Below are 288,358 nucleotides of genomic sequence, written 5' to 3' on the forward strand. Positions count from 1 at the left end.
GACAGACAGAAATGAAAAAAAAAAAAAAAAAAAAAAAAGAGCCAGACATGTTAAGGGAAGGTGCTTTCCACTAGTAGACAAGAACCTTTCCTCACCTTTTATTATGCCTGCAGAAAAATGACATAACTAAACATAAGTGGGGTTACATTTTTCTTCTGCTTTATGTCCCATTCCTTTGATTCACATGTTAATTTCATCAAAAGAGGTCACTAGTGAGAGGTGGCATCAGCCATCAAAATTTTGGCAGGATGACAGTCAATTTTGTCACCTCCTCCAGCCCACCCATCACATTATGGCATGATGATAGTATCACACTCAAAGCTAGCCAGAATCTGATGAAGGCTCCAGAAAATGAGTCTTTAGGATATGGCTCCTACCTTAAGTAATTTTATACAGAGGAATGTGAAAAGGAATAGGAAATATCAGCACCCTGTCTTTTCCAGCCTATTGCCACAGAAGTGCTCCCATCTGTTTTTTCTTGCAAGCTGAACAAATCCTGTTAATTGGATTTGACATATAAAACTGAATTTGAAAGGAAAAAATATAGTCTGCACTCCTTGGAGACCAAAACAATCAAGACTATTGTGTATTTCCAGATTTCTCCAGACCATAAGACCTATTGCTGCCTCAAAAGTAGGATGCAGAGGCTGATTCTGGTACATTTGTGCCAGTATATGAACGGTAACATAAGAAAATTCACTTATGAATCAGTGCAAAATTAGCTATATTGAAACAGCAAAGAAACATCTTTTAAGTAATCTTTGTTATTTTTAAAGATACCTCACTGACTGCTACACTTACTATGCAGACATCTGGCCATAACTGTAATATTACAATTAAAAAGGTATATTTCCATTAAAAACATGAATTAATTTTCTTTATTAAGGCATAGTCAGTTAAGTGATAGCATCCCCTGAGTTTAAAAATTAAATCAATGAGTAGATATGAAAAATCTGAGCTCCATACTATTTTTTCCTGAGGAAAAAAAAGTCTTTTAACAAAGTTGTCAAAATTAAGGAAGACAGATAATTTATGGCTATGATTTTTGTTAATCCACAAAAATAGGCAAAATTATCAAATCTTACACTGTACAGAGGAAACATTGCAAGTGCTAGATTCAGTCTCTGACTACTACTACAGAGCTCTAAAGATGTACTACTCTTAGCTGTCAAGATCCTTTAATCATGGAGAGAAACTGGAAAGAGATACCCATGAAAAACACCTGCACATTACATTTTGCATCATGGGAAGATCTGAATAGAAGTTAAACTCAGGCTTTGATCTTTTTTAACATGCTACACGTGATTTAATACAAAAATAAAACCTTCAGATGATATCTATTGACCTGTACTTTCAAACAAATGGAGCAACTGACACTGCTTGTTGAGGAATGAAAAGCAGTTCTTGGAAATCACTATATGCCTATTAAATACACTGGTAGTTAAATCTGGGCTCACAGGGCTTTCAAACATCTCATAACAAGTACCAGAAAAAAAACCCAAACCATCCAAAAAACCAAACCCCTCCAAGAACAGTCCTGAAGAAAGGAATCTCTTTTCAGTAGCAACTGTCCTAATTACACAGAAGTCTTCATGATTTCTTTCGTATATTCTTATGATTTAAGAAGTACTGCACCCTTTAATGCAGCTTCAAATAGGTTGGTGGAAAAAAAGTCCTGACAATTGTTTTAATAGTGATTACAAATCAAGTGAACATGCAGCATTTAAATTACCTCAGTTTCTGAGATACCTGCTATGTTTTATGGAGAATAATCTCTTGAACAAGTTTAGAACATAAAATCCAGTCTGTGAGTGCCTTGTTTCAAATTTATTTTTGGATTAAAAAAGAAAAAAACACTCAAAAATATATTATCAAAAGTTTGGAAAGCTGATGTATATGGAAAATTTTTAAATGAAGGAGCAACATTTCCTTGAAGGAAAAAAATAGGAAAGGGAGTACATCATTAACAAATAAGTAATAGGATGTACTCCACCTGTATGTACAGAATGTATGAGACAGGCTTGGAATTCCTGTACCCTCTAAGGTTTACCATAGATACAGCATATAGCACGCACTAGTCAAAGCCAGCATAGCTAAGAAGCTAATTGGATACAGACTATCTGCTTGGCTGCTGCACTCTTAATCTTCTTACTTAACAGCGCATCATGATATTCAGTTAACTGAAGTGCTTTTAGCATGTTTATAGCCTGATAAAAGTAACTAAATAGCCATAGAGCATAGAAGAGAAATGAAATACTGAAGCAGATTAGTCAATTTACCGGGGCAGGAGGTGAAAATGTACTTCCAATTGGTATCAAAATAGTAGATTTGTTGTGGTCTGCTTATTATCTACAAAATCACATCATATGAAGGAATTTCAAACATTTAATTAATCACAGACTAAACCAATATAACATTCATTAGCTGTAGATGTCAATAGTTACTAACAGATTCCCAACGGCCCTTAATGTTTATTACATTCCTTTTGCATGCCTTTTAACTATAAATTAAAATCAGCATAAACACTACAATAAAAAATAACCACCATGATTTTGTTTGGCATTTTTTAAAAGACGAATGTGCATAATTTTGCAGAAATTCTTAAGAGATGAATTTTGCTTTAATAAATGCTATTTTCATTGTATTATGCTTTATGTACAACATTATAATTTTTAATAAACGAGAAACAAAATTGCCATTTCTAAAAATATTTTTTAAATTAATAATTTCTTTTTTATAATGAGAAAACAGTTCTCAAAAAGTCTGTTTGCAGGTATAGTTTGTATGTGGCAATTGATTAAAGTTTCCTGCATTAGTCAATTTAATCCACTAAAATTTCACATAGTAAAAGAAAAACTAACTTTTTTCCAGGATTTCTTCAGAGATTCTTCTGTTATGAGCTGATATAAAACTAACATGGAGGCAGAATTTCATATCCAAAAGAAAAGAAGCCACCTATTGTCCAGAACTGCATAAATATGAAAATAGTTTAAATATTAATTTTTAATTTAGTCATTCAGACATTAAGCTTAAACACAGACTGAAACATTAGCAAGAATTTTATTGCTTTTAAAGTAACCAGAAAACAGACTTTAATAAAAAGGGAGATTCCAGGCTCTTGCTGAAACCTAACAACCATGAAGTCATGTGTGTAGAGGGGTTCCCAGTTAAAAGACTAAGGTCCAGGCAATTATTATAAGGTCTGCCTCATAAGTGTTGATGTAAGAAAAAGGCTTGCAAACTAATGGGATAATTGGTTCATTCTTACAGTTAGTACTACGGTAGACAAAGGATTAGAAACCACTCTTTCCAGACAACAGAAGCCCCAAGGAGGCAGCCATGGGGACATTTTCAATACTTCAATATAATTCCTAAATATGTCATTATGGAAATAAAGGAGTATGTTTCTGCATTTCTTTATGCCTTGATAGCCAGCATAAATCAATTATAATATGTTAGCTCAAATTCAGAGTTTAAAGTGCAGTCATAGCATTGTAATAAATAAAGTGGAATTAAAGACAAGAAGAGTCAATTAAATTGTAAAGATCATTGTTAACAGGAGCTGAATTATTATGACACTAGAGTATTTTGAAATTAAGCTTTAACTATAAACTAAACCATGCTTGATTTTATAGAGATTTATATAGGATGACCCAAAGCCTATAGAATCTCAAAATTATGTCCTAGCTATAAACTCCATAAAAATTTATATTTTACCAATTTCTTGGACATTCACCTAAAACCTAATCTTATCAATATTGTAGCTAAGACCCTGCATAAAATGTATTGTCTGTAAATACATTGGAAAATGAAAGATTAAATTATTCCCATGTTTTAAAATCAGAAGGGTGGAATAAAACTGGGTATAAACTTGCTTAAACAAACCCCGACAGAAGACCTTTTAATGTCATACTCTCAAAAAATAATAATAAAATAAAAAATTTAAAAAGTTCAGGATTGCAAAGAAATGAAATCTCTTAAAATCTCATGTAGTCTACTGGGTAGCTGGTGGTTATTGGTCAATCAATCTTTTTCATTTTCTGGTTAAACTACAGGTGTCTTAGGACTTAAAACTTAATTTCTAAATATAAACTAAATTCTTACTATCCAATACATAGAAGATTAGACACCGATTTAGTCTAACCAGAAAGTGTTCACTGTCCTCTGAATTTGTGCATGAAAAATTGATGTATAATAGTGTAAGCATCAAGACTAGAAATAACATCGTCTACAACACAAAAGTACTAACGGTGAGAAAAAGCCATAACTGAAACAGACTGTGCAAGGAATTTCTTTAAGGCATTAATCAGACCTAAACCTGATTAAGTATCTAATTGGCTTGATTACTGATGGCAAGAAAACATATGCTATGTGCCTGTTCATGTTAAAAGAGTTGTAGAGGCTTCAGGGGAGTTGAATGGGCAAGATGTTTCAAAAAGTAAAAGCAGTATTTTCTAGAGCAAAATTATCACCTGAGGAATCAGATTGCAAGAATGAAGGTGTCTCTCCACCACCCAAGGCATCTAAAGGCCAGGTATAGTTTTTATTGTTTAGTATAGACTCAGTAATAATTACATTTTGTTTAGAAAGTATTTAAGTAAGTAAATACCAGAACTTAAACATACTGTGCACAGTATCAATCTTTATTTAATAAAATCAAACAAATACCTTTATTCCCCTCTTTCCTCCTGCCTTTTCTTTATGAAGAAATCATAGATTTCCTTCTTTTGTAAATTGCTTTCCAAATAGGGCTAACCTGAAATAGTACAAGCTTATTAGAGGTCTTGATCAACATTGCAAACAGAGAATAAGAAGTACTGGGATGGCTGCTTTTGATGTGCTGATGTATTCCTCTTCATCTTCTTCCCTGCTGGCAGAAAATGTCAGTATGTCCTTTCTGAATACTGGAATGATGTACAAGAATGTATCAGCCTCCTTTCTGATAATTAGTGGAATGACAAAGTAATTTAGTAGCTTTTTTAAGAAGGGGTGGGGGGGGGTGGGGGGGGAAGAATTGGTTTTACTAATATAACTCCTGTTTGAAAAATACAGTAAATCGAATTAGTCTACAGTCTGTATTTTTTTAGTAGTTCTTTACTGTAAAAGTTAACTCATTCTTTTCATTTTAATTAAAGGAATACCTTAAAATGAGACAGAAGAATAGATACTCCTCCACTTGTTACCTTTGAGTTCTTATCTTTTCCCAGTAATGTCCTAGAGAGTGTTTTACTTTTTTTCAGTGTCTTCTAACACATTCACAACAGTGGAGCATTTACAAAGGCTCTGACTTAACTTCTGGGAGCCTTGATTTACATGTACAAGAGTTCCATAAATGTTACAGTTTTAAGTAAAACTAATAGAACTATAAATGTTTGTAAGACTGAATAATTTCCTAGAACTGATGTTTTTCTGAAGTTCATAGGTTTGTACAACCACAAGAAAAGGTGCAGTTTAATTCAACCCAACTACAACTCAAATATAATTTTTCATTATTATAAACATGCAAAAAAAATTTTGATGAAGAGGCATATCCATACTGTCATCCACAAAAACTGTCAAAAAAGTCTAGGTTCAACAAAGAAGAAAAAACCTGAATCTCAACAGCTGACTTCCATGCAGCCTGATACCTCATTTGGCAAACTGCCCTAGGAAAAACATACATTTAGATTTCCCTGAAGACATAGATTACTCTTTTAACCAAAATAATGCCATACAGCAGCGCAACATACAGATCCTACTATTCCCACCATAAGTCTCTACTATTATAGATACTGTTAAGGTGGATGCAGATGAATGGGTCGAGGAGTAAGACACTTTCTGCATGCAAAGAGATATCATCTAAAGAGAAAAGAAATGTACATAGTATCTGGGAACTGTAAAGCACTATTTTCACATTAATATTCTCATGCTATTAGGAGGAAACCTGAAACAAAAACAACTTTTACAAAAACCAATCTGCAATTAACTATAGTATGCACAGTGATTGTTTGGGCTTTTAATTTTCATTTATATATTTTTAAAATATCTTTATATATATATATATGTATACTAGAACTTTAGTGTTCTGAATAAAAGCAGATGGGAAAAAATAAATACTTTCATAGAAAAAGACAAACTCCAAATTAATTCCAGAAACTCAAAAAAAAAAAAAAAAAAAGAGAACATCATTCAGTTTGGAGAGTGAGAGGAGAAAAAAAAAAGTGCATCAGGATCTGAAATTTCCTAAAGTCAAATAATTTACCATATGCTTAAGCTCTCTAATATCTTTCTCTATTAATCAGCATGATAAACACCAGGCAAATTCATTCTATCTAGGATAAAAAATGCTCATGGGTTTAATTAGCTCTATGCTGCTAGAGTGTTCAGTGAACACCGAAAACTCCCCATACACTTCTCACATCCTCCTCCAAGGTCTTCTATGTCGAAGCCAAGATAAACCAAGGTACAGGTATATGAGGACTTTGTTCATGGATCTAAGCCAGTAAGTGTGGGAGGAAGTTAATTTTTTTGCAGTGAAAGTTGATACTGTCTCTAAATTTTGTAAAGATAGATCTGTCACTGTGGTGAGGTAGCTCAAAACATGCAAGGTCTATTAGCCCAGCAGAAGGTTTCGGCAGAAGAATGACTAGTTCAGAGATGCAGACAGGCTTTTGGGTGGTAACACTGAACAAGTCAGCCTTGACGACATAAAGAAGGCTGTGGGAACATGCACCAACAGAACTCCAGGCTAAGTAACTGGGTTTGCACAGCAGAGGTGAAGACATCAGTTTTTTATTTCAGCATCCAAGGCCTTTTGTGAACCTATCTGAAAAGCCTTGTCCAAGAACACACAGAGAACACTCAGGAACAAAGCTCAGTTTTGTCAACCTGGTTAATCAAATTCCTAGGAGAATGTTGCAGACATCAAACCATCCTTACAATTATCAACAGTGAGCATCTACAGTTTGTAATCCTGTTTATTTTTTTAAGGGTGAAAATAAAAAACCAGATGAACGACAGAAAGCAGAGGCCAATAAGAAAGCAGAACCCACAACAAACCAACAAGGTCAGTAACAAGCTATTTGAGTGTTCAAAGATTATCTGGACAAAATATACGTACACTATATAGGGCTGTAAATTGTTCTTCCAAATGCTCTGCCAGGTGATGATCTTTTTTATTATTATTATTATTATTTGTGGAAGAAATTAAGAACTCTGAATTCCCACTGACCCCAAACCAATGATTTATTACAGAAATACAAGCACTATCCTACAATAATAAAAAGCAACAGACTTTCAAGCACACCATCCCTTCATGAACTTGTCCACTTTAATCGGCTAGTCTAACAAAATCTATTTCCCTTTACTGTAAGTTGACTTCTTAGAAACCTTACGTCAAAATAAAGGAATTTAGTAGCTTAAGAAAGAAAACTGAGCTTTTAATGTGTCTTTTGGGTATACTTCTCATATGTGTTAAAAAAACTACAAAGATGAGACAGATTTTAAACTGACATTCAAATTTTCCATCGAACAGTCATTCAAAACTTTTTCAAAAAAAAGCATGCAAACAATTTTAAAAAAGCAATGCCATTAAAAATTATTTGTCATCACCATTCAGAAGACATCCAGGACTTGAACAGAGGAACACGGAGCTCAGGACAGTAATACAAAGTAATTATTTGCCTAAGCAGCTGGTTGCTGAAAACAGCGGCAGCTGGCCATGGCTATACTGCACCCGTCCTCCCCCACCTCCCAACAGCCAAGCCTAGTTTGCTTACAGCAGAGCCAGAAGGAATGCTGCAGCAACTACCAAAATAAAGGCTCAGGATGGGGAAGCAACTGCTACTGGGCTATATCCCCTCTTCCCTCTCTCACACCATCAATGGCACAGCCATTTCCCTTTCCATCCTCCAGTACTGGAGAAAAACATGCTATTCCTTTAGAAAAAAAAAAAAAAAAAAAAGGTTCATTTGTTCATTTCACAGGAGAAACGAAGCAAAGGCTGAGGAACCTCCAGCTTTCTGTGATAAAGATGATTTGAGAAGGGAGGAGCAACTGGAAAAAGACTACAAGGGAACTTGTATAATCCTTACTTGTGCTTTGTGTTATTGTAGCAAGTATCACAATTCCTTTCCTCATATAATGAAAATTTAAACAAAGACCATTAATGCAATTATCTTGTTATAAAATGGCTACTGTATATAAATCAAGGTAAAACAAAATCTGATATGAATTAACTGTAGCAATAAGCCAACAATGGAAAAAATCAAATCTAATTTTTCATGGCGCTTTAGAAACATTAAATCACAGATGCCATCCCACAACAGAATGAAGTATCATTATAGCAAAATTTTTTGTTTCTATCCAATATCTGATATCATTTTACAGATTAATGTAATTAATGAATCTATATTTTGGGATACTACACTATTTTTTCCCCCCTTCTAAGATATAAAATAAGTGGTGCCATAGAAGCATCTACCTCATCAATTACTTTGGGGAAATCTAACATAGGCTCCACATTTGTTTGGGTTTTTTAAATCCATAGTTTTCTGGAAGTTTCCAGTCTCACTTTCAAACAGTCACAAGACGATTTCTTCTTTTGCATATGGGTATTAATGAGTTAGACAGACAATAGCTATACAAACCAGAGGACTTACACAGGCACCACACCTAAGGAGAAGCTTACGAATTCCAGTACCTTGTATATAAATCTTCACCATCTGAGCTGAATAAGGAATTCTATTATCTCTAGGCAGAAAAACGAGGCTGGTCTCAAGCAGCTCACAGGAAGGTCTAGATAAAGACATCTGCAAAACTTGGTGAACTTTGTATCAGACCTAAAATCATGTGGACATCTGATAGAAGAAGAAAATAAAAATATCTGTGGGTAAGCAAAGGACAAGGGACCAGAGAAAGCATTTTGTGGCGTATGCACAAATTTGGAGAGAATTATTAAAATCATAGGCAGGGCTCAACCAACACTAGTTAAGGGAGATCAGTTAAATGGAGAAGTTAAAACTAGTTAGAGAAAAGCCTTTCCAAGATCTCTCATTAGTTTCTCTGGTATAACCAGAACAAAATAGCCCAGTAAAGCCTCCAATCATAGTCCCATTTTGCAGCTCCTCTGTCCTGAAACACAAAACCATAGACTGAGTAGAGCTTATCTTCACCCCCTTTCTTCTCACATGGCCAAAGCCAGCCATTACCTTCTCAAGGCAACATGATGTTCCCAGCACAGATGATAACTCAGCAGCAGGCATGACTGGAGCTCGTTTGGTTAAAATGTGGCCACTTACATTACTCAGCAACACCTGGTACTTTTGGCTTCTTTGTTGGCTACTCACTGTCTCATCTCCACCTCCTCAGTTGCCCTTTCTCTCATTAGCTTGCTTTGTGATTAATTCTCTGTATCATTAGTTCAATCTCTAATTAATTCTCTGTGCTTAGTCAGTTTGTTCCATAATGGATTAATTTCTTAAGTTATTCTCTGCATTTATTTATGTACTTAAAAAAGTATGATTCACCCAATTACAAGTTCTCCATGATATTGAATCCAATTGCTATAGTTTCTTTGCATATTTATCACCTCCCATAAGTGACTGACTATACAAATGCCTCACTTGTTTTGCACATTGTTGTTCAGTAACTCTGTTGGTGGTTATGCTCTTTAGAAGGCCACATCCAGCCTCCACCTGCTAGCTGGTGACTGCATTGTCATGCTCTGTATCACAATTTCTTTTGTCCTCCTAGCAGATAGTTCCAGTACAATTCTTTGCAACTCATCCATTTTCTTTTCTTTCCTCTAAACACTCTCAACACCACATTTAAGTATTGCTCTTCTGAAGTTTGTCTTCATCTCCTTGTCACTTTTCCCTCACTAGAAACTGGCCTGTTTCCAATATTCTGGCTTTTGTTCTTCCTAATTCTACTAAAGCAACAAGTGTCTCAAAGATTTTTTTCCAGATTCATAGACATATTTATGAAACTTTTACTAAAGTCCATATTGACATTGCTTTGTTCTTAGTAGGACCTGAGTGACAAAGCTAACTAAAACTATCAGTTCTATACATGCTACAATTGCTCGTTTGGATCATAAAGTAGACAGAACCTTCCATCTGGGAGATTGCCATGTTACTTTTTAGTGATATTTATTATCTTCAGAGCCTAGATGCTTTGGAAAGAAGTACCCAGAGGACATATAAAAGGTTATATACCTGTCTGCAAATTAAATGCAAGTGCCTTTCTATAGCATATGAAATTTTGGTGCTTTTGACAGAGTCAGAAAATCTATATCCTAAGTGAGAATCCCAGACAGAGTAAACAAAGGAAAAAAAAAAAAAAAAAGAAAAAAAACCCCACACACTACCAAGAATTTTAATCAGCCTCTTTGAATATGTAGCACCTCAAAGGCAGGGCTGCTCAAAAGGAACTTCAGCCCACTCCAAACTCTCTCTCAGTGAGTACACTTCTGTTTAGGTACTTGAGGAACATACACTTTTTCACTAGATAACTAGATAAAGAAAAGCAGGACAAGCTGCAGATAGCAGCCACCTTTCATCTATTAGCCTAGCTGTTTTACTTCCACTCTTTCATGATAAGGGAGTTCAATCCCATATGTCTCACATTCCAGTAGAGTTCCCTAACTACCCACATAAAGTCTAGACTAGAGAGATATGGGGAAAAATTCTCTGGCTTTCCTAGTTGCTGGGCCATCATGGAGAAAAGAATGCAAAAGCCTGTGAAGTCTGAGAAGATAGACTACAATACAAAGCCTGGAACTAACCTAGAAGTTAATTGAAACACAAACCTTGTAGGAGGAATGAAGAAGTTTGATTTCAGTATGAATTTATATTACAACATTGTCACATCTTTAAAAAAGGAAAAAATAATTCTCACAACATGTATTTGACCCTATCACAAATAAACAAGGTCCAGAGCCAAGATTTCCACTTCTCAGAGGAAAGCTTTCGTCACTAGCTGCTATAGAAAAGGTTGCCACTCCCTCTTCCTGTAGATAGAAATAAAGCAAATATATTTATTGAGGGTACCAGAATCCTGTTGCTGTGATACCCTGAGTAATTTCTATTTAGGCACCAACTAACTCTGTGAGCACTTCAACGGAGTTATAAGCTCCTGAGAAGGGAGATTTGAATTAAATGTGAAATTTCGCATCTAAAACCTGGTTTTGGCCTGTTATGAACTGGACTCAAGCTGCTTTACAAAACCTGTCCCTTAGCACCTCAAAATCCAGGGTTAAATAACTATTTGTATTTCAAAAATACAAATCAAGTACAGCATTTGATATAATATGCTGCCGATCAATGAACCAAACTTGTCAATGCAAAGAGACTTTTAAATAATGATCTTATTCCTTGTCTTCTTATCCTTTATATTCTTCACTGGCCCTCAGTCAACAGGCAGCTATTATTCCCATAAAATGTATTTTTTAAAGATAACTAAGAACTTCAATATGTTTAATCAGTTTGCTTCCACTCCTGCTAATGTGAAGTCTTTTAATTCCTTGCAGATCTTCATTTTTCACATGAGTGACAAGGCTAAATGCTAGGAAAACAAACCCAGCTTCCTCATACAATCTTTCCTTCTTTACATGGAAAATAAACCTTTATAATACTTGTTAGCCACCGAAGTGAGGGTTAAGTTAAAATGGACCTACTTACCAATTGTTTTACTTCAACCCCACTGATTTCTGAACTGTTTTCCCCTGCACAGACCATTTGTTCAAAAAAAAATTTGCTTGGAAAGTCAGAGAGGTGTGTATTTTGTAATGCCAGAGCTGAAATTTCTTATCTCCTTTGTCCATAGGTTTCCTGTATGTTTATTTTTCTTGACATCTTCATGACCCTATAGCCATCTTTCAAATATTTATGGACATAGCTCAACGCTTCTGGGAGGCAAGGACAACCAAGCAAATGATTAATTATGTCAGAAGTATCCCAGGAAGTTTGTAGACCAGTTCTCTCATTCCCATTCTACTGCTTCAAATGCAAAGTCAGTCTTTATTCCTGCTATATTAGAGAACCTGTTCTCTATGTTATTTGGCAGGCAATAACATTTAAAAGCCTATTTGAGACTTCTAACCTATTTTGAAACTTTTAATAGTTTGCAAAAAGAGGAAATGACAAAAAGATCACTGGTTTTAAGTGCTTAAAATTACGTTTCTAAATTATATATGTCACTGAGATAGATAGCTAAAAACCAGATTACTCAAACATTAACCACTCTGCCTCTTACTAGCAGGCTCTACCCATGTCTTTACACAGTGTTTCCCATTTCACACAAGCTAGCTAACCTCAAGTATTTCCATGCACAGTTAAATTGCCAACATTGTCATTGGTATATTAACTAAAATAGTTTTATCATATGAGCAGAAGCAGTAAGCTACACAAGGTTTTCAGGCAACCATTAAATATACATATTCGACAGAACAAAGATAAAGTATTCCTTTATCTTTGTCATTTTCTCTCCCATGACATTCTTTTCTGTGTTTCTGCTAAATATTGAGAAACTAATCAAGACAGTTCAGGCTAATCAGATATTCAGTACTTTTTTCTTTACTGAAGGAATACAAAAGAGCAACATTAAATGTTGTTTGATTAAAAATTGCCAACACTGATCCTGGGAATAAGCCTCAGAAATGACTGTTAAGGTTTACAACTGTATTACATGAATAGCAAGTCAATTGACTATATTTAGTACAACACTATCACTGTGAGATAATATAGTATTTCTAAGTATCAATTTATTTTAAAATGCCTGCAGTTTTGTAAAAGTCACTAAGAATTTAGTAGTAGAAGTATTTGACAACTTATTTAATTAACATAAAATACACACTGTACTAAGATGTTGTGATGGAAATACTGCTTCCACCAAAGAAAAATATAGAAGCAAGTCAACATTTTGTAAATGGTCTTGTAAAACAATATATTATGGATTCACAGTGAAGTGAGACTATGTCAGATAATGATCAAGATGTGCTAAAATATGCTTTTGTATAGCCAAAAGAAGCAGCCAGGGAACTCTTTGCTTTTTGTATGAAAACCATAAGTAACTGCTAGCCATTAAGAGTTCTACTTTCACATACGCCCAGCCAGTCCAGAAAGGGAGGGGAAGCAGAGATGAGATACAAGATAAGACTTGCTAGTACAAGGCAATGGAGCTGTCTAGGAATTCTGGTGAAGAGTCTTCCCTTTCTAAAGTATGGCAAAGCAAAAGCACTTTTTCTGTTCTGTGCTCAGGAATACACTTAAGTGCTGCTATCTAACTGCTGACATTTATTAATAGCTTTACCTCTAAAAACTTATCTTTTACTTGACATTTTCCTTCTCTTCATTTTTTTGCAATAAGGATAATACATTTGTGATGCTAAAGGCTAGTAATTATGGTTATGGAATGTGTACCTGGACATAACTGATCCAAGAAACCAGTCTACTGACTGAGAGATTTATGTATTACTTTCTGGAAGAAAGTTCCTTCAGATTGTCTGACTGCTCCAGAGGCACTCCTGATGTTGAATACCCAGTAAGGCTGGTGATCTCCACAACACAAAGTGATTTCTTTCCTGTTCCTAAGCCTCCTGTTGCTGTTTACATGGACAGAAGCAAGGATCAGATAGGAAAAAATAACCTGATTGATCAGACAACCTCTTCCCTTGCTCTGAACAGCAGACTGGGAGCTCACCACTTCCATGTTGACCTGCGGAGGGAATAAAAGGAAGGAGCTGTCCTAGCCAGTCTGGTGAGGTGGTAATTGCCTTTAGCAAATCTAGGGCTTTTGAAGAACACCAGAAACAGCAGAAATAGGACTGGGAAGTAGAATAAATGATGAATGAGTGTAAAATTGCAGACTTAATATGCCCTTCTGTTTGCTAATTGCATACTATGTTAGCAAATTATATTTTATGCTCTACTGGTGGAAGAATCATTACAAGATTCCTGGCTACTAGACAACACATCTCCGTGGATCCATGAGGTTTTAGACTCCTTTGCTGACATTGACTATTGCCAGAAGAGAAGTCGGCAACACCTCTGTGGGACTAAACCTATGACAGAGATTTTTGGATCCACCGATATTTATGTATGCTTAGGACTGAAGACTTTAGAAGAATCAAAATTATTCTGACAAGAACGACAATTCTGCAGTGCTGTGTCCTGACATTGACAAATCTGCCTATACCAACAGCTTCCTCTATGGAAAATGGTCCTTAGGACTAATGCCCACAGTTTTAGGACAGTGTCTACAGTGCTAAATTTTAGAAAAATGACAGTGGTGTTGGTCCTACATGAGCAGATTTAAACTAAAACTAACTTTGCTAGCTCTTCCAATGTTATGCTTAGCCTCACAATATTCTGCTTTTTGTGAAGCCTGAATTTGTTTTATGTGATTATTATAGTGTTTGAATAGAAACCCCAACATTCAGCCTTTTGAGTTCAGAAGAAAAAACCTTAAATTATCAATCAAAAAAGTTTAAAACCCATAGATAAGTACAAAGTATTCCCTTTTTTATTCTAGGCCAAAACCGGGATATAGTCTCCTAAAGGCTGTTCTGCAAGTGTGTATGTGGCAGGAGGAAATCAAATTATCTTTGAAAGACTGTCAAGGGCCTCTGTCCAAAATTGTGAAGTGAAAGCTGAAGATAAAACTGCTTTATGGAAACATGAACAAAGGCACTGAGTAGCCTCAGAAAAATTGGATATACTTCTCCAATATGCAGAAATCTTGTGGCTACTCTAACCTAATCCTGCAATACCGTTCCAATTTTGTTTCACCGGAAGTATGAAAATGGGGGAAAACAATTAGCAATGAACGTTTAATAATACTTACTTTCAGCTGGGAGCAGCATCAGCCTGACAAAGATAACACGGGTAAAAGATTGACAACCCACCGATAGCCTTTTTAATTGCTCTTTTGCCTTACCTAAATCTCTCCTGAAAGAACAAAAACCTGTGGAAAATGAGAAAAATATGAAAGATTAAGAGTGGGAAACAAATCAGTCTTATAATCTGCATCTTGTTCCTTGTTATCCTAGGCAGATCACTGGTATAAAAAGGTTTCAGTGAGCTTCTCAGTTTAACCACCTTATCTTTTTGAGTGATTCTATTAAGCAGTGTGCCCACAAAGCTATACTTCCACAACTGGTGCTTTTCCCTTCCATCTTAAAAGAGAACCAACCACACTTATCCCAAACCAATTATAAATTATATTATTCTTATGGGGAGGCCGAATGATCTAGAATAAATAAACACCAGTGGGCTGCATTCCTCAACTTCCACTACTAATTGCATTGGCAGCTTTAGCTACCTATGTTCCAATATAATGGGAATAGAAATAATTTAGAAAAACTCAAATCCTTTATTTTGTCAAGTATATGTGGATCTACCTGTTTTGAAAATTGCTTCAGCTGTTGGTGCCTGGGCACAATTCTGCCTCCTTTTTCTCAGTCGTGATTTCTTTATTATGACCAAAGTCATGTAAAGCATAAATGATTTCTTTGTTGTCCTGTAAGCCTTGCCATTCACCTGATGGATCATTATTTATTCTAGAAATCAGTTGTACTCTAGATGTTCCCTTAAATGACTACCACATTGTTCTTACAGGTATTCTTTGGGGCTGGTCTCATAAACCAGAGGGGTATGACCTAGATTTAAGCAGTGAAGAGCGACTAGGATTTTTTAAATGTGACTACAGACAGCCCTCACAATTTCACATAGAAAGAAACAACTAAAACTTGACACACAGATGGCAGCGGTGCTAGGCCATGATATCCTAATCCTAAAACAAATAAATCCTGTACTGGTCCTGGAGATTTATGAACTCTAAAAACTTGTGGAAGTTTGGAATTTTCATGAGATTACAATGTTTTCCATCATTCTGAGTCCAGTCAGCATTTAATGGTTGGTGTGGGTTCAGACCTCAGCCTGAATAGCTTGAGAGGTATTCTCTAGCAGGCTGAGAAGCCACTGCCCTTCTGCAATGGGACACTTATGTGCAAGCACTATATTTTTTTACTTTGTGGTCTTCCTTTCCCACACACATGTTGTCATTCCAGAGATGGATTGTCTTATTCAGGAACCTGTTACTCCAAATAGTGTGTCTACACTGACATTTTATTTCAGATGAAGAATGCCCTTCTGAAACAAATCTCCTGACTGTCACACAGTTTTTTTCACCAAAAAACGTCCAGGAATGCATGACTGAATTCCTTCAGAATAAAACTAAACCAGAAGAAGCACTCTGTGAGTCAACCTACTTTACCTGAGCTACTGACGGCCATTCACGTCAGAGGATCATAATAGACCCGATTTGAAATTCAGCTGCCTCAAACAGATATAGCTTGGATGCCAGACCTTCAGCACCATTTCACTGTTTTGATTGTTCCTATCATGTTGTATTCTCTGCTAGTATAGACATAACTAGGGACAATTACTATAACAAAGAAAATTCCCAAAGTGAGATAATTACAGAAATGTTGAGATTAGCTTCGCTGTCACTCTTGAGGACTCAGGGCAGGGAGAACTGGGAAACTATAAACCATGAATTCAGAAGAAAGCAGAAAAAACAGCGAGTGCTGAAATTTTTGGATCTTGTATCTTCTTTTCTACATCATGTCATGTTGACCACAAAACCACAGGAGGACTGTGTGCCAAGGAAAGCACAGTCAGTAGCATCATTTGTGGAGATCCCCTGGGGAAAGGGTTACATAAAATTTTAACAGGTTAAGGTTCAGTAGCAAGACCCACAAATTACTCAGTTATAAATAGGTTCAAAACCTCTTTATTTTCTGTAACTGCAGCTCCTCTGCAATTTTCTTACAGAGGATGTTTATGAAATTCCTAGGAGAAAAAAACTTTATTTCTCTATGAGAATGTATTCACTGTGCTAGAAGCCTGAACCCTTTTTAAAATTCCTCCTTCCTAAAAGAAAGTATTTTTGACTGGAACTCCTAGAAAAGCATTTTGAACTCCTAGAATCAAATGGTAAGAAACTCTTCAATTTTTTCTTGAAGCTTCCTGGGGACAGGAGCAGTCCTTTTTGGAGGCCTCATTTCCCTGAATGTGTGCTATTCTGTACCTTAAAAATTCCCTGGCAGATTCTTCAAATAAGATGAAACATTTCCTAATGTTATACATTCAACAGACTTTTCCTCATGATAGTACTGCAATACTAACTGCTGCAGAAAGGAAACAATAATCTGCATTTCCATTAAGTGGGCAAGATACTCTTACCAATTTAAGCCATAAATCCAATTGAATGTCTGAGTTTTAAATGGAATTCTTCAAAAAAAATCTTCCCAGTTTACAGGTGACAAATAATATAATCCTGCAGACTGTCTCTTCATTCTCAATAGTGCTACAATTCTCCAAGGGACTTTTTGAACATTAACCCTAAACTTGCTAAGTCAAAATCCAGTTGACCAAGACGTTGGGGAACATGGATTTCTTTGCCTTTTCTTCAGTTCCTTATCTGACTCTGGCTTGAGTATTTCTGGCATCCACAGATACCTCTTTCTAGGTTTTGTCTTAGATCCTATTTAAGAAATTAATTCCTGTAAAAGTAGCAAGGCTCATGCAGGGCATTTTTGCTTCTTAACCTAAACACTAAGAAAAAATACTAGAAATGCCCTGCTGGTCCTGTAATTAGTTGTCCAACGGATAAAAGTCTGAAACTCAGCTCAAGAAATATTGTGTCTGTTCTTAATAGCTACCTGAAAGAAAATATTATCCCAAATCTAAATAAATGGTAGTAGGAGGGTAGTTTGGTTTATCAAGTGCTGTAAACAAACTGACCCGCTGTCCTTCACTAAGTTTTGTTTCAATGCCATTTCAAGCAACCACCTTCCAGCTGAGCAGATTGTTTACAGTTGTAACTGCTTTTAGCCCTCTGAAATTAATAAAAACTCTCTAAACATGGAGATTAAGTATCAGAAAACTAATATTACACTATCTATCCAAAATACTTAAGGTTTTATTTTCTTTGAGCTGTCTTGAAATTAAAATAGAGCATACACAACAGGCTGCTGATTTATTTGCTGTGATGTCTTGCTGTCAAGCTTTTTCCTCTATAATCATATTACTTAAAGTATTTATGAAGGCTCAGTTTTTTCCTGCTTTATGCAAAGTGCCAGACTGATGAAAGCTTCCAAATTATTTTTCAGCATGAAAAATTAAAGATATAAGACTAATTGTAAAAATTAATTACATAAGGCCACTTAAATGGCAAGAGACCACCATTTGCATAGAGTTTGTTTTAAACTCTACAAACTTTCCACTTAAACTCCTTTTAAAAAGTTACTTGTAACAAAAAAAATGAAGAAATAGACTAGCCAAAGTTTTACATGCTCACATTCTTAATGATATATTTCAATCATCATTTACTCAGCAGCAAACTGAACTGTCATGGCAGATGAATCAACAGGAGGTTTAATGTAATTCAGACACTGGAATATAAATGTCATTAGCATTTCTATGCAAAAGCAAATAAGCTACTCTTCATAAAAATGTATTTCCTGTATTTCACAAGGCATTTCTGGACAGATCTATCTATCTGCCCTCTACACACAAAAATTATATCATACTGAATGAGGTTTTGTCACTTATAAATATAGGAGAGCTCTGTATTGACGATTGTTGACCTGGTTACAGATGCATGTAGTTTAAAACCCACAAATAAGTTATATATGTTAAAAGGTACACTCATCATGAACATGGTCTGTACAGCTGGCACTGAAACAGATTTATCAACAAATTATTCAAAGGTCAGATCCCAGAATCAGTGTCATGTAGTGCTTGTCCACTGAAGAAGTAATGGCATCCAAGGTATGATTCCTCAAAAGTTATTATCATAATTCTTAAAAAAAAGTTATATTCAAAAAAGAAAACCTTTTTTCTAGGTACAGTCCCAAGAAAATCACCTGAGCCTTCAAAAACTGAAAAATCAACGGAACCAGCTAAGAAAATTCAACAAGAACAACATTGGATCACTGATGGGAAAGAAGATGCTAAGTGAGTAAATCCAATTTAAAAAATTGAGGCTTTTCCCCTGACATCCTAATTTAACATTTCTGTATGCCATATTTCAGTTCTTTAAAAGTCCATTCTGTCCTGTAAGGCTCTAATCTTTTTAATATCTTTATTGGTGATCTAGACGAGGGGATCGAGTGCACCCTCAGTCAGTTTGCAGATGACACCAAGTTGGGTGGGAGTGTTGATCTGCTCGAGGGTAGGGAGGCTCTGCAGAGAGACCTGGACAGGCTGGAGCCATGGGCTGAGGCCAACTGGAGGAGTTTCCATAAGGCCAAATGCCGGGGGCTGCCCTTGGGCCACAACAACCCCCAGCAGCGCTACAGGCTTGGGGAGGAGTGGCTGGAGAGCTGCCAGTCAGAGAGGGACCTGGGGGGGTTGATTGACAGCCGGCTGAACAGGAGCCAGCAGTGTGCCCAGGTGGCCAAGAAGGCCAATGGCATCCTGGCTTGTGTCAGCAATAGCCTGGCCAGCAGGGACAGGGAAGGGATCTGACCCCTGTACTCGGCACTGGTGGGGCCGCCCCTCGATTCCTGTGTTCAGTTTTGGGCCCCTCACTACAAAAAGGACATTGAATGACTCGAGCGTGTCCAGAGAAGGGCAACGGAGCTGGTGCAGGGTCTGGAGCACAGGTCGTACGGGGAGCGGCTGAGGGAACTGGGGGTGTTTAGTCTGGAGAAGAGGAGGCTGAGGGGAGACCTCATCGCCCTCTACAGCTCCCTGAAAGGAGGTTGCAGAGAGCTGGGGATGAGTCTATTTAACGAAGTCATAAGTGATAGGACAAGAGGTAATGGCCTCAAGTTGTGCCAGGGAAGGTTTAGACTGGATATTAGGAAGCATTTCTTTACAGAACGGGTTGTTAGGGGTTGGAATGGGCTGCCCGGGGAGGTGGTGGAGTCCTCATCTCTGGAGGTGTTTAAGAGTCGGGTCGACATAGCACTGTGGGATCTGGTGTAGTTGGAAATTGTCAGTGCTAGGTTAATGTTTGGACTAGATGATCTTCAAGGTCCTTTCCAACCTAGTTGATTCTGTGATTCTTTGATTCTGTGAAGAGCTTTATTTCAATTATAAGGCATCAATATATACGTGCTTTTGATAGTTTGTTGTGTACATCATCTTAAATTGTAAGAATGAGGAAAAGGATTTGCTCAACTACACTTATATACTAACTCTAACAGTGCTGTTGCTCAGTTACTATTACTCTACCTTAGCAAAGGAGTAAGGCCCAAGATGCTGTCCTGAATAGCTGGAATGTTTATCACATCATTTTAACGTAAATACTTTTTGCCCTGCGCATTTTTTTTCTGAGTTATACAACTAAATCACCATTAGTCTGCACAATCAGAGGATTAGGACTGTCTTTTCCTGAGAACAAATTGAACAATAATATTCCTTCAGGGGAAAATCTAGAGTCGTTCAGCCTTTTGAAAAAGCTTAGGTGACTGTTTTTCTAAAACAGTATCAAACAGGAAGTCTAGAAAACAATAATCTTGGAAGAGTCTACATTAATTACAGAAGCATAGTTTCATAGAATTATAGAATCATAGAATGGTTTAGGTTGGAAGGACCTTTAAAGCTTATCTCATACAATCCCTCTGTCCTGGGCAAGGACATCACAACTAGATCAGGTTGCTCAAAGCCCATTCAATCTGACCTTGAATGTTTCCAGGAATGGGACATCTACAACTTCTCTATGAAACCTGTTCCAGTGTATCACCACCCTCACAGTAAATATCTTGTATATATCTAGTCCAACTCTACCCTCTTTTAGTTTAAAATCAGTACCCCTTATCCTATTGCTACAGGCCCCGTTAAAAAGTCTGTCCCCTTCTTTCTCATAAGCCCCCTTTAAGTATTGAAGGGCTCCAAAAGGCTTTCCCCAGAGTCTTCTCTTCTCCAGGCTGAACAACCCCAACTCTCTCAGCCTTTCTTCATAGGAGAGATGTTCCATCCCTCCAGTCATTTTTGTGTCCCTCCTCTGGACCCACTCTGACAGGTTCATGTATTTCCTGTGCTGAGGACTCCAGAGCTGGACACATATTACTCCAGGTGGGGTCTCACCAGAGAGGAGTAGAGGGGCAGAATTACCTCCCTTGACCTGCTGGCCATGTTTCTTTTGATGCAGCCCAATATGTGGTTGGTTTTCTGAGCTATGAGCACACATTGCCAGCTCATATCCATCTTTTCATCGACCAGTAGCCCCAAATCCTTCTCAGCAGGGCTGCTCTCAATCCTTTCATCCCCCAACCTGTATTGATATCAAGGGTTACCCCAATCATACCCCAAGTGCAGGACCTTGCGCTTGGCCTTGTTGAACCACATGAAGTTCACACGGGCCACTTCTCTAGCTTGTCCGTGTCTATATGGCATCCAATCCTTCAGGCACGTCAACTGCATCACACAGCTCGGTGTCATCTACAAACTTGATGGGAGTGCACTCGATCCCACGGTCTATGTCACTGATGAAGATATTAAACAGCATCATAGAAGAAATTCATACAGTAAATTTACAGGTTAGACCCAACTCCCAGGTTAGATCAGGTTGCCCAGAACTTTGTTCAATATAAATGTGAAGGTATATCTCGAAGAACAAAGCTTCCACAGTTTCTCTGGGCAATCTGGTCCACCACTTCACCATCCTTATTATGCAAATTATTACCTTACATATAATTAAATTTTCCTTTGCTCTAATTTGTTTCTGTTGTTTCTCATACTTTTGCTGTGCATCTCCAAGAACAGTATGGATCCATGTTCTCTTTAACCACTCACTGGGTAGTGAAACACTGCAATTACCTACATTTTCTCAACATTTCATCTCCAGTTTGAACAAACCCAGCTTTCTCAGCATCTCTTCATATATCCTGTGCTCAGGTCCACAGACTATATTAATAGCCTTCTGCGAGTGTTGCATCATGGTCAGTGCCTTTCATGTACAGGGTGGACTACAGCTGAATGCAGATGCAATCTCATAAATCTCACACAGAAGAAAATAACTACTCCGCCTCAATCAGCCATCTATGCTTTTTCTAAAGCATAGCATGTAGTTAGCCTCCATTGCTGCAAGAACACACTGCGAATTCATATTCAATTTGTCATCCACCAGGACCCCCAGATCCTTTTATGCAAAGCTGATTTTTAGTCAGTCAGATTCAAGCCTTTACTCTTGCATGGGGTTATTCCATTCCAGGCATGGAAACTTGCATTTGCCTTTGCTAAGCTTCATGGAGTTCCTGCCCCCCAGTATGTTGAGATCCCTTTGAGTGGAAAATAATGGACACACTCAGTCCAGAACAGGGTAGATACTCCTCCTGCTCGCTTTTGCCTTCTATTATATTGATTGCCCTGATGATGCAAAGCAAAAGTCTTTCCCTGACATACAGTTACATAATTTCTAAAGATTCTCTATTTCCTCTCCTTCACCAAGACAGACTTCATACTGCGCTGATAAATAATCAAGTGAAATACTAATGCGTGCACTTCTATAAAATAATACATGCGATTAAAAATAACTCTGACTAGAATGACTGGAAATGTTACAAATAACTTGGTAATTTGAGTGTGAATCAGTAGGTCAACAATGAAAACCTAGATAAAGCATCTCCTTTTGTGTCATTGTAGGATATGTTATTAGATGCTTACAGTTCCACTGGTAAATCCCATAATCATGGTTAACATAATTACAATATCTTTATGAAACAAATGGGTATGTTGCTTATTAGTAGAAGACAAAATCTGTTAAAAGGAAATTAAAAATGTTTATGTGAAACATTTTCTTCTCAAAGTTGTTCTGACTCACTGTCATGTGTACATCCAGACATATCTAGTCAGTCTAATTTGAGCAACAGCTTCTAAAAATACAACAAATCTTTGGTGAATTCTACTGTCAAAGCAGCTAGTTACCCACTTAATTCTGCAGTAGAGCTTGGAAGGCATGGCACTGGTGTCATTGCATTGCTATGAAACTAAACTAAACAGATCTATTATACAAATTTCAGAGCTGGAGGGAGAATAATTTTTAAAATGTGCCTTTGAGAGAATTTAATTCATGGTCCCTAAAGATTCACAGGAGTATATTTAGACACCGTTCTTGATCAAGGTCACTACCTTATTGAGTCTATGTGTTCAGATTTACTCACTAGAATATTTTTAAGAAAACAACTGCCTTTGTCACATGAGAAAATATACATAAATGTATATGCATAAGGAGAATTTGAGTCAAACAAATACATGTAGCCTACAAAAATAGCAGTAAATGAAACATGCTCAAATGACTCTCTAGCACTGAGGTCAATTAGAAGAATACAAAATGTTTCCTGAAAAAGTGTCAGTTGTGAATTATCTTTGCTTAATGTTAATTTCTGGGTGTTCTCATACCTGGGAATTATTTGGAAAAGTGATAGTTTGACTAGTCAAAACCATACCAAGAACTGTTTGTACAACTCAACAGGATAGTTAACTCAGTGTCCTATTGTCCAGGAATTTTTCCTGTCACTGTTTAACCTACATTTGGATAATGTCCAAGTGGTGATTAGTAGCAAGTGGTGTCCCTCGGAGGTTTCTATTGGGAGCAATACTATTTAATATCTTTATTAATGACACAGACAATGGGATTGAGTGCACCCTCAGCAAGCTTGCAGACAACACCAAACTGAGTGGTGCAGATGATTCACTGGAAGGCAGGGATGATATCCAGAGAGACCTTGACAGGTATATTAGAAATAGTGTGACCAGCAGAAGTAGGGAGGTGATAGTCCCCCTGTACTCTGCACTGGTGAGGCCACACCTGGAGTATTGTGTCCAGTTTTGGGCACCTCAATACGAGAGAGATTTCGAGGTGCTGGAGCAAGTGCAGAGGAGGGCAACGAAGCTGGTGAAGGGCCTGGAGAATAAATCCTATGAGGAGCAATTGAAGGAGCTGGGACTGTTTAGTTTGAAGAAGAAAAGGCTGAGGGGAGACCTCATCACTTTCTACAACTACCTGTAAGGACATTGTAGAGAGGTTAGTGCTGATGTCTTTTCACAGTAATTAGCAATAGAACAAGAGGGAATGGTTTTAAACTGCAGCAGGGGAGGTTCAGACTGGACATTAGGAAAAAAATTTTCACAGAAAGAGTGGTCAGACAGTGGAATAGGCTGCCCAGGGAGGTGGTGGAGTCACCATCCCTGGATGTGTTTAAGGGTCGTTTAGATGAGATGTTGGGGGATATGATGTAGGGGAGAACTTGTAGAGTAGAGCTGATGGTTGGACCTGATGATCCGAAGGGTCTTTTCCAATCTGAATGATTCTGTGATTCTGTGACAGGCTTAAGGAGTGGGCCTATATGAACCTCATGAAGTTCAACAAGGCCAAGTGCAAGGTCCTGAGCTGGATTCAGGTCAATCACCAGTATCAATACAGGCTGGGTTATGAATGGATTGAGAATAACCTGAAGAGAAGGACTTGGAGATACTGGTGGATGAAAAATTAGCTATGAGGTGTCAATGTGCACTTGCAACCCAGAAAGCCAGTTGTATCCTGGGCTGCGTCAAGAGAAGTGTGGCCAGCAGGTCAAGGGATGTGATTCTCCCCCTCTATTCTGCTCTCATGAGACTCCACCTGGTATACTGCCTCCAACTCTGGGGTCTCCAGTACAATAAAAGCATGGACCTGTTAGAGAAGGTCCAGAGGAGGGCTTCAAAAATGATCAACAGGCTGGAACACCTCTCCTATGAAGAAAGGCTAAGAGAGTTGGAGTTGTTCAGCCTGAAGAAGAGAAGACTCTGGAGAGACTTTATTGTGGCCTTTAAATATATAAAAGGGGCTTATAAAATGGAGAAAGACTTTTTTCCAGGGCTTGTAGTAACAGGACAAGGAGTCATGCTTTTAAACTGAAAGTGAGTAGATTTAGATTAGATGTAAGGAAAATAATTTTTTCTGAGGGTGATGAGACACTGGTTGTCCAGAGACGTTGTGGATGCCCCATCATTTGAAGTGTTCAAGGTCAGGTTGGGCAGGGCTTTATTAACTTTTAACATTTAACTCAACCTGATCTAGTTGAAGTTGTCCCTGCCCAGGGAGAGGGGTTGGACTAGATGATCTTTAAAAGTCCCTTCCAAACCAAACCATTCTATGATTCTATGATACTGTTATGGAAAGAGCCATAATTTGGTTGGTTGAATTAAATCAATTTTGAGTGAAATGATTAGTAGAATTTTCTTAACTGGAATATTGGATTTTGTCCAGCTGCATTTCAGGGAGCAGTAAGGGCCAGCTGCTCCCTGAGGGAAGGAAAGATGGGAGACAGCGGTAACACCAATGTAAGCAGTGTCCTTACAAACAAGGTGTTATCCCATAGGGTCTGAACACAGCAAGCAGGGCAGAAGCTTAGTATCAGAGTCCATCAACAAGCAGGTGATGATGAAGCAAGTTTAGCATCCATTCAGAGAGTCCAGTCAGAAGCAAATCAGACAGGGTCAGAGACAAGACTTGGAGACAAGGCTACAACATGGCCTCAGAGTCCTTCCAGGAGAAATGACCAGAGAAGGAACTGTAGCTAGACACACCTAGGCATAGCTCAGGCAGTGACTGAGGCCTGAGCTTAAATGGACACCACAGGCCCATGGGCAGATGGTGTGGGTGCAAGTCCCACTGGAGGCAGCTCGGGGCCATTAAAGCCTGTTGGGGTCCTGATACTATGCTTTTACTTAGATCATAGACTATTTTCCTATACTAATAATTCTTCAAGAGTCAAAGTTTAATAAAAAGTCACTTGATCTACACAGTAAGAAATCACCAGTATGCCCATAGACTGTAAGATACATAATAATTAAGGTTTGTGGATATATATTTATTCACAACCCATGTACATCCAGAGAACCTTAACTTCCATGAAAATTATGTTAATAAAAAAGGTTTCACCTTATCTTCTGTTACTGTGACTTTTAATTTTTTTAAATGCATCTGTGAAGGCTCAGATACATAAAGTAAGGAAGAAGGAAGAAAGCAGTTGTTCACACTTTTTTCATTTAGATCAGACCTGTGTCTCTCCATGCAGAAGTTCAGGGAGAGGTAATGAGCTTCCATGTAAGGACTTTCAATTTTAAAATCTCAAGTAAAATTGCTTTATGAACAATTACACTAATGTAATTAACTTACCTGAAATCTGGAAGACTACCTATATGTATGACAGTTTGCAAGATTGCGCACCAGCTGTGTTCTTCTTCCAGTTCAGCTGCATTTGATTAGCATGGTGCAGCACAGCCTGTATTATCTATTAATAGGAAAATAGGGTTTTGAACTTCCTCTGAAAGAACTAATCACTTTTTTTTCTTTTTTATTGCTAAAAGAACAACAGCTTTGACAAAGACTGCGTTTACTCCTGAAAATTCCCATAGAAACTGTTTGTCTACAAGGAAAAAATATATTTCTGTCTTTCCCTCTCAGCCATTCCTCATTTTTAAAATACAGCAGTACACAGTGATGGATGTTAATAAACAGTAGAGAGACACAGCACTGGCCTCAGCCACCTGAACACTATGTCTGAAAGAGGAGACACACAAGAATTGTTGATGTGTCAAGGGGCTGAATTATAGTTGAGTGTTTGAAACTTTTAATGTCTATTTCCTTATGGCTTACACAGGATTGCACACAAGTCAGCCCTGTCTGCTGATACAGTTTCTCCCCTCCATCTCTAATGATAATGTAACAGAACGATAGGTAATTTCCACGAATAGCTATTTGCTGAGCAATAATAATCTCTGGGAGGGAGGGCTAAAACTATGCTGTCTCTTCACAGCAAGAAATGAGGGAACAGAACACTCAGGACCTAATTTGCACTCTAATAGAAGACAGTGGAGCCTTATTAAAAAAGAACTAGCACAAAACATCATTGCAGCCGTTAAAATATATTGAGATTGCTTTCTGTTGGGGAGGATTTGTAAAAACATGTATGTCCATATACAGTCCTGTACTTTTTTGAAATGCAGTACAAGCATTTCACGTGAGATACTACATAGCACTTAGGCAAATATGGCACACCACCCGGGAGCCACCAGGACCAGGCGCTGCCCCAGGACAGAAAGCGGCAACATGGTGACAGGGCACAGACCTTCCCAGGCAACTCCCCGTCCCTGACCCAAGCAAGGCGAGCAGGGCAGGCCCGGGGGTGTCAGCTCAGGCCATCCCAGAGCCCAGATCACCACGCAAGTCTGTGTGAGCAGGCAGGCCCGAGGCCAGGCCGGGAAGGCGGGCAGGCAGGCAGCGCCAGGTGAGGGCAGCTGGGCTCAGGCACAGCCGGGCTGGGCTGGGCTGAGGCCAGGCAGGACGTGGGCCTGTGGGTGTGGGTCAGGACCAGTGGGGCCACAGCCAGGCCAGGGACACTTGCACCGGCCACTCAGCGGGAGCCATGGATGTGGGCCAAGGACTATAGCTGCCACTGAAAGCAAAGCCTTGCTCTGAGGAATATAGGCTTGCAAACAGAGGAATATAGCAATTTGTACACAAGAGAAAATGACAGCATGCTTTGTGAGGGTACTGTTTGAAACCCAACATCTAACAAAAAAAAAAAATTAAAAACACATGATTCAGATAATCACAAAAGTGACATAGGAGAGGCAAATGCAATCCCTTTGTATGATCCCACACCGAAGGCTGGGAACCAACAGAGTCTGTGGCATGTGGTAGCTGATGAAGAGGAAGACTGTATAAAGTGTTTTGGCAAGTAAGAGTAGAGGGGAGACACATGTCTAAGGAACAAGCAGTCATGGATGCCTGGCATCAGGGGATGAGACAAAGAAGTTGCAGCAAGTCCTAGAAAAAGTAGAGTACGGAAGGATGGTAAAAAAGCATCTGAGAGCATAGATCAGAGAAAATGGAGGCATACAAAGAGCTTCCATGACCTCTTCTTTCCTCTGTGTCTTTTAAAAGCCTTTAAGCCTGGCTAAAGTTGTTAGAGTGTTTCATCTTTTCAGATTACCAAAGTGATTACAATGTACTATTTATACTAAGGCAGTACTCTAAAACCTTGGTCAAGGATCATCAACCCTACCCAGCAAAATGCTGTGTAAAATGACAGTCCATATTTGCAGGCCGCATATCCAAGAGAACATAACGAAAAAATCGTATGCTTTTAGATTTCTCCTCAAGATCTGACATCTTCCAGGTTATGTCTATAGAGGAATAAAAAATTATGTTAGATCTATATCTACGTTATTCATATACTATATTTATTATATATTTATACTATATATAATATTTATATATTATATTAGTATATTATATTTGTATTACACAGTCCAACTTCAGAATCTGGGTATTATGAGCAAAACACATTCATACAAAAGGCACTAGATAAATTTTAATAAAATATAAAAATTATACAAAATAAGTCTAACTTTCCCACCCAGTAAACATACTCTTCTGATTCTGCTTTTGCAAACACAGAAACTCAACTTTCAACATTTTCAAAAAAAGGGAGGTTCAGTGTTGCAAACTGTAATATGACTACAGATGGTTCAGGAAGACTGAATTTTGTGCTTTTAGTTTGCCTTTTTCATAGCCACATCCTATTACCTAGTAGGCTATACCAGTCCTTCTCAAGCCCACAGAGGATATTTTTTCCTCTCTAATTTGGCTAATAGCAGCAAAAGATAACAAAACAAACAAAGATTAAGAGGCAATTTGCTATGTGGTGCATAGCCAGGTTAATAAAGAGAACTCCTGCTGGTAGCATGTTCTTAGTGAGTAATGCACTTCATTTAGCTCAATTACCTCGACCAAGAAAATTACCATGCTTATTAGTGCTTGCCATCCACTAGTTGCAACACATCAATTCACCAAATAGATGCATCTTAGAGAAACTATGTCCCATCAAAAGAAAAAAATCTCAGCACTCTGGTGAAGCAGATCCAGTATCAACCCTCTGCAGATTCTCCAGAAATCCCCGATTACTGTAGGAACACCAGGGACCCGAAAGGATGACACTCATGGAGCTAAACTCCAATGAGCCTGAGATAAAGTAAAAAAAAGCCAATGCTGGGCACTTCTGAAAAATCCCAGTTTAAACATAGATACAAGCATATTTTAAAAGAAATACCTTTCCTTAGTTTTTTCCAGCTAATCACTTCAGTACTTGAAATTGTAAACAGATGGAATGCAACCAGTATGTTTTGTACATCTGACTGAAAAGACATTAATGTATTTAAAAAATCAAATACTTTTCTTAGCACTTACATTCCTTGTGCTTAGGTCTTTCTTTCAGAGCTTGTCACTTTTAGTGCTTGGATTTGAATTTCTGCAACGGCTAAATTGAGAACCTGCAAATTAAATAGAAAAGTGATTGTGTGCTGCCTGTACCAAAATGGATTAACTTGCTGTAATCATTGCTGAGATGCATTTCCTTAGAGCCTTTACATTCTATCCGTTCTGCAGGATGCAGTTACCGATGCTATTTAATGCCATTCACTCTGCACGACATCAAGTAGGTAGCCTGAAGTTAAAAAGGTAGCGAATTCAGTTTTCCCTTGAAGACTAAATGAAGCAACTAAAGGGATGGCAATGACATTTTACAGACTGAAATGCTGCTCTTTCTTTTTCCTTGTGTTATTTTAAATTATATTTTCGTAATATTCATACATACTTATTTCTGTTGAAATGGGAGAAATTTTTTTTTTAGAATATGTAGGAAAACAAAGGTATAGTTCATCATACTTTGCCACTGATTTATTTCTTTAATTAAAAGCATGTTGTGTAACTCCTCCATTGACCTAACGTTTTTCAGAGTAAAAAGATACCTTTTTTTATGAAGGAAGAAATGATAATATATTTAAAATATTGTCTCTGCTATTATCTGTTGAGTCAATCACAGGGACAAAAGCAAATCAATGAGCATTGTGACAGGTACACTTCTGTGTGTAGTACAAAGCATTTATATTTAAATTGCATTTATATTTAAATTACATTTATATGAAACGTTTTCAAGTAAAGGAAAACTGATTATTACTTCATGACAACTGTAAGTATTCATGCCTATAATTAATCTTGTCCAATACTTTTTATTAAAACACTGTGTCTCCAGTTATTTACTCATTTTTCAGATATTATCTATTTAAGATGAAAACGTCCCATGTTGAGCAGCACAAGAGAGGAATAGAGGAAATAGCGACAGGCAGAGATATGAGGATCAGATGAGAAGTCAGAGGGGTCTGGCACTCCAGTCTTATTCAGTGCCCTGAATAAATGATACTCGGGAGGAGATGTGAGATGATCTCTTGTACACATGAACATGCCTACTTTGTCACTGAATTTGGAAAAGAATGCGGCAGGAGCCTGCAGAACGGGAAATAATGGTTTTAAATGGAGGTAATTGGAAGTCATCTTAGAGGAATGGGTTCTTTCTCTCTCTCACCAAGTTTCTTTGTGATACCCGGAAAGCTACATGAAATTAGTTCCTACACAGGTGGCTGTATAGCAGGTTACCACTAACAAAAGTAGAATTGCAACAACATTGGTTGCACCAAGTTAGTTTTGTATAATTAACACAGGCAACAATAGTACATGGCATGAAGTTCAGCATATTGTGAAAGTCTGTCAGGGTTCCCAATAGCGGAGCAGAGCAACTTCAGTTGTCACACAAGCTGAACCTATGTCACTACTTCTTTCTCTGCTTTTACGATGTCATTTGAATTAAAGCTTCCCGAAGTGTATATTAGCTAAAAGATTCTTATTCAGGTACTCACACCTCTGAACATTGAAAATTATAAAATTAACTAATATTCTTAGACATCATACAATTATTACCCTTTTCTCAATTTTTTTTTCCTTTGCAAAAAAACAGTAATAGAAAATGAAACTGTTAAAATGGCCAAAAAGTAAGATAAAAGAGAAGGGACTATACATTTTATCCCCTGGCCACAATGAATAGGAAAAATTGTACCAAAACCAATTTATGTTGAGAAAATCCATACAGTGAGGTTAGTGAAGCACTAAAATAAATTCTTTAGGAAGATTATGGAATTGTCATCACTAGACATGAACAGGTTAGATAAGAAAATGAGGAATGGCACAGACAAACTTCATCCTGCTTTGAGCTGTGGAGACTAGGATTACAGGATGTCTCAAATTTCTCTACAGTCCTATGTTTGTGTGATTTTTTTTAGGATCTGCATGAAAACAGGTGAGAAACAAAAGCACCTATGGGACATTTTATTGCAACTTTTTTTAAAATTCACTCTGGGAAATACTACGGTGTTTTAATTTTAGCCTTTTATTTCCTGTGTATTAATAAAAACTGACAAATAAGAAGTTTGAAGGATTTGTGTTGTGCTCATGAACTCTGTACAGCACTGGATCATATTCTGATTAACAAGTATCTTCCTTAGCCATAAATTATTATATGCTTATGTAAATAAGTTCTGAGTTTGCATTTAAATGTGTTTGAATGTAGCAGATGTTATATGTGTATGATACAAAAAATATTTTAAAATTCCTGATAAGAGGCAGATGTCCCAGACAGATTTAATCACTTACAGATAAGAAAGCCCCAATGACACAACAGCACCAGATAAGGAAACATTTGAGGCAAGACTGTCTCATTTATTATCATATGGTTCTTAGAATATTATAATTTTGTTCTAAAATTATTAGTGTCAGAAATGATGCTTCCCTTAATTTTTAAATCATAGTAAATATCCAATTAAACAACTTTATATCACTAGTAACATTAAAGAAAGGTGATTTTTCAAAGTTAATAGATACTTTCAACATTCATTCTACTTCCTTTTGCATAGTTCATATTGCAAAATTACAAATTAAAATAAAATCTTATTTACATTTTAATCAGGTACCTCAGTGAGAGTTCTAATATGTGCTCAGCATTGAGACAGACTTCTCCTTAAAGAGTACTACAAAGAAGATTAGAGGATTCACAGCCTGTTGTGATTGAATAACCAGGAGGATTGTCAAAGAAGCTGCTGTGACAAACCTTTGAACTAAACAGGGAGAATCTCATGCAGCCTAGATGATTAGATTTCAGTGGGCACTGCATCAAGAAGTTTGTTCTGAGTCCAATGCCAGTAGATAACTCTGAAAGGCAGTGCCTTCCTTGAACATTGTTGCTTCTATATCTGTTTTGCTGTATGAGTACAACGTGAGACTTGGGAAATAGATGATTTCTGCATTTTATTTCAAGAACACTTGCTTAGGACTCAAACAAGCATAATCTCTATACAAAGACTAAACTACAGGAAAGCCATGAATTCCAATGGAAAGGGTTTTTTTTGCATGGTATTCACATGAAGATTATTAATGTTTATGGCCTATTCTTTTTTTTATATATAACCAAAACCAACACATTTTTATGTCACTGTGTTTGAATTAATGAAATCTGTAAGAAAATAGATGGAACAGAAGTAATATCAGTTTAAATTCAAATTTTATTGCAAAGAATAACTCAATCCTAAAATAGAATAAAAATAAAAATGTATTTTATTCTTTTTTATTGCAAAGAAAAGTTAATATACTGCCTGTATTTCAAAACATACAGTAAATAGCAAAAGACATGATCTTTTGCTATTTACTGTATGTTTTGAAATACCCATCTACTGAAAGATGGGTGTCTCTCAAACACTTTCCCTCTTAAAAGAAGAGATGATGGGGCAGAAGAAGATACTTGTTTCAAGACTGCTAATGAAAATTAAAATTTAATTCAGAGCTTTTTAAAATTCCATTGAATCTAACTTCTCAACAGTTTGTTTCAAGACTGTAAGATAATAGATTTATCTTAGAAACTCACTTTCTTAGCACTTGAGCTGTTGAGATTTTTTTGTAGTAGTGAACTCATTGGTATGTGTACAAGTAAGTCACTCATTCACTTTCCAAACCTTTACATATTTCAAGTTTGTTTGCTGAAAAGTATTTCCTATCGTGCTGCATACATTCTCTTACATTCTTGGGAATCACTGCATCCAATAGTTTTCATGATCTTAGCTAATATAATCTTGAAGTCTGCCATCCTTGTTTCAACTGCTCCTCATATTAGAAGGCTGTCTGCAATCCCAGTCTTTAAAGGTTTAGAAACTTTCTTCAGACCTTTAGTCATGATATTTCTATTCACATTTATTCTTATTAAAATGCTGTTCCTCAGCTCAGAAACCCCTTTTCCATATATAGATCTTCACGAAAATTTGAATTTATATACAATATATATTTTATTATTTTTTATTGCCTCTCAATCTGTTTTGCCGTCTTTTTCAAATCCATGTTCCTAGTAGCCTTGATCTGTCTAAGAAACTTTATACAGTTTCCTACTTTAATTCACATTTTGAGTATAGTTGGTCAGAATAACTATCACTATTGGCTTATATGCCAATATTAATGCTTTCTTCACTGGCAATATATCAGATGCATTCTAAGGTTACATTTGCACCAGTATTTTTCATAGCCAGATTACAGTATCGTTTATAAGCAACCAACTGTTGACTAAAATACTTGGATATTTATCCTTTTGTTATCTGCAATTGATGATCCCACCATTTACAAAAGAAATTCTTACAATTTTTCCTAAATGCATGTCTGCATTATGTAGCATTAGACTTGTTCTCATTTCTATTATTCAGTCTAAATAATTCAATTTTTCCTATAGAGGAATCAGTCCTACTTTTTAATCTTCTAAATCCAATGTCCTATCAAACACCATTAGTACACTACTATATTTTTTACCAACGTCATTAAAGATAATATTAAAGCTCACTCCTAAAACTCTGTCAGCTTCCTGTGCAGGCAAAGGAGAAGGATAGGCTCCTTTAGCAGGCACTTCAGAGCAGAAACCTATCTTAGTCATTCTGAGTATCTCTTCAGAGAAGCCTTCTATTGACTATAAAGGGAGAATAATCAGAATAGCTAAAGTTAGCTTTTTGGAATACCCCTGTTTCTGTACCAGGCAGATGACTAGCATTTTTTTTTCCGTTACAGAGAAACATTAGATTTCCTAGTAATTTAGTATGTGTGAATTTAGACTTGGAACTGAGGACAGATAGAGGGTTCTGGTTTCTATAGCATTACCCACACTGGGATTGTCAGCACAAATTGAGGATGTTTTTGAATCAATACCCTGAATCTAGGCCATGATGCCTAGAACTAGATTTTTCTATCTCAGTTAAATCTTCCTCATGTTTTGTAGACATTTGTATAGCCATGTGTTGCTATATCCTTCTGAAAATTGGTTATTTCAATTAGAATCTCCAGAATTTATTTAAAACAACAGATTATTTTTTCAAGACACAGGTTGTAAATACAATCATAAATCATAATGTTGATGCTCAATGAAAACATTAAAAGTTATATTGCAGGATCATTAATTTTATTTCCAGGCATATAAAATAAAGTTTCTTAAATGCTGCAGAAAGAAGGGTTATAACCAAAATCAACAAAAAGTTGTATGGACTTTTTTCAGGCAGCAGCATACATTTCTGAAATACTTTTTCTCAGGGATCACTTGGTAGATAAAAGATGAAATTGAACTCAGGTATTTGGTGTTTATGGCCAAAAAAAGAAAGAATTAAACTCTAAATTGCAACTTCGAAAATTATAAACTTGACTTATTCTGAAATAACAGATTGCATTTCTTGATCCCTGTTTTGATTGAACTCTTAACACAGAAAAATTCCAAGTCACAGTACTTAACAGATGTTATATACATTAGCACACTCAACCACACAGTATTCCCATGGCCTGTTCTTTCAAGTGCATTTTCTTTCACAGCGCTATAGGTGTCTAAATTTTTTCTCTTGCCATGGGGAGAATTAAGGCACTGTAATTTTATTCACTAAACAATCAAGTTTATACCTACATGTTAAAAAGATAAAACATACAAATTAAAAACATAAGAAAACTGCATTATTATTACACTTGTTATATATATGTTGCTATTGTTAAACAAAATATATTTGAGGTAATAACAAAACTGTGAGAATACGACATGAGTTTTGGTCTTGACTTTTTCATTTCCTGGCCATGTGAAATTATTACTTCTACAGGGAATAAACATTTTGACTCTGTAAATGACTATATAATGTATTAAGTAATGTATACCTAGGCCTATTGCAACATATTGCACAAAGGTCAGAGATAAATTTGCTTAAAAAATAACATATCAGCTTAGAGACAAATCCTAACACTATCTAATGTGAGAGATGGAGTTAAGTTTATTCAACATGACTTAGACAAGTTTGAATAAGCTTCATTAGCCAAGACTATTTAAAGTGCATCTCCACATAAAGCACATGTAAAACACACATCTTCAAATTAAGTGTTCAACATGTGACCTCTCCCATCTGTATTAACCAGAGAAAACTTAAAGTAAGCATTTTGTTACTAGAAAATAATAGACGAGAAGATAATTCAAGTCAAATGAGAAGTAGGGCAAGGAAAATCAATTTCTTATCAACTGTGGGGCAAGTAACTTTAAACAAATTCACATAGTATCTAATCAGTACCAAATAACAACATGGTTCCTTTGGGCTATATGGCAATGATAAAGCACCAAAATCATGATAGAGGTGACTTTAACTTTTATTGGAAAGGCTGTTAAATAACAAGAAAATCCCACACAATTTATAGTTTATCCCTGGAAAGCAGATAGAAGGGGCCTTTGGCACTTGAGATAAGTGTATTTTACTACAAGATAGCTAATGCCCTGAGCAAATACAGCAACAGCAAGGAGTAAGAATTATTTGAAATTCATTACATAGAAAGTGAAAAACTAATTGTGACATGTTAGCTCAAAACAAGAAAGGATTTCATTACACTGCAGATGGCCTGAGCAAAGGGAATATGTGACACAAAAGGAACTGTGATAAGATTACAAAGTATATCAGAACTGTTTGATTAATCTTCTGTCTGGGGAGGTTTAAGAAATAGACACTACAGAAGACTTAAAGGAATGATAAGCACATACTTCCAGACTTCTGCTTCTTCTGCTTTTAACAGCTTATCTCCATTTTATCAAATGGTTTTGTTGCTGAAGGACTTTTGCATCCTTAAATTATATTTCCTTGGTCACCGTGATATGCGTTGTGTCTTCAGAAAACCATGTTTCTCAAAAAGCTACACACATCCCACTCTGACACTCTTCTATTTTAGTTATGGCTTCTTCTGTTAGGAACTTCAAAGTAGGTTTAGGTCTTGAGGAAACACTGTGTTTATTCAAAGATCACTTTGTAGTGTTTTTCATTTCTTCCTTACCCAAGTTGCTGTCATATCACTTTCCCTCTACTCACCTTTAGGAAGGTCTTCTCAAGAATCTAGAAATTTCAGGCATGCTTCACTCCTGGTCTGCCTCTTCTCTTGCTGTAACATCCACATCCCCATGGTATTTGGGACAGAGTTGAAAAACTGTTAAGAAAAAAAGAACAATTCTCTGCTGTGCCCCCTCTATCAGTATCCTGGTTTTGGCTGGGATAGAGTTAATTTTCTTCCCACTGGGGGGGGAGTGGGGGGGAGGAGTGAATGAACAGCTGTGTGGTGTTTAGATGCTTGCCTAGTTAAACCACCACAGTACTCCATCTGTTGTTATCTCAACCCTTTGTGCCCCATGCTGGGTGACAAAAAGGACAGGTGTTCATTCACTCCTCCACCCCCAGTGGAATGGAAGAGACAATCAGAAAATAAAAGTGAAATTTGTGGGTTGAGATAGAGGCAGCTTAATAGGACAGAAAAGGAAGGAGGGGAGGGAATAAATAATAATAATAAAGAATTAGAATATACAAAACAAGTGATGCACAGGGCAATTGCTCATCACTTGCTGACCAATGCCCAGCCAGTTCCCAAGCAGCAGCCCCTGGCCAGCTTTCCCCCCAGTTTATATACTGAGCATGACGTCATATGATACGGAATATCCCTTTGGCTAGTTTGGGTCAGCTGTCCTGGCTGTGCCTCCTCCCAGCTTCTTGTGCCCCCCAGCCCTCTTGCTGGCAGGGAAGTATGAGAAGCTGAAGAGTCCTTGACCGCTGCTTAGCAACAACTAAAACATCAGTGTGTTATCAACATTATTCTCATTCTAAATCCAAAACACAGCACTACACCAGGTACTGGGAAGAAAATTAACTCTATCCCTGCCAAAACCAGGACAAGTGGGCATAGCTGGCATGGCTTCAGTACAGGGGTGGCAGTTGTGGCCTGTGTGGAAGGAGGCCTTGAGTTGCCCTGTGTCAGTCACAGCCATTACCAGCCAGCTCTGACACCAGTGTGTGACAACAGCTAAGAAGTGTTGATGCTAGGATAGAGAAGTCCAAATGTATGGTCCAGCTGCCAGCCAGTGGCACTCCAAAACAGCCCAGTTTGCATAATCAGACATTAGCATGTAATTGAGGATGAAATTTCTAGTATGAATAAGCCCAAAAGAGTTGATCAGGAATCACTCTCAAATAGATTTTCTAATTGACTGCACAGCATGCATAGATTCTATTAAAAGCATTAGTTTCAGTGCAGAATGTGAGATTGCAGGTGTTCGAAAATCAGCAATCCTCAGGTTTGAAGAAATGCTGTGAGTGCTAGAATATCAGCTCAGTGTTACTATGACCCTGAGTAAAGTCTTAGTGGAAACAGAAAAAACGTCAACAAGAACACTAGTGGTTTGTTTCCATGTAGTAAAACAGATTGATTTTTTACTTCATGTTAACTAATACCCATTACAAAAAAACCCTAGATTAAATCAGTTTTCCCAATATTAGGTAGCATAAAGTAGTCACAATCTCTCCTCCCCCACCTGCACATCAGTCTTTACCTCAGTTATGTCTTGACATCATCAGCATATTACCATATAACGAGCACATTTGTATGCACAGATGGGAAGATCATGCCTTGTATCTTAGAAAATGCATAGAATAAGCACTAGACCTTATATAGCCACAGTGGGAAGTCATTAGTGGAGTGGGCTATACAGAGCACGGGGTACCATGACCTCTTCATTAAATATTGTGTAGACTGCTGCTGGCATAAGCAGGAAGCAAAAGCAGTGAACTTAAGTGTCCACTTACCGTGAATTAAGTGATGTGAATAAGCGCTGTGGCCAGTAAAGATCCTGCTTAATGTCTGACCTGCTCAGAAGAATTAGCACTGTTGTCTTCCATTCTTTCCAGTACATTAAGATTTTTTTCCTTTTGTTTTAATTAGCACACGGAAGCCAACACCTTCAGGTTTCCAACCAAATGAGTATGCTGATGCCCAACTTCAAGAGATTGTGAGAAAAATGCGGGAAAGGGCAACAATCTATAAGGAAAAGCTGAAAGACCCAGTGCTGTCCTCCCCTGAAGGCAGTCCTACAGCTTGTAAGTGACTCCACATATAGCTGTGCATTTGCTGTGTTTAAAGATTAAAATTATTTGTGGGAACAGAAAATACTATGATAAAATTTTCAAGTGAGTATAGCATGTTTACCCACTGAAATGGACCAGTTTGTGCCAACTGAAGTCAATTTATCCATACAGTAAACCAGGTCCTTAGATATGAGCTCCCTTTGAACTCCATCATTGAAGATTTTTGGAGAAAAACCTTAGGCAATGTCTAGAATCATCCCTGTCAAAAAGTTTTTTGTATTTTAAAATAGATCCCAGATAGTTTTATTAATGGGGATGAATCTGAAACACATGAATAAACATACATAACATATGAGTAGATATTAGTCACTTTGAGATTAGATCTGCTGTGTAAAAGTAAATAAAATATTAGCCATGGCACCAATCTTCCAGACACACTGAGGACTATAAGTACATGCTTTGAATAAAGCAAACTCATCTGAAATTAATTAAACATTGACTTCTGACAAAATATGAAGCATAAACCAAATACAATGGTTTTCCCCTTCAGATGAAAGATTGACTTTTTTTTTTTCCTTTCACAAAGAATTGAGTGTGGTGATTTTATATTCTGACATATTTTAGACGTTGTTTATTGTCTACCTGGTTTTTTAATAAGCTGTAAAAAATAGTGCCTAAAGTATTATAAGCTATAACAGCTGATAAAGGATTTTTTTAAAAACTATTTCTTTGTTCATTTACCTCTTTTGTTCTCTTTGTAGAACTTACAATCATTTATTTCTTAAGTAATTATAGATCCATTTTGCCAGTTTACTTCTAAGGTGTTTATCCTACTCAGAGGCAAAGCTACTAGGATTAATGGGACAGAAGCGTGGACAAAATTATCCAGCCCAAAGCTGAAAGAACCGGGCTCAAAGGAGTGTCACGAGACTTTTGTAAGCCTAGAAACATAAAAAACCACAGGCTTCCTATTATTTTCACCTGCTCCATCTTGTGTATCAGGTCTCAAGAGAGGGAAAAAATCAGCCTATGGCACAGACATCTTTTCTTATCTCCATCCTAACTGCATGCATTATTTGCAACAGTCATGAAAAGGGAAATGCCCAGTCACATTAATGAATGCTGAATTATTAATTACCTTATTCTCTGTCAGTCTTTTATGGCATTAGTTGTGGGCACTGTCCAAGGAAATAGAGTTTTACTCTGTAACATGAAGTGCCCTATTGTTGATATCAGATATACCTGATTATATCAGTGGTGATTTTATTCTCCAATCTGTTTTCTAATGCATTCGGTATTGTAATGAATTGTAGCTTTAGTCACCGCCAAGTGTTTTCAGAAACGTGTTTAACATGGTGAGGCTCTTGTACACATTAAAACAGGATGTAGCAACAGAGCCACAATTAAAATGTCACCATTTGCGGCATTCTGTGTGGCTAGCACCATCAAAGAAGAAGCCTCCACCTCAACCAAAAGAAGAAAAAAAAGAAGAAAAGATTGATGACGCAGAAGTAAAGCCAGAGGAGGATCATTACTGCGATATGCTGTGCTGTAAATTCAAAAAAACTCCACTGAAAAAATACATGGAGTATCTGCAGCTACCAGACAGCATAGACTCATACACAGGTAAATTAAAAGCTATGCAATAGAACGGAGTAAAGACATCCTGAAGTGACCTAGTATTACATAGTACCTGAGAGCCACCATAAAATCCACATTCCAGTTTGCAACTCAGAGGGATGTGTAGAACCTGCTCTAAAGAGCATTTATTCCAAATATGGAGAAGACATGAAAAGTGACAACAGTTGTAAAGATGGTATGCACAAAGCTGATATGCAAACCAAGCACGATTAAAACCAAAGTCTTCTGATTCTTGATCTAGAATTTGTCCCATTCATTAGGGCCAAATGATTCTTTTGTCAGTTATACACCAGCAGCATGCAAAATGTATCAAGTTTCTTCAGATGCATTAAATTCTATATGCTCTGATAAACTCATCCTTTTTCCCTTTTGCAAATTCTTTGTGTGACTCCTAGTTCCAACCTATATCACTTTAGTAGTCTGTGCTATTGAAAAAGGGAGAATGGTAGGCTGTTCAGGGCAGAAACATTCCCAGAGACATCAGCAGAATAAATATGTCTAAAGGAATGAGAAAAGATTCTAAGTTCATGCCCGTAGATTCCATTTTTTTTTTTTCTTTCAGATCGCCGCTACGTAGCATGGCTCATGCTTGTGACAGTCGCCTATAATTGGAATTGCTGGTTTATTCCACTTCGTTTTGTGTTCCCATATCAAACTCCAAGTAATAAAATATATTGGTTTACCATAGACATCATTTGTGATATCTGCTACCTGTGTGACGTACTGATTTTCCAGCCCCGAGTGCAATTTTTAAGAGGTGGAGATATAATAGTAAGTATTATCCATGGGATTTCCACTGATAGTAGTTGTGTGTTAAAGTACATTGTAGAAACTCCCTCTAATGTGACACAATTTTTCCTGTTAAGTCAAATCTATGTAAATTTTTTATTTTCAAAGGATACCTATGTACTTCTTCACTGACTTTCAATTATCCTATTTTGGAAGAAGGAAACATATTCTCTGTCTATATTCTTAAAAAACCAAAACAGATTTGAAAGTAACAGAAGAGAGCAGTCGGAACAGGCATAAAGCTCTTTCTCACCAGGAGCATCTATGCATGTGTGTGTTTGTTTGTGTGAAACTTTCCACTTTCTATTCACCTTGTGCAAGAATCATAGCTGAAAACAGTGTATATTGTGCTAGGGCTGGACAGGTTATGCATGTTCTGTTAGAGATTTTGAGATTGTGGATGTCTTTGCCAAAATCAGGGCAAATCCCTGTAATTTCAGGATGCTTTGAAAATAATTTATTTGAGGTATTTTATTTTGGGAAAATATGTACATTCAATTTTGCTTCTTGCTAGTATTTTGTTACCTTTTTATAGAAAAATGCAAAATAAATCTCTAAGCAAGTATCAGAAAAAAGGTAAAAGCTTGTCCTTAACATACCAAAAGGACATGTAGAACATTAACTCTCCTTTGAAATATTTCCTACTTTTGATTCTTTAACTTAAAAAAAGAAAACCTAATGCAGAAAAAAGTTAGATTAGATAACTTAAGTGTGACACTACTGTGCCCATCATGCAGAAAATTCAAAATTATGTATCGCCAAATGTAATTTGGAACTAGATTTAGTTCAGTGATTTTACATAAAATTTTACACATTGTGCATACAAGACATTACTGATACCTTTACAGAGGAATCTCAGATAAAACTGTGCAAATATAGTTTGAATAGATATTAAATGCAGTGCAGTGTAATCTATTTTTCCATGTCAAGATATTCAGTTACTGGCAATCTTGCCTAAATCCTGCAAAACTCGTTTTATGAACAAGGTCAAAAGTCTAACGTAGGAAACTTACCTTGTATTTCCCTTTAAGCTCCTTGTATAATTCATAGATTTTAGTGTGTGAAGAGATCATCTGCTGCCTGATCTCCTGCACTTAGTTTAATGCTTAAACTGATAATAATGAAAATTTGACATGGAAATATCCCAAGATTTTAAAGCTATTTTTAAAGTGTCCCTGGTATAAATACAGAAAGTATAATAATAAATATATTTCTTTAGCTATTTGTGATTATCCTTTCTTATTAAGGTATTAGCATCAGTTCCCATAGAGAGCAATTTAAAAGTAAATAGCTAATCATTACTAATGAATGCAGTGTTGATTATTAAAATGCTAATAATGCTAGCATGTTAATACTAGCTTTCAAAGAGCTAATTTTGTACAGCACCATCAGAAACATTCTTTGCATTTTTCTTGGAACCACTGAAGTCAAATGGAGTCTTTGCCCTGAAATTGAAGGGGTTTGGGTCAAGCACCAACTGGCACAGATGTCTTGAGGGGAAGATTTAGGGGAAAAATGTAATGTGCTCTGCTAGACCAACAGCCAGATGTGGAAAAAATCAGACAAACCCCAAACCTGATCTTTTCAAATAGTTCTAATAAAATCTGGCTTAATGTCAACTGGTCTAATAAAAATACCTCTTCTTCCTACAGGTATTTCTCCATTCATACTTTTAGACCACATTAATATAACTCTGATCATTTCTACTATCAGAAAACAATAATTATTGTCAAATATCAGAGGCTCATTCCTGCCATTCTGTTGTTGACTATGCCTTTTTCTCCTTTCATTATTACTATAGTCAGACAGAGTGGAAATGAAGAAATTCTACCACAGCTCTATGAAGTTTTGGGTAAGCAGACCTTGTGTTATTGATGCCAATATGTAAGTTCAGACTGTAGGATTTCATAGAATTGTTTTCATTCACTAAAAATTACTGTTGGTTTAAGAACATCACCAGAAAACATTGGCTTCATGGCATGTCAGTGCTCACCAACTGAAGACTGTCATCTTCATAAACAGTGTTTAATTGTAAAACAGAATAATTATAAATTCAATTATTAATTCTGAATAATAATACATTGATAAAATAGAATTAATACAATTCCCTGTTTTGATTAATTTGTGCAAGGCTATCCACACACACACGTAAAGGCAATAGCACAGTTTGCCAGACATTCATTATATAATAAAATTTAAAGTCTTGAAATTAGATAATTGCATTCAGTGAACTCATGAAGTATTTTGCGGTACAAAATTAGTCATCACTCACACAAGTAAACAAAAATTCAAACTAAGATTTGTGATTTTTGCAATTTGTAGAAACAAAGATGCATTTGATTTCCAAAAATTGTTTATTTTGTTCCTAAATATTGGTTTTTGCCAATATTTAATATCCAGAGGATAGGTAGTCTGTTGAATTCCTGATACACATATAGGTCTATGACAGAGCCCAGATCTCTGAAATCTGTTATTGCCCCGTCCTCTTCTGTAAATACTTTGGCACCTGCATGCTCCTTATATACTTGAAGTTAAGCTATCCAAGTGTAGGATATACACTATACAGGCAAGTGAGTAGGACAGGGTCAAGGTTACAGCAAGAGAACTAAGTAGATATGTATGGTTTTATTTTAAGTTTGCACTCGCAGTATGTTTAGTGCTCTTGATTTCTGCAGAAACTAATGAGAGTTGAGTGTTCTCATGACATGCAAGATATAGATACAATCTGGGAACCTGTCATATGATTAAGTACTAATTAACAGTTGCTGACATTTAAAGCACTTCTGAATAAATTTTGCCTCCTCTTAGACACATGTCTAAGAGAGGGAGAGAGGCCATAAAAGGCTGTTTAGCCTCAATCAATTTTTTGTTCTGGTTTGTTTTTTTCACCAGAATTCAGGTATTAACTGTATCTGACTTGCACGGCATAAAAGGTCAGTGCTGCAGGCTAGTTGCTGCTGACATGAGTTGCATCTCTCAGAGCAAAGGTATTTCTGATTACAGTGAGATGAAGCCTACAGTTCCACATCCCTCTTTTGTCCCCAAATGATACCAGCATCAGCACAAAATGTCACTGGATCTTTAAAAAGGCCAAGTCAAGTTTGCCACAGCTTTCCTTGACTCCACAGAATTACTGGAAAGAATAAAGTAGCAGATAAGAAGAGTAATCACACAGTTGATGGACTGTAGAGAGATGTTGGATATCTTAGTGATAGGGGAAGAAGCAACACGCAAACATAAAAAAAGACAATATCTATTTTTTTAAAAAAATCATCCTATGATGAATCTGTTGTTTGGAACACATGGTTTCTGCAGGTTGCAAGTAAAGAGTCTAATTTGTGCTCCCCCAGATTGCTTTAGACAAGATGGTTTTAAAAGCTGTAGGACTTCTAACTGCTTCTGGAGTGTTCTTCCCACCTCCATTCACCAGCCACATGCCTACCATTTTAGTCTTGTCAGAACTATAATTCGAATAACATAATGTATTAGTAATCAACTATCTGAGATACTGTTAATAATCCCCGTGAAACAGATTAAAATCTCAGGCATGGCGTACTTAAAAACAGGGCAGAGGAGCAAAGATGGTGTTTTCAAAGAGATAATCTTGCCTGCCAGTACTTGGGAAATTACAAGCTTAGCATGCTGACTGTTCACAAATATACTCAATCATGATTCAATCTAAGTAAGTTTATGACAGCAAGGAAGTACATTATGATTGTTGCGACATTTAAATTGACCTCTGCTCTTCAACAGCTCGATGTGATATCAGTATTACCATTTGAAGTTTTATCCTTCTTCTTTGGATTTAACCCAGCATTTAGAGCAAATAGGATGCTAAAGGTAAGATCTATGTTACTGATGGATGACTAACCACACATATATGTTTTTACAACTCAATGGGAATGTGTTTATAATATTTAGGAGTATGAAATTTAGAAATTGGAAAATATCTTCAGAATAAGATACAACATAAGTAAAAAAGCCAAAAAAAATACAAGATGTAGTCTGTCCAAATGAAGCCATTATTCTCTTATTTTTCTTCGATTTTATTATTTCCTGCTTTCAAAAGGTGGTTTGTGATTAAGGCTGGTTTGTTTCCATTATTTAAATTAGATTAATCTTAAATTACATGTTTAGTTTTCAAAGATTAAAAAAAAAAATTAAGATCATTAATTAATGCCAGTGTCTTTTCCCCTTCTGTTAGTAATGTCAGGTGTTTAAAAGCAAAGGAGGGAATTTTAAGGATAATATAAACTATACACAGCATATTTAGAAAGCATAAATCTACTTTTACTATTGAGTCCAAAGACATCTGGAGTTGTGCAATGAAGGGGCTGAGAGGAGATTAGACAACAGCACTCTCCCTGCATTTCATGGTACCTAGCAGGCCACTCTGCTGCTAAATATATTCCCATTCACACAGTCAATATACTGACAAAGAATTGGCTTTCATTTAAAGCTGGGGGGATAGAAAAGAACTCTGAGAATAAAATAAGGGTGTTCTTCAATTCAGTTTTCAACAAAACTTCAAAATTCCATAAATCAGAAATGAAAAAATATGAAAGAATGAAAAGTTAAAGAGTACCTCATATTAGGCAAACAGATGTGTACTGAACAAAAACAAAGTAAAAAGCTACATGTGAATACAAAGGGCTATCACTAAGGGTAAACTACAGATAATTAACAGGAAGAATTTGGTACAGCAGCAATTGATACTAAATGGTATATTGTCTAGCATATGGCGGTTGATACGTATGATCACTTACTGAAGAAGTATTGGAACTTCAGGAAGAGAAAGAAGGGATTTTTATACATGTAATTCACTCTGATAAATTTACCCAAGCAATTATATATGTTTGAGGAAGAGAAATCATTCATCTGCAGCAGTCTGACCCAAACAGCAAGGCTATTTCTATAATCAGATTAATGGGACACTCAACACCCAAAACAATGTTTAACTCAGTTTTCATTTTTGTTTTTCATTTCACCTTTTACTGAAATGTTTAAAGAAAGTCAGACTACCAAAAAAATCCATTATTTTCAAAATGTGTGTGCAAACTAATGTCAGTACTATTATGAAAAGACATGTGGTGAAGAATAGTTATTGGATTACTTTCATTTCTTTTCCATTCAGCATAACACATTCTTTGAGTTTAATGATCGTTTGGAAGCTATTCTGGACAAAGCATACATCTACAGGTATGTGTTTATTAAACTCTTGTAGCATGCCAAGCTTGGCACAGAAGGCATTTCATTCGATTTCATGTGAGGCACTGGGTGGAATACGATACATCTTTAACTGTTCAATTTAAGATTTTTTAAAACAGCTGCCTTTATTGTAATCATTAAAATAATAAATGTAAACGGCTCATGTATGAAGTCTAGCTCAGTTCAGCTGGCCCCATTCAGGCAAAATGTTCACTGAACTGAGGCTTCTGCCAAAATGTAATGGACCAGAGTATCAGAAAGAAGTTTCTTTAGTGAAAGAGCTAGAGGACAGTTTCTTTAGGTTGCTAATAGCAATGCCAAATCCTCAGTAGCTGTTTATTTGTACTTAATAAGAGTTATGAGCTTAAGCCTATTTCAACTTTTTTCTTCAAATATGCACTCACCATGGACCTGGCATATACAGAAACTTTATCCTCCACTGCATTGACTAAACTTCGAATGAGAATCAATTCACCACAGATCTCAAATAGTGATTATAACTGTTGTCTGCTGCACTATGTTCTCACCTTCTGCACTGACAGGAAGAATTTTGAATCCAAATCAAGCTGTCCATAGACATGGTTATGGCAAGTTTCATAGCCCCCTCAGCTGTCAGTGATGCTGCTAAGACCCAAGGAACTCATCTACTCTGTCACCATTATTGTCATCTACCGTCAATGTCATCAGCCCTAGCTTATCTTGTTCAGTTCCTAAACTGACAGATTTTTTTTCTCTGTCCCAGTTTTGGGCCTTTTATTTTTCCTGTGTGCTGCTGCTGCACTTGTTTACCATCTTATTCTACATCAGAGATTATTGTAATTAAAAGGTAGACTTGGTACTTATACATTGCAACTGAGATATTTTATGAGATTTAGAAACTAAATTAGAAAAGGACGTTGAAACTCCTTCTCTTTCACATTTTCATGTACCTGTGAAATAAAACAAAACTTAGAAGTTTCAAAGTTCTGCTAAGGTATTTTTGAGATGCTGACCTCCAGAAAGCTTATTATGTTACCCTCTCACTTACTGGAGAGCCTTTTGTGGTTTATTTGGGTTTTTTCCTTTCTTTTTTAAAATTCTTGTTGGTACAAGAGAAGGCTTCTCTGAATTTCCACAAGATGAAGACATTCCTTGTCAGTTTCTAAATTATCATCTCTCTTATCTTCTCCAATCTCATCAAAAAGAATGGGTTTTCATCTGTCTTGTTTATACTTTTTAACTTTTTCTAATGTTGAGGACTTTTAAAATTAATTTATTGGTTTCCATATTACATTCTTTGCATTGGAGTCATAATTCAGTGACTTTTTTGTATCTCCTATAATATTTACATTAGTACTGGGAGATATATATTTTTAATATAGATGGTTTTGAATTAAGTAATTAGTTCACGTGTAACAATAACGTTGTGTGTATATGGATTTAAAGGAAATGGGAACAAATTAACAAACCCATTTTTACCCAAATAAGTAGTTTTACAAGGGACAGATATACACAGTATAAAAAATTATGGAATGGGAAATGGTTGTTTAAAGTATAAGTTGAGAAATGGGATGTGCATACCTTCAAACTAGTCTAACTTTGAAGGATGTGGTGTTGATTCGTGTATCAAAAAACAAGGAAGGTGTTCATTTAGAAAGGCTAAGACACACACAGCAAGACCTCCCTGGTCCTGTAAAATGTACAAAATAGCTGGAAAGACAGAGCCAGCTACTCTACAAAGCTGTTCTGCCTTTTTTAGAGTTTTGTAACATGATATTGGTTGAGTGCCACAACTGTATGGTTGCCGCTTGTGTCTTTGCTTCCTGGTGACAGGCCCACTTATATTTTCTAATATTAAATCAGTTGCAGAATATAAATTACAGAATGTAATTATCACCAAGTGAAATAATTTTCTCCTTCATACTGTTAAGAGGTCAGGAACTTGAAATGTATAAAATAGAGCACTCTTTGTAACTAAAATGTAATTTTAAATTCCACTGAAGATGTGCAGAAAAGTAATGGTAAAACACATGTATTTCTCAGCATATATAGGGTTAACAGTATTGATGTTTTATTATCTATAGACTTTCCCATCAGTGCGTTGCTAAGGTTTGTGGTAGAAAACAAGTATCTGCATACTGTGTTAAAAACACCTATTAAATACATCATGCCATGACCTGATACAATGCTTTAAAACATACTTCAGAAGACACTGACTCTCAGTTTTTGAGGTGCTCATTGATAAAAACATTTATATGGCAAAGATCTTTTAACTGGCTTACTAGAAGGCATAAGGTTAAGGAAAGAAAAGGGCAAATAAAGAGAGGTAGTTATACAGAGGAAAAGTACAAATGGGAGCTAATATATATATATATATATATATGTATATGGTTATTTATGCATACTACTGCATTTTATTTGAATGTAGCAATGTTGTTTTGATCTGAGATCTTGGTATGGTCACCATTTGAGTGATAAGGCACCAGTTAACTGTATAATGTCAAACTACACTTCTGCACAGAAAGTGTATGCGCCTGGGTGGAGTTTCTCCTCAAACTCGTTGGTTTTAATTTGTAGGAATAGAGCTAGCAAAAGTTACTACATCTTATCTACCCATTGTGGTAGATTCAACATGTGCTTAGAGAACTATAATAATACATATTGTAGCAAAGGCTTCCAGAACCTTTACTCAGACCTCAGGAGTCCACTTGCATGGATTCAGACTTGTGCACAAGACCCAGTATGGTCAATATTGCATTATTACTAGATCACATCAGCTATCTGTTCCCAATAGCTTGCAACCCTAAACAACTGTCCTGGAAGCACATCAATGTTTAAATAGAAGTGGCATTCATTTGCCAACATCCTAAAGAAGAAGAGTACATGTAGGTAGATTGCTCAATGGCATGGAGAGGCGAAGGAGGGCATGCAATGGCACCTGAAGAACCAGCAAAGGAGTGCATAATTCAGAAGCAACCACAGAGATATTATCTGCCATTACCTTACTTTATCTTAGTTTATCCAACTTAGTGGATAAACTAAAGTGGATAAGTGGATCTTACTAAATTTTCATAAAACCATGCATTCAGTCACTGTGCACTGCAAACTGCATTGCATTCTAGCTGTACCAGATGAACTCCTTATGTACCAGCCTCACTGTTTAGGAAAGCTCAGTTCTCTTCCTATTTATTTATCCCTTGTCTGTATGAATATTTGAATGGAGAGCTAAATCCAGATTTTTCTTTTGACCTCCATGCACTGAACAGAGGATATACAATGAGATCATTATTGTATTAAACAGAAAGCTGCTTGGTGCTTAAGTAGTTCATCACTGGCATTCTTCAGAGAACTGGTCATAAGCATAAGAACTGGGATTAGGAACGATATAACCCCTGCTATAGCCATTAAATCATACTATTTAGCAGGCTTCCTAGCACAGCTCTTGTAAAGCAGTTCATTTCTGACCTCAGACATTTCTTGGCTTTAGTTCACAAGTTTAGAGCCTATCTTGAACACTTTGGCAAACACGTTAATTTGTACCCTTTAGCCTCATTAATATAGCTTAAAATTTCTGTAAATATTCTTAGCCAGTTAAAGAAGAGGATTATAAAGTTCACAGGAAACCATAATTTAAAAATTACTCTGTGTCAAATATTCTAGGAAAGATATTTATTTGACCTTGGACAAACATGAGAGACAGGTAAGTGCCAGCTATTCTTTCACTGAATCAATAGAGGTGGGGACCTACTTAGTGAATGCTTAACATAAACATTGCTGATCAAAAAAAAGCAATGGGTTCCATATTAAAATGAAGGAAAAATGTAAGCTGTTTTACAGGAATCTGTTGACTTTTATAGGGTCATTCGAACAACTGGATACTTGCTGTTTATCTTGCACATTAATGCATGCCTGTATTATTGGGCTTCAGACTATGAAGGACTTGGCAGCACTAGATGGGTGTACAATGGCAAAGGAAACATGTAAGTCCTTTTCTCTTACAAGAGATTTTTGTTGATTTTGCTCCTTCCTGAATCCCTCTCCTTTTCCGTGCCTTTGATTACAGAATATGCCCTTACTTTACTGCTTGGATAGCAATCTTTTAGCACCGTGACTGCTGATTAGCAGCTTTCATTACTAACATATTTGGTGGGCAGGTGCAGTGAATAATCAGTTTACCACTTTCAGCTTTTCTAGGTTTATGAGTCAGTGCTAAGCACTAACTTAATTAAACATTTAGAAAGCAACAAGGGTCATAAATTAAATTTACTATTACATACACACATGGGAACTGTTAGAAGGATTGCAGAACAATGCCTCAGAGGCACAGGTTTTTTTTCTGCTACACAGCATTTTGTCTTTAAAATGTAACATTTTAGTCCTAAATGCCATGGTGATTGGTCTGAAAAAATCCACTCACTTTCTCTGATCTTTTCAGAAGGTCATGACAAAACACGTGGTAGAGTGTCTGCAGTGGGAAAGACTGAATATTGGCACACTTTTCCACAAACTTCTTGCGACAGTACTAGTCTGGGTACCAAGTAAGGGACATTCATTAAGAGAAAATAGCAAAGTCATAATATATTTTGTGTATAGTTATATGAAAACATATCTAGTAGGTTCAGATGTATGAACATTCATTTCTTTCAAAGGCCATAATATAGTTAAAGCCACAGAAGCTCAATTTGTCATTAATTACTTTCTTTACAAAACCACATACACTATACTACTGCTGTTATAAACTACCCTTTAAACAACTTTTCACATTTCTCTTGGAGACGTGATCCTGTTGCTTGTAATTTTGTCACTTCATGAGTTTAGTGTGAAGTCCCTGCCTTGAAGGGTAAGCAAGTAGCCTTTGAGATTAAAACACACTTTTTGTAAAGCAGCATTGATTTTTTTATAATTAGGCATTTCTGTTTAAAAAATGGCATTGACTGAAGTTTCCACTAAAATGCACAGATTTAGTACTGCAGTCAGACATGTGCAAGCAGGGTCATGGAGCTCAGTGGGACCACTTATGTAAGTTTATACACAGATATTTGTTCACAGGATCAAGGCTTCCAGAAATCTGACAAGAAAAATGCAGAATTAATTTCCATTATAGCTATTTTTGTTAATGTTATTCTTGGGAATACTTGCCCCATAATTGAAAAAATAAAGTAACTAAGACTGAGCAACCTGAAAACTCTAAAAGTAGAGCACTTACTCAGCCTTCAGGTTTTTAATGCTTCTTCAGAACAGCCTAGAGAACAGGCAAGAAAGTCTTCCTATTTTTCATGGACAAGAATATTTTACATTTCGCACAGGGAAACAATTGGTAGAAATTATTTTTTAGCTTGATCACAGACAATGATATTGTGCCTAGAGGCAACGGTCAGGTTTTTTAATATTTTGTGATAACTTTTCCATGAGGAGACAAAAATGTTTATCAAATGACATCACACTGAAAACAAATGGGATTTAGGGCAGAATTTTTAATAAATAATAATAATAATAAACTGATAATTCAAAGTCTGCATTAAACCAAGATACTGAAAAAAATGCATATTAGAATATATCCATGTAAACTTCATTAAGCCATTAATCTACTTCATTTTGACATTGGTTGGTAAATGTATGGCTTTTTATTCTTTTGCCTGTATCTAACTCATACTGGATTATATGGTCCCATGTACTTGGGACCCCAAAGAGTATCCCATGTTGAGCTGCATTTCATAAAGTATCCCACTAACAGCAAATGCCTTCTGTATAGGATTGTCATTGCTTTAGAGAATCAGGCATGACATAATATCTGATTGTCGAATCTTTGGGGATTTTTGAGAGAGAGTCATTGTGTTATTATTGGAGATGCAGTGTGAATTTAAACATATCAGACAAGATACTTCTATGTATATTCACTTTTTTGGAAAGCAGGAATTAAGAACAATCAGGGAAAAATCTGTCAGAAAAAAGTGACAAGATCTGCAGCATATATTATGGCACAACAGTGCAGATGTAATTTCCTTTCACACAGCAAAGTTGCAAACAATTGAAGCAAAGTATGCCATTGGTCTCACATAGAATGGGAACGCATTCAGAAAGAAGACAAACATAGCTTCTTCACTAATTAAAAAAAAAAAAAAAAAAAAAAAAAAAAACCAAACCAGTAAGTAGTTTGACAAATAAATCAAAATTCTAGTGATCTCAGATTACACTGACCCAAAGAAAATGATCTGGTACTGATTTAGTGGCATAAATGTTTTATGTAGAATCCCTGCTGTGTCCATAAAACCTTGTTAGTTTTGGCCAAAACCAGTTCTTAAAAATGTCAACACTTCTAGGATCATTTATTTTCCTTTCCAGGCTAAGAATAATATAAAGACAACTGTTTCTCTTATCAGTTTGATTATATATAGGTTCCTGAGCAGGCATACTAACTAGTGAACTTCAATTTTTAACTAACAGCTGTTCACAGCACTCAAACCACAAGGAAAATTACCAGAGTATCTTTGTTTGCACATTTCTGCTAGCTGTATTCTTTTCCAGATCGTGTCCAGACTCTAAAGTGTTACTTGCCAGTCCAAGAAGACTTGAAGCCTTTTGCGTGGTAGTCTTTAGTCAAAGCCTTTGACCTGAGGTGCAAAAGGCAGTCAACTTTATCCCCCTGCAACACACCCCAATTAGCCACAAAAGATGTTCCCAGCATTAAAACTGCACTCATGAGCAGACATACCTCGGTCTCTCCTAATGCAGGATAGCATCCCTGTTGCAACACCATAGTGTAGAGCCTATGTAACCATGGCAGCAAGATATTGAAAAGATGTCTTAATTACAGCTAAGTGAACAATTTTAACTATATGTGTTTATTTACAATCTAATTTAACCACCTAAGTAAGAGATTGGTCTCTAATTCCTCAAGAAAATGGACAAATCCTCTAGAAAAGGATTCAAGGCAGGAATGTAATGTAATTGTTCTGAATTGTCCCATGGAAGTCCCTGCCTCTTTCATCACGGTCCATCGGGGAAACTAAAACTAAGGAGCTGAAATTCTTATGCAAACCTCCCAGGTTAGTGCTATACTTAAGCAAAACAAATCATTCCATTTCTCTTATGGTATATTTCTTCTGCTGTTTGTAAGGCACCCACAAGTAGTCTGCAAAATTCTCCAGCATATTTATTAATCAAGACATCTATTTGCAACCTGATTATGTTTCTCTGTAGCTTGCTGCCTTCCTGCTCTGGGCACAGATTTAGCAGATATCTGTAAGTCCCAGAAGATGGTCACTGTACATGTCTAGAACAACTCTACTTCTCTGATATGCATTGCCTAATACACTGTAAGACTGACATAGCTTATAAGGTGTTTTGTGGGTATCAGCTACACACTGCACTTGCAATAGGTCTGAAGTGTCACACTTGCTGTACAGAAGCAGTTTCTGTACAGTGCCTCCGGACAATGTGTGAATGCACAGCCCAGCTCATGTCAGACCTAATGCTTTCAGACCTGCTTCTTGAGGCTTTACTTTTTAGGTAAAGGCTTTGCATTTTATACCATTCTGTCTGAGATCATCATAACCACAGGCACATGACTAATAAGTCACTCAAGAAAAAGAGGTTTCAAGAAGGAGGTGATTAGAGTATCAGTTTATACAAGCCACTTTACTCTGCTTAAACACAACCTGGTTGTAGTCTGAGAAGGGTCAAATGTGATAGCCCTGAAATAATGCTCCCCTGGGCTGAAATGTATGTGTGAATACCACCTTAAAATCTGATAGCCACATGCACAAAAATTTGATTTACCTGTATTAATCAAAACCATGTAAGAAGTTGAGTGTATTCTGAAATGGACTTTTATGAAAAAGATATTTCTATTGGCATAGTATTACAAGGTATCCTATTTGTAGTGTTTCTGAATGTTTTCATACCTTGGACTTATTGTAGGGAAAAATCTAGTAGCTCGATTGCCTGAAGGATAAACATGCTCTTTATGTTGTGCGGAGAGAAAATCCCTTTCTTGTCTCATGTTGTTTGCTTCAACAGTAATTTTATAGCAGGCTAGTAAGCTGTATGGTGAGCAGTGATGGTTTCCAGACACTAACTATAGGAAGTAGAGCTGCTAATACTGTTGAAATAGGAGTCTGTTTTTTCTGGCTTTCCTTAAACAAAATTTACAATCTCATTTCTCTCCTTCTTAGGGAAAAAAAAAAAAAAAAAAAAAAAAAAAGCAAAGCTGCTTTATATTTCAACTGTTTAACTTTCATTTCATTTTCATTTCATTAAAATAAAAACAATAAAATGCATAAATGGAGAAAATATAAAACCGGTGCCTAAGAGATAGTGAATACCCTGTGACTTTGTCAGTAGAAAGTTTCTTTTGAAGTAAAATTATAGACGCATACACTGTATTAACTACATCTTCAGAAAGGGGTGGGCCAATCTGAAAAAAAAAAAATCTCACATATTGGATATACAACACTGCAAAGAAAAATGTGACCCCTAAATTCCTTTGAGGAGCTGCTTTAATTCTTTGTAGACATTTCCAAAATGAAGATTATATTGTCCATCATGGTGGACTTCACAATTTTAGCATCCAAGGCCATTGGGTGTGAGGGAGTTGGTTAATTATTTTGTTTCTTGTAGTCACTAGCACAGAAGTAATGTTAATTTCTTTACTTTTATATTAACAAATTATACATGTTTCAAGCACTACAGCTCACTTATGGCAAATGAATATGATATTAATATGCTTTATATGATAATTCCCTCAGACAAGCTAAAGACATCATTTTATGCTGAAATCTGCAATTCTTTCAAAACAGATCTGAGGTTTTTTCTTATTATTTATTCATGCTACAGAAGTCTAAAAGAAAGCTGCCACTTATGCATATTTTGCTGGAAACAAGCATAGGTGCTGATTTATTTTTTTTTAACACAAGTGAAAATATTATAGTGCCATAATTTTGCACCCCTAACAAGGAAAGATTATATGATGGCAGATATGCAATGAATTTTTTGATTTAAGGACTCAGAATGAAAACATACAGTTCTGGCTGTTGAAATCTAAAACTAGAAAACTATGGTAAAAGTCATCATTGTAACTGCATTTCATTAATCTACAACCAAGAAAAAAGTGACTTTGTAATGAAAAGGAAGTGTTTGGTAAAGCCTGGCATTTAAGGTGAAAGACTTGGAAACACTTTTGAGTGATTTAAATAAAACTCCTCATTGGAATTTGTGGCTATTGAGTTTGTTTTTCTCATATTTGCACAGAACGGACTCTCCAGTTGTATTGTTACACAGAACATTTATTAATAGGATTGGAGTTCATATGTTAGTAAGAAAGGAATTTAAAAGTGAAGGCCACCGAATTAAAACATACATCTGAAGTCTGCAAGCAGGTCAGAGGGCCTCAGATTCAGGGTAACCATGAGAAGGTGCATGAAAGACTATTTCAAAACAAACATCTCCAAAAGTGTTTTTTCTGTGTTTGGGATTTTTTTATTATTATTATTTCAAACTCAATAAAATTCAACAAATAGAAGGAATATGCATTGCTTCAGAAGCAATATTATGGCCTCAAGTTGCACCAGGGAAGGTTTAGACTGGATATCAGGAAGCATTTCTTTACAGAACGGGTTGTCAGGCATTGGAATGGGCTGCCCGGGGAGGTGGTGGAGTCCCCATCCCTGGAGGTGTTTAAGAGTCGGGTCAACATAGCGCTGAGGGATCTGGTGTAGTTGGGAACTGTCAGTGTTAGGTTAATGGTTGGACTGGATGATCTTCAAGGTCTTTTCCAACCTAGATGATTCTATGATTCTGTAATAGGCATAGAAAAAATAGTAGAAAATCTCATTGTACATTTAAGGAAAATGAACTTCAACTCCTAATCATTAGTGAAGCTGAAGTATGATTGTACAGAGATTTAGAAAGTCAAATTCCAATTAATATGAGGCTTTAAAAGATATTCCTAAACCAATTACTTGTTAGCTCAGAAAAGCAGGAAATTATAGCATATTCATGACAATTATTTGAACTAATTAATCCCCGCTGCACAGTATGGGGCATGTTGCACTACTGCTAGCGATGCTATGTTCTTGAATGAAATTTAAAAAAGAATCTAAGAGATGCAAAAGCACTTTATATATATATATTTATTTATTTATTTATTTATTTAAAGATATATTTGTATTTTTTTAAAAAGAGTATGACTATCCTGACAAATTAATAATCAAAAAATTAGTTCTCTCCAGGTCCTTTGTTGTTTTCATAAATTTCTGTTATCATACAATAGAAATACACTGCTTGAATGCAACAGGCTCTGTCGTGCACAAAGCAGTACAAAGAGGGCTGTACAAACAGAGCAAAAAATGTTTATCCAAAAATCTCACACTTCAGATATGAGAAGTGACAGACAGCTGACAGATACTGTGAAGGCATCAACGTAAGCCATACGTTGAAGCAGAGTCTTAGTGACTGACCATTGCTCACTGCTATATTTGGTTTCTAGATCAAAAGAATTTCTGAGAAATGTCTTGAAGGGCATTAACAAGGTGGTTTTATGACAAGGTAGTCATTGGCGGAAAGCTCTTCCCATGCATGAGGGAAAGTAGTGAAGAAGGCAAGAAAGTATTTGTTAAGGTGACAAAAACAGTAGTGGAGGCCAGCCACCAGGAGAAGTTAGTGGAGGGGTCAGCCTTTCAGTGTTGAACAAGTGTTCGGAGAAGCTGGTTTAAGACACAGCTTGTGGAAGCATGTATCTTCTGTTTGACATAACCCAGGAGGCAGAGCCAATGAAGGGTGCTCAGAAGCAGAGCAGGAGGAAGACCAATGTGGTTAAAGGGGTAGGAATATGAATGGACACGAGAAGACCAACACTGCATTTGTTGTGTCCACCATAAGGCTTCACACTGGTGTCATCCAGTGAAGAGACCTTCAGATGTATGAGCATCTAGCATGCTACAGATAAACTCTGGGAAGTCTCTAACACTTATACACTGTTTGTAACAGCATGGGATCTTCACTTACAGTATTCTAACACTGTAATGACCACCTTGGCGATTTGTTACAGAAGTTTTCTGTAATGCTGCATAGAGTTACTGGAGAAGAGTAAGCAACCGCTGCATTTCCCATATATTCTTATTTTGCTGTCAGTAAGAACATGCAGAATAATGTGATTTACATAACTCTATCATTTGTAAAATCATAACTCTTTATAAAAAATATTGAAGATCTTTTGGACTGAAAAGCAGCAAAGGAAGGCCCAGCTCAGGTAAGTATACTCTTAACTTCCACCACGTTACTGCCTACAGTCAATAACAAAAATGCTGTCTGTATTCACAGGTATCTGAGGTGTTACTACTGGGCGGTTCGTACTTTAATCACAATTGGTGGCCTTCCAGAACCACAAACTCTGTTTGAGATAGTTTTTCAACTGCTGAATTTTTTCCTGGGTGTCTTTGTCTTCTCCAGCTTAATTGGTCAGGTACATCAAAAAAATCAATAACTACATATGTTCAAATCACTGTAATGATTATATATTAAATTTAATGGAGTTTAGTTCTGAGAAAAAGCTTAGCTTCCATCTGAATGTCCCTCTATTTAACTGTCATCTTTACTTACTCTTCTGACAAATACATGTTTTTAATCAGTTCCCAGTTTTGTAGCCCTTTTGCACACAAGGTGATAGAAAGCCAAGACTCTGCAGGACATGGATGATTCTTCAAACTATGAATAATTCCTTTTTTCTTTCTCACAGCCAATGAGACAGTTCCTTAACATTCACACTATGTTGTTAAGTCTGATATAAAAATTATAATTGTAGATATAATATTAATATGTACAAATTATTTAATAAGTCACGGTACTACTGCCAATAGAATGCTGTTAATGGAAATTCCATTTTTGTCAGGAATTCTGCTTTTTTCTATAAATCACAACACATTTGTTAACCTGAAAATTAATTATTTTCTATATGTCTTCACTCTCATCTGACAGGAGGAAAAAAAAAAAAAAAAGCCCATAGCACAGCAAATCAAATCACTTTGCAAATGAATAACACTGAAATGATTCTGGCTTGTAACTATTAAACTTGGGCTTTAGATCCCTAGGTTTTAAAGTACCTTGCCTACAGAAAAACAAATGCCATGGTTCATATATAATACTGTGTCTTATTGGATTTCTGTAGAAATCATTCCCGACTTTTTGATTTGTACATGTCTGCTATTGGAAGAATTATTATGAAAAAATAAAGATGAAAAGTGAAATTTAATTTTTATTTTGAATACAGGATTCAAAAAGTTCAACAAAACAGTTTAAAATTGCAAATGTCTCTTGCTGTTTAGAAGTACAAGAAGAGACAACCATCATGAAACAGACTACTGCCTATAGGATTTAAAATTCATCCACAAACAAGAATTACCAAAAATAAAACAAGTAGCTAATATAAAATATTTCTTCTAGAGAGCTATTGATTTCAAGTATATTGCATTAAACTTCAGAGTTTGCAAAATTATGATTTTTTCCTAAATTGATGTAACTGTCAATGACAGTACCACGCAGATTCTGCAGATTAGTTTTTGTAACCAGTAGAGTCACTTGTACACTCAAACCTTAAATTTTAACACACAGACAACTTCACAGCAGTTTGTTATAATTCCTATTTATAAAGAGCTCTTAAAACTACTGAGTTATTCCTGATTTAGCACACTTGCCTAAAAATTGTTATTCCTACAGCAATCAATTACCTCTCTATAATAAACAGGAGAATTCAGCCCACCAGCACATGAATCCTTGGGCACTGCAATATGAAACCATTCTACTAAAAACTTGACTATATAGTTAGGCTTCTGAAGAAGGAATACCTACGAACATTAACTCATCCACTTTCTAAAAACTAAATTACATTTGTGTTGGAGTGTTAAATGATATTTCTGCAGTAAAAACTTCAAGGTCACCTTTCAGCTCAAAGGGCGTTTTTAGAGCATGATCTAGATTCTCTTAACTATTTAAATAGTGGTAGGATCTTAATTCTAGTGGCGCCCGTGGATGCTATTAGAGAAATTTAGCCCAGTTTGCTTTAATTCTGACATATTGCACACCAAATGCAAAGTAGTTTTATTATGGAATTTTAAGTAAAGCATTATCTATATTTTTCATCCATGCGTAAAAATATGAAACAGAAGAATAAAAATCCACAAATGATCCCTTTAAAATCATATACACTTTCCAACACAATTAGATTAAACCTGTACTACTCCTGAAAAAACAGATGAAGCACCTATTCAAAACATGCAAATGAATGCATAATTAATCAGTGATTTTGCAAAAAAGTGTTTTATTCTTTTTATATGTTGTTGACAAGATATTCAAATCAAGACTATTTTTACTGAAATGTGTAGTAACAACAACTGATGTTTGCAGATGAGAGATGTTATTGGAGCAGCAACAGCAGGACAGAACTATTACCGTTCCTCTATGGACAACACTGTCTCCTATATGAACACTTACTCTATTCCAAAAGTGGTCCAAAATCGTGTTCGAACGTGGTATGAATACACATGGGACTCTCAGGGAATGCTGGGTAAGGCTTTCCAGTTCCAGTTATGTAGCAGCTCCAAGTGAGAGTGGTTGTACAGATACACATATAGGGTGAAATTCACATTTCTTTTCTGAATTGCATTCAATGTACTTTAGAAAAGAAGAAACTCCAAAGCAATATGACGCTTACTACTTCACAGATTCTATTATTTATACAGTATTGTAGCTATAACTTCAGACAAGATATGTAACTTAAAAGACAATATCTTAGTAAAAGCATGTTAGCAGTTTTCTCATTTGAACTCATAAATGCTAGAATAGCTCCATTAAGTTATGTATTTTTCTGTAAGTGTCCATTTTTATAGACATTCTTTCATGTTTTATATTTTCTAACTAATAGAGTTTGATTTTCTTTTTTTCTTTTACAGACGAATCAGAATTACTGGAGCAGATGCCAACAAAAATGCAATTAGCCATTGCAATTGATGTGAACTTTGCCATTGTCAATAAAGTTGACCTATTCAAAGCAAGTAGTTTTGCAGGAGAATGCAGAAATGTGTGCCATTCTTGAAACAGAAACCTTGTTTTGTGCATCTTGCAACACTTAAGAATCTGTTTGTTAATATGCAAGGCAAAATAGCTCAAAGAAATCTGCTAATGGAGACATGTCAGGACAAAGCCAAGTGCCTGGCTTTGAATTTTTTGTGTCAAAGTATATATAAAAAAACCAAATGAGATTAAGACATAGTCCTGTTATATCAGCATACTAAAGCTGATGTCATGGTCAGATTGTAAGTGATTTCAGAGTATAACTAATCTCAAGAATCAGATGTGGAACGTAATTTTTAATACAGCCCACCTTGCTGTATATTGCCTAAGTCTGCCTGAGAGATCACATATGCTATGTCTTCTGGCAACATAACTTTGATGTAGTGAATGCTACTTTTTAGTAACTTTTGTGCAAAGTAGCCTTCTCTTTATTATCATGATAGCTTTCCATAGATACAATTTAAATGTAGTACTTAAGACTGGATTTCTGACACCAAAATGAAGAGACACTGCATTTTTAGAAACAATGTTGAAATACAGTAACCTTAACACTAATTTGTTTGTTAGGGTAATTGCAAGAAATTACATATCTCTTCATAAACGTTACATAGCTTGCACAGTTTCTGCCACATTTGCTGAAGATGTGGAATTCGTACATTCATAACAACATTTGACACGATCTGGGCTTTTTTCCCTGGATAAGTAAAAAATATTCACATAAAAGACCATAAAGCTCTGAACATAGCACTACCTGAGCTTCCATAGCATTTCTGATGTACAGAATTTTACTTTGTAGAAGAGATTTTCAAGCCAAAGAGCATTCTATAAGTATTTAAAATTACAATCTTTTCTCTTCTCTAAAAGCTGATTCAATGTTTTGAGTTTCCATTCCACTTACGAAACCCTAGATCATTCATGTACTGTTGAGTTTTGCTGCCCAGTGTAAGCACTAATAGTCACTTGTGCTACTGAATTAATAGAGAAAACCATTCTAATTATTTTAACAGGGGTGTGATACCCAGATGATATATGACATGCTGTTAAGGCTGAAATCCATTGTATATTTACCTGGTGACTTTGTTTGCAAAAAGGTGAGCATTGTTGTCTCTTTCAAATAATAATTATAGTATGTATTTTAGAAAAAGAGTTCAGATATCGGTCAACAGTGTCCTTTAAATAAAGTTAATCCTGTGTGAATTAAATACCATAAAAGTAATTATGGTAATCTGTGTAATAATAACAAATGTGCTCTCAAATTTCAACCTGGAACAAGACAATATGGATTTTATTACTTAACATCATCAAACATAAAATTATAGTAACATGGGAAAGTATTTAATGTAAATATGGCTTATCTAATGATACAGAGATTATTTTTTTTATACATCTATACATACAAACCTAGACTACAGATCTCAATCTCTGATGCTTTGTATGTGCTTCATTTGTGTACTCAGAAACTCTTAAGTGGAATTACCCAAGAATGTAGAAAATACACTGCATTCCATACTGCTCCTTACAGCAGGATTTGATCTTGCTCTACCTTCACTCGCAGCCCTGAGCCATCTCCTGACTTCCAGCTGAATGCTGTCACACTGTCCCCTAGCAAAGCATCTATCTTCTCTTAGCATTTTGGCTCAAACATGGCCCTACAGTAACACAGGTGGATGGCTCAGCTTCTGACCAAGTAAGCTCAAATCTCTTTTCAGAAGGCATGTAAGCATACTCATGGGCAGGGTAGGATGTAATTAAAGCATAGCAGAGGATGAAGTATCAGTACCGTTACTGTTCTGGCAAGTGACCCACAGTTCATGCCACACCCAGAGTGACCATCAGAACCCCTTTACTTGTCTTTAGCAGTTCTGGTCCAGCATGTTCACTAATGTCCTGCTCCCTCCAAGAGTTAAGCATATGATCCTCTTCCTGAATGCTGAGTTAGTCCCACTGACTCCACCATGTAGGAAGTTAAACATTTGTGAATGCACCAAAGGATCAGGTGTGTCCCTTTAAAGATCAATCCCAGAATTACTGTTGGCTAGGAAAGGCAGAAGAGTAGTTTGGTTTGTTTGTTTGTACAAGGCACACCATGAAAGGATCTTAGACTGCAGCTGGGACTCTGCCACAACAGACATAATAAATGACAGTAACAGATTCAGGGACTTGATCCTGTAGTCAGATGCAAAACTTTCTCAATAAGAGTGGATTATGAGATATTGAAGTACCAATTTATTACAGCTTGATTCAGAGCTAAAAGGCTTGTATAGATCTACTATGTGGCCAACAACCATAGTAACCCTATTAATGCTTTAACACGTAGTAGGGAATAAAGCTCTGTTGGAACCACCTCCTCCTTAGACATATGTTGGCCTCATCGTATTTTACCGAGGAGAGACTGCATGCAGGTTTGGAGGACCAAGTGAAGAGGTAGGAAGTGCAAGCCCTATGGTTTCAGTCCTGGCTTTGTTTCTGTTGCCTCTTCACTTTTAAAATGAAGTTGCTGTTTTGCCTCAGTTACTCCAGCTGCACAAGTGGAAAAATTGTTATTTGCCTGCCTCACTGAGATGTTGTGAGGACTGTTACGATCATGGTTGTGATGTGCATTATATATGCTTTTTATGCTTTTTTTTATGCTTATTTGTGCTTTTTATTGTATATACTGATTTATTGTATATACTGATGTCACACCTTTAAATCATATTAGATCATGTAGAGGATAATAAATAAACCGATAATCTCTTAAACCATTCAATAATTACATAAAAGTTGACAAAGTTTTGAATTACTGTTTATTTTTATTTTAAGTTAGGTAAGTGATGATTACAAGTAATAGTGTAAAAACTGAAGGTTTTTAGACCATGAAGCATAGGCTTTTTTGCATTTTTTGCATTTATAATGCTGAAGGACTTTAGCTCCCCCCAGAACAGTTGATGGAAATGACTGCCACAATCCTGATTATCTAGTCTTCTTTTTCCAAGCTGACCTAGATGGTCTTACTCCTGTTCAAATATTGCCCCACATCACAATCAGAACCACCAAAATCAATTCTTGCATTAGTTCTCAGTGCTAGGAAAAGTACTGCAAACATTTATTTCCCTATAATGCTGGTAAACCTGTTTATGAGAGAGTGGAAAGAGATTTAAGGAAGAGTCTGTCAGATTATTCTAACAAAAAAACACTGCCCTGCTAACACATGGGAACTTTATGTGTTTGTGTGCTCAGGGAGAGATTGGCAGAGAGATGTACATCATCAAACAGGGTGAAGTTCAAGTCCTTGGAGGCCCTGATGGTACAAAAGTCCTGGTTACACTAAGAGCAGGAGCCGTATTTGGGGAGATCAGGTAGGTTCATTCCTATTTTTAACACTTCCTTTAGAACTGGTCAAATAATCAATGGTTTGACTTCTCTGTGGTAAGCATAACAGCTGCCATGAGGGCTGGAAAGTAGGTAGGATCAACCAAGAGGACACTGCGCAAGGAGATGCAGGTAAGTGAAGAAAAATCTATATGTGAAGCATCTGAGACCAGTGTTTTGGACAATGTACACAGGAATATACAGACAAATTTCTACTTCAGCATTTAAGATTTCACACCCCTTCCTGTTCCAAGGTCTGCAAGAGAGCAAGACATTTTATTGCCTCTATAGTAAGACTAGCTGCCCTTACACAGCAGATAGTAAACATTATTATTAATTTCCAACAAAAGAGATAAAAATCTAAAATAGCAAATAAAATGAGTTCATTTCAGGAGATGAAGTAGGGATTAAGTTGCCAGAAATCAGGCATCCAAGTTCGAAAATATATTTGTTTAAGAGCATACACAAGAAAAAGGCTGACAGACTAGATTTTTGGCTGAGTTTATCTTGAGGATAAAATTTTTCTCTGGTGGCTACAAACATTTTTTTATATTCTCATGCTGTTGCTATGCAAAATTCATTAACTCTTCTGTTCCATGTTCCCCAATTAGCCATCCAAGTGCTGGATTTTAGGCACTGCAGCTCCTGCTGAGGTTGGCCTCAAGAAAAGTAAAATACATGTGCTGCTGCATGTGATAAACTGGATCCTTGATTTCTTCCAGCTGCCTTCCTGTTATTGTTAATCCTCTTGCTAGTAGCTTTAATCTGCCTTTTGAAAAGCAGTAATCAGCTCTGTGCCAGGTTTACAGTTATCTTCTACTTGTGTCTCCCTTTGCAGTAGGGAAAACATTCCTGTTTATTCAGTGATGTGCATACAGAGCTTGATTAGACCTCAAGTGGAAAACACCTGATGTATCCCATAGATAAAGACCTTTTTCATTGAGTGGGAAGGTGAAATTATATCAGCTCTTTGAGAGAAGGTTATTTGAAAGGTGTTTCTCTTTGTGACAATATAATACCTGAGCAAAGCCTGAAACAAAATATTGTATTGTAAGTTATGTGGAAAGGCTGAAAATGCACTGTTTTTCAGTAAGGGCTGAATAATTAAAAGATAAAAGAAAAAGCTACAGCAGCCCAGATATGTAACACACACAGAGTTTTCAATTATTTATTAGTCTTGTATTTGGAGCAAGGACTTTATTTTTTAGACTGAGAAACAATAATGATTGGTTTTAAAACAAGGAAGGGATTTTCAAACTGTTGATCTAATACAGGTGAGAACTTGTTTCCATGTGAGAAATACTCAGTGGCCTTTAAAGATCCATTTCCATGTGTTACTCTTTACATAATTTCCAATATGGCCAGTGAAACCATCAGCAATGTTATAACCCTATGCCTGTAGTATTGTTTTATTCATCATTCACCTACTGAGGCAGCATACCCATTCAGACACATGTAATTTGCATATAAATGTCAGGCAGTGGATAAACTCGAGGAGAAAAGACACAGTAACTGGCAGGCATCTCCAAAATTGAAAAAAGGAAAGGACATGAAGCACTAAGAGTAGCAGTAGAGATTTATCCTCTTCCTTGTGACAAGGTGTTAAAAAATAATGAGTTTGTATAGTGCCTTTCTATATAAGTTTTGTCAAGGTCTTCTGAATACCATATAGTGAAAGCAAATGAAAAAAATATTCTATAACGGATAAAAAACTCCTTCATTTAGCACATCCAAGTTTTCCCCTCAGTATTCATAGCATGGTTATCACCTGATACCAGATTGATTTTCTTCTGATTTCTGATTCAATATTTGTTTAGAGAAATAGGTCAGCTTCATTCGAAGTGGTTTAACTGCAGGATTTATAAGACACTTGTTATTTAATCTTACTCTGTTCAGGTAAATGCATGTAAATGATTAAAAAGTCTGAGGGCAAAGAAGTTGAAGAAACCAAAAAATGTTTATTTTTTAAAATTTCCCTGAATTATATTAGAAGGCAAATGCACGATTAATGCTCAGACAAGTCCTTTGCCAATTTCACCCTTGAAAATTATTACAGAAACAGATTAAGTAATCGAGTTGTCTTCCAATTAACATCTTACTCTCGTTATTACTTTCCTGTATAGATAATATCATTTTGGGGAAGCAAAATAATCTCAGAATCAGAGGCAAACAGATCGGCGCTTTAATGAGAGCCTGTCTGCACAGATAATTGAGAAAGAGAGAAATTCAGCTATAACACAACACTTCATTAGCCCAGACAAATTTACACTTTAAGACAGATGTCCTCATTCATCTATTTACTGATATTTCACTAGAAGTATTTGCTATCAGAAAATGATAATTCTGGAAAAATTAAAACATTTATCCATTATATATAAATTACAAATTAAAAAAAAAATCACCATTATATATAAATTATATACAAATTTTTGAAAGAAAAATCTCTAAATGTCTGGTCTTAGGTTTAACCTTTCAGCTGCTTTGTAACTAACTTTTATGAAAAAAAAATCAAAACTACATGGAATATTTAGCTTTGTGAAAGATTTCATTTTCCACTTTGGCCCAGGATTCCCCATGAAGTGGCAGCTCTGCTTTTCAGGGAGCTCTGCCCTTTGGTGTTTGACATCCTGCTCCGAAGCAGGATCCAGACCTATCTCCCATTCCTGACTCACCGGTTCTCTCCATATGCACATAGATGCCAAGCTGAGCTGACACAACCCTGCACGTTCACCTGACATGCACGCCATTCCCTGGATCAATGAACAGCAGCTTCCTACAGAGATCAGCTATGAAAAAAAAAAAAAAAACAAAACAAAACCAAAACCAAAACCAAACAAAAAAAACAAGTTAACATTTTGATAACTTTATACCTTGAAATTAAATTTGCTAGCATAAGAATTCAAAAGTTATCATTTCATGCTAATTTTACATCATTTCAGGCAAACAACTGGAGAAATAAATGTAAGGTGAAAAAAGCAAATTTCTCTATTAATGTAGATATTACATTACCAAGAACCATTGCAAGGCAAATGTAGTTATTTTAAAAAATTTGGTCTATCAACTCCCTCTCAGCACACTAGCCAAAATAGATTCAAGTCCATAAAGCTGTCCTTAGTCAACGATTATTCTTCTTGAGCAAGGACTGCCTTACTTGTAAAATTCACCTCACATCATCACCGTAATGAAAAGGCTGATCTCTTTAGTCCGAGTCTGCCTCGATAAAATGAGCTTTCTGTTAGGAAAGCCTGAAAATTATTGTTCAATGACTTATTGAGAACTGATTCATCGGAACTCAAAAGCTGTTTGCAATTTTCTTTAGTTGCTTTTCTTATTGTGCAAATAATTTTATTCTTTCTGAGGAATTGTACAGAACTGTTTAAAAAGAAGATGATATACTGCATTTTCAGCTTGAGTTCATATGTTGATTGCTCTCTTGGGTTGCAGAAAAACTGTGTGTGTAGTTGTGGGGGTGTGTGTGTGTGTGTGTGTGTAAAAATAGCCTTGTACACACAGTTGCAGGTCTCATACTGTACTTCATAAATCAAATATATTATCTGTACAATCTAATATTTATAAATATGTTCTAATAATATATTTAATAATAAAAAATTATTTATATATCCTTGATTAATATTTTAGATAAGTATTAATTCAGGTTCTATGGGGTCCATACTACCCTTTATTAATAACTTTTAAATTTAGAGGTTACTAAATATTCTCTAAAAATATTAACTCACCGGGAAATATTCAAGGGGCAAATTTTAGGGTAGATCTCCTTGAATATAGTCATAAAGCTATTTTAGTAGTAAGAGCAAAATGCAACTTCTGCTTACCACCACAGCTGAGCAGTGAAGTCACTTTGTTTCATTTGCTTAATGCAAGATGAACATTTAATTTTTTTTCTAAAACATCTAATTTTTATCTGGATATCCTTTCTATGGCCAACTGCAGCTTGCTAAACTGGTCTAATGCCTTACAAAACAGCCTTCTTTCTTCTGGCAGACACATTTGTAACTGTCAGCCTGAAAAACCTTCCTAATCCTTATCATTCAACTTGCCAACATTCAAATGTGAGATGTGGTATGTGAGAAAACTGAAAACCGGAGTGCCACAAAAATTATACACTCAGGAAAATTTAAAATTCTTGGAGAATCATTCAATCATTGTAATAACTGTAAATAACTTTCAATAATAATGGATTTGTGCTGCTCTATTTCTGATATAAATAATTTTCAACAATAAAATTGAGGAAATGCCAAGTTCACATGAGGACTAAAACAAATGCAGTCCTTGCAGTGCATGTCTCTTGGGAGAAATGTCTCTATCTACCAAGACTTTTCACAGTCCTTATCATCTACATATGCCTGGCCAGTAGTGACAATTTGCCTTCCTGAGGCAAGAAGGTATTTCAAAAGGGCCTTTGCAGAATATCAGATAGAACAGTTGGGTATGTAAGTGAGCTTTATGATGACTTTAATGGAGAATCGCCAGCAAAGAAATTCCTCACTAGGGCAAGTGACTATATGACTGATGATGTTTATTTTCATTCCAGCCTATTAGCTGCAGGTGGAGGAAATCGAAGGACTGCCAATGTGGTGGCTCATGGTTTTGCCAACCTTTTCATTCTGGACAAGAAAACACTCAATGAAATCTTGGTGCACTACCCTGACTCAGAAAAACTTCTCATGAAGAAAGCAAAGTATGTCCTAATAGTTTTTAAATCACATTTTTTAGCTGCATAGTGGACAGTTGTGACATCTAGACAAATTTGCTTTCCTTTCTTAGAAGAGTGACAGATGTAAACACATTTGTATTTAGAGGTCAGATTTGCCTGGTTGTACTAGTGAAAGTCATGGTCTTGGAAGGGATTCCAAGGCTTGTAGAAATGTGGTAAGTAGAATGTAGTCTTGAATGTAGTTGCTTTCTCCTTTGTATTTAAGGTAACAAAACAAATAGGAGATAAAGATACATATCAGGACTCCTTACATAATCAAGAAAGAAACTGCAGGACAGATGTCAGTTAAGAAGTAGGTTTTCAAAGAACCAACAATTAATTCTACAGAGATAGGCTTCTAATGCACCCACAGACTTGTATGCATTTCCAAAATATTAAGCAGTAGTTAGGAATAGGTTTAAAGGCCCAAGATGGAAATACACAGACTAGAGAGGTGTGCATTTTATTCAAAAGGATTCTGAAATGGGATTTCAAACCCAACCTGCTTTTCATCTTGCTTTGGCTGTAGCTTGCTAGGATCACCATTTCCCCAGCTTTGAAAGGGCAAAATATTGTCAGATTTTGTCATAAAATTATGACTAAATTATATCTTGCTAACTTTTAAAAGGTCAAAATATCTGAAACATTTTGTCATTATTAGTATACTTCAGGACTCATTGTTCTCAGCTGTTGTTTTGCATTGCTATGAAAGGTTGGAAGGTTGCTTCCAGACTTGAAATTCCACCAAAGACTAAACTTAGCACTATAGTGACATTTTGTTTAATGGGAGTGCTAGCAGATGGTTTCATTCAACATGTTTCATCAGCCCTGGCTGTCAAATGACAGTATCCTGAGAATCATCACATCTCTGAGGAACAAGGAACCTAGACACAGAATGAGCTCATTGCCCAATATTCACAACCAGCATCAACAGGTAGAAAGGTGGAACAAGTCCACTCACTGATAGTCTCCAGCGTTTATCCTTCTTGATTTTTCTCCAGCTTCTTTCTAAACAGTTGTACAACCATCATTACTTGTTATTCCTGTCTCTCTGTATCACACTACCTTCTGCTTTCTTGCCCATCCTAATCATATCCTGCCAAGCCATTAAACTCTTCTTCCTCCAGATAGCCTTTCTCACTGGCAGAAGTTTAATCATCCTCATATCTGCACTCCCATTTGAGGTCAAAGCCCCTTCTAGATATCAGACTAGTTACAGGATACCCTGTTTAATCTTAAAGATATGCACTACCTGACCTGTGCTGAACATCATGTACTCTGCTCACCTGTCTGGGCATTCACTAGTTCTTCCAAAACTCTCGTGCTCTCTGTAGGAAATATGGGTCTCTATGAGAGCCATGTCTCTAGAAAAATGAGGCACCAACAGAATTGTGCACTGTTTTGATAAAGACTGCAGTTATGTTTAGTTTTGGAATCAAGTTATCGGTTGCTGTGCCCTGGAAGGTCTACATTGGAGTTCTCAATGGAATTGCATTGGCCATCCCACCCCTTTAAAGGGCTCCTTGAGATAAACTCAAAGGATTTATTCAAGCAAGAAATTTCTTCTATTATCACCTGCCTGATAATCACTGTCTTCACATAATAAACACATGCAAGCTGAAATGTAGTTTTTAAATTTGTGACAATAAAACTTTAAAAAAAAAGCAAAATCTTCACTTCTGAAATTCTCAAAGACAGTGGAGAAAATGATAGTATTACGGGATTTACTGTACTTCAGACTGCAAGTGTAGTCCTTGTTCATAAAAAGCCCTGTCAGTGCTTTTGCAAGAATAAAAAAGTTGCCTTGAAAACTGACAGTAACCTAATAGAAATGGAAAGCATGGGAACCCTCTGCTTTTCACTGGTTCCATCTACCTCGGAAGTGTCATTTAATCTTTATTCTCATTGTTCATTCTCACTTCTTGTCATTATGGCTGCAAATCAGTACAGCTACAGAAGGGTGTGAAAATCTAGTCTGCCACATGATTGGCGGTATTTTTTTTATCTTCAGGGTGTCTTCTTCTACTGAGGAAGACCAAAAATAAGTACCACTGTCTAGCTTGACCTATGAGAGATGAGCTACGCTGGAAGTTGGGCTGGTAATCTATTGCTTCCACAAACATCATCTAGACTCCCAATTGAGCACTAAATGCTCTCTGAATTTGCATCCAGAAGGACAGGTAAGAAACTGCCACCCCAGGTACAAGGCATCCGTTCCCCTCCACGCTACTTTTCTCCTTATAAAAGTCTCATTTGCTTTGTGACACTTTGAATTTGATCCTGCACTTGTTTATTCTCCAGCATATAGGTAAGCAACATCAGATTTGAACAGCAGCCTCCACTCTGCCAGACCCTAGGTTAAAACCCTTACCCTTTCCAGCTTTGCTCTTGCCACTAGACCTGGGACCAAAAAAAACCTGTCTGGAGAAGTGGCCAGGTTTTCATCCATGAATGTGACATTTTAGCTTTGCAGAAACTTCGCTCAGTTTCACAGCACTGCTGTCTGTTCTCATTCCTTCCTGCCTCCAGGGTGCTGCTGAAGGAGAAAGGGAAACCTGCTCCAGGACCACCAGTGCAACAACCACGGGGCTTGGCCGGTCTCTTTGGGCAGAAACAGGAAACTCCAAAATTGTTTAAAGCATTGCTTGGAGGAAAAGGAAAAGAAGGCCTTGCTAAGCTGCTGCAAATGAAGAGACATCAAGACATTCAGGTAATGCCACAGAAAATAGAGTAGATTCTTCCAGGTGCTGAAAGATACTGGGAGGGCTTGGGCAAACAGAGCACATGAAAAAGTAGCTTTACTGTAATTGACAGCAAAAACTCCCAGTAGCTGAGATATAATCACTGTACCTAATATCTGTAAACATTAATTCTAAAATTCGGCTGAAATCTTTCTGGAGCTGGACTCTATGCAGGGCAGGGAAAACAAAAGCAAAGAAAAAGCAAGGAAAAAAACCAAGCAAACAAAAATCCTCAAAGTAAGGATAAAATAGACTTTACAAAGACCCTAAGGACATCTGATCTTCTAATTTTGTGTAAATAACAGTAAATACAGAAATATCTGAACACAGTAATCTGATCCATCTAACTCCAGCACACAGTGAATTTTCCAATTCAAAGTCAGATCTCTGGTTGTCACAGATTCTGAACACAAAACTTAAAAGTGTAGCCCACACAGCTAAAACTGATTAAATCTCTAATATATTGCCTTGTAAGAAAATTGTTATTTTAGTTGAAGAAAAATAATTTCCATATTATACTCTGTTCTGAGAAATGGTAGTGTTAATAAGAACGTACTCAGTTCTACATACTTACCCAAAGGTGGCAGAATCCTCTTCTGTCTTTATAGCTGAACTAGCTGTGTTTTTCTTTATTTATTTAAATAAAGAACTTTGCTTACACAAATGACTACAATGCTACGATTGGAGCAGAAACATTGCTCAATTTAATGTGTATTGGTGAACTTAATAGCAAATAGGCTTGGCCATACAATTGAGGCACTGGGCAATATGTCAACATTTACATAATACTTTTTCTTTCTGTACTAGTACATAAAGGAAGACAAGACCTAAGGAAGGGCTGTGTGCCCCAAAATGTGCCAGTTTTACCTGCTGTATTAATAAGCAGATACAAGCTTCTTCGAGGTTTTATGTTGACATTCTGATTCTGAAATTGCATTTTTCATTTAGAGAAAACTGATTTTCAGCATCTAAATATAAATTTATATATGTTGCATACCATTAATCATAGTATCCATGCTGTGCTTTTCCACTGCATATACAGAACTACTTCCTGAATTTCTTCTGGAGCATTGGAAAACATTTAACTTCTTGTTTTTAGGAAACTCAGGCTGAAGCAAAGAAGCCTGAAGAAGAGGAGAAGAAACCCATGGAGTCCACAGCCTCATCTGCACCCCCTGTACAACAGGAAGAGCCGAATGCAGATGCTAAACCTAAAGCTCCAGTTATGCACAGAGGAACCACTAACGAGTCTCTGATCATTAGCATGTCTCCATCCCCCAGAGCAGGAGAAGGAGAGATCCTTAAAGTTGAAGTTAAAGAGAAAAAAAAATAAATAGATGGTGCTTTGTGCTGTGGCCCCATCTATTGCCTTGCTGAATTCAGAGAGCCAGAGTAACTTTGCTTTTGGATACAGAAGATAAAAGTAGAACCTACTCGAGAAAAATCTACCCTAGCTCCTCTTTTTTTTCCCTCCTCTCATGACACAACTGGACAAATTATTTGTATACTTACCTCTTAACCTTGAGCCTGAAGAGAGAACTTCAGGCATAACAGAAATTAGAGCTCAAATTGTATTTCAGGACCACTTGTTTCTTGTTTGATCCATGCTCTCCCTTATCTCTTATTCTGCCTTGCTCCTGCTTTTCCTCTTCCCTCTCCTGGTCATCCTTGCTTTCTTATTGCTGTTCCTGTTGCTTAGTTTGCTCTTAACTTTTGTATGTGTTCTTTTTTATTTTCTTTTCTGGTTTCCCACAGTTATCCTTTTTCTTGTTACTGCCCTACTGTTGCTGAGGTTACTTATGTTTCTCTTGATTCTTCTCTCTCCTCCCCTTATACATCTAATCAGTGACCTGCTTTTGTGACCAGCATGACTCAGTGCAGAAAGCTGTGACACTGTATGTTGGGATGTTTTCACATGGGACAGAGAGCTACAAAACAAAACTACTGTCAAAAAATAAAATCACAAAATGTACAAGGGGGAAGCAGATTGCAGAATTATTGCCAGTCCTCTGAAAGCATGAGCATCTGCTCCAGATGTCTTTGACTCTGGTGAGTAAATATGGCAAAGACTTAAGGTATTTCCCCTCCACACCCCAGGGGAGGGTAACTTTAACTTTGGGCTGTCAATTCATACGTTTGATCTTCCCAAGGGGCTGAGCATTAATAATGCCCACTGAAGAGCAAGCAGTTGAGAGTGGCTAACTTTTTGAAGAATCTTGGTATCTAACTGGCCACTTTAAAAATAAAGGCTATTTTATAAAAAGCAGGATTTACATTTTCTGGCTCTGTGGTGCATAGTTTCAACCGATGCTGCAGTTGCTCACCTCCGTCACACACGGTGATTGATGGTGCAAAGTGAGCCCCGTGCCTTACTGGGGCTGAGCTACATCGTACCTGTGAACTAAAGAAAATCCTGAAAGCAATACAGCTTTCTAAGGAGCTCCCACACTGTCAACCTTCTGCATCATATCATCACAGAAAGAGATGCAACATTAAACAAAAGGCTGAAGCTGTGTTTTAAGCTAAATTCTTGATTAGTTTTTTCTCTTCCATGGGTTTGCATCTCCTCTCTCTCTCCCCATCCACTTTCAGTCCACACTGAAACTGGAAGAACAGTTTTGGGAATTAAAAACATTATGCAGAGGCCAAGCCAAGAAAGTGTAAGGGCAGGCTTCACTGCTCCTCAGCTGACCTGCCAACCAAGGAAGGCATCGTGCCAAAATTAGCCTGCAAAGTGTACATTTATATATCATCCTGAGGGCTACGCATTCTGTAAGCCTGTTCTTTAAAGCCTCTGAACTTGTCTAATCACAGGCAAACTGGCAGCTCAACCAAAATCAATGGAAGCTTTGCCTGAGTAAAAGCTGGATAATTAAATTCCTCATGTTGTATATTCCACACACCCTCTGACATGACCAAACCCCACAACTCTTTCAAAAAGAAAGTTCTCCCACACTAGCAGTGAGGTCAAGGTTCAGCTGCTACAGGGGAAGAACCATCGCTATTTGTATGTGTCCTGGTTTTGACCAGGATAGAGTTAATTTTAACTGGAGTATTTCATACCACGTGATGTCATGCCCAGGCAGGCGGGAGGTTGCTCAACCCACGAATTCCTTCTTTTGTCCCTCCCCTATCTTACCAGAGGGGGGAGAGGGAGGTAAACTGCCGGTGGCATCTGGCTGCCAGCTGAGTTCAAACCTCCACGGTATGTTACTTGTTATTTGACATGGAAAAGGATGTCACAACAGAGGTAGAAAATGGTAAGATGCATCATAATGAATTATTCATCTATTGCACATCCAGGAACATCTCAATACAATCTCAAAACTAGAAATATTTCAGAACTGCTTCACAAATGAGGCCTTCTGTGAATAATAATGATCTATGAATTCATTACAATATATAGTATCCACTTTTTTTTTTTTTTAGAGAGTTGTCAAAACATTACAGAAAGGGAAAAAAAACAAACATAAATCCCAGTATTTTAACACTTTTTTATCAATGAGTAAAGCTCGCTCTCATTGTAAAAGATCCAACCCCCTTCTGCCTACATAAATGCTACCAGGTAACCAAATATTTTCACTGCTGGCATATTTAAGGTCATCAGTCACACACATATTATTACAAAGTAAGGGCTGAGACTGCAGCAGCAAGCGTTACACCACAGCAACTGAGCATCCCACGAGTTGCTGCTTTGCTACAACTTGTAACAGCTCAAGAATTGCAGGAAAGTCTGTCAGTTCTGTCTGCACAGTTACAAAGTTAGACACAGCTCTTGAGTTCCTTAGACCAAAGAGAAGTGTCAGTGTTTGCAGAAGATCACGGCCACACAGAAGTAACATCCATGTGGTTTTCTGACATCCTACTTCCGTTGTTGGAGTATTTTCCCCTTTCCAGAATTCCACCATTTTTAGGGGTGGACAGAGGCAGGAAGGGTCCAGGAATCCGAGCTGCAACCATTTACAGGGTTTTCAGCAGAGGGAATGACACAAGAAAGGTCAAGACGTATTAAATCCTTTCAGGAACTAATTCTACTGTGTAGATTCTTGACTGGTGGAGAAGTAGAGCGAGTTATTCTAGAGCACTTAAAAGACAACTGCCAGTATCAAAGCTCACTCAGGTTCTGTACGGCATCGTGCTCCACTACAACACTCTACTATCTCCATGTTTCTCAGGCTTGACTACACTTGAATGTAAAGAAACTGAAGGACAATGTATTTGAAAACTAAAAATAACCAAATCTCTCACTGAAATTAGACACTGTTCTGAAAATGTTTTGGAAAGCCTGATAATAGTTGTATGAAATTGCCACATTAGAGTTCTCCCATGCGTGCTAAGAGCATGAAACAGTCACTGCTAAAACTGTCCAATTTCAGAATATTTTCTTGCTGAAAGCCAGTATGAGATGCTTTATGAAATATACACTGCACATTCATAACCACTGAGTGGAAAAGGCATTTTTCCTCTCATCTGATAATACTTGTTATAAATTTGAGCTGCTCAGCATGTGGAGTAATCACAGGAACTGCAAAAGCAGCATTTATCATTAGATAGAAAATGCTGAATACAAAAGCACAATGGAAGAACAGTATACTGAAATTATATTTTTAATGCATAGGCATTGTAAATCAGTTAACTTCATCAGAACTGAAATACATAGGAAAGTAAAAAAATTCTGGTTACAGGTTATTTCTCTGCTGTACATATGTATACATTAAGATCATCATATGGCAAAAGCATCTGATTACAGAGACTGCTATACATCACTTTTATCACAAGGTGGTGCAAGTGCCCTACAAACACATTCACTTTACAAAACTTGGACAGTATTTTGATTTGTCACCCTTAAGCTAATAAGGCATTTTTCACATGTAAAAATAAACAAACAAAAAAAGGCAAAACACCACAGTAACCCTCCCCCTTGACTCACAATCTTCTGCATTCCTTGACTCAGAACATTGCTTCAGCCTAACTTAGAATTCACCAGGCATTAGCTGTACACCTCTAAGAGAATTTACACCTGGAAAACGGTTCTCGCCCCTGTTACATGTGAAATATTTTTCTTTTACACAGAATAGGACACACTGAGAAACATTAATATGCTATGTAATTCCCTAAGCCTGGGGAATGTGGGGCTACTTTTTCAGTAAGAGATAATGAATTCTCTGCTGTAGAAACTCAGAATTTACGTATAGAATATAGACAAAGCAAAAGGTTTTATTTTAATTGCATCAGGTATTTAGCATTATAATACCTATTAACATGTTTAAATGCATTTAAATGCACTTTCACGGCAACTTAGAATTGGTAACAGGACACAGATGCAGCATTATATTTTTGGCAGACAGCTCAGAGGAACTTCAGTAGTATACTGTACTATCAGTAGTACTCGTCCACTGCAATGAATCCAGACACAGCATTAATACTTCATCCAGTTATTTCTGTACATGGAGCATGTAGCTGTGCAACAGTTTACTGTTCCAAAATCATACAATATCAATTTGCAGCAGTGTGATTTAAATTCACCATCACTACTTCCTTAATATTTTGTGTTGCATATTTGGCATGACACTTCATTACAGTTTATGTATAAAGTAGTAACACATTTGCACTACTGATAAAAAGATGTCTACAGATTTTTATATAAACACATGGATCAGATATTAAAAAAAAAAGACAGAACTTGGCTTAATACAAAACAAAATCTCTTCCTTAGTATTCCACTACTGAAACTATTTAGGACACCCTTTCACCAAGGAAAAAAGAGTGGAGAATTACATATTCATTCATGATAGATAACTCATCAACTGACTACAAAAAATTTGGTAGGTTTTACAGGATGCATAAGACAATTTTAATACATGTATCATTCATCCATCAATGTTAATGTGAATTCAGATTTTTGACAGCAGTATACACCTATGGAAAAAAAAGAACCAAACAAAACACACCACACAGCAGCTCCAGCAACTGAAAAAAAAAAAAAGACACATACAAAGTCATATACAGCATGACCTGGAGCACTCTTCAGTGCCCAATTATACTAACTTTAATGTTAGTCCATTTTGGTTGTACATGTTACAGCTAGACCATCCAAAATCAGATCACTCAGATGTCTAACTCTAAACCACTTCAAATGTGAAACTGCAAGATTAATGTTCAAGATGGGCATTTTGGAAAGGATAAGTGAGACCTTTACATCCACTTATGTTACACGCACTGACAGATCAGAAAGGATCCTCAGCAAGCAGCATGCAGCTGGGAGACAAGAAAGCGTCATCTGTCCCCTAAGCAATTTGATGTAAATGGTGAAAACTCAAGCCAAGAAAATAAACCAGAAATTGCTTGCCCTAGAGAAACACAGTATGAATACAGGATTAGAGCTTGGACACTTTTTTATGTCTTCCTACTGGAAGAGAAGAGGGAAGATTGGGTTCTCTGTGGGCATTTTTCATTAGTGGGCCTATGAAAAAGAAACATGAATCAAATTAAGACAAAACCAATACAGCACTTTCAAGAGCTTCCTTGCCTTGAAAATATGCAATTATAAATCAGACAAAACTTTTTAACCAAAAGGCTTCACAAGAAGCCCTTTAAAAATCAGTCATGATTGTTTTATGGAAAAAAACAACCAACCAAAACAAAACTCCAACAAACACCAGATCTGGAGTTCCTGGTTTTCAGCACAGCACACACTGAAGCACATGTTACAGCCTTTACAGCAGTAGCCTCGAAGGCCCAGAGTATTCTTCTGACACATTAGAGGTTTACCTTGACTCATCCTAGCTACTCCTCTACTACCTTAAGAGAATGCATATTATAAAAGAATATACACTTTAATGACTTGTTTGGCTCATGTTCACATAGCCCTGAATCCCAGGCATTGGCCAAAGGCACTAAAGTGATGCACGTGAAGTAGGCATGCAAGGAGAGCCTTTACGTTCTCTTCTGGCACTCATCTGATTATGAAACTCCTGTGACAAAATTTTGTTATGTTGGCTTAATAGACACAGAAGCCTGAAGTATTCTAGATTCATTGAAGCACATACAAACTTTTATCTGCTTGGTGGGGATGTACTCTCTTTTTCATAATTTCATTTCAGACTGGTTTTACAGCCACTGAGAAACTGCAGTCCTTGGTGACAATCCCCACAAAAGTAACTCCCACTGGTCGTATTTATCACAGGCAGCTGTTCTACTTCCAGCCATTCTCCTCCTTCTCTATGCATATTCAATTTTGGTTTTTGCACTCTCAAAGTACAATGCACCCATGTAAGCCCTCTCTCTCAAATTAACATAAAATATTAACACAGTTTTGGCCCTTAAAAGGCACGCTTGGCAAAGTGATTGGCAGGCAAAAGCTAACAGACATTACCATACAAAGGTGTGTGCATACATGTATACAGAAATATTTCAAGAACCAGAGTCTGTAGATACAGCAAGTAAGGCAAGCACAGAGTCTCAGCTCCCCTGCTCAGCCCATTCACTTTGCAGCAGGATTCTTTGGAGGCTGCAGTTTGTAGGTGCTGAAGTAGTTCACCACTTGCTGAGGGACTTCTGCCAGGACACACTGCGCCAGAGCTTCCTTTGGAGACTTAGGAAAAAAGAACGAACACCAAGTTTCAGTTTCCACCAACTGTTAACAGAGATCCTAAGATGGGTAATAAGCACCTCCTCTACTAGGCAAATTTAAAGTCTGACATTTTAAAGAGGACTTTACACAACACCCTTGTGGGACAGATGGAAGCTTCCCTGACATCTTTACCTTCTGATTCCCATGAACAGGAACCATCTGGTTGCCTTGTTTCACTGAAGTAATAGGAGCTGGGTCAGCAAAGGACTGCCATGTCTGAGATACATTTTGTCATATGAAATACACACAAACAGTGCAGATGCTGAACTTCAGCTATGTAAACACACTTCCACTCTTCACTTAAGATGACCCTTCAGGGTCTTGTCTAATCATCTGTAACCTTTTGCACTGTGTCCTCCACAGCAACTGTACTGCTACAGAGCAGGTAACTGCAAGATTAAGCATCCATGGGAAAAAAAGCACCCCTTCTTCTAGAAACTGAAAGCATCTGAATATATACTTTTATACTGAATATTGACCCTAGTTAATCTACATCCAAGTGCATTATTCAATAAGCATATTCTATATTGAGTTTGGTCTCTTTCTCCTTTCAGTTTGCCCAAGTTGCACTGAGATTAAATAAAGAACTTTTATCAAAGGTAAAAATAAAAATACAAAAAAGAAGGCGTAAGGAGTATTATTAACTGGGTTAATATTAAGAAACAAAACAAAATGAGAACATATCAGGATGTAAATTAGGATCTTATCTTCATCATCTTGAGGAACTTTTGGTTGTTTTTTTTAAAAATCAACTTTTTCCAGTGATACATTTGAAAGTTGGACTATATTAGCCTGTGCATATTTTATTGGGTTCTACACCAGAGGAAAAAAAAAAAAAAAAAAAAAAAAAATCAAGAGTCCATTCTTTCACCACCTATTTTTCTATTTTTTTTGGTATATTTGCTTTAGCAAAAATGAAAACTATCACCACTATTGTGCTCACACACAATTTCTACTGATTATGACCTCCGTGATTGAGCGTTGAATTTTAACACTGCACTAAAATGTGAGACTAATCCACATCTACAAATGGGCATCTGCAATAAAAATCATTTTGCCAGAAGAACAAAACCATAGTAAGTTCTTCCTCCCAAATGAAAAACACATCCATCTGGTTAATCAAATCTGGGGTAGATTTACAAAGGTCATTCGCCTCCAGCAACTGGTCAGAAATGCAATGAAGCCAGAAATAGAGTCTTTTAAAACATGAATAAGCTCACCTAATGGAAATTCTACGGATGCTGAAGTCTTCTGTGCTTTTTTGAGCACTTAATAAAGTCTCTGAACAGACTTTCATTTTAGAAACACTGAAAAAGCTTAGGACTATATGTAGGATATCTGAGCAAACCCAGCATACCTCTACAAATATTTATTAAGCATATATTAAGATTCCTTACATTTTGGAACTTCCTGAATGGCACAAACTGGACAATGTCTCTGACAGCTGGTTCTCCTGATGAGGACCTAAGAATTCCATTGTCACCATCAAGAAACTCCATGGCATCGAAGTCTGCTCCTCCAACACCAACAATGATAATGGACATGGGCAGTTTCGAAGCATTAACTATGGCAGTCCGAGTTTGATCAAGGTCTGTTATCACACCATCCGTTATGATCAGAAGTATAAAGTATTGCTGTCAAATCAATAAACACTGTGTCATGACAAAGAAATAGAAAACATGTAGGCATGTACACTTAGAAAAATGGACATACAGGACTATATACTGTTGTCACTTTGAGCATGTTCAATGAACTCACCGAGTTTTACAATCAAACATCTACATTGTGGTTAGGCTTCATCTGTACAGTCCAAAGAAATTTATAAGGACAACATAATCCATCTTTTAAAAGAAGTCATCTTTAAACAGCCACCTCCCAAAACCCCAATGATCTCACCCTTCTCCTTGTCTCTAAAATCCCCACACAAACCAACAGTTAACCTATCTGTCCTGGGATAGAAGGCAGTTTATTGAAGTTCTGGACAGATAACACCTGTGAAACTTGTATTTGTTTCCTTTCTGGTCTATCAATACCTTTATGAAGTGCTACCCTTTGCTTCACTCATTACATCCTTAAAATCCTAACTATAGATTAAAACATATCCTTTTGTGCTGAAAAACAGCATGTCCACTTTCAAATTCCATTAATCATGTTTTCTAGCTAATTTATGAAGTTAATTACCAAGGCATCTGAGACTACCTTGCCGTACTTTGGTAATTTATTCAAGTACCACTTGAATTGCTTCCACTATACTGCCAGGGCTTCTAAAAGTTGGCATCTTAGCTTCTGTTCTGGTTTAAAGTACCAAGAACAAGCTAGAAGTACAAAGTTCAGAAACTATCCAACACTTTTTTGAACTTCTGGTCTTCTCTCACTTGGTTCATTTCAGACAATTACTGGGCAGCACAAATTGAAGTTCCGAAGGTACTCCTAGTATTCTTACAAGTCTTCCTCTTCAGTACTTTGCTTCCCATCTTCCCTTATTTGCCTCCAAAATAATTGGATTTCCCTTATGTTCTGTGTTCAAGTACCACCTTTTCTCATTGTTCCCCACCACTCCACTCCCCCACTGCAGCAAGAATGTCTACAAAGCAACCATGATCAGAGAAGGCTATGACCAGCAGCATGACAGCATATGACACGGGATTAATTTCTCTCTTCTTATACATCCCCCCATACTGGAAGAAAATCACTAAAAACAAAAAGCCAACCAAAATATCTACAGTATGCATTAAATGGCAAGGCAGCAAAATTTCTTTAAAGCATTCTTTCAGGCAGAAAAAATAAATCTCTTGCTAGGCATACTGCACTCAGGAAAAAAAAAAACTGTACGAGAAGTTTTGCTGCTTTCCTAATATATATATTGATGACAGTTAAGACTACCGAGGCAAAACCTTATAAACCTCTTGGCATATGAAAATCCTTAGCTCTTTTCCAAATATGTTATTTTTCAAACTGGAAAAATAGTATTTATAAACAAGAAGGGAAAAAATAATATTTATAAACTAGAAGGGAAAAAAAATAATATTTATAAACTAGAAGGGAAAGAAAAAATATTTATAAACTAGAAGGGAAAGAAAAAAGTAAGAAAAATACACACACTAGCATGAAGAACTTACAGATGCTGTTTGCTGTTGTGTAGCTGCTGCAGCAAATCTTGACACATGGTTTATAATTGGAGAAAAATTTGTTGGTCCATATAATTTCACTTGAGGAAGACAAGCCCGATATGCATCAACAATGCCTTGGATTCCTAGAGAACACAAATACATCCTATTATTTCTTTCATATTATAATTAGGATATTTTGAAGCACTCAGTGTTCCTAAACCACTGTATATGTCAGTTATTTAAAGTGATGATACAAAGATTTAAAACTAAATATGATTAAAAAAAAAATGAATCACAAGCAATGGAGGCCTTCAGTTTGGCCAATGCTTAACACACATGCTTAACATACTTGGCTTTATGTGAATAGAAAGGCCAAATACTGTATGCTCAAGTGCGTGTAACTGAATTACAACAGTTCTCTCCACCTGGCAGCTTGTGGTAGCTAGCCGTGTGATCAGAGATGTCATATTCAACAGGTAATAGCAGCATTATACTCAAACCAGACAACCACACCAGCAGTGCAGTAGAATGAAGTGGCTTGACAACATCAGAGAACTATTCCCAGCTCACCTATGCTGTGCCCTAGCTGCTCAAAACACTTCTTTCACAAAACAATACAGAAGAGAGACCAAATGCTATTTCTAGTAACTAAGAGAATTGTTATAAAATTGTTTCCTGCTACACAACTATCAGAACAACATGTTACACAATTCACCTGCAAGTGTTTTTATCCCTTCATCTTAGACATTTTATCCTCTAGGTCTGATGTTACTTTCTCAGACTTACCATTACAGAATGGGTTTGATGGGTTAAAATTTAATGGAAACTCATGTGACACCTATCAATACACAAAAGACATAGTTAGGACTGTACATATAATCTCCTCCTGAAGTGTTTTTAGTTGTCTTATATAGTGCATTTACATGTTCAATTACCTGAAATGAAGGAGGAATTTGTGCACCAAATCCAAAGGCTGGAAACATCTTATCTCTAAAAAAGCAATTTTAAAGAAAATGAAGTGAGTGCCTTCCTTTAAAAGCTGTCATAGTTCAGTAACTTTAGCTAATCAGTGCTGCTTTTGATCATTAAAAGTGCTGTTTATTAAGCATTAAGACGCAAAATTTAATGGAAGTTCCCCCTTGTACTTAGAAATAAGACCAAACCAGTCTTTAACACCAAATTGGGAAGAATGTAAGCCTTTATTTAAATTAATGCTGCTTTTTATATCACAGATTAAAAGCCTTGCTTGTCTACAGTAAACACAAGCTTTTGCTCGTGATTATGTCATGTGCAGCGATTATAAAGTTGTTTTTGGCTCTACATTTCAGCTCACAAGTTTCATTCTGATATATCTACTGGCATCTTCAACACTGGTTGAAGAAACTACCACAAATATCTATATATCTAAAAAATGATTTAAATAAAAATCTAAAAAACTTACGTATCATAATCCTGAATGACCATTCCTACAGACCAAATGGCTGTTAGGTATTCATTAACCCCGTTAGGGCTGAGATAATGCAGAGAGTCTGGAGAGCGAGGGTCTCCATTGGAGCCTGTAAAATCTATCCCCACCTGTCAAAATGCAGTATTTGGATCAAATTGCTGTTAGAGATAAAATTGTGTTTCTTATCTCTGGCAAAGCCAAAGTGAAAATCATGGAAGAGTTACAAAGAGTAGTTACCAGAACATCTACAAATCTAACAGACACTATACTTCGATGTAGGTTTCTTGGAATATTAACACTCTTAAAATAATGCCACTACAAAACCAGCACCAGCTCTGCATCTCTCAGAAGGGCTGAAATGACATTCATCTGTCAGGTTTTCACCATGTTTGTTTTCAGTTACCACTCACAGCAGCTCTTAAATAGCTGTTAAATTAATTTTATCCTCTATCTTGCCATCTTTTCTCTCAGAAGTACCACTAGTCAGACACCACAGAAGCCTAGAGATAATTCTCTGTCTGACCTCAATGGGTCTTCTCTGCCTTGGTGATGAGGCATATTACCAGGGTGAAGACATCTTACTGTTATTTGTGCTGCATTTTGTTTCCGAATTACATTACTTAAGGGTCGTAACCCATATGATGGCTTCTGTATGTTGCTTTCATTAAAGTAAAAGGCTTTGAAAACCACCATCAAGGTCAAAAGTGAAATCTTAAAGGAAATGAAGTAAATCACAGAAATGTCAATTTCTCATTGTCTCCATCCACACAGCTCAGCCAGTTCCTAACCAACGTAACTACAGGTTGAGAACTTCGTGCCATGAATAAAGGAAATAATTTTTTCTAAACAGACTAGATGGACTCTGGCAAAATGGCTTCCCCCCTCCATGCTACAGAACAAATACAAAAATTTTAAAAAAAGAAACAAACAGTAATCTAATGAAGAACACAGACAATTATATACTTCAGTTTGTTCCAAAACTCTGAAGCTACTTTATATAAATGATTTAACTTACTGTGAAATTCAGCTGACACCCCCCCATGATGTAATCAAGGAATGTGCATTCTACTATTATCTAAAAAAAAAAGTTAAAGACAGGAATTAACCTTTTTTTTTTTTTTTTAATGGGAGAAAACCAGTAAGTATTGTTGCAGAAACTTCTGAGGTTCCAGATTTGTTTTCTTTATCCATGCAAAGCCGTACTTTTACTCTATAGATATCCCACCCACCCACTGCACTGAGGCTGTTTACACTGTGCCATCACACACTCAGTACATCAGAATCAGGCCTTTTATAAAATTACAGGCAGACAAAGTAGCTCCAAAAGCATTATCATTTATACAACAACATTATCATGACAGACTTACCAGATTTTAATTTACATTAAAACGGTGAGTTGGGAAACACAGTGGTTCAAGAATGGCCTTACAAATTAGTAAGCCACCTTTGCCATACAGATGGCATCTTCAAGAGAAAGGGAGGGGACAGACACATGATTCTGCTGTCAATCTGACTCCTTATATGAATCAGAGCCCTTAAATATTTACTGCGTCTGGAACTTTCAGGCATTTTAAAGTTTCTTACAGTTTGAGGGTGTAGGCATACTAGATTAGAGTTGTTATGCTTTGAACACTTAAAACCAAAGACTCATACCAGGATATATTACTGACCTCACAGTGCTTAACGCTCACAATGCCAGAGTTCTTATAATTTTTTTTCTTCTGTCTTTTCTTTTCATTGATGCACTCAAATTCAACCTGCGTGAACGCAAACAAATCCAACAAAAGCACTATAAATGTAATTTATGCAAGAAATTTTAAAATTCTTTATTCTAGGATTGATAGTTTGGACTTGTATTAAAATGCAGTTTATTTCACTATCAAGCAAAGTTAAACCCAGCCTGCCCAAAATCAGCAAGAAAAATCCCATTATCAAGATAAAAATTTTCTCTAACCCAAAAGCTTACAAATGCTTGTTTAGACAACTGCATTTCAACTATACGAAGAAATTCTGTACCATTTTCCCTCTGAGGAAACTTCCTTTTTGGTAAAGACGTGGTGATTCAGGCAAAGCATCACTGTTAGCAGCAGCTGTGGTAGTAACGTACAAAATAAAAGGTATATGTTCCAAAAAATCCATTGTTGAGGCTTCATTAATTAAACCGACACCTTAACCTCCAAGTGCAACCAACAGATAGCCAGGTTAAGCAGCTCCTGCCATTGTACAGGTATGATGGTACAATGCAGCATGTCTGGTGCATAAATAGTCTGAGGAGCTATTCCAGACAGGTCTTCTGGCTCAGTGCCAGAAACTGGTTCTACTGCTTTGGTTTAAGTTCATTAAGTTCTAAAAAGTGATCTTGCAATTAATCTCAAGTGAAAAAATGGACTAATAAAATCAGCACCTGAGTAGTCTACATGCCTCTGGTTTACCTTCTTTTTTTGGACATTTCCCCACCAGTATCATTTCTATTTGATGGAAATTGTCTTTCAGGGACTTGGTTTTGTGCCATTATGTCAACTAGTGATGTACCCACTAGTAACAGCCACAAGATACATAGAATTTACAATCTTTCAACTACATTTTATAATCCTCCAATCAGAGCTCATTCACAGCACGCTTGGGGGGAAGATACACCCCTTTGGAGAATGGGGAAAAAGGAAAAATCAGCAATTCTCCAGAGAATGTAAAAGCCACATGTTCCCTTCAGTCATACAAGATCATCTTCCTCAGCAGCTGAGGGTACAGAGTCACACCCATGCCTGCCTCAAGTAAACTTGAAAGGAGTTGTGTCAGGTGCAGCTGATGTCTGAATTGTGGTAGTAACTGAAGATCACACTTGGAGTATATAAAGTCAAATTCTAATGCACAAATTAGATATATTTTACCAACATTATCATATTAATCAGATCATGCAGGGTTAGAGATTAGTTCCTTTTAAAAGTAGAAAAAACCTGAAGCAGATTATTTGTGTTGTCTCTTATCTTTACTTCATTTTACTGGCAGAGCAGTAAATTACTTAGATTAGGTACAGACACAGTTCTCATGAAAACAACTTTCTTAAAGCATTTCCAAAACCAGTACAGGTAGATAATTTAAAATACCTTTTCTTTAAATTCAAAAGAGACCACACCTATTATGCTACTAGGGGTGCAATGAAAATAGGTATTCATATTCTCAAGGAGCCTTTATACAACATGCTTCACACTGCATGGGAACCCACTGTCATAGTTCTTACAAAAATACAGGTTTGAAAATGCAAACATACAAGCCTGCTAGTTTTAATTTATGATATTGCTCTATAACAAAAGCACAACTTTTTTTTTTTTTTAAAAAAAAGGAAAATGTCCTGTTAAAATATTTGTAAAATCTTCATTTTAAAAAGGAGATAAAATGGTTTTATGAAATCAACCCGCTCCCCAATTTATTTTTTGTAAACTTTAATTACAGAATAATAGGAAAGATCGCTGTCAGCACTGAAAGCTAAACTGATACCACCTGGCCACTGAAAGATCTAGGAAAAAAAAAAAAAAAAAAGAGAACACCACCTAAGAGCTCCAACTAGGCAGCATATAAATTACATGCATAGGATATGAGTCCAAAATTCCTGACAAACAATATAAAACCTTAAGAGGCATTAAACTGAACCAAGCCTAATTCAAAATGAGTTCAGAAATGGGTTTCTGAAAGGAAAGCACAGCAGGGCACAAAGCAGCAATCAAAAAACCACTACAGTCAAGGTGGACTCTTCACATCCAACAGATCTGAAGAGTTTAGTATGAATGTAACACTAGAAAAGTTAGAAAAGTACAAGCAGGCATTCTTATATATACATCTTATTATTAATGCAGAAGCAGTTCTGCAGGTTTTACAGAATTGAAGGAAAAGATGGTAAAAATATTTTGATTACATACATAAAACACAGACTTTATGTTAAGGTTGCTATGCCACCTTTTTTCTTATAAATGTAAAAATCATGTATTAAAAGGTTTGCAGGTTCATACAGTTCATAAGAACAGGAAGGGTAATCTGACTTTAAAGAAGATCCATCTAACATAACACATTCAGTGGCATTTTTGTGCAGTGACTAAGTGTTGAATTTTTTCATATACACTGAAGTATCCATGATAGTTGGTAAGGGCCATACTCAAAATAAAGGACTGAGTAAAACCTCAAAAAGTACTACAAGCTTTGGCCTTTTAACTGCAGTGAAATTTGTGCTGCATTCTGTCTTCTGATACTCTAAATGTTTTGATTTCTGTATTTTTATGATTAATGAAATTCATTTGTGCTGATGGTTGGGTATTTAAGATACATAATATTAAAAACTGTAACCAAAATATTAATCATAGGAAAGTGGATGCATAACGTAAATGCTGAGTCAACCACAGCTACAGTAGCATTGTTAAGGTGTAGCCTAACACAATTTTGATACCTGCGAGTCAAGTGACATAAATGAGTAAAACAGCTTATCAAAAGAATACGGACAGCTTAGACCATGTAAGACTTACAGGTGAGGACCGAGATGCTTCCTTCAGTTTTGACATCGTAGTTTGAAAACTTCCTATGAGATCATGAGACCCATCACTATCATAGTCATAGCACTCAACCTAAAATTAAGCATTATTCACTGTTAGTAACAGAAATGGCACTACATAAGCAACAAACACTGCAATGGCATTTCTAGTTCAGGCAAACCTGAACATCCAAAACATTCCTAAATCTCTTACATCATGGAGTTTTTCTCGTTTTAGCGTCTTGTCTGCAGTCTTAGAATGGCATAGAGTTGCATCTAAAAATTATAGATTAAGATTGGGTAAAAGCCAATACACCCAGTTTCAGAACAGATCTTCCACTGAAGTGAAGGAGAGATAAGAATACTAAGCAGTATCAGGTCTTGCACAAGCAAGTAACATCAATTATATCAAACTACATTTTGGGAGTGAGGGGGTGTCAGGACGAGTAGGAAAATAATGCAGGCTTTTTTACTGTCATCGTGGATTAAGAGACTTAAATTTCCTTAATACCTCTGAAAAACTATCTCTAACCATTCAGCCAAAAGTTTAGTACATCAGTTTTTCAGTGTTCGTGAGATTTTTATTAATACTTTTATATTACTTTATTAATCTTCAAGATAACTCAGAATTTATAAGTATGTGAAAGTTCAGCCCTAAATCTACAAGCAAGACTTGATTTTTATTATCAAATTTAAGCAGTCACTACGATCCACACTTCATGGATCTGAGTATCATCTAAAAATCCCTCTTTTTCTGTATTCAGTGTTTAATGTTAAGTTTTATTATTTAATCAACTCATCTTTTAACACCCCAAACGAACAAAGAAGGCAGAACAAGTAAAAGTACTTCTTTCTTCTTTGAAAACCTATCCATTTGAGATAGCATAACCTTACCACTGTTACTTTAGTGCCCTCAATTTTTGTTTTATAAAAGCTCAACTTACGAATGTGACCCAACTGCTTTTCTAGATAAAAAGCTGTATATTTGTCTATAATAGCATGTTAATTCCATTCACTTCTGATATTTCAGTTTAGCACACAGACATGCTAGCTAACTTAAATTAATCAAATCACAGAAAAAATGAGAAAAATACTTAATAATGATAAATAATAACAGTAATAAATCCAGAGTCAAAGCAGGAATCCCCCATTGTTTGGAATCAAGACATAAACTTCAAGAAAAACTTTTCTGAATATATATGGCTTAAACTGAACATCTATTTTCATGTCTGTCTTTCCAGACTGAAAAAATAATACAATTATATTCAAGAAACAATTTAGTTGATTACTTGGCCAGTTCACTTAAGAATAACAAAGTAAACCAAACAACTTCAACATAGGCTTGAGCTTCTGAGAGAGGAATTAACTTTCTGAAAACAAACAGTAATGGTGAAGTACAAAATATGGTGCATAGATTGCAAGTTCCACACTGTGCAGAACATGCCTCTGTTGCAGTTTGCACTACCTTTTCAACGCACTAATAAATAAATGCATGCACATGCACTGATAGCAACTTAAACCTCATACAAGCAGCCACAGAAACAACAGACTAATGTTCATGGCAGATGCTATGTAAATTCTTTTGAATGCCGTAAGTTAAGCCAATCAAATACTCAGCCAAGTGCTTCAGTACCTGAAATTTAAAACTGAAGACATTTCCTGAGCCAATAGTTATGAAACCTGTTCACAGTTAGCACAGTTATTTCTTTCTCCTTTTAGAGGGATCAAAATTTCTCTTGATTGATATATTTGACCCATTTAAGACAATTTTCAATACTTCAGGCAAAACAGAAACAGTTCTTTTGTTCCATGTATGCCCCTCCTGGACATGCAATAGCGCTAAGGAACCATGTGATAAAATTACATGTATTTTTTCCCCAACAGAACTAGGCATGCTTGCTCCAGATGAAAGGTTCACATTTTCAACAGAGAAAAAACACTGACTGCAAACAAACTCACAGGGAATACAGCAGTAAATCCAGAAGATAAAGAATCAACTTGGTTTGTGCATTGCTGGGAATACACAAACTAAGTCATTAAATAGGTGAAAAGCCACTCATTATGGAAAAGTTGGTGGTTTTACTTACTATGACAAATAGCCCATTACGTATGCAACTGCACGCATATGAAAGTGTTAAAAGTATTGTTTAATCCTACAACAACATTATAATACAATTCTGTCTGCATTTTAATGTTTGAAGAGATAGCTCCCAGATTTATAAATTAACATATAATCCTACTGTCTGAAAGTCCATAACAACACCACGTAAAATCTATTTCTTCTAGAAATAAACCTACACTTCTGAGGTAAGATTCCAAGGAACAGACTTCATTAAAATGACAGCGCTGAGAATAACTCCATCTTAACAGACATATTTTTATCAACAGTCTACAGTTTTAGTATGCTTGTTTACTGAAAAAGAATATATTTACATTATGGAGATGTAAGAGCTGTCACAGCTATTTTGGGGAAAAAGGAAGCAGAAAGAAATGAGAAGGAGAAAACACAGAAGCAGTAAGGGAAGCAGGTTCTGGGCTTGTAAAGGTGTCCATTAGTCTGCTCTGTAATTATGTATTTAAATCTATACAGGTGCTTTTAACACCCACATCCCTGTGGCTGTTAAGCATTTTCCAGGACTGCCTTAAGTCATATGACTAATACCTGTCATATGCAGATCATGCTCCCATTTTTCCTTCCCAGAGGAAGAATAGCGAGTATAGTGGCTTGTTTCATTAAGGGTTTTTTTTAAAAACTAAAATATCAGGTTCCTAACATGTTCTTGATAGCTTATAAATGGCATTTTGATTGGTTGTTTAGCTTCAATTCCACCCCTAAAGGGAATTCCTAAAGAAAAACATTCAGAAGTTAAACATAATTTATTCAATACAAAATCTGAATCATTACATTACAGGTTTGGTTGACTTTCTGACAGAAAGTTCAGTTTTATTTAAAGAGAAAAAGTGACTACATCTGGTAGCCATAAGATACGTCTGGTCCACATCCATTATCTCAGCTAGTATTAAGTGTAATTAATTGTATCAGGTAGTATATTAAGAATTTCATTACTGTTACCTGTTACACCAGTAACAAAGTATTACAAGATCCATAACACCGAACAAAGCATATTCTATAGAGCCTTTACCATGTATCTGACTGTGCAGTATCTGATCACCATCAGTATTGGCTGATGTAACACTTACAATCCAAATAAGAAACTGAATTGGGTATTTCAAAGCTACTTATGTTCAACTGGTTTCCCACACTTTTAAAGACCAACTTTTACCAGATAATGCATCACAGGTGTGAGATATGCTTTTTTCCTAAAACATGCATGTATCTCTGTGACTTTCAGATAAGAGTAAGAAACGTAATACTTTCTCTTCAATTTGAAAAAGGCAGTAACTAGAATAACACAGCTTCTATTCATTACATATTCTGATTTTTTAATGCATTAATTCATACACACATTTCATATGCATTACCTTGATTGACTTATCCATGTCACTGTAACACAGAGAATTGAGAGAGATTTTAAAGGGCCTCCAAACAGGATTCAGGTTGTTTTTAATAACCTGTTAAAAAAAAGTCAGAATAGTATTGTTCACAAGAGTGAAAAGTAGTCACCATAACTGATCATACCTTCATGCCATGATTTTTGTAAGCAAACCCAGTTGACTACCACTGCTGTCAATCACTTCCTGCAACCCAAATCCTTAACATCTAGGATATAAACAAAACTACATATTCTTAGCATGCAATACCATTGTCCAAAAGAGATGGTATCTTTCAACTCCATGTTTTTCTTGACTGTACTGTGATCTGTTACATGATTCAGCTAGTTCACTGCAAAAAATTAAATTGATCTTTACGTAAACATTGACATTGTGGGTTTTTTTTTAATTAACACACACACACACACATAAACATATATAAAAAAGTGCGACTTATCAAAAAAAACATCGAAGATTATACTGGAATTTCTGAATATATCAGTGCTCTAGAGATTAAAATTCACTCCATCTTATATTTATTCTGAAATTCCACTTATGGAAATATTCTCTCAAGAAATTAATGGTATAGTTAGGCAGAAACAGTGCATGAGAATAAAAGGTGTCTCAAGCTGAATGCTAAATAAGTGAAATTTAAGAATAATAATGAAGTATCTTAAGAACTTGTCAACTGGAAAGTATCTGTCATATACCCAATGTATCAAATAATGACCTTATAAAGCACAAGAAGTAATACTTAATTAATAATACCTAATAATAATACTCATACTTCCAGCACTGTAGTACAGAGAAAGTTCTCTTTTGAAAATGAAAACAGTAAACAGCAGTTAGTAGCATTAAAGGTTTTTAAAATCTGTAACAAAGAACTAATCCTCCAACCAGTTCCAGGCTGGAACAGCAGATTCTGGATTCATTACTGAAATAGATGATTGAAATCCTCATGGAAATGATAGATTTATAAAAACAGGTTTTCTCATGAGGTTGTCCTTCCACATAAAATGTGACACAGAAAGGATTTATACTTCTTCAACATCCATGCTTCAAAATTAATACAGTCATCACTGCAAATGTGCACATTACCTCAGTTGTGACTAGGGCCTGAGCTTCCACTACAGTGAGACAGTTTGAACCTACTCCTACCCTGTCAGTTGCTGCCACGGGACCTCTGCACCTCCTCCTGGGTGGAAGGCTGCTGCTGCTCAAGCACGTTATCCTTGGCTTGCCCTTGCTATGCAAGCATTTGGTATAATTACTGTCATTAGTACAGCTAGATGACATTGACATAAGAATAGCACAGTCACAGGAATGCTTAAATTCTACCCTCAGAGTAGCACCAAGAGTGAGTGTGCAGTACCTTTTCAAAACACTTGTTTTCTTCTAGATCGCAGAAGGTTTAAAAAACATTATTTTCCTTTAAAACAAGGTGCATAAATGACAATCTGAGTAAGGCAGATTTCCTGTTCTATCAGCAAGTCAGTGGAAGAGCTGAGGTGATTCCCAACTGGTCTGCATGTCAACTACGAAACCGTTCTCTTCTTTTTGTAAGATACTGTACCTTTAGGGCTGTGATTCACTGGAAATCGAATAACCTTAATCTCTAGATTGTTGACTGAAAATATCCTACCTCTGTTCTGTGAACCATCACCCAGTTTCCATCTCCAGTCTGCTTGTGGAATTCCAGATAAGGATCTGACTTTCCAAAAAAATCCTGTATTTAAAGAACATGTAATTATCCCAGAACAGCCTGTGGCATGAATGTCATTAAATACTAGTTAAAACACACTTAGATTAACAAAAAGTAAACTAAATATTGAGGGAACAAAAGCTTTAGATGAAGAAATGCAAATCTGATCATACTACCACCTGTGAAAGAGAAAGAAAACGGGCCATGTCCATCAAATTAGCATAAAAGTTCTGTAGTATCCACATACTAAATACCTGACAGTTCAAACAAAATAATACTTATATCAATAAGTACTATGATGGATAGTTAGGAAACTGAGGATTTCACCTAGTTTAAAAAACTAGCATTAAAACGACTGGGAAAAATATTAACATTTTTTCATTATTTATTTTTTTAAATTTTGTTTCTAAAAGTCTTTCTAAATACAGTCATTTTCGCAAAACCCAAAATATTTAACCTAACAGATGTATACACTCTAATAACACTCTTTATCATTTATTTCAGAGAACTAACAGGTAATCATTTATACAGCTATTCAAAGCAACAGATATACTAAAACTCCCTTATCTTTATGATTAAATGTAAAGATTTACATTTAAATGGAAGCATGCTGTTCACAGACTACCCCTGCAATGCACTTGTTTTATTTAGAAATACGTTATAATTCATTTCAAAACAGTCAATGAAGTTACTCTGAAGCAATCTTTCTTCAGTTTCTTTTTTAGAGTAAGAAAAACCTTAATGGATTTAATTACTTCAGAGAAAAAATAAGAATGAACATTTCAATGTTTCCTGTTTTGACAAGATTCTGATTTTACTACTTTATCAAAGAAACAGCAATCACTTAAATACCTTATTGTCCAGTTTCCTTGCTTCTACTTCCAATACAACCACCCTGTTATCCTTCACTTCTTCTGCTGTAATCTAGATATGCAAACAAAATAAAATACTTATTTTGTATTCAGGAACTACATATAGTCTTCTCATATTCACAACACTTCTATGACAGGTCCATTAAAACAAATCATGTCTGTGCACAAATGAAGCATTAAAAAAAATGGTGTGGGGGGAAAGGAGGAACAATTTGTTTTGACACTGGGATTCACTACGTGATGACACTGACAATTAAAGATACTGCCCAAATAGTAGCATATCAGATGCCCTAATTATTTTGATGGATGCAGTGAGTCTTACAGATGCAGAAGATTTGCTGCTGTCCTTTTGGATGACAAATATTAGTGGAGGAAAAGAAAAATGCTTTAAGATACTTTTTACAGCACTGTACATTAGATACACTGTGTTCAAGCCACTAACTAATAAAACCCCACAAAAACACTTAAGGATAAACACTGAAGAGATTTATTGTCTTAACTGTCTTACCGTAATACTTCCTCTTCCAGCAGGTCTGCCATTTTTAAGTACTAATGGCTTTGTTATAGTCCTGCTAGAAACTATCTGCCAAGACAAAATTTGAGCATCAAGCATTATTAACACAATTTAATAGATTCTCAAAGACAGTGAGGTATTTACATTTTAGGAACTTTTCCTTTATCATGAAGATGACAACGTTACATTTGCTTCCCATGATCTCCTATAAATGAATAGGTAATACTTGATACACTTCAAAATTTTAAAACACATATGCAGATGAACACATTGAGAGTTTCAGGAACAATATGAAATAAAATGTCTTATGTAATATGATACACATACATGGACAAAGATAATACCTTAAGTTCCAATCTCAAATTGTTTTTAAGTTTTTCATACATACCATTCAAACACATGCAAGCCATGTTTCATAAATGGCTTCAGCAAACAGATTTATATACATAATGTTTCTCATGCAAACAAACATCAGCCTCCCCCCGCAGTGTTTCTAGTTGATTTTATTTTATCCTCTTCACGTAATGCTTTCTTAAAAAAGTGTGTCTACTCATTCTACAGGCCCTTCTTTAAGAATGAATGATTAATTCCAAATTGTTACTGAGTTTCATTTCACAATGCCTCCATCTTGATAATGCACCTAAAATACAAATACATTAGACACAAGGGAGGAAAAATCCCAACACGACTCTCCTCAGAAGAAGAGCCTTTGAAGGATCTATTAGAAACAAGTTAAAAAGAAGCTGCATGATAGCACCAATAGCAGAATTTAACACAGAAATGGGAGTGAAACAAACAGTAGGCAGAACCAGAATCACTGTTTGCCTTGAGTGGAAAGCAAATTACAAGGTTAACATGGCCTTTGTGAATACTCACGTCACTATACACAAATTCTCTTTTTATGGAGCATGAAAATAAGAATTTGAATATTAGAGTAAATAAATAGCAATTACTGCTTTGTGCTCACTGACAGTCCACCTTCATACAACAACATACAGACAGTCACCATCCTACAGTACCTTTCAGGGCACCATCTCAAGACCTTTTGCAAATAAAACATATATACACTGAACCGAGGCTTAAAAAAAACAACGACAAAGGGAATACTTTTCAACTTAGAGGATCCCAACTACATAAGAACAGTGATAAATTTAAGGTAAAAGTGGTTAATGATTTGCAGTAACTTTTATTTTCTTAATTCTAAGGAAAATCATTTGCATACTCACTTGTCCCAGTGTACATTCAAATTCTCCTAAGAAGTCATCATCACTCAGATCAAAGGTTTTGTTATCGATGTCATACATTCCAAATTTAAGTTTCTGAACAAGCTCAAAATAGTAATCAATTAGGAATTTCTTGGCAAACTTTGGGTTCAAGGAATTCTTAACTCTTTCTGTACGATCAACCTGTAGTTAGAAAGATATCACTTTATCCAGTATTTCACCAACCAAACAAGCACTCAAAACAAAGAGCATATTATTAAAGACTTTCAGAAGTTCTTCTTGCTATATAGTATAAAGACATACCTTCCCACAAACCTGTCATTAAATATAAATACAAAACCCACTGCTGTAAGAGATATTTGAGGACCTGTTTCTCTTTGCTCCCTGTAAGAAGTACATATTCCTGCATAAGGAAGATCAACATAAAAATGTTATATTGTCAAATTCAGGATGAGACCCTACTTTTGGAATACTGGATTTATAAAAGCACATGTAAGCATTTAGAAGGCTACTTCTCCTGGTCCACATATGGCTGGGGGAACAGTGCTAAAAATCAGACAGGTGTAAGTATTTTCTAGAAAACAATTATTAGTGTGCTGCCTGTATAACTATTATAGATATAATCTAATGAAAAGTGTTCAGAGGTGCTGGTATATTACTAAAATATTTTAATGAAATCATACACTCCACTTTTAAAAGGTCCAACAAGTCAGACTGTGTTTTTAGCAGATTCATGAGAAGAATCACACTGTACCTCATACCACTGCTGACCACTCGTGTTCTGGAGAAGCACACACAGCGGGTCTGACTTGGAACCAACATCTTTATCCAAGAGATTGGTGCAGGCAATGGTCAGCTCCACCTTCGTCACACACTGTGCCGCCATTTGTTAAGCTAGAAAACAGCAACAGAAATCATTATTTTAAAAATGGACTAAAAAACAAACAATGGGATTACAAACAATGGGATTGTCACAATGCATTAATTCTCTGACTGATCATTAGAACTGTTAGCTTGTCGGGAATAAAATTTGAGGCTCCAAATGCAAATTTTAAGATTTATCATGTACCAACATCACAGTATACTGTCATACTCTTGGCTTTGTCACATAGGTATAAAACTTCCTTTCAAAATCAGTGGATAAGAAACAAGATCAGGTTTCTTAGAATGCTTGAGTAACCAAATCAAAAACATGACACATCATGAAGAAAGCACAGTGGTTTGAACTGCCAACAATAAAACTTAAAAGCTTTAAATTACATCCTGTAAAGCCCACATGAAAGCCAGTATCTTATAATGTAGATATTAATAATAATTTGATAAGGAAAAAAATTATATGGTATACTCCTCCACCAAACTTTTGTAACAAAATGCTGAAGCCATGAACATGGTAGAATTGGAAAAGGGTGTTTTAAGTGGGTAACAGGAACAGGTGATCTTGCATTAGTACATCTTCAAAAACAACTACAACTTTTAATAATAGGGATAAGCAACTTTGAAGCCAAGTAACAACACAGAATTAGGAGGAAATATTCTTTCTGAAGGTTTGTTTGAAAAAAAGAACTGAAAACTTTCTCACATTTCCTCTTAAGTATCTCAGTCATTCTGGACTGGAACTGAGAAGACCAGCAGGTATTATAAACCTAAAGAAATCAACTCCATTAGCAGTTTTGAATCCCATGCTGGGATAACATGCATTTGCAAGCCTCATTAGGCCTGAGCAGTAGATATTTTCTATATTAAAAAAAACCAAAAACCCTAAAATTATACTCTCCAGAAATAAAGCTAATAATTTCCAACACCTCTCTGGGAGGTGAACCTCTACAGTACAATTGACCTTGACTGAGTGACTAAAACTTCCAAATCCACAAGCAGCCTATCTTGAAAGTTCCCAAGCCTCTTTAGCTTCAGCTTCTCCTTCTCTACAGTAAGTCCACAGTCTAGACACTATCCCTCTAGGTTAACTTGTCTTGAAAGTGCATGGCACACTAAACAGAATAATAAGGAAGGAAAGGCATCTTGCTTCTATCTAGCCTCCTCACTTGCATCATACACATATAGAGTATTTGAACATCAAACTATACTCTACTCATCTCTCTTCTTTTCACTGCATTCATATGACTTTTGGTGAAAAGGAACTTTTTTTTAGAGGCAAAAAGGGAAAGGAACATGAGAAAGAGGAACGATGAACTGAACACAGGAGAAAGAAAACACTGCGGTCTGAGGGAATTTTCCAGAGGCTTCTTGTATTCCACTAGGGCACACTTCATGCATTGCCTCTTCATCTCTGTTTTAGTATCTTAGAGATGGACCTTTTAGAGAATGAAGTAAACATAAATGATCTGTAAAGGAATCACTCCAACATCCATACACTATCTTTAAGAAGCATGTCAGATTCATGGAAATTCTCCTGTACCTCCCAAACACCTAAACATAATTCCATCTTTGAGTATCATTTGCTCTCATGACTTTACCAAGTTTCAGTCATTTTTAAGGGGAAAAAAAAGTGAAGCTCTAAGTTAAGTGTTTAAATAGTTTTTAAACCAATGCTTTTTAGGCTTAGAAAGCATACCTCTAAAAAGCAGTCTGCCCCTTTTTTTCCTGGTTCTTTTTTTATAATGGTATTTTCCATTCCCTATTGCTTTCCTGGCTGCCAGACAGAGCTCATTAACAGTCAGTGGTTTTGCCCATAGAATCCAGTGCAGACCAGCGCATGCCTCCTTAATGGCTGTTTCCAGAAAAACAACTTTCTGCTGACAAAATGATGCTGTAATATCCACTGATGCTGCAACAGCAAGTAGAAAGGGTTTTCATGAAATTCAACAGAAATCAAACTTTAATTGAGACGTATTTCTCAAAACAGTCAAAATTTTCATGCTCTAACGTCTCTGAAATTCCGTATTATTACGAGTCCCCAAAAGGACCTGTAGCCACATTCCTTTTGTTAAAGTTACATTTCCAAAATCACTGTTAAACAGATAGCATCCAGTCAACCTAAAAACCTGGTCAGCTTTTTCTACTTAGCCTGTGTGTACACATCCCACTTCTCTTACATGTGAAGTACTTTCACACATTAATACGTCAATTCTGTTACTTCCTCTCCTCCTCCACATGTCCCTGAATCTTCCACTATGCATCTAACATGGGAAAAGAGAAGATTTAGCAAAAGAGGTGCTGTGCAAAAAGCAACCTTTAACACACAGAGAAAAGAAGAATAAAAAAGCTGCTTCCCTTCACTGAAATGCAAATGCTCTTGTTTGAGACCTAATAATTGTGTCCACATTAGATAAAAACCAACTTATAACAAGAACATGCATTATTCCAAGTGGAGGATATTCAACCTGAAACCCAGATACAAAAGCAAAACTTCCAAAATCCTGAGATAGTCCTTTAATCTCTTCCATTTCCAGTTTTGCAAAATCCAAGATGAAAATATAATGCAAGGCATTTTCCTAAGAGGTTTTGAGAATATCAGCAATCATTATTTGTAAAATGTGTTGAAGAGGTCTGTAATACATCTAATGCATTTCAAGAAATAATTTTTGTATTTTATTTGAAAAACAGTCAACGTGATTGTCCGTAATACTGTAAGGCTGATACATTACAATAAATACAACCTGATTTTCAATAGCATAAACATAAAAACTTGGTAAAATACTTGCTAGTGAGAAAAAGTCCTTTCACATTAACCCAAAACAGTATTTATGGTAGTGAAACTCGGTACATAAACAACAGATACTTCTCTTACAACACTGTAGCCATTACAGAATTTGCAAAGGGCACACAGATGCTTCGCATGTATGCACTCAGAAGTCCTTTTGGAGCTCTGCATATCCTGCACGAGTCCCTGTAATCCCATCCTACTTCAAAAGAAGAATTACTCCATCTCCACCCAATTCTCCTCACTTCTGAAAGCCTGTGTTAGCTGAAAACTTTCAAAAAAGGTTTGGGAGGTGGGTGGCAGGATTCCTAAAGATAATAAACATCCTGAAGGATCAGAGTCACTGTCACATAAGTGAGCATGCTCTTTTTGAAGACTTGATGGAATAAAGAGTCTGGAAAATTGCAGTCTCTTCAAGATGGTGGGAATAAGAAATCTCAGCTGCACTAGTGCATTACCTCTTGAAATACCATTCTACAAAACACTATCAAATCTAGTACGCGAATCAGATGCAAAATATTCTAGATATGTGGCTGGATTACTTGCACATTTGGGATACTGGAGTAACATTACATGGCCAGATGACATGGTTTGGGATCTAGTAGGATAAACCCTGACTGTCAGTAAGTTACGTCACACAACAAGAGACTTACTTATTCAATTAGTTATTGTTATGAAAATAACTCTGCTCCCCACTGGAGAAATTTAATTAAAACCTCTGTTTTTCTCAAGCTATCAACCATTTGTCCTCCATGCAGGGTACACCATAAAGTGAGGTAAAGCACACCAGAAAGGGGCCAGATGACAGCTCAATAGTCCTTTTTATTGGAATAGCTTTTATGACCACAGGAACGTATCAGGCTTTTTAAAAAAACACCGACAATTCTGGACAGGAGAACACTGAAAATAACTACATAAACTGTATGGCAGAATTTGCAACATACAGACTCTGAACTGCAGCAATGTACAGTCACAAGGGAGATACTTGTTCCTCACCCCATTCCATATCTAGGCCGCTCAAGAGCATGACTAGGTCAACTAAGTATATTACAAGTCCTTCCGCTTGAGTTGTCATTACCAAAGCAAAACTCTAGGTCTAGTCATGTCTTGCAGTTCCACCAATCGTAACATTCTTTGAATTCCACTGATGATTCCATTGAAGACAAGTGACATCCACCAAACAACCCAGCCAAGTTCTGCTTTTCAACAGAAACTGTAAACTTGGTGTCACGGTTTAAACCCAGCCATCAGTCAAACACCACACAGTCTCTCGCTTACCCTCCCCTGCCCCAGGGGACCGGGGAGACAACTGGAGTGGTAAAAGGAGACTTCTAGGTTGAGATAAAAACAATTTAATAATTAAAAATAAATAAAATTTGAAAATATTAATAATAACAATAAAATATACAAACACGATACAATATACAAGCATAATACAATTGCTCACCACTTGCCAATCAGTGCCCAGCCCCTTCCCAGCTAGTGATCCCAGAGGAGGGGAAATCCCAAAACCACAACCCCAGAAGAGCCGCAACTTCCCAACTAACCCTCATCTATATACTGAGAATGATGTACACGGTATGTAATCATTCACTGGCCAGTTTGGGTCCATTGCTCTGGCTGTGCTCCCTCCCAGCTTCGTGTGCACCTGCAAACTGGTAGGACACTGGAAGTGGAAAAGTCCTTGATTTCTTAGCAACAACTAAAAACCTCAGTGTATTATCAACACTGTTCTCATACCAAATCCCACAGTGAATCCAAAACACAGAACTATTCTAGCTACTATGAAGGAAAATTAGCTCTATCCCAGCCAAAACCAGGACACGTGGCATTCTACATGGAAAGGAACAGACCTGTTATCAGAATAATCTTCTAACAGAGTACTTGGGAACTGTCAGACTGCAGCAATCCTCTCAGTGCTGCAGTACCAGAGGAGACTACAGGCTTGCCCAGATAACCTTCAAGAGTAGTGCAATGGTACATTCAGAAATACAGGCGTTTCCCAATCTGACAAGCAGAAATACTTAACTAGAAGACAAAAAGACTAATGAAGCAAGGACTGCTCTAGCTGGGTTGAGCGTCACTGCCTTTAGTCACGTCTCAAATCTGTTCTGATGTCAGCTACTGCTGTCAGAACATTTACTAGTTCCTGTGATTGCTCATAACAACAGTCAAAAAAAATCCTCATTTTGTAGTTACCTCAGGGCCCAGATGGACACAGAAAAAGCAGGGGAAACATTTCAGAACTTGCTAATAAAGTCTATTCCTGATCATCTTACCTTTTAGCTATAATGCTACACTTACGTGTTTTATGTAAGCTGTGTGCCAGACTAAAAAAGGCAGGACCATATACAAGCAGTGCTCTGATCCTTCTTGGATTATTAAGTATTTCCCACAAACCTAGGCAGATGACAACACAGAAATAAATTAGTTATTCAGACAGACTATAAAAAAGGAAAATCTTGAACAGAGCCTAAACCTGAAATAATACATACGACCCTTTACTGTCCTGAACGTTCCGTGTATGCAATTGTTCAGTCTCTGCTCTTTCAGACAGACCTAAGACACCATTTCTTGCAAACAGAAATTTTTGTCATAAAGATCCCTAGATCTGTACTCCTTAGAACCTCTTCTACTGCATCTCAGACGAAGCAGTAACAGCACTTCTCACAACAGCCTTTCACAAGGAGGGTTCTGGTAAAGAGCTGGCACAAAGATGAACAAAACAAGACTTAAATGAAACTTGGGAGACAACATCCATCTGACAACAGAACCTGCTCAGTCCATAGTCTCAACATAGTCCTCTAGCATCTCTTTATAACAGCTGCACATGCAAAGAGCAGGTAATTACGACATAGTCCCAGAAAATATCACGTCCGCCGCAAGAAGGTGACAAAGAGATGCTTTTTTCCACTGACGGGCGCAGCAGCAACACAATTTCTAGTGATCTTGGATTACATGTATATAAATGTATAGTTTTAAAAATTTCAAGGTAACCCTTCAAGGAAACTGATCACCTCACAGGAGCTGACATTTCATAGAAAATTACAAAGGCTAAAACTGTTCCATAACCTAATTTCATCATCGCATTTGAAAATTAGAGGCTTCTCTAAAAATCATACCTCTAGATGTGAATTCAGGTTCCTCTTTTTTTCTCTCTTTACAGGCAACAGAGATGATAAAATTGTCCTATGGCACTAACTGATGTGCTGACAAGTTGAATAACAGAAGCAGCTCAAAGTAATACATCTCAACTTGAATCACTCTGTATTTCAAGATTCACATAAAACCCTGAGTGTAAGCTATCTTCTCACATTCGCTATTTAATATGCATGAAGGAATTATATCATTCTTAACTGAACAAGTGATTACACTGATAAAACCCTAATGACCATAGAACTCATTTTACTGCAGATTATGGCAAGCAAAAAGAAAAGCTAGTATTTAAGAAATCTGAGGCATATGAGTGTGTGAGAAGGGAGACATTTATTTTCTTTATGGAAAATAAATAATCTATTCACACAAGATTCACCATACTCAGGCAGTTCAAATATTTATCTACTGGATTGGTATCACACTGGTGTAACAAGTCAGGCAACTATTCTCAGATAGTTCCTATATATAAAAATCTATCATTAAGTTACACTGCCAAAGAACATATTTAGAATTCTGTTTTAAATTCTGCATAGACACTTCACAGACCAGAAACTATTAATTTGATTTCTAGGATACCTGTTCACAAGATGACATAAAAAAAAAAACCATTTCTAAATATCCTTCTGTTGAGTTTTTTATTTCTGAAAACGTAACTTCACCCTTTAGGCACATCTTTAATGCTAAGTGTTCTTTCCAGCATCCTCACAGAATCATCTAGGTTGGAAAAGACCTTGAAGATCATCCAGTCCAACCATTAACCTAACACTGACAGTTCCCAACTACACCAGATCCCTCAGCGTTATGTCAACTCGACTCTTAAACACCTCCAGGGATGAGGACTCCACCACCTCCCTGGGCAGCCCATTCCAACACCTAACAACCCGTTCTGGAAAGAAATGCTTCCTAATATCTAGTCTAAACTTTCCCTGGTGCAACTTAAGGCCATTACCTCTTGTCCTATTACTTATGACTTGGTAAAGAGACTCACCCCCAGCTCTCTGCAACCTCCTTTCAGGGAGCTGTAGAGGGCGATGAGGTCTCCCCTCAGCCTCATCTTCTCCAGACTAAACACCCCCAGTTCCCTCAGCCGCTCCCCGTACGACCTGTGCTCCAGACCCTGCACCAGCTTCGTTGCCCTTCTCTGGACACGCTCGAGTCATTCAATGTCCTTTTTGTAGTGAGGGGCCCAAAACTGAACACAGGAATCGAGGGGCGGCCTCACCAGTGCCGAGTACAGGGGTAAGATCCCTTCCCTGTCCCTGCTGGCCACGCTATTGCTGACACAAGCCAGGATGCCATTGGCCTTCTTGGCCACCTGGACACTCTGCTGGCTCCTGTTCAGCTGGCTGCCAATCAACACCCCCAGGTCCCTCTCTGACTGGCAGCTCTCCAGCCACTCCTCCCCAAGCCTGTAGCGTTGCTGGGGGTTGTTGTGGCCCAAGTGCAGCCCCTGGCATTTGGCCTTATTGAAACTCATACAGTTGGCCTCAGCCCAGAGATCCAGCTTGTCCAGATCCTCACACAAAAATTATTTTAAGAATTTTGGATGATGCTTTGATCCAAGTGAACTAAAGTATAAAAGGTAATATTGTGGCCTGAACAAGAAAATTAAGAAATATAGATCTTCTGCCTTCAAAATGTAGTTGCTTTATGCAGACAGCATTCAACCAGGGGAAAGAATGTTTCTGCATATATGTTTTATCATAATATTTTTATATCAATTACTTCATGGAAAACAATCTATCAACTATGCAATTTGAATAGTATCCTAAATCATGTATTCTTCATAGCAATTTCTCTGTGTAGAACCACCGTCTGACTTTACATAACTAACATTATCCAGAAGAAAGAAAAATTTGTATCTCACTAAAAATTGCACTGTTTTATGGTAGAAACAAGATGCAAGTGACCACAGGTTTTAGATTAATTCTTCATACAGTCCATTTCAAGTCTGGCATGCTGTGACACTTCACTGTTACAAATACCAGTTCTTACAAATAAGATTATGGTAACTTACCTCAGAGGTCTGCCTCTGAGCTTTTCAGCAGAAGGCTAAAGCTTCAGTAGCAGCATTAAAATGAAATGAAATGAAAGAAAATTAAAACCAAGAACTGTTATTCCCATGTATCAAAGTAACAGGTTCAAATGCATATACTTGAGGAACTACAGCTCTTCTTAAAATAAATAGTCTGTCCAACAGTTTTATGTGTCCATGACAACAGCACTGTAAAGATTATTTATGGGAAACTCAGAGCCTTTGTTAGAGAACAAAGTACAAAATACATTAGATATTTTAAAAGTCCAGCAAAAAAAAGCCCTTTAAGATTTTAAGAACAAAGACTAACTACCTGTTTGTCCTGTTCACTTAATTTTTTTTCTTTTCCAATAAGATGATAGTGTTTTACAGTAAGTAGACCAAAATCAGCGGCTTGCAAGCTCCCAGTGTGGCTTATGCTCTAATAAACCTGTGTTTTCCTACACTGCTAATAGCTGCCCAAGAAAAATCAAAAAACCCACTATCCCACAATGGTCCATCATAGCATTTTGTATCTCAGTATAAATAATAACTTCAAACTGACAATCACAAAATTACACTTTACTATAGCCCAGATGTATTTCAAACCTTCCTATAGGCAAACCAAGAGCTCTTCAGTCAGCTGTCCTTCAATTCTCTATCACTGCAGCTTACTTGGACTCTGCATTCACCGTCTCTGGGCAGCATCATACATTCTGTGCATATACACAGGCAGTGGCTCTGAACACAGGCACGCAGCAATCATGCTACATCCTAGAACCATCAGATTATTGAACATGTGCTAATCACCCACCTTGAGGGCTTTGTAATAACCCTCCTGGATGTGAGAAGCCCCAGAAGCAAATTGCCACCACTAGAACTAATTCAGCTGGCTCCTAATTGTACTTTGGATAAAACACTGAGTGAACACGTGCACTTGATCCAGCTACAGGTAGGAAGGACCTACATGATACAGTCTTCTTTCGACCACAGAAGAAAGTATAAAGCAAGTGATGCAAATCATTAAGACTATTTCTTAAATGGAAGCTCAGACCCAGCAATCCAGCCCCAAAACTCCTACATCAGAAACCCTTCAAATGCTTAATAATGCCATTTTTAAATGCCTAAGCAACAGCATCTCATCTAAAGCAATATTAAAGACAAACTGAAGAAATTAAACATAAAGCAGTAAAGAGCACCATAATTCTACTTCCTATCTACTTGTTTCCACCAGCCACACCACAATGCGATGCTAGAAGGGCCATTACTAATCTTAGCCTAATTGATGCAAGAATAGAAGTAACTTTGTTGGTTTAACAGGAACTAACACCTACAAATACTAACTCAATCATGTACTATTTATGTTGGAAGAGCACCCCCACTTTCACTGAAAAATAAACAGAATTAGTAAGAAAGGAAAAAACATATCTTATGAATTAACTTTGTCCCTAAAGGTATTTCCTAAAGGAAACCACAGTCATGACAGCATCTGATTCTAAATCAGAATGCAGGAGGAAAAAAAATTAGACTCCACCCCAGGTAATAACATTAACCTACCTGTGGAGCTGAGCTTTTAGTTTTATTACCCCTAAATGAAGGATCTTTGGTGCTGTTTGTAAAAAGCAGCTACAATGACTTCCCTCTAGCCTTAAATTATGGAGAAATGTTAACGCCTTGGGCATAATACAAGGCTGTAAAACACTGTGCTAAAGCACTGCTACCCTGGAATTCTGGTAGATGACCTTTAATAATGGCTTAGTTATTCAACTTATCAGAAATGGACTGCTGCTTTCAACAGCTGAACTAAAATTAAGTCACATATAAAGGATTTGTACAGATTAATTTCAAGATATTTAACACAAACATATTTGTTGGAAAAAACACTGCATCCTCCTTAACAATGTAACAGAAAACCCAAAAGACCTTGTCTGGTTCTCCTTGCTCCTCTACACATCTTTCTTACTTATCTTTTCTTCTAATGCCTGTTGGTGTTCTGCTTGTCCTGTGAAACGTCTTACGTCTGTGATTAAACATTTATAAAATTAAAATTTAAAACTTCAAGTAAAAAAAAATCTCCGATAAAGTTTGAGTCTAACTATTTTTACTAAATAAACTGTTTGTAGTACCACAGAAATACCTTTAATATTCAGGGACAAAAAACAAATATAAGTTTTGGAGGTAGGGTGATGCATACTACCTTGAGGATACTTAATGCACTTGAAGATACGAGTATGGAAGCAAACATAAAGGGCTTTCATAATTTAACTTTTCCCTAGCATAAGAGTAAATTATGACAACATGCATGCCAGCTAAGGTTTGTCTTACACATATCATGCAACTGCAATGAAGAAAGAAAAATCAACAACCCACTCGAACTGCAGCAGTTCAGGAAGAAGAACATGTATTTTTTAGGAACGATAATGACTTCTGACAGTCTCCTTTCTCAAGCGTGAGGGCGTTTTCCGGAGTAGTGTTACATCACGACAGAGACCGGCACCCGGGACTTCAAAGTCCTGGCGTGCAGCTTTAACTTCACGGAGTTTCGCTACCTGAGGGACGGCGAACCAGACGGCCGATTCCTCGAGCTCCGCAGACGTTTGTGTCCGGTGCCCCGCAAAGAGGTGCCTGTGTCCCGGCGCAGGAAGCGGGCAGCCACCTGAGGGGATGTTTCGCAAGAGGCTGTTGGGACAGCTGCCACCCGCGGCGCCAACCACCGCCGGCAGCTCCAGCCCCAGCCCAGGCCCTGCCCTGCCGTGCCCTGCCCGCCAGCCCTGCCCCGCCTGCCCCAGCCCCACGCGCCTCTCGGCGGTACGAGGCGGCAGCCCTCAGCCGCCGGAGGGGGAAGCGGCCGAGGGGCGACGCGCGGAAGGCATCAACTCCCTCTCCCCGGGCGGGAGGGGGACAAACCCCGCGGCAAACGGGCCGACGCAAAGCCTGCGCGGCCGCCCAGGCGGGAGACGCAACCCAGAGGCAGGGACAGGCGACAGGGCCCCGCCGATCCCTCTGCCTCGCCCGCGGACAGCGCCCAGCCCAGTCCCGCCCCGAGCAGCGGCACGGCACGACACGGCACGGCACGGCGCGGCACGGCACGGCACGGCACGGCGCGGCGCGGCGCGGCGCGGCGCGGCGCGGCGCGGCCCAACGTGACCCCAACCCTGACTCCCCCCTCACCTGCGGAAGCTGCCGACCCCTGGCGCCGCCGGCGGCCACGCCCGTGCCAACCGGGCGCGCCCCGCCCCGGGGTCGCCGCCGCGGGCGCATGCGCAGAGCCCTCACACCCCCTCCCCTGCTCCCTCCCCCCCAGGCCCCGGCCGGCGGCGCGGCTTGAGGCGGGGCTCGGGTCGCGGGGCCGCGCAATGGCTGGCGCCCGGGGCGGCGGGCGGAACGGGCGGAACGGGCGGCCGTTGCCCTTGTTTCCCCGCCTCGCCCGGGCAGGGCCGGGAGACGGACCGGTTCCTCCGCGAGCGGGGGGCGGTGCTGGCGGCGGCGCTCGGGGGCAGTGGCTGCGGTGATGGCGGCGCTGACGCTGGCGCAGCCCTTCCGCCGCAGCCCCCGCTGCCTGGGCAGGCTGCTCCGGCGGGAGGCGGGAGGCGCGACGCGCGGCCCCTGGGGCCGGGGGTGGCCCGGTGCCCGCCGCGGGGCTGGCGGGAGCGAGGTAGCGGGGTTGCCGCTCTGGGGGGTGGCGGGCGCGGCCGCTTCCAGGGGCTTGTCAGGGGCGTGTGCGCGGTGCTCGCCGCCCCGGGGCCTCCCAGCCGGCAGGGGAAGAGTCCGGCATCGCGGGACGGAGCGAAGGGCCGGGTTATGTTTGCAAAAACTGGGATCTCGGTGCTCGTTTGAAAAACAAGAGTTTGCCTTTTTTTTTTTTTTTTTTTTTTCCCTTCTTACCTTGTCTTTGCTCCAAATTTATGGTTTCTTTTCAGTCTAGTGCTCTGTTCATATTTTAAGGAGTCATCATCACCCTCTGTTGAAAAAACTTAAAATACCTCTTGGTGTTTTATGAAGGTTCTTTGAACTTTCGAAAGTCTTTTCTCTGTTCAAAATATGAAACATAACATGCTAGAGATTAGCAGAACTTTCAACTCGGAGTGACAGTGTTTATTATCTTATGATCCCATGCAGGTGCTTAGAAAAAGTCTTCAGAGGGGGGTTGTGCTTTCAACAGGGACCTTTTTGGTTTATGAAGCTCACAAGCTGATTTCTGGCTTTGCTGAGGTTCATGCAAGCTTCAAAGGTAACAATTTAAAATTCTGAAGTACATAGGTTATTCTAATGTGAAACTTAACGTTTTTAGTGCCGAAGTTATATAGGGAAAATGTGTAATGCTTTTTATTTTCTCCATTAATTCTGCATGCAGTGCGTTTCCATGACAGAATGCTTTTGAACTGGTTCAGGGTAGCCTTGTAGCAGTTCAGCAAGTGATTCTTTCAGAATCTAGTAGCTCATCCTGTCTAGGATATAACACATGCACAAAATGTATGGTACCTGGCTTGTTGCAGAAGCTTTACATAACTTATTGAGAAAGATATGGTTCAGTTAAGAATGCAGACCAAACCTTAATCAATTTCTGGAAATGTTAGTTCAGATTTTTGATATGAGCACTGTGTGATTCCTATTTAATCTAGTTGAGCAACATTGAGATTGCATTTCAAACAAAATTGAGAAACGCCTGTATTTTTGTCACACTGACAAAGGGGAAGAAAAGCCTTGCTTTTACCTACTGGAGAAGAATAGCACAAGTGATAAAATGTTCCAAGTTCTGAATAAAGATAGTCTCACTGCTGGAAGAAAAATAACATTATTTTTAAAAGTGATATTGTTATAGACTAAGAACTTGTCTGTCATGTGGTAAATTAAGGGTTTTTGAGAGTAAGCCTAACAGAGTGAAGAATGAGCCTAAATGAAATGTATTCTTATTGTGTAGATAAGATAGCAGTCAGTTCAGATAACCTGTTTCTCTGTGTCTCAGAGAGGAACATCTTAGATGTTTATGTTTATAGAAATAAAAATTCAGACGTAGACTTTTGAACGGATAAGGAACGGTTTCATTTGCTGTAATAGAAGGAGCTTCAGTAAATAAATTTAAGATAGCTATTTAATAAGAAAATAAATATAAATTATAATAATAAAAATAAGAAAATTTCCCTCGAGGAACTTGCATAACACTACTTAGTTGCCTCTGGTCTTTTTTAGTGCTCTGACTTGAATCTGGCATTTACAGTGCCAAGAAAAGCAGTGTTAGTGGGCTTTCTATGCAAGACAAGTAGTAGATATGGTGAAAATAAAATAAATACCTGAAAAATACTATTAAATAAAAGGCTAGTAGTTTATGTGAAGCTGGGAAATGTGTTCAGAAGTTTGAGTTCTGAGCATTTAGTCATTAGATATGTTAATAGTGTTCAGGGAGTCTCAACAAATAAACGTAACAGTTCACTGCAGATAATACTGAAGATGTACCACGAAGCTAATATTGGGACACTAACATCCAAAGTCCATGTAGACTGTTATCTTTCAAATGTTGACAGAGGGCATTTAGAGATGGCAGAGTTAAAAATTATCTAGAATGCTTTCCTGATCTTCAGTGATTTATATTCTAGGATCTCTTTAAGCTGAACATGAGGCTCTTGTGTTTAGTAGCCTTCAGGGCTTTTTTTACTCTATAAATAAAACTGTTCCTGTGAAAAATGATTACCATATTCAGCAACTAACTTGGGGAGAAAAAAAACTCTATCCCCCTTCATAAAATTTAATCATGTTTATAAGCTTATGTTTTGACTTAGAAATTTGATCACAAACCCAGGAGTAATACTAAAGAGACAGTAAGCATAGCTGCAAGTTCTGTAAGTCTTTAGACTAGGCTTTTGACTTAAAAGGTTATTTTTTCATAATATTGGCAGAAGGGTAAACTCAGAGTTTGTCCTTCCCCTGTACATATATACCTCAGTAGCGTTATCTACCTGGTTCCCTTTGGGTATTTTTCCTCCTAATTCCATCTGTTTTCATGCTAGAATCCTGCATTGTGTGGTGTTTGATATTTCCATTTCTGGAATGCTGTTTTACGTACTATATACTATAATATTTATATATTATCATATTCAGCCAGTTGTGGAAATTGTACTCCCCCATCTCTTTGCGTTTTAAAGTATTTTCTAGAAAAAGAATTGATGTTCATAAGAACAACGGGTACTTAGTTCATAAATTGATACTCTAGAAAGCCAGTTCTGATTTTCAAAATCATTTTTGCTTTTAGTATCTTGAACACGTAGGAGGTTTCAGTAGATGAACTGTAGTTTTTGGAGTCATGTTTGTGAAGAGCTCAAGAACTTCAGTGAGAAAACCTTTAAGCAATGTTTCATTTTGGCCTATTCAGTAAGATAATGGGACCCACTCAATCTGCAGTTATATTCTGGCAAAACTATGGAACCATACTGAGAATGAAGAGTATTTTAAACACTTTTTTTTTTTCATTTTTATTATTAGATTAATTTTGTACATATACTAATGAAGGGGGTTTACTACTTGGATCTCTACTGCACTTGCCCCTCATACTTTTACTACAGTTTTCACAAGGAAAACAAATTGCTTCTAGTCTGATGCATTGAGAAGAATTTTTGAATGTTAAATCCATTAAGAGTCCAGAGCTCTGTTGCTGAAAGCGGTTCTGTAGTTTCATGAGAAGGATGTATTCAGCATCCTTTCTCTTCCTAGTTGTTCATTGTAAATGTAATTTAATCCTACTGTGGGTGTAAACTGTTTGGAATGATGCCCTAGAAAGGAACTAGGTTTGTTCTTTGTTTCAGCTAGGTTGTCTTGCTCTAAATGTTTTGTTTATACTATAATGTCCTAATTACATGTAATTTATTCTTCTGTTTCCACAATTTTAATTCCTTCTTAAGTGGAAGAAGTTATAGAGCAAGCAGACTACCTGTATGGGAGTGGAGAAACTGAAAAGCTGTATCAGCAGCTGCTTCAGCATAAAAATAGGTAATTGATTGCATCGAGACATTACCGTGTCTTCTTTTCTGTGGTCTTCTGTATCAGTTTTTCAACTAATTCTCATTGTGGTATGCTGGAGGGACCTTGCTTTCACCCTTATGTAAGCAGGTAAGAAAGACTCTTGATCTTTTTCCTCCTAATGAAAGAATGAATGAAGAAAGGACTGGTAGCTGTTTAAGGTGACAGTTAACAGTCAGGTTTTCCAGTCCTGCAAAGAAGGGGTTTTTGCTTGTCCGTTTTGTTACTCTAATAATCCTTTAAAATATAATGCAAAAATTCATAATGTGTCTATATGTTACTAAATGATCAAAGTACCCTAGAATTCAGGTACTGACAATTTTTGAGTCACTGTTTCATTTCTTTTTCATTGCTGACCAGCTGTTCTTTCTGTTTTCATTTGTTTCACGTTAGGATTTGAGTCTGAACAAAAAAAGCTCCTTACACATGTAGTTCTGTCTTAACTGCACAAAGCATTATTGATAAGCGAACTGGGACAAGCTGTTTAAGGAAAAAGCAGAAAATGCATTGCAGACTGAAGAGTCCATTCCTTTGGAGGAGGCAAGGCATCTCACTCCTAGGACACTTAGGGAGGAAATCAACTATTCAGTTGTTTCCAGTTCTTTTTTTTTGTTTGTTTGGGTTTTTTTCTTCCGTTGTTTTTTTGGTTTTTGTTCTTGCTAGGGGCACAAGTACAAAGCCTGGGAAGTTAAATGAAGGTCCTAGCCTGTAAGGGACACCATGTAATAAGCAACGCGTAAGCTTGCTACCAAGTGTGTAATGATATTAATTTTTCTGTGAGGAGTAATGATTCCAGTAGTAGCACTTAACATTTTTGTGATTTACCTGAAAAATGAGTCTGCTAGTCTGTGTTACTGTGTTAATTAGATCAGTACTTCTGTGCTGTGAGCAGTGGCTCAGTTTTACTCCAGCTAAGAAAACTGGCTTTTATTAATACTCTGAGTTCAGCAGTAACTTGTGTATGTTTTTTAATATTTTTGGTTTCTAGTAGTATTGACTTCAGTATTCCTGTTGGGGGTGGGGGGTGGGGTGCAGAGCAGGACATGGATGTTTTATAGCTAGAACCTACAAAAGACTTTCTAAACTTAAATTTAATATTATAGTCTCTATTAAAACAGTGAGCCAAAATTAAAAAGATAGTTAGCTAGAAGTATAGTAAAGTGCAAGCAGTGTTTTAAAACAATAGATTAACAAAATAATAAAGCTTAAAATCCCTTATCTTTGGTTATAACTTACCATACACCATTTGATACAGTGATATAAATAAATATGTACATCTTCATGGGGTGATGGTATAGCTAATCTATGGGGTTTTTTTCACTGTTCTAGGAAGAATTTAATTATTTAGGTACAACTGTAGGGAAAATCATGCATAATATTTTAAATATTCCCAGTAAACATTAATATTAAATCAGTGGAATGCTGGAAAAAATAGCATCCAGCTAAGAACAAAGTAGCCTTTGTTTTCCTTCTGGTGTTTCAGTGGTACTGTTGGGTTGTTTTAAATATGCATCTTTTTTAAGAAAACAAAGCCCTTTCCTACAGATTGTTTGTTTCACAGACCAGAAGGGCCTAACGAAGGTATCACCAGGCAGTTGGTAATGGAGAGCTTTCATTTGTTGTTGGTTACCTTGGGGTTGTATATAGCATAGAATGATAGATGATGCACTGTTGTCTTATCACCTACTTGAGATCCATATTGAAAGACTGGTTTAAGACCTTTGCTTGCTTTGTTTCCATTATTGCTTTGAAATGTTAGTGTTTCTGTTCATAACTAGTGATGACGCAGAGTTGTTATGGCGGCTGGCGCGAGCGTCGCGAGATCTAGCTCAGCTTAGTAGTACTTCTGCAGAGGAGAAAAGACAACTGGCGTATGAAGCCCTTGAGTATGCAAAAAAGGCACTTGAAAAAAATGAATCAAATTTTGCAGCGCACAAGGTGAGCCAAGCAAAATAACTGAAATCTTGTTCTTTGCTTTCTGTCAGTAGAAACCAGAATGAATGTCATTGTGCGGTTTCAGCAAGCTTCAGCATAATTTAACATTTCATTTGAGAATGAGTGAGATTTCTAATTCTCCCTAACTTTTCTGGAAGATCGGAGTTTAGACTTTTGCAGCTAAATGGGAACAGGAACTGGTTAAATGTGTGCAGGTCCATAGAAAGAGGTGACTGATCAGGTTGATGACAGCTGGTGTTAGCAGTTCATCCTCTTCTGATGTAGCCTTAAAAATGTTGTACATGCCCCACATGCAGCATGTGGTTTGTGCACAATAGTAGCTCCATAGAGTTTCACTGGAAATAGTTCAGGCTCTGGCCTCCTGCTCTCTTTTTTTATGGTGCTTTTCTCACAGAGAGGTAACAGTATAGTCAATTGTGTTGGCATCTTGGATAAGAAGGGGACATGGATTCCCTTATGCAAGCAGACCAGCAGGTTGCTCTGATGCTGCCTGAGCTGTTCATAGCAAATACTTTTTGCTTGTTGCCGTTAGGGGTGGTGGCAGCTGTTCTGGTATTTTATGTTCTTTTAAATTTCCTATTAATAGCTATATGCTCTATTAAATGTTTTATTTTTGTTCTTTGAATTACAGTGGTATGCAATTTGCCTCAGTGATGTTGGAGATTTTGAAGGAATTAAGACTAAAATTGGAAATGCCATTGTTATCAAAGAGCACTTCCAGGTAAACAGTTTTTTGCACATGACAGCATTAATGCATCCAGTATGTAGGTGCTGTGACAGTTGTGAACTGGTTTTTGGCAAAAATTTGCAAATGTACTTCTGTTCAAATCTCCTGGTGACACTTTGGGTTATTGTGATAGTCTTGAATGCCCAGCAACAAGGAGTACAAATTATCTCCTGCAGTAAACTACGTCCCTACGTAAGGGAGTCTTGAAGTAGCTGAAGTGCTTTTGACACCTCTTAGGACTAGACAAAGTGTAACTGTTGAGAATGTGCTGTTGAGAAATGGATGTGTGGCCATCCTTTTAACTGGGTTGTGTAGCAGTAAAGGACAAATACTGGAAAAGATAAAGGACTACTAAATTTATATCACCGGAAGTTATATCAAAATCTGAACGCACCAAGTCTCATGTGAAATTCTTAATGACCTACTAAACAGAAGTGCTTAGAAATATGTCAGTATCTTCAGTTTTTTGAGCCTATTTAGTTGTGCACTGAATAAATACTGTATTGCCTTGAAATTCTACACACTGTTAATCTGGTTTAACAGTAGGATAACAAGTCTACTTTTTAAAATGTATTTTAATCCAAATGTGGCAGAACTGTTTACATCTTGTGTTGTTTTTTCCCCCTCACTAGAGAGCCATTGAACTGAATCCAAAAGATGCTACAACAATTCATCTTATAGGCATTTGGTAAGGTGTATTTTCAAACAAAAGTTAGCATGTGGCAAAGAAAAATGCCAGAATATATTATGTCTTACACAAATTGCAGAAATGCTTGGAATAATTCAGTGGCTTGTAATTAGTTGATGCAAACATGAAAACCAGTTGAAAGGGTATAGGATGTCATGCCTTGAAAAAGTCTGGCTGTTATTTGTTATGCAGTTCAAAAAGATGAAAAGTAATTGTTTGTTCAATTTATTTATTTTACTGTATGGAACTATTAAGAACTCATTTTGCAGATGTGTGTTTCCATAGCAGACATCGGAGATTGTGAGTAGTACTCATTTTGTTCTACTGGTGTGAATGGAGACAAAACTCAACACTGAATTTAGGCTGAATTTCAGCGATGGCTGCAACTTAATACAATCTGTGTATAGTGAAAAGCTATCAAAAGTGAGATGTGTTCTGAAAATACTTCTGTTATCTGTCATGACACTGTATTTTAAAAACTACATTTAAGTAAAGGCAGCTTAGAAATGCATATACGTTCACAAAAATCTCTGAAATTGAATTTGCTGCTCAGCGAAACTGGTACAAAGAATTACTATTACATAGCAGGCGAAGGGACTGGAAAGACAACTTCCCATACTAACCAGAGCATTCTGTGGAAGCAGTGTGGTTGAAAGTGTTACCTTTTATGTGTTAGTGAGAGATTCCAGACAGCATTTTTGGTTATTTGTCTGAAAGAAACCAAAGCTGCTACATTGTTTTACAGGAAATCTCTGCTGTGAGATCGATTGAAAATAAATAAAGCCAATGTATTTGTAGCTTTAAAAAAAAAAATTACTGAAACCCACAGCCACCTTCTTTGTGTTTTTTTTTTTTTTTTCTGGACCCTTGAGTATCAGAGTAAACTACAGTCTACTGCTCCAGAGTTTTTTATTAGTTTACAAACTTACTTTGTTTTTTCAGCATCCACCACTCATTCCCACATGACCTAACAATTGCAATAGTCCAGATTTATAAACAGAAGCATATGCTACCAACTGAATGAGCCTCAAGGTCAGTTTTAAGATAGGAAGCTTGTTCTGGAAAGTAAGACGTTTCTAAGGAAAGTTAGAAAGAATGATCAGAAATGTGAGATTATTATTTCTTTTGGCATACAAGTATCCCCATATTGTATATTTAAATACACTCATTACTGAAACCAAGAGCATCTTCATCTGAAACTGGAATTGGCTATCAGCCAGTTCTTGAGTATTTTTCTCCTTTCTCTTTCTAGTCTATCCGGGATTGAACCTCTTTTATTGGCACTTCTGATAAGGCACATCTAATGGCAAAATTTGAACTCAGACTGTGTATTCCATGCTTTGCCTCACTCTCCTCTGTTCACTTTCATATTTGCATTTATTAATTTTTCACCTCCTCTAGAGTGCTCTATTTTACACAGTGAATAATATTTTTATACTCATTGTGGGAGGGTAATAAAGTGCACAGCATTATTTTACATTTACACCTGGAATGTTCTACGTATTTGAAATACTTAACAAATGTTTAATTCTTCCAGCATCTCTAAGGTAGGTGACTAATTATTTGTTATTTAGTAGACAGGAAAAACAGCATAGAATGACCTAGCCTAGAACACAGTAGTTTGATTCTTGGGTTTATTTTTATTCTTGTAGATCAGCCTTTCAGGAATGTACTGCAGATCTGCTTTATATTAATAATTGAGAAAAACAAGGTAGTGTTGAGGTAAGACAATGACATTACTCAGTTCTGCCCTTTTTGCAAATATATTAGAACAATATCAAATACACATAAATTGTAAAAATCATTCAAGCTCAAAAGCTGTTCCATGGTTAATAACTGTCTCCAGTTTTGTCTAATGTAATAGTTCCCAGTAAAAGACACACCAGAACTTCTTTAGCAGAGCTATGCAGCAACTTCAGACATCTTGCTATTTTGTTGTGCAGTTGTAAGAACTTCATTATAGAACTTACAGTGTGGCTGGAGTTGTTGTGACAGAAACAATTATCAAGTCCAAGATACAAGAATGTTACATGAAAGCAAGAGAAAAATGTGAAAGGTATATATAAATGTTCCCTTTTGCTCCAGGTGTTACTCCTTTGCTGAAATGCCGTGGTACCAAAGAAAAATAGCTGCAACGCTATTTGCCACACCACCAACATCTACATTTCAAGAGGTACAATGTGAAAATGTTTTGCAGGTTATTATTGCCCCCGCAAGGCTGTTAATTATACTTGTACTAATTTTCCTGAAAAAGCTGACCTCTGCTTATGGAATAAGCACAGACTTGCAAGTTTCCAACTGTAATAAAATGAGAATATAACAGGAGAGTGAGGGACACTTAAAAACATAAAAATCTTTAGTTTTTTTCAGCTGTAGCGCACACAGAATAGTGAAAATTATTTCATGTAGTTTATGCAGCAGAAAACAAAAAGTTGTATGTAACTTAGTTTGTATTTACTATTAGATTCTAATGCAGATAACTGTCTGTAGTAGTTCCAGTGCTGACAATCTATATGTTAGACCATGTTCTTACTTGACAGAACTATTAGAATTTTTCCCTTTATGAAAAATGCAAAAAGCAACTGCGTGCTTTGTTATTTACCATGAACAAATACCTTCTCATCCCCTGGCTACATATGGTGTGGTATTATGCAACTCAAAGTATTTTTGTTCATCTTTGCTATGAAAATTCCTGCTGTCATACACCCTAAACCATACTGCCCAGATGTAGTTCTTCTAGGATGTCTAACACAGGATGCATCTTTTTAAATACTTGTACATATATAGAAACTTGATCAGCTGGTAATAGGAGGGTTTGCTTCAGGTGTTACAGTCTTTGTTTAGATCAACCAATAACTGGCCCACTATCTTTCCTTCTTTTCAGGGCTGGCAGGGGGGGGCAGGAAGCACTAGAAAATAGTTGTAGAAGGCTGCAATTTCATTTCTGATTATAAAGAAATAAAACTTTTTAATGGAATGTCAAGCTTGTAAGTTTTGCTGAAAAACACTCTCACAAGAATACAAAGTGTCAGCCAGGATTTCAAATACTGCAGAATCATCCCAGTCCCAGCATCAAGTTCTGTAGCACTTAAGGTGGCTGAAGAAGCAAAGTTGTTGCAGAACCTGTAGTTGAGCCATACTGGTCAGACTTCTGCAGTTTCAGTACAAAATGTGCTTTGTAGGTATGTCCACACTTGAAGTTCTCTGACAGTATTTTCTTTCCAGCTGGTAATACCAGGAAGTGGTAGGAATGGACTGAAATTTCTGATGTGCAGGATCAGGAACTAGTTAGAAAATGTGTGTCGTTTTCATAAAAGTTCATTCTCATGTAAGAGGGTACTAACTGGTGGTCTGTAGGAATTGGTTTTCCCTGAAGTATTTGTCAACATTAATGACCTGAATCATAAGATTTGATTCATCTATTAAATTTACACATGCAAACTGGCTGGGGGAAACTGCTGATATGCTGGATGGTAGAAATAAAATTCAAAATGATCTTGACAAGACTGGAAAAACACAATCCAGTTTGCTAGGGACAAATAGGAGGTACTGTACTTAGTGGAAGTGGCAGGAGAGTAGCTGGATAAGTACTAGTTCTGTTGAGATGTCAAATCTGATTGTACACTGAATGAGAACCATCGGCAGCATGCTGAATTAATAAAAGCAAGATCATGGCCAGGAAGTCCTTCAGCTATGTGAAACATGCATGTAAGGCTTTAGTTTGCTGCTCAGTTTATTCTCCATTTTAAAGAAGACAACCTTGTCTTTTGCAGGCTCTTCATTACTTCCACATGGCAGAGGAAGGTAATCCATTTGGCTTTTTTGGATAGAGTAGTATCTTTTATGAATGCTGACTTGAAATAAACCTTTTGCTTTTGGTATTATCTTAATAGCGTATGATCTGCTGATAAACATATCAGCCTGTTGTGCTAGTCAGTAACTAGACTGTTACACTGGAATATTTCATCAGCGATACTCAAAGTATGTGACACGCTTCCTATCATAGCTTACAAATGTACCATGAGGGTTTTTTTCAGTATTAAACTGCAATTTGTACCTTCATTAGTAACAAAGTACTCTTCCCCAAGGCATTCAACTGGAATGCAGAGGGAAGAGCAAGCAAAAAGGATTTTTAATTTTGCTAAATTTTCTTAAAGTTCAGAAGTCCTCTGTATTCTAAGTAGAACAGCAGAGAAAGCATACTTTTTTTACTATTTAAGAAGCTATTTGGATAGTGCCAGTCTAACTGGCAGTAAAACTGTCCACATGTAAAAGAAAATATGGACCTGTTATTTCTCAAGAGTGAAGCCATAAGGAAAACTTGACTAGCTGAAAGATAAAGGAAGACAAGGGAAGATAGTGTTTTATGAAAAATGTGTACAGTTACATCAGTGAAGGTAAAATTTCATTGTGGATCTTTCCCTTGGTGTCAAGTAATGCAGTTGTGAACTGGAGCGGTGGACTTAATCTCAGAATTTGCCTCTGAAACCCTCCATGTTTTGAATCCTGACCTTAGATCCAGCAGCAAGAGAAAGCCTGTGCTATAAGTATGAACAGTAGGCAAGACAAGTCTTTAAAAATGAGAGCCAAAGCATGCGTTATAAAATAAATCTCTCCTTAAAAAAAGTTAAATGTGGGTACAAATGGTTTCATGTTTTCTTCCTGTGCAGCAAAAGCTAAACTAATACCTGTATGTGCGTGGCCTGAAACTAGGAAATGTGCCCTTTATTTCCTTGCTATACTTGCTAAGCTGACTGCACTGCCTGTTGCACCTTCTGCACCTTCTCTCCAGAAGAACACAGAACGTGCAAAGCAGTTATGCATTAAGCTCACTGCTTTGCTCCTTCTGAGAAATCTAGTTTCATTGAGTATATTAACTAACAAGCTGCTAGCTAATATAACTATATATGAGACCAAAATCTAGCAGGTAAATGTTTTACGTTGGCTTCATTCTGATCAAAAACCGAAATACATTCATCTTTTCCAAAATAAGTATTTAAAGGAGTGAAACTCTATCATGGTTTTGATACTATACTGCTTGTTCTCATTTAAAGCTTTTCTCCTGTCTCTATACAGCTGACCCAAATTTCTACAGCAAAAATTTGCTCTTTTTGGGGAAGACGTACTTGAAGTTAAACAATAAAAAGATGGCTCTTCTGTGGTTAAGCAAAGCAAAGGAGTATCCTGCACATACAGAAGAGGACAAACAGGTAGGAAGTTAAGAAGTGTAATAGTACAATCCTATATTGTGACCAACGTGTGACCAAGTTATCGTCATGGCAGTAGAATGTCTTCTAAGGTAAATTCAGAGTAAGATGTAGTTCAGCACCTATAATCAGGGATCACATGCAGACACCAGAAAATTCTAGTATGTTGGTAACTGCCTCTGAACACAATGGTTGGAAATACTCTGTTTATAATAAAGAACTGTTTTTCTTTCTTCATGATGTTTTTGTAGTGCTAACAGCAATCCACTCTTAACTGTGTTGTTAAGGCAGGCATCTGAGCGAACCTACCTCTATGTAAGCAGAGATTAGCTTTTCATATGCCTAAAACTGGAAAGGTAGAAATCATATTTTGGAAGAGCTAAAAACCACATGTTCATGGAGGAATCAAAAAGCATGGATGTATCAAAAACTTGCTATATCCATAAAACTTAACATTGCAGTACTTTTCCAGGCCCCTAGGGAGAGATTCAGACAATCTGAATTGAGACAAATGGAAGCAGCAAATGGATCTGCTGCTTTGACAGCAGATCTCCAATCCTAGGTGACATGTGGCATTTAATTACCCTTCTGAACTGCTCAGAAGGATCCTGGTTTGGATGGGTAGGCATTTGCTTCCTACCTATACACATACAGAGCACTTCTGGGACGGGTAATTCATTAGAATTGTTCAGACCTAAAACTGCATTCAATTGCAGTTATCTTTCATAAACAATCCTGTTAGCACCAGGACTAACAAAGCTTGATTTCCAGTTGATTTTTCTTCTGGTTGATTGGCTTCTAATTCATTTAGCATTAAGTTGCAGTGAAAATGCTTTAACTGTTACAGAAAATATCCAAATGGGTTGTGACATTCTGAATGTCCTAATTGTAAGAAACAGGTTGGTAGGATTTTGCACTTCACACTTCAGAAGAAACACTACTGAGATTTCCTTCTATAGATTCTCTAGTAAGGCCTGAACTGCTTCTCCCAAAAGTGAGCTCCTTCAGTATATATTTCAGTAGAAACAGGAGTATAGGTTCCGTTCCTCCACTGCTTTGCAAAGTCTATAGGAATTAAATAGCCTAAAGGAGTAGTGGTCTCAGGTATGTATGAAATTAGTTGGTTCTGACCATTAGTAGCTGGACACACATGTGAAACTAGTGATCACAGAATCTTGCATTTAGGAACCATGCAAAATGAGTCAGTAGTGATTTCTGTGCAGTAGCCAGGTTGTTAAACTGCTTATCTGCTCCAGCTGTGGTTGGCCTCCTGGTACAAACATCTATTTCCCCACCCCCTAGAGGGTGCAGAGCTGCTGAACCCAGAGAGGTGGTATTATCTCCAGTCTCTGGGTGAGTGTGTAAAACACAAAGTTCATTAGGAACTAGACTTGGTAGTCCAGTAAGAAGGAAACTGGCCTGTGCAAAGAAATTGGAATTCTTGTCTCTGAATTTGACAGAGGTGTAGGCATAAATAGATTTTCTGAACATGTTACCTCTAAGTATCAGCAATATCTGGCTTATTTGCCTGCACTGCTTGCTCTGTCAAGACCAGAAGTTTGTTGGGTTTTTCTTTTGTTTTTAATATAGATATTAGGTCATATTCAAATTTTATTAGACCTTATCCAGAATCTGTAGGCAAAGGGAGTCTCAAAAACAGTCTTCTCACACTTCCTTAGTCACTGCCTGGAGCTTTGAAAACCCAAGGTTAGTTGCTTATGGTCAGATATTGGACAACTGACTACATGCTACTACTGGAGTACAGCAAACCAAGAGTTAATCATCTGTATTCAACACAAAAAAAACTTACTACATCTAGTAAGAGTTACACTGAAGTCACTGGCTTAAGTGGTTTTATTCCCATTCATGTTTCAAGTGTTGAGCATCTTGAACTACAGCATAAAATAACTAGTCTTAGGAGGGTTCTGAATTTAAGACAACTGTGGTGAAACGTTTGGGTGCTTGCAGGGTAAGTTCTGCTAGAAGAGCTTATAACTATCTGGCACTGTTTTGTTATGAATATATTTATTTCTTTCAGGTACAGAAAGAAGCTTTGGAGTTGCTTAATTCTATATAACAGGAAACAAGATAATGGGAATTCAGTGCCTCAGGTTTGAGCAGCATAGGAAGAAGACCCCAAATCCTACTTCATTTATTGGAGCTGTTAATACAAGTATAGCCTAATTCTGCTATCTTCCTCTCATTTCAATTAAACTGTCAACTAGATGATCTGTTCCATTATTTGATTGTGTCTGTTTATTCCCATGTAAATCAAGGGCTTCATGGAGAAGCAGGGTGTATATATTGGAGGGGAAAGGCAGGGACAGGGCTATTTTTATGTGCAGGTCTTTAATTATGTTTTTTACACCTTCAGCTACAAGTTACATATGGGGAATAATAAGAAACAGGACTAGCAGAAATTTAAGGAAAGGAGGTACAGGGCCATGACAATTTTAAACATGCAGTTTTCTCTAGAGTATTCTCCTGTGGGGTTCAACAGCCTTCAAGAGTAATGTATGTTACTGTGTTAGACGCTCCCACAGATTTCTTATTAAGGCTGCACAAACAATCTTAACTCCAGTACACTTCAATGCTAGTGTTCGACTTAGCAAAAAGTGCTGTGGTTTAAAAAAAACAACCCGGAAATAGGGAACACCTACAAAAATGCTTTTATGGGTGATACCAGCATATGCAGTGAGCAGCTTTCTGTGAAATACGAATACTTGTTTGCACAGTGAGAGGCTGTGAATTCTGAGGATTTAGTGGCTGCACAATGTTTGCTGGACATATGCACTTCCTCCCCTAGACAGTGATGACAGGAGGAATGCATACTCCCAGTATTTGGAACTACAGTTTGGAAGCACCTAGACTTCTGTTTGTAGAACTAAAGTAAAACTTTCTTCTCATTCTTACTACTAATTTAGCAGGAACTTTAACCAGAAAAATATATAACCAATGTTAGATAGCCAGCATAGAAAATATTTACAGATTTTCCAAACAACATATTCTGATTATGCAACAGAAAAAGAAGGCCAAATAATGAAAAAATGGTAGGCAATCAAATATGCATGGTATTGCCAGTGGAAAATCTAACACTAGAACAAATTGACTATAAATACCTAGTGTTTCCTTTAACAGAAAAGGATATTGAAATCTATAGGTGGAAGATGAAGAAGGGAATAAATTGCTTAGACTAACAAACCAAACCAAGCCTGTGCCAAGGCAGTAGTGAAAACCCACATGTGAGGGACGAGCTAGAGCTTTAATTCTAGCCTCAGATCACAAAACTAGTTAAGAGATGTTTTTCTCCACTGTGGTAAAGTAATTCTTACTTTTCTATTAGTAGTAAAGTATCAGAATGAAGTCTTCAGTATGTCACAGTGCCGGGGTGGATGACATGCAGTGTTTCAGAGAGATTCTTCAAATTTCCTACACTCGCACACTACAAAAAATGTTTGACATGCACAAAACTGCTTCTAGCAGCTTTGTGGCAGGGGCACTTCACTTCAGTGCCTTTTCTGCTGCAGAGAACAGAACCTGCACCAAGAGGAAGGCTATCCAGGTACCAAGTAAAGATTGTTGAGTGTTTAGAGAAGAGCAGCTGAGTTGCTTGCAGGAAGAAAGGGACAGAACCCATGAACTACGCAGTAGCTCCTTCAAGTAGTATTACCTCACTGATTCCCTCATCTGATGTCCAGCCTTTGCTGCCTTTCCTCTTCACTATCTTCCCTCCCCCCAAGTACAGCTGAATTATGGGCAATCCAAATAGAAAAAGTTACAATACAGTATTAGGGAAATTCCCAGGAAGTCTTAAGTTAGCTGTACGCGCACACACACAGAGGTATATAAATTGTTTTTTCCTCTTTAAGAGCCATGCTTTCAGTCAGTCCTTTGAAACCAATTAATAGATCATATACATGTACAGAAGGCCAGTGGGTTTGGCTTTTCCTTGCTTACTAACCCCCTTCCCCACAGGAAAAGCTATTGCAATTATGAGATAGCTAAAATTATTGAAACAATAAAGCAACTACATTCTTGGGATGTGCTGTCTTTTTTATTATTATTTTGTTCACTTACTCACAGATTCACAAAATTCAGCAGTTGGTAGTGGGTCAATGTCATTCATTAGTGCAAATTCATGAAGTTCAACTCTGACATTTAGCCCTCTTAATTGTCTTTTAGGCAAGCCACACACACTTCTGTTGCCCAGCCTCTGACGTTTGTTGTTTTTTATTTTTTAAAGCTTCCTCCATTCTAACCAGTATAAGTCATAATTTAAGTGGATTTGCACCTGAAGCTAATTTGACACTATAGTCACAAAAATGGTTTTGCAGAAGATATTTGGTGTAGTATGAAAAACCTTCAAAGTGGTGGAAATTTCTGAAACTCTTACAGCTGGTTCACGTAAGATAGCAGTCTGTTGGGCCCATTGCACTACCGGTGTTACCAAAGCTATGTACAGGTTAACAGCTCCACAGTAAGCTGTGCATATTGACTACAAAGCCTCCAGAGAATCCAATATGTAGAAAAATAAAATTTTGGCAGAATTCAGTTGCTGTATGGGAAAGATACATGAACAGATATAACTGTTTTTTCCTGCATGTACACTTTTAACAGTGCAGTATGATATGTTACAGAAGTAGTTTTAATCATATCCTAAGAAATCATTTTCATGTGTGTACAAAATTCTGTATAAGTGAAATGTAATGGAATTTACAGTTAATATTTAAAGCATAATACAAATGGTAATTTTAAACATGTTTTGACTCTATAATAAGGAAGCACGGTTTGCTAAAAGTAGCATTTAATATAATTCACATGAATAAGGTGTTAAATTTAAAAAAAAAAAAAAAAACAAAAACCAACACACATCTTTGCAGTTCAGCAAATGCCCTCAATGCCAATAAAACTAATTTTAAAATGGCTTTATATTATTGTGCACTTAGGACAAACTTGACCTACATAAAAGAATTACAGGTTTTAGATGTACTTACATTCAGGTACATCTGAATTTCTGTAAGAACTTAAGAGAAATGAGAGTATTTAACACTTAAGAACATTTTTACCTGTGCAAAGCTTATGTAACTTTCATTTTATTTGGGTTTACTAGATCCAGTAACTGAAACTGAACATGAATATAGAAAGCAGCAAAGTTCACATTACCTTTTGTATACCCTTATAGCTGAGTTTACATTTATGTACTCTACAGAGCTGTGAAAAGGACATCACAGATTGAATAGGGAAGCAAACAACAACAACAACAAAAGAAACCTGTAAGACACCAGACCAAGGAGAGAATGTGTAATATTTTCTATTTTATTATTATTTTTTCTTTTAAGATTACCTAACATCCTCATGGTAATAACCCAAGGTAATATGTAAACAAATTTCAATGCTGCTCAAATGAATTAAAATATTCTGTTCAGCTCCTACAATGTCAGAACAGTGGCACCATTTCCTTTCAACATTAAATCACATTCATCTTATTTTACATGACTCTTGTGCAAGTAGTAAAGGCTTTATTCATGACCTTGGCTACATCAGTAGAGAGGGATATATCAGCTATTTACGTATTTAAAAAAATTAAACTGACAGAACAACATATTCTGTCATCTCAAATACCAGCAGCATCTTTCTACATATTTAGGATACGTATGGCCTAAGCCTTTAACACCTTTTAGAACAGCCATGCAATGAAACAAACTTGGAGATGTTTCTTAAGAGAGAACATAGAGCAGTTTAAACATTTTTCTGAATAATAAAGCCAAGATAAAGGAAATCCAGGCCCTTTTAAATGGCTGCAACTTTTCATACACTTAAAGCTCTATAAAACTAGAGCCTTTTAGTATATATATTTATATTTTTTATATATATTTTAAATAAGTCTCTTGTCTGCTTTCAAAATTTATGAGGGGTTTTTCTGGTCTTTTGGAAGGGCAATAAATAAAAGTAGAAAAGGCTGAACTGTTTTGCATATCTTTGTGGAAGAACGGAGAACAACTATACTTTTAGAGTTCCAGAAAGATCACTGTACAGAACAAAAAGCTTATATACAATTAAGTGTGCAATTTTAGTTGGCTGGGCCTTTTATTATGCAATATCTCCTTTCTGACTAGAAGCCGCTTCTACTCTTGACCAAATCCCTCTGTTTCTTCAATGGCAAAGAGCAGCTTCTCTTTTAGTTGTTCATAGCTTTTATACGGTGGCAAATCCAAACGATTAAAACTGAGCAGAAGAAAACAAAATTTTGTTAAGTTTATCTAAATCCTATGTAGAACACTACAGAACTCGACTGCTACAGTAGAAGTATAAAAAGTTCTGGTCTAACAATAAGAAATGAAATAGCAATCACTGCAATCTCACTTCCTTGACATTTCTATGAGCAGTAAAACCAGACAGTTTGAGAGGAATACTTAAAAGAAACAGGAGGCTGTTACCATATCAAAGGAAGAACAGAACATTTAAAGACTAAAGACAGTCCAAGATACAGAGAATTACAATACACAGAAAAGGAAATGTTCACCATGAAGTTTAAAATCATCCTGATTTGATGCACCTCCAAATTCCAGAAAGAGCATGAAAAAGCTTGATTTTTCTCCTTCCTACATGTGCCTCGATTTATTTCCCACTAAACTTTGCCCTAAAAGGTTTCTGCCAAAATTCTGTTTCGTTCTGTGTCTTCTCTAAAAGTATCTTAGACGAAGGGGGATGTTTAACTCTTGTAATCATCACTTGAAAAAACAGTACCGGTGGAGAAAATGGTAAAACAGAGGATTCCCTGAAGTAGTTTAAAAGTATGACGAATATTATTGTCACGCTATTGCCAAAGGAAGGTGTGTCCACTTTGCACACAGTACATACAGGAAACTCATCTCTGTACCTGTTGCACCGGTTTGGTATAGGAATGCCAAGCCAAAAATAGTCTGAAGCCTGGCAGGAAAAAGTATCTGCATTATTGGGTAAGCATCCCTGTTTTGAATGTTTGCTGTGATTTCTTTCATGCTACTTTTTCTCATGACCACATTTATAATGTTCCTGGATAGTAAGTATATCTAATAACTCTATATACCTTAATACCAACATGACTTTTGTTCAGTTAATATTCTCTAAAGTAATTGTGTAACCAGCTCTCGGTTTATGCAATAAGGACGGTATCATACTTCTGACAGATCTGATACTGATGAACTGTACAGTACAGCAGCGAAATTTAAGAACAGGACAACTAGAAATGTTCAATACTGGCATGTCAGATCAATTAAAGAAGGTGAAGATGGAGATATAGAACTGATTCAAATTAGATTTCATTCAATTTGGTCAATGCAAGGTCAGAAGAGAGAACCTCTAAAGGTACAGAAAGTTTACAAGTAACAACTCACCAAGTGTGACTTCTTGGTAACCAGGTTTCCTTACCAACTTTTTCAATGCAGAATTTCTGAGGACCATTACTTCCTAGAAAATAAGATTTAAAAAGTGTAATCTGTTCCTTTTAAGTAGCACACGTAAAATATAAGTGACATAAGACACAACCCAGATATGGCAAACAGAGCTCATCAGGTGCTACTCAATGTTACGTGTATAGGAACGTTCTCATAGAAATGAGCTAATTTCCTAATAATTTATAAATGTATTTATGGGATTTCTGATACAAAAAGCCCTTCTAGATCCAAGCTGATGTACATGAAATTCTTTCTGTCTATACACTTGCAGCATGGTGCAGTTGCAAAAGGAACAGTTACCTGTATAAAAGTTTTGGTGACCTTTTACTTTACTTACCCATAAGTTCAGCAAATCCACCCAGTGGTAATCTGCAAGTGCCAGTGACAAACTGCAGAAGTCGCATGCGAACCTCGTTGTCTGTTTCTTTTACAAACTAGGCACAGAAAGTCAAATTACTTAATAAAAATCTTTAACATAGCTGGAGAAAAACAAAAAAACCCAAGATTGTGAAAGTCATCTAATTCCATTTGAAAAGACACCACCTTGACAACAGTTTACCTTTCTTGATTTCAGGAAAATTGTGTCAAGGGAGAAGACAGTGATATCAAATTATATGCACTGTTGACTGTTAAAATGTGAAGGCTGGGAACAGCAAATAGTAATCTTTATCCTACAGTAACACATAAATCAAGCCAATGCTTGATGAAGACTATCACCATGTTGATTAAACACAGCCATAGCCTAGCCACAAGCTCTGGTCAAGACTGAAGCATTCCTGGCATGTGGCAGTCTCAGTGACAGAAAACACCATCCACAGCAGCTGCATCACTTTGTAAGGAAATTCACTGGATAAGGGAAGAGGAAGAAGAGAGAGCAGAGATGGAGAATATCTCTGTAAGAGAGTGGGCATTGATACAACTATGATTTTGACTCAGAAAAACCTGGATAACAAAATGAATATTTTTGTTCTATAAATGCTGAAATCATATGCAAGTTACTTGAACTTCTGGATAAGATTCTTCAGTAACAAGTTTCTTAAAAAGAGACCATATCATCAGTCCTTACATTATTCTGACAATATAAATAAGATAGAAAATAATTGATTTGCATCATTTTCTTATAGGAACTTTGTCAAAAGCATCTCTACAATGGTGATTTATCACAAGACAGAACTGCCTAGCTATGACTTCTCTTTATGGAGATTCACAGAAACTGGGAGCCAGTAGGAGTTTTTTTTCTGAAAATAATTCTTAGCCAACTTCATTAAAATGAGTTATTATCAGTCAGTGCTTGACTGGCACAGTTAATATGACAACAATCATTAATAATATGTGGCACTGCAGACGTACTATATATAAGAACATTTAGAAGGTAGATCACTGCTAAGAATACAAAAAACTCTATCACTGTATAATCAATAAGAAAAACAAGATATAGAAAAAGTATTCATGAGTCAGGCATACAGATGTAATGCGGGTATCTATCTGCCACTTGCCACACTCAGGTATGCTCCCTAAGAACCAGTAATCCTCCTTTCCCTTTCTTTTTTCTTTTCAAGAGAAGAAGCAGTGAGAACCTTCATTCAGATGGCAGCCCTCTACTCCACATGTCATTTGTGTTACAAACAAAACAAAATCTAAAGAAATCAGAAATTTTACTGATCAACATACCTGCCAGAACCACATAATCTGCTTGCTATTCCTTGTATAATGACGATAGACAGTGTTCCTCTGCCAGTCTGCTAAATCAACTTCTTGCATACCACAGAGCATAACCTAGAAAAGAGAATGCTTACCTGACAATATAGTCTATACACGTGAATTGAGAGTTAATTTTGTATCTTGTATGAGACACAGTAACAAAAATAGAAGTTCTTGCTCCCAAAAAAGGACTCGTTATTTTTTCATTTTACTCCACAGTTAGATTTTCTTTTATCCCAAGTTTACAGAACTCCTCCAAAATTGTTTATGTATTTAAGTGGTTTAAAAGCCTGCATACAAGAAACTTAGTTTCTTCCAACTAGTAATTCAATAATAAAAGATACTATCTTCCCCATAAAAGGAAATTTTATATTAAAGAGGATATTTCCTCTCCCATTAAAACCTTGCCTCATATTCCAAGATGATGATTATTATTATTGCTGCTACTGCTACTACTAGTAAAGATGAAATACACCGCAAAGTATAGGTCTGCGTACTCATTACAAGAGGCAATAAAAGCTGGACGTGCTAAACGCAAAGCCTAGAAATCTGAACAGTAAATAAGATAGATCAAAGTCCTTTCTTAGGAAAAACTCCCATTTAACTTAAGCTTTCAGAACACCGCTCATTATATACAGGGAACCTTGGCAGGTCTCACAGAAATAAACAAACATGGCACTACAGAGCTTCTTGTCCCTGCTGATAGGTCAGGCTGATTGTTAAGTAAACAAGGTACATGCAAGCGATTCCTGTTACCAGCCCTTGGGTTACGTATCAAGGATCTGCAAAATTCAGTTGCAAACCTTGATGGTTCATCCAACTTTCTGTTCTTAAGTGTAATAACCTTAGAACCTATCCCTAGACTATGCATGTGAAACTAAGGGATTACTATACACCAGTATCAACTTCTGTACCATCTGGTACAAGGTAATGCTACCCATCTACCACAGAGGAAAAAGTTTTCCATGACTAATAGATCCCTCTGTGATCTCATAGTCTGATCCTTTCATAGAAACTTGCAAAAGTTTCTATGAAATTATTTCTTAATTTCTATGAAATTATTTTAATACTGAGGATGGAATCTAAAATTCCCATCCACTCAACACCACAAAACACCAATTCAGTAGATACTGGCTTTCATCATAATTTACTCTTACTGCTCCTATTAAATTCTCCATGTTCCAGAAGGTATCACATGCAGCATGCCATAGATGAGAGATTCAAGCTGACCTATCCATTTAATTATCCCATATGTATTACCTTTGCAAAAGGTAAAAATGTTGAACAGAAAACCTTACCTCCAGCTCCTTTTCATCAAAATAGTGTAGCCACTGTAGAGGAACAACTTCATTAAAACCATCAAGAAAAGCTTTGGTTTGTTCTCTAACTCCCCGAGAAAATCGCCACTCAGCCATTAGCCTGGGATGGAAAAAAAAACATAAATTAAACATCAATTTGAACTCAATATGAAGAAGTTCAAACACGCATGTGCGTGTTCCCATGAGGTAATGCTTCCTCCAGTTTTACTTTCCGACACTGTATGATTCCATAGACTATAAGGAACTTACTATACTATCACAAATTACCAAACTCAGCCAACAGGAAAAGTAGTAAGATGTACTTAATTACCATTTCAGTTTAAAGAAATATATTTATTATTATTATTAAACTTTCACTAATGAAAATTCAGCAGCCTTTTCATAAAAATAATGCTACTTGGGTATTATGATTTTGTTATGGCAAAATCTGCTTTAGTTTGAAAACTAATTTAGTTTGGGTAAGAGCAAAGAGAGGAATAGGAGAGATCAAAATGTACCAAGAGATCAAGCGTACCAAGATACCATTTCAATAATAGTCCCAATAATTACATAGTAATAGAAAAACATAAGAAGAAAATCACATACTGTAAGCAATATATGAGCAAGACTAGAGCAACAAAAGAAATATGGAACATTTTTTTCAACTTCTACACCTTCCTACCCAATATATTCTTCTTTGTTCTCCTCGGTTACCAAGATATTTGAACCTCCTGATTTCAGCTCATGCGAGGTTACTTTTCCCAAGAGTTCCATATCCACACAAAAGTACATTTCCAAGTTACACTCTTCAATGTTATTATCCCTGAATAAAAAGAAAAAAAGAAAAGTGTATGAATTCTATATAAACAAAAAAATCCATAAAATATCACACACATAAAAATAAATCTACAAACCTTATCCAGATTAGGGAGTTGTAAAATTCCGTATCAATAGATTCTAGGTCCTTAATAGTAAGTTTTTTGCTCAGCATTCGTTTGTAGAAAGGCAGAGAGAAACCAGTGTCAATAAATTTCCCATGAAATAATGCCTGTTGAACAGAAAAATGTCTGTTTAGTGTTTATGGAACTACTGAATTATTGAAGTATTTCTGGACTTGAATTCTTTTTTCCCTTTCTCCTTCAAATAATAAAAAGCACCAAGTAGCAGTAGCAGCTTGGTATTTAAAAAAAACAAACAAACAAACAAACAAAAACATTACATTAAATGGGAAGGAAAGAAAAAAGATTAATCAACAAAATTTATCCAAGCATATGCTATCATTAAAATTTAGAAATTATTTGATAAAAAAAAGCTTCTCATAAAAGCATGAAGTCTATGAAAAGAGAAAATTACTAAGTTCCCTCTTTATTAAGTGGATAGGTATATGCACCATGTGTTATTTGATCCTACTTATCATAGTATTTGATCCTACTTGAGTACTACTGCCATTATTTACTGTATACATACATCCTGCAAAATCATCCTTTACACAATGCTACCACAGCTCATAAAAAAAAGTTTAAAAATGCAATCACAGACTGCTTTGGAAAGAGCTTTGGGAATCACATCCTTTATAAGTGAGTAACGGAACTGATAAATGAGATTCTCCCTTCTATTGCAAAAATGAAATTAAAAAAAAAAAACAACAACAACATGGTCACACTTGTCTCACCACACCTGCACCAAGGGTGTAAACTAATTTCTAGTACTGAAGCATAGCATTACACACACACACACACACACGAATGTTAACCTCTGTATTGACTCACTGAATCTGGGAACTCATAGAGCACAGCTATACCTATGAAAACAGTTTTTTCCCCCCCTCATCCTTACCAGGCAAACTTTCATTACTAAAATACCTCTTTAAAAAATCACCCTAAACATAGGCCAGTATGGCATTCATTGTTTGTCTTTCCTTAGAGCTGAAATTCTACGAGCAGAAGAGCAAATGTAACAGCCCATTTCCTCTAGAAAAAGGCAAGGCTCTACCTTGTTTCATACCACCTAATTTCCCCCGTAAGGCCTACTCCAGTATGCATTTTCTTCTGCTTTAGGAGAGCTTAAAGAGATACTCTCATAGGCCCTTATTTATTTCTTTTTAAACCAGTCTATACTTCTCACGGGAGAGAAAGCTGAGAGAAACAAAAAAAATATAATGTGAAGTGCAACACTGAGCCATACAATTTCCTGCTTTTTGACAAAGTATCTTAAATCAGCAAAATATAAAAGTTGCCTCAGCCAACTTCATTTAACAGCTTTTTGTTACAGAGTAAAGATGTTTATTCTTTATGTTTAACCCCATTTCAGACAAAAACATCTGTGGTTATTTCAGTACTTAAAACAAAAGAGGCCACAACTATTTTAGAACTGTGAGGTCAGAAACTACAACTGCACTTAAAAAGCCTATCTAGACTCCTTAAAATGATTCCCACTTATATTATTACCGGAGCTGTTTTAAGCCACTAGAGGGTATCCCAGGAAGTACTGCAGAAAGTACCATCCATTATAAACCATGAATATATTCAAACCTTGCAAATGACCACATTAGGAACCATTATACAGGTCTCTCTCTCCCCCGTCCTTAAGAGAATTTAAAATAAAAATACAAAAATACTTCTGGAAATAAAATTCTTTTAATTACATTAAATACTTGAAGTTCTCTTCTATGATCTTTACTTTTATGAAGTAGATTTCCTAAAGTTAATATTTCAATTATGGATTTGTCTTACGCACAAGATTACAAATCACCAACTAAAAGAAAAAGAATTTGGCTCTAGCACCTAACTGACCTTATCACATTTTCCTGCTAAATGGCATTATAGCTTGCTGAGGGTTCTAAAAGAAAGAAAAACATAGGCAGCCTATTAAAAGTGTTAACCCACTTTTTTCATGACAGCATAGAAATGAGGAATTTGGCCGTAAAATCCTTGAAATCAGAGATGTTATCATCAAAACTGAACAAACTTGTTTCTCAAGAAGCATCTATAAGAAAAGCAAAACCAAGAAAGCCCCCAAACCTAACCTATTTTAAGTCTGAAAGTATTCTTCCATTTATGTTACACCTTGCTTGCATTCATACTTATTTCAGACAAAAAGCCTAAGCAACAAGAGAAGACATCAGTCCCTACAATCTGAAAATGCACTTTTATCTACTCTTTTTGGTTTCAGTATTCACCATGCTCAAGGATGTTGCTGAGGGCTACCTGTAGACATCATGATGATTTTGTGGAAAGATGACTGTATCACTACATGGAAGGAAAGAAATGTGACAGAGTCTACTATAGAAAACTGACTCAATGATACCAGAAGAAGAAATGATACAACATGCCTCATCAGCTTTTAGTCTAAGAGAAACCTGATGGCAGAGAATCAGCTCCGTGCCAGCTTCTGCTGTCCTCAGTATCTGACCTTTGTATGCAGGTACGTACATTTAAATTAAGGCTCAGTGTACTCCGCAAAACATTTCTAACTCATTTTTTTTCCAATACAGACAAATACAAGTCTAACTGAGGAGCCTTTTTTGGAAAATGCTAGTCACATTTTTCAGAGCATCAGTATTCAGACACTCAATCAAACAGCAGTTTGCATGAAGTATACACATCCAATTGATAAAAATAAAATATTATATTGAATGTCACATTATCTTTCATCGCTATCCCAGGAAACGTGAGTAAGATATTTAACTCTCAGGGAATACTTTGGCTCAATAACCTTACATGCCTTAATCTTCCATTTCTAGGAGATTAATATAACCTTTAATAACTGTAAAAACAAATACTGTTCAGGAATAAATGTATAGCTACAGCAAATAATAAAACCTTAAAAATCTAACCTACCATGGCAATAAAGCGCCCAATGAAACAGAAATATGAAAGATGGTCAGGATTGATTGTTGATGCTGGATTTATCTGCAGGCAATAGTTGCTCTTGCCAGCATATTCAAATAGGCAGTACATAGGGTTCAGTACTTCATGGGAAAGCAAGAAAAACCATTCTCTAAGGAAAAAAAACATGTATACACATAAAAACCATCAAATACAGATGTTTATCACCATTCCCCTTAGGTAACTAGCAAAATGGTCAAAATATATGCAAACTTAGAAAAATAATATAAACAGTGTTGTATTAAAATCACAGGATAAAATATGGCATTATATACTTCTTAAATATAAAAAAATTCATTATTAGAAACGATAATGTTAGAAAGTCATGGTTTCCAAAGTTTAGAAATGATTGTTAAGATTGTCACCTCAAACACAATCTCATAGCACAGGTTTTAACTGCATATTAGTAAGATTTTTGCCTACAGAGTCCTTGCCTCAACCAGTACACAGTATTTATCCTTCTCATGCCTGCTTTACTGCATACAATTCAAATCTTTAGTCAAAAAAATTACAGATTATTCCATGGGCAGTGCTTATTATAAACAACATAGGTAAAACAAAAGGAAAAAAAACCAAAACACACAAACCACAGCACATCTTATTTGCTTTCCCAATCTGACAGCAGAACACACACCGAGTTACTGTGGTTTAACGAATTACCAGGCATCAGTTAAGCCCACAGGACACGATAATGTGATTTGTTGAGGTTTAACTAATACATTTTATTCACCACTTCCATAGTTTCCAACTCAGATGACCTCAAATAATAATAGAATCTGTTATTTCAATGTTAGGATAGCTGATTTTTAGAATATTTGTTGCTTTATAGTATTTGTATATAATCAGAGCCCTCAGAAGCAGTTCATACATACTCGAAAGTTTTTCTATCAGGCCCTAAATGCTTGGAACTGAACAACCAGGCTTACGGAAAAGCCACAAAAAAAGGGTAAAAGTCTATCCTATAACAACTGCAGGGGCTGAATTCCATCCTGGCTGCCTTTCAGCTGTCACATTTAAGAGTCATCTTTTCTATCCCTATATTTACCTGAGATCAGGGAATAGAAATTAGAAGTTTGCTGGCATGTTTCTCGTAACAGTTCTGTGAAATTCAGGTCATGGATCATGATTCACTACAGTACGCTTCCAACCCAAAGGCCAAGTAGAAAGCGCAGAGAAAGGCAGCCAGGATACGATAACCCTGACAGTTTATCTTTTAATAAGCATGAGATTGTTGTACAGTATTCTATGCAAGTTTTATACTGAGACAATTATATTAAATGCATAGAAGCATCAAATTTAATAGGCATTTAAATTAGGTCAATGCCAGATAACAAGGGAGAAATCAAAGAAATCAGTCATCAGTAAAAAGTTTGCAAAAGCAATGAATTTTTCACATCAACAGCTAAAACTAGCCACAGGACACAGTGTCAGATTGGTCCTGCTAAACACAAGGTAAAAATCTGGAAGGAACACTGAGTTTAGCCTGCTAAAAGACAGGTGATAAATCAAGTGCATCAGCTTTCTATATTTGTGTTAATGCAATATTATATTAGCAAGTCAGTACATGAACATTTATTTACTCAGTGTCACTTAAGAATTCTCAGCTCAAGTTACAATGAGATCCTTGCTGCTTCTCAATTTCACATACAAAACCTTGGGCAAGGCTTATTCCTAAAACTATGAAGTTTTGCTACTTATGTATTATTTATTTATTTATTTATGTGACTTAAACTCTTCAGTTAAATTATTCTAACATCATTTCTTGGGAATACTTTGTTTCTCTGCAACAGATTACTTGACCATTCCTGGTTCCCATCCTATGCCTAGGGCCATCATGATAGGGACACCAATCAAATGAAACCCAGGCAAAGCAAAAATTGGATTCCTCCTGAGGTCACCCCCCCAAAAGCCTATCCGGTACTGTAATTCAGAAACATAGCTACCCACATATCCAAAGCAGCTCAAACTTCAGAGGCAAGCTTCCTTACTTAGAAATAGTACACATTTTCACTGAATTTCATTTTAACACCGTAAACTACATAAAACCAGAACAAAACCAAAACAGAACACCTTTACATTAAAAAAACCCCAACCAAACAAGAAAAATTCTACCACCTATGACTACTTCTAATTCCCGGAATCTGCAGTAGTACTGAAATTTTCATCCTAATAGTAGCATTTCAGTCAAGTCATGGGCAGCAATAGTCAGTTGCTGCCCATGATTGGATGTCTTCTATATGGTCAACAGATGAACACACTTCTACGGTTCTCCTGTTACCAGATTTTGCCTCTGAGTTCCACTAACGATTCTAGAAACACTTGTAGTCTAGCTCTTTCACATTCCTGTGCAGCCTACACAGTCTGTTCATCTGCTGTTACTTCATGCCTGCACCATTCTTGTTTATGTGCTCTCTGTTATATTAGCCCTAATCTGGTGTTGACTTGTTTTTTTCCAAGTAAGTAAAACACCTTATTCTACCACAGCCCCCAATTCCAGGAAAGTAGAACTTTCTGATATAAAGTTTCTGAACTAACTCAGTCTAGAGCAACTAACTGGCATTAAAAAATTTCAATCTTTGTCAAAAAATTCAACATCTGAGGCCACAGTTTTACTAATGGAAGGTTATAACCCACAACAATAGCCAGTGATGCTAGTTCTACCTCCTTAATACACTAAGGGGAACTAAAAAGATAACCAGGGTCAGACTACAAAAGCAATAGGCTTCTTTGCCAAGAGCATAACATTAGAAATCAAGGTTAGAGTGCTATTAAGAAAAATAAAAACTATTTTAAACAAATTTTCTTTTACCTTGCCAAGCCACCATAATCCAATCCTTCTTCTCCTCTGAATATAACATATAACCTTCTCCTCAAATCATAGGGTTTTAATGCCATAATCTATAAAAAAAACCCCAAAATTTTAATAAATTATAAATTATGCATTGTCAATACAATTCTTGTTGTCAACTCTTATTCAGATTTTATTTAATTGATACAGAAATGCCATGTATGTCAAATGTCTACACAGATTTGACAAGCAATTAGACCATCTCATGGAACATGCAATCAGTGAACGGTACATAAAAATACCAGCTCAGACTTAAAATCCTTGAGCAGCAGACTGCTAGCAAGTGGGAAAGCATATCTGGAAAGTATCACTATATGGTTACCCTGTTCTTATACTCTTCCTGAGGCATTCATTATCATTAAAGGAAAATAAGCAAAAAGGCATTTCATCTGATATATTACAGATTTCTGGGTTTAGGCAAATCACTTTAAACAGTAATTTACTCTAATTCAAACTAAGTGTAATATACTTTCATCAATAATATACTTTTTACTTATATAGAAACCCTCCCAAGAGGTTTTGATGTGGTGACAGGAGCAAGAATTTTCATTGTCACAGAAAAAGAAGGAAGGAACATACACTGGCTCCAGACTTGAGAGCTCAAGAACTGTAAGCTTCAATTACACAGATTTAACTTCTGAAGGACAAAGGAGGACGCCACTTTTAGTTGTAGAAAAAACATTTTGTAATGTATATAACCACAGAGAAGAATCAGAAAAGCAAATCCAATGTGGGTAAGTTGATACAGTATGCGATGTGGTTAAGCTATGAAACTCTACCACAGAACACTGTAGATGCAAAAAGTTCACAAGAGTAGCACAGACAAGCTCACAAAAGAGAAGTCTCTTGAGGGTTATCAAAATACCCAGAAACCACATCAAGCTCAAGAAGCATTTCAATTGTAAACAGCTGGGAGCTGAAAGATCATTTGGTACAAGTATTATATACATTATTTCTGTTTTTACAGTCTTCCCTAAGAATCTCCTTTTGGCTAATACCAGAGGAAAATTACTGTGCCTGAAGGACCATTAGTCTGAACTGGCTACAACCATTTTTGTTCTTATGCTTTGTCTTGATAAACAAACGCAACAATCTTTGCAGTCTTACCTGCTGGAAGGAATCCTCAAACAAAGTCTGTCTGGATACATTGATTTTCACATGACTTGGCAGTGCATTGGACTGTAATCATAAGGCAGTAACATTAAAAGGCAGAACATATAAATGTAAATTCAAATAGTTTTAAAAAGTAGTTACTTAATCATTACCTGACATAAGTAACGGAAATGGGCAAGTTTCCACCTAAAGCTACGCTCATAAGCAATCTGTGGCCCTTTATTTCTGTAAGGAAATATATTTGAGAAACATTAACCATACAGACATCAAACAGTACTTTCAATACTAAACAACACTATGTAGATATCAAAACTACACAAAAATTGTTACCATAAGAAAAAAAAATGGTTTTGGTCAGTCAGTCTTCCTTCCATGCCCTCCATGGGTTTTTTTTGTTGTTTTTTTTTTTAAGATGCTAGTCATTTTATCAAAATTGAGGGAAAGGCAGAGATTAGAGGAATTCAAATACCTATCAATCTTGTAAAATTTACAAGCTAGCTAGAGGAGAGACATCTAATTTGTTGTCTTCACTGAGAGAAAGACTGCTAAATCAGGATTCATAAATTCATCTGCTTGTGGAACTATGGAGGAATTTCTACTACAATACTCTTTGAATGAAAGGTCATCAACAAGTCTTTAGAAGTAAACCCTACCCTACATAAAAGACATTATGACAGCCACCATAGGTTGGGTCAATACTTCTGACTAAACTATTTTTTAAAAGATTTGTACGTAAAATTTTTTGAAAGTATTTAGAACTACTTTGTTTAGACGTTAATGTTGCTAGGGACTGTATAACTATAAGCAATACTCATTACAATCATCTGCTGTTTCTTTAAAAGTTTATTAGTTACCATTAGTCCAATGTTCAAGTTTACCTCACTTCTCTCTATTTATAAAACAATTACAATCTTGGTATTTGAAAAGTGTATAAAAACCACTGAACCTTAGAGCAAAATCTGTCACAGATACACTGACAATTAAAGCTTACAAATACATTAAATTTACAGGAGAACAATTTGTTCACAATTCAGTACTCAATTACAGCTAAAAGTATAGATTCTTTTCCAGTATGAGAAGACTACATTATTAAACTATAACAAGTTAAAATGTTTTAAAAATACATTTAATTTCTCACTTACACAGAAGATTTCCCAGTACGAGGATCATTGAAGGTGGTGGTTCTTGTATTATGGTCAACGAAGTATCTGACACCTTCTCTGGTATACCTGATTTCCCAGCCCTCTGGAAGAGGGTCCTCATTTTGTAAGCTGCAGAAAAAATAACAGACAGTATTTTTCCCCCTCATATCATGACATATAAGAATTAAGCAAGATCTTTTTATCTGCATAGTCAATATACACACCTACCCTTGAGTTCGAGGGTCTTCCCACTGTGTTGTCTTTGTGTTATGATTTACAAAATACACCCTATCGTTTGAATCCACTCTCCTTTCTAAGGAAAAAAAAAGAAAAAGCCCACTATACAACAATTGCATTCCAAATTTCTGTAACTATCACTTCCTGAAATCAAAAGCTAATTAACTTACCCCAACCTGGTGGTAAAGGCCCAAGTGGATCATTTTCTGCTGACAACATCGAAGCCTATTTAAAAACAAGTTAGGCCAAATATTATTCATTTTTTTTTCCATAATGTTTTAAGATTACCGCTAGTTCCGAAGACTACCCATTCTGAAAAAGCATCATGCCCTTTTTAATCTGTTTTTGTGAAGATAGATAGATTATACGATAATAAGATATGATTTGCGCACTCGCCTCCACTTCCCAAATCAATGTACCCTCCCTTTTGCTTCCTACAGTCAGTGGTCTAAAAGAGGTACAGTTCATACAAGTTTTGCGGAAGCACGTATAAGCAGATAAGCACAATGTTCTTGCTTAAGAACATGCTTTACCATAATAAACATTTCCAAGCGCGGTGATTACTGCCAACATAGGGTTTTTTGCTTCCTCAATACATGATGTCTTCCCTGGATGTTTGGCTATTTTTAGACTTTGTCACTCTTTGCAAATGCAGCTGAATTCATTAAAATATGCAGACGGTTAAAATTATACCAACATACAAAAAGGTTAAAAGTAAAAAAACAAAAAAAATAACTAAAAAAAAGGGATTAAATTATTATGTAAAACCATGCTAAGCTCATAATATACTGTAACCTTGCAGAAGTCCCCTCGTAGTTCTCAAGAATACAAAGCATGGAAAAAATAAAATGTAAAAGGCAGAAATCCCCCAGACTGCAGTATCCATGCTCTGATTTTTTGGACACTAATATTTATTTTTTTTTTTTGGTGCAGAATGGAATTTCGATATATGGGAACCAATCTGCATTTTCCAAAGAGTATTTTAAGGATCACCTTCCTACTAATACCGCTTTATAGAGCATTTGCAATCCAAAAATCTCAAATCCACTTAAGAGTTTACAACAGCAAATTCAGGCAAAAAAAGCTGTAATATTTTTCTTGTGAAAAAGAAACAAATCAAGGATCGGAAGAAAATGCAATAGTTACACTAAGAACCAAGCTCCCTCTTTGTTCCAGCCACCAGTTACTAGATGTGAACAGAGAATTACCATTATCTCAGCAGCAAATGCAGTAAGCCTTTTCTGCTTTTGGAAACTATACAGTCACAATGACCCTGTAACCAAAGACTTCTCTCTCGGATGAGTATAAAAAGAAGAGTGTACAACAGAAAATGCTGTCTGCTAAAGAACTGAATGGTAGCATGACTCAGAGATTTCCTGTCTTAATGGGTCCAAGGAATTTGTGTGTGACTGCTGGCTAATGTATATTTAACAGGACACACTGAAACACTAGGCATGGGGTGAGACAGATTCAATACCAAAAGGAGTACAGTATATTAACTGTAAATAATAAAAGTAAAAATAAAAGCAACTAAAATAATTATATCCTATATACTTTTCCTTCACGTAGTTTAGCTTTGACTATTCAAGGTAATTAAAAAATTCTCCTACTCATTAAAAGTATTAATTCACTTTTTCCCAAAGAATAAAACACAATCTCATTTATAAACTGCTATATAGGCAGAGTCCTGGTGCATCACTAGAGGAAAAAAAGTTAGCTGTAGTTTGACCTTAACAATTCTACAAGTATACAGCAGCACTAAAGTAAAAAAAAAAAACAAACCAACCCCACACAACTAAAACCAACAAACAACCAAGTTCTTAGTATGTAAGTGATACACTCCTTAGAAAACAGAATTCTAAAAAGATGTGAACAGTTATCTTTTCCTTCAAGTATATTCTGTCACACAAACAAATCCTAATTTAATGATTCTAAGGTTAGATGGTACATTTTATGAAATGAGTCTGTGGTTTCCAGTAAGTTATCATTAAACGAAGAAAGGAATATAATTTAATTTAAAAAAAAAAAAATGTTCCATGAGAGAATAAATCTAGCTCAAAACAAAATAGAGCTTCGGATCGTGAAAAGCGAGTTTTCTTAGATGTTTAAGCAACTGATCAAAGTAGTACATAAGTACCTAAAGTTGCTCAGACCAAGAGTTCCTGGCTTGGTATGTTTCAGCTGTGATTCTTGGATTTGCATTAAAAGTTACCAATGTGTATAAATACCTGAAGGGAGGGTGCAAAAAGAATGGAGCCAGGCTCTTTTCAGTGGTGTCCAGTGACAGGAGAAGAGGCAAGGGGCACACACAGAAACACAGGAGGTTCCCTCTGAACATCGGGAAACATTTTTCCACTATGAGGGTGACTGGAGCACTGGCACAGGGTACTCCCAGAGAGGTTGTGGAGTCTCCTCCCTCCTTGGAGATACTTAAAAGTCGCCTGGACACAGTCCTGGGCAACTGGCTCTAGATGGCAGGGACGGGTGGACCAGATGACCTCCAGAGGTCCTTTCCCACCTCAGCCATTCTATCTTTCTCTAATTGCATAAGATAAACTGACTTTCATAAACAGCTTCAGGAGTTCAGAAATTGGTGGTGATACGTGTTTCTGCTACTGCTAGTGATGAGATATAATCTAATTAGATAACAAGAGGCTGAGAACTGTTAAATGTAAGAATACTGCAGCCTCCTTTACTTCAGAAGGGTGGATGAATAAAGTCCATCAAATTCAGAGCCAAGTTAGGTCCAATGAAACTGTTTCAGACTTGTACCTCAATGATTTCTTCTTTTAAAACATCCACTACATATCACTTAAAGTCTCTGATACTGGATTTTTTTTAAGACACTAAGTACAATTTTTAAAATGGACTCTTTAGAGCGATGCTGACATGCAGGCACCATCATTCTTATGAAAAAGCAACTATCCTATTTATCCAGTAACAGATGGAAAAATGTGTCTCAAGAAATACCTTCTTTGAAGATACTCATGATATTTTCTTCAGGCAGAAGTAAGTGAGCAACTATCTGAGCGAAATGAAAAATCACGCAGGAAATTCCAGAGCTAAACCAAGTGCGTAAGCATCAAAATGACTTCAAAGTATAAGAATTGCCACCTGTACTAATGAATGACTACTAATCACTAAAACTATTTTGAAGGCTATTTCATGTTCAAAATGCCCATAACTCAGCTTTTATGTTCCTTTTCAGTTAAGGGATTGCTTTAGTTTTACCTCTCACTACTGTCATTAAAAGTCTTAAGTATCATGCAGTACACAAAGCTCAAGTTAGGGAACAGATTTTTGCCTTTAAGGATGATTTTTGTTAAAATTTTTCAACAGAAACAGGATCTGAATTACTGATGCCAAACATCTCATAACACATATGGTTGAATAGTTATAAAATCATTTTAGAAAATGTTAAAGAACAAAAATTATACCTATACCTCTGCTCATTCTAAGTTTTATGTAAAAGTTACCGAATAGAGGTATCGTTGGTTAAATTGCTGCATAGCTCCCTGCAGTTGATTCCGTTGAGACTGCCATTGCTCAAAGTTCCTGACTGATTCCATTGTTGGTCGCTGCCATGTTGTTGTTCTGGTGTTGTGGTCCACATAGTAAACTCTCCCACGATCATCAACTCTTCTTTCCCAGCTTTCAAGAAACACAAATGTTAACAGCTAAATTTTTCAATAATATTATATAACTGATTTTCTCTTTATGCTAAATTCAGAGACAGTACTTGAATGAAGTACCGGAGTCACAGGCATGATTTTAATTTCTAAAGTACACCCCAACTTTATTGGTAGAACAACCACATTGAGCAAACATAGACTTCAATAGGATGCTCAGCTCTCTGTCACCTCATTTTTAACTTTGTAAATTCCTATGACCATAAGCAATGTTAGCAGGTTTCACCGAAAACACTTTGCCTGGAAATACGAGGTTTGGAACCAGTGCACTACACCTAGTGGTGCCACCTAAATAAAGGTGATCAAATGTGCATTACTTAATACAAAAGTTTTAAAGGAACAACAAAATAATTTAGTAGCTGTATTTGAATAAGTGCTCAGAACAAGTGACATATACAGTACCAACATTTCTATAACAATAGCTACAATCAATATAGTTCTAAATTAAACAAAAGCTAGGATTTCTTAATATATGATGTATAAATACAGTTTCTATAAGCTGCTTATAAAAGCCAAAGAAACAAAAAAATAGTACCTTTATCATACTTAAATCAAAAAAGTCTACCTTACCCAGGAGGTAAGGGCTGTGGTCTTTCCCATGTTGTAGTTCGTGTGTTGTGATCAACATAATAGGTTCTACCATGAGGATCCTTTCTTTGCTCCCATCTTGAAAACAAAAAGACTTTCATGTAAGTCAAGGTGAAAATGCTTCCTCAGCACTTATTTCCCACTAAGCCAAAGAAGTACCTTGGTATTGAATAAAAATACTATGATCCAAAACTCATTCTAACACACCAAAGAAAACTCACACTAGAATATGTTATCACTTACTTCCTACTTGAACTGAAACCACCATGAACACTTCTTTAAGAGACCTGATACATAAAATGTGCATACATCAATATTCAAAAACATTTTCAAATTCTGTCTAAGATATATGAAAACAAAGTCAATTAATTACATACTCAAGGCTTGGATGCTAAAATAACCTCATTCAAAAAGTGCTAAGAGACACATTCTTTGCATTTCCAAGTACACGCCTCTCTCAAAAAAAGAACAAGTTTACATTTTGAAGCACTGTTTCCTATACCCAACAAACAACAGGATCTTTCAGAGTGAACCTGAAATGTGTACTATCAAATGGTTTTCCTGTGTTTCTGTGTCCTATCCTAGTAAATTCTCTATCTGATATCCCTGGGAACTATTTCTTCAGTTTTAGTTGCAAAGCAAACTCACACTGAAGATGGAGAGAGGACCAAATATTATAAACAATTGAAGCTTCATGCTGCTGAGAACTGCCATAATGCAATAAAAGCAGTATAAATGGAAGAGGAAACCTGGATGTTAGACAAAAAGCTAAAGTTCTTGCTAGCATTAGATATATGTTTGCTTTTCTTACATACATAATTAATTAGCTCTTAAAAACGTAGGGAGAGCACCCTGCCTGCTACTCATAGGATTTGATGTGCATTTCCTCACTATTACAGAGTATCCTATAAAAATCCTACAAATGTTTTCTTGCAGTTCAAGAGGTTAAATGTTAAGATTACAAAACAATAAAGAGAGGAGCAGCAGCATGTTACAGTGTTACTAGGGCTAAACATAATGGAGACTCAACTAGACTGGGGTGTGGGAGAGGGCAGGGAACAACAAAACAAAAAACCCCACAGAAATCTGATCAGAGAAGAATGATGAAGAAATGCATTTGATCACAGTGTGCACTATGCCTGCAACTCATGACCCTGTCTTCAATGGGAAAGCATGCAATTAATTTATTTTTTTTATTTTTTTTTTAAAAAGTGTGTGGAGGGGGGATGACCAGAGGAATTCCCACCTATAAAGAGCTTTCATTGTAGAAAGCATATGAAAATTAAAAACTTAGTAACTCTTCCCCAACAATATATACACAATATTTCTATCTTTTTAGATGCTTGTTTTCATGTTTATCCAACCACAGAAACTCAAGTGAAGTGTCACTAACAACTTACTGAACCTCCTTCAGAGGGAGCTGGTACAAGACAGGCTCTCTGAAAGAACAGCTACAATGACACAAGGTATATACACCTGGGGTTAAAAAACAATTTCTGTGTTCAGAAAATTCTAAAATAGTTAATATTTAGAATACTATGGAAATGTCAGTATTTCCAACTAGTTACTGAAGACATCTTTTCACCCAAACATGAAAGCATCAATAAAAAAATTTTAAGATCAATATATATATATATTTGAGCATATATTGTATTGTTATTTAATGTCTAAGCACATCTTTAATTCTGCATTTAAGGTTTAGGACCACAGAAGTAGTTTCTAACAGTCTAGCAGAATGAAAAGTTTTTAGCTATTCTGAGCACATATCTACACTTAAAATCTGTATTTTTATCTATAACATTATTGATTTCATTGTTACACAGCAAGCACCTACAAGTATTTCTAGACTATTAATTTTCACTTCTCTGTATTTTGGTCCCTGCTATATTTTCATAGTTTAAGAACCAAAGGAGTAACAAATTATGATCCAAATAAGTTTGAATGTCACATGAAAATTTTTCACATCCATAACACCCAAGAGTTTGTCTATTTAGACCACAATACCGTCTCAGCAATTCAATTATCGTTACTTTCTGAGACAGAAAGGAGTTACTAGCCAGTTATAGCAGCAGTACAAACTCCATTTTAGATCAAATAAACCTGTCTCAGCCAACTGACCTGCATCTGGCAATCCAGTATAGAATTAAATTTCTGTTTCTTTATATGCATGGTCAGATGAAACATAATTATAGTATTAAAATCAAGCCCACATACCCTGGTGGCAAAGGTTCTGTACTGGCATTACCAGGCTGCTGTCTTACAGGTTCTGCAGATGCACTTGAGGTGGAGGAGGATTCCCTTGGTTTTGCTGCATCTGCTGCTATACTGTTTCTAGCATTAGGTTGAGCACAGTCTGTTGCAGCTGTAGGTTCTAGTCCAGCAGACACAACAGGTAATGCAGAAGTGTGGCTTTCAGAACTGGTTGCTTCTGTTGTTGACTGAGGTTCTGCTGTAGTGTTAGTGCAATTTGAAGACATGGGAGCTTCAACTGAACCGATCGGAGCCTCAGAGACAGAAGAATCACCAGCTTCTGGTGCAGAGGTGGATGACTCACCATTAACTGAGAAATGGGAAATAAGAAACATTTGTGTATCAGAATCTATTAAGATTTACTTTTCAAATTATTGGCCTGTGTAGTAAATGACACAGACGGAATATATGCCTTAAGCAGCACTTCTGTCCAAGATGACAAAAAGTCACAGCACACCTGTCTCAGTTAAAGCTGTGATTAAAATTTACAGTCTGCAAGACATTCTCTGTATTTCCCTGCTAAGGTAATTTCTTAGTTTCTGCATATATTGGTCAAATCAATGATACACCCTTCTCTTTAGATTAGCAAAAGGTACCCATCTGCTTCCCAGGAAACAGTACTGCTTTATTTTCTTTGAAACTTTGAACATGTATCAACTTAAAAAAATAATCTTGAGTAGTATGACATGAAAGAAAAATATGAAGACATAAGTAACTCCATGAATATGGAAAACTAGGAGGCAATTCTTACAGCTATTTTTTTTTTCCTTTTAGGTAAAGAACGCTGCAATTCAGCAAAAACCACCTGTGTGTGACTTGGGAAAAAAATCCCCCTCCAAAATCTGGAGTAAAATACGAAAAATTGCATTTGGATAACATAACTTATGTAGTTCAATGACTGAAGAAAATTATTATAGAATCACAAAGTAAATAAATTTCTGTGTTTTAAAGAACAATACAAATGTCATCCAACTTGGGCAAACATAATCTCATAAAACGTTTAAAGCAGGCATGGATTTAGCAGGAAATGCTAAGAAGGTTTTATTGCTCCCAAGCCCACTTGGCCAACAATGTATCAATACCAATTCACCTGCAGTGCTTAACAGAACAGTATTTCAGCACAAGATCTTATCCTAGACAAGCGAAATCAGGTACAGCAGTCAGTAGGATTCCCATTAAAAGTCAAGGCCCTATTAAAAGCAGTGCAACACCATTCACAGCTTTCATTTTCTGAACCACTAATAAACACCAGACAGTAACAATTTTATTTAAACATCAGTTTGTACCTCTTCTAGAGTTGGAACGCTTTCTCTACAAGACTAAATATAATATGCAATGTAGACTTCAAGTAATTTTCTAACAGCATGCTATCAGCTTACAATTCTAAGGACTGAGGCCAATATAACTGCTGTATACTCACAGCCTTACTGATACAGATTTGCAAAATTTAACTCTAATGCCTATAAAATGCTGTTCCATCATTTTAAAGGGTTAATTTACTTTAATTCTGTATAACACTCTTACAAATAAAAAAATTAGCTAATTCTACTTATTACTTGCAATATGTATATAATGTCAGCAACTTCTTGCTTTCCACATGGTCAGAAAAGCAGGTCAAAGAATTACGAACAATAAAGCTGTCATCAGCAATGTATTTAAAATAGCAAGTCAGTTTCTTTAAGGAATTATCACTGGGACATAAGTATTTGCTTGATATGCATAACGATAGGCATGATCTTACAGGCAGCAGCAGATTTGTAAGATCTGTAAAGGCATTGCTTTCTGAACACAACTGATCCAGGGTAATACATCACTACTTCCAGCTCACATAAAAGGTGAACTACATTAAGATGTGTCAAGACTTTGTATTATTTCAAGCAAATATAAAGCATAACATTAAAAAAAAAAATCCTAACTACACACAATCTGACCAAGTTTCTTCAAACTTCTGCTTTAACTAGCAAGAATTTTACTTAAATAGAAAAAAAGCTAAATGAAATTTCAGCTTTCATTTAAAAAAACCCTCAACATTCAATTCATCCACGTGGAAGAGTGAATGGGATTACATGACAAAGTTAGACGCAAAATAACTTGACAAATCATCAGCTCTTTTAGTAAGCTGATCTCCAAAACAGATCTATAAAACATTACATCAGCTGATTACCTAATCAATTAGATCTAAAAGAACAATTCTGGCAACATCACATGAAATTACAATCCTGCTAAACACCACAGTAGGGGAAAAAACAAATTCTGTCATCAACAAATGCTGGAGACATGTTTTATTCCTTGCCTTAAAAGTCTCCACCAACTGGTACAGTAGTTGAAAACTGTTATATCAGTGCCTCAGTGCAAGCTCAGTGATGATTTCATCAATGTTACTATTTGAACAAATCAATTATTTTTGCAATTACCCTATCCTAATAAAGATTTCAAATGGATCTCTCCACTGCTGAAGAAAAAGGGAGCAATGACTAAATAATGTATACGCCCTCTGGCCTTCAGCTGAAAAGAGAAGGAAATCAAATACAAGTTCTCTGAATAGAGAAAAGCTTCAGAGAAGGCCTAATTTAATTAGTACCTTTTAAAGTTCATAACTGTTTCTGCTATCTTTCCACCATACCCACATTTCTCACTCTCTCACAGAAAGTTTGACAGTCTCTGTTCTACCACATATTAACAGCTTGCTTATTTCTATTTAAGGATATGTTTTTCCTCTGCTATCACTGCAATCTCTCTCAAACTGCTGAGAAAAGGCAGAAAGTGCTTAGAAAGCACAGTCATTATTAGATGCAAAGTTTTGCCAGGGGAACAAATAAAAGACTTTCTTTTCACGAATGTTATTCTTAGTAATAACCAAAATGTTTGTGTTTAAGAGGACAATTAAATTTAGTGTTTGCCAGTACCTTTTGAAAAAATAGAAGGCATCTCAACTCAGAGCACAGCAGTTCCCTGACAACACTGAAAATCACATTTATCTAATGGCAAAAGAAACTTAACTGTAATTATTCAAATTAATTGTGAAAGAAATCTTATTTTTCCTCCAGACAATCAGTAATATTGTTTAGTCATTTGGGACAGAGAAATGGAAGTTTTGGATCCTTTACATCTTTCTTCCTCAGAGAAGAGAGCTGACAGGAACATAATGAAAGTTATGAATGGATCTACTTCAGAAAAACTCACAGAAGTGGACATGAAAAATAATAAATCAAGCCCAGAAACATCCTCTCAATATTTTTGAAATCTAACAAAAAATATATAGAAGAAGTGGCTCAACCTCAGATACATTTCAACCAGATAAAAAAGCCTTATGCAACATGTTCTCATAACTCTCCCATTCTTACCAGTGCTGTTGACAGGCTGAGCTGCAAGTGGTTTTGGTACTGGTGTATTTTTGGGTCTGGCTGCAATGTGAGTAGGAGATGGCGTGCTGTCTCCATTAACAGCTTCTATACAGAATGTATTCTGTACTACAGAGTTGGAAGGTACTTGATTGTCTATCCCATTAGAAATGTCACAAGCAGATCTTGGTAAAAATAAAAGATCATTTTAAGTTACTACAAGCAACATGTTAAACAGTTATGCAACTAAACTAAATCCTACACTAAATCACACTAAAGAAACAAATAAAGAAATGGAAGTAAATTCACAACGGCTTATGACACAATGTTTGCAGCCTAGATAACAGTCAAGTGCAAGACCAAGACAGTTAAGGAACAAAGGCAAGTTTTGATTTTGAGGATTTCAGATACTTAAGATAGGATTTTCCATTTCCACTTTATCTTTTACTTTTAATGACATATTAGAACCAAGCTAGGCAGACTGATGCGCCTGCCACATCTTCCAAAACTGCCTGAGGGAACCTTCTAAAGTACAGCTGTGAGCAGGAAAACTTTTTCTCCCATTAAGCAAGTGGAACAATTGGGTTTCTTTGTCATATCTCCAAAAATTATTCTAGTCATAACACAAGAAAGTAACAAAACTCTCCCTCAGTGAAAGGAAAATAAGATGAGCTTCTCTATGCATAGGCAGGATACAACATTGTGAGGACAGATACACACAGGCAGCTCTATCTTTGTAAGGCTACATGGAAATAAATGTAGTGTAAGGCCTTGTGAATGGAAAGTCTTGTTCAATCACACTGTTTTAACTTAAATCTATCCCAAAATGCTTAAAGCCACCCACCAGAGACACATACTGTGAAAATTACATTCAATGCCAACTCCCTATCTTCTAAAGGAGTAGAGGCTAAAAATTAAAGAAAATTAAACAGATGACAAAAAAGGTGAGAAGTGTTAGAAGTCCCACTTTGCAGAGTAAGAAAGGAAGAAGCAACATTTCCATGTAACCTTACCTAACTCCAAAGGAGTTAGTATGAACAGAGAATTAAAGTATCCCTTTTCAACTCTAGTCTACAAACCCAATTTGCTTCCTAAATACATGCACAGAAGCTACCTTAAAACTTTTCTTCATGTCTTAATTTTAAAACTGTAAAACAAAACTGCTGGATAGTTCTATGGAAAACTGCTGTAATCAAAATACCAACATTAAGAGGAGGATCCCAGTAAAAGTCACACCTCCAGCAACAACAGCTGAATGAAAACAAGTGATTGTTACTACTGTTTCAAAATGGTATGCAGAGGTGTTTCAAATCACTTTTAACAGTCCCAAACCTTTCTAACAAAAATTTTTTATTCTGATTCCCTCATACTGGGCATTGGGGGACGGGGAGGAGGCGGGGCGGGGAACAGAGACAAATCTCCGCATATTCAAAAAAAGAATCAAGTTGAGCAACCATATGTTTTTTCACTGCAGTGTCACTTCACTGCAAGGTAACTGAGCAGGCCAGTAACATTAAATCGATCTGAATGTTACTTGACTCACTAGTGGTGAGGGGCCAAACAATCTACTCCTACTTCTCTCCAGATAGTCCTTGAGCTGGAATAGAGAAGCCAAGGCCTTGTTCTTGCCACTTCAGGTTGAAGCAGGCAAACTCTTTGACAGTGTTCTGAATACTGCTTCCTAAACTCAATACAAGTCTCTCAAACTCCTGATCACAACCTTAAAAAGGAACTGGGTGAGGGGAAAGCACTTTAGGTTTTTTTTTTCTTCTTCCTTCCGCTCAGATGGTACATGGCAACAAGTTGGTAGACATGAATAGAAATGGTTCTTAAGCAGAAAAAAATGAATGGAATAAGTACACAAAACCACACTGAACCACAGCTCCCCTAATCTCTGCTGCAGCATTTAGTAGAATTCCAGTCAGCCGAATTTTTATGTTCAGATGGCTACATATCCAAGAGGCAATGATAAAGTAGTGGAGAGCAGACCCTACCAGCAGAGAAAGAACAGAGCTGTAAATTTAATTCTTCTCAAGCTAAATTAACATTCAAGTCATGCTTCTAAAACCTGTGGTAACATAACTCAGGGCTTGACAGTTAAAATCCATTGCCTTAAAAAAATTTTTAAAGAATCAAAACAAAACACAAACAGTCCAAACATTTCAACTGATACATTTGTTAATGTACTTTGTACAGGGAAAACACAAAAATAAATTCCAACCTGGATGTACTTCTTGCTGAAGCATCTCTGCTTTCATGCACAGCCTCGCCATTTTGCTGAACTTCTACTGAACAGTAAGAAACAAATTCAACAAAGATAGTCTATTATAACTATTTGAAATCTTAATCAAAATATTACCATCTGATTTCATTATTTTAACTTACTGGTTGCTGATGAACTGAGATTTGTAAGAGATTCCTGTTCAACAACCAAACCGTCTAGCACAACTGTCAGTTCACCTGTTTGCACCATGCCACTCTTGTTTTCCAAAGAGAGTTTTAACTGTTCTTTCACCTTCTCCACTAAAAATGGAGTTGGAGCGGGTAAGAGAAGAGAAGGAGAGAAGGGATAAAGGAAAAATTATTTCTAAACAACATTAAAAGAGACTTTCAACATAAAATATGAGATATGTGTATTTAGTTGTACAAAACTGAACATGAGAGATATTCAGATGACTCAAATCAACATAGATGTTACTAAGGAGCTGGGCAAATTTACATCTGCTGTGGCTAAACCCACAGATTACTGTAAAACTAAAATGGCCATTCTATAGGTATGCTATAGGATCCATATAGTTTCAGTACTCTGTAGTTAATGATTTCCCAGGTTTGCTGTTTCCACTAAGCCCTTTTGAAATTATGCACTACCTACATAATACAAGAAAGCTTAAAATCAAACAACTTCTGAACCACACATCCAAATATTACAAGTCACGGGGAACCTCATTCTACACCAGAGCTTATGTTCATTTCTCATACCACCTTCCAAAACTACTTCTAAAAGACCACTGAAAAGAACATCACTTTGAGGAAGAAGTAAATGCAAAGACTGCATAGAGTCCTTCCTAATTTTTTAACATTATTTTTAGTAAACCCTTACTATCATTTTCATAGATCGCAACTCCATAGATTAAACAGTAACAGAGAGGATATGTCAAGTAATCAAAAAGTAAATCAGAAACTATTTTGACCAAAAGAAACTTTGAGATACACAAAAAAATATGTACATGGTGCAGTAAAGAACTCAATATGACTGAGAAGTAATGCACACATCTGTAGAGACATACATAATCCATAGGTAAAACATACTGTGAAGGCTGTATAACTCTAAATCAACTATTACTAGCACAGCAGTTAAAGCTACATGACATAAATCCAAACAGTCAGCTGCGAGTTCACATTAATCAGGTTAAAATGCTTAAGGCCTTTTAGTATTTGCAGTTTCAGATTAAAAGATTAATTTTTCAAGATATACCACCCTATTTCCTGTATTTCAAGCTACAGTTAAAGCTCACTGTGCACTTCTATGCATTAAACTAGCAGTTCCTTATTTTTTTCCTCCTTAACATCTAACATAAACATGAAAACAGGGAAGGCTACCATAAACTATTGCCAAATACCTCTAAGCTGTTACTTTAAAGTGCAGGTTTGACAGTGTAGTTGGGCAGCAGTTACTAGCACACACCCACTGCTATATTACAATGGATTTCAAGGTAAATCGCTGGAGCAAGCACAAAGCTCCCAAATCTACAGAATGACTGAGTTAGCAATCTTCATTTTTGAAAATGGTACTACCTGAAAGAAGAAACTAGCCTACCACTGAGTTGTTAAATTAACAGATTTATAAATCATTTCTGCAAAGGATGATTGGTTTAGCCTCTGATGTTTTAACAGGTTATCTCCTCAAACCAGACCAACAGTTGACTAGTCCAACTGAGCTGGCAAGAAAGCTGAGAGGGGTGTGGGCAACACTTCAATACTGGTGGTGTTCAGTAGGAGAAAATAACGCCACTAATTCTAAAGTTTCTGTATTTAGAAGACTTCCCCTTTACATTTTCTTCAGTAAAGAGACTTTCAAGTGCTGCATTTTAGGTTAGGCATCAATAACTGAATGACTGAAGGATACCCATCAGATTATTCTACCACTGAATTACTGGATAATCCAGCGTGTGTTAAACTGCTTGCCCAAATCAGAAACACTGCACATAAATTACTTTTGGTACAACGTACAGCTAACTCAATCAACCATTCCCTGAAAGTACTTGCCAAGCTGTTGGATCCTACATCCCCTGGATCTACAGAAATAAAATATTAACTATTGCGTTCGAGATAGCAAAAAAAATAGTTAATATTTTAACTATCATTATTAAAACCCAGTTTCTTCTGATACAGTTTGTTGTTTGGGGTTTTTTTTATTACAAAAGAAGCAACTTTTCTGCTTGATTATGGAACCTTGGGCAGAATCTTTATAATACTACTGAAGAAATCCCACTTGATTTTGGATTCTGCTTCAATTTTCTGCAAGAATCACAAAAATTAAGCTTTTTCAGCTCTCCTTTCTCCCCATCTCCCTAAACTGAGATATCAGGTTTGTTTATTTAACGTGTGAGAAAGGTAGAGAATGGTTTAGCTGGAATTCTACTGCCACTCTGGAGTGGAATTTAAAGTGTGGATTCACCATCTTCTTGTACCAATGAAAAAAAATTTATAAAGCAAATTAGATTAATAAAATTAAACCAGGTCTTCTTTAAGACAAAGTTAGAAGTTACATAGAACACAACAATCTTTAATGTACTTAAAGGAAGTTCTCAATTGTTTTACTAATCAGTGGTTCCTACTGCTCTCTGGGCAGTGAAATTATGAGGGAAAAATATCCACCTTTCCATCAGTGATTCCAGAGAAGGAAAACATGAAAAATTATATAGATGGCTTTTCTGAAAGTTTAGACTTTTTTTTTACCAAGTCTAAAACAGCTCTTCTAGCAAATTAATTGTTTGCCACAAAACACTGTATTTAATGACTTCTGCTTTTACATAATTTGTAGTCTCATACTCTAATGTTTGTTTTAAAATTATTATATCCCATTGTTACTTTTGAATTGCTCTTGATAGCACAGACATCTCTAAAAGAGACAAGTAAAGACATCAACTGAACATCAGTTGTAATTACACATATAGTTAGTAGTCTGCTTGCCAGTTTTGATATATAGATTAGTAATAATAATTTACTTTACTCAAAATATCCTTCACAACTTACATTTTCTATTGTGTATTTCCAAAGCTTGTCTCAAGTCTACAGTGGCTCTTCCTAATAAAGCATCTGCTTTTAAAGTGTGATGGCTCCACACTCTAAATTCCAGCGTAGTCTGTGGAGTCACATTCCTGCATATAAAATACATTTTTTAAAAAATATATACAGATTTTAAAGTACTCGTTCTTGTTATTAGGAGTATTTGAACTTAATTCATTTTCTCATATTTATTGTATTTCTTGATACTAATTAACTGAAAGAAGTTTTTGTACTGCAAGGGGAAATTTTTAACTAAGAACTGCAAACACTATGAAATTTATAGCTAAGATCAAACTTGAAGTGCATTACTATGATAGCATAAGGAATTTGAGGAGTATCAGAAGAACCTACATTAAGCTCAAATCTCAGTTATATAAAACATATATTTATGAAAGACATATTCCTCACTATTCCAGAATTCTAACTAAAAACTCACATCATTAAATGTGGAGAAAAAGGTGGTAAGTATATGTGTCAGTCACTAGAGAGAAAAATACTAAATCTTTTTTAAAAAGGAAAAAGCAACCAATCAGCTACTTGCAAGCAGGAAGAACCCACTTAATAGGTGTCAGCTTGCCATGAAAGTGTTGATAAAACATCATTTGTGAATCCACAAATATATATAAAACCATAATGCATATCACAGAAATCAGAGGGGAAAAATCAAATTATGAAGCTAAAGTAAAACTGGAGGGAAGCAGAAAGGTAAAGGACCCAACTACAGTGATCTCTCCCCTGCTCAAGAACGAAAACAGGAAGCTATGCTAGGTCCTGGAGAATTAAGTTTTGTAGTACCGGGTATAGTACTGCAAGAGTGCTCCTGGCTGTGAAAAATGGAGTAGAATCACTGTATTGCAAAAAGTCAAAGGCCACATATCCATCAGTACTGGATACTGAAAATTCTATTAACATTGATAAAAACAACACTAAAAACAACACCCACACTCCCAAAAACAGGGCTAGCTTTATAGTCTCTTGAATGTGTTGGACAATGTGGATCACTTTTGCTGAAACCCATGAGCAAATATATTTTTGCATTTTGAACAGGCTGCCTTCTAATGGAAGTCTTACTAAAAGAACAGCTCAACAAAGAAAAGAAAAAAAAAAACACACCTACACACAGAGAATATATTGCTAGTGCTCATGTAGACCCATAAAAGTGAGGGGAATTTGGTAAGCCAGAGAGTTCACTTATTCTCAAATAGATCGGGCAACTGAAGCAACTATATCATTCCAATAAGCCAGAGAAAGAGGGGGCCAGAATACTTTATATATATATATATATATATATAATGGTAAGATCCTAAGTAAGTAATACTGATGATGGAATGAGTCTGTTTGGTTGTACTGTTCATGCTAAACTACCTCATTTCTACCAGTCCACCAGATCCCGCCAAATCAAACCTGCCTCCTCAACAGAAACTCTGGTCTCTGTGAATATACTGATAGCTCTGTACTTGTGCTAGTAATAACTCCTGAAAGTCAGCAACAGGTTCAAGATTATATTATTCTCTTTTGCAATATTGCAAAGGGCTAATAAGCTCTACTACACCCCTGAAACATTGACAAATGTGGCACAGGAGTACCTTACTTGCTTCAGCTCAGATTAATGAGTAAGTTTTCCCAAGCATACAGTTCCCTGAAACTAGATATGTTGTCCCCACTCTCCAGCACTGTTAGTTAGAGGAACCTGGCATGGTTCCTACTACTAACAAAGTCGGCTGTTGTACAAAGACAGGTCAAATGCTGTAAAAGGTAGTGGCCCATGCTCAATGCCCCTTGATAGTAGTTATGCTGTTGCTAGACCTAAATCTGAAGCAGCACAATTGTGGTTGTATAATAATGCATTCTAACAAATAGCACAGTCCAAGACTGACAGTTCTTCACAAAGTCATATTCAGGTATATCTACATCTGTAGCACAGGTAAACCAAATTAAATCAAAAGAAGACTAAAAAGGTCAAATATTAGGATAAGTTGCAAGGTCACTTTGCAGTACACTGTTTGAGTGTGTGTTTTCCTTACTTAGGAAATTTAAAGGAAAAAGTGACTTTTCTCATAACTGCTATTTATCCAGCTGAGAAATTTTTCCCTTTGAAGTTTAGAATTACATGGCTACAATTAGTAACATCTTCTAGAGAGGAATCTTAAATATGAATGGTCCACAGTGCTAACAAATATCAAGAGTATACCATGTCCAGCAACTATATGCAAGAAACACTCTGTACAAAATATATTCTCAAAACATTGTAAGAACTAAGGAAAAAATATTATTTGAGATAAATATTATCTTATGTCTGCATTTAGTCATCAACAGCCAGAGAAAACTATGTAGGCAGCCAAGCTTAATAAATATTTGCCTGCAATGTCTGCCTAATAAATAGTATTAAACAACCAAAAAGTCTACTTACACTGTCAGCTGCTCATCCCATTTTGGATTTGAAGAACTACTTGATTTTGCTGTTTTCTTAATTTCTCCATCTGCAGTTAATTCCGTGTAGAAAGTTGTTCCAAACCAATTCTTTTTCCGTTTCAGTTTGGCACTAGAAACTAACAGAATACACTGCTTTATCTGTAACAGCATACTGTTGCTGAAAAACAGAAAATGTACTGCCTACACAATGTATGGAACACAGCATGGCAATGTTATTCCTCACCTTTTCTACTTCTGCTGAACATAAAGAGGTCAGTGCTAAAATGGTAGCTTTTCTTTTCAAAGGCTACTTTTAGTTGAAACCAAATGTGACATATTCTCTTCACCACATACTGGCAGGATAGGTTGGAGAGACAGTACAATTATTTTAAGGATAAGCACTGAAAATCATGTGGGTTCTTTTCTTTATTTTCTCATTGTTCTTCCTACTCTTCACTGAAAAATATCTAAGTAGGATATATCTGAGAGACTATCAGATAGACCTTTTTTTTTAAATTATATCTAATTATGAAAGCATATGCACTTCAGGTCCCTGTATAGCAAAGCCTGTATAAAGAGCTTCATTTCCTTGCCTACAATACCCATGTGGTTCACCCGTGGTTTCACACATCAGTTTGACAAAAGTAAGAAAACAACTCAAATTTCCCCTATGTAAACAGCTTTGCAGATGAACTTAAAATTTCAGCTAAATATTCAACAATTAAGAAATAGCAAATAACCAAAGAAGCTATTTTTTTTCCCCAAAATCAGTGATGAGACCTCAGTGCTCCTGAACACACATCTGTTCTCCCACTTCCTCGCCAAGCTGAGGAAGTCACTACAAAAACAAACAGCAGCCTGACAGCATTTTAAATTCTATTTGAGGTAGATCTTGTCTTCAGAAGACCACATCGATGGGCTCACAGCTGTACCCACCTGCTGGCTATGCCTTCTCTCTCATTCCTCCAGTACTTCAGTGGGATTCTCTTTCCCTTCACTTTAAAACTAAAGCAAACTTGAGTATTTTCAGACACTTGTAAATAATCCTTCCCTGTTACTTTTCTGTATGGTACTTGATAATTCAAAAATAAGTGAAAGTCAACTAAACTGTCTGAAAAGGAGTCAAAAAAAGTCTGTCATGTATTTCTGCATTACAGAAATTCTGAGACGTATACATTAGTCGGTTGAACGTTAGTGGAATGCAACCATCCAAGTTTCTAAACGCATTAGACACCGACTTCTCCTTAATTTCAATTAACTCCCACACATTTGAAAAGTCCAGTCTAAGTCATGCGTCACTTGTCATAAAAGGGAACTGCAGCCTTGGTAACAATGAAAGATTAGATGTAGAAGACTAAAAAGATAATTCCACACATAGGTCACATTTCGTCATCTGAAATCATGATAGATTTTCTACTTCTTCCACATTTTTTTCCTCCAAATTTTGCTTTCTAAAAGCAACTGCAAAATCTGTTAAAATACAGATATTTAGTCATAATATTCAAGCTACCTTTTATCTGATTTCGGTTTAAGTTAATATGTTTTGAGTCCCCAAACATGAAAGGAGACCATTATCATTTTTTGGTTCTTTTTAAAAAAAATTAGGAATAACAAATATTAGCAAGAGACTTCAAAAAGAACTAACAAGACAAGATATCTTACCAAGTATATTTGAAAAAATACTGATGACAAAACTTGTCGGCAACATGCTGTAACTGTCCAAATTCGAACAAGTCACCACTTCATGTGAATTTCCTTGTCTACAAAATTAATACATGATACTTGCTGCCTTTATAAAAGTGCTTTTTAAGTATATTTCTTGAAATACAAGTCTAGACTCTACAGCAGCATAAACTAATATGAGCATAAACCAGTGTAGGTCAGCTACACTACAGTCCCACACTCCTCTGTCTCCCACTTCTTTCCCTGTACCACCACTGCATTCCTCTGATCTTGCAATAAAGACTGGTTAGAGAACTAAACATTCAGAAAACTTATTCTAAAAATTGTACAGATTCCTACGCACTTTGATCCTTGAACCAGGTCTCTTGAAGTCAAAAGCTCCAGTGCGAGAAAAACAGAAGATACTTATATAAGGAGCGGTACAGAATATCAAAATGATCTTTTCTGCATACATAGGTCTGAAGCTATGGGCCATTTCTGTAACTCAGTTTGTTACAGTAATATATATTCAATCTATAAATGGCTCCATCTATGCTATTAGTTATTGCCAGTTTTGATGATTCATCACATTATCAAGGTTCCTCTCATCTAATTTGATACAATACCCATTTTGGGGACTTTCCAACAATGTGTTTTTCCTGAGATAACTTGGCCATCTTTGGACCATCCAACATGATGTATCTTTCCTGAGATGCAGCTTTGTTTAAGACATGGTATCTTACTAATGTTTTTTCCGAACTTTGTTCAAGAAAGCTTAATATAGATAATATATTCTTGGTCATACACTCATTCTTACTTCAGGGTTCCCAGATTTCTCAGGATCCATGGAAAGTTCAAGTTATGGATCAATGGTAAAATAACACTTATATACATACATATACATATATACACTTATGTATATGGTATGGTAACATTCTCACTTTTAGCTACAGTAACACTGTCATCATTAGCTATTAAATTTGTTTACCTAAATGCATTTTGCTTATCCTCTGACTACAAGTCTTTGTTGTGCTCTGCCATCCCACAGAAAGTACAGCTAAGACCAACACTGACAGTCACATCCCTGACCAGTTCTTATCCGTGAGTAGCACAATGCATAACCTACTTGGCTTGTTTAACATCTACTGAAAAAAGTGTCCCCAACACAACCATAAATTTCCAGAATTGCTTGTAGCCCACTGTGTTTTCCTCCCAACAGATACTGAGATGGCTGAATTCTGCCCCGGACTATGAGAACCAGCACAGCAAAAGGAAAAAAGCAGGCAGTCACAAGATGCAACACAGTAAATTCCAATAGGATAGAAGGAAAAACATTTTCACAGTGATGTGGTTTATCACCAGAACAAGCCACCCAGGAAAGTTGAAAACCTACAGCCTTTGAGATACTGAAAATTCAACTGGACAATACCCTGAGCAACCTGATCCAACTTCAAAAGTAGCCCTGCCTTCAGCATAACAGTGGACTAAGAAATCCCCAAAGGTCCCTTCCAACCTAAATTATTCCATATGACTATGTAATCCAACCTGTTGCCCTAAGGATAATACAGAATACCTGTATTATTATCAACAGATGCTTACCTGATATGTAATCAAAGACCTTAATGTTTTGAAGGGCTAACAGATTTTGTGATCTTCTCCAGTTCTTTTCCAGCTTCACTTTAACGTTGCACCCATTTTCAGCTTGGGGTTCACTAGAGCCACCCATCTTTTTTGTAGAATTTCAATAATATGTGTTCCCACTATACAATTTGTGCCATTAGTTATGTTTTCAAGCAGAATTCCTTACATTTGTCCCTACTGTTGTATTGAATCTCATTTTTTTCTGATCTGAAGAGATTATTAAACCCTGCCATCAAACCTCTACCTAGCTTCAATTCATCTACTTATATTATAGTCATATTCTTAACTGTAACATTCAAGTTACTAATTAAAATATAACTATATTGATCCATTTTTTACACGCATTTCAAAGATTGCTTGTTTAGAATACATAGGTTTTCCTGTAAAAATTGCCATGATACAAATCACTACTTGCCTGTTACTTGCATCTGTAATCTTCCATTATGGTTGTTACTTGTATCAGATCTTGGTGAGGCTGTGGCCATGTCAGAGGTTTAGGCGCTAGCCTAAAAAAAATAACACAGAGGTAACTTAGTAAAAAGTGCTAATTTCTGCATGTTAGTTACAACTATAAATAAAATGCTCAACTGATCAGCAAGTTACCCAATGTTACTTGAGAAATAATGCAGTTTGTCATACCTAACACCAGTTAAAAAAACCAACTGCTTTGGAAATTTGTCCCTCATTACCTTTGAGGATGCCAAGACACTTCAGTAATGCATACATTTACATGGTTTAGAACAACTGTGTAAGGCAAGAAAAAAAAAATTCATCTGTGATACATCGATACTCCTGTCTCCAGAAAGTAAGCTTACAGTCTAATTTCAGATGAGCTAAGCACCAACAACTTCAAGCGAACAAAACGTCTGAAACGTTTATATGCTTGGAAAATCAAGCTGTCTCCAGAATGATACATGCAAGCAATAATGCAAGTGGTTCAGACAACAAGCATTTGAATTCTAGCCCTAGATTTGTAATCAGCTTTCTACAACACTGCTGTCCACACACAAATCACTTTCCTCATCTACTGAGACAGTAAGCACTTTACAAGGACCACCCCATCTTACCATTCAGCATCTAAAATACTGTGGCTCTCATCTTACCTGGGGCATCTCAGCACCTGGCATGTGCACACAACATCACTCCCACTACACCTGAAACAAAGCTAGAAGTAAAATATTCTCTGTTTCTATCAGACATCTATTCTTCATGAGAAAAAAATACTTACATTTAAAATACACTTTCCATGATCTAAATGAACTTCCATATATTTATTTCTGTGAACCTTAATTAGTATCAGTAATAATATGGAAACAGCTGTCACCAAACCTTTTTGATCTTGCATCTCCATCAGTAAAAAATTTTTGAGCACAGACCCCCGATATGTGTACATTTATTTATGAGTTATATATAGGTACTAAAGTACTAATATATTCTGTACATTATAGAACATATAAAAACAGAAATTAAAAAGAATGAGATAAAGGTGAAATAAAGACTATTTAAAAATAATTTTTATTAATGGTACAAAAACCCTTTTTGCTCTCACTAAATTTTTTGTGTGTGTGTGAAAGCCACATGATTTGAGTATGCTTTATAATTTTTTGAAATTTTGGCTTAACACTTTGTAATTCAGTGATTTAAAGGTCTGGTTCTAAATTCAGTTTATTTCAATACTTGGATCTAATGACTGTCTTAGCTTGGAAAAGACAATTAACAAAGATACGTATATCCAAATGAAAGTGCATCACTGGCTACACTTACAGTATCATGATACTCATTTCATTCCCATCCGCTAATTTTTCAAAGGTTTTTCTTGAAATTTGGCCAGTAAATTTCCATCTTCACTGATATCAATCAGTTGTTATTGCAAACCATGGAAGGTGTTGCATTTTTACATTTTTAACAAATGGGTTCAAAACCCCCTGAAATTCTTCACTTGGAAAACAGGTGAGGAAATTCTGTTTCCAAGTTTAAGTGTATGGATATGAGAGCTTATAGGCAACACACATCTTTTCTGGCAATAAAAACACACAATGATAGAAACATTTCCAAACATCTATTTTCAAAACTCTCTCTCTGTAGCACAAGTTTTTTTCAAAAAGCAGTTCACCTTGAAGGGACATGTGAAGTGTTTTGAAAAGATATTTTGAAAATATCTGTTAGCCAGCATACTGCTGACAGCCACTTGTCATCACAGAACAGGTCAACAAATTCAGAACACTTGCCTTTTTGTGAAAGAAAAATGCGCAATTAATCTAAGTTTTACAACTCTTCTAAGCACTTTGCCACGATAACTAGCAAACCTCTGCATGGAACAAAAGATTCTCCCGGTCATTCCCCATGTCATTATAAATTGTTGTAAAGATTCTATTATTTAAAGGCCTTGTTTTCATACAGTTAACCACACTGATGACATCCTGCAGCACTTTGTGCACTTCTGGCTCCAACTTCCTTGTTGCTTGCCTATGCATGATGCAGTGAATGAATTCCACATGTGGTGCTCTCCTTGTAACCTTACTCCAGAATCCTTTTTACTTCAGTCAAAGCAGCCACTCCATCAGTGGTTATATTTGCACAGTGTTTTCATTTAATAAAATGCTGTTATTAAAGAGGTCATGCTGTTTTTAAATAGGTCATTTATTGAGAATGTATCTTCTCTGGTACATCTTTCCTTGGTGACTTCGTGTATTTCTTTATCAACACAGAATCTAGCAATGACTGTAAACTGAGCCACATTACAAACATCTGTAACTTTCATCCAACTGTACAGCAAGCCTCGGTTTTTTTCTACTGTTTGTTTCTTCAAATCTTTGGCAATGTTTTCCAGAAAACTTCCAACAGTATCTGCTGACAAAGGAATGCATTTTAGTTTGTCACCATATTGTTTTCCATGTATTACTGCAGACATTTCTATTGCAGCAGGAAGATCCAGTATTTCCCCAATGGTATGTGGGTTCTATGTCTTTTGCTACTGAGAAACCTCAAAAGAGGCTTCTAAAGATTTATCATTAGAAAATGATAAATTAAGTTTAGTGAAATCTTGTGAAGTACTGGACTGAGCATCACATGACTTTAAACATTGCTGAAAAAATTGTAAAGGTTTGTCTTCATGTTCTGGATGCTTAGTTTTTAAATGACTTGCTAATTGTGACGGCTTCATTAGCTATTGAAATCTATCATTAAGCTATCATTAGCTGATATCTCAAGGTACAGTATTCTCTGAGGGTGAGGTTCATCATCAACAATAGTGGATGTACATTCATATTTCAAATTGTCTTCCTGATAAACCCAAATTTTTTTGGCCAGCATCTTGTCAGATCTAACTGCCATTCGTTTTGCCTCATAATGCAGCTGACTAGGAGCTATACTAGGAGTAAAAGCATCAGCTCTACCATGCTCTTATTGTTCACTTGCGCTCACATTATTATTATTATCTGCAATCCATGGTCTGTTTGCAGGAATTTTTTTAAGTCACTTCCCCATTTTGTGATAGTTTAGTTTGGTTAAAACTAGATAATATAATCCATTAATCCACCTAACCAGGCACACATAAAGTGTAATTCACTTGTTTGTTCACTTTCAGTGTAAGTGCTACTGTGACCCCGCCACACTGTGGAATACTAGATCCACCCTCAAGATACCTCATCAATCATGTGTCACACAGGACTGTCTGGCATATGGACTGAGTTAAGGTGCATGTGTCAAGATATGTATTAAATAGAGCTTAATTTCTTTCTGTTTTTCAGTTAAAATGTAAGTCCTATTATTTTCTTCATGTACCTCAATGGATGGTCTTGCACACCTCACTTTGGAGGCCACTGATATGGAAGACATCAAAGGAGCAACACATGCAATCAATTCTGTGGCAAGTAACCTCAAATTTTTTAAAAAAAACAAGGTCTACAATCAAGCTCTAATCATGCATTTAAAAATTACTTTAGGCATCCTTTTTTAACTGACAAATTATTAATATTATTTTTACTGATTTTTTCTCCTACTGTTCAATCTAAAATGCTAGGAATTGGGGGGGGCGTATTTGGTTGGTTGGTTTTTAACTCTACTCTAGCATGCACAAAGAAAAAAAAAATAGAGAAATAAAGAAATAAACTTGTCAAAGTCCTCAGGTAGACAGTTCGTTGTCTAATCTCACCAGACTTCAGGTTCCAGGTGCTGATTTATCTGCAAGGCATACCACCTGCCCTAACCTGAGTTTCTGGCTCTGCTTGCTACTAAGCTTCTAACTTCATTTGGCAAACACTGTGTTTGTCAATCTCCTGATAACAGGGAATTGAGAATTCACTACACTTAGCTTTGTATCTTACCCCTTGAAAGAAAAAAAATACTGGGAGGAATTGCTACAATGACAATTACGATTCCAACAGAGGATGGAGATGAAACAAAGTTAGGCTTGCATGTTTCTGCAATAACTACATGACTACATCCCACGTCAACAGTGCCCCAACATTCTGTTTCTGTCTGTGTAAAATGAGCATCCTTCTATAATAGAAGTCTATTTTATATCCTTGCCACTATGGTACACCCAGGTACATTTACAGAGCAATGATTACAGTTCCAAATTTTTAGGATGTTGTAAACAAAATCCTGCATTAACATGTAAGTCAAATACTATTTAGAAAAACAAATTAAAATATATGGAAGTGCAAACAAAGCTTTTAAAGTTTTTTAAATAAACACAGCTTTTTATCAACATGAAAAAAGTGTTGTGTCATTTTTTTATATTTAAAAGGGCTTTACTGAATGGGGCAAATCAGTTGAACTGACTGATTCTGGTCTCATCATATTCCAAAGATCCCAAAGCTGCCGTCCTCTCTGTTCTTGTTTAACCAATTAGGAATTAAACACTGGTTAGGAATTAAGGAGGAAGGAAACATTAAATTTTCTCTCAGCCAAAAGAAGAAAACCAATGAATTGGTTTTTCTCGTAACTTCTTTTCAAGTTTAAAAAAAAATATTTAAGGCTTCAGTCATCAGTTATTTTCACCAGTAACTGTCCAAATGCAGCTACTGACATTTTTAAATGAAGTTAAGAGGTTACTGTCTAATCAGCTCTGATGCAGGTCGGTCTTCCTGGTAGAAGAGTGAGTCTGCTCACATTATGATGTTCATAATTTTTGCTCAGGATCCAAAAAGCTACTCTTATCATATAACTGAAAAAACAAACAAAAGAAAAAAAAAAGTTTTCACTGCCTCATGCACACTGAGTCACACTTACTCTCAGTCAAACATGCCTGTCTTCCATGTAAACAAAGCCTTCAGGAAAAAAAGTTGGGCAAGTTACATTGTACAAGGTGAAGGATCTTATCTAGAGCTTTGGACAGCTGTTACTCCCTGAAGGCTGGTCTAGATATATGACAAATGCTGCTGCACCGCTGAAGAAGGAAAGCATAATCCAAAACTTAGCCCCTTAGCCTCTGATAGGAAAATTACTACCATGATGCAGCAATGGGGGGAAGGGGGGGATGGGACATGGGACAACAACCTTATTTATCACATGAACTGTTTGCAGTAGTCATAAAAACAGTGTTATTGACATTGTGTAACATAAGAGTACTGATTGTCATATTCAAGAAAAGGACAGGACATGAAGAGCACTACTAAGAGAGCAAAGACAATGAAAGAGCAGTCCAAAAATAATAAAGACTGTAAGTAAATCTGCTCATCATCTATGAATGTATCAGGAACATATAGACAACAAAAATGAAGGCTACTTAATTAAAAGAATAGTGTTGACATAAATGTTTCCAAAAATCTTGGGTTTCTGGGGGGCAAGGTTGCAGCAGAGAGTCAACAAGCATATATTGTGTGAAACTAAGCAGGGACAGCAAAGAAGTCACATAGCAGACTTGCACTAGGATGGGATTACACCATCACTTCTTGCTTCATCAGAAGTAAGTTTTCATAAAATGAGAAATATTTCAAATAGTCCTACAACTAGAAATTCTTCAAATACCAAAAAACTGTAAGTTTCAAGGACTAGTAGCCTCTCATCTTAATAAGCCAGAAGAAACTGTATCTGCATAGCCAAAAATAACCAAAATGTCAACTAAACAAGTTGTTAGATCTTGGTGAAGAAAGGGACAAGATGGCAATTATACAAAATGAAGTGATGATATTCATTTGGAAGATTGAGAAGTTTTCACAACCAGGGATGACGTCAAAAGCAAAATACCAGTACTTTCTTAATCTAATTTGCAAGACAGCCTCCATGAGAAAGAAAAAAAGGCGGTGAAGAAGCCACAAAAGATGGGGGAGTTGTTCAAATAAAAATTTTTTCGAAGTTTTATTTCAAGTAATGCAAGCCCTAACCACTAATGGACAAAAGAATACTGTGAGTATTATTTACTGCTTTCTTGCATCATGCACACACTTTTTTTCCCTCAGCCCTAAATCCATTTTTCTTGTTAATCAAAATAAATGCCCAGTTTGGCTACTGAACATTGATTAAGGGTGAAAATCTTGGAGGTTATCTTTACATAATCTAAAGGAGAATTATATACAGCAGTGTGTCACCATCCCTGTAGTTAGAATTCTCCTGAAAATCAGGGGATTCATTCTGACAGGGCTACAGTCACCACACATTCCTGAATATGAACTTGCTACACCTCTTTATTCAAGTTCTAGGTTAAACTTCATTGGTCTAAACTTTACTTTTGGAACTGTTTCACTGATGTATATAACCCACCCTGACCCTCAAAATTCCTGGACACCAAAATGAATTGAGTCTTGAGAGCCAAATAAAGATCATAGTTACCACAGTATGTCTGCCTAAACCATCTTCACCATACATAACCTTTACATCATCCTGAAGAGTACAATCTATTTAGTAACACCTGTAACAGAATTAATATCACTTCAGTTGTATAAATTATTTTGCTAACTACAGATCAACTGGAACAAAGTAAGACCCTAGCAAAACCACAGAATGGCTGACAAAGCAGTCTATTAAAAAAATTAAAGGATCATTTCCTAATTCATGTGAATGAACAGTTTCATGGAAGACAGTTTAGTTAACAATACCAGCATTTATAAATTTAGACTTCTGTGAAGAATTTTCTCTAAATTTCAAAATGCTAGTAAAACATCAAATAAAAACCAACCACACTAGTGGATATTTCATTAATTTATTTTTCATTCTTTAATAGATGATTTACTTGTTCATGGAATTTAAGCAGATACATTTTAAATTACATAACCTATGTGGTGATGAATGCACCTGGTTGACACTTACTACTGTGCTATATTGAAACAAATGATAGTATTTATTATGAATTTGAAAGCCAAAAAGTATCACTGAAGCAGCACATATTTATAAATTGACTGATGCTTTGAATCAGTAATTGAGGAGATTTTTCATAAAGAACCAAAAAACTCAGATGTAGTACAACCACCAAAGTCCTGTCCTTACACATATGATACCACAAGAGTTGAGCTAGGAATAAAAAAAAATTGTACCAAGTTTAAGATAGTAGGGTCCAATTATCTGTGATATCATTTCACAATGGATGGAAAATCCTATCACACAAAACAGTTAAAATATAGGAAGAATGTTAAATCTGCAGAAACAAGAAGTTACACAGCATGGCATTTCAATTTAAATCAGAAGATGTACAAATCAGGAAAATATCAAGGGAATATTTAGCCACGAAGGATGGTCTGTCTACCCCCAACAATTACCTACAGAAGGCAAGGAAGGTCAACCCACCAAAAAAACCCAAACAAAAAAAACACACAAAAAAAAACCCCAAACAAACAAAACCCCAACAAAACCCAAAACCCTAACCAAACAGAATGACAAAACCAGGAACTCAGAAACCATCCATAAGGCTGTGGTAGAGAATTTCTTAAGTCACTGTGTCCCTCAGCTGAAACTGCTGTCAGTTTCAGCTGATGTAAGACAGAAGACTGAACAGAAAATAAATATGATTGTAGTTTAAGATTAGTTGGGCTTACTGATGGTGTTTTAATGAGCAGATCTATCCTCTTGCTAATCTGATACTTCTGTTCCAGAAATAATATAAAACATGGTGGATAAGGGAAGAGAAAAAATAAACACAAACCAATTACACCATGAATGAGCACTGGTGAATCAAAAATCTTCCTGAATGCCCAAAACCAGAATAAGAGAACTTGAGATCTAACTGTATAAATCCACTAAACAAAGGCAAAGGTGAGTAAAATGCCTAATTATTACTATCCTCCCCACTAACATCTTTAATTGAATTTTCTGCAAGCATAAGTAAAAATTGAGTTGTCTAGGTAAAATCACCATAATGCCATAAACATTATTTTTCCTATATCAGAGCATATCTTTTAAACAAGAATGGAAATGCAGAAAAATCTTTCTGCATAGATTTTTTTTTTAAATAAGGAATCTCATATATTCAAGACTTTTTCCTTCTCCCCTCAAGTAAAAAGGTAGGAAACTTTGAAGAAAGATAGAGTAGGGAAGAAATAAGTGAACTGAAACCCTAAATCCTATGGCTATTTAACATAATAAATAGTTCCGTGAAGAGTCATGGGCAAATAACAATACTGATGTTAGTTACTCTTTCTTGTTAGAAAGCATAAACATCAACACCAGAATGGCTATCTTACTTTGATTATAGAATCATAGACTGGTTTGGTTTGGAAAGGAACTTAAAGACCATCTAGTTCCAAACCCCCTGCCATGGCCAGGGACACCTTCCACTAGATCAGGTTGCTCAAAGCCCTGTGGCCTTGAAGACTGCCAGGGAGGGGGCAGCCACAGCTTCTCTGGCCAACCTGTCCAGTGCCCTCACAGTAAAGAATTTCTTCCTTATATCTAATCTAAATCTACATTCTGTCTGTTTAAAGCCATTATCCCTCATCCCATCACTACATGTCCTTGCAAAAAGTCCCTTTCCACCTTTCCTGTAGCCCCCTTTAGGTACCAGAAGGCTGCTATAACTTCTCCCCAGAGCCTTCTCTTCTCCAGGCTGAACAACCTCAACTCTCTCAGACTGTCTTCATAGGAGAGGTGCTCCAGCCCTCTGATCATCCCACACATAAGAAATCTTTAAACCAAAAAAAAACAAACAAAAAAAAAAAAACCACAAAAAACAAAAAACACAAACAAACAAACAAAAATGGTTTAGGTTCAGATTAACAAGCTATCCAATGACAAGCTCATGTTTTTATCAGTATTAGTGCTGGACTTCCTAAAGCTACAATACTGTCACAATTCTACTAAATGTAAAACTGAACAATGTGTGCACTATCACAGTAAAAGCGATACAAACTTGTGCTCTACACTTCAGATATTGCCATCTTGTTCTTCTGCCTCCATGTACACACACACTTTTGTTTTCAAGATGGGATAATGCTACTGGCAACAACCTCCTTGTTCTTCAGTGCAAAGAGAGGGCCTGGAGGCAGGACTAGACAGGTGGATCATTTCCTACTCTCCACAACACAGTGGAACATCTTTTTCCTGAAAGATGCTCACACACTGTTGCTTTGTGTCCCTGTACTACATGCTCCATCATGGGCAAAGTCTCCCAAGAACATCCCTCCTTCCCAGAACTCACGTTCCAGAAGAGCTACAGTACACAGAGATTCTAGCCCCTACAGCCACCTGAAATCACTGGTCACTTGTCCATAGTCTTTAGCAGTGTTGCAACAATTGGCCTCTTTACATTATTGAAAAAGCCAGTACCATAAAAACACAGGATAAAATCAAAAATATGTGTTATTAAGTGGTAGTAAAACCAGAAATGGCAAAATAAGAGATAGTGTAGTAGCTCTTAGAATAATACAGTTCCTAAAACCAGTATACTAAAGGGGTTATATAATAGTCCAAAATAGAAGAGACAACTTTTAAAAGCAATGAAATTCTTGATATACCAAAGAAAAATTAACTTTCCTCTCTTTCTTTTCAATTCAAGGGTTTACCTTCAGGAAGCAGGAGGAGTGAAGAAGAGAGGAAGGAAGGGAAGTAATCACTCCTCTACAACAAAATCAGGAAGTATCAAGTTGAAAGCAAGTTTCTTGATATGAAAATAAGAACAAAGAACAAAAAATAAGAAAAAAAAAAACTTTTCAGATGCAATGAAATTTCTCAACTGATTCCCTTCCATTCAGATTTCAAAAAATCCAGAATTTTTATTCAATGAAATTCTGATTTGAAAGTCTATTTAACTATTTATCAACAATAAAAATGGTGATGATCGCTGTCAGGAGGATCATTAAATTTAAGTGAACATTCTCAGCAAGAACCCTTAAATTTACATATTCTGATCACGTCTCTACCAAAGGGACAGTATTTTTCTAACTTTGTTACAGCAAATTGAATGTATGCCTGTAACTAAATTAAAAAAAAAAAGTTACAGATATTAACTGTACTCCTTACAGAGTGTCAGTAATTCTGTATCATTAAAAAAATTATGCATATCTCCCTTTGACATTGGGAAATTTTCATCTCAGAAACCGGTTACACAGAAACCAAATCTGAAACTATCTGGAGAAGAATCTGTAGACCCCAAACTGTGCTGACCTTTATTAAACTGAGCAAGATAGTAAAGGATCATTTCTACAACTCGTCCTGACTACAGCAACACTAAAAAAAACTTTAAAAAATAAAAAAAATTTCAAGACTTGGCACTCCCTAAATGGATAGTTTTGGGCATTAATAATTAAAATTACAATAATATTTACACTTATGCAAACAGAGAACTTCAAAATCAATGTTTTATTTCCCTGAATGCCACAAGCCTGCTTGTTATTTTAAGAAGCAATGGAAAGACTATGCTTACCAACAAGGGATATCCTCCACAAACACCAATATGGCCATCTGAGAACCACCAAACTTTCTGCTTGATGTTGGTGACAAAATTAATTCATTGTTCTTCATGAAAATTTCACCTGTCCTCTTCCATTTCAGGTGTCCTCTTCCTTTTAAGTTCTACTATTACAGGCTAATTCAAAATGTCTGCAATTCCATTCTCCTTTCTGACCAAATATATGGTAACCAGAAATATATTGTGAAGCCCAGGTGGTAGTCTGTTTTAGGTGTGATGAACTAGGGATACAGACAAGAGACGTTATGTAGGCCAAAGTATCAGCTTTTAGTAACCAATAATTTATTGGTGTATGGGAGGGGAAAAAAAAAAAAAAAAAACAAAACACAAAACCAAACACCTCTCCTATGAAGAGAAGCTTCCGGCAAAAAGCTATATTCATGGACATTTTATATATTTAATCAAAATACTTGCTGCTTTGATTCATGCCAGAATTTAGAATACACATTGTTTTAGAATCCTTCAGTTTACCTCCAGATATAACTAATTAAAGGTGGCAAAATGATACCTTGACATGCTGCAGACATTTAGAAGGTTTCCTTCACATATGCACTACGTTACACTCATGCTTAAGGAGCCAAATTGTTTGAACACAAGGGACAAACTTTAAAGAAAAGGAAAATGTTGTTTAGTCATATTACTGTTTTAATTATTTCACATTACGTACCCCTCTAGCTAGCAAGCAGTTTAAAAAGGATTATATTTAGTTGTAAATGAACATATTGTAACAGTTCTGCAGCCAATAAATCCCCCTTAAAATTACTAAAAGTTGAAAAAAATGTTAAGAGATTTTAATTTTTTTTACTGTCAAGAAGAAAGCTTGACAACTTTTAATTTATTGAAATTAAGTAAAGGAATAGAACAAGAGCTACAGACTAATAAAGCATCATTAAGCAGCAGGACGCCTTGTTATCTTACACATATACTGAAAGAAACAGAGTCCAGTGGCAAATACCAGTAACCAGTGCTCTGGTCTGTGACTTTCACTAAACATATGCAAGGAAGGTAAAGTCCAGGCTACACAAACAGCTCTAACCTTTGTTTTCTAATCTGATGCTTTACACTAAAGGTCTTAGACTCTTTCAATTTAACTCGAGATGTGTTTATATGACACTGAAATGTTATGTTTTTTTCACAGAATAAGCCAATTTCCCTGTCTTCTGGTATTCTGCTTTTGCCCCAACACAAGCTCCCAATGCCCAAATCACACTCTCTTTTACAACTGCATGAGTTCAATCACTTCCTGTTTTTTAAAACTCTTAATTTTTTGTTGTTTTCACCTTTACTATCTTTAATTTTCAGTCCTGCATGTATTTTTGTCTTTGAGTTTTACACCTAAATCATTTAGAATTTTTCTGGGAAATAGTTTTAATTATCCATCACAGAAGTACACATGAAAGCCATATGTTATGAAATAAAAAATAAATTTAAGATTGGAACCATGCAACAGACATGTTCATCACTAGATTTTCTAACTATGTCTTAAAATTATGCATAGTACTAGCAATGGAAATTGGTTTTTCACTGATTATTTAAAATAATCTGTTAAGAACACTGATTTTACTTGTCATCACACAAGGGAAACACACAATGGCAGTACTTCTAGGACAGGATTGTAGTAAGACCATCATTTGCTGAGCAATAGATTATTTTCTGTACCTACTGCTGGTTTTAAAATTCAGTCAAACAAATATTGATGGACTGAAATGCATGTCTCAATCTTAAAAAAAAATAATCTAGGATATCGTTTATTAAAATGAAAAACTAGCAACTTTAAACTATTTAACATTATACTTAGTTGCTTTTCAAGATTTTAACTCCTACTATTTAATTCTACTTACTAGTAGTTTCTCCAATTCCTTGGATATTCTTGAGTTTGAAAAAATATGTATGACAAAAAAACCCCAACCCAATTCCATCAGATTTATAAATATTACCTACAAACAAATAGATCTGGAAAACTTGAAAGAACAGAAATGCTGTTCAAGACATTTGTAACTGTAGGACATTCTATGCTAATACTGAACACTGGAAATTTTTGTTAAGTCAATGGTTCAATGAAAGTACTCTTAGCATCAGTCAGTCATCCTATAAATGACATATTCACTATATATAATCCCAAATCACAAAGCACAGAATGGCTGAGGTGGGAAGGGACCTCTGGAGGTCATCTGGTCCAACCCCCCCCAGCTCATGCAGGGCCACTTAAAGCCTGTTGCCCAGGACTTTGTCCAGGCAGCTTCTGAATATCTCCAAGGAGGCAGGAGTCTCCACAACCTCCCTTGGCACCTTGTGCCAGCACTCTGTCACCGTCCCAGTGAAAATGTGTTTCCTGATGTTCAGAGGGAACCTCCCATGTTTCATTCTGTGGTCATTGCCTCCAGTCTTGTCACTGGGCACCACTGAACACAGCCTGGCTCCATCCTTTTTTCACCCTTCTGCAGGTATTTATATACATTGATAAGATTCCCCCCATCCAGTCTGAACAGTTCCAGCTCTCTCAGCCTTTCCTCAAAGGAGAGGTGCTCCAGTGCCTCAATCACCTTCACGGTTCTTCATTGAACTCTCTCCAGTATATCCATGTCTCTCCTGCGCTGAGGAGCCTAGCACTGGGCACAGGACTCCAGGGGTGGCCTCACCAGACCTGAATAAAAGGGCAGAATCACCTCCCTCAACCTGCTGGCAAGTCTTTGTCTAATGCAGCCCAGGACACCATTTGCCATCTCTGCCACCTAGGCACACTGCTACCTCATGTTCAACTTGCTGTCTTTCAGGACTCCAGGTCTTTTTCTGCCAGCATAATGTCTTGCTTTGTCCTGTTAAAAAGTACTAACAAAACAATCTTCAACTGACAACAGTATCTCTCAGTCCTTTACCTAGGAGTACCTTTACAAACACTGTCAAACAAAAAAAAATTTTAAAAAAAAGGAAAAAAAAGGAATTACTTGAGGCTGAGGGGACTGAAAAAGGACTCAAAAATGTTAAGTATTAAACCCATCTTCGATAAAACAAAGGCAAATAAAAGCTCTCAGAGTCCTCATACTTCCTGTTACCATCAACACACTTTTTGGAATAAATCTTCAGACAAGCCCAAACAGTAAGGAATACAGTATCATTTCATTTCTCATGTTTTCACTGAGCCTATAGCACATACTTGACAGGTTATGGATATACCAGAGGCTTCCTTAAGATCTGCTCTGACATTAGTAGAATTTCAGCTTCAGCAACCTCCTCCTCATGGTCTGTAAGGCCTTGTCAGCAAGAGAAGGCATTAGTTCTTCCTCACAACTAACAGCTTCTCCAAAAATACTTCAACATCCATGACACACCACAAACATCTTGTTACTAAGTTCCAATTTGTCAAACCTACAGCAGACCTACATAGAACTGAATTAGAAAACAGTCATTCTTCTTAAATCACAGAACACCCTGAGATAGAAGAGACCCACAAGGACCATCAAGACTAACTCCTGACTCCACACCGAGCAACCTAAAAGTTTAACAATGTATCTACGAGATCTGTCTGAACACTTGAATTGAAAGCGTTGGTCAGTTCCCAGAGCTATGATATTGTTGGTATTATTGAGATTTGGTGGAAGGAGTCCCACAGCTGGAGTGCTGGGATGGAGGGCTACAGGCTGTTCAGGACAGGTAGGCAGGGCAGGTGAGGTGGAGGTATCACACTGTATCTTAGGGAGAGGTTTGATTGTACAGTCCTTACAATTAGTAACGATGTGGCTGAGAGCCTCTGGGTGAGGATTAGGGGGATGGAAAACAAAGGAGAAGTTGTAGTGGGTGTCTACTACCCATTGCCCAGCCAGGATGTAAGCACCAATTAGTTATTCTATAGGCAATTAGGATAAATTTCCCTTGTTCTTATGGGAGATTTCAACTTCCCAGACATCAACTGGGAATATCATACTGCTGAGACGAGCAGGTCTTAGAAATTCCTGAAGTTTTTAGGGGTAACTTCTTGTCACAGGTACTCAGTGAGCCATCTAGGCAAATGCCCTCCTGGAATTGCTATTTGTGAATAGAGAAGGACTTGTGGGAGATGTGATGGTGGTCTTCGCCACAGTGATCATGAAACTGTTGAGTTTAAAATTCTTAGTATAATGAGAATAAATGACAGCAGAGTTGCTACCCTGGACTTGAGAAAAGCAAACTTTATGCTTTTTAGGGAGCTATTTAGCAGAGTATCCTGGGCATCTGCTTTTGACCATTTAGGACTCCATGAGTGCTGGTCAGTCTTTATGAACCACCTTATAGAGCACAAGAGCAGACAATTCCAGTGTGTCTTAAGTCAAACAAGCAGGGTAGAAGACCAGCTTGGCTGAACAGGGAACTCCTTGTGGAGCTCAAAAGGAAAAAGAAATTGTATAATCTCTGGCAGCCAGGTCAGGCTTTGCAGGAAGATTACAGAGCCATGGTTTGTATATGCAGGGAGATAACACAAAAGAACAAAGCTCAGTTAAGAGTTGAAACCGGCCAGTGCTGTGTCAGAAAAGAAGAAGGGCTCTTAAGTATGTTAATAGCAAAAGGAGGTCTAAACAACACATTGGACCAACACTTGTTGAAGATCATCATCTGACTAATAGCGATGAGGAAAGTGGAAGGATTTAATGTTTTTTTTTCACAGAATCATTTAGGTTGGAAAAGGCGTTGAAGATCATATAGTCCAACTTTTAACCTAACAGTGACAGTTCCCAACTACACCATGTCCCTAAGCACTATGTCAACCCTATTCTTTAAAACCTTCGGGGATGGGGACTCCACCACCTCCCTGGGCAGTCCATTCCAACGCCTAACAACCCCTTCTGTAAAGAAATGCTTCCTAAAACCCAGTCCTGTCGCTCATTACTTGGTTAAAGAGACTCACCCCCAGCTCTCTGCAACCTCCTTTCAGGTAGCTGTAGAGGGCGATGAGGTCTCCCCTCAGCCTCCTCTTCTCCAGACTAAACACCCCCAGTTCCCTCAGCCGCTCCCCGTACGACCTGTGCTCCAGACCCTGCACCAGCTTCGTTGCCCTTCTCTGGACACGCTCGAGTCATTCAATGTCCTTTGTGTAGTGAGGGGCCCAAAACTGAACACAGGAATCGAGGGGCGGCCTCACCAGTGCCGAGTACAGGGGTCAGATCCCTTCCCTGTCCCTGCTGGCCACGCTATTGCTGACACAAGCCAGGATGCCATTGGCCTTCTTGGCCCCCTGGGCACACTGCTGGCTCCTGTTCAGCCGGCTGTCAATCACCCCCCCAGGTCCCTCTCTGACTGGCAGCTCTCCAGCCACTCCTCCCCAAGCCTGTAGCATTGCTGGGGGTTGTTGTGGCCCAAGGGCAGCCCCCGGCATTTGCCCTTATGGAAACTCCTCCAGTTGGCCTCAGCCCATGGCTCCAGCCTGTCCAGGTCTCTCTGCAGAGCCTCCCTACCCTCGAGCAGATCAACACTCCCACCCAACTGGGTGTCATCTGCAAACTGACTGAGGGTGCACTCGATCCCCTCGTCTAGATCATCAATAAAAATGTTAAACAGGAGTGGCCCCAAAACCGAGCCCTGGGGGACACCACTTGTGACCGGCTGCCAACTGGATTTAACTCCATTCACCACAACTCTTTGGGCCCGGCCATCCAGCCAGTTTTTCACTCAGGAAAGCATGCAATCATCCAAGCCGCAAGCAGCCAGTTTCTCCAGGAGAATGTTGTGGGAAACAGTGTCAAAGGCCTTACTCAAGTCAAGGTAAACAACATCCACAGCCTTTCCTTCATCCAATAAGCAGGTCGCCCTGTCATAGAAGGAAATCAGGTTGTCAAGCAGGACCTGCCTTTCATAAACCCATGCTGACTGGGCCTGATCATCTGGTTGTCCCACATGTGTTGTGTGATGGCACTTGGGATGAGCTGCTCCATCAGCTTCCTGGGCACTGAAGTCAAGCTGACAGGCTTGTAATTTTCCAGATCATCCTTCTGACCCTTCTTATAGATGGGCATCACACTGGCCAATTTCCAATCTGTGGGACCACCCCAGTCAGCCAGGACTGCTGGTAAATGATGGAAAGCAGCTTGGAGAGCACCCCAGCCAGCTCCTTCAGCATCCTCAGGTGTATCCCACCCGGTCCCATAGAACTGTGTGTGTCTGTGTCCTCCTGGACTGAGGGGGAGTCGTTCTCCCAGTCTCTTGTCTTCTGGCTGAGGAGGCTGGCTTCCCTCAATACAACTAGCCTTATTATTAAAGACTGAGGCAAAGAAGGCATTAAGGACCTCAGCCTTCTCCTCATCACTTGTTACCGTATTTCCTCCTGAGTCTAGCAGGGGATGGAGACTCTCCCTGGTCTTTCTTTTGCTACTGACATAGAAACATTTCTTATTGTCCTTGATTGCTGAGTCCAAATTAATTTCCAGCTGGGCTTTAGATCTCCTGATTTCCACCCTGCATAGCCTCACAGCATCTTTGTAATCACTGTGAGTGGCTAGCCCCTTCTTCCAAAGGCCATAAACTCCTTTTCTCCCCGAGCTGGAGACAAATTCCCCTGTTTAGCCAGGGTGGTCTTCTCTGTCATCAGCTTCTCTTACAGCCTGCTCCTGTGCCATTAAGAATCCCTTCTTAAAGAGTGCCCAGACTTCCTGGACCCCTATACCCTTCAGAACCATCTCCCAAGGGATCCTGTCAAGCAGGTGCCTAAACACGACAAAGTCAGCCCTTCTGAAGTCCAGAATGTCAGTTCTGCTGTTCCCTCTCCTGGCCTCTCTAAGAATAGAGAACTCTATTCACCGTCGCTGTGCCCTAGTTAGCCTCCAACCACCACATCATCCACCAGTCCTTCTCTGTTCACAAAGAGGAGATCCAGCAGGGCACCTTCTCTGGTCGGTTCACTCACCAGCTGTGTCAGGAAGTTTATCCCACATATTCCAGGAATCTCCGGGACTGGTCTTGCTCTGCTGTGTTGTGTTTCCAGCAGATGTCTGTGAAGTTAAAGTCCCCCACAAGAACAAATGTAAGCAATCGTGAGATTTCTCCTAAGTACCTACCGAATATTTCATCCCCCTCTCTGTCCTGGGTGGGTGGCCTATAGTAGGCTCCTACTACAACATCTGCCCTGTTGGCCTTCCCCCTGATTCTAACACAGAGACACTCTACCCTGTCTTCACTACACTTGCACTCAAAGCAATCATAACAGTCCCTGACATAGAGTGCCACCCCACCACCTCTCCTTCCTTGTCTATCCCTCCTAAAGAGCTTGTAGCCATCAATTGGCACACTCCGGTCATGGGAGACATCCCACCATGCTTCCATAATAGCCATGACGTAATTTTCCTGTTTCTTCATGGCTTCAAGCTCCTCCTGTTTGTCACCCATGCTGTGTGCATTGGCATACATGCACTTCAGCTGGGTTGATGTCCCCAGCACCTTTTCTTAGAGGTCCAGCCTGAGCTTTCACAGGTGTTACCACACTTACTAATCCATCAATATCCCTTGCACATTTGTTGTCTCCATCCCTTTCCTCCACTGACATGGCAGGGTGAGGGTCGTCGCTATCACAACAGCCCACAAGCTCTGGTAATCTACTCTGGGGCTTATGTCTAAGGAATTTGAGTTTTGTCCCCCTTCCCCCTCAAATCTAGTTTAAAAGCTCTCTTAATAAGCCCAGCTAACTCCTGCCCCAAGATCCTTTTCCCCTCCTGGGACTAATGCACCCCATCTGATGCCAAAAGGTCTGGCATCCTGTATACTAACACGTGATTGAAAAATCCAAAGCCCTGCCGGTAACACCAGTCTTGGAGCCACAAGTTCATCTGTTGAGTTCTCCTTTAGTTTTCTTCATTCATCCCTGCAACTGAAGGGAGAGAGAACACTATATGTGCCCCCAACCCCTTAACCAGCTTCCCCAAGGCCCTGAAATCTCTCTTCATTGATTTAGGACTTCTCCTGGTAATATGGTCAGTACCTAACTGAAAAACCAAGGGAGGGTAGTAGTCCTTGGGTCTCACTATACGGGCGAGTTTTGCCATAAGGTACTTGACTCGGGCCCCAGGGAGGCAGCAGACTTCTCTATGAAGTGGGTCCGGTCTACATATTGGGCCTTTGACACCCCTCAGAATGGAGTCACCCACTACAATGACTCTTCTGAGGTTCTTTTTTGAATTTGTTTTAATACCTGGTCTGTATCGACCAGGCCTTGGTGGGACCTTCATCTTCCTCCTCGTTTGATTCATTTTCTTCATCCTTCTCTTCTTCATTCAAAAGTTCCAGGGCCTGTATCTATTGTGAAGGGGCACCGTGGAAGGTGAGGGAGGTCAGGAGGGGATTTTCCTGCCTCCCTGAGCAGGGACCTGTTTCCAGCCTCCTCCATCTCTTAGGTCCTCTCCTTCTGCCTGGTAGCAAGAGGGTGAGGGATCGCCTGCCTCTTCTGGAGCCTCCATTTGCTCCTGTTGCCTCAGGGGTGCTAAGGTGCTGCTCCACCAATCAATTGCCCTTTGCACTTCCTAATACTTCTTAATCTATCAGCCTCTTCTTTGAGTTCCGCCACCAGGCTGAGCAGGTCATCCAGCCGATCGCAGCGCACACAAGTGCTGTCACTGCTGCCCTCTGGCAGGACTGACAGGCTCAGGCACTCCCTGCAGCCCGGGACCTGCACCGCTGCATGTTTGCGTGGCAGCTCCGTCTGGGTCACCACCTTCTTTCTGGTGGTGGCTTTGACGCAAGTGGAGACCATGGTTCAGTCTACTCGTGGAGGATGATGAGATGACAACTAGCTCAGATAAGCTCTAGACCCAGGAGATGGACTGTGTCTAGATGGTCTGCCGGATGGACTGTCCACTGCCATGCAAACTGCCGTGCCTCACCCTTCTGACGTGTCACGCCCTGCTCACCCGTCCTGGTCACCGCACTCCTGGTCGTTTGAGCTCCTTGGGGGCTGCTCTTGTATGTGAGGGGTGTTGGGCATCATCACTCCAGTCTCCGCCCGCTCTGAGTCTCCGCTGCTCTCATTCGCAGCTCACTCTTCCTGCACAAGGGGGAGGCGGCTTGAGGCTCTCCCTCCTCCCTGGGCTTCTGCCTTCCCAGCTTGTGGTTTTGCGGATTTTTTGGTGCCTTCAGTAGGGTCCCCTACTGCTATCCTCCTCTTTGGAGCTTCTCTCCTCAGCTTCAGTCTTTAATAATACTGATGGACCTTGGGCTGCCTCTTCCCCTGAGTCAGAGGACCACAAGGGTAGGAAAAATGACCTTCCACTTATGAACTCTGAAATTGTAATGAAATTGTAATGAAATTGTATCAGCTGAATGTTCTCAAGTCCATGGGACCTGACAGGATTCATCTCAGAAGGCAGTGGATGTAGTTTTTCCGGGATTTTAGTAAGGTGTTTGATGCTGGACACCAGAAGGAGATCAGCACCTCATTCTCCACTCCCCTTCGTGAGTAAATTCTAGACAGCGATGAGGTCACCCCTCAGTGTCCTCTAAGCTGAACAAACTGAATATCCTCAGCTGTTTTTCATAAGTCACAGCCACTAGACCTCCCACCACCTTTGACACCCCACTTTGGACAAATTCTAATCTTCACACAGCAGGTCTCATACAAACATTTCTACATTAATCTTAAGACAAACTGTAGGCAGTTCCCACAACCCCACCTCAGAAAACAAATCTCTGTCCACTCATGTTGGCATGGAGAAAAAGCTACATACAGATACTTCATTTTCTGTACTTCTTCAAGCACATTCACTGACCTTTGTTTCAGATACTCCAATACCAATGCATGCATTATCTACAACATACTGCCAGCCTTATATCAGAGTCTAAGAAAAAATATAGTACAATTACAGAGGTTTACAAAAACCTGTTTTTCAGAGTGTTATGCAGGAGGTCCAAACAAATGATAGAGTATGATTCCACTTCACACGTCTGGCTGTTCTGTTTTGCCTTATACTTAGACTAGCAAAGACCTTTTTAGCCTGGTTTCCCAAGCAAACATCACATGTATGACTCATACTGTCCACCTGCCTCTTCCCACTCTTCCTTTCATCCTCATCTCTCTAAATGAATCTGTTCACCACCAGATTCTGTGAAAATAAACTGAGAAGTAATGTCCTCTGATAAACTAAGTTCCCATGAGCTTCAAGAAAATCAAAGCTAGGTAAAGAAAGAAAAGACACAATTTCCTGCCCTTGCTGAGCAAAGGGCTACAGCATGAACTCAAGCTATCCATGCTGGCTGGCTCAAAGGCTACACAATCACAACAGACACAGCTCTGAATTAGTCTGAGCTGGAGCTGTGCATAGTGACTTTTTCACTACAAGTAAGAAAGTTCTAGAACAGCAGATGGAGAAGAAAATTATAACGATGAAAGAAAAATTTGCACGAAGCCTAGTTCCACTGCTCACAGAGCAACTTCTCAGCAAAATATTTGGGGTACACCTCACTTGTGAATCTTAAACCATGATGATGCTTCTAGGTCCTACCACAGTATCAGATAATGAAAAATATCACAGTGTCTCCTCTTGTGTAAGAGTGAAACAAATGAAGTAAATAACTTCCAGGCTGCTTGAACAGAACCATGGTAGTTAAAGGCCAACAGTCCACATAAGTCCAGAAATCAGGGAAGAGTATTTTCTCCTTGATTTTAACATTCAGCTGAACAGCCTTCATATCTGCCTGAACACATAATATGCTAGCTACACACTGGTCTTCTGCCTCTCTGGGTTGCCTTCTGCTATGGATAATCCTAACAGTTATTATACATTATTGTTTATCAGACTTGTATCGAGAGCAATATGAAGTAATATACTAAGATATATCTCTGAAATATGAGCATATTTTAATATACCTACACTACAAACAGAAAACCTTAATGTAGCTACATGTAGGCACTTCCATATTAAATTTAACTCTGTAAGTAACATGTAACAATATGGAAAATGCAGAAGTATGGGCTTCAGAACAGGCAGGCAGCCTGAGCATATACCAAGAGTGCCCAGCTAGCTTGTAAAGAATTTGTGCCTGTCACCACCACATTATTAGTCACAATAGCCATGACCAGTGTAAGCACATCTCTGCTGCAGTCACAGCAAAATTAACAAACAAAGAATCTCCAAAGGAACATAAACCAACAGTTAACCAAGAGTGCTGCTGTTTCTGTTACACTCTCACCCTCGTTTTTCTGGGGATATGAAGAAACCATGATTAAGGAATGACAATAATGGGAAATACATTAATACTGCCCCATAAAATAGTCTCTCAGTCTCCCCATTGTTCTGGTAAATCAGTAGACGATGACAATTCAAAGAAGAGGGGAAGAGAAACCTACTCAGTGTTACAGGCTGAAGTGGCAGAAAGGGTCTTTGCACATTTTTCAGCAATAAGAGATCTGATGTGATCCACCTCAGTGACTGTCTCAAAAAATAACTCAAAGAAGTATAAGTAGAATTCACTGCATGTTTGCACTCTCTTTTCTCTGAATATTTGCTTCTTTAAATGTGCTGTGTAAGCCTCTTTCCCAGCTGTCAATCCCAGCAGTGTTAAAATACTAAAACATGACTGTCCTAATTCCAGTCACAGACTGCACTAATCTTACCTGAGAGCACTCACCCAAGCATTGTCACTTACTTTTTTTTAAAAAGCCCTTCAGTCTCTACAGTACTAGAGAATTCAACCTGATCCTTAGTAAGGCTCCCAGGTGATAAATAATTCTCACTTCTTAAAACAAAGACTTGCTGCTTCTGCAAATTATTTTCCAATATGATTCTAATCCAAGTTAATCCGATTCCAAAATTTAACTACACAAAAATGACAAGTTGAGAACATGAAAATGGATAACACATAAATCTTACCAGGAGAGCCCAAAGTTTGACTTCTCAAGGGTCAATACTGGACCACATCAATACACTGCATATTAAGATTAACACAGCACTACAAAGGAATAAGTGGGCTATAAGAAAACTACTTAAATTTTGTACTAAAAGAGTGTGCAAAATATTAGTTATTTTTATTTTAGGTGAACAGATGAAGTTCATGAGAAATACAGATACTCTCATGAGGATCAGCATCCTTTCTGGTAAAAATCTGAAGACTAAATTATATACCTTAAAATCATTAACAGCTACTGCTTGAGAACAACACTGCCTTGAAACCAAGTGAGAGTAAAAACTGCATAGAAAAGATCATCCAACTCCCCACTGAAATATATCAATTTTCAAAATTATTCCCTTATCCATGTTGATTTTCAAGAAACTTTTTAGGGTAGGTACTAGAGACAAAGACAAGCAAGGGAAAAGCATCTCCAGCATCCTTTACCCACATAACATGCACTTGCATGATGTCAACACACACATCTTCCAACCTGAAGAGTATTAAGAATCCTTAGTCATTCTGTAAGTCTTCCATACAAAACAGTCATCCTTGCCATCTTTTTTGTACCTTCTCCAGTTCTACTATATACCTTTTGAGACAGGGTAAAATGTTCAAAAGATGAAAAAATTGCACAAAGCATTCATTCAAAATAGGAATGCACTGTGGATATAAACAGCAGTGTAATGATGTTTTCTGTGTTATATTTTATTGTATTCCTCCATCTTCTACATCAACCTTTGAAATCATCAGCTTTTAAGCTGAGTGTCAATAAACATCTTGAAAAATGTTCTTACTTCCCCTCTGTTAATGGGGAGGCATTAAGAAACAAAATTTTCAAGTATGCAGGAAAATAAACCCAAAGTGTATGTGTCTGAGAATATGAATTTATTTAATCTAATTTTAATTTCTTATGACCTTTAAAGCTTAGAAACTCAAACAACCAGCATAATATATTTACTCAAAACAGACAAGAACATCAACCAACTCTGAAAGCAAGCTGACCCTGGCAGATTAGGAAAAAAAAAAAAAAAAAAATCCAAGGAAGTCTGTAGTGGGCAGTCTCGACTAACTTATTCACAGGAAATATTTAAAAATGCAGTTAGTTTATACGCTGCTGTGTAATGTGTATAATCTTTTTTACCAAAACTCCTATTATTTAGCAATGGATTTTCTCCTTGTCTGTATTACAAGCTGTTCCTTATTTTGAATTGTACATCTGCCAATCCCACAACTGAATCTCATAAGAATTACTTTCTGATAGACTGCCCTACTCTACTTTTCAAAGCATGCTTTAACATATCCTTATTTAGTTAATATGACAGAGGGTTAAAAGCATAGGCTGAAATTTACTCCTATTCAAGGTTCTTTTGACCTCTGATGGAGGCCCCTCTCCCTTCACTTCCTTTTATGATTAAAAAAACCCCAGTATTTTCTGTATTATTTGCACAGGAGCAGGACTATTCTAATAGTTTTCTCCTGAATCAGTTATTTTTTCCTGATCAAATATGGAATACAAACAACAAAGAAACACAACAGTCCATTTGTAAAAGAGCGAAAGCTAGGAGGTCTGCACATAGTACCAGAATCATTTGCCATACAGTACTACCATGTAGGAGTTTTCGAATACGCTTAAGTCATTAATAGAAAAATAGTATACAAGCTACTATACTTTATAATCTTAACACATTCCAACATTTACTTTTTTATACCATTCCTAATGGGACGTTTTCATAAAGCAATTCAGAACTATATCGGGCTCTTATTACCAAACACTTAATTTTTGCCCCATTTTGATTAATAGTTCTAGCTACTCCTTCCACTATGCGTTAGATCTCCTATGCTAACATAAAAATGTGCCCATCACCAAATATTAAACTAGTCTCTGCTATGACCAGCTGAAATCTCCACTTCCATTACTCAATAATTTCACCACCTAGAGATTTTGCCAGTTCATTAGTAGCAGTCTTTTTGTCACATTACAAACTAAGACTCCAACTAGTTTTCTTCCCCACAGCTATTCCTTTAACAATGCAGTTTTACTCACCATCCCATGACTACACAGCTTTGTCAGCAACCTCTCACAAGACATTCAACCAGGAATGTTTTATTTTGAAATGTCACACAAGTATCAGTCTTCCACCAGATTTTCAACACTAATTGAACTTTTTCCCATCCTTGTAACTTGCATCCAGAAGTCAAAATACACTTTTTTCTTTTTCTTTTAAACTCAAAATCTTTCCAGCTACTACAGTAAGACAGTGTTCATTTTTAAAAAAGATAACACTGTAGGAAGATAGCTGGAAGTGGAAAAAAAGCACCAAGAATGAAGCAATAAAGGGAACTGAAATTTAAGAAGCAGCAGCTTCCACACTTCCAACCAAAGTGGAAGAGAAAAGGGAAGTTTGTCAATCCGGTTCTCTTCATCTTCTGTTTAGCTGTCCTCTTTTTTATTTTGATTTTTTACTGTTATGTTTGTACACAGGTACTTCGATGTCACTGTGTATACTAAAAAAAAAAAGCAAGAGCGCTAATTCCAATATACCAGTTAGTAAAAAGGTCAACGACTCAAAATCAAATATATTTTGATCTGTTCAGCAGTTTTAGTTTATGCTTACAACGAACCAATTAAAAAAAACCCAACATCTTACTGAATTTCTCATGAACTGGCAGAGCACTGTTTTTCGAAAGTGGACATGTGTTCTCTTCTGAGTTCTGAGGCCCAAGTATATTGTGCAATTTTACAGATTATGAACTTTATCTTTCCGGTTTACTTTATTCTAGAACTACAACTCCTTTGATTTGACTTATGCTGAGAAATCACTAGCTACACTGAAATGCACATACAATCCAAAGTTCTCTCATATTTTTCACCCACCTATATGAGGAACAGATAAAATGTTTCATTTGTTTCTTTTTTAAAGGTCTCTTCTGCTAATCTTCTGCTCCATTTAAATGCTTATAGCAAAAAACCTTGGTTACAAACCCCAGTAACTAGAAATCTGCACAGAGTATATATTTTTGTTTGTACTCACTGAAACACAGACAAGAGCTCTCTTCTGCCCACTTCAGGCTGAAAGGTGAATGTACTTGAATGTAGGAAAATTATTTTGCTGTTTATTTTTTAAATATTACATCCTCTCCTCCTCATTTTTAAACTGTTTTCTTCCATCTCCACGATGATTTCCAAGATAACTCTAAAATCCTAACTTGAAAAAGTAGATGACGGTAATTCTGTGCCATTAGAGCTACCCAAGAAGGTCAGTTAGTAACACGTATTTGTTGTCTCAATGCCATTTACACATAAGACGAATAAAGACAATGTCCTACTTTATATTTGAAAGAATTATTCTGAAGTGATTTGAGCCAATGAAAGGTTCCTTGCATTGGACATCAGAGGCTGAATTTCACTACAAAAGAAAAGACTATTGGCCATACTAGTTACATCACTCAAAGTTAACATCCTTAACAGCAAGGATGTTAAGAAGTCTTCGGGTTTTGAACTGGTTATATTTAAGCAAGCTCAGACCCTAGTCACTTAAAGCAGAATATAAGTATTTCTAACACATTCCAGCAACAAGAAAAATGGTGATTAATAAAAAAGTTTCAAAAGCTCAAGAATGTAATCAACTTTGTTAAAGACATGCTTCACTCCAGTTTTTATCAAAGGCTTTATTTTAGTCAAAAACAATTATATAGGAACACAAAAACTCAAGTAAATTTCACTTTATTCTTCAGAGTCATTAGAATTTATAAGTTAAATCCAAATACATATTCTCTTTAAACAGAATTTTGAAAGTGCTTTTTTGACAACACTGATTTATCAAACTGTATACATTAGATTACAAACTTACACAATTCTCAACATCGACTAAGGGGAGAGAGAATAAAAAAATGGTTTTTTGCCATATATCTGCTTTTACAGAACACAGAAGTACATAGTCATGCAAACCTGTAATGATTAATTGCTTCATACTACATGCCATATGTGTAGTAGTTACTAAGACCTACACATAACACAAGCATGAAGCCTTCCCTGAAATGATAAGAAATTTGAAAAGAACAAAAATACCCACCACAACACTCTCCCAGGTAAACTGACAAACTACAACTTCTCTGACAGCTGATAGCTTCCCTGGAATATCTAGCATTCCTCTGTAAAGCAACACTACACTTGCAAAACAAAGTTTAAACTTAAATATGCTCCTGATTAAACTATCAGGTCCTCAAACACAGCAAAAACATACCATATCCCAAGCAGCAGTAATTAGAACTTTTCACTTATAGAAAGCAATTAAAAACAAAAACTCCCTCATAAAATGTCCTGTAGGAAATTTTAGCAAAAATCACGCCATGTCACTGTTCTACAGTAAAAAGAAAAAAGTGCACCACTCATAAGACCTGTTATTTTCTACAAGCCTTTGGAATTTTTTTGCCCCTTCTGGACACTCCAACTCCTGCTGCTGAGGCAGCCATATCCTTTCCCTTCAAGAAACTAGAGGTGAGATCTCTGATACTTCCGATGGTCCTTACCTATGACTATTTCATGTCACTACAGGAGAAAGTCAACAGATTCTGATAAATCTGGACAAACACCTACAGAAAAAGAAAGAGGCCTACTGATTCAATGAAAATGAACTTTTAGAGAAGGACCTGGATGTAATCAGCTCCTATTGTCTACATTTGTATGTAGACCAAAGTGATACAGAAGAAGGTTGCTATACATTGCTTAACTCAGCATTCAAAGACAGAGTTTGGCAGTTCTGGTTTACAAATGTCTTAAGGACAGCAAAAAGGCCAGGATTTGGGTTAATCTGACACTACCACAGAAACTGAAGAATTTCCAGTTTACACACTTTCACACAGGAAGGCACACTGGAGAAGATTTTCTGCTGACTTTGAGTCATATGCAATTGATGCAGAGCTAGAAAGCCCCCTTTTTTTTTTTTTAAATTGAGGCGAACGTTGCAGGTAAGAGCAGTATTAACCTATCTTAAAAGATACAACATTTTTATCAGTAACTTTACCACTCCTCTTCAGTCTTTAAGAAAAGAGAGTCTTTTTAACCAAGTTAAAACTAACTTCCAAGAATCATTTAAGCATAGTTTGCAGCAAGCACTTCTTTTTGGGTTTGCCTATCACCCCACCCATTCACTCGCTGAGACTTCTCACTTCATTATATGCATTTCACCTAAGTAAATTCTAGGATGAACTTCGGTTTGAGGGGGATTTGGGTTGTGGTTTTTTAAGCTAACAGTGAGCGTTTGATCTAAGTGCATAAGTAGTAGCCATTTCCAATTAATAAACATGGCTTAAGTAATGATTTTTTGATTATGGTACCTTAGTTTTCAAATTTAGTGTTTTAGTGGCATAGGAATACCAAAGCATGAAGAAACTGAATGCAATACCAACTTCCTCTCATATATCCTTACCTCTGCCTCTTCTTTGTCTCCAAAAACCAGGAGAAATCTCTTTCCACACACACATTCTTTTAAGAGTAAAAACAGGAAAGTGGGGGTAGAAATTCCAACTTATCAAAATTTCCAACTTCATACAGAAAGACAAGAAGGAAAATGAAAAGCAAGAGAACAAGCAGACACTCCTCCTTCTTCCAAGGGTTCCACATACTCAGGAAAAGGGGTTGGCTCTGTACTCTGTCAGTATTCCCAGGTTTTAAGGAGCACTTGCAGACAGGTGATTACTTCAGCTTTATTGTCAACCCTTTAACAAAAACACAGTCTGACTTACAACGTTTTTGTTCACTAATGTTTAGCAACAAATGTAAATTATTTTTCCAACAAAAATAATCCCTGTCCTTTTGGTAACAAGGTGTCCCATGCCAAGAGATTAAATCAGTCATGGGTATGTAAAACTGCTTTCATGTTTTCAGGTATAATTATGTATTTAAGAGAATCATTTGACAGTATCATTGAGAAAAGACTATTGATAGGGGTTACTTAAGCTAGAAGCATTTATAGGACCAGACCTTTAAAATATAGTTCAAAATACACACCAAAGAGGCAACAAAAGGATTCTAAACTCACAGTTTCACAAGCAACATAAACTGAAAGTATTTCTAGTTACCCCACTGGAAAGCATCTTTGTCAAGAGTCCACATAAACCATGCTTTTACAACTGTTAATTTTTTTCTTAAAGGGATGAAAAATCCTTCAGACTTCTATGCAAAATTTCTTTGCTTTTTATTGGTATTAAAATCAGTGACAAATAATAATTCATTTTATACCCTGACCAACATGGGTTCAGGTAAAACAGCATACAAAATTTAAAAAAAAGTAAAAGCCAGTCCGAGTTAGTGAAGCATTATCACAGCCCACCAATAATCTGTATCACAAACAGATTAAACCAGAATACAAATTTTAAGGGGAGACTCTTACTACTGTGAAGGCCATGTTGTCTTTCAGGTGTATGACCCTACGTAACCCAGCCACCTGCAGTCAGTGACAGTATCACCTAGTAAGCCACTGTTATTAAACTTGCATAACCTGGGGGGGGGGGGGGGGGGGGGTAATGCAAAATATCCTGATGACTTTCTATATGACACAGGTGCCACGTGAAAATATGACTGAAACACAAAACCTCTTTTTACAGTTTCAGCCAAATATCAAAGAACTCCCATTAAAACTATTAGTGTTAAGTCCTTTTCTCTCTTTGATGTACAGTTTAAGCATTTATAGATCTGGAAGTAGGGCTAGATCACCCTAGTTAAACTGGGATGAGAATTGGTATTGTTCCAGAAATAAGACAACTACAAATAAAACTAAGTAAATAAACCCTTACACCGAGTTGTAACATTTTGCCCCAACATAACCAAAGATAAATGACATAAATAGGTCTTCTGAGGTCTTGAATTCACACAGTCTGCTCAGCAAAAGAGACATTAAGAGGACCCAGAGAAACTAGCAGACACGTATAACTTAAGCAGTAATCGTAAGGACTCCCCACCCTGCTTGCCCCCTCCTCTTGAAAGGAGGCACACTACACATATTGTGAGGGGTGACAGCAGCTCATTGTAGAGGGGAAACGGCTCTTCACCTCCTCCCTCCCCGGTTTCACCACAGGAAGGTGAACCGAAACGTAACAATATCCTCCTTCTCTGCTTTCATCCCGCAGATAAGCGAGCAAAGCCCGGCCGTGGAACTGCCTCACGGACTCCCAGTTACTAATGCCCCTCGCAATCCACTCAGCGTTGACACAGGTCAGGACTCAGCCCTCACTCACCCTCACTGGAGAGGCCGTGGACAGGAATAAACAAGGTTATTCGCTTGACACCGGACACCAGCGGCTCTCCCCCTCTCCTTGTCCCCCGCCCCATACCTCCGCAACCTCACCGAAGTACCGACCCCCCCTCCGCTTGCCAGGTGTGGGCCAAGAGGCCCTCAGCCCTGCCCAGGCGGGAGCCAGGGTGGGAGTCGGCGGGGAGGCACAGCAGCTCCAGTCACCAAACGGGCGCATCAAGAGACGAGAAGCAAGAGCCCCCTCCGCCCCGCTCCCGCAGGGCCCGAGGGGTGCGACGAGTTGGAAGTGCCGGAAAGGAGAGCCCGAGACCTCCCTGCAGCTCCCTTCGCCATTTTAGCCCCCACGCCCATCGCGTCCTCCCCGCCCCTCACTGACAGGGGCAGCTCGCACCCGGCCGGAGCCCACCCCCGCCCCCGCTCCCCCGCGGCCGAACGGCGGCCAGGGCGGGCGAGGAAAACGGAGCCGTTTTCCTCCTCAGGCCGGTCGGGCTCTGCCGGGCCAGACCGCAAAGCGAAACGGCTGCGGCACAGCCTGTTTTGTTTCCTTACCGTGGCTCGCAGCCTCACAGCTGCCGCCGCCTCCTTCTTCCTCCCACCTTTTTCTTCTTCTCTTTTCTCCTCCTCGCCGCCGCGGCGGCTCCTCACCCCTCCGCGCCGCGCTCCGCCGCCGCCGCCGCGCAGAATGATGCCATCTCACAGCGGCATCGGCGGCTGCTGCACAACCACCCCCCTCCCGCCGCGGCCGCCCCTGCTGCTGCCGCCGCCGCCGCTCCCGCCGCCGCCGCGCGCCCCCAACGGCCGAGCCAGCCTCGTGCGCGCGCCCCGGGCACGGGGAGCAGGAACTTGTGGAGCCGCCGCCGCCGCCGCCGCCGCCCGGGCGGGAGGGCCCAGCCGGAACCAGCCGCGGCGGTGGGAGGGAGCGGGAGAGCCCGAGCCCAGGCGCTGCGGAGGGGACAGGGCTTGTGCCTAGCGCCTGCCCCGGGCGGAACCAACGCGGGCGCTGCGGCGGGGAGAGGAGCCGGGCGGGCGGAATCAACCTCCGCGAAGGCGGGGGAGGAGGGGCCGGGCTGCCGCGCCGGGGCGCCGTCGGCGGGGGAGAGCGTGCGCGGGCAGGATGGGGGGAGTCACTGCCCCCCCCGGGAGGGCTCCTCCAGGGCGGCGGCGCCGGGAGACAGCACACCCCGGCCGTGTGCGGACGATAAAGACGGGGGGAGGGACGGCGGGCGGGTGTCTTCGCCGCCGCACTCCCCCCCGGGCTGCGCAGGCAGGGCCGGCAGCTGCGCCCCGCCGGGAGGCTCCGCCGCCGCCGTGACAGTCGCCGCGTTCGGGAGCCAGCGGGATCCGTCCGGCGGGTTCCCGTCCTCTGCCGTCTGACCTCGCTTTCCCGTGCTTGGGGGGGCGGAGAGGCAGACCCTGGCAGCCCGGAGCGGCTGGCGGGGGCACCTGGGGTGCCGGTCCCGGGGGGGGCAGCCCGGCCGCCTCGCTGCAGCGGCGCCAGGTACCTTCGAGCCCGGCAGCGCCGTGAGCCCCGTCCTCGGCGCGGGCAGGGGCCGCCTGCCCTCAGCCCCCGTTAAAAAACGCACGGGCGTTCCGTACACATCGAGAAACCTCAAAGTCCTTTCCTGCGCAAACACGTGAGGCTTAAGTCTGAGTCTGAGAGTGAAGACTAATGAAGCTTTTATGATCGTACCGTGCAACAAAATGCTACGGAGGCAGCGGGAGCGGGAGCTTTTGGGCGCAAACAAGGCCTTTGAGTGGTTGTGTCAGAAAGTCCAGCGCCACTGTTAATTGAAAGGAACAAAAGCTTACAGTATGAGACCCCTGGAGCAACTTCCAGCAAAGACTGGTATTTTGTTGTTCTTAAAAAACAACGTGAGGGCCAGCAATCTCATTTGGGCATGTAAATTCCTTCGGGAAATAAATTGAATTTCTTGAATGTCTTCCCAACCTATTTATTCTTAATAGAAAATCTATAGGAAAACCACATAGTCTAGAAAAGAAAGAAACATTATGTACAGTTCAACTTTCAAAAGTATCTTGGAATTTTCTAAAAGAAAACAATACTAGTCTTCTCTTAACTGGTTAAATACAAGTGCCTGAAAAAGTAATTCGAGTATTTGCATGCAGAAATGTAACAGAACGTGTGAACTGTACACTCACAAAGTCCATCGTGGGCAGTAAGACTAGTTGTTTACAGTTAGCAACTGAATTAATCCATCTGATTTGCAGAATTCAAGAAAGGCTGTTTTCTAAATGTAAAGAAAACTCCAGTCCTGCTTTTGTTCTGAGATTGTTCAAAATTAGGTATTTACTCCAAGGGGCTACTTTTACCATCCTTTTTTTAGTGTTTCCAGAGTCTGCTATCAACTTCCATCTCTCTTTCATGCTTGTTTGTTTCTCTGACGTAAAGCAATATAATTGAAATCTAGAGGAAAAAAAAAAAAAAACACAAAAAACACAAAAAAAAACCCTGTACCTTTAGGTAGGAACACTTTTTAATGGAGAAGAATTTATAATTAGGAACTTTCCACTGCATGCAGCATGATATTCACAGCAGCAAAGGGTGGTGAAGGTATAAACAGCAATATTTCTATCTCTTTGCATAAGATTATCTTAATCTTTGCATAAGATTAATTTCTCCTAGGATTTGCTTGTTACTCATATTTATAGATATCGGATACTTCATCAAAAGTATGTGTTATTTCTCAATAGATTATATGTGTAAAATTGCCAAGTGCTTCTTTCTTGCCTTATAGAGTAAGAAAAGTGTGTTGTGACTTGAAACAATACTCTGTATACAAGTTATGGGCTTCTCTGGCTTGCCTCCTCCCTGTTTCAAAACAGGCTTTGTCATACATTTGTCTCACCCTGGGGAACAGTGACATTCCAAGTATTATTCACTCTTAAAAGACATTGATACACTTATGAATGCAAAATGTCACAAGTTTGGTCTTATAAAACCTCAAGATTCTTGCATTTCTCCAACTACTTTTAGGGCAGTAGGAAATAAAGAAAGATATAACAGAAGTCATTCACTGAAAACTTTCTGATAACGTTTAAGTTACACTTAAGAGTTATACTTGTTAAGTATCTGAAAAAGTACAAACACCGTTTTCTTCATTTTGCAGATAACGACCTTTATTTTTTTTCTGCTGTACTGTGGCCAGTAAAGATTATAAATTCTGTCATAAAGTGCTGAAGGCTACAAGGAATTAATGGAGGTTCGATTGCCTCATTTCTTCAGAGTTTTGCTCCTTAGAGGGTTGAAATACACTGTTAACCTCAGGTATCTCATAAGCTGCTAAACTTACCAAAACATAAATCATCCAAAGTTGGAACTTTGCAAAAGAGTCTGCATGAAAATTTATTTTACATAAAAACAAAAGTACCTTCTGTACACAATATTCCTGAGATAGTACTTTATGAGCCTATTGAAAGTTGTTAACGGCCTCTGCTTGGGTGTATTTCTGACATTTTTTTTCCTTTTCTCCTTGCAAAGTAAGGAGAGTTTTAAAGAACTCAGATTCAGAATAAGTATCTTTAAAATAGACTGCAGGTTACACTGGGTTTATCTTTAGATATTAATAGATCTTTTCTGGCATGGTTGAATAATGTACATTTAGTAAGCATGGATTTTAGGATGGGCTTTTGCAAAATCTAGGTTATAGAAGACTAGAGCATCCACTGGCTGGACTTATATCTTTCCTTTTTAGTTAATGTTTTTACTGCTACTGCATGCAGAGGATTGGCAATAAGCACTACTAGCCTTTAACTGGAGGGTCTGAGTGAGTGACGGTAGTTTTGCTCAAACTATATTTATTTCTGGAGAACTCTTCTAGAACTTAAGTGAACCAGTAAAACTGTAAACTAATGTCTGCAGCAGCACATAAAGTTACTAGGCAATACCATCTATTTGCATTTCTGCTCTTTATTAATTTCTCAAACATCTTATGAAAGCTTTAGGTTGAACTAAACCCCTCATGCTACAGAATAGTTTAAAAAATTCTATAGAAATGTAAAAGTGAAGTGTAATAATTCAACAGTAACACAGCAGTAAAAGATGAGGCTGAAAACAAATCATTCTGCCTTTAACAGACTCAAATACAAGGTGATTTCACCTGACCAAAGGCATGCAGAACTAGTCTATGTGTGGTTTCTGCTATTTGAAATCAGCAAAGTTTTATAATCAAGTCTTAAATGCAAGTGTTTAGGTTGGTTGCTTATGCAGCCCTAATCTTACAGCTGTGAAAAATCAAAAAAGCAGTATCTAATGAGAGTAGAGGGAAGATTTATCCGGTAATTGTTGTTAGTTTTTTACATGGAGATTTATTATTACAAAACTCATACAGAGTAAGAAGAATTTTGGATATGTTTCTTGGATCATATTCAGAAAAGCATTTAGTCACCTGAATAGTGCTTTAGGTAGAACTTAAATTCTACCTTCAAGAGCACAAGCCACAAAACCCTGCAGATTTAGTCACCCAAGTCTGCCAGTGGATGTACTTGGTGTCCATAAGCATGTGCAGTGGGCACCTGGTATCTTCATTGCAGCAAAAGAATTGGTACTTGGCTTACGCCTGTTTTGTTTGGGGTCCAGACTGTGAGTAGTAAGTATATCATCTGAAATCCATGGACGGGTGGATCAGAGAGGCATGGTTAACTGTATATCCACCACACAAAAGAGCTGAAATCAACACAAAGTACAGAAGCAAGAAGAAAACATGTTAGCAGTGAACACCAGGCCTAGAGTATCGTAATGATTAGAGAACACTAGAGACCTGTGTTCTGTGCCCTCCTAAACTCGAGCCAGTCTCCCCTATCAAAGCAGACTATGATCAATGAGTGCTGTCTGGTTTGGGATCAGGATTATCCCTCCTGTGACAGCTCTGTGCAGCTTTACAAAGTCACACTGAGGTAGTGTGAGAGAGTATTGCCGGACCACTCAGCAATTAAGGAACATAGCTAAAACAGCTGGAAAGTTTTAGTTTCTGGTCCTTCTTCCCAACAGTGTTCAGAGAGTTGAACCAATGGCTTTTCAGTGCACAATATTGGCTCCTGTTCCAGGCCAATAAATACTCCCTATAACAACTGAATGTCTGCACTGTTGGCTTTTGGTCAGAGTCTCCTCATATTTCTCTCTCTGATTCCATAATTATTATGTTCTGAAAGCAGACTGAGTATAGTTATGTATATGTTTTATTTATATACATATATATGTTTGTGTCTGTAAGACTATACCTTAAGTATATAGTCTCCTTATAAAATACCTGATTTATATGGTAAGGGGCAGGGGGTTGTCCCTATGGTGGTATATGTTTTTTTGATGTTCTACTTAAAGTAGCATCCTACTTTAGTAATTTTTTTACTGCATGTAATTTAAAGTCTCTAGTTTTACAATCATTAAGGAACTTGGGTGCTGCACCTTCCAATTATTTACTGTCCCATATTTCCTCCCATCTCTCACAGGGGTGCATATGTTGCTTCTCATTTAAGGTATGAAATATGGATTCTACTATTATATATGCAGTATTTGACACAATAAGGTTCTAGTCTGTAATATGAGGGGGTTTTGCATGTGTAGCATAACAGTAGTCACACTTAGGCACACTTAATTTAACTTGATGCCTTGCAAGAACTTGGTGTCACTGCATTAAAATGATTTGGTTTTTTAAGCAGCATTGTGGAGAAATTAAAAAATGACAAATTGCAAAGACTCCACTCCAGTTAGTAGAAATCAGTAAATTTTTTTGCCTCTGGTTTTAGACAATATTAGTTTCTTTATCTACAAACTTGGGATTAGAAAGAGAATCTTTTTCCCATGCCTTTTTCCTAGACGAAAAAGTGATAATTCAAAAGAAATGATTTTAAAGGATGAGTGAATGATTGAGAGAGGTTAAAAACATGGATTTTTATCTACAGTTCCATAAAATGTATTTTCCTGTGTAGAAACATCTTCCAGAATGGTTCTGTGTTTTGACAATACAATTATTTCAATACCTTGACATTGTCATTTTTTCAGATCTGTTATTCATCATTAAGGCACTGGTGAATCAGCAATTAATTTATTACTTTTTCATGTAAGCCTAGAGGTTTGTGTGTAGAATTCTAAACATCTATGAAAACAACTTACCGAAGCGGTGTTGGTTTTGGTGGGCTGTCTCTTAGCAGCACAGGATGTAACACTTATTTTGTGAAAGAAAAAAAAAAAAAATTACAAACCAGTACATCTCATGTCCTGTTGTAATGAACACAAACATTTTTGCCTTAAGTCTGATACTGCAAGGTCTTCTCTAAACTCAGACAACCAGATTTTATGTGAAGATACTGGAATGTATTTGAAAAACAGACCAAGTGTACAGTTATCATTTCATGGAGTACTGTTTTCACACTGACAAGAGCGTGAAATGTGTTAACATAAATTCACTTCTGTCTTGAAATTGTAGCAGGTAAATGTTGAGCCGCTGAAGTCTCTTGCTTCATACGGGTTTACTGTTTTGAAGCATGAAGCGGGGCTGGGGTAAGGTGAGGTTGGGAACATAGAATAAGTAGTCTGGGTGTGGCTTAGATGTCTGAGGAGACAGAGACAGGTAATGGAGAATGAGGGACTCTTGTCCTAGTGCACAACAGTAAGTGGTATGCAACAGAAGAGTGTGGGAGCTAGCAGCTCAGTTTGGGGCGGAAGGAAGGAAAAGAATAGGATTGTCTGGAACACATGAGGTATGGGGAGGGCATTTAAGGGGAGGGGAATGATTTGTTTCGTTCTGTTTGTATTTCAGTAGCGAGATTTTGTATTTTTTTCTCCCCAGTAAACGGACAATGAGTTTTGGGAAAGAAAATCAGAGTATGGCAAACTATTCTACCCTCACTTCCTGTAGAAGCAAGATACGTATTTACTGAGTGTGTGTTCCGTGACCAATTACCTCTACATCTCCGTAACAACTTTTTTGAGTTCAGTGGCCAATATCAAACATGTATTGCAAAGACTGATAAATTCTTACAAAGTCTGCGAAAATAGATGGCAGAGTGTAGTAGAAAACTTCTGTAAGTGTCTCCTGGAAGGGCTACAGATAAAGAAAAAGCTACATCATTAAATTACACACTACTAACAACTGGAGAATGGGGAGCAGGGAGAGAAAGAGCAAACAATAAGCCAATGCCTGCCATAAGAGAAGGCTTCAGTTTGAGTTTGCATTCATAGTCACCAAAGTCAAATCAACCATGAAAAACAAATCTTTAAGAGACCAAGCTTCATTAGTTCCAGTACTCACTGAGTGATGTGTCTTAATTGCAGCACCACCTAAAGCAATGCTATGCAGCCATAGTCTGTGGATAATTAGTGGTCAATAAAATATAAAAAGGAAGCTCAAAAAGCAAGTCAAAACCAGAAATGCCTGCACAGCCATATTCTCCCATACGTATGAGCAAAATGGAAGAGGAGAATAAAAAGCAGGATAATTTTTAAATCTTTGTTTCTATTTGTCTCTAAAAGAAGTCCATTGTGACTACTTTGGCACCATAAGCACAAGATGGTCTCTGAGTTTGTTCTTCGTCCAGAGGTTAAATGTTCCTTCGGTTAAAAAGGTTGAGAAATGTAGTGATCTGGAGACCACAATCAGAGAATCAAGGTTCTGGTTGTTGTAAGAGACCATATGTCCTTTTTCCTTTATTGCCCTATTTAGGTAGCATAACTGGAAATGCTCAAGTGGATGTAATTTTTGTTCATCCTTTGTGAGAACATGGCCTAAGTGAACCAGAGTCAGCCATCAGTTTGAGCTGCAAGTTGCTCTTGTCTTGATCCTTCTCTGACCATTAATCAGAAAAACTAAGAAATCTGAATCTTCAGCTTCATATTTTCTGAGACTTAATCATCTATTTTTTCTCTTAACATTACAGTGGTTGTTATAATGTTCATGATTATTTAAGAGCTGAGAGGTCTCTCTTCCTTTAATATAGAACATGTCCATATTGCATTTCTGTACAAAACTCTTGCCATGACTTTCTTTTATTCTAAGGAAAAACAAAGATCTTGAAATTCAGCTTTCTCCTGACCTGCCTGTCTGACCTTTCTTGGATTCTTATCTATAGGCCTTTTTTTCTCAAGCCCTAGTACTTCTTTTGTCTCCGAAAATCCTCTCTTCCTTTTCTGAACTGGAGATAAAAATTAGACCATGGTACTGTATATATATCATTAAATAAAATAGACTTACAGATCCATGCATGTGTTTTAGCAAGTTATGGAAGTCTTATTTTTTGTCAAGTCTTTACAGCATAGTACTGTTCTGTTTCTTTATGTATAATTCCAATGTTTAATTTAAATGCATTTCAGTTTTAAGACAATATACATACTTGGTAGATCATAGTAATCTTGTTGAGTTGTTCCTCCCATGACTGTTTAAACTGTTAATAGGAATAGACTAGAGAATGTTTAACTTTGCTGCTTTTGACTTTCTTATTATTCTCTGTTTTAATGCAGCTATGAGACATTGTCCCCAGATTGTTATTAAAGTTTCACTAGCAATTTGTGCATGTTGTATATTTTAAAATGAGATATAAAATTTATACTTACGTATATTTAACTTGAAATTTTAAATCTTTTAGGCACAAAAGGAAGTAATAATATTTTTAAACAGTTATTTTTAAAGCTCCTTTTCTCTTATGACTTATACAGGGGTGTTTTAACCAATTAAATATTAATGCAGAACAACACTTGCATGTTCACTGTAGAAATCAGTATACTGTTTCTCTTTAAAAGCATTTAAAAATGCATTGCAGTTTTTCTTCCACATTCTGCACATTCAGTTTAACGTGTAAAATTTTTAGCACAAATCTGATGGAATGACAAAAGACACATTTGAAATAGAGCTGCTCTTCTTCTCTCTTTTGTCTTCTACATTTACCTAGATGACATCTGTTGCTTTGGTGGGCCAGTTGGTTATATGGTCACTAAAATATTGGCAATGTCACAAGTAATTCAATGAAGTCTAAGACAGTATTTCCTGCATTAGTCTCAGCTGTTTGCAACACAGTAGAGGGAAGTGAGCTTCTGCTGCGGGTGAAAGTCCATGACTTTTAGTTCAGAAAATGCAGGTTTTTCAATAGCTCTTTCTCTGTCTGATGTAAGACTTTGAAGAAAAGGCTTAGTTCAGAATTTTCAAGGTCATAGATTCCTATATGCAAAGGTATGTTGAAGATATATGTGTGAGATAAGCTCAAATAGATTTGTTTTGTTGTGTTTTTAAAGGGTGAGTCCTATCTTGCACATCTCTGTGTATGAACTGTAGGCGTCTCCTTTGGCACTCTATCAAGCACTGAGTGAATTACAGAACTGACGTGACATACTGTGCACAAAAAGTCTGCTTTATGAATACGGCCTCAGGGATTGTTCCTATTTTCAGAAAATAGTACTACGCAACAGCTTTCTTACAGTCACTGGGTGGTAGGTAGGAGACAAATTAAAGCAGGGTTGAAAGGAGAAAGGTGATGGAAGATGGGTGGTTTGGAATAACAGAAATCAGAAAAATTCATGTCCATATACAACATTATCAGTAGTAGTGGTATTACTCTTATTTCTGCTAAAAATTCTAACTATCCTGAGGGAGAAACAATATATAGCATATGGCAATGAAACATGCACTGGCATAGTTCGTTTTAAGGTGTGTTATTTTTCCTCTCTAGAATTAAAAGACAAATACTGCTTTGGTATTCATGAAGGAATGATTAACTAGAGGGAGTAGTATTTACATGGAATTTGTTAAATTTAACAATGTTACCTACAAAAAATAATTTTGTAACCCCAAAGACATGACTCCTTTTCAGCCCTTTTCCAAAGAATTACTCAGAAAAAAATGTATATTAATTCCTGTTGTAACTCTTTTCAGGCGCTTGATTACTGTGTTTGTCTGCACAATGTTCAAAAATGTTTTTTCAGCAATATCCAGTGATGTTTCTTGATACTTACTTCCAGTAAAATAGTATTTATTTGAAAATGCTGAAACATTCTAACTTGTGTTGAATACCTATAATAATATAAAAATGTTAGTTAGCAAGATCAAGATCAAGTTCCCTAATGATATAGATTTTATTATGAATTAAATGAAAAACTACATTTAGGAGGAGAAGGTTAACTTACATTTCTCATGTATGTGTCTTTTATTTTTTTCCCCTTTCCCAACATTCACTTTGTTAAGGAGCATGCTAGTTTTGCCATAATCAGGGAAGTCACAGACCAATTTTCTTCATTTGTCTTAGGATACAAGTTTATATTATTTTATTTTTTTTATGAAAGTAAAATGCAAAGAAAATGAGAGAAGTTCACAAAAGTGGAACTCAGTGAAATGAGGGGTAAAAGATTCATATAGCAACAAAGTGAGAACTCATGATTTTGGATACGGAATTTTTTTTAATGGTAACACCTCGTGTCTGAGTGATTTTATACACTTGTGAAGGTTCGAGGTCAGTATTTGAAAGGGAAATGGTAAAAGGAAAGGGAAAAGCAGAAGGAAGTGTAGATATTTTTGCATAAGTAATATCCCTTCAAACATAGATAATCCAGACATTCTGAAATAGTTTGCTCATAGTAAACAACAGTTTGGTCTTTCTGCAAAGCTACGGAAATCTGTTCTTGTTCAGTTACATTAACCTCTTGGTAGTAACTGAATCGGATTTATTCCTTAAAATGTTATGCATGAGAGTGATCCGCATACCTAACCTTTGCTGTTTCCAAGGTATTATTATTTTAATTTTTCAGCAGCTGTGCTGAAAACACAAGACTTGGACAACAGCTAAGATGTTGTAATTGCATTTTCAGTCAATCTGGATTACATTGTAATGGCAATGAGAAAGCATTTTCTTTTGAAAAGCAAAGCTTGAATGTATGTATAACATATGTTAGTATAAAAATTACACATTTTTTATATTTAAAAGCATTCTAAAGTTTCAATGTCATTTTTAATATACTGAAATACTTGCAAATAAATAATTGATAATAAGACTGAGCTGCAAGCAACGTTTTTTTTATTGCAACCAACATAACTGACAAAGCTGGATAGCCTTCAGTCAGAAGACTCAAGTCAAATGATCTTTGTGAAGGAGTTTAGTTTTGTAATCATTAGTTAGTGGAGTCAACTCTTTGTCCCATTACGGTCAGTTATTAAAATCTCTTCTGGTCTTGAGCATTGTCAGTATTTCAGTTATGAAAGGGCTGTTTTCTTGTACTGCTGGCCTGGAAGGTTTGTGTGAGTTTAAGACATTGTTTTTCTGCATGGTTTAATGCAAAATCTGCCCTCTAAAATTAAAAAAATATATTTTTTTTTTTTCTCTTATAATTAAAAAAAACCCCGAAAACTTCTGAAAATCCCTGTTAGAAGAGCAAGTTTAAAGTGGATTAGGGAGAGTCATTGTATGGGGAGTTTTTCCATTGAGTTCAGTCATTCACATACTGAGGAAAAGAACTGATTTAGATCTGGCCAATAAACTGACTAGTTGTAATTTCTCTGAGTATCTAATCCACTTGATCATGAAATGTTGACAATTTGGTGAAGATTTCTATAAGGAGTTATTAAGATGTGCAGCAATAGCAATGTTGGTTTGGTTTATTTTTTAATTTTGCTTTTAATACAAAATTAGTTTATTCTGATTTTTTTTTCCTTCTGTGTTTTTGCCAGAGGACTCCTTTTCCAACTAATGTAGTTAGCTCTGTCTGACAAGGTAGTGTAATACCTGAGCATCTAGCTTTCAAAAGCCAGCGAGGCTTTCAAAATCCAGAGAGGTTAGTTTAGTTTAAATTAATCAACCTTTGTTGTTATACATTTCTGAGTTAACTTTTATCCAGTGCTCTCTTTGAGAGAGTAAGGGCATGAAATATAATAAATTAATGTTTCATTGCTTTTGGATGGGAGCAAGACAGCTTGGAAGCAGGTCATTAATTAATTTCATTTGACTTGCAGCCTGGAAGAAAGCAGGAATAAGATACTGCATTAATGTAGCAAAAACAATCCCAGTTGTGTTTGTTATTATTGATAATGATAACTCATGTCTCTGTATAGGCCACAAATACCTGAATATCTTATATAGGGAAGAGGTAAAAATTCTTTGCTGTTGTTTTAAGAAGACAAAGAAAGTGGTTTGGTTTTTGTTTCACAACTGAAGTTATGTCTTGGCAAAAGTTTTTTTGCCACAGAACACGTTTTTTTCAGTTTAGCAATAACTTTACTGTTGTCTGGTCTTCTTTCTCAGATAGGAGTCCTTCACTATTGAGTGTTTTCTTATATTAATATAAGACCATGCCTGACTGTGGAAGTCAGGAGTACAGCTACATCATGCACCATGAATGTATACTCACATACATATGACCATTTAGAACTGTCAAACTCCCGTTAAGTTGGTGAATCACATTTGTAACAGGGAAGTGATAGATGATTTTCTGAAATTTTGGTATTATTCATGTTAGGATTCATAAATTACTGTGTTACCGGTAGAGAAGCCATGGAGCTTAGTGTGAGCATCATTATTCTTAGCCAAGGAGAAACTGCACCCAAACACATTTGGACAAAATATGACTTAGTCTGCACTACTGCTCATCTTGTGAAAATCATCTTGGTGCAGCTAGTATTAACTTTGTATATGTTAACAGACACATCCTGAACAGTGGTTTTTTTCCTCAGTTTCAGACACATTACTTGAGATAAATAAAATACTATCTTCAAGCAAAATTTCTATAAAGTTGGCCAGTTTTGAACCAGTATCAGTGTACCATTGGATTATGTCTTTTTACTTTTTCAGGTTTAGGACAGATTTTGGTATTGGGCTGTATATTTATGAATTTCTGATCCCATAGAGACAGAATGTCTAGCTGTTTTTCTTTCAGTGGAATTAGATCATTGTCCCTTTTCTGGATGCTGTGTGACTTTGTGAGAATATGTCAGTTACTTGCTCTTTCTGTGACTTTAAATACTGTCTGAGTAATAATCTGACTTTGTTTACCAGCATCCTTGAGTAGGTCATAGAACTCTTTGGGGAGACTTAAATTTCCAAAAGGTTTTATTTATTTTTCTTTCTACTTATATTGTGTACTTCATAAATGCACAAACTGAAATGTTTTGAGTTTTTAATAATCATTCTCATTAATGTGCCTGGTGCTGTGCCCAAAACTGTTCTTAATTGGTGCACTTCAGAAGATGTGTACTAATTGGAAAGAGTCCAGAGCAAACCAACAGACATCTAGAATATGTGATCTACAAGGAAAGACTGAGTTTGTTTAGGTTGTTTAGCACAACAAAAGAGAAAACAGAGAGTCTTTTCAGGGTAGTTATTCTTTGATGATAATTTGACTTACTCTTAGGGGAGTGAACTATGCATTATTGGTAAGATTATTTGGGAAATAAATCTTTTAAAAAGAATCTTCTGGTGGCAATGCTGGGCTAGGACTTGAGAAATATGTGCTCAGTTTTTGTCTCTTTTGCCAAAGTGGCCTTGGGAAATCACTCTGTTCTTTGATCCGCCAGCACTAACGTGTTAATATTTTTCCACTCTCTGTTGTTTATAGGGCTTAAACCAATTAGGACTTTGGCACTGAAAACAGAACTCTGGCATGCTTGGAGCTTTTGATTCTAAAATTGCTCCAAGCAAACCTTGTTCAGCCTCTGACTCCAAATTGTCTAAATTCACCTGTCATTTGGTTTCAAAATTTTGCAGTTGGTTTGCTGGATTTCTGCCCGTCTTTTGCCCAGCATTGTCTCAGTCTGAACAAGTCAGTGACTAACTCTTGCTTAAACTCACTTAAGAGCAGGAACTGGTGCAACTCCAAGTTATTTCCTGTCATGCAGAGTCACTCTGCACATCTGTAAGAAGTCTAGAGACCTAAAATCCATTGGTTTCAGGCCCACTTTCATCTGGTTTCCAGTGTGTCAGACTTGCAAGTTCATGCCTTAAAACTATGCTGGTTAGGACATTTCATTGAGCCTGGGTTGTTCAGCAGTCAGCCAAAACTATTTCAGCTCTTTCACTGTTGGCTATAGATAAAGAAGTGGTTCTGGCAGCAAAGGCCAACCCCAAGATCTCCCTGCTGAGGGATTTAATTGATAAGTTAATGTAATTGTTGGCATCTATACTTAGGAGACGCCCCTGTTCCAGCATCGGATAGCCCGTTTATGCTCCTGAGAAGTATAGCTGTGCTCTGCACTTAACAGTTGTTTTTGATCAGCAATACATGTCTCTCTGTTCAGTGCGCAGGGTCCATTTTAAGTTGCTTAAGCTGTCCAGACAGTACACGTAAATACAGGGCACCCTGTGAAGTGGCCACATACCTGGCAGTCATTCAGGTTTTTTAGCTCTTAGATTGTGTACTGTGACGGTGGCAAAGGGATGCATTATCGTGATGAAGACCTATAGGCATAGTAATACAAATTAAAACATACCTACATACCTACTTATCTTGCCTATTTTATAAGTAAAATCAGAGAGCAGAACATATTTGAAAGCTTCTACCTTTTAATTGCTATCACTTCATTAGAATACAAGTGAGTATTTGGTAAATACATTTTGTCTGCAGCATTTCAGAGTCTCATCACTCATGTGGAACTGTATTATCACTTTTACTCCCCAAGAGCACAAAGCCTAAGTAGAAGAAAAAATGTTGCAATAGTTTAAAACTGTTAGAAGGCAAAGAGCTGGGTCAAGTTTGTCCTCTATCATTCTCCTCAGATGGTACATTCCCCATATTATCAAAATCTCAACATTTAAGCAAAAGCAGCAGCTGGCTAAAACGGAACCTAGCCATGATTAAGGCAATGCTGATTATGGTTGTACATACATGGATCCTGTACTTTAAACTCCTGTTCCCACCCTTCCCAGTGTGTATAGCCATAGTTACAACTAACTGGAGAAAACTGTTCAGCATTAGGGGTTTTACTTAAAAATACTCTGGGATTTTAAACCAAATCTGTGTATTTCACACCCAAAAATGAGGATCTCTGTATTGTTCTGAGATGCCATTTACAAAATTTAATTGACTGTTATTTCTCAAAAAATGGCAATTCACAACTTGTCCTGCTGCCAAGAAACCATAGAAACATAGTTTGCCTAGTGATCTGTAGTGTTTAACTCTCCTGTAGGGGCAAATCACGTCTGATACCATCCATTGAGTGATACTTAAGAACAATATGGATATTCCCATAGCAGTGATTTTCTTTTGGAGTTAGAAATCTTGGCTGTCAATAAAGGGGCTTCTGAGATTAATACTGTATGCAGTTCCTTAAGAAGATAGCTTACTTTTTTTTTCATTCTTGAGATCATTAGAGCAGCATATGGACTATTAGTGTAATTCCAGTCAATAATGCCCATTAGTAAACTAACCACTCTTCCCACCTTCAGTTTGCTTCGTCCTTAATTCTAGTATTTGCTCTGGTTTATAGCCCTAGAGTTTAAATATCCTACTCCTAAAAATGCATATGCCATGCATAAAGTTGTTCTGTTAGAATACAGCAGCTTGCATCCTAAGTAACATTTATAAGAAAGAAATCTCTAGTTTCTTTATTTCCTGTTCACTATCCTGTTTTCCTACTAGGTCTCAAATCCAGTTCAGGGCTGCAGAGTTCACAGTACTCCAAGTTCTTGAATGAATGATAGCAACGTGGTTTAGTAACAATTTTTTTTTTTGAGTTAGTTCCAAGAGATGGTGGAGCTGCCCGCTTCCAGGATAAGAGTGAACAGCTAGATGGAATGTTTGTTCAAGGTCCAGCTCACACCTCTTGAAGACTTGTGCAATGAAACATTTGATTTGCTGAGAGACACTTAGATAAAATAGCATTTAATGCACATGTGATTAGAACAAGTAGGTCTGACTGAAAGGCTGGCATTTTGATCAGCAAGTTAATACTTTTGGCAAGGGTTTGTTTTAATGCAAAATTTGGCTTGTGCTTTGGTAAGGATGAAGTCCTGAGAGATTAAGATAAACTACAAACTAAAACTTAAGTAAGTCATGATTCAATAGCAAGGACTGATCTAAAAAACACAGGAGGAAAAATCTACACTGATATGATTACATTTAGATTGATAGCCTCTTTTTCATGGTGGAGGTGTAAACTGTTAGTGCTATTTTTAAAAGAAAAATATTAAATCTCGCACCTTTAAATGACAGATTCCTTGAATTAGAGTGATAGAAATAAGGCTTACATATGACAGTCATGACATGATTTTATGCAGTCACTTTTACTAGCGTGCTTTAATAGCAGTGGCTTTCACTGCTTTCAGGAGCTTTCACTGGTTTCTGCATGCGTATGTTGAGCAAAATGAGGAGGGTTCATGCAGCTGGCTCCCAATGTACTAAATTGGATGGGTCTGTTCAATTAGTCAGAGGGTCAAACCTCCAAACCCTAACTGAAATGCACCTACTCAGAAGTGCTCTAATTGTAGATCACGAAGACCAGAGAAGGAAGTAGTGATAATAGTGTTAGCAGAACTTCTCAGTTGTTGTCTCCTGCCAACAAGGAGTGGTGGAGAAATGGGCTCAAAGAAGTTGATAGCATCGGCCATCAATGCTAATGCATCTAAAGGTTCTAAGAAAACGATGTATTTTTTCAGTCAGCTGCTCAGTGCTTTGTGACCTCTGCTGGGCACAGTGACCATGCTGGTTAACTATCAAGAACAATAGTTCTTCTTAGTGTCCTGACTGCAGTCTACCACACGGGGCAGCTCTAAGGGCAGGTTCAGGTTTTTCTCATAAATCTTATGTATACAGCTCACACAAACACAGCAACTTACTCACCCTGGACGTTCTAACCCTGCTCCCACTGAATTCAGTAGAATCATTGCCATTTTTTTCCATAAGAACAGATAAGATGGCTATTACCTACAATAGCATTTACTGTATGTATTTATATGCTTTTGTTAAATCATTTGTTATTTTTTTGTGCCATAAAACGATTTTATAACATACTGTTTAGAGTAATTTGGAACTTGTTTGCGGTTTTCGTACATCTACAAAAGTCATAATATTTGCTATAAATAAACTTCATCTGTTTTATTTTGGCTCCTTTGGCTTCTGCACATTTGTAACAGTGTTAGTACTCCCTCTTCATGTAACAGATGATAGATAAAACATTTCAGTTTTGTATCAGTTAAGATGGTTCAATCCTATCTTTTGCTTATATATATATATATATATATGTTTCATTAAGCCATTTCTGTCACAGCTGTGATTGAGGGGTGATACTTTTAAAAAGAATAATTTCAGCTTTTTTAATTTTTAAAATTTCCTTACTAGGGCAGAGAATTTGTGGTCTTTATTTCTTGATTTATCCAGGTAAGGGACTTTTGTCCCCAGACTGCCATATTCAAGCTTGTATGGGGTTTTTTGGTTAATACAGTCAGAGATTATAAACAATACTGGTATAGAGCTCAGATGATTTTGACTCAAGTATTGTTACAGGTATAAAGAATTTTTATGAGCTTAGATCAGGCCTGTAATTATTTGAGTGCTCTCATTTGCCTCTTGTGCTGTACAGTATGAAGGCAATGATCTGAATCAGTTTCCTTTGCTTTATTTGAATTTAATGCGTTTTATTACAAACCTCTCAAATGTTTTAATCATTCTTTACATTTTCCCTGGAAAAAAAGTGTTGTGAAGCAAATTTTTTTAATTTGTTCTAGATTGATTTTCCCAGTGTTGACTCTCTCAATTTCTAGCTGGTGTGTGACTCAGTAGAAAATTTCGTAGTCGATGCACAAGTGTACATGCTATGCATATAACAAAACAGAAGTTAAAGAGAACGATACGGCAAAAAAGAAAAGCAGTATATACAATTTCAATATAGTACTAAGGAGATGATAATATTTAGTTTTTCTGGATTGGAAGACAAGAAAATATGGCCATTATCTTATCAAGGACATTGCAACTTCTCCCTGCTCCCTTTCAAACTCAGAGTTGCTGTTACAAGTAGCAAGTTAGAACATACAATGAACTTCCAAAAATTACACTTTTGTTAAGTAATGCTTAAAAACATTGAGTTCCCTGTATTCCTCTTCATGTGTGACAGAACTCAGTGAGGGTTTCACTGGCTATTCCGAAGCTGACAGAGATGAACATCTAGCAACTTGGGCTGAATGTCAAAAGGGGCATGTATGACCAAGTTATAATGTCCATTATGTGGAAATGACCATTTTATTCCATTCCAAAAATCTAACAAGGTTTCACCTTGTTAGTATTTTCTTGATAATAAATAACCTATACTGTTTTGTATATTTTCGTCTTAAACTTCACCGCTACATGTCAGTCAAGACAGAAAAAAAAAAAAATTCAGCAAGCTTTTAAAATGCTGGTGCCAACAGATTCTGCCATGTCCAAAGGTGATAGCTACCTCTGTGTATGTCATTTGATGGCAGACAATAATTGTAAAGACAGAGTAAAAAGAAAATTTTAAAGAGAAATTGTGCAATAATTACCTCCTTATGAGACTATATTTTTGAATAATTGTAAAGTTAGTGCCTCAGGCCTATATGTTCCAAGAGACTCAGAACTTTAAAGTTTTAACAGATGAGTTATGCTATTAAAATGGCACCTGTCAGTGGGCTTGTGACTTACATTTATTGTCGTTATCTGTTGCATATTTTCAGAGCAATTAGTTTTTCTTCTTTTTATTCCTGGAGAAGCTCCAAGCTAATAGAAGATAGGGTGTTCATTTTTCTGGCTTGCACCCTAAGATGGCATTGTCAGTGTTTGTGTTCCACATCTGGAATGTTTGCATTAACACTGCCAGCTGAGTTATGTGGGTTGGATTTTTTTTTTTTTAATTGAAAGTCTCAATAAATATGGATTCCAAATAGTCAAATGTTTCTACCGTGTGTCATCGACATGAAAATTTTTACCTGGGTTCTTTGAGAGATTTGTCTTGCTATTTCTTGAATCCCATTTCTTATTTTGTTTGTCATTTTGGAGGTATCCCAATATATTAAATTATTTTCTGTGTGTTTAGGATTAGTTTTTTGTGACATGTAAACTGTTTTAACTGTCTGGTAGATATTTTTGCTATTTATCACTTATTTTTTCTGTGATTTATATCACACCATTTCTCCACACTCTTTGGCAAAGCAATCCAGTTGTCCAGCACGTCACTGGACTTTGTCATATCTCTTGTTTAAACCGTTATACTAATCTTCATGTTAGCAGCTTTATAATTCTGATGCAATTCCTAATGATGTCCAGGTAGCACTACGTTCACATACTTTGGATCTACTCTTTTGATTTTAAGTAGAGTTGCTGAAGACTTAAATATACTCTGTAACTTTGGCATGTTTAGTCAAAACAGAAAGCATCATATTGCCCTATATGAAAGAAAATTGTTACACAATATTAGCTTTAATATACATACATGTGTGAAATAAGCCAAATATTGTATTGGATTGCTTTTTGTGTTACCTGAAAGTCCTTCTGGAATTGATAGAGCCAGAATAACAGTCTACTACTGTCAACTGACATGAGTCCAGAGCTAGTCTGAGGACCACACTCTGATATGATTCATCCTATAAATCTTCAGTTCCTAACACAGGCATAAACTGTCATTTGTGCAGGAAGGAGAGATCGGACATGGGAAGTACTTCAAACACTGCATTACTAACAAGAAAGTAATGTAAATTATATTATATATAGAAAGATCTGGACGTCTGAGGACTTGTAACTTTAACATCTTAATTCCTTTCTTAGCCTGTTGCTTGCCTTGTTTATTCTTAAATTGAATATAATCAACACCTAGTACATCCTGTCCTTAATTAGCAAGTATCTAGAAAGTTGTTTTGAAAAAAGCATCAATCAACACTGAATCTGTCCTTTCCATAGTCTAAAGACCAATTCTGCCGACAACACAGTCATGTAAACTGCAATTCCTGCTCCTTTCTTTCTTAGCCAACAATATACACACACTAGCAATAGCAGCTGCGTATCTTCCCTGGCACAGAATGATTTAGGGTGGAGAGCAGATTCTTTCCCCTTCAAATCACTGCAGAAAATTCTTGGCACAAAGCCAGCTGATTTATTTTGTTCAAGTAGAGAAGTTTGATTTATCAGTACAGAAAAAGTATTCATGCACTGTGCTGAACTGTATAAACTCAGTTTCTGTGTCCCAGACCAGTTAACTTTGTTATTCTGCTCACAACAATTTTTTTTAATGCAATTACTAAAAAATACAGAAAAATGCAAATTTGAGAGAATGTAGCCCTATTACTTTCTTCATTGCACTTTGTGAAAAAGTTTGTGGTATAGCTTGCAATATAGTTTGCAATATAGGTGTGAACTGGAAAGCACTGGTCACAGTTAGGACTGGGAAATACAAATTAAGAAATGCAAGATAATAAAGCAGTGCGAGGAAGCAACTACACATGCCAAAATGAAATTGCAGTCCACAGATCTTACAGTTTTGTTTCTTTTTTTTTTTTTTCATCTGAATTACTAGATCTACTAAACAAAGAAGCCTCAATATAGAAATAATATTTGTATTTTCTTATACTCTTAATTCTTTACAGCATTTTTTTTCCTAAATTCTTACTATAATATTTCTAAAGGAAACTCTGTGAAAGTATTTTTTTACGTAATAATGTAAGGTTCTCTGTGGTTCACAATAAAGCAAAATATTAAAAATCTCTATTAAATCAGCATGGATTGTTCTGGGATACAAACCTTTGGTTATGTTTCCAACTTAAGAAGTGTCATTTTAGCTATAAAGATGGTAAAGTTTTCTATTTTTTATATATGTGCATGTGCACATGTATATATTATAGAGAGAGATATATTTCAGTTCTTAAAGCCATGATGCCTGAATGTTTTCCATAAGTCTGAGGTGCTGACATCAGATATATTTTATTTTTCTGTCTACTCGGCAGGAAATGGGTTTTATTTTTGTATCATATTACTGAAGGCATAGTCAGCTGAAGATTGAGATTTGCTGTTGTGCAGCCTGAAACTAAGGAGTCATGCAGAAAATCATGGAATGGTCAGTTTCAAAGATAAAAGGGCAAATGTTTTGAATTGAGTAGGAAGGCAGAATGTTGATAAGGCTTTCAAAATACTTCCTTTTTCTGCAGCAGAATTAATCTTGTCCTACTACAATCTGGCTTTAACTGTTCGCTCTATTTTTAGTTACTGATATTAGCCAGGTCCTCAAATAGCTCAGAGCTGGTGTTGTTTGTGTCTGATGTAAAACTGATACAGACTTGGCTGGTATTTTCATTCATGTTTCATAATCTTCCCTAGTGCATACATGAAGACAGTGTCTTTGGTGTGCTCAGAGGAAATATTTGAATTGCTGTGGAGTAGATCAGACACCGGTTGTTTGACACTCGCAGTGCTGCTCATGTGACCATAGAGGAATAAGTGAAAACATTTTCATGAAAATGAAGTTACTTATTTACATTTAACTGCAGAAAGGTGTCACAGTTAGAAAGGTCCGGGAAGTGCTTGGGATTCCTTAAGGGGAATCTCAGAGCAACCCTAAAGTTTCTCTCTTGTTTGTGTATTAAGTCCTTCATGCAATCTTGTATGCCATGAAGAAGACCGTAAGTGCAAGATAGAAGTAGTGGCTTAGCTGGCCCCTTGGGAAAACGATTAAATCAAAATTAAGTCATTAGAGAGCATTTCAAATGTCATTGAAATAAAGCTTGGTTCCACAAAAGAGAAATAATATGTATGTAAGACCTTGCAGGGAGTTTTTATTGATCAATTAAATTAAAATGAGCACAGTAGGGAACAAATCTACCAACAAAAACTATGAATAAGCCTATTAATAGTTCCTTATAAAGTACTCGTATCTCTAATTGCATTGCTTTTTCTTACACTGCTGTATATAAGGAGGTTCATTAATACAATTTAAAATATCTGATAAGAGTTAACTTTTGAAATATTTTTCTTCTTTTGTATGAAATAATGCTTCTTTTCAGGCACTGTAGGATTATAAGTTCTCATATTTAGAATATCGGAATGTAGTTGTTAATTTTGGTTCTGTGTCTCTGAGAAATGCACTCAGCAATCCATACAATATTCCTGCATTCTTGTTCCTTTAACTTTACATAGGCATAAAATACTCCAAAATGAAACTGGTTGTTGAATGCAAGCACATTCAGCTTTACCTGTGGAAAAGATTAAATAAGTGTTATGATAAAATATTAAAGAAGGCAAATGTGTTTTTATATGGTAGCTTTTATGATCAAGATTTCTGTGTAACTTTGCAACCATGACTATATTTAGGAGTCTCTTGAGTATAAATATAATTGAAATGTCATCTGTGGATTGATTTTGGTAATAGATTACAGCAACATTACAGGTAAGTAAAGGACAGTGGTGAAATACCTTCTTTAGTAGACTGTCCAAAAGAAATTTCATGAAGTGGTTTATATGAGATGGCTTTTGGATAGGCTATCACGATTGACAGTTCTGTAACTAGTCTTCAGCAGAATGTCCTGGGATTTATTTTATTTAAAAAGGTAAAACCTTCTATTCTGATTCAGCCAAATGTGGACAGCCATAGAAATACTGTGATTTTGAATACAAAGCTGAATGATGCAGTATAGTAGAATCAAAAGCCTAGTACCTCATTCTTGTTTTATATGTTATTCCAGGTGGGTAACTTTCATTTTGATATTTTAAGGTTAGAAGCTCTTACCTCATGTTCAAAAAATGCATCTTCCAGTGTCTTTTCTCCAGTGCCACTCCCTACACCTTCAAACACAGCCTTGTATTCCTAAAAGCATAGACAACCACCCAATGGAAATAAGGTACTTTTGCATTCTCTGCAGCACAGATACCTTACATTATTACTTTATTGATTAATCTATGTTAAGTAATCTTTCTGTACAGAAGAACTCATGTGTAGATTACAGTTCTACATAAATCAAAAATTAAAAGCATATAGTCAGCAAAAGAAAGAAAAATCACATTTGTTCTTGTATTTCTTACAGTCATTTCCTACAACTTAAGTAAATTACTGAAGGCACTAAAAGAGACTTATTGTAGAATGACACATGACCTTTCACTCCTTTGGACAAAGAGCACTGAACTTCTTGTACAAATAGTACCCATCAGAGCCAGAGATGTAAATGAAGCCAAAACCCTGAACTCTGATCCTCACATGGCTGCTGCTGCTCATTTTATTTCCAGTAGTCAGCTGGATTTGCTTTATCTGTGTTAATATTGTATCTAAATCCATTAGTCTGAATGTCATCCAGGACTATTCCGTGCAGATATATTTGACTTAATTTCTTACTTGTTACATTTCTGTGTAATTTGATTCTCTGTGTATTTGTTTTGTTTTTTTCCTGTAAAGTAGCAGTGTAGTATAGGTCTAGTACAATGGTTCCCAAATTCATCTAAATATCCCAACACCACATGAATAGTCTTGCTCTGTACCACATTGACATGGTGACACATGCCTGACATTCTGCTTACGCACAGGAACAGATGTGCATCTCCAGCTTAGTTTCTTCTGTGGAAAAAGCAGCAGACCAGACATCATTTTGAACTGTGTACCTGCCTAAACATTATAGGTAGTCAGAGTACCACAGTTAATTCAGAGAGCAAGTGTTGCAGATTGATTCATCTTTAGTAACAGCACTAGTTGCATCAATATTAACTTTATCTACTTCTTTGGTTCAGTCAGTGATTTAAAGAAAACTTTTCAGAAGGACATTTTTGCAGTACACTAGCAATAAATCAGGTCTGCACTCATCTGTGACATGAATTGTTTGGTCATCTCATTTTAAAATGACGTGCTTTTGCTCTAAAATTTTGGAGGCAGCAGCTGTGAAGTGAAACTCAATTTGGGGAGGGCAAATGAAGTAGGGAGGGCTTTGTTTACTAGAATGTGTGTGATTTGGTCTTATTTAAACACTACTGTACGAGGAAGTTTGTATCACACTAAGGTAATAATATATCTTATGTTTTCATGTCAAAGGCCTTTGATTCTGTATACATCTATATGGGATCTTTTGTATCTTCACTGATTTTTTTTCTCTCTCAAAAATGCTTTTAATTTATTTGAATTTAAAATTTTGATGACATCAAGAGATGTTAAGTATTTTTATTTTGGCTTTTTGTTTTAAGAAATTAGATTACATACTGTATAGTAATCTGCAACACACTTCACTTGCTCGTAGTCATCTGCATTGGCCAACAGATGTAAGCCTTCTGGATACAGTTTTCCACAGGTTGGATACAGCTTCTCTCGGTCATCTTTACTCAGCTCAGTGCCAAATGAATTAATGGTGATGATGAAGGCACGTCTGTCTGCCTCAAACTTAATATGGAAAACAAAGAATAAAGAGGTATTATTAGAGATATCATTCCCAACTAAAGTGGGCATATGATTTTTTTCTGGTAAGCTAAACTATGGAATCTTTAAAACTAAGTTAGCTTCAGAGCATTAGAAACATACCTTATTTTAAAAATTGTAAATCCTTATTTGCAAATATTTTTAAATTTTAACTAGAAAATCAAACAGTGTTTTGCAAGCACAGCTTTTATTCTGTGGTTTTTGTACTGAAAATATCATCTCCGTTACTTCATCATTTCCCTAGTTATTAGTTACCCAGATGTTGACAACAAAAAGTCTCCTCACACACACTTCTGAAGTTATGAAATAATACTCTTATAAATAATAATAATAATACAGGAAGCATCCAAGAATAAATAGTACTGTTCTGAGGTAACTTAGAGTGCTGTTGAGAGTAAAGTTTGAATGGAAATTCTGGGAAAAAAAGTTTCTGAATGCACATATTTAAAATGATAATAAAGTGGAGGGGGCTGTTTACTTGGCAAGTTAAAGTTTTCAAGTGTTTCAAGTAACAGTTAATTTTTAACTCATAGAATCAAAGGCTACATTTCTTCTGCCAGGTTTAGATGCCTGTAATATCTGTGTTTTCCCTGCAGCAGTAGACTAAAAGTCATTCTAATGTTTAGGTCTCAGGTTGTTCTTTTATACAAGGCAAATTTTCACTTGCCATTCTTACAGAATGAATTCTAAATTGTAATAAAAATTGGTAAATAAAATGGTAAATAAAAATAATTTACTCACTTCTGCCTGATTTAAATATATCCTTCTTGCTTGAGATCTAATTTGACTATGTTTTAATTTTTTTATTACTTTCATGTTGTAAGAACAGAATCCTTGATAATTGCAGGAAAATCTTCCAAGTGAAGCATATATGGTATATGCACATTTTAGGCAGCTTGCCAGATTTCTTATGCTGTGAATTTTTGAACTGTTTTAAGCAGAAAGGTACTCTTTTATGTTGAATGAGCAGACTGCAGTTGCAACATAGTTCTACAACTTTAGCAGTTATGCACATATTCTTAGATCCTACTTGTGTGTACTGGAACACACTGTAACAGGGAACCAGCTGCCCTCTGGCACCTACTTCAGAATAAGGAAAATGAGTAAACAATAGAGAAATAATGAGAAGAAAATAAGTGTGCTTGAAAAGATTTCTAGCTAATGAATAACAGGACCAAATTTCACTTACCTTATTGACATGAAGAGGCATATCAGCCCTAGTGAAACTGTTTTGGAAGAACAAATGCTTTAGTTTTTTAACTTGTTAAAGCCATGTAGAATCTAGCTGTTGGATTTGTAATATTTTATTGAGAAAACAGCATGCTCAGATGCAATTGCAACTAATTATGTCAGGTTTGGGGCTGACTGGTAGCTCCCAGTTTGAGAAAATTTGCAGGATTGATCCAATACCTACAGATCTCTCAATTCATCAAGTTATTGGCATGTGAGGTTTTACATAGTGAGTAAGGCCATGAGGCAGTTACTTTGTGACTTGAGCCATTCGATTGCGGCAGGTAGAGGTGGAGTCACGGGATGACATTTTCTAAGTGCTTTTGTTTCCATATGGGAAACTCCAGCAGCATGTCTGCTACTTGAGAATTAGTGTGGGGTGCTAATGACAGGCACAGCACTAGCTGCAGTGCGGTCCTGCAGTTTCTTGACAGATGCAGAGTTAAACATGCAATGTTTGTTGTCCATGGTGTAAGGGAGACCATCAGTACTTTTAATGTGGAAGGTTGGCACCGTGGCTGGTGGTCAAGGAGTTAGGTAGCTAAATACCTCAGCCTCATTCTGATAGGGTCAGGTTGGTAGTCTTACATATAAGATTACAGAATAAATAGCAAGTATTCTTTTCAATAGTTAAACTTTGGCTTTTTGTGAATTCAACCATTCGCAATCTGCTCTATGTGTGTCTTTAGATTATTAAAATAGTACAGAAAAGGAAATCTATAGAAAAGTTTATCCTTCTAGCTGATTGACATTAGATATGGATTTTAAAGAAACTTATCATAGACCAAACTGTTACCACTGGTATAAAAAAAGAATTTTCCAACATGCTTAAACTAATGTTGTAAATAATCTACTTTCAGCATGAATTTCTAGCTAAAAATGAACTTCCTGAAAAATCTGTGGGAAGTGTCTTTACCTCTGCCAGCCAATCTCTTGTTTTTATTTTTGAGAAAAGAATAATCATAATACCTAATTTCTGGTCAATTTAACCTGATGAAGAATATTTTCTTTAAAAGATAAACTGAAACATTATAGCCTGGTTAAATAAAATATGAAATTGCATTCCCTTTTAGGACATTGTTTCTTAAGATGTAATTTAGGCTCATTCTTCTTTCAGGGTTGAACTCCCAGGGTTATTATCTCTCTCCTATAATGCAAACTTTTAGTGTGATGTCATCAGAGCTCAGTGAATTCTGTTCAGTTTCCAGGGTGTAAGCTTTGCTTATCCAGAAAAAAGACTCCTGGAGCAAATGGGTGATCTGGCTCTCAAATTCTGCAAAGAATTGTGATAAACCATGTGGAAAAAAAAAAAAAATGGAGCTGAATGCTGAGAACTCAATTTTAGGAATTTCTGCATCTTTTATTACCATAACAGATACAAAAATACAATTCATTGTGCTGTAAGTAGTAGACAGGAGGACATTAGGAATTTTGCATGTATGTCATGGAAAAAATAAATATTAAACTCTTCTGAGTTGAGACAAAAATAAAACATGGAATGGTGGACTTTTCTGTATGTCACTATTTCCAAAGGTCACTCAACTCTAACTTCAAACGTTAATTTTAATAGGAGAACAAATGAATATAATAGTGCCATGAAGCTTAAAGATCATTAATTAGTAAATATACAATAATACCACAACTTAGCTATCCCAAATTTGATTTGAGCTACAAGGTGTAAGAATAATCCTTTTTTTTTTTTTTCCTACATAATACAGAAAAATGCTAAGGGGAAACAGTTTGAGATTAGCGAACCATTTATTCTGTTCTGATCTCTGTTATAGAAAAATATTAACTGAGGCTAACTTCTCCCTGGTAATGGACTAGCTGCTTCTCTAGTCAAGAGGTAAAAGTCATCTTAGAATAAAGTCTTCATTATATCTTAGAAAAACAGTTATTATTCAAAGGAGAAGCAAACATGTGACAGATAACTTTGCAAATGGAGAGAGAAGGAGTGGGAAAAACAAAGTAACCTAATTATGAAAACATTGTGGAGTACTTTCATGTACAAAGACTGAATTTTCCTTACCTCCAGAATAGGTCTCATTATTTCTGCTGTAGTCCCACCTTGTTTTTCACAAAATTTATAAAATGCCTCAAGATAAGACTACATGAAAGAAGAAGAGAAATATTTTAAATGCTACTTAAGGCCTGAACTAGCACAGTACTTAGTCATGAACCTCACTTTTAAATACTTTCATCCACTTTGATAATCCTGCCTATGAATTTAAATTCATGTGCTTAATTACTTTCCTGGATTGAAAGTTGAAATATTAAATGCAAATGTCTTACTATTACAATATAGGTTCAAATGTTTTCAGAAATTGTTGTAGAACAAATACTGTGTTTTCTTTGCTCTCTAAAGAAGGAAGTTGTTGAGCTCCATTGAGCTTCCACTGCATAATAAGCAGATGGCTGAAGGAAACTGCATTTATAGTGTGGAGGAGGGGCTTTGGGAATATGCCACGTCTGTTGGGCCAGCACTATGAGGATACACAAACTAATCCCTACTGCTCTACCCTAAACCCTGGATTAGGACAGAACAGCAAACAAAGCTTCCGTAATACGGGTCGGCAGAGCCCTCTAGTCTGTTAAGGATTCTGGCCTTCACACCCATTTCAAAATACCTGTGGAGGAAGGATGCTAAATATCTCAGAGATGCTGTTCCCCCTGCCTCTCCATCCCCCAAAATACTGGTTTAGGAAACATTTATGTTATCAAAATGCATTTGGTACAACTTCACACAATCTTGTTAAAAGAAGCTGTCATTAACTATGCAATTAAGTGAATTTTAAGTAGAGACATCTCAAGGGAGATCTGCTGCATGGGATTATGTGTTAGGTTCTGTACAGTGCTATCTGATAGTAGAGCTGAAACATAATTGATCGCACTGACAGCTGAAGCAGAGAAAGGATCTATTAATAATTTAGGAGTGTTTGCAGAATGATCCCCCTGATACTGAAGAGTGAGAAGAGAAAACAAAACCCCAGATTTAATAAGTATAAATATATGGACATCCACACAGGGTATAAGAATCAAATCTATATGTTATCAAATGGAAAAAGAGTGTCTAGTTTAGTAGTACTGTGAAAGAATTGAGATATTCGAGCATGTTGTTTTGGCTGATGTTGTTTTGAATGAGATGAAGTAGCAGAATAATTAAGAATCAAATATTGCCTTGGGAATTTATAAATATCATCTGTAAGACAAACAGAATAATTTTTTTCTTTCCACCTAGTGCAATCAGATCACTGTAACAACACTTCCTGCAGTCTGGGGCAGCCACTGTGAAAGAAAGATAACAAAGAATTTGGAGAGAATATGTCAGAGGAACAATTAACAGGATAAAATATGTATAGCTTTTAAAGAGACCATCCTAAGAGTACAAATATTAGCACACAGGTCAGTAAAGTACTTTGAAAATGCAAGTACATTAGATACATATCCTAAATGTATATGCTAAAGAAGAAAATTATACAAAACCCTTAAGAAAAAAAATGTTAGCTAGACTCAAAGCAATTAGACCTTTTCAAATCACATCTACCTTTTACAAATAAAAAAAAATGCTAGACAAAAACCCAAAAGCCTGTGTAGGCTCACTTAGGAACTAAGAGTTCTGTGGCATTTGGTGGATAACAGAGGTATTCATAAACAATTGGATCTGGATATTAGCATGACAGCAAAAGCATTTTCATTAATGAGATATTAAATTAGAATTTGGATGCAGACCTAAAATTTGAAAACCTTCCAAACAGTGGAATAGAAATGAAAGGAGCTGGATCTGATTCCTAAACTTGTAATCAGCCAGGTGACCTTAGACAGCTTGCTTTATCTCACCATGCTTCTGTTTCCCCATCCATAAAAAAGGGTTAATGATGCTGACCTCCTTTTCTGACACACTTTGAAAAACCCCAAGTATTATCATTATGTTGCAAGAACTTGCCTTATACAGTTTGTTGCGCATGATTTCAATGTTCGTTTCATCCAGGTCATTTTCAGACAAGCAGTCTTGAAAGAAAGCAGCTGAAAGCAGAGTTTATTATATTGCAGTATAAATCTACATGCTGATAATATGCATCTCTTATCTATTGCTATTTACCAGTCTGTGAGGAAGGATCTGAGGTTTCTGTTGAACAAGAAAGAGTGATATAACAGAGAGGAAGAGAAATCCTCTTGATTTTCCCCTTATCCTCCTACTGTCTCCTTTTTAATGAGAATCTGCTGTGAGGGGAATCAATCAGTGCTGCAGCCAGAGTCCACATCTTCAGAGAGAATCAGATGGGAAATGCTAATAAAAGCCCTAATCTTCTCTGAGTATATGGTTTGAGCATTAGGGAGATTTTCTAGTGAGGAACATGAAAGATCATTTTTGTCTTAAATCATGCAGGTATACCACCATTTTTATGGAGAAACCTCCTTCCTGTTTTCCCTCTTCCTCTTTGGGTATGTCTGTAAAGGGGGAAAGGCAACAGGTTGGAACTAGTAAGGGGCACAAGCTTTGACCTTGACCATTTGTGCTTCCAGGTCCTCTGCAGAACTGGCTCAAGACCAAGTTTTTGAACAGGGAGGGAGAGGATGAAGTTCATTTGTGCAGCTGGACTGCTTAAAAATACTGTATTCATAACTGACAAAAGTATGCCAATCCCTCACTATTCCCAAGCTATGCCAGTGAGGCAGGCCAGTGCTGCATGACAGAGTGTTGTCTCAGAAAGCAGCAGTGAGAGATGGTACTTACAGAGGGTATGTGAGCCTAGCAGTGTTTTGTAGTGCTCTCCCTTCCTACTCATCCAGCATCAAGATTTTGCATGAAGAACATTAGAGACCGTAGCTCTGACAGTTCCCTTTAGTATTGTAGAGCCCATGAATTTGTCCCATCTTTTTAAAGATCTGATACTACTCTCTGCTTTTACAAACTTGTTTAGCAAAAAAAATTCCAGATATTTACTACCAGCTGTGTAAAAACGGTGTTTTGTTTTACCTGTTTAAAAACTAGTTTTGTACTGGGATTTGGCCTTCTAAATGATTTGGGAAGCAACACTTCGTAGCTCACTGTGGACAAACTGCTGCCCTCAGGACTTGGTAAACATTGCCCATCTCTCTCTTCAGCCTTGTGCTCTCCAGAGTGGAGCCTTTTTAGTCTGTCCACACATGGCAGCGCTATCCCCTTGTTCATTTTAGCTGTCCTGCTCTGTATATTCTCTGATTTCTCTGCACGGGGTGTTGGTGCCCAGGTGCTGGCAGTGGGGGCTGCAGGGCCTCCGTGAGGGGAGGCGGGGGCTGCCCCATGCCCTTTCCAGCCGGCTCCAGTGGACCCACTGCAGGGCACAGCTGAGCATCTCTGCCAACCAGGTGGTGCCTCTGGGAAAATATATTTAAGAAAGGGCAAAAAATGCAGGATGTAGAGAGGAAGAGGGAAAAAATTTTGAGAAAGAGCAGAGAGAGCACCAAGGTCAGAGAAGGAGGAGGAAGTTGCTCCATGGCTCTGGAGCAGGTGCTGCCTGCTGCCTGTGGAGGACCTGCGCTGGAGCAGATACTCCCGACAGGAGCTGCAGCTGGTGGAGAGCCCACACTGGAGCCGACGGTAAGCGTGTGGAGGAAGGAGCCACAGAGAGTAACCTCCATGTAAACTCCCCCCACTCCCTGAGCCACTCATTGCCTCTCCAAAGGGACTGAGTGTAACATGCGGTGATAACAAAAGGGCAAAGAAGAGGAGCCTGGAGCGAAGGAGTGGCAAAGGCAGGAGAAAATGCATTTTCTCTAAGCGTGTAAATGTTTCTTTCTTTTCTGTTTGTTTCCTAATGCCTGGGCCAGTAATTAATTATATATGTATTAACAATAAATCAAGTTAATTTTCCCCAAGTTGAGTCTGTTTTGCCTGCAACAGTACTTCATAGGTGATCTCAGCCTACGAGCGCCTTTTTCTCACTGTTCTCCCCGCATTGTGCTGGAGGCAGGGTTGGGCAAGTGGCTGGGTGGGGTTTGGTTTCTGTCTGGAGCCAATCCACCACGCCTGCTTGAGAAGCAGAACCCACAACCACTCACAGTACTCAAGATGAGGGCACACAGTAGTTTGATATATGTTCAAATCCATCCAGTTCCATTTTATTCTCAGTAGCCTTCCCAACACTGTCCCACAGCTTGTTAGTTTTTGTTTGTGCTGGCTGCTGTAGCACATTGAGCAGAGTTTCATCCACATTTCAGAATGTGACATTCCCAGCCTTCATACTGTTTTGCTTTTAGATTTAGTTCTTCAAAATAGGGATTTTCTTTGTGTTTGAATCATGTCCAAATCCCAAGAGGGAATCTAGGTTCTACCACAACATCTAACATTTATTAGTAACTGTTTTTTTCTTGAGTGAGGAATAGGCAAGATTTCATATTACTTTTTTTAATTACAGATGCAGGTATTGAAATACAAATCTAGATGTTCTAAACTGGTGGGTACTTTGTGTATAAAAGATATCATTGCACTTGTTGAGTAACATGTTTTCTTTGGGTCTCCTACCCAAGGTTAATATAGAAGCTGTTAATAAATGTTACTAGAAAATGGCCTGAACACCACTTCAGAAGCACTTGATCTACACTTCATGTTTTGCGTTACGAAAACACAGTATATCCAGTGGAAAACATGCTATTCCCTCTGAGGTATTCTAAAGAATACAGGATGAGTAGTTTCAAGAAACAAAGAAATAATTTAGTGTTCCTACCTAATGGTGTGTCAACCAGAATTGCATTGAACAGCTCAGTGGGGTTTGAGGCAATGCTGACTGCTTCCATTTGCTCAAAGCTCCCCAGTGGGTGGCACTTGGGAACAAGTTCAGCTATGGGCCGCTGATGTAATGTGCCAGTTATTAAAAGAATTACGTTGTCAATCATATAGCTGTATCTATATTTGAAAGAAAAAGTAAAAGAAATTTATCTTTATAATGAATTTTCCTTTGAAAAAATACAAACCCAAGATTTTTTAAAATTAGTAACAATACTAAAGTCAGAAACGACTACAGTACTTGCAAGTTTGTACGTTCACTCAGTATCTATGTCTCATCAAAAACAAACAGAAGTTTTTAAATAGCAAGTAGGTAACACAATACAAGTTTTAAACCACATGACTTGTTTGGAAAAGAGACACTTTTAAAGAAGGGGAAACTGAAACGTGAGTGTAATAAACATAACAGCTGTGAAATGTAGATTCACTATAACACGTAACAATGAGTGGTACCAAAACATAAATCACCTGAGCTAAAAGCTTCTCTAGTTAGTAATTTTATTATAATTTCGTATAGACTATCTAGAAGAGAAGAAATGCATGGGAATCTCGGCACTAAAACTGCAAAGTTCATGCAGATGGACAAGTCTTAGGGCTTTCTTCTCAGCTTTAAAAATCCTTCTGTGAGGAAACTAAGAGCAGGTTCTCACAGATTTCTTCTTTATCGCTAAACGTTTTCTTTTCAGTAGAAGTTTTCTATCAGCTTCTTACTAGTTTTACAGGCATAAAGGCTGATAAGAGTTTTGTTAGTGACTTGGAAATGGGAAAGCTATTCCTTTGGGACGTTTGTAACAAAGATGCCAGTCTTCAGCTTGTGTTGTTCCGTCAGAACACAGAGACATATAGGAATTAATATGATCTCACACAAAATCTGTGAGGGGGCTCGAGGATTTGGTGAAATGTAGTTCAATGAGTTAATAATTGTGTATTAAATATCTTAAAATATTGTCTCCATTATTAGAAAAACAACAGTGTGCAGAGTTTGTGCATACACATGTACACATGCATGTCAATCAGTGTGAGAAATGCGTTGCCATAATTTTCATATTTTCACTTTCATTTCCCTGAAGCAAAATGTAAACATTGTATGCCTACATGTCAGTCTTTAAGATCCTGTTGATATATTAGCCTAAAACTGGTCTGCTACACTTGACCAAAAAAAAACAAAACCAAAAAACCACCACTTTATTTTGCTGTTATGAAAAAAATACTCCTTGAAAGTAAGCTGAGCAGTCTAGTGTTCTTGTTATAATATATTAAAAAGATAAGATCAAGGGGAATAAATAGTTAGATAAGATATCCTGATGACATTTCAATAATCCATATTGTTATACTGTTATAAAGCAGATAGCTGTTCTTAAAATTAAGTAATTAATTTACAGTTTTATCTGTTTATGATTATATTGAGATCAGAACTTTCTCATCATCTGGCATCACACAGTACTTGTGCTTTTTAAAAAAGCTACTTGGATGTAAGTATCTTGCAATATGTAACATAAAGTTCTTCTGGTTTTAATGTTCAAATGGTATAAAAAGTATGGTAGGGGTATGATGTGTTGTCTTACCCCCTTTAAAAAAATCTCGAACTTGCCACATACCTAGGAATTAACTCATTGCCCTGTACAGCATGAAATTGCTAATCTTGCATGAGTCATCCCCTTAAACTTAAATTTTGCAAGTTCTCTGACTTAATTTGAAAATTATAACCATGATATTTGAAAATTATAACCATTTTTCTCAGTCTCTACCACTTCTTTTGCCACTGTACACAGAAAAAATCTACTTGTGTTCTTTGAAATTATTTGCAAAGACAACAGCTCTTCATCTATATACATTTCAGAACTCATATTAATAAAGTATGTAAATGTTGCAGTATCAAAGTAATTTTGCTATTTTTGAAGCTTAATAGAAATTCCAGTACAATGTGTTCTGACTGTTTTAACTTGTAAGTGCTTTTTTGTTGAGTCTGTGTGGTAAGCTATGTGGTAACATTACTTACGTGATAAAATTCAGAAAAGTGGCAAGTGGTTCAAAAGCATGGTTTCTAAAGTAATGAAATTCTGTGAGTAGTTTTGCTTTCAGTTTATCATCGATGGTGGAAATAGTGAGAGGGCCAGTTTCATTTGCCAAGAAGTTGCCATAGTCTGTAGTCTGTAGATGTAACTTCAGATCTGGAATTAGATTCAGAGATGATCATGAGAATAAACTGTACTTATTTTCTTCACAAGCCAAATAAAAAATATTTCAAATGTTAATTTCTATTTTCATATTAAGCATCTGATCATACTCTATTAAAAAGTTTTTGGCACAGATTTAATACAGAGTGAATGAATAATTAATGCAAATTTGTACTGCCTACCAGTAAGACTTACTGCATGCCACAGAAAAGCACAAATAATTTGTGCTTTTTCAGAAGTTTCACCAGCAGCTTTCATTTCCAGCCACACCTGGCACAGTGTTAATTACTGCTGTCCTTTGACTCCTCTCAATGAGGTTTGTTCAATGTTTTGATTTCACCAGTTTGCACCATTATAATACTTCAGTTTCTTTGTCTCCTGCACTCCTATGGACTGTTATGCATCAATAGGAATCATCCTTTAACTTTGCTAAGATCTTAAATCTTCATATGAAACATATAAATCTCAGGTAAGACTGTAATCCTATGTTATCAGGCTGTCTGAAGAAGAGGAGAGAGCACATCTTGCCTGGCTCAGATTCTGGGCTCCAAATGGCTTCTGCAGTGGAGCACTTGAAAGGGCAGAGTTACACTCTCTTAGCATTTCTGGTTTGGCTTTGTCTGATTTATGGCTGCAACTACCAGATCCTAAGAAGCTGTTCCAGAAACTTGGGTTATCGTGACATATTCTGTCTGAGCTCCCAACCCTGGTAACTGAGGAAAATGGGTTGGTTAGACAACAAAGTTGAAAGAAGCTTTTGTAACATCAAAGAATTAATTGGACAAATTTCCTCTGCTAGCCATTTTGCCATGAAGCAAGAGAAAGAATTTGAATCATTTCTTATTGTTCAAAGCAGTTTAACGTTTCCTTTTAGAAAAGGCTCTGCTATATTGCATAATTATGTTCAAATCCTATATTAAAACTATTATAAATTATAGATTGGGATAATGTTATATGGTTTGGGCATTCATAATGATTTGATTTCCAGATAAAATCTGAAGTGATATTTAGAGAAAAGAACAACAACATTCCTACTGACTGAAATAAGGCTGTACCTGTACGAGAAGTCAATATGCAGTTAGTAAGGTGTGCATTTATCAGTATAGCAGCTACTCTTTCCTATTTCCTGATGTTTATACTTTCTTACTATGCAAAAAGTTTGCCTACAATGAGACTTAAAGCAAAGGAACTAGTACACTGTAAATTCAAACTTCCACGTCTAGGACTCTAGCTTACTGAGACAGATACAACTCTCAAAGTTTTCTATGCAGGTTGGCTGCCATTCAAGCTCATTTTAGCAATTACAGAATCATAGAATCATAGAATGGTTTGAGGTGGAAGGGACCTTTAAAGCTCACCTAGTCCAACCCCTCTGCAATGAGCAGAGACATCTTCAACTAGATCAGGTAGCTCAGAGTCCTATCCAACCTGACCCTGAATATTTCCAACCTCTCTGGACAACCTGTTCCAGTGTTTCACCATCCTCATTGTAAAAAATGTCTTCCTTATATCTAGTCTGAATATACTCTCCTTTAATTTAAAACCATAACCCCTTGTTCTATTGCAATAGGTCCTATTAAAAAGTCTGTCCCCATCTTTCTTGTAAGGTCCCTTTAAGTACTGAAAGGCCTCAATAAGGTCTCCCTGAAGCATTCTCTTCTCCAACATCCCCAACTCTCTCAGTCTTTCCTCACAGGAGAGGTGTTCCATCCCTCTGATCATTTCTGTGACCCTCCTCTGGACCCACTCCAACAGATCCATGTCTTTCCTGTACTGAGGACTCCAGAACTGTATGCAGCACTCCAGGTAGGCTCTCACCAGAGCAAAGTAGAGGGGGAGTATCACATCCCTTGACCTGCTTGGCCACGCTTCTTTTTATGCAGCCCAAGATATGATTGGCTTTCTGGGCTGCAGTCGCACATTGTCAGCTCATGTCCAGCTTTTCATCCACCAGCCTTCTTATCCTTCTCTGCAGTGCTGCTCTCAGTCAGTTAATCCCTCAGTGTGTATTGATACTGGGGGTTGCCCTGACCCATGTGCAGGACCCTGTACTTGGCCTTGTTGAACCGCATGAGGTTCACATGGACCCACTTCTCGAGCTTGCCCAGATCCCTCTGGATGGCATCCCATCCTTCAGGCATGTCAACCACACCACTCAGCTTGGTGTCATCTGTAAATGTGCTGGGGGTTCACTCGATCCCACCCCGATGTTGTTGATAAAGATATTAGACAGTACTGGTCCCAGTACAGACCCCTGAGGGACACCACTTGTCACTGATCTCCTTTTGGACATTGAGCCATTGACCACTATTCTTTGGATGCAACCATCCAGCCTTATCCACTGAATGGTCCATCCATGAAATCCATATCAATTCACATCAATGCATTCTTGGATATGACAGCCTTACTCAGCCAGCACTCTGAAACTGTTAGCATTTCTCTATATCTTCCTGCAACAAGCTGAATTTATGCTGCCAGTGTAAACTAATTGCTTCTTAAAATGATATAGGTGATCATGACAAAAGAAGCAGAGGTAATTGGTCTTTCAATGATCAGAGCCGGATACTAGGAAATAGTCATAGTTTCAGTAGACGCTTCCATGTAGAAAGAAGAAAGAGAATCCAAGTATGAAAAGAAAGAATCACTTAATTCAAGAAAGAGAGAAAGGCAAGCAAGATTAAGAGATTCATTGAATGCAGAATTATGCCCAGAAATTAGTCTAAATATGTAAGACAAACTTTTTTAAAAAGCAGTAATATTTTCATCAGATCTACGTTCCTGTGAAAACTTATAATTTTTACTTTTTTTTTTTTTTTTTTTTTTATACTTTTTCATTGCAAAGAAGGTAAAAATACTTGGCATATGGTGGGATTAGATAATACTACCTTGTTATATGCAGAAAGCTGAATTCCAGCTTTCCTCAATTCCTTTTCAGATGAACTACTGATACCTACTTAGAGTCACACTTTGTAAATGCATTTCAAGCACAGTGGTTTTGCAGGGTTTAGTACCTGAAGCAGACTGTAAAACCCAAATATCAGCCCCAAGTATTGACCACTGTGAAATGTATTTATCATCATGAGATGAGCAGAAACCAAAAATGATGATTGGAAGTAGTTTGACAAGACTGCTTTACCTTCCTCACTTCTCTGATTGATTGAGTGGCTTCAGAAACCCTGTGCTAATGTAAGGCATGAAAAATATTAGCTATAACACATTAACCAGCCCTATCTGGCTCTCAAAAGCTATGGAGGAAATATATGCCCAGGAATATTGGATTTACGACCCTGTTAGTTCCACAGCCTCCTTTATAGAAGTATTTCTTCTAACTGATTTAATAAATTCCAGCATGCATACTTCATGTAAAAAAACAATATTCTACACTATCTCATGGTCTTGGCCAAAACAACTGAGAAAATCATCATCCACAAGCTCAAGGCCATATAATATAAATCAGAAATGTCATAATCAGAGTTCACATCATGACAGAGTTCAGTGAAGCTCAGAAACTTCTCTGCTGGTCTTAAATTATAGTCTTCTGATTGCTGTTGTCATAAATAAGACCCGGGGACTAACACAGTCAGAGACTTCTAGTGGTAACATGACCTGATGACCTGGCAGGAGTAGATGGCAGAGCATTACAGGAGCCTTCCTGTTCACCAAAACTTTTTAGTGATGGTAGCTGCTCCTTTTCTTAGGCACTCTTGGAGGCCTACACAAGACCCTGGGTTTTTCAGCGTGTCCACAAGATCCCTAAGAGAGAAAATTCCTGTATTTCAGCTGTCAGTATTATTGACATCCATCTGTACTGTGTATTTCCGCATTACAATTATATGCAGAAAAATTATATGTAGGAAATGTATGACTAAATATTTACAACTGAACAGCAAACAAACACAATTAACAGTATGTCTAAATGGAATTAATGCACAGGGGGAGGCTAGTTTAAGATGTTAAGACAGGAATGATGCTGCTCAGAAAGGGGCATTGCAAGAACTTGAAGGAAGTGTTAACCTGGTCTCTCAGCATATCTCATCATGGTGTCTTGTCTGACTCCTCACTTTAATAGCCAACTACGCCCAGTTTTCAGTTACACTGTTATTTCAGTGTCTGCCTGCTGGTGTGTCCTGGCTCTGGCAAGTTAAGTGAACTTATTTCAGTGATGGTGGGAGCAGAGTTGGGCTGCTTGTCCTTCTGTGACCTAGTCTCCCTTCTAGAGAGCAGTAGTCTTTTCATCACACAGGGAAGTAAGGAAAGAATAAAGCACTGAATTTAAACTGCCCCCCCTCTCCCCATATTCTACTTCAAAGACTGTCAGCAGGGTTCCTCTGGGAATCCCGTTCCCCTGAAACAGATGATGACATAGAGCCAAACTAGTAGCATGCCATGTTGCAGGGGATTCAGCCAGTGTTGCAGCCCACATGGTAGCTCCATGGAAATGATAGTAATTTAAACAAGCCCAAAGGGATGTCTCAGTCAAGCTGAAGACTTCTGCTCTCTGTGTGGCCCTGAACTGAGAGGACACAGTGCTATCATAAATCAATTAGCATGCTCTTGTTTTCCTTCCCTCTCACTGTTTTACTTTATGAATATCAAGCAGAGGTAAAGCACTAACCTACAGCTTTTCTTGTGGTTCTTCTGTACTGACATTATGGTTTCCCCTCTAGAGATATCAAAACCACTTTGAAATTAAATGATCTTTTTGATTCTATTTATAGGTTACTTAGGGTGGTTTTGATTTTGTTTCTGCTTGTTTGTTTTAGCATATTTATAACATTTTTAACTTAGGACAGTTTTTGTGGTGTGGTACTGTGCCACAGAATGCAGAATGTGGTGTATTTATTAGATTTTAATGTGAAGACATGAACTGAAGGCACTACTGGACAAGCGCAATAGTCCTACAGTACAAATCCGCATGCTGGATCTTTTAATTGGAAACAAAAGAAAATGTACACATAAAGCTCCATTTTTTAACTTTAAAGGTAAAGAGTGTGGTTTTGGTGCACTGTACACTCATGGTGCAAGTTCAACAGTAAAGCATCCCACATGTGTAGAGAGAGAAGTGTATTTAGCCACATGTACAAATGCAACACCTCCCATATTTTCATTATAAATCATACATTTGGTAGATAACTGGTGGGAGTCTGTTAGCTGTCTAAAAGAAGTAGAAAATGTTATGAAGGAGAAAGAGGTGTAGCTGAATAGAGAAAGAAGGGAAGTGATCATGGGTGGTAGAGATGTGCTTGTAGGCGTGTTGATGAAGGCTGCTGCTTCTGTTGCTGAAATAATTTGCATTCTAAAATTGAATGAACATTAGAAAGAAGAAGGTTCAAAAATAAGTCATTGTTCTTTCTACTATAAATCTTACTTAGAAAAGGATTTTTTCTCTCTATTGTGATCTGTCCATCTGTTGCATGCTCTTGGTAATGTTGAAGGTCTATGTATCTCAGAAATGTTTGAAAATCACTTCCTGGTTGTAAATAACTTTCTCGTAGTGTGATTTTAGATAGTTTTTCTTAATGATTCTTAGCTTAACGTGAGAGAGTATTCTTCTGGGAAGGATGAAGAAAATCCTTTTTTCTTGTATGTTTTTAAAAATATTTAAACCTGTGTATTTTCATCTTATTCAGAAGTAACCAGGATTTAAGGTTTTTCTTTTTTTCATGGAGCCTTTGATGACATCATTTATTGAGCTCCCCTGCAGAGACAAGTGGAGTAAGAGCAAGGTTTAATAATTCCATCATTCTGTCCTTTCTGTCTTTTATAGATGTTTGAAGCTCTATTAGCTTTTTCTGAAGTCTGTGTATTCATGGAGCAAGACTTACACAATAAAATACAGTATCAAGAATGTCTGTAAAGTCCTTAAGTTGCACAGATCGCAACTGCTGGTACAAATAGTTTACAGAAACTGTCGATTTTGTCCAGTGACATAAGGAATATATTTCAGTTCTCAGAGTAAGTGTATACATGTCTTCTATGTCTAAACTGCCATTGTATGAAATGAAGAGCTGTTAGAGCTCTCCAGCTTATCAGCTGAAGTAGGTCCATACACTTGGACAGCTGAATAGTCCCTAGATCCCACTCATTGTACTGACTATCTCTTCTTTAACTATGAGAGGAACTTTATCCTGCTGACAGGTAAATAGCTACATGTATCTATTTAAATGTAGTCATTTTAATCTGCAAGGTGAATGGCAAGCTACCTTCCCAGACTTAAGTTGTTACTTTATTTATAGTTCAGAAAGCCTCAGAACTCCATTGTGTATGGGAATCATCAGGTTCTGCACTTCTCATTTCCCCAAATGCATTACTGTATACACAAAGAAATCAGTGCTTAAAACAGAGTAAGCTTATTATTTTTTCTTATTCCTTTTTGAAATTAATCTAATAGGCTCCATGTTATAGAAATTATTTCAGTGTACAATCATAATTTTTATATTGAAGTCAAGGAAAGAAACTTTATGTTCCTTTAGAAGGGTGGTTGTTTTTGTCTTAAGTTTTTTTCCTGCCAAGTGTCTAGAGGTATGTCATATGATTTTTTGTACAAGTCTGTCTTCATCAGGCTGTGACCAGTCTTGACCACAGAAATCTGTTATGGAAACTAGTGTGTGTTCTCTTTATTACTGTGGCAAAGTCACCTTGAAAAAAGCTTGCTTTTTTTTTTTTTTTTTTAAAGCTTGAGCATAGTTTCGTTTTATTTTTGTGAAGTTTAATTTTCTCTTCCTGGTAAGTAGAATGTCCCCCACTGCCCTAAAACTCATGAAGTGATAAAGTACTAAAATTATGCCTTTTATACAGAAATGCAGAGCCAGACAGTGAGCTTTTAATAAGATTTTGGGAACTATTTTATCCAGCTGAAATTATATGAAACTTGAACAGTTCTATAGTGTGGTTAAAATCTGTGAGAAGGTTACCAGTCTCCATAGGAACTCTGTGGATGAGATTTCCAAACCTTATCTGTAAACTACAAAATCCCATCATCTGGACTGCTTTGCAAATCAGTCTGTACAATCCTAAGGTAATTTCTATGGAAAGCTATTAACTTAAATATGAAAACGTTTTTTCAGAGGATATCAGGGTTATCTCTGGCTTTTAAGATAAGTTCTCAATACTTTAGTCTTTTACCTTCCCTTCTTCAAAGGTCTAAGCAACAGTATTTCTTCCTAAATAAAATAAATCAGCAGACTTACCTTCCAGTGTCTCACACTGTGCTAAATTGACATAGTCCGCACTTGTCAAGATCCCAGCTTTGAACCCTCGGACCAGACCCTCCAAGTAACCATGGTCCACATTGAAGTAAAATTCTGAGTATCCCGGCATGGAGAAAAGGAGATTTAATCTCTCTGCTGGATACTTGATGGTACTGAATATCTGCCACCAACTGTTTTCCTCCTCTTTGGAAGGAGTGACAAATAGTCACTGATTTCCTGCCAGACTATGATTGTGTTTTACCAACTGGTTTCTTCCTGTTTCTTGCTCCTAGTGTAGATCCAGTATAGTTGATGCTTACACAACAGCCAGCCAGCAAATCCAACTCCCTCCTGTCAGAGCCAGAAAATGAACCTATTATTGATGAAAGGGAAGCCAAAAAGGAAGTATAAGATTTAACCACTGCTTACAAGAATGCTCTGTACTGATTGGAGAATGGGAAAGCATGTTACAAAGCTTGATGGCATTTTTGCATTTCTTAAATGTATTATAAACAGGACTTTATCTGTGAATACATACTGAAAAATTATTTCTGCGCTAAAATGGTGGGCTGCGGTAGAACATAGCCTATTCAAGGAATGTAGATGATTTTTTAGTGTCTCTTTTGGTTTTTAACATTTTGACTGCTGGAAATTTTCTGCTGTTCATCTCTTATTAACAAATCTGTATATGAATTATGAAAACCTTCTAATAATTACAGTGAATATTCGATCATGCCCGTAGGTGAAAGGTCTCTTAGGAGATTTGGCTTTCATTAGCCTTTAAAGTGAGTGTCCAGAACTTACCTCAGAACTATAGTTTGTCCAAGTTCCAATCAAAATACTCTGGTTATATTTACTAAGATGTGGAAATAACTCATATATTTCCTCTTACAGAATAAAGGTGATAAAAATAGGGGTCCTGATTTCAATAATGCAAATTTAGAGCCTTTTTAGACTTTCTGATTTTGATTCAGTTGAAACTCAAAACTGCTAAATCTATCCATGCCTTTCATACTGAACTGTTAAGTCCACTGCCTTTCAAATTTAGGTGCCCCAAAGCTGACAGTTCAAAGTGGCTAGGCTTCTGTAATCAACACAAGAAGTTTTTTCCCCTAAATTCACTAGCATATGCAACACGTCTGCAAGCTTTGCTGGAAGGGAAAGTCTTATCTCACACTAGGTGATATTTAGATATGTAGTTAACTGGAGCTCAGGAATGTTGCAATGAGGTGTCTGAAGACTGCTGCATGATTGGTGGGTTAACACCAGCAACAGAAACTACAACAGCTGTCTGCTATCCACATCTCAACACTGACACTCAGTTCAGTGCTTTGAGCACGTTTGGTATATTGTGTCAGCTGAAGACATGCGGCTTGGCTTTTCTATTGACCCCTTGTGCTGAAATGTGGCTGCAGTGAGAGTTGTGAGTCGGCAGCCACAGGGACGAGGCTGTGACTACAAAACTTTCTCCCCTATCCTGGGAGCTGAGAGACTGATGACAGCTTGGTACTTACCAGGTGATTCCTGTCTATACCTCCTTGCTCCTGGCACAACAAGGCTTTGCAAGCCGTACAATGAGGCACGAAGCAATGCCCAAACAGCCACCCACTGCCTCCTCTCAGAAGGTCACTCACTAGCTAGCTGGCTTCTTTGCTGGCTGGCCAGGAGCCTCCAAAGACCAAGAAGTGGCCATGAGCCACATGGCAAGCCAGGCTGAGGCAAGGGAGTAATACTAATACAGCTTGAGGCTCAAATTAAAATTGTTTCAGGCTGGTTATTACCATGTCTGTAACCAGCTGCAGGGGAAATAATAGCAGCATTTGCGTTTAAACATTTTTGAAAATCACATGCTCAGATATGCAAACTGTAATTAGTTGAGAGTTCAAATGGTGCCTAGAGTATTGAAGTTTGCTCCTTGTAAATTGGGCTTCCAGTTTTAAGTTGGTCAGTTCTTAGCATTGCAGAGTAAACCCAGCTAAAGAAGAACGAGACAGATCGGACCTGTTAGACACTAGAAATAAATCAGCTCCCTCCTGCACACACACGAACAAGGTTTTTTTGTCTCCCAAGTCTGCATCCAGCAGTACTCAGAACCTCCTTGTGCAAGAAGTTGTCAGAAGTTTGTTGATATTGTTTCAAAAACCAGGGAGATTTTTCGGGATACATGACCACTGTCAGTGCTTCATTATTAAACACATGAAGATAACAACATGTTAGCTTAAACCTGTTTTTTTTTGTTGTTGTTGTCATCATCATTGTTCTAGCATGTTTCACTTGACAGACTCTGATAATACTATTTTCCAGGAAAAGAAACAAGGATAGGTAATGATACAAAGGACTCCTTACTGTGTACACTAAGAGAAATGTTTGGTTTTAACGCACACGTCTTTAAAGTGTATGTTACATAAACAAGTAATGTCTCGCAGCAGCTCAATTCAGGTCTCCCCCCAGCTGCAATCACAGCATATCAGGATGTGGCACATACCCAGCTGGTGGCAGTCCAAGGTTATGCTGCCAACGAGCTTCCAAAACTTCAGACAGCAGAGACAGTGCAGAAATGGCTTTGCAATAGATCCTAAATTTAGTAAGGTGCAGGGTCATGTGAATACTGCCTGGCAGGTGCAAATACCACCACTGGTGATCCTCCAGAGAGAAAGTGTTACCACGAGATCCATAAGTACTGTCGGGACCATCACTTTTAAGTATAATCACTCAGCAAAGTTGTTTGGCGAAATCTGTGTAATTTTGAATGATTTCAGGAAACTGCAAAATCCAGCTAAACTCTTCAGTGATTTTATCTGTTAAGGGATAAGGTGTCAGATGATACGATCAAGGTTATTAGACTGCATTCAGCAACATCAGAAAATGCTCAGTTCTCTGAATTTTGTTAAAGAAAAAGACAGCTTTAGCAGTAGTTTAGACATGATGCATATGATTAGCTAATGCACTAAATTTTTATATAAGAATATGTACGTTCAGTAGCTATTGTTGTAATCTATCAATATCAATATCATGTTCAATATCTATGATAATTTCTTATGAGTGGCTAGTAACATCTGATTTAACATTTTTCAGTTGGTAAGTTTTTATTAAAACATTACAGTTCTTTATAATAATTAATTTATTTATATAGAGTTGTGAATTGACTTTAACAAATTACCATGTGATATGATACTCTCACCTGTTAAGTTTGTGTAGTGCAAAGGTTGAGATATTTTTAAAAGAATTTTTTAGCAGTGAGCTAAACAAATACTGATAGCATGTTTGAGAGGAGAAGTTAATTCAGGTTAAGCAGAATTAGCAACACAAACCTGTTTAGTTCTCAGAGCAGAATTTAACCTTTGATACTGACAGTTTTTGAGAAACTGTGGAACAAAATGCATATGTTATTTAACCACAAGAGGTCATCATAACACTGCTGTAAGCCACCTTTCTTCAGGTTTTTTCACCTCCACTGAAATACAGTTGGAAAGAAACATGAAAAAAATTCTGGTTTTTAAATTGTTTTCTTTTTCATCTAATCCAAGGTTAACAGTAAAATACTGATTATTTATTCAGAAGTGACAAACAAAATGTTTCCATTTTACCTGTATTGTTGCTATATCCACAGATTTTTCTCTGTGCTTCCTCTTTCTTTTTTTAACAGTGTTGACAGCTTCTAGTCACAAGGTTAATACTGAAGAACAAATGACAAAGAATCAGCAGGAGAGTGAGTAAGTGGTGTTACACCAGTGGAATGTTGACTAAATCACATGAATTCGAAGTTACTCTTTTCTCATTAGTACTTAAAGATGATACTTTTTTCATCTTGGAATCTCATTTAGAAGTCTATTTATAACAGCTTTAGCCAGGCAGATCTCTGCCTAAATTGTGGTTTCGCTATCCAGAAACAACGCTCACTCAAGTCTTGACTGTTCAATTGTTTACATCGATAATTAATGTTATGTGTGCCAGATTCACTGTTACTGCTGTATAGTGCGGCTGCAACATATGGGTGAAACAGATTTCTTCATTTGTGTGTATATTCATTATTTTTGTTTGGATCTGGGAGGTTTTTGACATAACACTGGCTCTATACTTCCTATCCTAACGGTGGAAAATGCACCTCCCTTACTTGTAAATCAGAAGTGTTTTTAAAAACAACTTGTTCTTTCAGCTGTTTCCCCCCAAAAAACACCTGGATTTTTTTTTAGATTACCTAGATAAAAATTATGATCTGTGTACTACTCAGATTAAAAGTATTTTATTTTCTAACACAACTTATTTGTATTGAAACTGATTCAGAGACTTTTGGAATGCAGTATTTCCAGCATCTTTTTTGTTACAAAAGATATTCTATCAGCTTTGTAGGTCATCAAGCCTTTTGGGTTTTGGTCTTTGTTCAAGGAATTACATACCAGTGTAATAAGAAGGATTTTATCAGAGACTTAAAGTGGTAAATCTGTGGAGAGAAGCCAGGAGAAGATCATTATCAGTACATGTAAACCTGGAGAAAAACAGATCTGAGAGAATTAACAAAGCTCTGGAATGCTTTCAGAAGTGAAGCTGGAATTTTACAGAATTTATACACTCATTTGAAAAGTTGAGCCACTTTGGTCACATTAATTCACCAGCCTTAATTCACCAGCCTTCTGCTCAGGACTCAAGTTCTGGCTAATTTTAACGAGGATGACAAAAATTCAGATCCTGTGTTTATCTTTAAGGCCCGTAAGCCTTTCTCTGCACAGTATCAGTTCTTTTTTCTGTTATCTTAATTTTTAGTCCTCTTCTTGATAAGTTTTTATGCAGGTGAACACCCTTTTCTCTTCTTCATAGATCAGTTTTTCATTAACTGTCACAAAATTCACAATCAACAGGTGATATCTTCAGATTCCTTCAGATATCATTAAAGTTTTATCTTTGATAGGTCCTGAAAACAAAATAAGGATGATAAACTTTTTAGATAAAAAGTACAGCAACTCAATATGAAGTGCAAGTGGTCCATTAATTCCCCGCATTTACAGTCCTCTGCTGTACCAAATCGCCTACCTTGAGGACCATAACTTGAATGGTCTCATCATCATATCATTTCTAATACAGATGCAAATTCTGACAGCTGTTTTTGCTGATAGATCAATAGACCATTAATATCTCTTTTTGTCTGTCAACTCTGCTTCAAAAAACAGCCAGAAGATGTACATGACTGCAAAATGTAGCATTCTCTTAACATGACATTAAATTTATTCTAGATTACAGAAGGATTCTTTATTTCTTGCTCTATAAACATAACAGTTAAGCGTTCTGAAGCAATGAACACAACAGTAAGTGTACTGGTGTTACCCTGTGTATCATAGCAGACATCTGCTACCTGTCTTTTTATGGCACATAATTACAGACCTCATAGGAAGACAAAACGGAATTGAAAAAATAGATTCTACAGTACTTTGAAATCATAGTTCGTTGAAGGGTTAAGTTGCAAAATATTAACTTTTGGATATAATTTAATACATTATATCCAACAAATCTAATTTTAGATAAAGTAGTAAGACGTATTGTCAAAATTCAAGTTTAAACATTGAACTTATGGATGATTACTTTTAGTGACATAATGGCCTTCAGTGTTTCTGAGCACCTTCAGTTTTAAACTTTGATATAAGGAATTTACTAAATGCAGAACATTCTTACTGTTATTAGGATTCATTTTTTTCCTTTTGATAACTGTCACCACCACTTCTTGAAAATGTATTCAGGAAAACAGAATAAATCCTCAAATTATAATATGGATTGGATCTGATTATGACTTGAGAGAAAAGCTGAAAGTGTGAAACTTATTAAGTATTCAGATCCAGAAAGAAATAAAATTAGAAGCATTAAATTCTTACTTTTATATTCTTCATATTATGCTGTCACTTTAAACTTAGTTTCCAACTTACTGTATAGTAACATGTTCCTAACTACATTGGGTCCTTGTTAAATAATTATTAAATGGGGAAGAGCTGTTATATATTCCAGACACTGAAGAGAGATCTCTTATTATTTCTTCCCACATGAAACCTAGGTGGTTATACCAGTTCTCACAGCATTTTGTGTTATTTTACATTCTACAAACATCATGTACAAATGGACAATGTACAGTGCATCATGTAGAAATAATAATGTGCACAAATGCAAGGTGAATCTCTTTGTATGGGTTAAAAAGGGCTGTGATTTAACATGTGAAATCCAAAAAACCCTTCCAGTAATAGGAGATACTAAATGGGGTCCAAAATCAATGGTTGTGTTTTGGTTTGTTTTGGTTTTTTTTCATTTTCAGTATGTTATTCAATGTAGAACAAACAGCACAAAAAATTTATTTGAAAATCAACTAGCCCTTCCTGACATGACTGGAAATGGAGCACCTGGGGAAGAGGAAAAACATCTTTCAGGAGGTCATGGTTTTTCTAGTATTTTAGATCTGTTTTCTTCCCCACTGCTTTGATGAAGAGGATATGGATGTGTATTACTGACAACAAAAAAAAAAAAAACACAATTTAAGAAAATGAATATGGGAAAGAGGCCATTGAAAGGGATGGCTGTTATTGATAGTTCAGACGATAACTTGAATAGGGTTCGAAAAGGGAGATAACGTACCGAAGGATGGAAAGATCATTAAAAATTCTCAAGAACTGAAAGAATAAGATAGAAAACTAGATAAACAGTAGGGATTAGAGAGGATTTCACTGCAAGATGGGTTGCAACCAGGGGTAGGATGGACACTAGGATGACTTCAGTCACTTAGGACGGAGAACATCTATATCCTGTTTCTTGTAATCTTCATTACAGTTCAATTTTCCATGTATTACTTCTATCTCAGAAGGTTATTAATAAAGTCTTAAACCTGTGATGTACTGAAAAATCAGAACTCTATTTCAACAGGGGCGTGAATAAAGTTTAACTCAAGGTTGAATATATTGGCGGGGGGGAGGTACATGAGTAAATTTTGAAAGTACATTGTTCAGCTTCAGACTTAGAGCCTGATGCGTTACAAATATTTCACTAGATGGAGCAATAGTATCTTTCTTAAAATTCTTCCCCTTCACTGAACTGCTGTGCCAGGAACTTTAAATATGCAAGAATATTCTAAGCTAAGTCAGTATATATTGTAAGAAAGACATTTAAATTTGGGAATATTCAATTTGAATATTTGTTTTAAATTTCTGATAAGCATTTTTTTAGCTCTGATATACCACTTAAGAATTATTAAAATATAGATTTATTAATTTGAGTTCTTTTTTATCCTCATCTTCATGAATGTTATATAAATGATGGAAAAAGTTATTTAGAAAACAGTCCAGATAACCATTTAGTACTTATAACTTTTTCTTGTTTAATGCATGTAATGAGAAAGAAAACCAAATTCGGGCTCATTTGTTACATAAATACTTATCTGTTTACAATTCTCCAAAATGTCATTTTACATAAATGCAAATTTTTGCAATCCTTTTTTACATTTTATGTTAAAATGTCTTTTCAATGTAGATTACTTTAAAAGATAGTGATACTTAAGAAATAAATTAAGAAGTCTTTCAATCACAGTCTATCTTCTCAAGATTTTAATTCAAGACATATTGGTGGTAAGGTTTAGAATTTTTCAGAATATGGCATTTATGTCAAAGAAATCCTTTTCTTGACACCTGCAAGAATAATAGTTATCAAAAGAGTTATTATTTTTTTCTACAGGACTATGTTTTTAGAAGAAAGATGATAATATTATTTTACAAGACAATGTCGAGGTGATAGATTTTAAATTTTTACTCAGTGTTCAATAGTATTTATTTTACATTTTAATCCATACATCTCCATTCACAGGTTGATTTGCTCCTGTTATGTTATCCCAGTTCTTTGGCTTCAGGCCTAGAAAGTAATACCTGAGCATGTGTTACTCTGATGATTTATTAAATTACTGTTATTTTTCAATCTTGCATTTGTTCAGCATCTGATATTTTTTGAAAGAGCAATTGGTTACAGCAATGGCCAGAATTAATTTGTAAAATGAAATCAATATATCAGATGTTGATTTGCACTAAGAAAGAATTTAGGCTGATAATGCATTTGTTTACTTCATTTTCTCCACATGTAGTGCAATTACAATGGTGTTTGTTTGATTATATAAAAGGATTAGAAAATAAATAACCATCAGATACAATAAAGACACCTTAGGACTGCTGCTGGAAAGGCTGATAAAATAAATCCTAAATTTAGAAAGAAAACACATAAATATTATTCTCTGTTATATTTTAATACGTGCATTACTAGCTGTGTAAATTCTTTCGTTGATAGATTGTGCTATCTCTGACACACTGGAATCTCATTCATAAATTAATCTCAGTCTTCAGTAAAATAACAGAGTTGGTTTTAAACAATTACTTTGTATTTTTGAAATTTGGATGTAGAGTTCTTTGAGCCTTTTTATTCGTTCCTGGTTAAACAAAACTGTATGTCAGCATTCTGCAGCCCCATGGGTGACTGAACTGGCAGAGCACACCATCATAAGGACTTAAACACTAGAAGAAATGAAAGTATATTCAGGATAAAAGTTCTTAATATTGCATTTTGCTACAAACCCAAATAAGCACTCGAATTGTGGAAGAGGTTATTTCGGGACAGTGATTTCATTTTTATCTTTTCCAGTAAAGAGATATTTCAGTCAAAAATTCAAAAATGTTTAATAATAATAGTAATGTAAGTGCAGTAAGTATTCTGGTGCTGCCTCATTTACTGAAAAATAGATGCTAAACCTTCTTTAATGCCAGGGCCTGATTATCCATATGTAGAGGGATCTGTGGGACAGCTGGGAGAGACAGTATGAAAACTTTTTACCCCTTTACTTGAGCTGTTAAGATCTGATTTAGCATTAAAAAGTACAGACTTGTATTTCTGTGGCTCCAGTGCCAGGAGTATTCAATGAAACCTCAGAAGTTTTGCACCTTTGCCCCTCTTAATCCCAGCCCCAGTGCGTCAGAAGATGAGGTATAATGAATTACCAAACTTTTCACAGCCTTACGGACAGGATGAATGTCAGCAAACAAATCAGTTTAGTCTGACTTCAATTAGAGAAAGAAACTGTGAAACTTAAAGGTACTTGTCTCTTTCTAAATGTCATAATTTTCTTATTTAAATGAATAAAGTAGCTGATGTTTTCATAGCAGTAACTTGCAATAAGTATGTATGAAAATCTTAGAATACTTTGAGAGTAAAGGATCTGGTCCACAATATGAATAGTCAATAAAGAACTTGTTTAAAAATAAAACCATGAAATGCCTGTTTAATTCCCTAATCTCCATGTCCTCTATATATTATCTTGAGCAAATTACATTTGCAGTTCCTTGCCTTTGATATTATAAACAAAAGCAAAATACAGCAAGGGTTTAAGCTGGTACTGTACATAAGAGTCTTTTCACTCCATTTGGTACATGTGTGAACAACTGATTAGATATGGAAAGAACTCCAATTATAGAGAAGAAATTTACCAGAAAATAAGTTAGGTTGGCCTTTTCACAGTAAAAATTGCTTTAACTTCTGCTTCTCTACATCTTCTGCTACTGCAATTTTAGATAAACCTACTGATTCCCAAGGAGTCACAGAGTGCGTAAATATGAAACAAGTGTAACCAAAAGGTGCTGCTGAACAGCAGCTGGTTACTGTCTTGAATTTAAAATTAAATTCATAGAAAATATTAAACTTTTCAGCCTAGTTTGTGTGATGTATTTGGTACATTTATTTTGTTACGAGATTTTTGATTTAAGGAATTTAATTTGACTATGACTCAGAAAATTTTCAAGGGATATTCACAAGATGATACTTCTCAATGACTTTAAATTATTCATGACTATAAAACAAGACACCATACCAGAAATGACCATGGTTAGTTTTCAAATTATTGTAATTTTTTCTTTTTTTTTTCTTTTTTTTTTTTTAAATCATGTTTTCCTTCCTCTTCTTTCCCTTCTCCTGCAAAGAAAATAAATCTTCTTAAGTACATGTTGCTTCAGTACCTTTCTGCTCAGTTAATACTCTCTGGCAGGCTTCTGTTTACTGATTTTCTTACAATTCATGATGCTGTGCATTAATGCCTGCAAGGGTTCTGCAGAGCTGTCTTTCTATTCCTGCAGTGGATATGTCACATCAGTGTGAGTTTAGAATTGTTTTAGTTTTTAAAAGTTCTTCAACAGAAAGGAATTTGTCCCACTTTAGCTGGCTTGTGGAGTGTCTGCTCTTACTTGCCAAAGATATCAATCCTGTTCAAGTAAGTCCACAGACGTAATGCAGATTGGCCTCCCTGACAGTTCATTGACTTCTTAACTCACATTCAGTCTGAAATTCCCCATGTTAGCTGTAACTCAGAAGGCAAATTGACAGAATATCCTTAACTATAAAAATACTTCCTTGTGCTTGGACTAAAATTCTAGATAGATTTTGGTGCAGGGCTGAGATTTTAGCATATCTATATAAATTTGACTGAGTTACTTCATAATTTCATAATTTTGTTTTGCAATTAAAACAAATAACTAATTTACATTAAAGATACAAACATTTATGAGTAATACCTCTGAAGTCAGTATGTTCATTATATGTTATCAATCAATTATTTGAATCTGATTATTTACACATTTAAAGAATGAATTTGAACTTTATGAGTTAAATATAAATTTTTATGTATTAAAGAATTAAAAATTCAGCTATTGAATGTAAAGGTGAGGATTTAAAATTACAAATTGCAAGGGGCTTTTAGGAATTTTGGAGGCAGAAACACATTCCTTTCTAAGCTGTTATTGAGGAAAACAAACCATAGACTACGTAACTATTTCAGAATATTTCAGATACCCTAACGAAGGCCAGAGAATAAAAACTTTGGGGAAGATGACCTGAATTAAATACCTTGCAACTCTAATGTTTATGCAACACAAATTTTCCAAAATGGTTACTCATTTTTCCATTTCATGAATCTAGTTTATCTGTAGGTATTGTGAACTATAAATGCTAAATGTCTTTGAAAATCTGATCCATGGTGGATGGTTCCTAGGCTAAAGGAGTCTGTAATGCAACTGATTCCCAAATGACATTGGTGAGACTGTTGTCCTAATTTCCACTTGTCTCTGGAAAATGTGCCTCAGGGTGTCTGGGGTGGAGTGACCTCAAATTAGTGGCGTATTCTGGAAATTTTTGTATAGGATTTTACGGCTACATCTGTCTCACCAATCAAATCAAAATACAAAATACTGAATAAAACATAGGAAGACTATATTCAATTGGCAGCATTTCATATCACTTAAGTTACTGCTAGTAGTATTACCAGAAATACCACTAAGGATAAACGTCAAAAAATGAGATAAGAAGAAATGTTAATTGCCATATGAATGCTGTGTGTTTGAGAATTAGCTGAATCATCTCCTGAAGAGAGAATTACTGTTGTACTAGAAGCACAGTCATTGTACAGAAGTCAAGCATACCTTCCATGAACTAGCGTCTGTATACAAACACGCACACGCACAAATACATATATAAAGTACTCCTGTAGAGAGCACATATGTAAACCCTGTAGGACTAGCTCAGAGGAAAGAATCATTCATTTCTGGCATTCTCGTTCTGTTCTTATTCTTCTAGCTCTGCAGATGATGTCAAATTCTTCCCATTTCTGTTAAGAGGTAGATACCTTCAGTTAGCAAAAATACCAGTAATTTTCTTATGTAAAATTTTTAACTGTTATTATAAAAAGAGTCCTGGGTTTGGTGGTTTTTTTTAGGATTTTAGCTTTTAATGGAAAAGTTAACTTTTAAAAGGGGAAAAGCACAGCTTAGTTTTGTAGAATTGTGTAGAATAAAAAAAGCATCTAAGCTCAGGTATACCTAACCTTGACTGTCATCTGCAAATGCGTATCTACTTATCCGCCTTTTAGCATCCTGATTATCAAGTTAACATTTTCTTTGGGCAGAGTCTGACTTACTGATGATACATTCACGGGTGGTGAGTGGACTTATGTATAAGTGTTCAGTAGCTAAAATTGGAGCACAATGGCCTTCATATGATATGAAATGTGTTCAGATCTTAAAACTAGTTTTGTTTTGTTCTCTGATTTCTACAGGAACGTCTGAAAAACATAGTTATCTTTTAAGCCCTTTTATTATCTAAGTTTGCTTTTAGTTTCCAGTTTGTCTAATTAAGGCTGTTTTTCCACAGATTTTTTTTTTTTTTTTAAATTAAAGTAACACAAAATAAAGCACTCATCTTTTAGAACCAGAGCTTTTAAAGAATTGCCTAAATATTTAAGTATCTAGACAGGGAAAGAGAGCAAGTTTAGTTTTTATCCAACCTCTAAGCTTTAAACTAATGGCTTTAGTGAATGCAATTGAAACTCTGGCCCTGCAGTTCCTTTTCTTACCTGTTGTCCCCTTGTCTATCTTTCTGTGTGTTTGACTTCTATGTTGATCAGCTTCTTAGGCCAAAATTCTGTTTAGTTACTAGGGCAGAGACTTGAGACTTCAATTCCATTGTGTATACTTCATCTGGCACCACATGTAACACATGCTGAATTAACAGAAAACATTCCAAAATACTCCACCTTGAGCAGTGTCAGGAAAATATCAGTAATAAATGCATGGTACCAAACTAATTTATAACGTGTCACCTTTCCATCAAATCTATAGAATGTTTACGAGGTGCTTGAAAATTGTAAGACATAGTACCAAATAAATCAAATAAATAATAATAATACCCCTGGAACATACCATTCCTTCCTCTGAAAATGCAAAGAATCACCTTTGATTAAAACAGTAGAGATCTATAAAAAAAAATTTGAAATTGATTGTGCATTTTTGGTTTAGCCAAGTCCTAGCTGGTAAAGTACTTTCATTTTACTCCAGAAAAAAACAAGAGGACGTACCCACATCCTTGAAAAATTCTCTTCTGTAATAATACAGCAGAGCTGGAAGGAAAATATCATCTGGACCCCTGTCTGTTTGTGGTAGGATCAAATAGTTGTGACTTCTGACAGATGTTTGTCTGCTTTATTCCTAAAAACTTCATAAGCATTTTGCTACTGTCTTTCACTGTCCGTAGTGGAACTGTCCACAGAAAACTTGTCTTAATATCTAATACGAATTTTCCTTACTGCAATTTGAATTTATTGCTTGTTTATCTTATCTGGTATAGACATGTAGAATAAATATTACTATTATTGTTATGTAATTATTTATATATTATTACAATAAATGTTTTTTAGACATCTAATGATTCTTTTTGCTCTTATTTGGATTCCTTCCAGTTAATTCCTATTTCTCTTGAAGTGCAGCAGAACTTAAGTAAATGCTCTGCCTGTGTCTGAGCTAAAATGGACTAAGGTATGATTAAATGTAGTCCAAAATTCTGGATTTTATAAATGGTAGCCTTCTGAGAAAACAGGTTTTACGATATTATTATACACTCTTGTTGTCTCAAGACTTTTATTGTCTCAAGTCTTTGGAGAATATTCAGGCTCCAAAAATTGACCTTTGAATGAGCTAGCTTAGCTACCAAGGTAGCATTGGCTTCAGGTGCAACAAAACTCCATGTCATCAAAGCTACTTTGCTTTTAGTACTTGATCTAAACTTTTGTTCATCCTCGTATTGTGTTGTGGATATGCTATAATGTCAGGTTCCTGGGCATAGTAAATGAAGAAGATATCCAGTTCAGCAGGACAGGACTCCACAACTGACTCTGCAAAATATTTACATGACTTGGAGATTACAGATTTTTTTTAATACACTCAGTGAAAATATTTGTTTTATATATTCAATTGTAATCAGAGGTGAGAAGCATGTCAAATCTGTACAAGCATTTTTGTGATCCTGCATGTGCGGTGTGATTACTTTTTTCACCAAACAATGATTACTTCATAATTTACACTAAATTATGTCTATTTAAGCTGAATTTCAAGGAGAATCTTAAATGTTTTTTCTGCCTTCAAAATGTAGATTGTTCTTTGGGCTATCCATTTGCTGTCATTTAGACAAGAAGCACAGAAACTGAAGTTTCAGTTTGATGTATGAGTGAAATGAATCCCATTTTAGGCTACTTACAGCCTGAAATAAAAGAACAAAATAACTCTTATTAGAATTAATAATAATTTAACATATAAAATCTAAATTAAATCAAAACCCATATGCCTTGCTTCAGATTATAAATTACAGACAAACAGTCTGACATTATCCCCTGTGGACAGGGGGTATTACAAATGTTTTGCATAGTCAGAGTCTGGCACTGCTGCAGGACTAGGCAGACCATAGATCTCTTTTGGTTGCCATGTTCCTGGAGGGATTAAAAATAATTCTCTGAAATGTCATCTTCCTATTTCAAAAAGTTGAATAGATGGTATTTCAGATTAATTTCAATGTATTTCAGATTAGTTTGTTTCCTTAACTATCTCCAGGTAATTATGGTCGTAATCGTTGTCTGCACACTCAATCATATATTACAGCATAAATTCATTAAAAATTTTAAATTTTATTCCTTTGATTTATTGTAGGTACCAAACGTTGATTCAAGACATAACTGCTTAGGTATAACATTTCTGATCCAATGTAAAATTTCTGTAGTGAAGCATCTTTTTCTGTAGACTTCTTATGGAAATCCTGTGGCTTGTTGTGACTTGCCTTCTGTTGTCTTTCCAGGTTAACTTGACACATAAACTTGCCTTCATTAAGTGAAACAGAAGAAAATTGTATTATTTCTTGCTGTTAACCTTATGATTTAATGACAGGGATGAGAGAATATTAGGGTATTTTGCCTATAAATTTTTACAGAAATGGACTTTACTTCAGCACTAAGGGGCTGAAAATGACAATAATATACTTAGCACTTAAATGACAATTTGAGTTTTCAAAACTAGTAAATGAACTTCAATTATTTATTTCTGAGTGCCACAGTAAAGTAAGTAAATATTAGTAATATTTTTTTACAATGAGAGAAAATGCTTTGTAGAAAGCTAAAGAGCTTGATGAGCTCACATGGGAACCTTTATCATATTTGGTGTATATATAAGGCTTCCCACCTGTAACTAATTGCCTATTTTACCCCATCATTGAAGATATTCATTAACAACCTAAGTAAATTTAAACAGTAAACTCTGAAAACGTTTGAAAAACATAAGGTCTGTAGTATTCTACATTCCTGGCTCTAATTGCTTCAGGCAGAGGTGTCTAGTTTAATAATGCTTTCTATTGAAATTTCAGCTCTTTTCACTAGAGCAGCTACTAAAATGAAATCGCATCTTAGTCAATCTTTACTGGAAATATTTGTATAAAGGCTGTATATGTCCTCTTCTCATGTATTGTATGATTTTTGGATGGATTCAATGGAATTCACATGTTTGAGAATATCAGTACTCTCTCTCATTCTTGAAAGGTTTCTTAAAGGCCTGCCATAGACTTCCGAGAATTTTGCATTCTCACGAATGTACAAAACAATTACCTATAAGACAAACAAGTCAAAAAGACCTAAACCCTAAGTTAAAGTTTTCTTTTTCTTCTAGAAATACTAAAATTCCTGTAATTTATATGAAATCAATTTAATCTTCAACAAAATCTTTTTGAATAATTTTGGATCCCAGGCTAGCTGATAAGAATCACAAAAGAATGGCCAATTGTCCAGTTTCCTCTCCCAGTATGACAATTAGACAAAGCAGAGAACAAGAAGCATCAGAGATCTGTATTTGAAGAGTGCTATTCAAGAAAACGGAGTGCTGTTTTCCCATATTACTTTTGCCTTTTATAAAGTCAAAACTTTTGCTGCCTTAAATGAGTTTTCCTACACAGCAAGCTCTCCAGGTTTATTCTTCTTTAATAAGTCTCTGGTCATCCACTCTAGTCTCTTTCACAAAACATTGGATAGAAACATAGTCACACATACCTTGCAGGACATGAAGAGTGCACTCAGCACATCCTGCTTATGTCAGACATAAACTGCCATCAGAATCTGATACATTCTACATGTGTCGGACTTAGTGCTTTTATAAAGGTGATGTATGTTCAGTGAGTCCAGAGAAATGTGAGCATGAGATGCAGAGTCAACACAGGTCTATGTTCTAAGCAGAAGTTTACACTGAATTTTGACACGGACTTTGGATGAAAGCCTGCTCATCCCTTACACAGTCTTTGATATTCTTTATAAGTGAAACCACCTGACCATTTTTAGACAAATTTTGTCTTGGTTGGTGTATCATTTAGAGTAACTTCTCCAGTGGCATAAGCTTCAAAACAGTAATAAAAGGCAACAGTCATGCAGTTATTGTGTTTGGGGGTCTTTTATTTCACCTACGGGCTTTTTATAGTACTCAGTTATTTTTCTAAAATGCTAGCTTCCCACACTACTCTCCCCTGACATTTAGGTTAAGATAGGATTGTGTTTTGTATTAAAGATTACATTAGTTGATTACATTTTCCAAAATCCCAGAAGATAAATTTGCTTCCACCACCAGTCCATAATCCAAAGGGGAAGTGACTGATTAGAAAACGAGACTTACCTTAAACTCTGTGCACATTAACATTTAGAAAAGAAAAACATCACATAGCTGTGTGGACATTTTCAAGTAAACAGTCTGAGTCAATATTAAAGATTTTAACTGAGTTCTATTTTAAATAGTTTCTATTGTTCAGTCAGCTGCTTTACAGAAAAATTACCAATTTCTAGTCCTAATTATGCCAACACTGCTGCCTGTAAGATAAAAGTGTCTTGTTATTAGAAGATCTATCCACTGTGAATGATTTGATTTTCTGCTCCTAAAATCATCTTAAATTATGTTGGTCATAAGAAAGTGACTGCAGACAGAGGGTTATTATTTGGACAAGCCTCTATGAATGAAAATTCAATGGCCAGACTCTCATTTGTCTGCCTAAAGATGCTGTTATATTTAGGTTCACTTCATTTTGAGAAGTTTGATGGTAATAAAGGAAGACAGTCTTTGCTGGAGCTTGTCTGGTGTATGGAGGTCCAGCTTCCATCTCCCTTATCTAGCCTAAAAGAGAAAAATGTTTAATCCCTCTGAACAATAGCAATTTTGGGCTTCCTTGCAGAGAGACTTTAAATAGGGTCTTCACAAAATTTTAATGGAAGTGCCTTATGCCTTATTGGTGTTCAACTGCTTTTAAAGCTGCTGGTGGGCCCTTCACTAACATATATCTGGTTTGATTCCTGGTTGTTCCTTTTCTATTGTGACAATGAAACATTTAGTAAAGGCTTAGCCTCTGGTTGGTTCTGCAGAAGCAAGTGCAGAATGCAGCTTTGCAGAAAATTACATCTCTGGAAGCAGAGAAGGTGCTTTCAAAAAGAGTTTGCTTGTTTGTGTGTGGAGAAGCAGTAGTGAATGTTTGTCTGTTGGTGAAAAACATGGCCCTGCAAAGGGATGGTGTTGGGAAAAGATAGTTGAGGCTGGAGCTCTGCAGGCACCAGTTCTGCAAGCCACACAGGTTCTTATTAGGAAACATGACTTCTAGACATTTTGTTATATAAAACAACCATGTAAAGAAGTAATGGGAAATGCAAAGTTTTGGGCCACTGTTACAGCTAGAAACTAATAGCTGGAGATTAATTCTTCCCCAGTCTGCTCTGTGTGTGCTAGTATATGCGTGATGAGATACCATTTGTCTGCAAAAGGAGAAGAAAATATACCAAGTGCTCCTTGAATGCTTGTCACTGAACACTTCCAAATGCAATGTATTAGAGAGTGTTAAGAAATGAGGAAATTATAACCTACTTTTCATGTTTTATTCAAAAAAAAAAAAGTTAATTTGGAAAGCTTGGATGAAATGAATACTTAGAACATACATTATTTGGCAGCATATATTTAGGCAGAAGTAATACATGTAGAATAGCAATAACTTTTGTCTGTCTTCCAACACACTGAACCAGTTAAACATACTCAGCTAGTTAAATATATTAGAAAGGGTTATAACTAACAATTCAATTCCTGGGCATCTTGAAACAGCAGACTTCTTTTTCTGGTCTTCTGTATTGCTGCAAAAGGGCAGATTGCTGCCTGAACCAGAACAGTAGGAAATTGGTGCTAGTGGTGTATAGGTTACTGCTGAAAACAGCAGAAGTGGTTGATATCATTGACAATTTGCCATCAGTTTGACTTTGTAATAAAAGCTATGGGTGGCACTGAGGCATTTTTTGACAGACATTACTTCAGAATATTCTGCCCAAGAAACAATGGCCTTCCTGCATAATGCTGTTAGCAGATTTATCTTGTCTGGCATCAGGATGTTCTGTTCCTTTTGAGTGTTAAAAAGCTCATGGGTATGTTTTTTCAATATTTGAGATAGTCATTGTACACCTACCTAATGGCAACATTATATTTCCTAGGTCTTCTTTTAAGAGGCATTTTGAATCTTTCAGGCTTCTATATGAATTAATTTAGTTCTATTAAACATTACTGAGACATTATAATTTGTTTTTTATTGAATAGAAGCTTATAAACCAATAATATATAGTTTAAAACAGAAAACAAGAACATACATTCTTAGTGTGGCATCAGTTTAAGAAGTTTCAACAATTTTCCTTCATTCATCTATACTGGCACTCCAAAGTAGATCCTAATTGGGAATGTACGTGCCATTCATCACACAGTGATGCAGATGCAGTATCTAGGTCTCCGAAACATGTGACTCCAGTGAACACTGTACGGGTCAGTTGCCATTTAATTTCTGTTTCACTAATAATCATAAAGAATGCCATAGGGGCTTTTAACAGGCAGTAACAAAACAGTGGCTTTTGAAATACCACTTTCAAATCTGAATGAAAATGTCTGATAATTGAATTTAGCTATCTCAAATCTTGGCTTGGGTTTCCTGTGTTTGCCTAGTGACATTCCTCCATGCTTCCAAAACCATGGCAATTTCTATAGAGTGTGTTTGTGTGTGCAGGCAGGCAGCTCCCTGATGACACTTCTCTTTTGTCCCTGAAATACAAAGAGGGATATATTACTCTATGGAATACAAAGGACTAATTCTACTAAATCAGCTTGTGGGCTCATTAGTGGACATAGCAGTTTGCAAAATTTAATTAACAAAGATTCACAATCACTTTTGCTAAATATAATTAATTATTAGTTTTCTTTATTATCAGCCATTTTACATAACCTAACTGCTACAAGTGCATGGTTTTGTAGGATATATAGTTTCCATTGTGATTACTTTTTATATGAAAGGCACAGTGATGGTAGATCTTTTGAGTAACTTTTCAAAATAATTTCCTTGCTGTGAATTCAAAAGGTTTGTTATCACAATTCAATGGGATTCTTTTTATGAGCACAATACATGGTTTTAGGGACATGAGCATATACACATTTTTAATGCATTACCCTAATTTAAGAATATTAATAACTAATGCTAGTAACTAACTCATTACAATGTATGAAGAGAAAACAAACATGATAATAAAATAATTATGGTCTCCCTAGTCCAACTAGTGAATTGATAAACTATTTAGGACTCATGATACACTGATTCCAGTTACCATCCGGTACTTCAAAATACTGGTGTACAAATAAATTGCATAAAAGTTTTATTTGCTCTTCCATCAACAGTGAGATAAAGCTACTAAACATGTTGCTGTGCGGCATACCGGTGATATCAGCTCTCTAAAAAACAAAGTACTTCAGATACTTTGAATATTTGAAAAATTTCTGCTTGCAAATGTATAAAAACAGCACCTGAGACAAGCATGGGATAGGCAAGGCAGTGTCACTTTGAGATGGAGAAAAGCTCAAAACGTCAATGTATCTGCATTCTGTATTAAAAAGATTTTTAAGTTCATGAATTACAAAGTTCACAGAGAGATTTCTCACGCTTCACTGTATATAACCTATTTTTGAAACAACCAACTTGATTGGTTACTTGAGTCAGAACTGGAGCTTCTAAATAAGTTTTAGAACAGAAGACCAGATGCGCTGTAGAATATGAGCTCCTCACGAAGATGTCTGCAGGATTTTCCTGTCTATAACATGATGTTGCTGCTCCTGCTCTTCTGTGAGTGTCTGGCTTTGCAAAGTGATGCCTATAGTTAGGCAGAGTATATATTTAATATTTGTTGGGTTTTGTTATGAATGTAGTCTAAAGTAAACACCTTTGAAATTGTGATGACCCAAGATAGAATACTTGACTGAATTTTGAATGTATGAATTCTTTTGAATATATTCTATTATCTGTCAGTCTCCTTTATTTGTCATTTAATCCTCCATATTAATTCATATCTCCAGAATAGTTTTCCATTAAGACAGCTGTATGTCATTGCTTGCCTGATCATGCAGTTCAAAGTATAAACAAATCCCTTTCATTAGAATATGGCCCCCAATGTAGGCAATAAATGTAGTAATTGTACCTGAAGGCTCAATGTTACGATTTATGGCTCAATGCAGGGAGCACAGATGTACAGAACCACTGAAGTCTGCACCTGGACATTGTCAATTCACAAATGTACATGAAAATCAAGATCCATGTCCAAACCGTTTTAACAGAAAATAATTTTATCAAAATTCTTTTACCTCCTACATCATATTTACATAAGTGTGATAAATGTCCTTCATTCACAGAGTAGGCTTTAGGGCATATTCATGTAACTGCAACCAAATAATCCTAGCTCCAATTTCTTGTTGCTGGTATGTCCCATACTGCTCTGAACATAGTAGACTATATTTTTTTTTACCATTATGGAAACATTACTGCAACTTTCAATTTTTCCTCAGAAAACACTTTGTGTTTAAATTTGTATAAAAGTGTAAATTAATCCTTCTCAGTGGCCTTTCTTTGATAGGAAATGTTGTTTTGCTGTAGCAAGAAAAACAGAAAGAAAGCTGCCAATCAGAGAGAGACTTGGGGGTGTTGACTGACAGCTGGCTGAACAGGAGCCAGCAGTGTGCCCAGGTGGCCAAGAAGGCCAATGGCATCCTGGCTTGTGTCAGCAATAGCGTGGCCAGCAGGGACAGGGAAGGGATCTGACCCCTGTACTCGGCACTGGTGAGGCCGCCCCTCGATTCCTGTGTTCAGTTCTGGGCCCCTCACTATAAAAAGGACATTGAATGACTCGAGCGTGTCCAGAGAAGGGCAACGAAGCTGGTGCAGGGTCTGGAGCACAGGTCGTACGGGGAGCGGCTGAGGGAACTGGGGGTGTTTAGTCTGGAGAAGAGGAGGCTGAGGGGAGACCTCATCGCCCTCTACAGCTCCCTGAAAGGAGGTTGCAGAGAGCTGGGGATGAGTCTCTTTAACCAAGTAACAAGCTATAGGACAAGAGGGAATGGCCTCAAGTTGCACCAGGGAAGGTTTAGACTGGATGTTAGGAAGCATTTCTTTCCAGAACGGGTTGTTAGGGGTTGGAATGGGCTGCCCACGGAGGTGGTGGAGTCCCCATCCCTGGAGGTGTTTAAGAGTCGGGTCGACATAGCGCTAAGGGATCTGGTGTAGTTGGGAACTGTCAGTGTTAGGTTAAGGGCTGGACTGGATGATCTTCAAGGTCTTTTCCAACCTAGACAATTCTGTGATTCTGTGATTTTTACAGTAAGGGTTATTCTGCATGTTCATTTTTTTATTTAAGTTTTTTTTCAAAATTATTATTGTATTAAAATCCTATTAAAATATTATATGTTCATACATGCCCAGCATTTCATTTAATGTCCTTTTCACAGTGAAATATATCAATTAAACATGAATTCAAAGTGAAATATTATAAAATAAGGCCCCTGCTGAAAATATTTTATAACCTCAGCTATAATGTCTGAACACTTATCTTCCAAATTTGAATAACTGGGTTAACTGACAGAATATGAGCAAGTGGTCAAAGAGTATTTCTTAATCCTCAATCCATTTACATTTCTCGTGTTCAGATCCAAATTGACTAAGAATTTCCAAAGTACTGGTTTTATTTGATATTAGTAACTGTAGATTCCTCTTCTCTACTTCTCTCCTCTTTCCTGACCTAGAAACTGTGGTCATAATTCTTGGTACGAAGTTAGCAAAAAGATTTGCTGCTGTGGGAAAGGCAGCAAGATGATCCTGGGCAGCAGATTTAAACAAATGCATTTAGTGAATATAAACCATGAAATATTGGTGAGGGAAGAAATAGACTGAGAATTTGTCTGAACATCCCCTCCTACAGAAATCCAGACAGATGCTTGTGGTTAGTGTGAAATCACAGAGTGTGCAGTGCAACATCTCTTTTTTGGCTATTGGAAGTGGTGTGCATTTAAATGTAATGCATTCCAAGACTTGCTAACATATCTGCTGCAAACAAATTTATTATATAAAAATACATCTTCCAGTTCTGACTTCACACTCTTAGGCAAAGAAGCACATTAAAGCGATCCAGTAAAATGGGATGCAAGTTAGTTAGGAACATAAGTTTGTCCTGTGGTTTTATGTTTCATTACATTAAAAAAGAAAAGGTGATTTGCAAGCAAGTCGTTGAAGTTCTAGCATGTTGCACTGATATTTTAATGTACTTAGTAACATAGTAAATTAAACGTATTCCTGTGGAAGTTATTTTACAAACATAACATAAAATCCTTATCATACAAATAAGAATGTGAAGCCTGTGTCCCCATTTTTTCGACAGTGGAAAAGCAGCACCTTCTTTAATAATCACAGGGATGTACAATATTTTATATTAAATTATTAAAATTTCATGATAACTTAAATTTACACAATTTTCTCATTCATAGGTACTAATGCAATCACCAAAATAAAATAATTATTTTTAAAAGATAAAATTATTGCAATAATATTTCAAAATATTTGCTCACTAAGACCAGGACTCACTCAGAAATATATGTAAGCCTTTTTGATGGATGTGAAAGGCCTTACTGAAATTCACTATTCCTTAAATATTAATTGCTTCTGGTTTGGAGGAATTGACTATTAAAGATATCTGCCCATTTGTGTTGAGCTAAATTTAAGACTTTAACTCCCCAGCTCTGTGATCTGCTATGGACTTCTAGCAGAGTGGAGCCTCCTTGGGATGTCTCCTTTCAGGTAACCGGCCTTGTCAGCATTTGTCTATTTGTTTATTCTTTGGGATCTAATAGAAAGTATTTTTTGTCGTTGGTGACAAAAGCTGACTGTATAGTCTGACAGATAAAGCAGTCACTTGACTGAGAAGTAACCAATATTTGAATTTATTATTTGATAAATAGTTACTTCTACCTTTATCACTTCTGTGAAAAAGACTTTATGTTTTTGAAGTCAGCTGTGTGTGCATGGTTCAATTCAGAATTTATCTCCAAGTAGAAAATTCCAAAATTAATTTTGGAAGAATTCGCAGATGTTTGAAAAGGTTCATATCAGCTTTTAAAATTCTTTTGGAAAAAAGAACAATGGGGGATGAAGTGCAAGGAAGAGTATGAATTTTTTTTTGTATAATATGGTGATTGCTGATATGCTACATAAGTGACTATCCTTTCATCTGTACAGTTTACTGAAAAATTCTGCCCAAACCATGAGTGCTACATCATGAACAGAAAATTAATGTAAATTGAGTTCCCTGCAGTACTAAGTCTTGTTGATCCAAGAAGCACAGCTGGAGTACTGCTTAAGGAGGAAGATACCGCATAGGGGTACATAGGCACAAATCCTCCTGGATGCTGCTCCACTTCTCCTGGCATCAGTGCTACCACAGGTGGCTGGCTGAAAAGGCAGCCAGCCCGTGTCTGTGTTTGCAAGGAACCCGGCAGAGAGGGCTCTGAGGAGCACACTGGGGAAAGCTGCTCATGCCTGGAAGGGTCTGTGGGCAGGGGAAGGCACAGGCTCCCATGGGCATGACTCACTGCTCCTCTGCATCTTTGCTCATTATTCAAACTTAGGTAGAATTTTGATTGATTATAATTTTGCATCCTCCCTTCACTCCACTGATGTACAAATGACTATATAATATCACTTGGTTAAGTGATATTATAACGAATAACAGTTAAAAACTGTTATTTCTACATGAAATTTGCAATGAATAGACTATTCCACAAGCCACGCTAGTGAAAAAGCGTAGAAACGTAATTAAATAGCAGTATTTAATAATATTTTAAAAATCATAAGCATGCTGAAAAATATCTTTGTGTCCAGAGAATTTTTTATTCAAAAGAAATAATTTGTCTGAAACAAATTTTTAACGCAGAGCTCTGTCTTTAATCCGCAGCACTTTCTCACTAGCAGTGAGAACTGTTGTTATGATGAAGTTAAAATGAAGTAATAAAAATCCTGGGAAAAAAATTCCTGAGCATCAGTCATGATGGTAGTAGGTAGGATGAACTAAGCTGCAGAACATGGATGGGGCTAAGAAGTTCTGTCCATGTTGGTCAACAACTGCAGTGGCAGCATGGGTGGCTTTTGTTTGTTGATGTTTTGTCGGTCTTGTGATTTTTATACCATTATTCTTTCTTTGGCACTTGAAAGAACCATCATTCTGGTGGTACACCTTTGTAGTACCATGTTTGTGCCACACTAATAGAATAAGATGTTGCATGTACATTCTGTTTTTTATATCTTCATTGTAAGTTCATAGACAAATACAATGAGAAATCTGACTGCAGTGCAAAACATCTAACAAGGTGATCAGATACTTGGGTTCTGCATTTGCTGCTGAAACAGAGGCTGTTCTGATCAGTCACAATAACCCTGTTGTGCAGTGAAATTCTCTAACACTGTCTCTGTATTTTGAATCAATAGCTGCCCTGTAGCCAAGGTTACTATGACGCATCACCAAAGCCAGGGGAGAAACAGAATCTCAGAGCTGAAGTTGGTTAGAAACTGCATAGATCTGTGATACATCGCCTACAATGGGATATAATCAACAACAAGATGTGTGTGTCTATAAAAGGAAATGGGGATGAAAACATGATGTGTTAGATTCAGACGTGGATAGGAAACAATAGGGCTAAGCACATTGCTAGTTTTGATTTATTTGTTCTTTAAGAAATTTTTATTTTTTTCTACTCATATTTGTTCCCTGCTATTCTCTCCATCTTCTGGTTTTGGTACTTTCTTGCAGACTTGCAAGGCTATCTGAGGCTTTGCTGCTTTCAGTGTGCCATTGTTGAACCTCTCAGGACATCGTGTTTCTGAGGCCTTTTTTGGCAACTGAAGTAGGTGTCAGTGTTCAGATTAACATCTACTTCTCACACCACCACGTTTCTGCATAACCCTATTGGTTGTCAGAGTTCCAGAGTGGACCCCTAAGCAGTTCTATTGCTCTTCCAGTCTTGGGATCATAAGAGCCAATGGTAGCATCCTTGTTAAAAAAAATTTACCCACCATAAATGCTTGAAAACTTCCCACTTGTCTTTCTGCCTTCTCAGGAAGAAGGTCTGGAGCTTTTTGTGTGACCACTGAAATATGCTTTCAACAGATTTCATTTTGTATTGAACATGGACTCAATAAATGCTGCACTGCTTTTCAGGCTGGGATGTTTAAAATAGTTCTTAGTAACTTTTCAATGTGTCATTTCAATTCAGTACTTACATTTTCTGGAAAGCAGAAGCAGATTTCTCTGGGGGTAGTGTTATGTGTTAGAAAAGTTTGGAAGACAATTTTTTTCTACTAAAGAGGAACATGTGGTGCAAAACTATTCAGCAGCTTTTTAGAAACATGATGAAGATAGTTCCTCTCCTTTTTCATCAGAGTTGTTGCAAGAACAATTCATTTTCTATGAGACCACTGGTGCATTAGTTTCATACTAACTTTTCTCAATCATTGATGTTGTCTTTCACTTACAATGTTTTTTACCTCATTCTTGGGGAATGCAGAGAGAAGAATGATGCAAAAAGACCAATGTAGTTGTGTACCCCAACAGTGTATGAGGCAGAAACCACAAATATATAAAATGTCTGTGTCTTTGAGCTTGACTGAATGGAGCCTGTCACCCAAACTATTCTAAAGAATTGCTTCAATGCCAGGTGTAGGCACTAGAAATAACTAGTCTTTGATAAGATAAATTTCTGAGTTTGGGATCTAGTTTTCAGCTGTAGGAATCTCTTCCTTGTGTTTAAGAGATGCCAAAGAATGATACTAGGGACTTTCGTCTGTTTTTTATTTCATATGTTTTGCTAGCTGTCGAAAAGCAGTGAGATCCTGTATCATGGATGTGGGGAACACAGTAGTTTTTTAAGGTGTTTCCTCTTTTTTTTTTTTTTCTTTTTTTTTTCAGTTTAATTTATTCATTTCACTGAAGAAGTTAGACACATGCATGAGAAGCATGTATCTAAATCTGAAATCAAAAGAACATAGGGCTCCTAATTACTTCTGTAATTCTTCTGAAAAGTTGTAGGAATCAAGCAACCTGTAAAGGCTTTGAGACAGTGGGAGAAAAGACCTGACAATTTTGCATGGGAATGGAAATATAGTGGCACTGGTTACTTCAGTTCATCCACAAAGGACCATTTTTTAGAAATGCTTATTTATAATTGTCTCAGGTTTTCAAAGCTGTTACTACCATGGTGTATGTTATGCTTTTTTTTTTTTTTTTTGGTAGACAACATTTGAAGCTGCATATTGGAGTAGACCAGATTATTTTTGTAAGTGAACTTTTCTCTATTATTTTCCGCTTTGCATAAGGGAATATGTAGCCTTTCATAGATTAATCATGGTCTTATACCAACTAGGCCTGGAAACCAGCAGAAAGACAAGTCATTAAATATACTGTTTTCCAAGGTATAATAATGCATTTATTCTTTCTGTCTGCTGTGACACGGTCAGGTTTTTTTTCTTTCCTCCCCCATTGTAAATTTTAATCACGTTAAATATACTTTTCAGGCTAGGCTATTGAAAGAAATGTTACATAGTAACAGTACATAAGAACATTATAATAAAACAGGGTGGTGGGGGGGAAATAAACACAGTTCAGCTTTTAAAGAGGTCACAGATTGATTTTTATCCTTTTATATACCACAAAGATCTCCCTTCAGATCTTTGAGAGAGAGAGAGAGAGAGAGAGAGAGAGATACAGATAATGCCAGAATTCTGCAATATGAATGTAGACATCATCTAAATGTCAAACCTTTTCTCTCACAGGACTTAATCGATCTGTTGTATGTGCTGTTCCACTTAGTTGAAAGTATGATTGTAAGTTAAACTAGACATTTTGACTTAAAGTATTATTGTATGGTCAGATGGAACCTACTGTCCCTTCAGTGAGCAAATGCTGAGACTCAACTACAAGGCAGTAAATGACTGAGCAACCTTCTATCCAACATGAGGTAGATCAGGTTCACTTCAGCCACCATGGGAAAAAAAAGCTGAACTCACTGACAGTGATTTCTCCAGTCCCTCTACCATGACAGGAAGTATTTGTCACATCGTATCAGTAGCTTTATCTTTTACAGGGGGTGAACTCCTGATTGAATTCAGCTGAGATGCACAAATACAACAATTTGGAGAATGTCATTATTTTAGTTTCTGCATTTGGCACATTTTCAAGAAAATACGCAGTGTGTGAAGTATATGAAATAACATGTGGTGGGGTAAAGTGAAAAAATTATGTATGTTTTTGGAACTGCCTGCCCAACACATTCAAGACTTTAAAGTTTTATCACGTGGGCTGTCCCATGTTCCTTCCAACTGAATGTCATCAAATTTTGGAGCAAGATCTAAGCAGTAGTTGATAATTCTCTGCATATGAGCTAAATTTCTCATTAAGTTGTTCCATACGGTCAGTCCTCCTCAGACTCTTTATGTCCCATGATAAATATGTTTCTGTTAGCAACTAATTGTCAACCATATCTCTTTGAGACAATATATGTTTAAAGTGGCTAAAAACAAACCATTGACAAAACAAAAGTACACAAATTTGGTGGATTTAGGTCTGTTTCAATGCTTTCATATCTAATTTGGAGTCTTAAGGTTCCTTTGCTAAGTCCTGCAATGATGATGCACTCAGCAACCTTTCTTCTGTTTCCTCTTTTGCTTCCTCCTCTTCTCATCAGGAACTGGAAAGTCCTCCAGTTTTCAAGGAGCTGGGAAAGACTATTATAACTGCAGTGGTTTAGTGCGCTGCCATCCAGCCTTCACAAAATCTGCACGCAATACATCTTATATTTTAGGACATACTAGTTATTCCCGGAATAAGAAGGAAAAGGGTTTTTTTGCAGATTTGTGATGTCAATATACTAGCAGGAATAGAGCAACAAAACCAACTGCAGGTAGAGGTACTCTCTGAGTGAACAGGGATGGCCATACCAGGATAACTCCTCTGAAGTTCAAGGGGGTACGAGCTAAGGTTTTTTTGTCTGCTGTGTAGAAATGGGGTCTGAAAGTCATTAGCAGTAAGGAGTTTTAGAGCAAAAAGAATACGGAGACAGCTGTAAACCAGCTTTATATCCATAGTTTTAATGTCTGACAACTGTCTTAAATTCAACTGTGCTGCTAAGGATGTGCATATGAAATTATTTCTAGCATGCCAAGGCCAAAAAAGCAACCTAGTGGATGATCTGCATATATACATATACATAGGTATGTATGTACATACAAAATAGAGCTAACATTAGTGGTATATTACTGGTTTTTAAAGCCACAGTCGTGATGCACCAGATGATGTGCTCTAAGAAAAAGGTCAGTGCTGCTGAAGTACATTTCTCCAAATGTAAACCATCTCCTTGCTGCTACAAATAAAAACCTGTAGGTCTGATATAGCACAAAAATTAAGGGAGAAAGTTTGTAGCGGCCAGAGGAGGACCATGCTGGAACTTCTTTTGCCCTTCCAGTCATGGCGCGACTCCTCAGTTTCAGCTATTTCTCCTGGAGGCAGTAGATGGCACTTTTCAGCCACTTTATTTGGCAACTTCTTTGTGCAGAAACATGTAAGAAAAAAAAACAAAACAACAAAACAACAAAACACGTTGCTTATAGAAAACAAGTGCTAATACACCTATGAAAATACTTGACAAACAGGGGATTTAGAATAAAATTCTTTGGTAATTTACTTTGAAATTGGCACCATCATGAGGTCTGGAGAGAAGACAAAAGCTTTACTTCGGGATTTTTTTCCTCACAAGAAAAATTTCCACCAAAATGAAAACTGAAAAAAGTCCCCCAAACCACCAATAAAATATCCAATTCATCTGATTTCATTAAGCAAGTTGTATCACTATTTCAACCCCACCAGTTTTTTTCTATTTTGTGTATGGCAGTGATTCCATACAGGAAACTTGCTGATGTCTGTTTGCTACCAGTGCTCACCTGAAAAATCACTTTAAAATACGGGATAGCAGAGCAAGTATTTATGCAATATAAAGAATAATAGTGAAACGTTATTACCTATTTTACACGAGTTTAGTGCAATGTATTTTCTCAGGAAAAAAAGAAAAGAAAGGTATATTTTGTTCCTAGTTCTAATTACCAGTGTGTGGAGATGTTGAGTCTGTAACACTCTCCTGGGGAAAAAAAGGGGAGGGGGGGAAATTAAATGTCAGGTTTTATTTTTAGGAAGTGAGGAATACCATATTTTCAGGTTAATTCCGTTGCTGAAAGTGAATAGCTTGGACCTAAATATGTTCTATTTTACACGTTTGTGTGTGTGTGTGAGGGTTTAAATGCTTGTTAAAAATACACTCCTTGTGAATTTAATTGTAAGTAGCATTGGTTTCTAAATCCTTATGGTTATGCTGGAAAAAAATATTCTCTATTACATGCAGGTTAATTAGATCATTCCCTAAATACTATGCTGTCGAGTACTGATTGTTCCCATGCAGCCCATTAGAAACATTCTCTGAACTGCAGTAATTTGTAAAGGGTGACTCCAAGGTGAAGTCACACAGACTTAATGTTCATTCCATTTCTTCCAGGCTTATCCTGCTTCCACAGGATATCTTCATATAGGATATCCAGCACTATATTGAAAAACTAACTTTGTACTTCAGTGAGTGATGATGTTTCATCTCAGAGAGTAGGGATTTCCTGAATGGAACTTGAAAAACTATTGAGAGGTACCACTCCATCCTTCCTTGCAGTCAAATTGTTATCACTGTAACACTTCTGCTGTCACTTCCCTGTGACTCAAGAACCGGCAGCTAAATACAGCTCCTACCCTTTTGACTTAGGGTCATCTAGGACTGTCTCTCACAAGTACTTTTGGAAATCATGCTCTGTATTAACATTGCTTCAAATGGGAAAAAAAATCCCTACACCCAAATGAGCTCTAGGCTAGGCAATGCTTCACAGATTTTATTGGAAAGTGAGTAAGGGTAAGATCACGGTGGTGGTTTCAGCCTGGCGCTGCCATGCCTAGGCTAGTTTTTAACCAGCCATGTCGGGCACTCAATATTGAATTCTGTACCAGTATTTACCCAATAGAAAGTACCATGTAGACTGAGATATCATATCATTGAGATATTGTGAAATAACCTTCCAGCTATAGCACAAGAAATCATTTGCATTGCTACATGAAACCCCAGGATCAGGTTGCCTTTAATATTCGGCTTAGTTCAGTATTTTTTAAGAAACATAGCATTTATCAATTAATGTGACTTGAATTGATCAGGCTTTTCTGTAGTAGGGCAAGGTGAGATAACTAATGTCTTATAAATACTGTGACATAAAATCTTGCATTTTTCACAAACAAAACACACACCTTCTGGTCCCAAAGGGAGACATGAAGCACCTTCCATATATTAATATAGACGGAAAAAAATCATTATTCTGATGGGATTCAAAATAACAGAGGAGGGCTATTGCTTCTTTGGTACATCTTAGCCTAACCATCCCCTGTCTGCCCACAAGCACTCCAAAGTTCCCATGAATATCATTACTTCTCTTTCTTTCTCCTTACTCTGATCTCTTCTTAAATTCGTCTGTTCTCTACAGATGTCAGCGTCTTCTCTTTCAGATTGTCTAGCTCATTAGCATAACCTAGTTAAACTCAGATGTATTTTCAACTTGTGCTAAACTGAAGGTTACGGTTTTGCCCAAAGTGTACCTGTTTGGTTGGGTTTTTTCTCCCAGTTACATCCATTGGCTAAAAGAAAGATGTCTCCCTCCAAATCACGCTTTGCTAATGTAGTCACAATAATCTCCTGTCTTCTGATAGAATAACAGAGATACTAATGAAAATTATAGCATTATTCTTTGCATACCAATCTGTATTAACACTATACCTTTTATTCTCAAGGGTTTACTTTGTGTTACCACAAATTGTTTAGAGTGTTTAGAACAAACTTTCTTGAGAAATGTTGTTTCCATGCATAATTTCAGTTAAAACTGTAAAACTATGTGACTTCATGTTGATTAAATGTCAGATCTTTTGGTTTCATAGACGTGGCCAAATCTAATATATCAGAGAAATAGTAATTATCTGCCCCTTTAAACTGTATCATTTCTTCATGTAGGCTTTACCTACCTAGAATCAGATGTCACCAGCACCCTCCCCTTAAACCTAGACAAAATCTAGGTTAAGTTCAGTTTTCTCAAAGCTGAATGTTGGCATGGGTCTCAGGTTTTGCAGGATTTTAACCTGTTCTTAGGAACAATAAGTATAAAATAGGATATGTCTGTATTCTTTTCTGCAAATCTAGCTACAGTTCTTCCTGCTGTGAGGAGAGATTTTGAAAAGACTGGAGATCGCTGTACTCCTGAAGCCTTTTGCCCTTTGATCTGAGAGGTACTAATGTTTGTCAGCATACATTTCTCTGTCAGTGCTAGCACCCAGCTGCACTGTACTGCTGCCCACCCAGCCTTCCTGATCCCACTGCAAAGCTATGGTATGTCATTTCTCTGCAAAAAGCATCATGCAAATTTATGGCATTGTATGAATGTTTTGTATTTACCATCATCTTCTCCTGTGTTTCAGCTTTTCTCTCTTCATAGCTGAGAAGGTACCTTGGCTTAATTCTTTGTGTTTTCACATCAGGTAAGACTAATTCATCTCTCTTAAAAATGCTGAACATCTTTCATTAGCATTATCAGAGCATTTCCAGAGAGGAAGGAGGGAAAAGTGAGATGAGTAAATGTATGAGTACAGCATGGCCCACGGAACAGGTTACCAGTCACTCTTTATAAAGTTCACTGTAGCCAAAACAGAGTATGTAATAAACTTTTATGGGATTTTTTTTGCTGTTGTTCTTCTGCTTTTACCACACTCCTACATCTTCAGCACACATGGGCTAAAGTCATGGACTTTGGAACAAGAGCCAAGCCTCCCTCACTACACGTGCTTGTTGTGTGCCATGAGCCATGTTTCGAGGTGGTGGATTCAAACATTTTCAAACTCATACAATTAAAAATGTACATGTGCCAAAAGTTTCTCTCCTTTTTTCCATTACTGAAATGCATCACCCATCATCTAGTGAAGATATTTGAGCAGTCTCTCATGCTTGATATGGGGACATTTATGATGAAATTTTCTGTTGTGGAATTATTTCTAGTCATCTGTAATTACTTGCCAGTAGGAAGACTAAACACAGAAATTATTCTGTTCTGATCCACTGTACAGTCTGTCCTTCCTTCCTTCCTTCCTTCCTTCCTATGATTCTTGCCATTGATCTTTATTTTTAAGCAGCAAAAACTTGGCAATGAGCTGTAGTTTCTTCTTAATTTTTAATACATGTAACGAAAAATATTAGTGGGATAGGAGCTCTGGACATACAGTAGGTTTTCCTGATTGCTTATATTTGTTTAGTATCTGATACATAAAGATACATAAAGTATGGTAAAATGCTGTTTGGTACCTTCTGGACTGCAGTATTAAAGAGTGTGTCTGCAGGAATATATCTGAAGCATGATAGGCAATCTGGGTTTTAATCTTCCAAGGTGATCATTAGTGTTCCAAGTGACAAAAATAATTTTTACTGGACACAAGGCATGGGAGTGGTTGACAATTTCTTCAGAGACTTCAGGTCTTGAACTAAGATTCCAATTCTCCCAGTGAAACTGTATTGATTGAACTGATTTAAACTGAAATTTAATGACTCTGTGCAATATTGCAATTATCCAGGCAGTTAATTTCATGGAACACTGCTGAGAATAATGTAGGTTATGTAATGTGTAAGAGTTGTGCTCTGTTAAAATTAATGTCATGAGGGGGTCACTGTAGCCTTATTGTGGCCAGAAGGCAAGGAGTAAGGTACTATTAAATAGTATGTATTAAGCTCCAGAGACTAGTGTATAATTATTTTAATCCATAAAAATCTCATCATTGCTAAGAGAACATTTGGTATGCTCTCACTAGGGGGCAAAAACAAACACACAAAAAAAAGAGGCAGAGAGCCTGTGCTCTCTGATTTTTTACATTTAGAAAATGATCTGCGTATGTGGTGTCCAGCACTCATCAGGTTTGGCTGGGCAATGCTGCCTGCTTTCACCATGAGGCGCATCAGAGAACATGGGAACAAAGCATGGCCCCAGCTAGCTCTGCTGCTAGGGCAGCCAGTGAGTTACAAGCCCTTTGAGATATGGATTAAAAAAACAATCTTGATGTTCCAAGTAACCTTCAGGCTGTACCTGTGAGAATGCACACAGTTGATGGTGTGCATGTGTTGCCTGTTAATGTTTTCTTTAAAACCTTGTTGAATAATAGTTACAGCTGCCATTAAGGAGAGCTGTACAAGTTCATTGCCATAATTAGAAGGCCAAATGCAAGCCTTTTTGAGACTTATTTTCAATGCTTGCTATTTACGTGATGACTGGTTTTGCTAATTACAACTAAACCAGATTAATATTCCATTAGAGAGAAAGCCACACATCTTAGCCAAATAATAGAAAGGTTAGAAGGTGATCGTCACTTGCAGTAATGTGGTCAAACTAGTTATTTTTGTTCTGTTGAATTGTTCATTTGTCTTTGGGCTTGTGTTTTAATTTAGACCCTTGTTCTGACTAAATTTTCACTCTTTATCATATACTCTCAAATCTCTTCCCTTTCCCTGCCTAACACTGGTGTGTTCGTTTCTCACTAAGGGGAGTGTTTGCACCTTAGATTATTTTTTTTAATACATGTATCCAAAGTAAATTCAATTTAGCAAAAACAGTGATGGAGCAAGAAGTGGGTAGGTTAACCGATAACTTAATGTACTGCAACCCTATAGTATATTGAAATTTGCAGCTGAATTGGACAACAAGGATATGAATGCTAGAAAGATTGTATTAGATTATTCTAGAAAGGACTCTTTGGGCTCAGTATTTTGAAAATACTCTTTCAGTATCGTTTTGCTCATTGAAGCTTTTTGAGAACAGGCTTCTTGGAAGGGATCTGTTGAAAGTTCTCTCTGATACTGAAGATCACCAAACTTAGAGCTAAAAATGCAAAGTTATCTTCTGAAATAACAAGAAAACATTGGTTGTGGCTGGATGTGCTAATTAATTTTCCTTTTGCTGCACACAAAGGAAACTGTGTCCCACCATCTGGTTTCCTGCTCCCTTTGGCAGCTGCAAAGAGTGGAATGCCATGCCTGGACCCTGCAGTACCAGCTTCTAGGCACCACAGAGTTCCATTTTAGGACTGTACTTTTGATAATGACCATATTTAAACAGGATGGAGCCCTCTAAGCGACAACGAATCAGAGCAGCCGATTTTCATCAGTGAAAAATCGCCTGGTCCACAAAGCCACAGATACATGCAGAGAACTAACCGTGATGAGTGTTATGAAATTTGCGAGTTTCCTTATCTATGCCCTAAAAGACACACATAAAACCAAAAAGAACCTTGTTTATTGTAGGGTTTTTTGGAACTGTCTTTTTTCATATTCAAACACATACTTTTTGGTTTTGTTCTTAACCCTGCATTTCAAATATGTTCTATAGAGATTTACATCCTTCTCCCTCCCCTCTGCACATCCCTGAGCCTAATATTTCATGGTACCAATCTCCAACCTTTATAGCCCTTTATAGACAAATGAATGAAAGGCCATTATAAGCCCAGACACCAAGGCAGGTCCAGAATTCATCTCATCCATCTAGCAAATTGAGCACATTGAAAGTCCAGTTGCATTTAAGAAATTCACAGCTTGCAAAAAAATTACAATAGTAAATTTTGTGAATGCAAGTAGAAACTGGTATCGCTGTTAGCCAGAGGCTGAGTCTGTAATGATGGGGATGAACCTGAGGGAGTGTGACATTGGGGTATCCTTTTGGAGTTCACTTCCCTAACCAAAGGCTTTGGAGTTGCAGATGGGTTTTAGGAGAAGAAATGAAGACTGAGCTTTGAAGAAGAGAAGGAAAAAATGGTGGGACACAGCCATGTCATCTCATATTGCTTATAATTCATTAACACAGCTATTTGAACAGTAATAGGAATCTTGCTTAGCACAGTTTTGATGAAAATCTGATAGGACATAAAGCTATCAAAGTCAAGCTTCTTTAAAGACCACAGTTCACTGAGCAACTTAAAAGCTTCAGTAAAACAAAACACATGCAGCCCTCTATTCTGGTGTTCTGCACAAGATAAACTTCAAATAGTCTCTGCAGAAATAATGGCTTATAATAACAGCTATTCATATCTAGTCACTGGACAATACTGTAGCTAAGGTAAAATGCAAAATGTTTTATTTGTGGAGAGGAAACTTAACAATTAGCTTTGTCAAGTCAGCTGGTTCAGAGCCTCATTAAAGGAAAGTGTGTGCCTGATGAAAGGTTTTGCTCCCACATGTAGATATTAAGGACGTACGTATGTTTGTCCTGACAGAAAGCTGAATGCCCAAGTCTGGGAAGCATGTGAATCCTGGCATGACATTGCATTTGCTTAGGTAGGTGAGAATACAATCTAAAAATACACGATTTCCAGAAAATGTAGAACACAGAGCAGATGTTTCTATTCAAAGAACAATATACATACATACAGACTGTAATTAATTGGGAAGTACTTACAGGCCCAAACACCTCCTAGAAAAGTGTGTTTTGTTGATTCTCAGTGAATGTTAAATGAAATGAAATGCAGGTTAATACATGTGATAAAGAGTGTTTGCAGTTTATGACATGTGAGAAGTCACCTGAGCAACTGGGATGTATTCATTTCCATTATCTGCTGCTGTGGCTCACAGATGCATAGATTTTATCAAGGTCAGGATGAGATAATTAATTCACATCCTGGATTTTAAAAGGGTAAATGGCCAAAAGGTGTCTGGTGCTTTGTAACATTCAAACCTGTTGAGAGTTTCAAACTACAGAACTGGGTGAATAATTAGATAAGAATAGTTGAACAGAAGTGGGTCCATAGGTGGACTGTGTGTGCAGATATTGGGTTAGGAGAGCACTGAATAATATTCTGTCCCGTTTGGGAGGAGGATACATCAGTTTGAGGATCTCCAGAAGAGATAAATAGGCACTGCAATACAGATGAGCTTGGAAGCATCCTGTGTTTTTGCTGTTTAGGAAGCTGCACAGAAATGAGATCATGGAGGGGATGTTCGTTAGCGCAATGTACATGGGGTTAGATCTTGTATGCATTGCCTTAGGCCCTGCTGCTGATTTCCTGTATGACCATATAACCTATTGGCCTCTGTGTTCTTACTGAGGAATGAAACCTACTTTTTGCATACTTGTAAGCCTAGTAGCAAATAAAAAAAAAAAAAGGAGTAAACCTACGTTTCTAGTGAATAAAATATGGAAAAATTCAAAACTGATGTTCCATGGAAGTGAGAAAACTTCATATGGTTTTGCTCATGCTCCATCAGAGGGTTCAGTTTTACTTCTCTTGAAATCAAGGAATTATATCCACACCTATGTAAGTGCATATAGATAGAATTCACCGTGTTTATTTAGAAGTCATTCCGAACTGCAAAGTCTTAGTTTATCTTTCTTATATACAATTGGAATCCAGAGTCTCAGATCCAATTTTTCTGTAATTAACTTACTTTTGTGCTATTCTGTTATGGTTTTGTACAGTTTTGGGAAAAAGCATTACATCAACGTTTTTGCCACTGCTGTAGTAAGTATGATCCTTTCATGCACTATGCAAACATCAAAGTGTGTGCCATTGTAGGCAGAAGAGAATAGCTGGTATCTGAATGGATGGCAATATTAGCTATAAAGCAGAGAAATAAAAGGTCTTTTCTTGATCTGCACAATTCTTTCCAAGCAGTTTTGTTGCATTATTACTTGATTTTGCGTTCAATTTAAAATCCTCAGTCATGTCAGCATCTTTTGACTATGTATGTTCAGAATGCACAGTAATGCCCTTGTAGTTTTGCCGTCAGTTTAATAAGTGTTTTAACTTCAACAACAGATTATTATCTTCTAGTACCATATCATCAGCTACAACCCAATAATACTGTTTCACATTCCAGAAGGTATCATTTAAATACTCTTTTGTCAGAGGAAAGAACAAGTGTAAAATGCAGAAAAATCACCAAAGTACTAGCAGACTCTACATTTCCTGGTAACCCCCCTGAAAGTCTGAAAAGAAAAGATTACATCAAAAGGAGCGAGAGACTAAACCACCCTTTACTCCTTTCTCTATGGTGAGCTAATCTCTACAGGTCAAGGTTCAGCACAGCGGTGAGGCAGGAAGGAATTAGTGCTAGAGTGGTAAGGCAGGCAGTCAAATTGTGAGGTTTGAACATGCTAAGAAATGTGTGGTCAGTAAATGCAAGCATCTAGAAAAAAAAAAAAATATATATATATACTCATGCTCTTCAATATAAACAACACAAAGCTGTATTACAAGAGGCTTTCCCATACTTCTCCCTCAGCCAGGTTTGCTTCCACATTACTTTTTTATGAATATACTGAGGATAACTAGCTCAGTTTCTGCTGAAATCATTGAACACATAACATTTTTCAACAAAGGGAAGAGCATACTAATAATAGAGAAAATATTTAAATACCAACATATACTAATATTAACATATTTATTAATTTAATATTAATAGAGATAAGCGTAATAGAGATAAAAGCTTAAATGCAGCATTTTAAATTCAGTCCACTAAGCCAGAGAAAGCCTGTAACTTGCATTTGCCTCAAAGAAGATTGCTAGCTCCTGCAATTCTGGGTATTGCTAATCATGTTAAACTATAAAACGTAACAGACTAGAAAATTCAGAATATATTTTATATTTAAACTTAAATATATATTCAGCTAAATTATTCTCCAGTAAAACTGAAGGGTGTTTTATATCATACAAATCTGTCCAGGCTGAACATGAACCTTGATTTAAAAAGAAATGGCTGCTGTATTGTGTGATCTATTTAAAGAAGGCCTCCAGTTCAGGTATGCACTGATTTTATCTAATCAATACCCTTGTTTGCTGCCTGCCTGCCCTCCTCAGCTTCCTTAAACTCTTAAAGGTACCTGAGCAATTCTGGAACTGTGCCAAAGCTGAAGTTGGAAATTCTATGGAAGGACATAGTAGATCAAATGCACAGTCCCTGCTCACACAAGGAGAAGACCCAGAGACTTTTGTAACAGGAACCAAATGCAATGAAATTGCACCTTTTCTTACTACCTCCTGAATTCCTTTCAAAAGCATAAGAAGATGTCAGAAAAATAATATAACATTTTTACTTGGTATATGAAGAGACAAATCTGGAGTAAAGAAGTCAATCTCAGTGTAAGCAGCATAGAGATAAGACTTGAACTATTTTTTTCTGAATGAGATGAACAGAAATAAGGCGGAAACAAAAAGGTGATTAAGACTGGAGCCCCTTCAAAGAGGGGCAGAGGTGGTGGAAACTTTTGGGGAGTAGAAGGAAGAAATGTCATGGAGGGTGAGGAAAGACTTGATGCTATAAAACATGTTTGTCACTCTAGCTGTCATATTGCTCACCTTGTTGCAGAAATATCTACAGCTTTGGGTCGTAGTCCTTTCAGTGGGTTATAAGAGACAGCTTTCTGCTTTTGCAAAAGAGCTCAGGAACTCCTCAAAACACAGTGGTAAGAGAAGTGCTCACCAATCACACCCAACCACTTCAGTAAGTGGCTAAAGAGAAATGCTCAGTTTTCTACAGAAGTAAGTAACCTGAAGTTAATTCGTGCTCCTTCAGTTCTCCATAGGCAAAGCCTCCACTCCCCAGCATGACTTCACTCAAGTAATATTATCATATAAGTACCATTTTCCAGGGAGCTAATTCCTTTTTAAGATATATTTTTAGTTATGGTGTAATGGTTTAAGCCCTGCCGGGACCAGAGAGCACGTTGCCGTTGCCCCTTCCCCACCCTCAGCCGGTCGGGCTGGCAGTGAGGCACAAACCCGGGCTAAAATAAGGAGAAATTTAATACAACAGTGTGATAAACAATCTGAACAACAACAGCAGCAATGATAACAACAATAAACAGCAATAACAGTGAACAAGAAAAACAATATACAGAGAAATACCGCTAACTGGTCACGGAACAGGTTCCCGCCACCAAGCCCACCAAAGAGCAAGTAAAAAGGTTCCGCCCCTGGACCTGACGCCAGCATGGTATGAATAACCCAGCTGGAGATCCCTTCCCCCTCTCTCTCTGCTGGGGAAACCTAACTCTATCCTAGTTGAACCAGGACATATGGCTAGTCCAGGACTAGCTTCACTGGCAGGTCAGAACAGAAGCCCCTTCAAACAGTACCAAGATTTGAATGAACAAGCAACATTCTTGGATTTTGGATTGAGGGTTACATTAGATTAGTATAAAGTAGATGAGTTCAATAACAGACAGCAGTAGAGTTCAATGGACCTGTTATCTTTAGGATAAGAAAAAGACTAAGGATAGCTTTGACTGACAGAGAAGAGTCAATGATCAGATTTCAGTTGTGATGAGCCTAGGTTTAGGAACAGGGATAGATGTGGGATGAGATGAATGGGTTGAGGAAAGCACAGACAGAAAAAGAACAAGCATAGGACCCAAAGTCAAGTTTCCATGTTCACTATGACACAGTACACTGACAAACATGTTCTTCTGTGATATCCACTCACCTTGCTGAGCTATCACACAAGCCTTGGAGCTCTCCTGCACTCTCTCTTCTAGCACAGTGCTGCGGGAAATTACTACAAAAAAGCATGGCATTTTCGTGTTATACTTTATAGACCTAAAACCGGCAGTGGGCACGAACATCTGTAAAAGATTCAGGAAAATTTTTGTCACAATTTTTTGGTTTAAGTCTTTGTGTTTTACTTGAAGTACGGAGTAATAAGTCAGGGTACAGTCTTTCAGAAAGGGTATTATTTAGTTCTCTTTTTTGGTTAACATATATTCACTGAATAATTTAAAAAGACAAAGAATATTGGATATTATGGAATAAATACTTGGTTGTTACTCTCCCATATTTTGTCAGTCTTGAAAGCCTTCCTTCATATTGGAGAACAAACTTTATTGCCTTTTTCACACCGTATGAGTTTTTCACCCTTATCTTTCTTATCTAGTTAGACTTCTGTATTTTCACCACTGCCACGTGCTTCCTACACTATTGTAAATTACACTGTTGTGCTGTACCTCATTCCTTTTCTTCTTTAAAAACAGGGATGCAGAGGTAGAAGCAATAGGAACTGAAGTGAATAATTTCCAGTACAGGAGTGATGGTATAGGCATTCATTCATCATTACTAGTTACAATCTTGGAGGGAAAGCTCTCTATATAAAGCTCTATCATTATTAATAACTTGTATCTAAGAGGGAAACAAGGTGATGATCAGAATTCTAAGTAGCTTTGTGAAGCTTTCAGTTTAACAAATTCTCCAAAGTGGGATTTTCTAAAATGCCATTCGGCTATGTTGTTTCTGATTCATTTCCTCAACAACATGGTAGGGACAAAGCATGTGGAAATTATGTCTTTTAAATATTGAGAATGGGATGGGGGAAGAAAATATGTGTTTTGTCTGTCCCTGTAATCAATTTGGATGTTGGAATTCAGCCCCTCAATAGTATAAAATGACTTTTTTTTTTTTTTAATAAAAGGAACCAGTCAGAACCATAAGGTTTCCATAAAATTTTTCCAAGGCAGTAGTATCAGGGCAATCCTAGCTTTAATCAATTCACTGATTACTGAAACGATGTTTTAAGCTCTTTATAACTAGTGCTGTCCCAGAAAAGACCTAGGTATAACTGGAATGTTACAACAGAGCAGGGGTTCCTCAGAGCAGATGGTATGAGTGAGACCAGTATGTTTTGTGGAGGAGGAAGGTTTAGCTGCATAGACATGAGCCATGCTGTGCCCCTTTGCCAGAACCAAAGACAATGCCCTGTTCCTCTTTAGTTGTCTAGTACGTATATAGTATGCATATAGCCAATGCCTCTGCAGACCAGGCTGCTGTGTGGGCACCCTTCACACCTTCTGCCAGTAGCTGTAGATATTGAAGTCACAGCTTGATTTCTCTCAAATGGGAAATGAATGAAAATCAAATTACTTTCCTAATAGAAGGAAAGCATGGAAAACAGAGTGGGAAATAGAGACATAAAAGAGAACTTAAGAAAAACTTACAGGAATTTGTAGTATTATTATCTCTAGATGTTAAGCACTCTGTTTCTACCCAGAATTTCTAGGGCTACCTTAGATATCATTATTTCAGTGGCTAAAACCCAGGTTATGTGTCTATGTACCTGAAGAATTTGTCTCTGCATGTTTCTTGGCGAAGAAACTTGAAGGCTTCTGAAATTTCTGTTGCCTTGAAAAGTGGGTCTCAATTTTGCATGACTAAACCAGTCATACATCCAAGATGTGAAATAGCTGCTCTGAGAGCAAACAGTGAAGTACATTGGATTTAAAATGCCTGACATACAATTCTGTAATATTTTCTCAGGCTTAGGGGATATTAATAACTGAATGACCTGGATGAACCCCAGTTGTCACGTAATGCAAACAGGAATATCAACAGGAAGGATTTATTCTGAAGATGCTAATCTCAGCAATTACTTGCTCTGGGGCTCTGCTTCCAAGACATGATCACCTGCAAAATTCACTGATCTCAAAGTTTGACTATTAAGGAGCCACTGAGTGGCTTTGATGCAGTCCTCTGTCTGCACCTCAAAGCCTTTATATTCTCTTCTTTCCAAAATTCAGGGCTGGCAGAGGAGCACTACTGTTAGTTAGACAGTCAAAGATAATTTAACTTTTCCGTCCCTTACACTGAGAAGCTTTAACATATTTCAGGATAATTGTACCAACCTTAGTACCTTAGATTACTTTCACGGTATCACAGCCTGAGAGATCATCAATAGCTGACACATCCTGACACGCTGAACAATCATTTCACAATGATTACTATTCTCATTATGTGTGTTCTAGAGATGAAATGTTGCATACAAAAAAATCTGTGTCTGTTCATCACAAATAATCTTTATACAAAAGGGTAAGGTAATCTGACCCAATCATTCCTAGCTGTGTCTTTTTGTAGCTTTCTACTGTAGCAGAATGAACAAACTGAGCCTCCTAGTGCATTTGTGCATGTGTGAAACTTTTTGTCAAATTTGTTTGTATATGAACAATTGGAAAAAATCTAATACTTGAAAGAAAACCTGATTATAATACTTTAAAAACATACAATGGTTTCTAAGCTTTCAAATTTAATGAAATGTATTTTTGACCAGAGACCAGTACTTTTGTCTATTGAGTTGCCCATACCATACAATCTTTATCACATTTTAATTTATATTTTATTTTTTAATCTTTAAAACTTTGTACTAATTTGCAACTAAAAAATAAACAGCAGCTCTAGCTACCATGAATGCAAATATAAAGCAAAATGCTTCTGTGTAGTAAATGAATGCTCTTATGTTATTTAAAAGAAATGAAAAACTTTTATTTGCATATCTTGACTTTTTGTGAGACCACACTTCTTTGATGACTGAAATATGATGTTGTTGAAAGTATGCATAGTAAGCAGAAAAAATATGTCTAGCGAAAATGTCAGACTAAGGGATTTAGGGATATTTGTTTGGTTTTATTTTGCTGTTGGGGAAGGTCTAATTTTGTTGAATATGCATAACAGAAGTGTGATATTCTCTTGAATTTGGAATTTGAAAACTGTCTTTCAACCCAAAGAGCTGAAATACACATGGATGTCAGAACTCTTCTCTATACATGTGAGAAAAAGACTCTAAATCATTTGATACACTGAATATAGTATACTGTGATTGGTCTGACTTCTCAAATGATGGAGTTGCACCTATTTGAGAACAGACTTATGCCGAATGTATTCTGAAGTAAGTAACAAACTGATACGTCCTATCTAAGAACATAATTTCGTATCATCTAGACAGCTAGATAGGGAAAGGTAAATTTTCTAAATCAAATTCTCAGCAGAAATTTTAGCAAGCTGGTTTGTAGTTCCCAAGATCTTTCATTTCTTATTTCCTATGACCAAAGAAACCCACATAAGATACTTTCTCTGGAGATGTGAGCCTTATACTGCCAGAGGTTTTACCCAGCTAACTATCTAGATATGTATTTATTTGTTATTACACAATTCCATATATTTTCATAGCTCTTTGGAAAAATAAATACAACACCAAACACAAAAATCTGCTCTTCAATGCACAAAATCGATTAGTATCTGTATGCATAATTAACCACCAGGATGAGAGCTCACTGATTTGACTCTGATTATGTGTGTTCTTTCACATCAGGAGTGGGAGCCTAAAAGCCTAAGCAATGCAAATATATGAAAATGAGGATATGAAGCAAAGGAAAACTCTGTAAATGGAGACTGGTACAGAATCATACTCTTATAGATATTGTGAAACTTACTCTGTATTGAATGACCTGTTTATTCAGAGCTTCACTGAAAGATTGTTATGTGATGAAAAAAAAAACAACTGAAAAGATATAAACTGTGATGAAAGGGATTTCGAAGCAGGAAAATTAGAAAGGACACAAGTAACAATATAATTCCTTATTTTGCTTGTGATCTGGTGGGAGATACTTGATGGAAGCAACACTGATAGGCAGAAACCAGTAATAGAAGTTTGAACATGAAAATATGTCATAATGTCTTCAGGAACGTGAGACAGCTCTCACACATTTGGACCAGTATTGATTATGCCTTCCAAAGCAGAACAATAACTTACAGGCTACCAAACATTTAACAGATCATTGTCAAAGTCAGTTCCACAAGTGCCTCAAACTTTTACTGAAGTACTACACAATAGGACATCAGTTTGGTAATAGATGACTGCAGTGCCAAGACTAGGAAGGGCAATAGTAGTAAATAGAGATATAGCAAAGAAACATAACTGTACCTCCTAGAATTAAAATAGTAGAAGAACTAAGTCTCATGTTCCCAAGCAAGGACACCTTATAGAGTAACTACAATAATACTCCCTTCCCCCAGCTCTCTGCTCCATCCATTTCTTGCAGCTTTTTATCCCTTCAGCATGGGTGGCTCTGCTGCCCATGCAAAATAATTTAGCCAGCAAAATTTAGTTTTTCTTCCTTAGGTAACCTGAAATTTGTGTCAGTGTACCATTAAGAGCCACTCTGCAAATGGCAGTGATACAGGAGCCTTACCTGACCTAGGGAAAGGAATTACTAAGAGAGGGTCAGGAGTAAGGAGCCCCAAGCACCTCAAAGCAAATCAGTCCCTCTCCCGGGAGTTTTCAAGATGTGTTGAGCAGGTAAATGTCAAGAGAAAAAATGACATTGAGAAAAAACTTCAACATATGGCAAAAGACATCTTGCTTCACAAACAAATTGAAAAATGCAAAATTAAAACCAGAGAAAGAAGAAAGGTCAACTCACATTATGATTAAACCACTGGTTAAATTCTAGCTACTGTAAATATGTATTTCTGCCATCTTAAAAATAGTTCTAGTAAATGAGTCATTTCTGCTTTGCATTTTTTGGTGTCTGAACTGTCCATAATGCTCCATAAGTGCCTGATCTACACAGCTGATTTCCAGTTGCTAACTATTCTTTGCCAGATTGAAAAAGAAACAACAAAAGAAAAGAAAACCCCCACCATTCGATGCAAGACCCAAGGACTCTTTCATCTGTCATTTGGAGAAGAACAGGCTCCTCCCCCAGCCAGCTTGAGTTCTCACTGCCTTGTTCGGTGAGTGCTTGGGTGGAGAGGACATGGATGCCCACAGATGTCACCCAGAGGTGTGTGTTATTTCCATGACAACAGCCAAACTCCTGCCAGCGCTGCTCATACATGGATCAGCTGGAGATGGGCAAAAGCAGGAAGTTGGACGGTTCTCCCAGAATCAGTATAGACCAAGTGCTATGTTATGTCTCAGTATCCACCACCCCATAGAACTTTACTCCCCCAAACCAGTCTTAGAAATGTATTTCAGAAAACTGCTGGTGTGGCTTACATTCTTTAAGAACCATGAATACTCGTGCCAGTTCACTTACAAGGGATAGACCTTGCTCAAGCCAAACCTTCAGAAAAACACATGGCAAAGACATTTGCTAATAGTGGTCTTCTAAGAAAGAAACACCTATGCAAGCAACATATTTCTTATTTGAAATCTAAGTGACTTGTCTGTTGCCTGGAGAAAATTTTCCCTAAGCTGTGTAGTGTCCCAAATCACAAGTGCAGTGTGGATGGTAAAACAGCTGTGCTTTCAGTGGCAGAATTTGTGCTTTCTGGTAGCTCAGACAGTTATTGTGCATCGTGTTCCTGTGCTTCTTTGTTAGAAAAGACTAAAACACTCCAAACACTTTCCTTTACATAAGAATTCATTGTACAAATGTAGTAAAAAAGTAGTGATATCCAATCTAAGCAGTTAATAGGTTTGGGAATCACAAGACACAGTGAAAAATGGAGGTTGAATAAAAGAAGTGAGAAGAGAATGAAACAATAAAATTGGCAGGTTTTGCTTAATGAGTAGCTGTCTTGGCTTTCTACCAAAGCTGTTATTTCTGTGTCTCTGCAGACTGAGGTGACATACACCGTGGATCCTGTATGTCATCCTGACTAGACTTTGGAGGAGGCCCTGCACTGATTCATGTCTAGAAAGTTTTATGAGAGACTAAATCTATTTTTATTTCCTTCAGATAAAACGTAGAGAAACTAATGTGCTTGCGAGAACCACAGAAGTCATGTGGCAAGTATGAAACATGACACAGTTATTAGTTTGGATCATCAAAATGTGTACCTTGACAGAGTGTGCATACCTGGCACACAAATTTTACAGTTACTAGAAACTCAACTGTAGAAATAAACAAAAAGTTCAAAGAAAATTCTCCTACCAAAAACCTTCTTAATCAATGAATTAAACCTAAATGGATCTGTGCAATTTTAAAATTCAAGTTGCCACTGAATCCTTCCTAAGAGTAAACCAGCATGAATATGAATAAAGCATCTCTAAGTTTCCTTGAGAGAGTACCTTAGCTATTCTGAAAGAAAATGTTCTTTCCTTGACAGTACCAACCTCCATTTGTCCCATGTCTTGGAGCATGCAGTGCTATGGATGTCTGTATCTCAAGCTGTGGTGCACCTACCAAAAATGGAGCGTGTGCAGCCAAAATCAATGCAATAGGTTGAAGGAAGGTGAGTTGTTGACGTCACTCTACTGCAGAGCAACATCGAGGTAAAGTGTACACTCAGTTTTTGACTTGAGTGTGAACACCTGATGACTGCTTTATTCTGAAACATATGGTGACCCTTTCTGTCCCCACTTTACTCCTAGAAAAATCAAAGCTCTTGGTAGTCAGTGAAGAGTAGAGAGTGCACTATGGCCATGTGAACCATGGTCTCCTCACACTTCTCAGTTTTATTGCTGGACAAGTGGCTAAGACCAGGATGTCCTCTCTGTCTTATTTGGATGTACCATGACTGTTAGTTATGCCAAGACCCTTGCTGTCTTTTTTTAGGAAATAGATAGCATATAAGAATTTGTGAAATCATGATTCATCCCAAGAAAATCTTTGAGAGGACCTGCTGTGCAAATAAGTTTTAATTGAATGAACTGGACTCCAGGCCACTGGCTTCTTTCTAGATTTCCAAGAATAGGAAATCTCAGACTATAGTCGTGCTTTTCTTATTCACAGGAAATTTTTCATTCTACGTATTCCTGACCTTACACTTGGACAGTGTGGGCAGTGTTGGGTAGAAATTCTGTGTCTGGAAGAAAAGGTTGGGTTTTTTTCTTCGCTTAATCTAAAGTCTTTGGATCTGGTTTGAAACTTGGAATGAGAGTTGGGAAGATTAACTAGAGGACAAATTCTGGCAACAGTGCTAATAGTCTTAACAATGCTAGATTAATAGAGCTGCGTAGCATGTATAACCTATACATAATGTACCTAAGCATCTCGTCTCTTCAGGCTGTTCTGAAAGAGACATGTATCACATGATGGTTCATTCTCTTCTAGAAATAGATACCACTGACAGTTTACAAAAGTAAAGTACAGAAGAGAAACTGACATCCTCTACCTGGATTTGTGCAAGGTATTTGACACTGTCCCACACAACATTGTTGTCTCTAAATTGGAGAGACATGGATTTGATGGATTGGCCACTTGGTGGATAAGGAATTGTCTGGATGGTCACACTCAAAGAGTTGTGATCAACAGCTCGATGTCCAAGTGGAGAGCAGTGACAAGTGGCATTCCTTAGGGGTCAGCGTTGGGGCCAGCGCTGTTTAACATCTTTGTTAGTGACATGGACAGTGGGACTGAGTGCATCCTCAGCAAGTTCACCAATGACACCAATCTGTGTGGTGCAGCTGGAGGGAAGGGATGGGCCATCCAGAGGGACCTGGACAGGCTTGAGATGTGGGACCATGCAAACCTCCTGAAGTTCAACAAGGCCAAGTGCAAGGGCTGAGGCAATCCCATGCACAAATATAGGCTGAGCACAGAGTGGATTGAGAGCAGCCCTGTGCAGAAGGTTGAAAAGTGAAGGTAGATGCAAAACTGACTGAGACAGCAATGTGGAAAATATGCCCAGAGAGCCAACCATATCCTGGGCTGTATCAAGACAAGTGCGACCAGCAGGTCAAGGGAGGCAATTCTCCACCTCTACTCTGCTCTGATGAGACTCCATCTGGAGTATTTTGTCCTGCTCTGGGGCCTCCAACACAAGAAGGACATGGACCTGTTGGAGGAAGTCCAGAGGAGGCCATGAAGATGATCAGGGGGCTGGAGCACCTCCCTTATGAGGACAGGCTGAGAGAGTTGGGGTTGTTCAGCCTGGAGAAAAGGCAGCTCCAGGGAGAGCTTATAGCGGCCTTCCAGGAGACTACAGGAAAGATGGGGAGGGACTCTTTATAAGGGAATGTAGTGATAAGACGAGGCGTAATGGTTTTAAACTGAAGGTGGGTAGATTTAAATTACACATAAGGAAAAAATTCCTTACTATGTGGGATGTGGATATCCCCTCCCTAGAAGTGTTCAAGGCCACATTGGATGGGCCTTTAGCAACCTGGTCGAGTGAAAGGTGTCCCTGCACATGGCAGGGGGTTTGGAACTAGATGGTCTTTAAGGTCCCTTTCAACCCAAAACATTCAATGTTTTTGTGTTTCGATGAAGTTAGCAGTAGAACAGAAGAACGACTTGACAGATTGAAAGGCATCATATAATGTAAATATTCTTTTTTAAAACAATGTGATTGGGTAGAAAAAAGAATTATGTGGTATTTGAGTTCTTGATGAGGAACAGAAAGATGTTTTTAGCACTTTGATGCAAAATTATCAAGGAGAGAGCTGAAAATGCAGATTGAAAGATTAGAGTCACGTCTTGTATGTATTAAAATCCCTCACAGTTTTTCCATAAACAAATGGTGTACATGTGGCTGATTTATAAAGCAAATATGAAAATTAATGATTTTTGATAAAGAAACTATGTTAAATGGGTTGTTTGAAAAGTGTTGAATAGCTCATTTAGCAATATAAAAATCTCATGAGTGAATGCATATGCACTCAACTTTATTTGTCCAGGTAAAGAATGAATTGCCTTGCCTATGAAGAAAATAATATTGCTGAGGGGAAAATAAATTATGAAATTTAAAATGTAGCAAAAGCTGATAGCTGATTGAGTGAAAATTATTTTTCTGTATCCTTTATCTGAATTCAAAACAGCATATTCAATGGTAGAACCAGCTGTAGCTTGTAACATGTTACATCAAGCTATAAGAATGATGGTGTGTGTGGTATTTAGTTTAAAATTGTTTAGCATTGCTTTGTACTACAGACAAAATTGTGAATTAATTCTTTTATTCTCTAAATTCAGTAAGAAGTCTAACCTGGAGCAATGTTCTGTTCCTCTACTTTTGTTCTGTCTTTCACTCTGTTATGTAGTCTAACAAGAAAGGGTTTTTTTTTTAAAAAAAAAAAAAGAAAAAAGGAAAAAAAATTTATTTGGCAATTCTTACCTGGGGATAAATACAGTCTCAAGGAAACAGATGTCTTTTCCACTTCTGTGAGATGGAGGAAAAGGTGACTATGTAACACCTTTGTTTGTTTGTCTTAAAAGCCAGTAGCAGGCAGCTGACTCTTCCTTTGGTCCCTGCTACAGGAGGGTTGAAGGAGATAAAGTAAATCAAGAATTGTCAACACTGTAGGGCTGTAAGAGAATATAACACATAGTGCATGGCATCACACAGTATTCTCTGCTCAAACAGCAGTTGTACACACGGCTTCGATGAGAGGGTAAACTCCAGGACTGCATTGTTCAGCAGCTAAAGGTCTTTTTTGCCTTAACAATGTAACTAGTATATTGAAATTTCTTCATGCCATTCACACAAAGAATCACAACAGCATGGAAGTTACCATGCTGGAGCATGTTATTGGCCTTTTTGAGTTTATGTGTCTTCTCTTCCAGCAAGAAACGTTGGAGGAAATTTTTCAGGGAAACTGCAGTAAAATAGACCCTTCTGTCTACCTTTAGCCAATGTGGCATGGTTTTATTACTGATTAACGAGGAATTCTTTTGTTTAATTTTATTTTTTATAAAGCAACTGTGTTTAACTTTTCTAATCAAATAGAATTTATTTTCTAATTTAATAGAGTGGTCTCATTAGCTATGAAAATGTCTCTCTAACGCTTTAGAATTTGCTGGATTTCATGTCTTTTTCCATTTGTGTTCATCTAGTTATCATAGGCAGACATGAAATGTAACACCCCCTCATTAAAATAAATGTAATGTTGTGACATAAACTGACAGAAGCAAGTAAGTCCCAAGACAATGTTCTTCTCAGCCTCCTCTCTTTTGTACTGCCAAGATATGATATAAAACAAGATTCCTCACTCACAGTGTTTAGAAGCAGAAGGGTTAACACAAAGAGAATCAGAAGAGTTTTGATATTTTTATTCCTATTTTTCACCGTGGAACTCCATGAATAGTCCTAGCACATTGCTTCAGGATACCTACAGGAATAGAAATTATTGTGAACAGGGCTGCAGAATGGGTTCTTTGATGTTGCCTGGATAAAGGTCTCTGATAGAGGTAGTATTTTAAATTGGTGGCAAAATAACCAAACAACAAAACCCACAAAAACCAGAAAAAATATATTTATGCCTTTTTAATATCTTCAATTATGTCTTGTATAGGTAATATCATTAGATGGCACTTTGTTATACTTAAAATGTACTTTTTTAGCAGTTATGGTAAACTCTGCAAACATACTTTTTTTCTTTGATGGTACCACAGAAAAGACCAGTCTATTGTGCCTCCCATTGTAAAGAGAAATGTATAGCTGAGTATCAGAAATAAACTATTACTATTTGACAAGAAGCATCATTTCTAGATATCAAACATGTCCAGAAACACTATTTCCCAAAAGAAGGCCCAATCTCAAACATAACACTGAAGGAAAAAAGTACGTTTGTGTAGAGGTTGTGCTGTGACATTTACCTATGACATTTCCCTGGTAAATTGAGTTGGAATATATTTTCCAAAGTAAGGTAGCATTTCAGTTTTGTTTGATGTGTAAACATATTGACATAAAGTTTGATGTGTAAACATATTGACATAAAGCATCCACCTCAGTTTTAAGCAAGTTTCATGTCCTGGAGTCTGACTAAGTCTGCAGGAAATGAGTTGTACAGAAACTCACAGCTTCAAAATACGGTGTATGTGTGGAGTTTGGGAGCAGATGAGCGTGGTACAAATGCTGGTGATTAGGGAAATTAAATTTTTTAACATCCTGTGATCTAAAATCCAGTTTTTAACATCCTGTGATCTAAAATCAAGCTGTAGCTGCACTGGATGTTAGAATGACTCTGTTAAGTATCAAATGAGGAACGAAAACCTAGGTATTTTAGTGACTAATTGATGCTAGGCCTTTGTAATTTATTTTTATCACAGGGAAAGTTACAGTAGTCAGTGTATAGGCAAGGTCCCTGGGTAGGATTTGGGACGAGATACCCAGCAAAACTGTTGTCCCAGCTGCAAACAACTTGCTTACTTTACCTTTGCAGATCTTCATCACAAATTTAAAGCTAATTATAACCTTGACAAAATACAAGAAATTAAATCAAGACTTTGGATTGGCTGACAGAGCCAGCAATGAAATCCCTAAAAATGCTTGTGGCAGCATTTTTTCTCAAACTCATCTTCCCAGCATACATTGCCAAAGAGTGATGGATTTTCATTTAAAAAAGGCAGGTTAAAATACACATAATGACACCACAGATATAAACAGTTCAAAATTTAGAATGTTTGTTTTCAGGAATGGGGCATCTACCACTTCTCTGGTTCCTCTTTAGCAAGTTTCCTTTAGTCTAACTAACATCATGTCTGACCTTTTGTCCTTTTTTTCTGAAATAGTCAATATTTCCTGGATTTGTACTGGTAGTCTGGGTAGCTTGAGTTGTCCTGCCTGATACTCGCTCAATACAGAAGTAGAAGTCAACTAGGGCAAAGACTCACATGGTTTGAAATGCTCAGAAGTCTTCATTCCATTCCAGTTTGGGAAAGGAAAGTTTTAGAGGACTGAAGCAGATCTTTGACCTGAGTTCAGCATGCTACTCCTCAAACATTAAAACTTACGTGTGTGTCCCTCTACCTCGCCATTGCTAGCAGAGTGTCCCAAGGTGGAGCTATCCTACCCTAGGCTGTCCCAAATTAGCAAGGTCTGTGTGAGGTGGTGTGCATTGTTGCAGTCTCAGCTAAACACAGAATATTAATGGGGTTTGAGAGGAGACTCTGTAAACAAAAGTATGATTCTGTAATTTTGACTATGTCTAAGAAGAGAGTAGGGGGTGGTTGTTCTGGTTGTCTGTCTCCATTCGTCACTAGTACTCCAGTTTTGTTATGATACTTCAGTATGATTTTGCAAGACAGCATTCTGAGTTTTAGGCTGTGCCTCTCCCTCCTCTCATGGCCTTTGCAGATACCTGTTCTTAGCTGAAGGATCAGTCCTGAGCGGAAGGAGGTGCCTGCTGGCAGCCTTGGGGAAGGTGCTGTAGCTGGAGAGGAGAAGGGAAGGCTGAGGACGTGTGCTTGCACTTCCCCTACCTACTAACTATCTCAAAGCTGGCCTCCCTGGGGCAGCTGCCTCATACCACCCAGGGGCACTGTGCCGCAGCTGGGCATCAGATCTAAGCACTATCTCTCATCACAAGCTCATTTCCAGAGCTCTGTGTTAATGGTATTAAAAAAAAAAAAAAAAAAAAAAGAAGTTGTTCAATACCACAGAGCAAACACAAGGTAGCAGTGGCACCACATCTTGCTGGGGTGACCCCTCTCTGTGGAGGAGGAAGCCATGAGGTGGCACTGAAGCATTACTTTCCTGGGGGGAGCAGCGAAGGTGCAAACAAATTGGGCCAAAACCCTCCAACCTCTTTCCCACTGCATCACGGGCAAGTTTTGCAAATGACCTGGAAGCTGTGTGCTCTAATATTATTATAATTTTCTTCACTAAAAATACAAATGAGCCAAACCACAAAAGACTAAGTGTTTGAAGTGGCTTGGGTTTTAGTGGGAGTTTTTTTAATGTTTGCAGATCTACATGCTTTTTTCTGTCTGATGGAACCCTAGGCAGCCCCAAGGAAAGTTACTTTAAGATCATTCCAACTAGACTGCAGCCAGAAACTCCAGGATATGCTTTGAGTGCACTTGTGCCTATGCATCCCCAATCCAAATCCCACATCAGACATGTTCAGATAAGTTTTGCAGTGACTCATTGGCGCTTTCTGTGCTTAGCAGGATACAAATTCAGATCTTTCAGAGGTTTTTTTTCTTTACAAGGTTTATGTAAATTTTTACCTCAGAGTTGAAAATATTTATGGAAAAAGCAGAGAACAGCAAACCCCTCTGTGCTTCATTTGCTGATGGAACATTGTTCTCCTATTGACTGGAGCTTGATTTAAACCTGATTATTGAGTTAAATATAAATTTTGTATTTGTCAAACAGCTTCCAATATTGGATGCCTTCATGTTAAATTTCCTAATCTTAAACAAGGTAGGACAAATTCTCCATGGGGAAAATTCAAGCCTTTACTTGAAAACAACATAGTTCAAACACTCCAAATGGAGGACTCCAAATGAAGAAAACAGTGAAGATATACTTGGTAAGGAGAACACAGAATAGTAGACTTTCGGGACTAAACTGCAAACAAACTTTTTTGATTTAAATGTAAATGATAGAAAGCAAATTAATTAATTCCTTGAATTGTTTAACATATTGTATAAAATAATCATCAAATAAATGAATTGCAGAAGCTGGACAAGGAAGGAAGGAAGGAAGGAAGGAAGGAAGAAAGAAAGAAAGAAAGAAAGAAAGAAAGAAAGAAAGAAAGAAAGAAAGAAAGAAAGAAAGAAAAGGAAGAAAATTGCAACTAAAAGGACCTTTGTCACATTCGAGCTGAATTTGGATGCTGCAAACCTTTCCAAAGGTCAAAGAAATAGAGCCCAAACACACCTGAAAATCGTTAACAATGGAGCATGAGAAGTGCCCACGTTTTGAAGAATGAGCAGCCATGCACATAACCTCTGCAGGACCTGTGCTTCCATAGACCTCAGCAGGATGCATCTCCCAGTAAATCCCACAACAGTAACAAATCTTGGTGATTATCGTTCTATTGCTCCAAAGCACGGGGATTACCCTGAGCAAATTTCTTTGGTATCAGTTAATGCTTGTGAGCAACTTCTTTTCTTTTCTTTTCTTTTCTTTTCTTTTCTTTTCTTTTCTTTTCTTTTCTTTTCTTTTCTTTTCTTTTCTTTTCTTTTCTTTTCTTTTCTTTTCTTTTCTTTTCTTTTCTTTTCTTTTCTTTTCTTTTCTTTTCTTTTCTTTTCTTTTCTTTTCTTTTCTTTTCTTTTCTTTTCTTTTCTTTTCTTTTCTTTTCTTCTCTTTTCTTTTCTTTTCTTTTCTTTTTTCTCTTCTCTTCTCTTCTCTTCTCTTCTCTTCTCTTCTCTTCTCTTCTCTTCTCTTCTCTTCTCTTCTCTTCTCTTCTCTTCTCTTCTCTTCTCTTTTTTCTTTCTTTCTGGCAAATCTATATAAGATGGTGAGCAGTCCTCACTACTCTGAGAGGAGAGAATGACAGGCAGAGCAGCACTGCCTTTATGTAAAGTTGCCTTTCATCCCAGCTGGGTTTTAGCTTGTAAAGCTGTATTTTTGAAAGGAAAGGTTGCCTGCCAGCTGACACTGATATTTTTATATATAATGCATTCTAGAAAATAGGTCTTTCTACATGTTCCCCTCATTTTTAAAAACAGCTATTAAGTCTGTCAGTCCTGGAATAAGGGATTCAAGAGGAATTGCGTGGGCAGATAGGGTTTATGAAATGTGTTGATTAGCAGTCCTTGTGAGTTCTGTCCATGGAGCAGGGATAACAGCATGGTCTAACCTTGACAGAGCAGGATAATGTACAGAGAGCTCAGTCACCAACCATTTCAGCCTTAAGCATGGCTGCTGAGACTTTAATCATTGCTGCTAATTATGGTTTTGGAATACAGTTATCAATCCATAATAAGTGGAATAAACAAGCCACACTCCCTTTCATGAGTCACCACAGAGCAATCAGATAAAACTTTTGATTGCAAATGACCTGAAAAATGTTGAAGCAAAGTCCTAGAAGCAAAGGAACATAAATCCTGTGATCCTCTCTCAAAACCAGTCCCTTTGTATGGGTTTGAGATTCCTACTAGTTGACTCTACTTTCTCAGAAGGTCCACTAGGCCATTTTCCCCAGAGCAAAGACTGGCCTCCAAAGCTAACACCCAGGTGCTGTGCTTGAAAGGACTGATTTAGGTCAATTGAGAAAAAAAATACTTTTACATGTATACATATTTTTAAGCCCAACAATGATCTTCAAATATCTGTGAAAGGCAGAGAAAGAAATGCAGAGATCAAGAAAAATGAGATTATAAATCTTCAGTTCTTTGAAAGTGCAACTGACTTGCTCTGAGGGAAGCAGTGATATGCTGGCTATAGATAGATTTGTTTTGTTTGGAGCAAAGGTTCTCAGCCTCTCTTGTACCTGGAGAGCCCTTTCCTGCCTAGCCAGGTCATACACCAGCATGGCCCTGGTGATTACAACCAAGATCCTTGTAATTTGGAGAGCAATGATTTTCAGTCTGAATCTGTTTTCTTTATTCAGAACACTTTTGAGTGTTGAATGATTCGTACAATGCTGTGGGTATGAATGTCTCCTTACAAACTCGTATAGGAAATTCGTCTTTGTCACAAATAATTTGCCTTGCAAAGAGCCAAATTATAGAGAAAAGACATGTAGAAGAGTTGTGTCAGTTTGCTGCTCATAGAATTGCTGTGGATGGATTCTTGTCTGAAATCTTTCCTTGTTCTCCTGTTTGTAAGCTCAGAGTCCTGACAAGAAAGCAAATAAACTGCAAGTAAGGAAGTAGTCATGTTTAGCTGGGAGATTCTTGGTGATTCCTGTCAGGAACTGTTCTGTGCTGCAGCTGCTGCAGTACTGGCAACAGTAAATAATGTCAATTTTAGTTTATTGGTATGGGATTATAGTCCTAAATCATGCAAGAACAGGTTGTGAGAAGAATAGGCCTGGCAGATGCCAAGGAGTACTCTCCCATGAAAAGTATTTGAACATCCAGAAGAAAGGGCTGAGGTCTACAGAAAGCCAAGGATAGACAGTGAGGCCAACCAAACTTGTCTCCCTCCTGAGAGCTCAGAGGCTCAATTAGAAATGTGCTGAGGAACTGAAATGCCTGGAAGCAGAAAAGCTGAGTGAGAGTGTTGCTGTCAGCTGCATATCACTTGATCCTGAGAGCAAAACCATGGAGCTGCTCGTGGGGAGGGACTGAGCAGGAGAAAGTGCACCGGGTGGGATGGGAAAACACAGAAAGAAATTCAGTGCTGGCTCATTGATTTGAACTGTAAATAGGACAAATGGATTAACAGAGTGCTGAGTTTTCCACAGCCCCTGAACTGATGATTGTAGGAGCTAGTGCAGAGCCGATAAACGCTGTGCCTTTGGGCTGGATGTTAAGGAGGTTGCCTGCACCATAACCAAATGCACTCTCCCAAGGCTCTAGGGAGTCCATGGGGCTCAATGACAGAGCAAGCTGCTGCAGAGGTAGCTACCACTGCAGGAGTGGATGGTAGGACAGCACACATTTTCATTACAAAGTCACCGCTTTAGGTATTGCTGGAATATTCATTGTTTCTTGGATGTTCCTGTCATCCCATAAAATCATGTGTTGCAGGCATTCTTTGCTGAGGACTGGCTTTTTCCATGTTATCATTTTAAAATGAAAATATTAAGCATTACAAACTAAATGT

At 37.1% G+C, this 288,358-nt stretch overlaps 5 protein-coding genes across 7 annotated transcripts; 2 read left to right on the forward strand and 3 right to left on the reverse strand.

Moving 5' to 3' along the window:
- Nucleotides 1-4,366: 4,366 nt before the first annotated feature.
- CNGB3 (cyclic nucleotide gated channel subunit beta 3) lies at nt 4,367-73,221 on the forward strand. Its single transcript, XM_074898764.1, has 18 exons — nt 4,367-4,534; nt 6,970-7,045; nt 18,890-19,001; nt 38,167-38,321; nt 39,750-39,935; nt 40,513-40,721; nt 42,541-42,591; nt 44,493-44,579; nt 45,874-45,938; nt 49,784-49,906; nt 57,246-57,387; nt 59,325-59,484; nt 59,870-59,967; nt 60,998-61,081; nt 63,210-63,328; nt 67,894-68,040; nt 70,585-70,765; nt 71,896-73,221. Exons 1-18 carry the CDS (start codon nt 4,418-4,420, stop codon nt 72,127-72,129), a joined length of 2,346 nt encoding a protein of 781 aa, XP_074754865.1. The 5' UTR covers nt 4,367-4,417; the 3' UTR covers nt 72,130-73,221.
- A 2,168-nt stretch (nt 73,222-75,389) lies between these two features.
- On the reverse strand, nt 75,390-107,414 carry CPNE3 (copine 3). Its single transcript, XM_074898765.1, has 19 exons — nt 107,308-107,414; nt 106,686-106,792; nt 104,140-104,180; nt 101,271-101,366; nt 96,060-96,199; nt 95,309-95,488; nt 94,077-94,151; nt 93,549-93,620; nt 92,637-92,720; nt 90,986-91,075; nt 87,498-87,596; nt 84,657-84,743; nt 84,002-84,061; nt 82,981-83,114; nt 82,475-82,529; nt 82,326-82,377; nt 81,549-81,682; nt 79,827-80,063; nt 75,390-78,390 (listed from the first exon to the last, which is right to left on the reverse strand). Exons 5-19 carry the CDS (start codon nt 96,189-96,191, stop codon nt 78,280-78,282), a joined length of 1,602 nt encoding a protein of 533 aa, XP_074754866.1. The 5' UTR covers nt 96,192-96,199; nt 101,271-101,366; nt 104,140-104,180; nt 106,686-106,792; nt 107,308-107,414; the 3' UTR covers nt 75,390-78,279.
- A 233-nt stretch (nt 107,415-107,647) lies between these two features.
- Nucleotides 107,648-121,951, forward strand: RMDN1 (regulator of microtubule dynamics 1). The gene is made up of 10 exons (XM_074898767.1): nt 107,648-107,791; nt 108,256-108,367; nt 111,030-111,117; nt 112,926-113,085; nt 113,735-113,824; nt 114,463-114,518; nt 116,604-116,691; nt 118,292-118,322; nt 119,595-119,728; nt 121,764-121,951. The coding sequence occupies exons 1-10, from the start codon at nt 107,648-107,650 to the stop codon at nt 121,800-121,802; spliced, it is 942 nt and encodes a 313-aa protein (XP_074754868.1). The 3' UTR covers nt 121,803-121,951.
- A 2,561-nt stretch (nt 121,952-124,512) lies between these two features.
- On the reverse strand, nt 124,513-191,158 carry WWP1 (WW domain containing E3 ubiquitin protein ligase 1). Of its 3 annotated transcripts, none has more exons than XM_074898762.1 (24): nt 190,740-191,158; nt 160,675-160,765; nt 156,955-157,093; nt 154,512-154,636; nt 151,641-151,778; nt 151,477-151,540; nt 149,259-149,440; nt 145,879-146,224; nt 143,647-143,742; nt 142,864-143,038; nt 139,558-139,612; nt 139,379-139,463; nt 139,151-139,279; nt 138,161-138,233; nt 138,003-138,074; nt 136,857-136,945; nt 134,000-134,159; nt 131,075-131,208; nt 130,843-130,983; nt 130,161-130,281; nt 128,833-128,937; nt 127,499-127,595; nt 127,102-127,174; nt 124,513-125,950 (listed from the first exon to the last, which is right to left on the reverse strand). In XM_074898762.1, the coding sequence occupies exons 2-24, from the start codon at nt 160,742-160,744 to the stop codon at nt 125,851-125,853; spliced, it is 2,769 nt and encodes a 922-aa protein (XP_074754863.1). In that variant the 5' UTR covers nt 160,745-160,765; nt 190,740-191,158; the 3' UTR covers nt 124,513-125,850. The 3 variants fall into 3 exon arrangements, with proteins under 3 accessions (XP_074754863.1, XP_074754862.1, XP_074754864.1); XM_074898761.1 differs by having other exon boundaries at nt 151,477-151,543; XM_074898763.1 differs by lacking the exons at nt 154,512-154,636; nt 160,675-160,765; nt 190,740-191,158 and having other exon boundaries at nt 151,477-151,543; nt 156,955-157,085.
- Nucleotides 191,159-211,875: 20,717 nt separating this feature from the next.
- Nucleotides 211,876-232,175, reverse strand: ATP6V0D2 (ATPase H+ transporting V0 subunit d2). The gene is made up of 8 exons (XM_074897644.1): nt 231,862-232,175; nt 224,494-224,665; nt 222,436-222,614; nt 219,672-219,751; nt 217,758-217,835; nt 214,286-214,462; nt 212,834-212,911; nt 211,876-212,300 (listed from the first exon to the last, which is right to left on the reverse strand). The coding sequence occupies exons 1-8, from the start codon at nt 231,989-231,991 to the stop codon at nt 212,139-212,141; spliced, it is 1,056 nt and encodes a 351-aa protein (XP_074753745.1). The 5' UTR covers nt 231,992-232,175; the 3' UTR covers nt 211,876-212,138.
- Between the last annotated feature and the right edge of the window lie 56,183 nt (nt 232,176-288,358).

Source organism: Athene noctua, chromosome 2 (assembly GCF_965140245.1).
Source record: "Athene noctua chromosome 2, bAthNoc1.hap1.1, whole genome shotgun sequence".
Taxonomy (NCBI): Eukaryota; Metazoa; Chordata; class Aves; order Strigiformes; family Strigidae; genus Athene; species Athene noctua.

Excerpts from the sequence above, each read along its gene's own strand:
- CNGB3 (XM_074898764.1), top strand. The coding sequence starts at position 4,418 with ATGGGCAAGATGTTTCAAAAAGTAAAAGCAGTATTTTCTAGAGCAAAA. Across the intron at positions 19,002-38,166 it reads GATGGGAAAGAAGATGCTAA|CACACGGAAGCCAACACCTT; the intron begins GTGAGTAAATCC and ends TGTTTTAATTAG. Across the intron at positions 63,329-67,893 it reads GCCGTATTTGGGGAGATCAG|CCTATTAGCTGCAGGTGGAG; the intron begins GTAGGTTCATTC and ends TTTTCATTCCAG.
- CPNE3 (XM_074898765.1), bottom strand. The coding sequence starts at position 96,191 with ATGGCGGCACAGTGTGTGACGAAGGTGGAGCTGACCATTGCCTGCACC. Across the intron at positions 84,744-87,497 it reads AAGCATCTCGGTCCTCACCT|GTTGAATTTGAGTGCATCAA; the intron begins GTAAGTCTTACA and ends GCGTTCACGCAG. Across the intron at positions 82,530-82,980 it reads GTCATTCAGGATTATGATAC|AGATAAGATGTTTCCAGCCT; the intron begins GTAAGTTTTTTA and ends TTGCTTTTTTAG.
- RMDN1 (XM_074898767.1), top strand. The coding sequence starts at position 107,648 with ATGGCGGCGCTGACGCTGGCGCAGCCCTTCCGCCGCAGCCCCCGCTGC. Across the intron at positions 113,086-113,734 it reads CAAATTTTGCAGCGCACAAG|TGGTATGCAATTTGCCTCAG; the intron begins GTGAGCCAAGCA and ends TTTGAATTACAG. Across the intron at positions 113,825-114,462 it reads TTATCAAAGAGCACTTCCAG|AGAGCCATTGAACTGAATCC; the intron begins GTAAACAGTTTT and ends CCCCCTCACTAG.
- WWP1 (XM_074898761.1), bottom strand. The coding sequence starts at position 160,744 with ATGGCCACAGCCTCACCAAGATCTGATACAAGTAACAACCATAATGGA. Across the intron at positions 151,544-151,640 it reads TCTCAGTTCATCAGCAACCA|TAGAAGTTCAGCAAAATGGC; the intron begins GTAAGTTAAAAT and ends CTTACTGTTCAG. Across the intron at positions 125,951-127,101 it reads TTACCAAGAAGTCACACTTG|TTTTAATCGTTTGGATTTGC; the intron begins GTGAGTTGTTAC and ends TCTTCTGCTCAG.
- ATP6V0D2 (XM_074897644.1), bottom strand. The coding sequence starts at position 231,991 with ATGCCGGGATACTCAGAATTTTACTTCAATGTGGACCATGGTTACTTG. Across the intron at positions 224,666-231,861 it reads ACAGTGTGAGACACTGGAAG|ATCTGAAGTTACATCTACAG; the intron begins GTAAGTCTGCTG and ends ATCTAATTCCAG. Across the intron at positions 212,301-212,833 it reads ATGCATTTTTTGAACATGAG|GTAAAGCTGAATGTGCTTGC; the intron begins GTAAGAGCTTCT and ends TCTTTTCCACAG.